At 47.2% G+C, this 287,256-nt stretch overlaps 5 protein-coding genes and 1 long non-coding RNA gene across 8 annotated transcripts; 3 read left to right on the forward strand and 3 right to left on the reverse strand.

The window, feature by feature from the left end:
* Window positions 1-25,227: 25,227 nt before the first annotated feature.
* Window positions 25,228-146,153, forward strand: TOX2 (TOX high mobility group box family member 2). 2 transcript variants are annotated; one of them, XM_032461206.1, is made up of 9 exons: window positions 25,228-25,588; window positions 76,010-76,075; window positions 102,982-103,227; window positions 138,983-139,222; window positions 141,545-141,772; window positions 142,235-142,315; window positions 143,126-143,521; window positions 144,238-144,365; window positions 145,167-146,153. In XM_032461206.1, exons 1-9 carry the CDS (start codon window positions 25,490-25,492, stop codon window positions 145,201-145,203), a joined length of 1,521 nt encoding a protein of 506 aa, XP_032317097.1. In that variant the 5' UTR covers window positions 25,228-25,489; the 3' UTR covers window positions 145,204-146,153. The 2 variants fall into 2 exon arrangements, with proteins under 2 accessions (XP_032317097.1, XP_032317098.1); XM_032461207.1 differs by lacking the exon at window positions 25,228-25,588 and adding an exon at window positions 26,615-26,900.
* A 9,348-nt stretch (window positions 146,154-155,501) lies between these two features.
* On the reverse strand, window positions 155,502-212,881 carry JPH2 (junctophilin 2). Its single transcript, XM_032461208.1, has 6 exons — window positions 211,999-212,881; window positions 190,083-190,863; window positions 161,230-161,348; window positions 159,463-160,187; window positions 158,680-158,773; window positions 155,502-157,310 (listed from the first exon to the last, which is right to left on the reverse strand). Exons 1-5 carry the CDS (start codon window positions 212,375-212,377, stop codon window positions 158,693-158,695), a joined length of 2,085 nt encoding a protein of 694 aa, XP_032317099.1. The 5' UTR covers window positions 212,378-212,881; the 3' UTR covers window positions 155,502-157,310; window positions 158,680-158,692.
* A 6,536-nt stretch (window positions 212,882-219,417) lies between these two features.
* OSER1 (oxidative stress responsive serine rich 1) lies at window positions 219,418-230,694 on the reverse strand. Its single transcript, XM_006193494.3, has 4 exons — window positions 230,537-230,694; window positions 226,845-226,961; window positions 223,745-223,858; window positions 219,418-220,658 (listed from the first exon to the last, which is right to left on the reverse strand). Exons 2-4 carry the CDS (start codon window positions 226,919-226,921, stop codon window positions 219,971-219,973), a joined length of 879 nt encoding a protein of 292 aa, XP_006193556.1. The 5' UTR covers window positions 226,922-226,961; window positions 230,537-230,694; the 3' UTR covers window positions 219,418-219,970.
* Window positions 230,695-230,834: 140 nt separating this feature from the next.
* LOC116657814 lies at window positions 230,835-236,262 on the forward strand. Of its 2 annotated transcripts, XR_004312934.1 has the most exons (3): window positions 230,835-230,920; window positions 233,014-233,103; window positions 234,974-236,262. It is a non-coding gene; the product is annotated as an uncharacterized LOC116657814 (long non-coding RNA). The 2 variants fall into 2 exon arrangements; XR_004312933.1 differs by having other exon boundaries at window positions 230,853-230,920; window positions 231,121-236,262.
* Window positions 236,263-251,552: 15,290 nt separating this feature from the next.
* Window positions 251,553-272,627, forward strand: GDAP1L1 (ganglioside induced differentiation associated protein 1 like 1). Its single transcript, XM_006193496.3, has 6 exons — window positions 251,553-251,823; window positions 258,622-258,814; window positions 259,825-259,998; window positions 263,013-263,110; window positions 263,865-263,979; window positions 272,257-272,627. Exons 1-6 carry the CDS (start codon window positions 251,644-251,646, stop codon window positions 272,598-272,600), a joined length of 1,104 nt encoding a protein of 367 aa, XP_006193558.1. The 5' UTR covers window positions 251,553-251,643; the 3' UTR covers window positions 272,601-272,627.
* A 7,136-nt stretch (window positions 272,628-279,763) lies between these two features.
* On the reverse strand, window positions 279,764-285,310 carry FITM2 (fat storage inducing transmembrane protein 2). The gene is made up of 2 exons (XM_006193501.3): window positions 285,057-285,310; window positions 279,764-283,103 (listed from the first exon to the last, which is right to left on the reverse strand). Exons 1-2 carry the CDS (start codon window positions 285,227-285,229, stop codon window positions 282,488-282,490), a joined length of 789 nt encoding a protein of 262 aa, XP_006193563.1. The 5' UTR covers window positions 285,230-285,310; the 3' UTR covers window positions 279,764-282,487.
* Window positions 285,311-287,256: the final 1,946 nt, after the last annotated feature.

Genomic DNA, 287,256 nt, shown 5'->3' on the forward strand with positions numbered 1-287,256 from the left:
CCTTCACTGAAACTATTATTATTTCTAACAGGTTTTTAATTGATTTTCTTGCATTTTTTTCCTAGGTAGAAAATTATACAATGTGCGAATATTGATCATTTTGCTTGTTTCCCCAATATCTGTATCTCTTATTTCATTCTCTTGCCTGGTGATATTGGTAGCATTTCAGAAAAGAGTGCAAAAATGGTGGTAATAGCAGTCTTTTGTCTTTTCTCATTATTTAAGAGGAAAGTCTTCCCATTGAATGTGATGCTAACAGTCACTCGATGTAAGTATTTTTTGGAAGGGGGGTCATACTATGGAAATAGCCTTCTCTTCTTATTTTATGAAATATTGCTATCAGGGATGGATTTTTTTTGAAATTGATTTTTAGGCCGTTTATTGAGATTATCCTTATCTTTTTATATGAATAGTCTATCAAAGCTTGCGCAATCATTGCTTAATCTCACATTTCTTCTTTTAACATACTCTTTAGTTTATTTGCTAACATTTATTCAGTATTCTGCAGGTATATTCATAATTGGGTTTGCAGTGTTCCATTTTGTGCTTAGTCTACTTCTTAATATTGAGTCCTGCATAATTTGTGAAAATAATTGAAAATTTTATTTCATTATGCATTGGAACTATTTAAGTGGCAGAAGACTGCTGTGGTATTTGAATGTTTGAGAGAATTCTACTTTGTCTGATGTTAGCATCGTGCTATGCTTTCTTCTTCTTTGTTTGCATTTCCTAGAACATCTTTGCTTTTCCTCTTACTCATAATCTTTCTGAATTTATTTTACTTAAGTGTTTTGTAGGCATTCTGGAGCTGTATTGTGTCTTTTAATTCAAGTAAGTTTAAAAAAAAGTGTTTATACCATTTTCATTTATTGCCATAATAATTCCTGTTGTTTTAAAGTGTTGTTAGAATATTGTGTTTTTGTTGTTGTGATTCATGGCAGTATTATTTGCTTTGTGTCTTTTGCTGTATTGCTTATAATTTAATGACTATATAGATCTATACTTTAGATCTATTAATAATTGAATAATGATTAATTATATATTCTCCAATTTATCAATTTTAGAAGTAGGATCTGGTCTTTTATCTCTCTATGAAAGAGTAGGAAAATGCATATTTTTACTTCCTTTTTTTCTTTCCTCTGTTAATTTCAACTCCAAATGTAAATCACTAGATTTGTATATCCATGTATCCTGAATTGTTGTCCAAGTGTATTATGATGAAATTATTATTAATACTTGTATTATGTGTCTTTCTCTGTCAAGGAATTGAATATCTTCATTTTGTTTTATAACTAGATTTCTCATAGTCATCAAGTCTTAATTCTGTGTTTACAATTTGAATGGATTTGGGGCTCACTGCAACCCTTCCGTGACATAACTTTCATGTTCAAAAGTATTTATTTATTCAACTAGTTCTTGAGACAGAGTTTTAAAGTAATAGCCTCCTCAAATTCTCCAATGTTTAGTAACATCTTGTCTGTTTTGTTAACAGATGACTGGCATCCTGGCTGGGCTTAGAATTCTGGCACCATATTCTTTTCATTTCTTCAAAATTTTTTGTCATCTAGCAGCGGATCGTAGGCAGAAAAGTCAAGGTCCTGTTTCTTCTCCAAGGATATTTACATAAATTTTTATTTATATGTAAAATGAAATAATTTTATCAGAATTTGCCTTGTTATTGCCTTTTACTTTTTCCTGTCTTTGATGGACTACTTCAGGTTTCAATTTGAGGTCCTCTTTCATATTAGGAAAGATTTCTTCTTTTAGGTTTCAGATTTTTTTTTTTTTCTGTACAGTTTATTCTGGTCTGTTTTTTAGGAATGCCAGTTACCCTGTATGGGATCTCTGTTGTCTTTCCTCTGTGGGCTTTCTCATCCTCTTGTCCTTTGCCTCCATATTCTGCATTATTTTCCTCACATCTACCTTCAGTCTCTCTGATTTGGCTTTCTTCAATAATGAGTCTGTTTTTTTTTTTTTTATCACTTCTTACACCATTTTTTAAAATGTTGCAATAGCATCATTCATTTCCTTAATATTTTTCCTTAGTATTGCCCATCCTTTTGTTAAGGATCTGTTGATCTGTTCTAGGACCTCATTTTTCTTTTTTTTGGCCTTTTTTAAAGGAGTTGTTGATTTTTTTTTTTCATTCTGTTGAAAGTAGATTTGCTCCAAATTTTCATCTGTTTTATGGGTTCAGTTTTCAGAAATATCCTCTTCACATCTCTATAATGCTATGTTTATTTCATTCTCTTTGATGGCAAAGTGTTTGCTTATGTCTCTTTTTTTCATCTCTGACTCAGATTCTATTTAGGATTTTTATTTGTCTCAGACTGACATGGCCAGGTTGTCCTTGCTGATTCCCCACACCTCACACTCCATTCTGTGTATTTGAGTAGCTTTGGAATCACCTTATAAGAACCGTCTAAGTATCTATATTTTGGGATGCATTTAGAGAAAAACTAAGAAGGCTACAAAACCAACAGAACGTGTTGGTTACTTCAAGGTAGGACTGGAGGTGGTGAGACACAATTTTTTCTTTAAAATCTCGTTTTAAAAAGTGGGCAAACATTATGAATAGCAAATAAAATGTATAAGTCATTAAATTATCTTGTAAAAAGATGTTTAACTTTGCTAATATCCACTGAAATGCAAATTAAAATAACACTGAAATATCATCTTTTGCACATCAGATTGGAAAAACTATTAAGATTTTATAATATCTAATATGGTAAAGATATGGGGAAAGATGCACTATTAAATTTTTTTTTTTTGAAAAGGGAACTTGATGACTGTATCATGTAACTTAAAATACTATTTCAGACATTTTAAATCCAGACTGAAATGGGGCTATGGACAGAGTGTGTTAATTTAGTCTCAGTGTTTTTTATTTTCACTGAAGAAATAGTTCATATACTTTTAAGAATATTGTGAACAAATTCAAGATCAGACTTTATTTTGCATGAAGATTGCCTTCAGTTTTCCTGGACTGTGATATTTTACTTAAAATGCTGATATCTCCACTGCTTTATCAAATACCAAATATATCAACATTATAAAATAGATATTTACAGAGTCCGAGGGCTGCACGTGTCTGTCAAGGTGACCTTGTAGCCCAGGTTGATGGCTCTTACCCTCAGATTCTACCCTGGAGAAACGATAGATACAGGAAGAAACTTGGATGTGAGGAATTAACAAAGAACTGTTAGAAATCTCTGGGCAGTCTGAAGGCTGCCTTGAGCTTTGAGTGTGTGTATTTGTGTGTGTGGGGTATGTGTGTGTGGCATGTAGTATGTATGGTGTATATGTGTGTGTGTGTGTGTGTGTGTACACTTTCCTTCTTCTTTAGAATTCTATACCCTCAGAATAGGACTCCGGATCAGAGTGGTGTGATAGGGGCTTTTGTCTTATTCAGCCCCATTACCATGACCTCAGAATGCTGTCTGTGTAGGGAACTGGGTCTCTGATTTTCTCATGGCTCATCCAAGTCTTTCTCTTCATGCTTCCAACTTGGAGATAGTGCCATAATTTTGCACTTAGTTTTACAGCCATAGGAATATTCAATACCGTATATGCTGAAAAACAGGGCAACCCAGAATATAATTCATCTCTATCCATTTTCCAATTTAGAATAGCCTCCAGATTTTTGGCCAACTTAAATGTAAAAAAACCATTAGGGCATAACTGAAATAGATGTTTACTTACCAATTTTATTGGAATAATTTCATTACATACAATTTAAAACTATATGTTATAAAAATAATTTTATTTATGGCTTTTTTCCACTCATATTTTAAGGAGCAATTTTATTCAAGCTCTTCACCAGCACCGTGGCCATCAGTGTCTTTGTTGTCAATAGGACCACTTTCTGAATCATCTAACGGTTTTCCATAGAACGTTGTCTTTATTTCTGTTTGAGGCATTTGCCTCAAGACATTAATGGCTGAATCTATATTTTTGCTATCGCAGAAAATTTTACCCCAAGCCACAATAACCCATTGTATCAGAACAGGTTTTTGGTTGTTTAATTTGTCCTGGTGGTGTTTCTGCATGATTTCCACAGACAACCATTTCCTGTATTGATTTTAAAGTGAGCTTTAAGTGGCTTGTTTACGAAGACATCTGACGCTTGCAATTGTGAGGTGATACCTCCAGCAATAATTACTAAATCTGTGTCAGATTTCTTTGCCTCCCTTACTTACTGATTCTGTCAGCTGCCATCTCTAGCATCCCAAACCAGCATTGATTGAGGTCATTGCAGGTTGATGTTTCTTGCCTAGACAAGATTTTGGTTCAAAATAAAGAAATTGAGAGTATATTCCTATTATATGAGAGATTTTTTTTAAGGAGTAGAATTTAGGGCAATTGAGTTAATTTTTAGAAATATATAATGAGTAAATGTCATACTCAATTGGCTTTAATGCTAATTACCAGTCCTTTTTCGTCATGATCTTCTTATTTCTGGTCCTACACTTTGACCCAACAACCAGCAGGCTTTAAGCATAGTTGTTTTAAATATCATTGACACACTGATGACTCTCAGATTTATATCTCCAGTCCTGGTATCTCCCTTGATAATCAGCTTATATATTCACTGGGCAGCTCAGCCTCTCCAATTGAGTCTAATAGGCATCTCAAATGTGAACTGTCAAAATTAGAATACAGAAGGATTGCTCGACCTCCTTGCCACTCCCCAGAATCTGTTCCTCCTTCAGTCTTCTTTAATTCAGTTAATGACACCATCATGCATTTTTCTGCTCAAGTTCAAACACCAAGAAGTTATTCCTGATTCTTTTCTTTCCCTCATCGACCCCTACACTGAATTCATCCTCAAGTTTTGTTAACTCTTCCTTCGGAATTTACCACCAATCTGACTGCTTCTAACCTCCTCCACTCATCCTCATCCTGGTCCCAAATGCTACTTTCTCTCTTTCTCTCTTGGACTATTATAAAAAACATCAAATTGGTCTCTCTGTTTTCACTCTTGACCCCATACAGACTACTGTTCACACAGAAGCCAGAGGGATCTTTTTAAAAACATAAATCTTTTGTTCAAATCCCTCCCGTGGATTCTCTTCACATGTAGAATAAAGCCCTCAAGTGACCTACGACGGTGCCCCTCAATCCTTAACAGGCACACCGATCATCAGGGGACTTGTTAAAATACAAGTTCTAATTCCGTAAGTCTGGAGCGGGCCTGAGACTTTGCATTAAGCTTCTAGGCGCTGCTGCTGCCGCTGGCCTACTGATGACACTTAGAACAGTTGCCTTTAAAACCATCTGCAGTCTGGCCCCTGCCTTTCTGATTTCAATATTAACCATTCTCATTCTTCCTCACTATGTACCAGCTATTCTGGCATTCTTCCTCCTGTGTGAAAATGCCAAGCTTATTCCGCTCTTAAAGCCCTTTCATGTGAATTTCCTCTTTCTGGAACACTCTCCCTTCACACATGCATAGGACTCTTATTTCATTCAGGTCTCAGCTTAGATGTTGTCTTCCCAGCTACAACCCACTGTGTTCAACTTTTCTGTATCCTTCTACTTCAGATAATCTCTTGTTACAGCGCATATGACAAGAGTTTTGTAATTCTTATGTAGTCTATCTTGGTCTTTTATTTTAATCATTTAGCCCATTTATATTTAATATAATTATGGATATACTTGAGGTCAAATCTATCATTTTACTATGCAATTTCTCTTTTCTCTGTCCTGTATATTTTTTTGTTGGACTTCGTATGTGTCTGTTATTATGACTAGCTGTGTGACCTTGAGAAAGTCATCTCAACTTCCAAAGTCTTAGTTTTTTCATCTATCAAAAGAGGGAATAAGTCCATCTACTTGCTTGTTGGTTGTGAGGTTTAAATGGAACAGGGTATGCGACCTGTTGTGGGGAACACATTTTGCTTGGTCCTGCATTTCTCTTGAGGACTGGGGGAGGGGCTTCCCATCCTTCTCTCACCCTTTGGTTCTGTGGGCTGTCAGTCAGCCATTGTGGGACCAGAGCTGGGGACCTGGACCCCATTACGCCAATCAGAAGCCTTCCTTGGAGTTTTAAAATTGAAGTTAAAGGAAGAAGCATAACATCTTTCAGATGGGAGAGTGTGGAAGTTGTGAGGCAGGGAGTTGGCGGTGCCCAGGTGACCCAGAAAGCCAGTGATAAGAATGAAGCCTAGAGAGAATCCTGGAGGCATTTGACTTTGGGTTCTGGTTATTTCTGCAGCGGCTGCAGCTCTTTCTATATTAAGCAAACTCACCCATCAATTATTCTTTTCTGCCCCAGCTGGATTACCATAGATTTCTGACTTGTGTACGAAGTCACCTGACTGACTAACTCAGTGATCAGAGACTGAGGGGCCCTCAGATGAGATCATTTTCCTCCTTCATCCTTTCCCCTCACCCCAGTTTTGTACATTGTTCTCTCTGTGATTCTTATTTTCCCATCATATCCAAGGCTCTATGTGAGCAGAGAAATTGTCATCTGGCTTGGTTTTCCTGGTGAGCTATCTTGGGGTTCAGTCAGTGTTTTTTGTGTTTATTAACTCACAAAGCTCAGGCAAAATTAGCAGGACACCAGAGACCTTGGTGGGGGAGTGAGGGCACTTACAAAGCTCTGATACGGTTGCCAGGACTTCTGCCAGCTCCCAAGGAGGGCTAAACTTGGACTTCTGTGACTCTCAATGACTCACCCACCTTCATTTCCAGTCAGACCCACCAAACCCAAGTTTCTGGAAGTGGGTGCTGAGAGTCTGCGTATTTGTCAAGCATCTGGGAGATTTTAATGTGACCAAAACTAGAGAATCTCTAGGCTGAGTTTTTTATGATCTTTTGAGTTAATTAATAGTCTGACTTCTTCAGATTTCTGGGCAGAGCAGTTTGGGGAAAGTAATGACCAAAACAAGCCAATGAGCTTAGTGTCTTATGCTAATGGTCACAGGGGCCTCATAATTATGTGACAACACAAGTGTCCCACAATTAGCGTCTGCTGTTCCGTTCCTGGGGGTCAATTGTTCAGCAACAATGGCTTTGCTCAGCACCGGGCAGCCCTCATCCCTCGGGCTCCCCTCCACATTCCATTCTCATGAGAGAAGAGCCCCCGAGTTCTCAGGACTTTAACCCTCTCCTGCCAGGACCCCAAGGACCAGAGCCAAGGCAGGGGAGGTTCATGAACTGGCGCTGGGCACCAGAGGGAAGTGGGAACAAGAGTCTGTGGGGTGACTGACATTTGGGGCAGCAAGCACTTTGCATCCAAGGCTGTGTTTCTCACTCAGATCTTACAAAGCATAACTTTTGGGACTAAGGCACAGGAGTCCTCCTGGAGATTCTGATCATACCAGGATTGGGGACACATTGACTAAATCCTTACCCAGGCTGAAGAGTTGGCTAAGAGAGCAGGGGTTGGGGTACTTACCCTTGAGATGTACCTGTCACTCAACCCATCAGAATAGCTTTCCCCCTCCTCAGTGGAATGACCAGTAACCAAGCAGCAGAGGGGTGCGGTGACAAGAACACACATTTGGCCCTAAAACCTGTGTCAAACCTGGGCTGTCAGTCACAGCTAGGTGATTTTCGGAAAGTTATTTCATCTCTGAGTTGCAGATTCCTCACCTATACAATGAGAATAAGTATACCCACCTCTATTATTTGGATATTTCCAATTTTTTTCTTCTTTTACAATATTCTTGGAATTATGAATTTAGCATTCAAGGTTCTGACCAATGGATAATACTTGGGTGTCCCTAAAAACCACCCAGGGAGCTTTTATAAAATGAAGACCTAGACTCGTTGAGCTGGAATCCCCAAGGGCACAGCTAACTCAGGAATGAGTATTTGGAGAAAGTTCTGCAGGTTCTCCCAATGGACACTGTTCAAACTCATCTGTGAGAGGCCTGGAAGGACTGTGACGTGTAAAAAATGTGTGATTTCTCAGAGGCATCAATTTAAATTGTGCAGGTTGATTTGTTGGCACAAATTAGCAGGGAGTCAGCCTAGAGAAGCACCTGGCATAGAACTGACTATCTCCTTTCCAAGATTCACAGGGGTCCCGACACTTTGCTTGATTCTCTTATTTAGTCCTAAATTTGTCCTGCTAGCCTAGGCCACGCCCATGAGCTCCAGACCCCACACACCCAGCCTCCTCCCTGCTCTCTCCACTTGGAAGTGAACAGACGCCTCCAGCGTAATTTGTCCCAGCTGAACGCCTGATCTCCGCCACACCTGCTCCAACCTCAGTCTCAATGGCAACTAGTTGACAGCAACTCAATTCCTGTACTTTCTCAGGCTGAATCCTTTGGTCCTTATCACACTTAGGGTAAGATATCTTTACCATCCTCTAGGCTCCCACTCCATCCTAGGCCACCATCACCTCTCTCCTGAATAATCTCCGTGGCACCTAAACCATCTTGCTTCTTCCACCTTTGACCTTCTCCAGTCAGATGTCACCTTCACAAGAGTCCTTCCTGTCTCAAACACAACCCCTGCACTCCATTCCTTTTCCTTTCTTTACATTTCTTTTCAGCATTTACACCAGCTTTTGTAATTTTGTTCATTTTGTTATTGTCTGTCCTCTCCTAGAATGTAAGTTCCATGAAGGTATGAGTTTTTGTTTGTATTATCAGTGCTGGGTTCCCAGTGTTTAAAACAATGCCAAGTATATGACAGGCACTCAATATATATTTATTGAATGAATGAATGAATGAATTGCCCACAACATCTACGTATTGTCTTCATTTTACTGACCAGGAAATGCAGGTTCAGAAGATACTGTTACCTTCCCCAAGGCCACACCGTGAGCAGAGAGAATAGGTGAGTTTTGAATCCAGGACTGACTACTCCAGAGATCATTCTTCCACATGTGTAGGAGGGGCCATGTTTACAATCTACCACAATTTCCTTCTAAATGTAGCTCCTGCACTGGCATTTCAAGTCAAGACTGCTATCCTCATAGATCAACATGGAAGCTTGACTTTAAGACAAGGGGGCTTTTCTCACCCCAGTCTCCCAAAGCTCTCTGCACTGAGCCCAGATAACCCCAGAGAATCCAGGCACCCGTAGTCAGCCCTGACATGGTAAAGATTTATACCCTCTGTGGCTCTTTGCTCAGTGTTTCCCACTGGTGAGGAACCATAGGGAGAAAAATACTCCAACCAGGGGAGACCCATTTGCACAAAGATAGTTATCACTGAATTACTCACTGATTCAGGAGAATCCTTGACAATTATAAGTCTGAGCTCCGAGGCCCAATGTTAAGAGGTCTGGAAGCAGAGAAGGAACCAGCACAAGATACCACGAAGGAGCCATTTGGGAGGTGGGAGGAAAAGCAGGGAAGTGTGGTGTCCTGGGAGTCAAGTAAAAAAGTGCATCATGGAGGTTGCCTGGAAACCAGGTCAGGAAATAGTTTAATGTGGAGAAAATATTGAATTTCCACTCAAGGGTATAAAATAAGACCTTAATAAATATAATAAGAAGTATGTAATTGGACTTCCCATCCTGGATAGGAAGAGTTCGTGTAGTAAGGATGTCCATTCTTCTTAGATTGGCCTTTAATTCAATGTCATCCCAATAAAAACACTCCCCTCAAATTGATGGGAACTTAACAAGATTATTATTAATCTGGAGCACTAGGTATGAAAGAACAGAATGGCATTTCCTGAAAAGGAAGCATAAGTAGGGCTGGCCTTACCGGTTTACCAAAACGCGTTGTAAGTGAAGGGGGTGTGGGGTGATGAATTGAAGGGCTGCAGAGTGTAGGCACAAACGCCAGGGTTCGTGGGCATTGTCATGTGACGAAGTTAGTGTTACACATTCAGGGAGGAAAGGGTGAATTATTTGTTAAATCACATCTAAACTGGCTAGCCATTTGGATACAAAGTCAAGCTAAAAACTATCATCAGGTCTTACTGCAAAATAAACTCCAGAGAGAGATCAGAGATGAAAAGGGGTGGGGTGGGAAGCAATTCTTAAATCCATACAGTATTAAAAAAAAAAAAACCAAGAAAACATTTGAGTGAGCTTTAAAAAATTAAAGGAGAAGACTGATAGATTTCATTGCAAGCAGACAGATTTCTATACTGCAAAAGAAGGCATGAAGTTAAAAGGTAAACAATGTGGAAGAGAAACTTTCAAAACATATCTATGAGAAAGTGTTAATAGCATTAATATTAATTTTGAGGTCGGGGTAAAGTTGAAGGTTAAATAAGTACTTAGATTGATGGAGGGGGGAACGAGCCTCAGACTCCGTCCTCCCCTCCTCCTGCAAGTGTCCTCCTCCCTGAATTCCCACTGGGCTGCATAGCTCCCAGGTGGGCAGGCAGGGCCATGGGGAGGTTCCTAAGTACCAGGAGCTGAAAGAACTCCACTCCCTCCGTCCATCCCTCCCCAGACCCACTTGTTTCTTCCCCACCCAGAGGTAGTGATGGGGACCAGGAGGAGATATGCAGATCTTCTTTCCTTCAGAAACTGACCTCAGGGAACTCGCGGCCACATTGGGCATCTGAGCTAAAGGTTGAGAGGCTAAAACTGGTGGGTGAAGGATAAGGAGGGTGCAGATGGGGAGTTCTGAGCAGCAGCGGGGTGGGAGTGGAGGAGAGGAAGATTTGGGGATGGGAGCCACAGGGAGGTAGGATTCGGTTGGGGGCGGAGGGGGGTGTCACAGGCTCCAGAGCTGTCATTTTGCATGTCCCAGTCCTCTAATCTGCAGTGAGTTTCCTTTGCTCAAGGGAAGGTACCCCATTGTCCTTGTTTTCAGGAAGTAACGTGATGCGTGAAAGCCCATTTGGGGACAGTAATTACTTAATTGGTTTGTTCAATAATTCCATAGGTGATATATTGATCCTTTGTTCTGATCCACACCATGCTGGGCACTAGAAATACCCTTTATGGACTTTGTGTTTATAAATTTTAAGGTGATGTGAGAACACTTGGGTTTAAAATGGAAAACCACGAATAACAGGTTTCTTGGCCAAATCTAACTGGCTGTCTTCCAGGGAGGTCAGAGAAAACCAGGGTTTGGGTTTCCATCCTAAGTTTACTGAACTGGTGTGTGCCAGGCATGGGAAGAGGCTCTTGGAGTACAGCACGGATGATCCTCGTGTTCTTATTAATTTAATATGAGGCCCAAACACAGGGTCACACAGCGTCCAGAGTGGAACGATCTGTGGGCTGACACAGCCTGTTTCAGAGCGGCTGAAATGGGTTGCCTTTCTGGTATTTGATTTTTGGTGCTGGGCCAAAGAACAAAAACAGAAACAACAACAACAACAACAACAAAAGAGGATGAGAGGATTGTATCACAAACGCTGCGATGTAATCCACTGTCACTTTATAAGGGTCCCTTTGAATTTTTAATAGAAAAGATGATTTTGTCTGGGTCCAGCTTCAGGACAAAGGGGAATTAATGAACACAGAGCTGAGTTGATAGTGTTTAAAAACAAGTTCAAAGATCTTATACTTTGTAACCGAGTTGCTGAGCAATAAGGGAAGAATTCCTGACACAGCAGGGCCGGTCTGGCCAAGCCCCACCCACAGGGGCTCAGAATAAAGGCCCCTCCTTCCAGCTGTCAGTGAGAGCGAACGCCCCGTCCTGATGGCCACGGGCTGCTCTCCCCAAAACGATTGTGATGTGATATGCTGTTTTTCTGGAATGACACAAAAATCTCGGTGGTGTTCTGGAGGCTCAATTTGGATGTAGTGGACTGGATGAGTCAGCACAGAACTGGGGAACCGATGCCCTGGGTTCTGTCTCAATCTGCCTCCTGATTTTGCCCAGGGTCCTCTCTCAGGACCCGTTTCCTCATCTGTCAAAAAGAGGTCATGAGCTGACGAGCCCCATTTCCCAAGACTAAGTGAGGATCCCATGTGAGAGAGTCACTCTGCCCACTCCCCACACACTCACTGCCCCCACACAACTCACCTGTATGTTCCACTTAGACTCTCAAGCAAGGCCAAGAGCTCAATCCAAGGCTCACTTGGTAGCTGCTCTTGTCTTCGGCCATGACCACACATGGTACCCACCTTCTTCACAGCCCTGTCACCTCCTATGTCAGTGAACCAAAAATCTGTGCTGCCCCTTCATGGTGTAACATTGTTCTGAGGAGGCACCTCTCCAGCCTTCTCATGGTTCCTCCAGCCCCATCCCATGGAGACCTCAAAAACCAGAACCTCCTCCCTTTTTCCACAATCTGTCCCCTCCGGCCTTCCCTTCTCTTTTAATCTAGGATCGACTTGGAGGCTGAGAGTTTCCACTGCTCCTTTGCAAATGCCCTTACCCTCTGTTGTGGAAGGCTGGAAAATCTGGATGGACTGGAGAGTGCATATTCAGCCATCCCTGGCAACCCAAGTGGCCCCTAATGGTTCTCCAGGGCCTGCTCATTTATCCTGATTCCTGCCTGGCCTCCCTTTGGACTTGTGACCCCCTCCCCCTGGATACACTGCCTGAAGTTTGGACTGAGGACATTGCCCACCCCTGGGAACAGACGTCTGAGTAACTGATGTCTTTGTAAGCTGACCTCACTGCCTTTTTAAGTGGAAGGATTCATCCATGGCCGCATGGCTTGGCTAGCAGATTGCAGGCTGGATTTCAACTGCACTCACCCCTTTTACATAGTACACAACGTATGCAACTGTTCATGGTTGCCTTGGCTTTGAACTCCTAAGCCTGGCTCATGGGGTCCTCCCTCTGGCTTTACCTCTTTGGCAAAGGCCCTTTCTGCCATGTTCTGTATTCTCTACCAATAGCCAGCTTCGTAGGGCTACTGCCCATAACAAGCTACTTCATATCACTCTGCTTTGCTTTTGCTGTTTCCTCTGACTGAAGCATTCTTCTTTGGAGTGTCCTCAGCCTGGAAGTCTTTCTGTACTCCTTGCAGCCTCCCTTCTTGCCTCCTGCAGCCCCGGGTCACCTCCACCGGGCACTCACTGTCCTCCGCTACAGTGTCTGCCCACACATCTGTCTGAATGCAACCCTTCTTGGGCAGGGACCACATCTGTCATCCTGGTAGTCTGCTCCGGCCCTGCCTGGACCTGGTAACAGAGGACAGTAGGAATGGAATTAAATGAGGAAAATGGCCTCAACCTCAAGGAGTGGTGGATAGGAAGAAATGAGTCCATACGAGAGATTCACTCATTCATGATTCACTGGTTCAGCAGATGGTTTCAGAGTGTGCCTCATGTGCCAGGCACTGTGCTGGCCACTGGTGCAGTGAGTAAGACCAACCCTGGTACTGGCTCTATTGGAGCCCCCAGTCTTAGCTTCCCCGTGCATCACTGGATCAGAAAGAGGAATGTGAAAGATGGTTCTTGTGGGGACAGTGATAGAGGAAACAAGGTTACAAGAGCCTCCAATGGTCCTAATCTGCAGGTAGGAGGGTGGAACCCCATGGCTCTGGGAGCAGAAGGAGGGTAGGGGGCTGCAGCCCAGGTCTGGTGCTCTTTTTCACCCACCTGTGACCTAAAAGAGCCTAAGCCGGGAAGCCAGGATGCTGGGTTCCCAGCCTTGCTCTCTCAGGACCAGTGCAGCCAGCTTGGGCCAGGCACTGCCCACCCTGACCCCCTCCCTGGGGTTCAGCTTTGAGGGACAAGGAGAGTCTAAGGCTGATGACACTTGAGCCCCAGATCTGATCAGAGTAATGGTGGGGCCTGCCCTTAGCACAAGCCCCTTGCTCTTGGGGACCGAGGTCTCTTCAAAGACAGGGGTGGCCAGGACTTCTTTCTAGGCCAGGGCCAGGCTGCTTGCTAAAGTTTGAAGAACCCATCTGCTTACCCACTGTTGTTGGTGTTGCCATTTTAATAACCAAGTTTAGGAGATTCAATTAAGATTGGAGCCCCATCCCTCTTCCAGGGAGGCCTCACAATCAGTATTTTTCTTTGCAAGAGCATGAGTGGGGCCCTTTGCAGGGGTTTTTGTACAGCAAGCTGCACAGAGAGAGAAAAAGGAGAAGAAAAAAAAAAAACAACTTTGGCTCAAAGATGCCAATAATAGGGGATTTCTTTTCCCGGTCTCCCCATGGAAGATTGTCAACAGCGCAGGCATAATCAGGCCGGCGGCTGCCCTGCTCAGAGAGGGGGACGTGTGCTCCTTTGTTAGGACGGGCTGAATAGGATGTCCCTGCACCCAGACCTGGCCTCCCAGCTAACAAAGGGCCCCTTTGTCACCCTGGGCAAAGAGTGCTGCCGGGGTTGCCACAGCAACTCAGGGACAGAGACTTAACGTGCAAGTGACATTTCAGATGGGAAGCGGGCATTCAGAAATTCAAATTTCTTTATGTATAGTGGTTTCCTTCTCTGGATATTTTAAAGGAACCACATGACAAACAAAAGAAACAATAAATAAACCAACAACAAACACATAGCCAAGCAAACAAACATCACTGCAAATCGGCACGCTGGTTCCCCCTCCCTCGATGGGTGAAAAGCCTTGTTGACAGCATCGCTGGGGCCCCAGGGTGAGCTGTGTGTTCTTCTTATCCAAAAGGCAATCAGACACCATTAAAGAAAGTTTGAAAAAAAGTCGTCTAGAATTCTACCTACTGGACAGAGGACACTTTTTCTCTGTCTCTGTCTCTGCAGTCCCTAGACGATGCTGGGTGATCCACTGCACGCCAGACTAAGAGCTGGTGTGGGGGATAAATCAGGTTCTTTTTCTCCAAGTTTGATGGTATAGTGGGGTTCCCACAAACCTGTGATCTTATAACTCTGAATGGTCTTTAGTTGGAGTCTAAGATAGTTGCCCATCAGAGGAAGTATCTGATGCTGCTTGAGGGAAATGGTGAGCAGGGCTTGACAGAGGAGGGGAATCTGAGAAGGGATTTGCTGCTAACCCAGCATTGTCGCTTAGTTGCTATTTCCTGGATGAAATGAGGGAGGAAGGGAGGGAAGGAAGGAAGAGAGGAAGGAAGGGCATTCTTTTAAAGGGGAAAGCATCATAAATAGCAGGATGCGGGCAAAGTGTCAGGGAAAAAATGTCTTTACACAATTTCCACTACAACATACAAGATATTTTCTTTCAACACCTTACTATGACAGTTTAATAAATAATATTGAAGGAATATTAATACAGCAAACACCTGCACATCCACCACCTGGATTCGGCCATTAACATTTTACTCTTTCTGGCTTTATCATGTATTTATCCATCCAGCCATTTCTCTACCCATCCTTCAATCCTTCTTATTTTTGAGGACACATTTCAAATGCAGACATCCTTTAACTCCCCCTAAAGTACATCAGCATGCATGTAATTAATTAGAGTCTAATATTGGTTCACATTTTTTCTTTTGATTTGAAATTTACATGCAATGAAAGGCACAAATCTTAAATATACATTCTCTGCATTTTGACAACTGCATCTGCCTGTGTAACCCAAACCTTTTTTTTTTTCAATTAATAAACTATTTTTTTAGAGCAGTTTCAGGTTCACAGCAGAATATACAGAGAGTTTGCACACAGCCCTCCCCACCCACATGTATATACTTCCCTACCCTCAACATCCCTCATCAGTGTGGCATATTTGGTACAACTGATGAACCGACATGGACACATTATTATCGACCAAAGCCCATAGTTTATATTAGGGTGTGTAACCCAAACCTTTGTCAAGATCTAGAACATCAGGAAAGTTCCTTCCACTCCAGATAGTTCCCTCATGCTTTTTCCCCGTCAATCCCTGACACTCACAAGCACACACATACACACACACACACCCCATTTTGTTATTTGTTTTTCACTTATCATTATAATAAAATAATTTCCCATGTTGCTTCCTAGCCTTCATGGTAATTCGTTCTTTTCACTCACTCCATTCTTTAGTCATCTAGGGTCTGTCCCAGGCACTGGAGACGTGACCCCATGTGAGATGGTGGCTAAAGGCTCGAGGGCTAAATCGTCTGGGTTTGAATCTCAGTCTAGAATCTTATAGGGCAAGTCACCTAACCTCACTGAGCTTCACTTTCTTGACCTGTAAGCTGGGGATGGTGACAGCAACAACTTCACAGGTGGCTGAGAGGAATAAATGAATAACACGCGTCGAACGCTTAGTACATAGAAAGTGCTCAATAGTGTTCTTCAGGGAGTCCACAGCTGAGTGGTTGCTGTCAGCATTCCAGGACTGAGAAGCCCTTTGTATTTCTTATGGCCATTAACCAAACTGTTCTCCCTGTCCAGTTATAGCCATTATAAGCCCTAATTCTCTGAGCATTTTTGGACCAGGAAATTTAGGCTTCAGCCAGATAGTTTCCTGAGATCTTAAGGAAGAGAACTGGAAGGGAGTGATCAGAGAGTTTACATCTTTTATGTTAATGTACTTGTTCTGATGTTTCTTCTAAGGCTGGGCCTGTTCACAAAGCCATCAGCAGTTGGAGAGTGGCTGTCATTATAAGGGGCTTTGTCAAATATCTTCTTCAAGGTGAGAAGTAACAATGAACTCTATTTTTTTTTTGAAGTATAGTTGATTTACAATGTTGTGTTAGTTTCTGGTGTACAGCATAGTGATTCAGTTATACAAATACGCATTTGTTTCCATATTCCTTTTCATTATAGGTTATTACAAGATATTGAATATAGTTTCCTGTGCTATACAGTAGGTCCTTGTTGTTTATCTATTTTATATATAGTAGTGTGTATCTGTTAACCCCAGACTCCTAATTTATTCCTACCCCTTCTTTGGTAACCATAAGTTTGTTTTCTATGTCTGTGAGTCTGTTTCCATTTTGTAAATAAGTTCATCTGTGTCATTGTTTCAGATTTCACATATAAGTGATATCACATGATATCCGTCTTTCTCTGTCTGACTTAACTTCACTTAGTAGGACAATCTCTAGGTCCATCCATGTCGCTGTACATAGCATTATTTCATTCTTTTTTATGGCTGAGTAGTATTCTCTTGTATATATACACCACATCTTCTTTATCCAGTCATCTGTCAAGGGACATTTAGGTTGTTTCCATGTCTTGCTTATTGTAAATAGTGCTGCTGTGAACATTGGGGTGCATGTATCTTTTTGAATTAAGGTTCCCTCTGGATATATGCCCGGGAGTGGGATTACTGGATTGTATGGTAACTCTATTTTTAGTTTTTTAAGGAATCTCCATACTGTTATCCATAGTGAATGCACCAAATTACATTCCTACCAACAGTGTAGGAGAGACAACTTATTCTATCTTTATTCTCCTTTGTCCAAGCCTGTACATCACTGAGGCTACTACAGGTGATGGAGAATATAGACCAGAGAAACGTCTGGATCCAAAGTGGAGCATCATTATCCTTAGAAGGGGGAAACATTAGCATACATTCCCTTATGGAAATGAAGGAGGCTTAAGATCATAGATTCTTGAGTCCAGGCAGCCAACCCCTGCTCAGAAGTGAGTCAACTGAAGATGGGCGCAAGGGCAGGGCCAAGAGATACACATCATCTTTACTTGCCTAACTCCTAAATATCCAACAGTGCCCAGTGCAGCATCACCTCCTTCAGGAAGCCCTCCTTTGTGTTCCCCTTCCACTTTTTACTCACCTTGGTTATGTTTATTACACTGTATTTGGTTGGCTTTTTGCTTGTCTGTTTCCGAGTTCAGCTGTGAGCTTCTTAAGAGCACAAATCATGTCTTGATCATAGTTGAATCTCTGGTCTCTGGTATGTGATCAAAAATAAATTTCATACATGAATTTTACCAGTATTTGCCAAATACTTTCTAAGTGCCAGGTAATTTAATATTTACCTTTAGTGCCAGATAATTGACTATTATCTTTGTTTAAAAACACATGAATTTTTTACAGTTACTGCAGAAAATTTGTAGACTAGAGGAAAATGTAGAAAATAGAAAATACATAATACAGAAAAACTATAGTCTAATGACAAAGATAAACCTTGAATATGATAGATTAAGAAAAAAGAGAAAAAGCATAGATACTAGATACAGAAGACTTCATAAAACCGTAAGATAAGACTAAAAACACCTTTACACTAACACAATTTACAAGTTAAAGAAAATGAACAACTTTCTAGGAAAGTATAATTTACCAACATTTACTGAAGAAAAATGTAAGCCATAAGGATCCAATTATAATTTAAGCAGTTGAAACAGTTACCAAATTCTTCCTCAACTCATTAGGCAAAATGAGTATAACCTTGATGCACAAAGCTTGGCAATAACAGTACAAAAAATTTAAGCCCAATTTCAATTATTAATATAGGCACAAAAATTCAAAATTAAATCATACAAAAGGACTTTAGCAGTGTATTAAAAAATAAATTATGACTGAATCAACATTCCAGCAATTATCTCAGGAATTCAAGGATGGTTCACCATGAAAATATCTACTAATATAATTTATAATATTGGTAGAAAATAAAATGTAGATGATTATTTTAATATATGCTAAAAAAGCATTATAAATTACAACTAATTCATGCTCCCAGAAACATCTCTTAGCAGAATAGGAATAAAAAGAAAAAATTTTTAATTGATGAAGAGTATTACCAAAATTTTACAGTAAGTATTTTACTTAATGGCTTGATGGTGAAATATAAACAGTGTGTTTATTGAACTAAGGAACAAGACAGGAATTCCTTATATCAACACTTCTATTTAACATTGATTCTAGAGGTACTAGACAATGCAATAAAAAAGACAAAGAAAGAAGTAGTAAGATGATTGAAACAGAAGAGCAAAAAATCACTCTCTTTCTGCAGATAATATGATCATTCATGCAGAAAATCCAAGGGAATGTGCGGAAAAACTGTTAGAACAAATAAGAGAGTTTAGTAAATTTTGTTGACACAAGATATTCATTCAGAACTTTAATAGTATTCCTTTATACTCATATACATATTTATAAAATCTCAAAGGATTGAAAGACTTTTTATTAAAAAACTCGGTTCTCCCCAAGTTAATTTAATAACTACTTGTAATTCCAATCTAAACACTAACAGAGTTTTCTTTTTTGCATAAGTTGAAATATATGTAAGACTAGAGATGTGTGAGGCTAGTGGTTATGAGTGTGGGCTTTGGAGCCAAACTGGCTAGTTGAAAATTCTGGCTACACCATGCACTGACTACAGGTAAGTTACTTGGCCTCTCTGTGCCTCAGGTTCCTCATTTGTAAAATAGGGATAAGAACAGGGTTGTTGTCGAGATTAATAGAGATAACAGATGTACATTTAGCACAGTGCCTGGCACACATCTAGCGCTCAGCACTTTTTAGCTATCATTAGAACTGCTTTTTGTTTCCCCTTAGACAGCTGCACATGGTAATTTCCTATTTCTTTTTTGAGTGGGGTTCATTCACATTTAACTTTTTTGCTTTCTCTCCTTCTGTAACCAGCATATAATGATATACAGGTGTGCACATGACAGACAAATGTAAGGAAATCTTGAGAGTTCTCAGGGAATGTGTTCCAGATAGCTCACTCAAGCCCTTTGTATTGTAAGACAATCTGCGTGATTTAATTTAAACTCAAGTAGCGTGTGTTGCTGTACAGGAAGCGTGGATTTCAATATGAATCCCAGCTTGACGAAGTCTTGGCTGTGTGCTGAGGTTCAGGGACTTCTCTCCAAGCCTCAGTTTCCTCGTTTGTAAAAAGTGCTTTAATAACTCTGCCCACCATGAAGGCCAGCGAGAAGATCCCCAAAGATACTGTGCTGGTTCACACAGCAGATTCTCTGTGAACTTCCAAGGAGTCTCCACACTCCCTCCTTCCTTCCAGCCCCAGCTTCTTCCCCCAGTGAGAGTCCAAGGAGTGTAAAGTCTCCCAGGTGGACCTTGGCACTGCCCCTCTGGAAAGCTGGACAGGGATTCATGGGTGGGATGTCAGGGAGAAGTCCCTACCTTTTGTGAGGGGATTTTAGAGCTGTTGACAAGGAAAACACGTTTTAATAACAATGACTCACAATTAAATAGAGCTTCAGAGTTCTAGAAGCGCTTTTGCTGTTTCCTCATTGCTTCTTGCAACAAACCAGTGGAGTAGGCATTACCATCCCATTTTGCCAAAGTGAAACTGAGGCACAGGGAAGTGCAGTGAGGGGGTAACATAAGACAGGGAGTTGAGCGGAGCTCAGGAATTGAACTCAGAGCTTTTGGTGTCTCAGTGCTCCTGTATGCAAGGCCTGAGTGAATCATCTTGTGCTAAAGTCTCTGCCGCATGTGTGTTGGTTCATTTGATCTTTCGTCCAACAGACACTTTGAGTGAAGGTTGTGGGCTGACTTGGCAGTTGTCAGAAATAAAACATGTTGGAATGCTGTTGAGGAAGGTACAATGGCCAGGGCCCCAGGAAGGCCCAACTGCTGCTCTAGGCAACAGACACCCACCTCAACCAAGTTCCCGAAGGAAATGCATACACACATGCCCACAGAGTGAGTGCCTCAGGAAAGCAGAGTTCTGCTCTGTTATTAGATGGACTTGACCCCCGGGGCTCTGTCCCCCTCCCCAAAAACCTCACCATCCCAGTGCAGGAAGCCCCAGCTTCCGGCTGCTGGTACCTGCATCTCTTGGTCTAACAGTTTTCTCTGGTTGCCGGAGCCCCATTCTGCCGGCCAGGCTGCACTGCCTGGGAATTAATGCCCTCTGAGAGCAGCCTTCAACCAAGACGGTGAAGAGTTGGTGGGTAAAGACTCTACCTCCTTGCCCCTCACATGGGATAATTCTGAGGCAGTGTCTAGGTTGTATTCCTGAATCCCCCAGTGGAGTGAAGCTCCAGTTGCCAGCAGTGGTAATTTGCCTGATAATGTGCCTTTTGCTGACTTCAATCCTGGGATCACTTCGCTGCCCCGTACCTGTGTGTCCTGGGATCACTCTCCAGTAAACTACTTGCACTAGGTCCCTTGTCTCAGGATTGACTTTTGGAGGACCCCAGGCAAAAGAGGTAAGCTAAGCTCTTTCCTGGGGACCTCCTTTCTCCACACCCCAGTCCAGCTTAACATATCCCACTACGTCTAAGCCTGAGCTAGATTGTAAGCACAGTGGCCACTGGAAAGGAAGAGAGGAGAGGTGGAGATACTGCTGGGAGTCACCCACATGTGCTAAATTGTGACTCCTCTTACTGGCAAATGTGGCCCATCTGTGCCTTAGGACCTGAACAATTCAGAGGCTACTTCTTCCTGAGTGAGTGTGTGCGTGCGTGTGTGTGTGTGTGTGTGTGTGTGTGTGTGCAGATAGGAAGTCCCTTGAAAGCTCTACATCCCCTGGAAGTGGGCATGAAACATCCATCCTGTATTAGTCATTGGAGGCACCAAGATGAGTGAGCCATCATCTCTGCCCTGGAGATACTCACAGGACAAGTGTGTTATTATGGTTCAGTGAAATCTACACTTATGGTCCCGTGTGCAGACAGTTATTGGAGCTGCAAACTGGAGCGCTGAGTTGGAGTCTTGGAGAGTCTTCACCAAAGAGTTACTTGAATTGGGTCTTAATGAATGAGTTGGAATTTGTTAGGGATTTCGTGGTAGAAGGAAAAGGGAACAAAGTTAAGTATACCCAGACCCTTAAACGTCCCACCTGAATGTGACTTGCACCACTTATGCTTATGTTCCTTTCGCTAAAGTAAGTCACAAGGTTGTACCTAAGTTCAAGTCGATGGGGAAGTATAATTCTACCATGTGTCCATAAGGAAATTACTCAAACTAGCCAATCCTAAATCTGTTTATGCTGCTTTGCCTGTTCCTTTTCACGGAAACCACAATAAATGCTCTTGCCTACAATTATTCCCACCCACCCACCCCCGCCTCCTGACTGACCGTGGTGCTTCTGCATGTGGCCTCCGTGGCGTTGTGGCATGCCTCTTCTCTTGGGAACTGTGTGTAACAAACTATCTTTTCAATGGTAATTGTCTCCTGATCCTTTTGCCTTACCGTACCTGAATAACAACAAAACATATTAAGGCACATTCATATTCTGATATCTCAGCTATTTGTGATATCAGAAACTAAGAACCAGAAGATGCATAGCAGATGCTCTGGGTCCCCAAACTGGATTGCTGCAGGCAGGGCATGGAGCAGCTCTGAGACTCCCCTCTTCACAGATTCCACATGGGGTCAAGAGGAAGAGAAGTCCCACTCCCATCCTGAGAACAACAAATGAGGCTAGGGTGTTTCTTTGGGGGAACTGAGTCATCAACTTCCTACCTGATCAACCCCCAACAAAAAAATGGCAAGCCCAAGTGCTGGGGTCTGCATGGCTTCCCTGATGGGCTCCACGGCCAGACTTCCCTGAGAACTCTTTGGTGCTGGCCTCTTCTCAGGGAAGGGAGTGGACAGAGGTGACCGGCAGGGTCAGTGTTTGCTGCTGCTGGCAGACCCCAGGAGAGCCAGATGGCTTCCTGAAGTTGATCCACTGCACATGGGTCTCCATCCTCTGGTGGATGTTGTTCTATAGCTCTGGCCAGAGTTAGTGAGACCAAGACTGTGGAAATATGCTCCAGGTGAGATTTCCAGACTTAGATAATGCTGATTAGTCCTATTATTTACACTGTGATGTTGAGGATTCCTCCCTGGGCCTCATACTTCTCATCTGTAAAATGGCCACAGCAGTCTTATTTCCTGATCCAGAGGATTGCTGTGAAGATTGACCTCAACCCACAGCAGAGGGATCTACAAAAGACAAAATGAAATTAAACAAAGAAGAAAGCAAAAAACCTTCAGCTGGCACTATAGTGGATAGTGAAATATTGATAGCTTTCCTTTTGATATTGAGAATGAGACAAGGCTGCCTTCTATTATTACTTCTTTCCAACATATACTGGCAACACTAGCCAGTGCAACAGGGCAAGAAAAATAAACAAAATGTTTAAGGATTGGAAAGGAAAAACTAAAACTTTCATTTTTACAGATGAAATAGAATATAGTATCTTTATTTTAAACAATCTACAGATAAATTATTAGAATAAATGAGTTTGGCAGTATCACTGGATCAAAGGGCATTATACAAAATCCACTTTTTTACACATTCTAGATATATATTGCCAAGTAACAAATCATTCCAAAACTTCATGGTTTAAAATAACAATAACCATTTATTATCTCTCCTGGTTTCTGTGCATTTTGGATTCAGGAAGGGCTCAGCTGGATATTTCAAGGTTTTTCATGTGGTTACAGTCAGGCAGTAGATGGAGCTGGAACAGCAGGGGACTGGCTAGTCATTTTCCACTCTTTTTTAAGTCTCTGCATATGGATTCTCTGTGAGGGTTATTTCAGACTTCTTCAAAGCACAGCAGCCCAGGACTTCTTACATAGTGGCTTAGGGTTCCAAAGACAAATGTCCCAAGAGAGGGAGCCAGGCAAAAGATATTTCAACTTTCATCACCTAGACTCAGAAGCCACACAGCACACATTCTGCCACATTCTGTTTGTTAAAAACCATTCACTGAGACCAACCCTTTTTAAGGTGAATGCTATTAGACTCCACCCCTTGGGAGAATGTCAAATAATTTATTGACTTGTTTTAAAACCACCATAGTGTACTGGTAACAAACAGAAAAAAAAAATACACATATAAAGAAACCATTGATAATAGCATCAAAAACATAAAATATCCAAGAGTAAATCTAATAAAAGATGTGCAAGTTCTCTACATAGGAAATTACAACATGTTGCTGAAAGAACTTAAAAAAAAAAAAAACAACTACCTAAATAAATGAAGGGACATACTATGTTTATGGATAGGAAGCCTTAACATTGAAAATGTTAATTTTACCCAAATTGATTTAAAGATTCAATGTGATAGCAACTAAAATCTCAGCAGAAGTGTGTGTGTGTGTGTGTGTGTGTGTGTGTGTGTTTAAACGGACAATCTGATTTTAAAATTTCTATGGAAGTACAAATGTCAAGAATAGTCAAGACAATCTTAAAGATACAGTCAGTAGCCTCATTTGAGAGGACATTAAGACTTATCATAATGCAATAGAAATTTAGTCAGTGAGATAAGGCACCAGGAGAGAAAAATAGGCTAATGGAACACACTAGAAAATTCAGAAACTGTCCCATGTACATACGGACTACTTGATTTATGACAAAGTTAACACTGCAGCAAAGTGGGGGGAAAGGTGATCTTCTCAATAAATACTGCTGGATCAGTTGGATGTGCAGATGGAAAAAGGGAGACGGGCCAGAAGGAAATTCCTTCTAATGAGATACGGCACTGAATTCTAGAAACAATGACTGCTGAAATTCAGTTAGAAGTTCTTTCCTTTCTGAGCTGTAATTTCCTTCTGTTGTTCCCAAACTTTTAGCAAAAGCCTGTTTCCCACACCTATCTTACATTAGGGGATCTTTATGGTCACAAATTGTGGTCTTAGCTTGAAGCCAGGACCAGCAAAGCCCAAGGAGCAGTTAGGAGCTAAGTTCCAAGCTGGCAACTGGCTCACTCCCTTTTGTCCAAATAGCATCCCGTGTCCTGCTGCCACCCACGAACCCCATCCTGACCCACTTCTGCCTCCTGGCCTCCTGGCCCTTCCGAGCCAGGCATCCCCAGTGTGCCAGAACCAGGAAACAGAGGGCAGTGTGGTGGCCCAGTCAGTGGGAGGTAAGGGAGTAGAGACTTAGTTCTTAGAAAAGAAGGGGAAGAGCTGCAGGCCAGCTGCTAGCAGGTGTTGTGAGGAGCTCGGGGGCTTCTTTTGTGGGAGAGGGACCCGGTGTCAGTCACCTCTCTGTCCCACCGTGGGAGGCACCCATTTCCGTTCTTCTCTTGCTCCAGGAGACCGTGGTGGTGGTGGTGGTGGTGGTGGTGGTGGTGGTGGTGGTTGTGGTGTGTGTGTGTGTGTCAGATTCTGGACCCTTCCCCAGAACTTCACTTTCTAGGCCATTTCAATGGTCCTTCCTCTCCTTATCACTAAAGAGGGCAGGATCCTTTTGCCTTCTCTGGTGACTTCCGTCCTGGATCCTCTGCGGGCAGCGAAGCCCACTCCATTACCGATGCCACAAGTCCTTGCCTCGGTTTCTTCATATATAAAGTGAGAGTTTAAGCAGCAATCCCCCAGGGCCATTCTCACAGTGACTCAGATCAGTGGAACACGGATGGAGGAAATCCGAGGATCAGCCTCAGGGTCAGGGCCGCGGCCCCCGGGTAAGGCAGCACTCATATCCGAGTGTTCCTTCCCCTCTGCCAGACGCCGCGTGGGGTTCAGCAACGCCCTAAATATCTAGGAGGTCGAGGGTGTCCCACTTCTGGGGAGGGGTGTCTTACCGGCTTCTCCCTCCCCTCACCCTTGGTGGTGGAAGGCGGGACGGGAAAGGGACAGGAACGCAACCCTCTTGGACCCCCAGGGGGGCGGAGAGACAGGCGGACCGCGGGAGGGACCTCGCCCCCTGGGCCCGGGCCCTGGGCCCTCCGCGGCGCCCGAGGCCGGAACAATAGCGCGCGCGGGCGGGCTGGCGGCCGGGGGCGGGGCGCTCCGCCGGGCACCGCCCCCGGCCCGCCCCCCGCGCTCGCACACCCGCTCGCACACTGGCTCCCACCCGCCGCCCGCCCAGGCACTGCCCGCGGGAGCCGCCGCCGCCGCCGCCGCGCCCGCCATGGACGTCCGCCTGTACCCCTCGGCGCCCGCGGTAGGCGCGCGGCCCGGGGCCGAGCCGGCCGGCTTGGCGCCCCTGGACTATTACCACTGCGGCAAGGTAGGCGGGGGCGGGGTGGGGGCCCGGGCGAGCGGGGCCTGCCCGCGCCTTCGGACCCCGCGCCGCGCCAGAGCGTCCCGGGCTGGAGCGCGGGCAGTAGTCACCCGGCGGCTCGGGACGCGGGCGCTCTCGGGGACACACGCGGGGAGATGATGGCAGTGCCGACGCGCGGGGACACGCACCCATCAGTCCCGCCGACGGGCACGACACTCACGCCGATGCCCTGGCAGTGACACTCACGCCCAGGAGTTGTTGGGATCACGGGCAGAAGTCACCCCGACAGTCATTCACACGATGTCTCGGTGACACACACTCACCCATGTCCCCCTGACAGCAGCGCATTCATTCCTAAGCCGACACACAGTGACCCACTGTCACACATAGACAGCCATGCACCTACTTACACTACCGTCCCACACAAGTCTCCAGTCATTTATACACAACCACACTCAGTCACACCCATCTGCACTGTCACACCGCCACATACGAGTCACCCATTCCCACACTACGATGCCACACACCCCGTTCTATGCTCCTCTCTGCTGTCACACGCAGTCACAACTGGGGACAGGCACACAAAGAATTCACTCCGACAGTCACTCGCATTCCCAGTGACACACAGTTGCACACTGTCACACACAGCCACCCCATGGACGGCGAACCTCAAACATACTAATCTCCCTGACCGTCACAGAGTCACTAGTGGTCACACCCCGGGGCAGCCGCAGCCCCCACACCAACCCTCCCCCACCTCGGTCGTCCACACTCGCGTCGGGGTTTTAACTTCTTGGCGCCGCTGCGCACTAATTGGTCCATTTACTAATCGGCCTTCACTGCCTGGTGGGGCCTTGGATTCTGAGTTGGCAGTGGCCCATCGAGGTCTGTCCCCCCCCCCCCCCACGAACGGCGAGCGGGCGCCCCTCCAGGCTGCGGCTGCGGTGGAGGACACTCCCCTCTTTCTCGAGATCGCCGCCCCCACCCTCAGCCAGGTCCCCGCCGCGCTGTGCCCGGCGCGATGCGAGCTCAGCGCCTGGAAGCCCGGGCGGGCGGCGTCCGACCCCGCTCCCCGCGCGGAGCCCAGCCCGGGACCCTGAGGTGCAGCGGCGCAGTCCGCGTCCCTTCCCTAGCCCTGGTGGAAACTTTCAAACTTAGTTAGGAAGCAGGACGGTCCTTGAGTCCGCGGGTCGGTGCGTCGGTCCCTGGCCGGCCGGAGCCGAGCGCGGCTTTTCGTCACTCGGAGCCCGGATTGAACGGTGCGCGCGGGTTTCCCCGTGGCCGTGGCGCAGACGTGCGGGCTTGGTGGCGCTGCGTGGTGAGTGCGCGTCGGGTGGCTGGATCCGCGGCCCTCCCGGGATCTCAACCGCACCCTCCAGGTTTTAAACTAAGCCTCTTGCTGCGGGGATGCTGTGGGGAGGGGCGTCCCTGCGCGGAACCAGGGGCCGCCCGCCCATGTTGGGCCTCGCTGAGTACGTCCTCAGGCCTTGGGGAGTGGCTTCTGGAGTCTGGGGGCAAAGCCTTCCTCAGTTCGTCCGGGGCATGGGGTGGGGTCCGGGGTCACAGGGCCTGGGGCGGCGTGGAGCTGGGATGGGCGGCAAGTGAGGTCTCCAGGAGGATGGAGAGATTATCTTTTGTCCTGTGACCAGCAAAGTTAGAAGCCGAAGAGGGGGATGGTGTCTTCAAGAGAAGGCCAGGTCTTGGGCTGCTTCCATCAGATGGAGAGAAAATTGATTAGAAGTAGCAAGTGGAGTCTTCAGGAAGAAGATGGTTGGGTGTAGGGGCAGCTGGTCTGTCTGCTGCCCTTGGCTTTGTTATTTTTTAAAACAAGAAGTTGGCAAGGCTCTAGCCTCTGGTTTGGGGGCATGGGTGACACTGGGGATTTGTGCCTCAAAGCCTGGTTGGGTAGGTGCTGCTAGCTTGGAGTGTTCCTTTTGTGGGTGGTGTTTCTGTAAACTGGAGTGGTGGTCTCATAAGGGGGCCTTTGGGTGGGGGCACCCAGCTGAAGCCCCTACTTTATTCTGATACGCTATAAAGCTCTGACTCAGCACCAAGAACCAGTGTGAAGTGCTGGTGGGAGGACACCTATCAGGGAACGAGAAGCTGATGATTCTAGTTTCTGTCTGTGATCTGGAATCCCTGGCCCAGAGCAGAGGGTGTGTCCAGGAAGAGGAGGAGGGTGGCAGCTGAGCCACTAGAAGAGGTGAAAGCCCCAAGATCTCACCTTGCACTTGGATGTGAGACCTGCTTCTCAATCCTTCAGCCTCATGGCAGGGTGAGTCAGGGAAGTCACTTGGCTCAGTCAGGGGTAGGTCAGAAGCTTGTTGGTAGCAGATCAGAAGTGGGCATTTACCTTCAGCGCTGGCGATTGGGAGGTGGGTCATATTGTGCCAGGAAGGTGATGTTGAGGGATGAGGAGGGAAATGGCCTGGCTCGATACTTACAGCTGGTCACTATCAGAACTGGAGGGGAAACAGGCCCAAGGTACAGCCATGACCACACTTGGGGTCTGTAGACTGAGCTGCAGAGCCAGGACACAGCCTGCACTCTGGGGGCTTGGTGCCTGGAGTCCAGACAAGAGACTTGCTCCCACAGGGACCCAGACCTGAGAAATACAAGGGCAAGCATTTGCCAAGTGATGTTGGACAACCGTGGGGCAGTTGACCTGGAAGGGCCCTTGGCGACCGTTCCCTTGGTGACTGTCCCCTTAGCAATCCTCTAACACAGAGATTCCAGCCTTTTTAAACCAAAGTCATGAGCAGTGGCTGCTCTTTTGGTATCTTTTGTTTGAAAAAAATACACAATGGCAAAAAGCTGCTGTGGTTTCCTTTTTGCTTTGAAATAGATGCTTATTTTAGTAATCACAATAATATTAGCATGCATTTGAAAAATAGCTTACAAGTTATGAAGCAGGCACATGACTTAGTTCGTGTAGTAACAATGCCTGGTGAGCATAGGGGTTTGTGGCCCTGTAGCCCCCAGGGCCCGTGGCCCCCTGCTGGGAACCATTGATCCCCCCTTCCTTCACACCAGGGGAAACTGAGTCATGGAGTGATATACTCGTAGATTCCAGAGCAGGTGAAGAGCACAGCTGAGGCCTAAACACAAGCTCACTGACTCCCAGCTTGACACTCGTCTGGCCTCCCCACAAGTCTTGTGGTTTAGGGGTTGGAAGTCATGACATCCTTCCTGGGGTAACTATACAGTCCTTTCCTTCGAGTTTTGGCAAGGTGCTTTGTCAGGCTGAGGTCATTGCCTAGGCTCCCCACTCAACTGTGGCAGACTGGTGGAAGCTGGCCATTGGAATTGGGCAAATCTGGGTCCAGTTGTGGCTTTGTGACCTAGGGCAAATGATTTTTAGCACTTTTTTTTTTTTTTACTGAGATCTGATTTACATACAATGAAATGCGAATTTTAAGTGTACAGTTCCATGAGTTTTGACAAATAAGAACACCCATGTAACCACTATCCCAATCCAGATAAAGAACTCTCTATCCCCAGAAAGTTCTCTCATGCTCCTTTCCAGTCAACACTCCCTACCCCTAGAGGAAACTACTTATCTGATTTCTACTGTCAATGCTTTATTTAAGTTCAATTTAAGTGTATTAAGTCAATTTAAGTTCTAGAACATCGTGTGAAGCATATACAGTTTTGCATCTGGACTCATTTTGCTCAATGAAGTGTCCTTAAGATTTAACCATGTTGTACATATCCATAGTTTGTTCTAGTATATTGCTTAGTAACATTATATTGTATGAATATAGCACAATTGGTTTATCTATTCACCTACCAGTGGACATTTGGGTTTGTTTCCAGGTTGGGACTATTATAAATAAAGCTGCTGTGAACATTTGTATACAAGTCTTTCTGTGGGTGGGGCAATTATTTAATATGTCTGAGTTTCAGTGTTCTCTTGAGGATGACACTGACCACCTCTGAGGTTCCAGAGAGTTAAGTGAGGTGACATAGGCTAGGACAGATCTTGGCACATACCAGCTACTAATTAGACAGCAATGGTATTAGCCATCTGGGACCTATTCCAGTAATAGGCTTAGCAACTCTGTGTTCCAAGTATCCTTCATCCCTTCCAAATATCCTTCAAGGCCAACCTGGGTACCACTTTTTCTATGCAGGGCTCCATGGCCAGCAACCTTCTCTCTTCCTCCAGGTTCCCCCCAGGCATGAGTGCTTCATGGGTTTTGGCATGTTCTGCCATCCATCGTTCAATCAACAAATAAAAGAGGACAGTCACCTTCTTGTGCTAGGCACTGTGCTAGGCAACTGATGCTATAGCAGTGAAGCAAAGTGACTCTGGAGCTTACATATCAGCAAGGGAAGTCATAAATAGATGGGTGATACATATATCATACATATATGGTATATATATGAGATATATATCATATATATGTGGTATATATATCATACATATTATGATACCATATATGTATCATATACATATGATACCATATATATATGGTATTTTGATTGATGCCAGTACTACAGAGAAAATTGAAGCTGGGAAGAAGGTTGTTGTGTCAAGTCCAGGGGCTGGTTTGCAGTTTAAGTAGGGAGGTTGGGGAAGGCCTTGTGGCCTAGACCAGTAGTTCTCAATTTCATATATACATTAGGAATCATCTGGCAAGATTTGAAAAACAGATTCCTGGGTACCCCTTCCCGTACCCGAGATTCTGATTCAGCTGGTTTGCACTGGGGTCTGAGGCTTTGCATGTCTGATGAGCTCCCAGTCGTGCCGCTGCTGCTCCAGAGACCACACATTGTGTAGCAGTGGTTTGGTTGTTTGTATACAGGTTTTTGTGGGCTCCCACCAGGCAGGAACCATGCCCAGCACCTGGCATCGTGCCTGACCTATAATTACTCAGGAAATTGTTCTGATGGGTGACTGATTCAACCCTCCACCCACACAGCTCTGGGCACAGCCTCTTGCCCCTGGATGGGATCTAGACAAGCTTGGTTCGTGAATGATTGGAGGCTCCTTGTGACAAAAATCCATGAAGTGGGAGTTGCTGTTCCCACCTCCCCCAGATTTGGGATATGAGAGGCCCGCTCAGCATCTCTGGTAGGTGAGGTCCCCACAGCATCTTTCTGCTGGGGCCCAGGTGGCTGTTGGTGAGTTCTGGGGAGGGAGCCCTGGGCCAGGTGAACCTGGAGCTGGTCCTGGGGGGAGCTCAGGAAGAATGCTGTGTCTCTGTTAGGAAGCTCTTTTTCACTTTCTATCTAAAGGTGTTCCCTATAGCTCTCTTCAAGGACCACACTTCTCTACCTTATCAGGAGTGGCAGCTGAGGCCTGGCACAACCACCCCCAGCCTGCTGGATGACATTGAGCATGACAGTGCCCTTCTCTGGGCCTCTGTTTCCCTCTGTGCAAACAGAAAGGAAATTAGTGACCATTAGGCTTGTGAGATGGGGAGCTGTGGTGTGGAAATTCAATGAAATAAAGGCTGGGTGTGTCCTTTCTAACTGTAGAGGATGGTGCACCGGCAAGGATGAGGATGATGCTTTTTGAGGATATGGGCCCTTGTATGCTGCAGAGGGTAGGAGCCTCCATGTCTACCTTTGTATTTCCAGAGCTGGACTGGCACGTAATTGCTCAGTAAATATTTGCTGAATGAATGAATTCAGGGCTGGCCTGTTGTTCCCTGTGGCTTGAGGAATTTAACATCTATTTGGCTTTTATAATCTGAAGATTTTGTGGTGAGCACATTGTGTCCAGGGCAGGGCAGGGGCCAAGAGTCTTTTGGCGGACCTGACGTTCCTAGAAGAGCTTCTCTGAGTAGGCCCAAGGGACAGAGCCCAGCATGGAAAGCAGCCAGTAAGCTGGAAAGAGCCTCACCCTCTTGCCAAGGATGACCCTGCAGCGTGGCTGCCAGTCCTGGAATGACTCTGTAGGGCATTTATTTTGCTTCCCTGATTTCCCAGAGCTGGTCTCAGTTATGAACGCAGTGTAAATTTTGGAGCCCAGCAGACTTGAGTTTGACCGTTACCTTACCAGCCTCAGTGGCCACAAGTTATTTCACCTCCCCGTGCCTCAGCCTCCTCTTCTGGAAAATGGGCACATCAACACCTCTCCCCGTGGAGTTGTCATGAGGGTTGGAAATCCTGCATGTAAGGCACTCAGCCCAGCAGGAAATGCTTTCGTTTCTATTCACAAAGAGTAGCACAAGTGAAAGTTAAAAATGCAAGAGGAGTCTAGTTTCAGCTCGAGCTGCTGGGGAAACGGTCTTCATCAGACATTTCTATGCCTTGGTCTCTGGATCTGGTTTTTCTGGGCCTCTGATTTAAGAGGTCTCTGCTCAGCATTTTGGAATGACAGGGAGCTGTTCACTTCCTCTGCGACTTTCTGTTTCCTTCTTGAATCTGTGGGATGGAAGAGGAGTTTGGGAGGCAGGGAAGACTGATTCTCACAATGCAGCTGCACCAGTCACCCGCATGGGCTGGTGACCTTGTGCACGTCATTTAACCGCTCCAAGTCTCAGTTTTCTCACTGGTACAAGAAGACAGTAATGCCGTAGTTCCCTTTAATCTAGAGCAGTGTTTCCCAGCCTCAGCAATGCTGGCATTTTGGGCCTGATAATTCCGTGTTGTGGGGGTTGTTCCACACATTATAGGATGTGTACGGCTTCCCTGGCCTCTACCAGCCAGATGCCCCCTCTCTAGTCAGGACAATCAAAAATGTTTCCAGACTTGGCCAGGTGTTTCTGGTGGGGCGGGAGCAAAATCATCCCTGTTTGAGAACTACTGATCTAGAAAGTGGGGTGCAGGTAAACTAGAAGATGGTGGTGATGAGAGTGGCAGAGTACTGGGGCTCATGTTTTCTGTCCCTTATTTTAGTCCTATGTCTCCCTGTCAGTAAATCCTGTATCCACGTGGTTGAGAGTCATCATGTTGACATGAGCCAAAAACCTATGTAGTGATTTTTCAGCATGGTTTGGGAGCAGCAATAAAAACATATGGTAAGTAATTATTAACTTAATGAGTCGTGGTAAATTGTAATTTTATATCTTAGTGAAAACATGTTGTATAACATGGGCTAATACATTTTGATCAATTATCCTGATGCTTAAGCTTTCTACTGTGCAGTTGCGATTTCTGGTGCCTGCTAGAATGAGAAACAAGGCTGTGGTTTCTCAGTATGTAATGACCTGTTTACCGCTGGGTTTCTCAAATGTTCAGCAGGTTTAACTGAGTGCCTACTGTGTGCTAGGGGTTTCAACCCTGTCCTGAAGGCTCAGTGATGCAATAGGAAACTTGTCTTTCCTAGATGAAAGGCTGTGTGGATCCTTAATATATTGGCTCGAAATGCAGAGTCATCATTAAATATATAATCGTCTGGGGAAGTGACAGTGCCAGAGGTGTGGGAAGGCTTCACATGGTAGAGTCTTACAGGAAACCCGCGCGGGCTGCTTAGGGGGGCATGCAGAGTGGTGGGAAGGCGTCCTAGGCAGAGGGAGCAGCCATCGCAAGGTGGCTTGGAGATGGTTTGAGGGTACTCTCAGCCTAATTCGGGGAGACCTGACTGCATGGGAGCAGGACACCGGCAAAGATCATTATATAGTGTCACATTTCAGCAGGTTGGGTTTTAAGTAGAAAGGTGCCTTGGAGCCACAATTATGGTCCAGAGTATGGAATGTTTCAGGTTGCTGGATTCAGACCATTGTCGGCAACTGTCTCTTGGTCTTCTGCTGTGGGAAAGTTTTTTTGTTTTTTTTTTTTTGTTTTATATAAAGTTTAATGTTATAAATGCCTACAAAATATTCTTCACTTGTATAGAACTGGGGTTTATCATAAGTAGGTATCTAATTTCCTTCTTTACTGAAGCATAGTTGATTTACAATATTGTGTTAGTTTCAGGTGTATAGCAAAGTGACTTAGTTATATATATATTTTTCATATTCTTTTCCATTATAGGTTATTATAAGATACTGAATACAGCTCGCTGTGCTATACAGTAAATCCTTGTTGTTTATTTATTTTTTTATGTAGTCGTGTGTATCTGTGAATCCCAAGTTCCTAATTTATTCTCCTGCTTTCTCCTTTGGTAACCATAAGTTTGTTTTCTACTCTGTGAGTCTGTTTCTGTTTTGTAAATAAATTAATTTGTATTATTTTTTAGATTGCATGTAAAAGTGATATATTATATAACTTTTTTTTTTGTCTGACTTATTTCACTTAGTATATATTCTCTAGGTCCATCTGTGTTGCTGCAAATGGCAACATTTCATTCTTTTTTGTGGCTGAGTAATATTCCATTAGATATATATATCTCCCACATCTTCTTTATTCATTCATCTGTTGATTGATATTTAGGTTACTTCTGTGTCTTGGCTATTGTAAATAATGCTGCTATGAACATTGGGGTGCATTTATCTTTTCAAATTAGAGTTTTTGTCTTTTCCAGATATATGCCCAGTAGTAGGATTGCTGGATCATATGGTAGTTCTATTTTTAGTTTTTGAAATTTTTAAAAAAAATTTTTGGGGAGGAGAGGTAGTTAGGTTTATTTTTAGTTTTTTGAGAAACCTCTGTACTGTTTTCCATAGTGGCTGTACCAGTTTACATTCTGCTGTGGGAAAGTTTAATGACATGTGTTTGATTTCCCCCGGACTGGCCAGGAATGCTCTGCTTCTCAAACTTCAGTGCCACAGAATCACCTGGAGGGTGGTTAAAACATAGATTGCTAGCAGCATCCCTCAGAAGTTCTGATTCAGTAGGTCTGGGGAGGGGCTGAAAATGTGCACAGCCAGCAAGCTGATAATGCTGTGCTGCTGGTCTAGGAGGCACACTCAGAGAACAAGGCTCTAGACTAGGATACAGGAGGATTTTCCCACCTTGATCTAGGACACTAGGGATGTACTGCTGGCCTAGGGCATGTAGCCCTACCTTGGCCATGGTCACCTGTCCCAGAGACTCCTGCCTTCTTTAGGACCCCCTATGGATCATGGGGAGTGTCTCCTTTACCTTGGAGAGAATCTTACCCTGGACTCCTTGGAAACAGACTCTGAGAAGGAGAATTGCCTGTAGATGGTGTATTTGGGGGAACATTCTCAGGAAGTGCACCGCTAAGGGAGTAGGGGAGGCATGATTTGGCAGAGGGAGGTGCTGGCCTGGGATATAGTTAATGATGGAAGCATCCCTCAGAGAGCCGGGCTCCAGTTTGTCCCAAACTGAGGCGAGGGGGCTGCCTTTTCCTTTGATTCTTGCATCATCTGGTCATTGGCTTCAGGCAGTTCCCACAGGGAGTTCTGTGGGGCAGGGAGCGGTTCCGAGTGGCTGACACAGCTGTCAGCCCAGCAGGTAGGGAATGAAAGGGTAGAAAGGTGAGTACTGCAGTGTCATTTCAGGAAGCTGCATCTTGGGGAGAGAACTCACCGTCCTCCTGGTTCCCAAGAAATCAAGGGGCAGCATGTTGATGATTTTTAGAGACTTTGAGTCACTTGCTGGATTCTTCTTTAGTTCACAATGTGAGCGAGAGCTGGGGGATAACTGCTTCTTAGGTCCGAGTGAGAAAAATGACAATTAATGGAATTTCTGAGGCCCAAGGAGATTCTCTTACACATTCCTGGGTAGGATTCCAGAGTTCTTGTGCTCAGATGTCACACATTTCCTTGTGTGGCAGGGAGGACTCTAGATTGACTTCTGAGGCCATGCCCAAGGGAGTCCCCTCTGGGCAGGGGACCATGGCTTTCTCTTTGGACTGGAGTCCTGTCACATTCTTCAGGAGCCTCTGCCTTGCCCCGGTCTCAGTGCAGGTCAGCATCCGTGGCTGTCCCTTCACCATTCTTTGATCTTCTCTGAGCAACCAGGAAGCTCAGAGGCCAATGAGTGGGTCACTTGTAGACATAGGATATCGTGGGACAGCTTTTGCTCACTTAACTCACTCTCAATTTCACTTCACTCTTCTGTCATTTCCTTCTGTATTTTCAGTCTTTCTGTTCTTTCTCTTTTTTTAAAAAAAAATTGTTTTTGTTCTCTGTAAAAAAAAAAAAAAACCCACAGAAATAGAGTAGAATATAAAGGAGAAAAGTAAGCCCCCTCACTCTCTTTCCTTTTCGCCACTGCCCTCTCAGCCCTACTCCCCAGGACTAACCACTGAGGGGAGTGTGCTGGGTGTATCTCCAGGCATAACCGTTCTTCAGGTCAACACTTCTAATACGTTTGTTGTTTCTGTTTCTTTAATCCCTTTTTCATTTCCCAGAATTCTGTATTATTTCTTGATTGCTCTTATGTCATAGTAGCCTGTTCTTTTTTTTTTTTTAATGGATATGTGAATATGTTGAATCTTTTTGAAGATGATAATTCAGTTTTTTTAAAAAGTTCTCTTTTGTTTGCTGCATTAACTCTGTTTTCTTGTTGGTTAGCTCTTCTGTTCACTTTTTGGCTTCCCTTTTATGTTGATATTTTCTACAAATGCCTGGTGACTCTTGGCTGACTTTTATTTCTGAACAGGGCTCTAGATCGATCTCTTCTGTAGTTGTGAGTTTCCTCAGCACCCGTGAAAGCCATGAGCATGTGGGCAGGCAGTGTGAATGTTGATTTTAGGTGCAGTCTGCGGGTGGACACCTGAAGCTGGAGACTTCTGCTAGAGCGTGGCACAAGCTCCCTGGAGGTTGGGGACATCTGTTTCTCTCACAGGCCAGCAGTTACCCATGGGCCCTGGTGCACTGTGTATTCTTGTATCATGCCCATCCGTAAGTGGGGAATCCCTGAGGCAGAGTTCTCATTTAATTAGAGAGTTTGTCTCCCTGGCTTTAGCTTCGAGGCAAAACCCACAGGCAGCTTCTCTGAGGGCCATAGGCTAACACAAAGGTCACGTCATCTCCTCTGCCCAGGGCTCCCGGCTCCTGCTGCCTGGGTTTTGGGATTTTCTGGGGCTGTCAGGAAAATAGCTCTTCCAAAGGTCTTGTGTTGATGTGCTGGTGCCTCAGCTTAGATGGGTTTCATTGTCAGTCTGTCTCTCTGATTTCTTACTTTCCAGCACCCTCTCAATGGGTTTTCTTGTTTCCTTATGGGCTTCTTTGGACTTACTCCATTTTCATCTGTCTGTCTCTCTGAATTATGAGTCTGTATGTGTGTATATGAATTATGAATTATGTGTGTATCTATCTTTTTCTGTCATTCTAGGGGGGTTAGAATCAGGGAGAGGTTAAAGTATGTGTTCTCGCCACCATCGTGAACAAAAAGTCCCCTCTCACTGATTTTTATTTCTAAATTTTGTGCCATTTTATGGAGAAAAGTAGGGTAGAAATAAGCACAAATTATTCCCTGAGCATTTACTGCATGTCAGGCTCACTCATATCATCTCGTTAAGTCTTCTTAAGGACGATGCTGGGCACATGTGTGCCCATTGTGTAGGTGAGGAGACTGAGACCCAAATGGGTCGAGTTACAAAAGGCAGCAGAGAAGCTGATTGGCAGAGCTGGGGTTTGGACTATGCCCTCCCACTCCTCTCTCCTGCAGCCTCCGCGGTGCCAGCGGGAGCTCCCGCCCTCTGCAGGGATGCAAGAGTGGGTCAGCTCACCCCTTGGTTTTACTGTTGATGCACTGTCTGTTCTGGGGGCCAGGAGGTTCCCAGCTGGGCCTCCTGCCTCGGTTTGCAACTTCAAACATCATGTGGTAATAGAATGCCTGCACATTACAGCTAATTAAAACGTGCTTATCTCGAAGTTGGGCCTAATTTGCCGGAATGATTTAAAAACCTGTTGGAAACTAATCCAACTCAGCATATAACCCAGGGTCAATCTCATGCATAAATTTTATTGTTCCACTGTGCTGTGTTTTGGCTTAAACTGAACTTGATAATGTGGAAGAAGGGCCCTGGGCCTTTTGTTGCTCATTTATTCTGCAGATATTTAATGAGTGCCTATTGGGTGCTACCTACATTATTTAAGAAGGCCCCTTTACTCCATCCCACCCTACGTGCTTTCTCTGTCCTATACAGCCGCCTGAGCTGTAAGTTAATTTTTATGCAAAACCAGACAGTGGATTCAAATGTGACTTTTGAGTTCTACGGAAGTACCTAGGTTCATATCCTGGCACTTATAAGCTGTGTGACTTTGGACCTGTTACTTAACCTCTCTGAGCTTCACTTATCACACAAAACCGCATTTGTGCTCAGGTTTGTGGTGCGGCCTCTGGGCGATTAAGTAAGTCATCCCCTCCCTTATTACTGTGCCAGGAGTGTTCAGGTCATCTGGACCCTCCAAAGGACAAGAGCATAGGCACCATCCCGGCTTTTTCTGTCTTTTTTTTTTTTTTTTATAAATGAGAGGTGTAAGGTGCTTTCGTGTTCAGAATAAGTGTAATGGTGTTTCTGGTTGGGATGGCCTCTTCTCTCCCCTGAATCAGTTTTCTTCTTTCTCACTGACGCTCCCACTGGGACTCTTTAAGGTTTACTTAAACATTCAGACTCGCCAGACTCACATAGGTGACCCTTGGTACCCGTCTTCTTGAGGGACTTGGGACAGGAGCCATTGCTGCCAGCAGGGCACATGATCCAGTCCTCGTCCCCGGGGGTGGTTCCAGCCGCAGTCGCTGCGGTAGCCCACGGAGGCGGCCAGCAGCGCTGCTCCTTGTCAGTCCTCTTGCCCAGCTTTCCGTTCAGGTACAAGGGAGTGAGACCCACAAATGGTGAGTTTGGAAGCCACCCCCACTTGGAAGCCTTTGTCCCAAAGGACCCATGTCTCTTGTAGCAGTTCTGTAGTCTTCACTTCAAGGGTCCCTGAAAGGGGCATGTCAGTTACAAGAGTCACTGTACTCAGGAAGACCTCAAGTATGGCTTCTTTATCAGCTATTTATAATTTATTTATAGTTCCTTCTAGTGTGGATGCACCTTACCCATCAGGGGTCATTTTTACCATAAGCAGAGTTACCTAGTAACATAGTCCTACCTTCATCAGGTTTCCAGGGGAGTTATGCTAGACAGTTAACAAAGGTGAAATGCTCTTGCAAGAAGGAAAAGGGTTTGGTTAACCCTTTATCCATATTTGCCATCCGATTTTTTCCTGAGGGGTGGTGCTTTTTGGCAGCCCTTTTGCAGGGATGGATGAAGCCTTGTTTTGTAATATATCCTGTGCTTGTGCACGTTTTCTGATTGATCTGTGTAAGACACACACACAAACTCTGGCCAAGAGATAGGCTTTGGAGTCATACTGGCCTGGGATCAAGTCCTGGCTTTGAGTTAATTCATTTACTCATCCATTTGTTCAGCCATGCAAAGAACATTCACTGCCTGTTGTACACAAGGCTTGGAGGGAGATGCCAGACATGAACAGGGGATTAAGATCTGGTCCTTGCCCTTGAGAAGCCACAGTCTAATATATTAGGGAGACAGGCAAAAATAAACAATTCCAAATGGATGTGAGACTACCAGACCAGGCTGAGGGTAGTCAGGGAAGGCTTCTCAGAGGAGAGGACACCTGGTCTGTGCTTGAAGGTGAATTGGCCAGGTGAAGAAGATAGGGAAGATCATTCCAGGTAGATGGAACAGCATGTGCAAAAGCATAGAAGGGGCCCAGAGTGTCAAGAGATAAGGCTGGAGAAGGGAGTAGGGGCATTTGGAAAGCTGCTTGTTATCTCTGGGCGTCAGTTTCATCATCTACAAAATGGAATTAATGGTGATTACCTGTTGCTAGAATTAAATGAGATAGTAATGTGTTTAAGCATCTGGGATACTTAATTTTAATTCCTTTTCCAAATCTAAGAATGCCTAAGAGCCAAACTTTGACTTTAATTTTTAATTAAAAAATGAGATAAAGAGAAAAAAAAACGCTAAAACCTGAAGGGCCTGGCCACCCACCTGTGCAATGCAAGCCTCTCCTCTGGTGGCTCTTCTGTTGTCTTCCCTGTCTTTCGGATGCAGCACTGAATGTTTGCACTCTGTCTTGGATTATGTCTTACAGTGCCAGTGAAGGCATAATTGTGTTTTCCTAACGGTTCCACATTAACAATAAGCCACAGCCCCATTATAGCATCTCTAGGACATTTTTCCCTCTGCCGACAGCCTTGGGCCTGTCTGATGCTCTGTCAGTGTGTCCTGTCTCTTGCTGCTGTGTCTTGCTTTTCTGAATGGTGGCTGCCTCCCACATACTAGCTGAGGACGCTTAGCTTTGGGGGATGTTCACCATCCAGGGACCACAAGTCACACATCAGGATGCTCTGAGGAACCATCCCAGCCACGATCGAGCTCTTTCTGATGTGTAAATTGTATCCTGTCACTTCTCTGGGCAGAATCGCTCATGGGTCTCTGTTGTGGCCTGGTGAACCCTTCCCAACCAAAATCAGACCTCTGCTTAAAACCTTTCCCCAGTGTGTAGGTAACAACAGTTGCTTTTTCTGGCCCACATATCCTAGTGCGATCTTGCCCCTGCCTGCTTTTCTAGCCTCACTCCCAGCTGCTCTGTCTGAGGCCTCAGGCTCCGTGCTGGGTATGCAGTGGGGAGCAAAGCCAGCCTCCATTGACTCCACTTTAGCCACCCCAGCCTGCTTGCTTTCTCCCAGACACCATCCTCCCCCATGTTGCTTGAGGGCCTTTGCATATGCTGTTCCATTTGGAATGTTCTTGGCTTCATTCTGCACTGGCTCCTGCTCATCCTGCAGGTCTCAGCTTTATACTCAACCTTGTCCCAGACTCCGTTCCCCCGAATCTGTGCGGTTACCTTGTTATTCTCTTTCGCAGCCTCTGGTGTATTTTTCCCCCTTGCATAATACATCTATGAGATTATTTGTCTGTTCCATCTTGAGGACAGTAAGCTTTCCTACTTTTGGAGCCATGTTTGTTTTCTTCATCAGTGAGTTCCCAGCACCTTAGCGTGGTGTCCACTGTGTAGTAGGTGCTCAATAAAAAGTTGCTGAAAAAACAGACTCACAGACATAGAATACAAACTTGTGGTTGCCAGAGGGGAGGGGACAGACTGGGAGTTCGAGATTTGTAGATACTGACAGATATGTATAGAACAGATAAACAAGTTTATACTTTATAGCACAGGGAAGTATATTCAAGATCTTGTAGTAGCTCACAGTGAAAAAGAATATGAAAACGAATATATGTATATTAATATATGACTGAAAAATTGTGCTGTACACCAGAAGTTGACACAACATTGTAAAATGACTATAAATCAATACAAATAAATAAATAAAAATTTGCTGAAAGAATGAATGAATCAGTGTGGCATTTATAATTTCCAGAGATGGCCACCGGAACGTACCCCACACTGTTTTTCGAAGAACAATTTGCTCACTGTCTCTGGGCCTCCTTTGTCTTCTTTGTACATTGTTGCCGGGAGAATTAAACAAAAATGTGAGAGACACAGTGTCTGGGCCTTGTAAATGTTAATAAATGTGGATTCCCATTGTAACGACATGCCACCCTCACCTCCAGCCAGGCCCAAGGAAGAAAGTTGAAATGGGAGGCAAGAGGGCTCATGTTCGAAACCCTTAGGGTTTTTAATCACTGCTTGACTCTCTGAGGATGGCGTTGGCAGACCTCACTCCCCTGTTTTGTCCACTTCCCGACTCCCTGCGGGTGGTGGTGACCTTGCCCTTTTCGGGAGGGAGGCGTCACTCCCAGTTGCTTGGGTTGGGGTAACTGGGGCACAGTCGGCCTGACCTTCGGAGATAAGGGAATCTCTCTAGTCTGTGGGAACACTTCTGTTGGGCAAGCAGGGCTTTTTGGTGACTTCTTTCACAAAGTTATCACCCCTTTCTTCTTATTAAACTGTAAATTATGAAGACTTTGTTCCCTGCCAAAAAGCTTAAGAAATGGGGGAAATTACCTGCTACTATTCTTCCACACAGACTCAAGAGTGTGTTTATTTGGGCACCATCTGTCATTACTATTCAGTACTGCAGACCTCTCCCCTCTGCCCCAGTCCCCCAGAAACCCCTTACCTTTTTCTTTTCCCTTCTCACAATGTGTAATTTACCTACTCATTATATGCTTATATCCCACCCTCACCGCGGGGTTAGCAGCTTCATCGGGACTGACTTTCTGCTGTTGGCTCGTGGATGTAGTTCTCAGAGCAGCTCTAACTGCTGTGCCTCTGGTTTAGGCATTCTCCACCTACCTAGTGGGCTCCTACCTACATGTCTTTAAAGTTTCTATTCAAGTGCCACCCCTTCTGGGAGGCCTTCATGGGTTGCCTCTCCAGAACCCGCAACACTGTAATCTCCCTGAGAACAGCAGGTACTCTCTGTCCCCAGGAGATGGGGCCTCGCACGCCATGTCCAGGAACTTGGACTTTGTCTCAAGGGTGGTGGGAGTTGAGATGTGCTACATTTTAGAGGAATCTTTGTGGCTGTCTTATGGGGAAAACAATGGATGGGGCCAAGGATGGGGGCAAGATGACAGCTGGGAGCTGATTACTCTGGTTTGGGAGAGGATTGATGCTGCCTTGGGGCTGCACTCTCCAGTATTGTAGCCACTAGCTACACATGGCAATTTAAATTTAAATTAAAATAAAAACGTGGTTCCTCAGTCAAGCCATATTTCAAGTGCCTGATATCCCACATTGGGCAGTGCAGATATGGAGCATTCCCATCATTGCGGAAAGTTCTGGCTTGGACTATACTGGTGAGGGCTAGAAATGGAGAGAAGTGGAGGGATATGGGAGACATTAGGAGGTAGACGTATGAGATTTGGGGATGGGTTGGATGTGGGGTGTGATGGAGAAGGATGTTGAGGATAAGACCTAGGCTGTTGACTTTGGCCAGAGTAGAACTCCTAGCTCAAAAGGATCAAGTGTTTTTATGGTTTATGATTCAGGGTGTCATGCCGAAGGATCATCCGTGTCCACCAACATCACAAGAAAGCGTCCGTCTCATTGTGCCCGCTTGGCACGGCTGATTGTCTTTTGAAAAAACCTTCAGTTGGACCCATGCCTCTTGCCAAATCTGCCTTCACTTCGGGTCTCACACGTGGACTGTGAGGTCTTTGTGATCCGGGAATTATATGTATATTAATGCCGATTTCAATGAAAAGAGTTATGTTTGCTATTGTGGTATGGTCTGATGCTGTTTAAATGCCTTCGGTAATATCTTCAATCAGATGGCAAATAGAAAACAGGAAAGTTAGTAATAAAAAATGAATTAGGGCGATTAGCGAAAGGTGAACCGCTTCCCTCCTCAGGCAACTGGCAGAGTTGACGGAGCTTTGCAGGGTTCCTCCTGTCCAAACACACGTCTGGATTAGTGCCGCCCCTGGGGCTGGCCCTCGGGTCCGCTCGGCACATAGGACTTGGTTATTGCATTTAGTTTAGCAAAGGTCATGGGCATCCCCTCGGAGGGGCTCACACCCCGGGGTAGGCTAGAGCGGGGCCTCTGAAGAGTGCTTTCTGACTCAGACCAGGAGCTGCTGCTTCTAAGGCAGAGACTTCAGTGGGCTTGATCCCTGCCCTTCATCCTCCAGGGCCCTGGGGAATCTTACCTTCCCTCTTTCCAGCATCTTCCCCAAAGGTGCCCTTGGGGAGCCTTCCCGAGCTGTCTGATGTTGGGATTAGTGTCCCTTCAAGAAGGGGGTTGAAACGGCAAATCTTTGACTGACTAATGCAAACACTGAGATGGTTCCTGGGGCATCGAAGAGAAACAGAATTCTGGTGACCAAGTAAGGTGTATGGGACTGGAGCTCAAACCAGAAGGGCATGGAGTGTCCACCTTTGTAATGCTGGGCTCACACCTACCCAGAGCATGGAACACAGAGATGGCTCAGCTGGTGGTTGGGGTGGTTATGTCTACACTGATTGGCTTACCTCCACAGTCCATGGCCAGGGTTGGATAACACACACATGTGCTGTACGACCTTCACAACAAATGGGCAAGTTTGGTTAATACCTGTCCAGGTGCTGGTTGGATGATCCCCACTGCGGGATAACTACCTATCTTAAGCCAGTGATTCTCAAATTTTAACATGCATGGGAATCACACTGGATCTTGTTAAAATGCAGATTCTGTTTAAGTAGATCTGGGAAGAGCCAGAGATTGAGCATTTCTCCCGAGGTCCAGGGGATGCTGAGCTGCTGCTCAGTGGACCACAGTTTGAGAAGCGACGCCTCTGTGTCAGGCTGAGCTCCCTAGCAGCAGAGCCTGGAAAAGGATTCTTGTGAAAGAGATTCAGTGCGGAGGGGTCTTGTGAGAAGGGGAGTGGGAGCTGCGGGACAGAGGTGAGCAAGGAGATGGTCTCACGGGAGACCTGCTTCCGCCTGATCCTACGGGGAGCCCTGAAGCATGAGTGATACTGTGGAGCTGGCCCCACCCTGAGGCCAGGTAGGGGGTGGCCTTTTGTACCCCCATGTCAGCTGGTCACTGGCCATGGGCTTCCTCAGGGCTGAGGGAGAGGATCGTGCCTCCTGTGCTTCTCTCCCATCAGCCGAGGGCAGCTCTGCCGAGGAGGACGGCCTGCACTGCCCCTAGTGGGGGGCACCACCCAAAAAGGAAGGTCTGAGGGGTGACCCCATCAGGACCCACACTGTATCCTTGCTTGCCAATGACCGTGAGGGGTATGGATGGGGGACAGGATCTTGGCTCTTGTTTGAACTCTGCTGTGTGACCTTGGGTAAGGCACTTCTGCTCTCTGTGCACTGTTTGTGCTGCAGCCTCACAGGGTTTTGATCATGATTGGTCCTTGGTCCCTATCCTTAGGTTGTGATGGAGTCTGAGGTGGGGATGGGTGGATGAGTGGGGGGTCTGCAAAGGATGGGGCGACTCTTACTTCAGAGCCCAAGGTTGGGGAAGAGGGGGAAAGGGGGGAAAAGAGAGAGAAATGGGAGGGGGGAGGGGGAGAGAGAGGTAGAGAGGAGAGGGAGGGAGGAGAGGAGGACAGAGAGGGAGGATCCCTGAGACCTGCAGTGTTCAGGGAGGGCTTCCTGGGGAGGGAGGCATTTAGGAAGGACCTCCAAGAAGGGTAGGATGGGGCCATACAGAGGAGGGGAGAACAGAACAGGCATTTATTTAGCATCCATCATGGGCTGGATATTTCATTTATGCTATTTATTTAATCTGCACAACAACCCTTGAAGTAGAAGCCATCCCTGCTCTACACATGAGCTGAAGCTGCAGAGGAGAGGTCACTGGGCTGTGATCACAGTGGGATCCGAACCCAAACCTGTTCGCAGGAATCCCCAGCTGCTTTCCACCTCCCAAGAAGCTTTTTGTTGTTCTCAACTTGATGTTGTGTAGATCAGACACACGCTGTTTGTCTGTGAGTCTGTCATGGCCAGTGCCCTTCTGTTAGTCCTTGTATCAGTTATCTCTTGCTGCATAACAAGCCACCTCAAATTAGTGCTTTAAAACAACCACCATGTTATTCACTCACAATCTGTGAGTTGGCTGGAGGGCTTTCTGGGCTGGGCTTGCTGGTCTCTGCAGGGCTCTATCTTACATCTGTGGTCAGTTGGCTGGTCAGCTAGCGGCTGGGAGATCTAGGAGAGCCTCACTTATGTGTCTGGCAGCTGGCAGGCTGCTGGCCGGGGTCTGATGGTTGGGTCAGGTCTTGCCAGAGCTCCTTGTCCTCCAGCAGGCTAGCTGGGGCTTGCTCACCTGGTGCTTCTGGGTTCTCGGTGCAGCAAGAGAGGCCGCCTCGATGCACAAGTGCTTTTCAAGCCTTTGCTTGCAGCAGATTTCCTGCTGTCTCATTGGCCAAATAAAGTCACGTGGCTAAGCCCACCTTCAAGGTGTGAAGGAATAGATTCCATTTCTCAGTGAGAGGAGCTGTAGCATCACAGTGCAGAGGGCACATGTACAGAAACAGGAAGACTTGAGGTCATTTTTAATCCGCCACAGCTGCCCTTGCTGTTTCAGACCACAAACATTTATTGAGCCCCTGCTGTGTGCCAGGCACTGTGGCAGGGACTCCAGGGTGAACAAGACAGACTCAATGCTGTACTTATGTGGCCTTTAGTCTAGCTAATAAATAAGCACATGAAACATAATGTGAGTGTGACAAGTGTGATTAGAACTGCACAAGTGCTGTGCGGCCAGATAACAGGGAGAGTCAGAGAAGTCCCTTAAAACTGAGACCTGTAGGAACACTAGGAGTTGCTAGGTAGTCAGGACAGGCGAACAGCATGTGCAAAGGCCCTGTGGGAGGAGGAACCTGGAGCACTGGAGCACCCAGTAAAGTGCCAGTCCCTTTAAGTGTCTGCAGGCTTGGGCTTAGAAAGGAACTTTTGGTTTGTAGCTGTCCCCCGAGGTGCCCCTGTGTGACACAGTCTCAGGAGGGAGGTGAGGATAGACCTTTCCATGGATGGCTCGCTCACAGGGGCAGCTGGGCTTGCTTGGTGGTCTCTGGGAGGAGGGAGAGATGGATGCTCCCAGGGAATCCTTGTGGAAGAGAAAGGATTTGAGCTTTGGAAAGGGCAAGGAGACAACAAGGGAGGGGTCCGATGCATAGGATTGGAGAGGGTGTGGGGTGCTAGGTTAAGGAATGGGTTTGGACTTAGTTTTGTTTGCCAGTCTTTGGACCATGAACTGAGAGTGATATGGTCAGATCCCAGGTGGTGACCTGAGTGTCGAGTCCCCCTGGGGAACTCCCTGCTTCCATGAGCTGCCTTTGATGTCCCTGAGCCTTGGAGAGGTTCTCTCAAGGCATATCAAGATGTACGGTTTGGGAGAAGGCCTGGGGTCACTGGGAGCTGGAATAATGATCATGAATGAGCCAGCACAGAGTTGGAAAAAATGGGACAGGTCAGAAGAATCCAAGTTTAAATCCCTGCTTCTTGCTGATGTCACCATAAAACTCTGGGCAATTCACTGCCCAGCCCCAAGCCTTGGTTTTCTCATCTGAGAATGGGGCCGGGTCTCATCCACCCTGAGTTGGCTGTGGAAGGACCTGTGGGGCTGAGTTAACATTAGCACCTTTACCTCTGTGCATGCGGGCTCTTGCCTGTGTGCAGCCAAGGACACCACAGGGACCTCAGTGACTACACAGTTGGAGTGTACGTAGCAAACACTCCTCTTCACCAGGCCTGCATGTCAGGGAATCTGTCTTCACCAGAATAAACAGAAACCATGGCAACCAGGATGCATCACGTGGACCAGCATCCCATCCCGCTGCTGATGGCCAGGAGAAAGGCCTGTCACAGATGCTCATCAAGGATGGGGTGACCCCAAGGGACCTCCTTAACCCCCTCTCTCTGCCTGAGGTAGGACTGAGAAGATCTGGAAAAATCAGTCCTGATTTGGGATTTCTATTCAACCTCAGATTTTATTACTGAATTTCATTTTTCAGTCCTGTTCCAGAAAGCATGTCTTGAGTGAGATGAGTTGGAGCAGACCTCCCTGCCCTGCCTTCCCTTGTCATCTGCTGACCGATGCCTTGGAAGGATTTTCCAGGACAGCGCTGGAGGTGGGCACCAACATGGTGACAAATCTCGGGAGAGAGGGTACAGGCCCATTGGGCTCTGCCAGTCTCCCCAGACGTGCATCGAGGTGGTGGCGTTAATACCCCACTTTACGGAGAGGCTCACCTTCACCCAGGGTTCGCAGCTAGTAAGTGGCAGAAATGGGATTCAAATCTGTGTCTGTGCTTCAGAATTCATTTCCAAAAAAAAAAAAAAAAAAAAGGAAAGAATTCATTTCCACACCGCCTTTGGCTGAATTGGGCGCTCAGCCGCCAGTGTGGCAGGGAAGAGGGAATTTATCAGTTCCCCGTGTGGGGGCGGCTGGCCTGCAGGGCCTTCCCCCAGCACAGAGGGGTCCAGGGTGGTGGTGGAGGGGCAGCTGAGGTGGCCTTGGAGACTGGGAAGGTTTTCCAGTCTGTGTTTCTGCCTGGCAGTCTCCTTTCACTTCTCTGGAGTGGATTTGTGCTCTGATGTCTAGAACCATGGCCTTGCCTTGGCTGGAAGTTGAGAGTGGGGTTTCCTGGAGCCTCACGGCTTCTGCCTCTGTGTCTGCCACCATTCAGACTGGACAGTCAGAGCCCAAGCTTGGCAAACCCCTCGTTTCTGTGAACCTCAGGTCTTTATCTGTAAAATGAGGGACTTGGTGACTCAGTTGACGGCATCATGGCAGTGAGCATGGACCGCAGAGCCCAGGACCTTATAGTTCCAATCCTGTCTGTGACACTTACTAGCTGTGCATATCCAGTAAGTTACTCAACCTCTCTGTGTCTCAGTGTACTCCTCTGTAAAATGAGAATAACAATTGCACCTACCTAATAGGGTTGTCATGAGGACCAATATTGGTAAATGCAGAAAACAGTACCTGGGCCAGAGTATGTGCTTCTATGAGTGTCACCTGATGGGGTTGTGGGGAAGTCATCGTGGAGGCAGCCAGACCTGTCGTGCTCGGCAGGAAACTACACTGTTAGCTCTTCAGTTGAGTAGGAGAGGAAGGAGATGGCGTCGGTGTGGAGAGCACCCAGGTAGACAGACCACTGGACTGGCTCTGAGACCTCGGGACACCCACCTGACCCCTACAAGTCTCGTGGTAGCTTATTTTTGGTCATTCATCCCCAAGAACACATATGAAGATATAAAAGTATATATATTTATCAAAAAATTAGAGCCAAGGGATATATAAACTAGAACAAATTCTAGGTGGAAAATGAAAACAGACATGTTGGCCTGGGGCTCTCTAGTTATTGAAATTGGCCTGCACATCTGGCTCTGGGCTTCCTGGTGGACAAGTGAAGGGAACCAGAATTTACTCTGTGATTTCTTTGTCCAGAGGGAAGAGGCTTGGCAGCTCCTGATGGGAACTAAAAGAAATTCCTCTCACCAGCTTCATGGATGTTCTCAGTCCTCAGTTTCCCTGAATGTAAAATGGGGGTATGAGACACAGCTCTCTGGCCTGTCTGGCTGATGGCAGGGACTACGTGGGTAGGTGTACCTGGCGCACGCCTGGTGTGTAGTAGGTGCCCAGAGGGCATCCTTCTCCTCCCTCTGCCCCATCGTAGTTCCTGTCCATTTCTGGGCAGAAGTTGAAGTCAGCACAAACTTAGCCCAAACATACCTGGTCATGGCCAGAGTATAGTTCTGCTGTCAGAACCCAGTTGGGGGGAGGGTGATGTGTGTGGGGGATGTGGAAGCTGTTAATTAGCAGGACAGATGCCAAGGTCAGTAGGGCACTTTAACAAAATGAGGCTAAAACGTTGCATTGTGAGTAAGCCCCACAGGTGAGTGCATGCAGTGGGGTTGGAGGACAAGCAGGGGCCCATTTGGTGAGACTGTGCAGTGAGACATGAGTCTGAACGCTGGGAGGACAGCAGGGATCAGGGAGGGGGGCGGAAATGGAAGATAGTTGCAGAGGATGGAGGAAGGCAGGGCTTGTGTCCCTTCAAGTGTGCAGCGTGGCCCCACGGTGATCAGCGTATTCAGCGAGGAGGCCCATGGGATTAAGCAACCACGAGGACATCCCAGTGGGCGCGAGGATCCAGGCGGGGCCCCTTAGAGGCACTAAGTGGCTTCAGTCACTTCCCTTGGGCAAGATTTGTTTAAAAGAAGCTCGTAGCTTCTCAGCACTTACAGATGCTGACGGCGGCATCACAATATTGTGAGATGAAGCAGCAAAGCCGACTTCATTACCAGCTTACCTGGCGAGGAAGCAGCCGCCTTAGTTAGCACCGATGGTTGGCTATGACAGAGCTAAAATTGAACTTGGCAATTACTGCTCTTGAGAGGTTCTTGGTGCTGTGAAAGGAAGGTTCCATGGAAATCAGCCCTGGTAATCACAGGGTTTAAAATTAGTCAGTTACTATTAAGGTTGCTCTGTCAGCTTATGCTTTAGGGTGATGCAAGGAAACGGGGGATGGGAGCTTGGGTTTTGACTGCCTTGGGTTATCTGGTGTTCACCTGCACCAGATCTGTTTTCTTTACATTAATTCTAGGACTAGGGCTTGAGAGACCCCATGTTAATGTCCTGGCACAGAGTGACTGTTTGAATGACGGGTCATTTTCAACTCCTTTTCTTTTTATTTGCGTAAGCTCACACCTCTTTCTCAGCTTTCGGGGTTTTTCCCTAGACTTGTGAAGGGGTTTTCCTAACGGCTTCATGCATCTCCTTGGGATTTTGCACGTAAAGACCTCAGCTCTTTGTCGACTCCTTGTCCCAGAGGAAGGAATGATGGGCTATTATTATTGAAGGTTTCTGAGCCTTTCATAGAATTATTTTTATTAAGCCTTGTCCAGAATATTTCAACAACTTCAGGGTGATGTCCCCATTTTGCAGATAAAGACAGTGAGAGACTGGTATGCACTTGGCTGCCAGTGCAGAGAGGGGCAGATGGAAAGAATAAGCTTGTAGAGATTCAGTTCTCTTGGCCTGGGGTGTGTGCACTGACCATCAGGAATGGGAAGTTGGAAACACAAGTCAGCTCATTGCTCTGAGCCTCTGTTTCTCCATCCGTAAAATGGGAACTTGCATTGGGTAAGTGTGAGGCTTCAATGAGATAATGTAAGCACAGTAGAACCTGAGCACAAGTGGTTTTTCCTATTAAGAGTGAGATTGTCTGCCTGCTTTTTGCCGGGCACTGGATCAGACCCTTTCCATAGGCGAAGGCTACTTTGTGCGAAAATTTACAAGGAAGTCTTCAGTAAAGTCAGGCTCAGAGAGAGTGTAACTTTGTCCAGGTCCTCTCTGCGAGTAAAGAGCAGGGCTAGGATTCAAATTCAGGCAATCTGGCCCCTCAAGCCTGTCTGTTGTCCCTGACCCCCACTCTGGGAACAGTTGACAGTCAAGAAGACGGGAGCCTGGATGGAGGGCCCAGAGAGAGAAGCATTAAGACAGAAATACCTTTTCCAAAAGGCTGCAGCTCTTTCACAGGAAGCTGAGTCATCGCTCTTTGTTTTGAACCATAACCATCAAGCTGCCTCTAGATCTGAGAAATAAAAATAAAACAAACAAACAAAAATTGCTGAGTTCTGTCAAGGTGCAGTGGTCCCTCTCTGGTGGTACCTCAGGAGGAGCTGAGCAGAGGATCCACAGAGCTGGGGCCCCCTCCACCCAGCACTGCTTGGCCAAGTACTTAATGCAAAGCAAAGAGCCCTGCGTCTGGAATCCCACATGCTGGGGTTCACCTGGCTGAGCCGCAGGTACCCAACCTGCCAGGTGGGCACTCCTGCCCAGCCCTGTCTGCCCCATGCAGCTGGCACGCTCAGGGTGAGGGAGTCACACTGGGCCACTGCTCTGTCACTGCACACTCGAGGACAGCATGGTGTGCTTCCAACAAACATGTGGCAGGATCAAGTCCAGGATCTTCTGTCCTCAGGGGTGAGTCAGTGGATCCTCTCTGGGGAGGAAGGAGAGCTTTGAGCAGAATTCACGGATGAGAAGTCGGTTTTGTGAAGATTTGCAAAGGCATTTCCGGCAGAGGGAACAGCGTGAGAAAGGTGCAGAGGCACAGGCAAGACTTCTTCCTTTCTGGAGCCTTTTCTAATCCCCTCAGTCCCTCCTCACACAGACACACTTGGCATTGACCCCTTTCGTCACGTGGCATTTGCTGTCCCCCATGCCCTCCTCCTTGTCGTGTAGTTTACTGTTGTTATAAGTGGGGGGATCACCCAGAACTCCAGTCCAGGATGCTCTGTGATGCTTCCTCAGCAGCTTCTGAGGTTTCTGAAATGTCCAAAACATTAAAATTGATCTAATAGCACCCAGCACAGTACATGGCACTTAACAGGTACACTCATCCCCATTTTACAGATGAAGAAACTGAGGCTTAGGAAAGTTAACTTCCAGTAGGCAGAGCGAGGATTCAAACCCAGTTCTGTCTTTTTCCAAAGCTCACGTTCTTCACAGAGTCCTAATTTAACTGCACTTGTGGGAAAGCTAATGAGGCTGCCCGGGGATCCTTAGTGCTTCGGGCCAGCACTGCCCCAGCCCTGATCCAGCCTTGTGGTAGGTGACCTTGGCCCTTGGCCTGTTGGCTTCAGAGGAGTAGGAAGGAAGCAGGGAGGCTCTTACATTTTTGTTTCAAACTACAAATGTAATACATGCTTGTGGAAAAGAAAAAAAAAAAAAAAGAAACAAGACAAGAAAGGAAAAAGCAGCAGCTGAAAATGCTTCTCCTGCTCCCCAGGGTACCCACTATTAACAGTTTGGCATATGCATTTTATAGTGCACATCCACACACACACATTTTTTATAGAAATGGGATCATGTCCTTGACTTTATCCCAGCCGGTTCCAAGTCAGCACCTCCAGACCTTCCTCATTCCATCCTGTTCTACAGAAGGCATGCATTTCGGTCTATTCAGCCTGACCCCGTTTTAGACATTTAGCTTGCCTCTAATGCTTCGCTGTAACGAGCAACACCAGTGGGCATACATCGTGCCCACAGGTGCAGGTATTTCTGCAGGATGGATGCTCAGAAGTCTAATTGCCAAATGAAATGGCATGCAGGTTTCGCACGTTGACAGGTGCTGCCAGATTGCCTTCCTAAAGCCTTTCCAGTCCAACACCCGCTCCCAGGGCAGTGTATGTGAGTGGGGACGGTTCTTAAGCCGCAAATAATGCAGAGCCAGGCTACCTCCCCTTTTGCTCCCTGAGACCTGGCGTGGAGACCACCGCCAGGAGCTCTGAACACACAGGCCCAAATTGGGATAGAAGATGGATTTTGATAAAAGAGGTTAAATAACAGGTTTTTCCATTGCACCTTATACAAATGGGATGGGGGGCGGGGGTGCCGGGCCTCCAGCCAATAGAGGACCAAGAGTTGTCAGGAGGGCTTATAAAGCTTGCTATTTCTGGCATTTTTTCTCTTTCTCGGCTGATTATGCAGCAGAATCGCACAGAGGCTGTCGCGGGCGCGTTCTCTCGCTGCCTGGGCTTCTGTGGAATGAGACTCGGGCTCCTTCTACTTACAAGACGCTGGTGCATTGCAGGTGTGTTTCAGCAGAAGGTAAGCAGCGGGTGCCTGCCGCCTCCTGGGGTGGAGGTGCTCAGGCCAGCACTGCGGGGTGAAGACAGATGATGCCTGGCTCGGGGCAGGCAGGGGCCTGGACAGGTGTCTGTCACATTGTAGAATGAAGATGCTTTGGAAGGTCTAGGAGGCCTGCAGTTGGCAGCTCCTTCGTGGAAAGGAATTCTGAAAGTGGCTGGTACCGGCCCCTAGTGAGCAGGTCTTGGTGCTGAGATGCTCAGAAAGCATTTGTTTGTTCATTCATTCATACATTCATTCATTCATTCATCCATTTAGCACCCTCTGCAGTGGGCCTGGCCAGGTGCAATGGGGGCTCTAGTCAAGTCAGATGGAAACAAGGATGGAGATGGCCCGAGGTATGGGAGGAGCCCAGAAGGTACCAGGATGAGGAGTGGAGGGCCTTTCAAGGCAGGGGGTGAGGAGTAGCTGGGAATGTCACCAGGAGCAAAAGTTTGAACTACCTCTTCCATTGGATTTTGAAGTTTGTGGAATCAATTAGAATTCCTTCCCAAATTTGGTGAGTGCCGCCTTTTCTTTTTGCCCATTAGGGATATTGAAAAGATCACCAGTTGGGATCTCTAGTTGCCATCCTTTTGTAGAAGAAAGGACAGCAAAAGATGAGGAAGGACATCACAGATAAGGGCATACATGTACACACAGAATAGGTGACGGGGATTTTGAACACAGAAACCCACGATTTATGGCATTTTCCTGCTGTCCCTGGGGAGATGGTCTTTGTGATGGGAGGTGGCTGGGCTGAGGGTGGGGCTTGTTACAGTTGACAGGCTGCACCCAGCTGCGGGGAGCAAGCAGGAGGCCTGACCTCTTCTGGCGCTCTGATACATCACAGTCACTGTTGCAAATCTGGCAAAGTGCATGTGCGTCCCAGAAATGGAAGCCTCTCTCTCAGGCCTGCTTTCTCTGGCTTGGAATATCTCAGGTCAGCTGAGAAAGACCAAGAAACAGGAACTTCTGTGCCTCGTGTGTGATCTCTACTTTCTGCACGCTGGGTCTAAAACCAGGCGGCCAGCCATTGAGGAAATAGCTACTGAGTGCCTGTTGTGTACCAGGGTCTGGGTCAGGAACTGGTTGCAAATGTCAGCTCTGCCACAGATACAATCTGTGACACTGGGCAAGCTTCTTGAGCCTTGCAAGTCTGTCTCTCATCCATAAAATGGGGACACTGATACCTGCTTCCCTGGGTTGTGACGGTTGTGTGTGTGTGTGTATGCATGTATGTACACACACACACACACAACCTGACACTTTATCTCATGTGTGATAGGACCTCTATAAATATTGAGTGAATTAATGAACAAATGACCTGGAATGTCCAGCTCTGCTTGAGAGGAGATTTGATGGTTCACACACTGTGTGTGTGTGTGTGTGTGTGTGTGTGTGTGTGTGTTTGTATGACCTAGAAAGCTCTCCCCTTGTGCTTGTAGCCAGAGGCTCCGTGTTCTGGTCCTCTTCTTAGGGATTTCGAATGCAGGGCCACAGTCTGCTCTGCAGCCCTGGCTGATATGAATTTCTCTGTTTCTGGTCACATCTACGGGCTCTTGACAGGGAGAAGAGTAAACAACGGGGGCTCATTGGCTGTCTTGAAACAGAACGGACTCTTATTTTTAACATTTCCTGAACAGCTTAACAGTCATCAGCGTTGTATAACACAACTGGGGTCTCAAGACAATAGCCAGCTAGTAAACCTGTGTTTGCTGAGAGCCCCGGGTCAGGGAGGAAGGCCTTGGAAGGGAGGAGGGAGTGGTTTTGGAAAGGAGGGTGCGGCTGGAGTATCACCCCTCACCCACCCCTCTACGCATCCCTGAACCTAGAGAACGGAAGCTGAACCCAGGTTTAAGACTTAGCTTTGAGAAGGAAATAATGCCATTTGCAGCAACATGGATGGACCCAGAGATGATCATACTAAGTGAAGTATGTCAGGCAGACAAATATCACGTGGTATCACTTACACGTGGAAGCTAAAAAAAATGACACAAATGAACTTATTTACAAAACAGAAACAGACTCACGGACATAGAAAACAAATTTATGGTTACCAAAGAAGAAGGGGAGGAAGGATAAAATGGGAGTTCGAGATTTATAGATACTACCTACTATATACAGAACAGATAAACAACAAGGGCCTACTGTATAGCACAGGGAACTATATTCAGTATCTTGTAATAACCTGTAATGAAAAAGAATATATATATATATATATATATATATATGTATGGCTGAATCAATATGTTGTACACCAGAAACTAACACAACATCCTAAATCAACAATACTTCAATTTAAAAAAAATAGACTTGGGAGGGTATAGCTCAAGTGGTAGAGCACATGCTTAGCATGCATGAGGTCCTGGGTTCAATCCCCAGTACCTCCATTAAAAACAAACAAACAAACCTAATTACCTCTCCCTGCCCGCCCCCGCAAACATTTAAATAAATAAACCTAAGTAACCCCCCTACCCCTGCCAAAAAAACTACTTGGCTTTGAGCCTTGGCTCTGCTCCATGCTGTGTGATCTCCAGCAGATCATCTTACCTCTCTGGGCCAGAGTTTCCTCTCCCACAAAATGATGGACTGTTAGGAGGCTTAAACAAGATCTATGAAGCACTTTATTGATGCTCAGTAAATAAAAATACTCTTGTCTCTTGGGGAAGGGACCCTGAAGAGCCTTTGATTCTTTGACAGGGGTCCAGGGTGTCTGCTGGTGCACAGGGTGTGTGTGTGTGTCACACAGCAGTAATTGCTTTGTGATCTGGGGCAAGTTCTTCACCTTTTTTGGTCTACGATTCCTCGGAGAAATAACTCAGGCTGGTCCCACCAACCCCTAGTGTTTTACTCTGTGGTGGAAATCAGGGCTGTGCAGGACCCCCCGGAGGAGGACGAACTTAACATTTAAATTTATTTCCTGGCCGCAATGAGTGGCACCTGTGACGACTCACTTTCCCTGCAGCCTCTTGCAGCCATATACCAGTAACTAGTGAAATTGGGAGCAGGGGCAGGGATGCAGGTTTCCCGAGGAGGCAGCTGGGGCATAGCGGGGGCCACCCCGTGGTACCTGCTGTGCTGGCCTCATGGTCTCGGAGGCCAGAGGGCTGTCCAGGAGTCACCGTCTCTGTCTAGCCAGGGGGCCTGGCAAATGTTCACATGTGTGAACAATCGCAGATAAAGCCCTAAAGTGTCACAGATGGGGAGTGGATTCCCCAGCTTCCCCCAGATCTGGTGGTGCCATTTTCCAGGGAGGGTGGGAAGGCCTCCTGGGTTGGTGTCTGTTGAGATGGGCATTGGAATGGGAATTAGGTGGGCCTGAATGGGCAGGCTTCACTCTCTTGATTTCTGGCTGTGAGACTTCTGGCAACATTCTCACCTGTGGGTCGTACTTGCCGTACAGAACAATTGAGGCCATGGAAACAGCTGCCTTTTAAGGATGGGAGAATAGTGTAGAAAGGCAGCTTTGATTTGCATGTCCTCATCCCAGAGGGGTCATCTGAAAGAGACAGTGGCTCTAAATGATCCTTATCTTGATTTATACACCCCCACCCCCAAACCTGCCCTCCCCCATCCAGCCTATCTTGGTAAACACATTGACTGTCCTCTTCTTGGCTTAAGGCATCCCTGACCCCCCCCTCTGCCTTACTTCCTGCTGGCTGCACCTTCAGGGTACAACCACATCTCCCTACTTCACTATTACCTGTGTAGGGATGGTACCAGAGCCTCTACCCAGGCCTCCCTGTCTCCATCTTCCCTCTCAAAGTCTGCTCCCCTCAGTCCCCAGTGGGATGTCCGTGAACCATTCCTCTGCTTGAAGCCTTTTGTTGGTCACTTGTAGCCACCGGATCTGTTCCAAAACCCTTAATATGCCTGCTTGAGTCAGGGGGGCACCTGTCGGATCTCGGGTTTTGCAGTTAGAGCCAGCTTCTGCCTCCTCCTGCCTAGGGAGAATCATTGGCCTGCTGCTTCCTAACCAAGCTATCACGCTTCTTGCTGTTGTATATCCAGACCCTTTTGTCCAGAATATGTTTCCTTTACCCTTCAAACTCCCGCTTGTTCTTACAGACAGAGCTGTGGCATCACTGCTTTCCAGACGCCTTCTCAGATTGCCACCTCCCTGTACGCACGCCGTCATAGTCCTCTCCATCAGTGCTGTGATGCTGTGGGGGCAAGGAAACTGTGTGGGATGTACCTTTATCCTCATGCCTTCTGGATGGCTGGATAGCACAGACTGCCTACTTGAGAAACATTACTTTAGATAGTAAATGCAAAGAATCTCTTGTGAATGAACAGCCTTTACAGACAAAACCTAGACAGACTGGATTAGACTCCTTAGCCTGTGGTTTAATTTGGCTGTGTGGCCTTGGACAAGCCACCTAACCTCTCTGAGTTTGGAGAGTCAAAAGAATTGACAAGATGATGCCTATGACAAAATTCCTTTTCTTTCCCACTTGCTGGACAGTAAATGTCCCCAGACACTTGGCATATTTAAATGGCTCCTATCTATTGCTCTGAGCAGAGCAAACCCAAAGAGGGGCCAGACCCAGCAGCCCTCAATGTCATACACAGAGGAGCCCTGTATTGAACCCCAACAGGAGCAAAAATAGCAGCCATCAGGGCAGCCTGAGATGCAGAAGCCACAGGAAGAAGCCGCAGGCCAAGCGGATGTCAGCTGCTCTGGGGCCCCACTGAGGTTCCTCGGATGTGCCGAGCTCTGCAACCCTCACGCCTGCCCTCGCGGCTCCGGCTCCTCCAACCACAGCATCAGATAAGGCAGACGGAAAAAGTGCTGCCTTCCTCTCTCTGGGGAGGGGTAATCTCAGTGCCATCTGTGGGGTACACTCCTCTGTTACCTCTCTGGCTTCTCCTCTCCCTCCCCCATCGATGACTCTGCCCACCTTAGTGGTCTCCACCAGCACGCTCCCACCCTAGGGCCTTTGCACAGGCTATTTCTCCCCCACATCCCTGCCGGGCTCCCTCCCTCACTCCTTCCAGTCTTGGCTCCACTGTCGCTTTCTCAGTGAGGCCCACCTTAACCACCCTGTTTAAGCTCGCATGCCCTCCACCTCCCCACTCCTCATGCATCTCACCTGTCCAATCTTTTCTTCTTTCCATCTAGGACTTAGGACCACCTAATGTACTAAGTAAATGACTTTCTGCATGTATTGTTTGTTTTTTGTCTCCAATGCAAGAGGGTAGCTCCGGGGATCTTTGGTCACTTCTGTATCTCAGGGGCCTGGAATAGTGCTTGGCACTAAGCACGTACTCAGTAAATATTCCTTCAGGAAATGGATGCATGAGAGAGTGGGTAAGAACCAGCCCGGCAACCAGAAGAGGGTCAGGCTGAATATTTTGGATTCTCGTCCCACGTACATGCACACATGCCTTCAGCCACTTTTATTTTATTTTATTCATTATTGTATTATTTTAATTTTTTTATTTTGGGGGGAGGAGGTAATTAGGTTTATTTATTTCTAGGGGAGGTACTGGGGATTGAACCCAGGACCTCGTGAATGCTAAGCATGCACTCTACCACTTGAGCTATACCCTCCCCACTAGTTTATTTTATTTTAATTGAAGTATAGTCAGTTTCAAATGTAGTGTCATTTTCTGGTGTACAGTATAATGTTTCAGTTATACATAAACATACATATATTCATTTTCATATTCTTTTTCATCAGAGATTACTATAAGATACTGAATATAGTTCCCTGGGCTGTACAGTACAAACTTGTTGTTTATCTATTTTATATATAGTAGTTATTATCTGCAAATCTCTTATTCCTGATTTATCCCTTCCAATTCCCTTCCCCCCACTTTTTGAGCCTCTCACTGTTTGGTGCAGGGCTGGCCCCGGGTAGGTGCTCATCAAGGAGGGGGAGACTGAGTAATGCCTGTATAAAGGAGACCTTGTGCTCTAGGCAAGGGGCCTTCTCATATTTCGGGAGTGGTTGAGTTGGCGGGACAGTAGAGGGAGATGGCAACCGTCCAGTGGGAGATGGTGAGGGATGGCATTGCAGGAATCTGGAACCAGATTGAGCAGGACCTCAGGACCAAGAGAAAGAGGTGGGTCTTCATCCTGAGGACAGAGGGGAACCTTTGAAGGATTTCAAGCAGGGCAGTGACTTATGGGTGTTTTAGGACCAGGTTCTCCTTGTTTGTGGGAAAACCCAGGTTTTGTTCTTCCACCTTCTAAGAGTCAACTGTATGCCAGACCCCACCTTGGTTGTGTTTTTCACAAGGTTTCTTACAAGCCCATTGTATAGATGAGGAAACTGAGACTCACAGAATGGAGTCTGATGGAATCCATCCTCTGTATGGCAGCCTGAGTCTCTTTTAAAATAGAAATCAGAGTATGTTACTTCTCTGCAAAAACTCTCCAGTGGCTTCCTGTTTAAGATAAAATTCAAGTCCCACCCTGACCCTGGGGTCCCACATGCTTTGGCCCCTGACGACCACTCTGATCTCATCCTGACTCCTGCCACTCTGCTGACCGTGCTTCAGCTTCTCTATGCCTCCCCCATGCGAGAGCTTTCTGCTTGCTGACCCCAGGGTCTTTGCACTTGTTGTCCCGCCACCCCTGCCCACAGCGCTCCCACCCCTACTTATTATGTGGCAGGATCCTTCTCCTCCTTCAGGGCTCTCTAACTATCACCTCTCAACAAACCTTTTCAAGTACTCTGTGTTTCTCTCTGTCTTCTATCTCTGTACTCTGTTCGCCCTCACAGCATTGATCACAGTTGTAGCCACTTTTGTGTCACCTGCCTCCCCCAGTGGACCATAATGTCTGCAGGGGCTGGGACCATTTCTGCAAGGATGCAGGAGCTCTGGGCCTGTAAGTATGGCTGGTGCTTCCAGACCTGCCTGAGGAGGCAGACGCCTTACCCGGACCACCCGAGGAGGAGCAGTCCAATTCCTGGTGTACCTGGTCTTGACCTGCTTCTGGAGTCACCCACATTCCCTGTAATGCTCAATGCTCTGCCTGGCATTTCAGCAGCCTGGTGGATCCATGTGTGCCTGTGACGTCAGGGTTCAAATCCCAGCTCAGTCACCTCATAGCTGTGAGACCTTGGGCAGTTTCCTTTACCTTCCTGATCCTCAGTTTCCTCATCTGAAAAATGGGCACACACAGGGACAGTGTTCCAACAGGGAATAACACATGTGTGCCCACTGCTTGATTCAGCTCTAAACTCCCTTATCTGAAATCCAGAAGGCTGTGCAACCAGGATTTGTTTTGTAAAGATGCTGCAAACTCATTCGGGCCCCAAACCTGATCTACACTGGTGGGACATAACTTTCCCTTAGCCCTCTTGTGTGAACATTCACAGGATTCACTGCAGAAATAGGAATTTCTGTTTTAACTGTAGGTATTGCCCCAGACCCAACAGAGGCTATGACCTAATTTATAGACTCTTCGCTTCCTCACTTTTCCAAAATCCAAACAAATTCTGAATTCTGAAACTCCATAGGTTCTGGCTAATGGGCTGTGGACCTGGGTGTGTGAGCTGCCACTGAAGACCCTCATGGGGTCCTGGAGGGTCCATGGTGGGCAGGAGGTGGGAGGTGGCATTCTGACAGCCAGGGCAGAGCCCGAAACCTCTTGTTTCCTCTCGGTTTCTCAGCAGCCTGGGGTTTTTAGTCACCTGGGGTTAAGTTGGGTTTTGTTGACTGAGGGGCAGAGGTTAAGGCTTGGGCAGGATGAGCCTAGGTGTTCATGCATTTTCTGGTTTGAATTTAAAAGGGGAAATTTTTTTTTCTTATGAATCATCAGAAAAAGAAATCAGAAGGAAGTGTGTGACCAAGGAGAGGAAATTAGGGTTTAAAAACCATGAGTCACCCCCTTCTGACTCCTGGGTGATCCCTTGCTTTTGGCAGTTCTCATTCACCTCTGAGACTCTGAGTTCTGAATTTTGGAAAATACACTGGGGACTGTCATGGTTTTATTCTGGCTTCATCCCTGCTTCCCTTTCTAGCTGTCAATGTAAATTTCTATTTTTGAATCACTGCCGCACTCGTTTACTTAATATTGTTCTAGCAGGTGTTTCTCCTCTGCCCAAGCTCTACTCAGAGCCCATATCCAGGCCCCACCTCTGGCTCATCACAGCAGCTCTGCCTGGCGCCCTAGACAAGCTCCAGTCTTACCTCCCCCAATCCATTAGCGAGAGGCCGGTTTCTAAAACGCAGATCGGTTCTCACTGCCTCCGTCTGTAAGTGTATCCTCCTCTCCAGCCCCCTGGTCTTGGTGAATGCTGTTCCCACTGCCCTCTCTCTTCTGTCTGGTGCCTTCTCCCCTCACCTGGCTAATTCTGCTCCACCTTCAGGTAGGTTGGCTTAGAAGCCACCTCCTCTGTGAAGTCTCTAGGCTCCCACGAACTCTAGCCCCTACCACCGTTATCACCATAATTATCATCTATAATTCCTGATCCTGTCCTCATCACTGCACCAGATGCTCAGGAGGACAAAGACTGTGTCCTGTCCATCACCAGTACCATCCCCAGTGCTGCGAACAGCAGGCTGTTTTGCAAGACTGGGAGGACTTGGACAAATGGGCAGCGTGGTTGGGGGGTGACTCCTGAGGCAGCAGGCAGGGGTCTTGGGTCCTTGTTTACCCTGCTTCTGGCTGGCTACCTGCCCCGGGGGTGGCTGCCACATTCCTTTCCAGTAGGCGGGTTTCTGTGTCAGCAATGGCGGGAAATACCCCAGTTTCATCATGGTAGATGTATTTCATGTACATTTCTCCCCTTTTCATGGACTCAAGCATACATTTTTCCCATTTTCCTCTGTATTTGTTTCTTGGTGGTTTGCCTCTTGAGTGACTTTCCTGTTTGTGTCCTGTGTCGTCTTGTCTGTTGGCATCTTGCTGTCTCTTTAATTTGAGCCATTTCTGCATCGTGCGTGTGAACTGTCTCATGGTTCGTGCTGGTATTTTCTTAGTCTGATGTCCTTTTCATTTTGGTTTTATTATGCTTCCTCCTACAGAAGATATTAATGCGTATATATTTGAATCTGTCAATCTCCCCTTCTCCGTGATTGCTTCAAGGGCTGAGGAAGTTATCCTGCTGCCACAGATCTGATAAACATTCTGCTCTGTTTTCTGATATTTCCCTGCAACATGACTTTTTATACTTAACTCCTGAATCTGTTTAGAGTACATTTTGGTGAGGGGGCTTACAATGGGTATCTAGTCCAGTGTTCCTAAGTTGGAACAGGATAACCTTGGTATCCTCATTCTGTTTATGAAATAATTGGTCTTTGCCTCTTTGTTTCCAAAGGGAGAGACAAAATAGAGTAGCTGTGTGAGCGTGCACTTACAGAGCTAAGGTTCTTGCTAACTGTGTGACCATGAGCATGCTGCTTAAATCAAGCTCTTCTTCTTATAAAATGAGGTAATATCTCCTAAGACTTGTTGCAAAGATTGAGGGAAAGGGTGTAAGTAAAGAATGTCACATGGTGCCTGGCACAGCGTAAGTGCCCTCCTTAACCATAATGTGTTTCCATACAGAGTTGGTTCTAATTCTGCACCTTCTCTTCTGTTTCACTGATTTAAAGTTCTTCTTTGACATCCCTGCCCCATCGCTTTAATTATTTAACTGTTGCTTCACAGAATGTTTTATCTTTGGCCAACTAGATGGCACCCCTCCATTACTCTTCTCTTACGAGTATTGCTTCAAACCCTCACCATTTTTTTCAGTGAATGTTGATTCTTCCTGTGCACTCTGCACTGTAGCCCACCTTACACTTGCGTGCGCACACACACACACACACAGAGCAGTTTTCTCACCCTCCCAGCTGCCTGGTCTCCCAGCTCCCTGATCACTCTGGTTCCTCTCCCTGACGGGTGTGCATCAGCTGTCTCACCTGGCCTGTCTCTACCTGGTGCCTTGTCACCCTGGCTGTCATCAGTGCTGGTGCCTGTACTGCCTCTGCACCCCTTGCTTCCCTGTGGATCGTTTCTGTGTCCCCGGTACCTTCAGAGCCTGGCACGTGGCCAGGTACATCGGAGGTGCTCAGGTCAGGGATTGGGGAAGGCAGGGATGCTCCCCACCACCTTGGATTTTGATGGTACCCAGGCTAACTTCACCTTCTTCTAGATGCACAGGCTTGGGCGATCTGCTCATATGGTAGTTGTGACCATTGGGGTGCTGTTGCCAGTAACTGGGGGCTATCTACCAGCCCTGGCCTCACTTTCCCCAGTGGGATAACGAGAAGGTCTCTGAGAGCCGATTAGCCCTGAGATTCTATAATTTATCTTAAACTGGGTGTCTCAATAGTGAAGATGAATCAGAAGCATGTGCTGTGCCTTGGAATGGGGTTTGCTCTCTCTCTGTTTTCTTGGGGGGAGAGGGCCTGTTAGGACAGAGGTCCTAACTGCCCTCTTGGCTGGTCCTCAGGGAGAGCCAGAGCTGGAGTGTAGGGGTTCCATGGTCAGGAAAAGAGGGGTAGGCAGGTGGCGGGGGCCATCCAGCCTTTCTAAGGGCGTGTCGGTATGCCGGCACAGCCCGCCCAGCCCGCCAGTGCTATTCCCATTTTACAGGGAAGGTGCTGAGAATCGGAGAGGTGAGGTCCCTGCCCCGGCCACACGGCCACGCAGCTGCACAGCAGCCAAGAGCGGAGCCCGGGCTGCCAAACTGTGCTGCTCCAGTGTTCTCCTGGCTCCCAAGTCCCAAATCCCAAGGGCTGATTTTAATACAGCCCTCAAAAATACAGCGGCAGTATTTACAAATATCATTTCCTGCATTACCTGGTACTGACAGAAGGAAGTGAACCTGGTACTTTGTCTGTGTTAGGTTTTGGGGTTAGAGGCATAAGTGCCAAGTTCAGGTGACCCAGAAAACCTTTCTAGGTCAAATCACAATTTCAAAAGATTTTTTTTTTCCTTTTCCTTTTTTTTTTTTTTTCTTTTAACCACCCCATGACTGAATGCTGTCGTTGACATATTTCCCTTCCAACAATACAAGCCCTTTGTGGCATGATTGAGGGCTTGTTTTGTAGCGCTGGGGAGAAAATATCTTCCAAATCATCTGCTTCTCATTGTCTCAGTCACACTCACTACCCTCCCCGCCCCCCGTGCCACAGTCCCACCCAATGTATGCTCATGTGGCTTTTAGTTAATTGTCTTTGGCAAGGATCAGTTTTGGGACTTGTTCCCAACCACTCGGATGATAGATAATTGTCAAACACGAATACTGGCCTCGCTGGGCAGCCCAAGGCTCTAGACCGCTGACCACAGCCCAGCTTCTGGGCGGGAGGTGGGAGGTGGATGGCTCTGGGCCTTTGTGAGGTGGCAGGGCAAGGCCACAGAAGTAGCACAGTCCAGTCGTGGGAGCACAGGCTCTGGAGGTGGACATCCTGGGGTTTGAATCCTGTCTCCACCACTTACTAGCTGCATGGTCTGGGGCAAGCTGCTTAACCTCACTTGACCTCATTTGCTTCATCTGTAGAATGGGAGCGTTAGTAGTAGTAACTCACCTCTGCAGGGTTGTTGTGAGCATCATAGGAGTTAAAACTTGTACAGGATTAAAGGGGTGCCTGACGTGTAGTAAGCAGGCTGTGAATGTTGCACAGATTAGTTAAAATGAATAGATGATCGTAGCTGCAGTGGATGCTCTTGTAAGTCGCCCAGATCCCTCCCCGATTGAGACACTTGTTCTGCCAGCTGTGGAGAGTGTTGGCTGCTGCTGCTCACAGCCGAGTCTCCCTCTGGGTATTGCCTTTGGGGGAAGGAGAGGCCTTGCCCATGGACATCCGTCACCTTCCCCCGGGACAGCCTGGACCCAGTGGCTGGCCCACTTGGAAATGCAATGACTCCCTACCTCAATTTGGGACATCTCTGCAGAGCCATCCCAGCTCCAGAGTCTCCTTGGGACAGGCTGAGGCCTCCGATGTGACTGCATCATAGTTCACCTTGCCTTCTGCCCCCCTGCTTTCTCCGCACTCCTGTAATGCTCCCCAGTAAACTTCCAACTGGCAGATTTCACTCTGTGTCTCCAGGGAACCTGCCCTAAAACAACAGGTAACCATCAGATGCAGATGGAGCTTGATATCCGTGTTAAAACATGAATTTCTATCCCTTGCTTTTTCTTCCAGAAGCTCTTTGAAGAGTGGCCTTGAGGTTCTTCACGACCCTTGTCCCCCATCCCTGGGTGTGTGCCACTTGCACGCTCTAGATGTGGCTTGGCGAGCTCCCTCTGTTCTGAGGGTCCTGGCCCAATATTGGAAGGTGGGTTGGTGGCTTCAGGACCACTCTTTAGGTGGGAAGAGAAGGGTCTAGCTCCCAGACAAACAACAAAACTTAAAAATGACTGAACTGCGAGGGGCCCAGAGAACCTCACCCATTCAACCCCTCCATGTACAGATGGGGAAACTGAGGCCCAGAGAGACGAAGGCCTTGTTCAAGGCCACACAGGGAGCAGATGCCTCTCCTCCCAACCCCTGGAGCAGAGGGTGCTATGGGGAAGTCACAGGGCAGGCTGGTCTTAGGAGCCAGATGTGGGGCAGTGAGTTACAGCATTTTGGGCCAGTAAATGCTTCCTTAGCTCTTCCCGAGCAGAGGGGCAGCCAGCCTGGTCCAGGAGTGGGTATCAGCAATGGCTTCCTGGAGGCAGACAGTGTGGGAGTGAATGGGAGTTAACAACTAGGAACAGAAGGAAAGGCAGATTCTGGTGGAGAGTACAGAGCTGCAGAAGCCAACATGTGGGGGAGAGCGTGGTCCATGCAGGGAGCTCAGGACATCTCAGAAAGACAGAACAGGGGAGGATGGGAGGCCAGCCTGGATGGTCAGCTTGTCAGGATGCAGGTTCTCAAGTGCTTTGAATGCTATAGTGAAGAATTCGGACTTTCCCCCAGTGGGGAAGTTGGGGCTTGAAGGATAGTGACCTGGGCAGAATAAGACAGGAGCCTTATCTGTCCTGATACTACTGGCCCCTCACTGCCTGGTCAAGTCTATGCTTGGTCCATAACTGTGGAGTAAATGAGTGGACAAATGAGGGGACGGGAGGTGCTGGAGAAAGATGGTATCAGCTGCGGTACAGAGGGCGAGGGGCTGGGAGCAGGCATAGTTCCTGGTGAGGGTGGGCTTATCATTCAGAGCTAGCAGTGTGGGTCCCTCTTCCCCACCCCAGAGAGGCCCACCAGCTCCAGCTTAGATGAGACCCTGGTGCACTGGGGCTGCACTGGGGGTGCAGGTGGGACCAGCTGAGAACACACACGGTGGCATCTCCTGTATCAGAAGCCGGGTGGAAGGTCAGCCGGGTGGATGTGTCATGAGGCACATCTGATGGGGTTCTGGTCCTGTCCTTGGACAGCCTCATCGGACCACACCCTGACCCACTTCTCTGGCCCCAGCTCCCTCCAGCCACAGGCAGTGTTTGCAGCCCCCTTGGAACCATTCCCCCTCACAGCGGCCAAATGAAAATGTTTGTTGAAAACAACATGTGCATAATTAAAGCTTAATGAGTGCTTGTCTGTTTGGAATGTGCAATTAGATTTATAATCGGGGATGGGAGCGAGCTCCAAATGGCTTTAAATGGAACTGAGAGAGAGGATAATTTTTGCCATAAATCTGCGGTAACGTGGACAGTGTGTAAGCGGCCACCAGTGGTGGAATCACGGGCCTGCCGGGCGGCCATGCTGTGCCCACTGAGCGACGCTGCCCATCCGGGCTTCTTGGCAGCGGCGGCTGGTTAATACCCTGTGGGGGTGCTCACTCATGGTCTTAGAGGTGGATCCGTTCCCGGTTGGAGCTTGAGTTCCCGTTGTGTCTTCCTGTCTGCATCTCTGAGCTCTGTGATCAGGCCGACAGAGGGGAACTGAGTGATTGGTACCAAGTCCAGCGGTCCTGATCCCCAGGGGTCTTGGCTAGGCAAGGAATCCTGGCATTGTTGCCATGTCACCCCGGGCCAGAATGTGGCTCCATAGTTTGTCTTCTGCTATATATCCCAGCACCCAGAGCTCAGTCAACATTTGTTGAGTGAATGAGTGCCTCGGTACCACCTCTTGCCTTAAACAAGTCACTCTCCCTCTGCGGGCCTCAGTTTCCCCATATCTCTCATGGAGAATTGGATTCAGCTATTGCTGATGTGGACTTTTCTATCACCAAGGCTCTGGGTTTGGAGCAGTTAGTGACTGAGACGGCATCTCGACCAGCACTGTCCAGCAGAAACATAATGCAAACCACCTACGTAATTTAAAATTCTTTAGTAGTCACATTAAAAAAGTCAAAAGAAACAGGTGAAATTATTTCTAATAATATATTTTAGTTAACCCCAAACGTTCTCATTTCAGCATGCAATCAATGTAAATATATCAATGAGGCATTTTATGTTCTGTTGTTGTTGTTGTTCTAAGTCTTTGAGGCCTGGTATGTATTTTACACTTACACACCTCTTAGCTGGGACCAGCCGTGTTCCAAGTGCTCAGTGGGCACCATGCTGGACAGGCCAGGTCTGGAAGGAGTGTGCTTAGAGTCAGCTGGGAGGGCCCTGTTTCCTTGTCTATAAAATGGGGGCAATGATTTCTACCTCCTGGAGGAGCGAGGTGCCTCTGCCACTGAAGTTGTATTGATCACTGTCTTTTTACACAACCTCCTGTTATTTTTTATTGATAAAACAGGTAGCACCATCTAAGCCAACTCTGTCAGTGATGGGGGGGTGGGTCCTGCAGTGGCCACAACACTGGGCTTGCTCCCAGCCCCTCTGGCAAGCCATACCCAAGGCTTTGTCCCCCCTTACTGATAGATAAGGCCCCTGGCCCAGAGTCATGAGGTCATCTGCTCTGGTTCCCACAGCTTGGGAGGAGTGAATGTGGGAAGCCAGTGTGGGCTTTGGTGGGTACAATAGCCTGGGCTGCAGACTCAGTTCGTGCATGTCCTGGCTGTGTGGCTTTGGGCAGATCCCCTAACCTCTCTGGGCTTCAGTCAGAGCGCTGGATTTCTTGATGGGCAAAATAAGAATGCAAGTCATGTCTGACAAAGCATTGATAAGGAGAAAAACTTTTTTTTGGAGAGAAATTGATATACAATATTTAGGAACAAAGCACAAAAGTCATCTGGGAAAAATTAGTCCTCAGTTGGACTCTCTTACAAAGACTTTAATTTATAAATTTTATTTCAAATTACATATGGCAGGCAGAGGCAAGAGGGTTTTTTCCCCACAGTTAGGACCTCAAAGGGTTGCATGAAGCCCCACTCAGTTTCCTAATCTATAGAAGAGAAGCAGTTACCGCAACTTCATAGGGTTATTGTAAGGGTCAAATAGGAATACAAGGAATAGCTAACAATTTTGGGTGCTTTCTCTGTACCAGGCAATGCTCTAAGCACAGACATTAATTTATTTCATGCAAGTGATAGTCATACCCATTTTCCAGATGAGGAAACTGAGACATCATAACTTAGTGAAAAGTCTGCATAGCTTGAAAAGCAAACATGAGATTTGAACCCAGACAGCCTGGCATTGGAGCCACATTTGTAACCACTGTGCTGTCAGCCTTCTTTAAGTGATGGTGGGCCTGGCATTAAGTATATAGGGCCTGGTCAGAGTTTGGGCCCGAAGCCCTATCCCTGTCCTGCTCCATCTGTGCAGCGCCGCTCCGCCCCCTCCCTCCCCATCTCCCTTGTCTGATGCGTATCTCTCTGCGAGACTTCCACATAAAACCGCACTCTCGGCAGGGCCCAGGGTGCAGCTGCCACATTTGCTGCCTCTGTCTTTTGAGCTGTGTTTTATCTGCGCACAACGAGTGTTCTCACGGCCCGACGTCGCGGCAGGCAGGAGCAGTGTGTGCTGCTTTGATTGCTTCCTCTTAGATCTCCATGAGGCGCACCTCTTGGTGTCTGCAACTGGCTGGGCTGAGGACGGTGCTTCTTCGGTCTTTGATCTGTGTCTCTGTGCAGAGGGGCGGGGCAGCACTTTCTACAGCACACCTGTGGCTTTGGTACTTGAAGTCAAGGCTAGGTTCGGAGCTGATTGGGTGGCTTTGGGCAAGCTCCCCAGCCACCTAGAGCCTTGCCTTGCGCACATCTACGATGGGGCTGGTTGTGCGGCCTTGGGATTTCTGGGGTGACCAGGTACAGCTCTGGGCTGAGGTCTGGCATGGAGTAGGTGCTCACTGGCCTGTGCTCACGGCTGCCTCGGATGTCATGTTCCCTTCTCTTTGCCTGGCCGGCTCCTGTGTGTCTTCCATCACAGGGCTTCCAAGTCACCCTTTTCACGATACCTCTCTTGAAAGGTCCTTCTCCCTGCTTTCATTCCTCTGGGATAACTTTATCCTGCCATTGTCACATTTGTCACAAATGAGGCCATCATTAGGTATCTGAAACAAGATACTGAAATCATTGTAAAGCTAGTCTCTTGAAATGAAGGCAGAGCTGAGCTTCGTAGGGTTTGTGGAAGCGTGGGGCCCCGGAATGGAAGACTATCAGAAGCAGGAGGTTCTGGGACTGGCTGACCCCCTGCTGTGGACGTGTAGCTATTGGAGGGAGACTGTTATTGATCACTTGACTTTCAGAGGCTGGGTGGGTGCAAAACTGTCAGTGACCAGTTGAGGTGGGCTTCAAACAAGATTTTGAGTTACTTGTTCCTGTCGTGGGACTATGGCCAAAGAATGGCTGACTTCCTTTCTCAGACTTGGAAGATAGGAATGTTTTATTCTCTCAAGCTTCTTCTAAGGGCTGGGGGCTCCTGGGAGGCAGGGCTGTGTCATGCTCATTACGGTGTGCCTGGTGTCAGTACAGTGTCAGGCACGTGGTAAGCAATCACTAGGTACTGCTCAGCGAACGATGACTGTTGCCCGTTCTGTGACCTCCGAATCCCTTTGCTTTTCCCTCTTTTCAGTGCCTTGTGACAAGCTTCATTTATTGTAAGCCCCCGGTGCTGGGAGCAGGTTACTCAGTACTGTAGGTGCTTGGTACCTGATTCAGGGGCATGAGGTGATTTCATTTTGCTTCAGCATATTTAAATTAGGTCCTAGCCCTAGGACTGCGAGTGGGAATGAATGAGGAGAAGACATGAGAGGGGTGGAGTCAAAGTGAAAAGACTTACCTTGACAGGAGAGAGACACTTCACATGTTTAGACTAAGGGAAAGGAGGTCAGGATGGGTGTGATATTAATAATGTGGGGAGGGGAGGCTCCAGCGGGTATCCGATGGCGTCAGTGACGTAGGGGATGTGGTCCTCTGCTAGACTGAGGGGGATTGGAGCTGATGAGAGGGAAAGGGTTTAGCATATAATTATAATAGATAACATTTATTAAGCAGCTGTCAAAAATCATTACCATTATTAAGTATTATGTTACAGATATTAACTCATATCTGATAACAGATATCAAAAACTTTTTGAGGCAGGAGTAATTAAGTGCCATCATTACCGGTTTACAGGTGAGGAAACTAAGGCAAAGAGAAGTTGAATCCAAGATCACACACAGCTAGAAAACGGTGGAACCAGTACCCCCATTCAGGAATCAGCGCTGTTGCCCAGTGTATCACGCTACATGTGGAAGTTGGATTAAGTTCAAAGCCGGCTTGAGATGGGGGCTTTAAGATTGACTTGGCCCAAGAATATGGGCTTATGGAAGCAAGCAGGTCTGTTACAGTTGGAGTGCATAGCCAGGGGGAAAAAAGACCTAGGAAGAGTTGGATTTCAGTGGATAGAGAAGGGGAGGAGGAGGGTGCTCCAGGCTGATGATGGGGCAGTGTGTGCAAAGACAAGGGTGCTGGAGGTTCCTGCAACCTTGAGGGATGCTGTGGGAGCTGAGGCTCAGGGCTGGTTGTCATGGAGGGTCCTGGATGCCAGGATTAATCATGTGGAGTCACTGCAGGGTTTTGATCTGAGCAGTGAAATGATTGCCAAAGGAAGGCTAGTGACAGCCAGGGTGAAAGATGGATTGGTGAGGGGAAGCTAAGCAGAAAGCATCTGCTGGTGATGGGGTCAGAAGGATGTAGGATGGAAGGGGTCCAGCACCACCCTAGGGATGGCAGGTCACGGGAAAAAGAGCACTCATACACGTATCATATACATGTTATGAGTTCAGTGTTGGGTGTGTTGAATTTGAGGTGCTCATGGATCAAATGGGGGAGATGCTTGGGGGGCAACTGTACATTGGAATCTGGAGGTAACTTAGCTGAAGGCGAGTATTTAAAAGTTGGTGACGTGTTGCAGCCCTAAGAAGCTATGGCATTGTCCAAAGAAAGTGTGCATAGAGTGAGGAGGAAGTACCAGACCCATTCAACCCATTCCATCAACCCAGGCATCACACACTCCCGTTCCAACCACCTATCTGTTTATCTCACCCACCATCGAATCATCTTCCCATCACTTACCTCTTCATGTCACCTAGTCATCCCGTCTCATTCATTCATCTTCTCATCCCTCTCATTCCAGCCACCCATCTGCCCATCTATCCACTCATCCATCCAACCTTCTAATTCCATCTATCCAAATTTTGGGCCATCTGTTTGTCCACCTACTGGCCCATCATCCTCCAAACCACTCATCTTCCCCACCCCCACCCATCTACCTATCCATCCATCTATTTGTCCATCCATCCCATCTGTACACTTATCCACCATCCATTCACTCATCTTAACCCATCCCAACTATTTCCTTCTCTGTTCACCATGACAACCACCAGCCATTTGTGACTTTTGAGCACTCGAAATGTAGCTAAGACTAAACTGACATGTACTGTAAGGTGGAACACACACCACATTTCAAAGACAGTACCAAAAAAACAAAACAAAACTATAAACTAACTCATTCACAAGTTCCTATTGATTACATGTTGAAATCATAATACTGTGAATATATTGGGTTCAATAAAATGTCTTTAAAATTAATTTCACCTATTTATATTTGCTTTTTAAACTGTGACTACTAGAAAAATTTAAATTACGTATGTGGCTTGCTTTATATTTCTATCAGACTGCTGATTTATACCATCTGTCATTCCATCTATCCATCATCCATCCATCCCATCCTTCATTCCCTCCCTTCCTTCTATCCATTCATCTACCCAGTTACCGCATTGGTCCACCCTACAGATATTTAATTTACACCTACAATGAGTCAGTGACTCTGTGGGTCGTAAGAATAAAGGAACTGAGGCTTTGAGCAGCTACGGAGCTTGCCCGAGGTAGCAGAGATGAAGCTGCATCATCTGGCTCCCTAAAATCAGGGCTTCTCACTTTTCACCTTGGCTTCCTATTTGCTCAGTTTGCTTAAAGACAGAAAAAAGATCAATCCTTTTCTTTGGGGCAGGTAGGGGGTGGCTGTTGGAGTAGAGGCCCAGGTACCCCTCTCGCCAAGGGGTCCACACATAGTGAGGAGAGACAGACCCTTCAGAAGCCTCTCCTTGGTGGCCGTCATGAAAGGGTTATCTCCACACATTCGATATTTGCAAAAATGTGGGTTCTTTCAGATTCCAAAACTCATTTCCATGACAAAACTCTTGGGAAGAGAAGATGAAGGTCTGGCTTTCGGAGAACAATCTTCCAGCTGTAATGAGGACTGAGGATGGCGGTGGGAAAAGGAATTATAATTAGAATATGAAATGGGGAAAATTAATCTATTCCAGTCAGTGGTAAGAGATGTTCTCCTGGCGTTTCATGGAAATTGTTAGGCCCTTGTTCCCCTCCTCTACATTTTTTTTCCCCACATTTTAAAGCATTTGGAAGGTTGTGTGGTGTGAAAAAAGATTTTGACTGAGGCACTGATAAACTGTGAAATACACACAGGATTTAAGTTCTCGAGTGTCTCTGCCTTGTGTGTGTCTACATACAACTCGTGTCATATGTTTGTGTGCACATTTCTGTGAGTTATATTTATATTCAGTTGCAGGCGTGTGGTATATTTATACACATCTGAGCATCCCCTCCTTTCCGCGTGTGCAGGCTATGAGTGTGTGTAGCTGTCGTGTAAAGGGTCTGTGCTACGTGCACTCACGCTTGTGCTCTGGACACCTTTGTGGTGGTTTGCGTTACCCTTGCACGTGGTACATGTGTGACGAAGTGTTGTCTTGAACGCTGTGTTGGGTGTGGCATGGGTCCCTGCTGGTTTGCGGTGCACGTGTTGTCACTGTGCAGGAGCGCGCTGCGTGCATTGTATGCCTTTGTTCACATCCACACTCAGCATTCGCTGTGCGGTGGGTATACCTGTGGGCGTTTTCCATCTTTTCTGTGCATGTGGAGGAGGGGTTGGCTCTGCTGTGCCCAAGCTTTGTGACTTCTCCTCTTGGCTTGCAAGTTCTCTCCCCCAGAAAACCCCCCACTCCCAAGAAAAGGGCTGAGGGGGTAAGTCCCAGGTTGTAGAGCCCTGGGGACCAAGCCAGGGGATGCCCGGGAGGTTTCAGGGTACCCTTCCCTCCTTCCTTCCGTCTACAAGGGCTCAGAGGTGGTGGAGCGCTGGGCAGAGGTGGGCAAAGAACAGAATCCCCACCAGCACACCTTGGGGCCTCTTGGGCAACTGTTTATCCTCTCAACCTGTTTCCTTGGTTGGAGACAGGGAAAAATAATACCTGCTTCACTGGTTGTTTTGAGGGTAAATGAGATCTTTTATGGAAAGCATTTCGCTCAGTGCCAAGTATATTCATTCATTCACCAAATATTTGTTCAATGCCTGCTGTGCACGTCGGGGGAGAGAGCAGACCTTTCCCCCCCACCACCACTTGGCAGTGGCTCCATTCTAACCAGCATTTAATAAATGGGCTGTTACACAGGCTTTGGGGGACATCTTTCCCTCTGCTCCTTTAATACATGTTCCTGTATTTTAGAGCTTTATCATACTGTTTGATTACTATTGCTTTATAATATTTATAAAATGTTTCAAATATCTGGTTAAACTTAGTCCCCCTCCACTTTCCATCATTCGTTCTTTTAGGACATACTTTTAAATGATGTGTGATTTTTCAAAAGGTCTTATTTGTATTGAAGAATATATGGCCACGATGACACATCAGATAGTAGCCAGGAGTTTTTGCTGAGAGCTCTCTGCCCTGCCCAAGTTGTAGTCCCATTCCTGATGCCGGCCTGTGCCAGGCACTGGGAATTTGGAGAGGACCAGGATGCAATTCCAGCCTCCGCTTTGTTCCCACGCTGGGCAGAAGACAGATGTGAAGACAATCTCTGTTGTTAGAGGGGCAGCTAAAGGAGGTGAGAGCATGGCCTGCCTCCTGGAGGAGGTGTTTCTGAGCAGAGCCTTGAAGCCTGAACTCTGGGTACAGTGTAGGGGGTGGAGCCCTGCATTTGGGGTCATTCCCAGACTCTAGGCCTGGCCTTTTCTTTTGCTAATGCAGCAGTCCCTGAAGGACTCTGCCCATCCTTGTGCTGGGAAAGCACTTGGGTGCAATCCCCAGTACCACTGCCCCAGTGGAAAGATTGGCCTGGTAAAGACGACGTGAATGGTGTAGCTCATTCATGCATTCATTCATTCAACAAGAATTTATTATCTACACTGTGTTAGGTACTCTTCTAGGTGTTTGGGAGGCATCAGCATACAGGCTAAGACCCCTGACCTCCAAGAGCCTCCAATTTCGTTCGGGGGACTCCAACTGCGAGCAGTGAACATGGTAAATAAGTAAATTATGTAGAAGGCTAGAAGGTACAGGGGCTCTGGAACAAAGAACAAGGACAAGCCGGGCAAGGAAGTCGGGGGTGGTGGGCTTCAGAGCCCACGGACGTGGGACATCTGAGCCGGTCATTAGGAAAGCCTCTCTAGGCGAAGAGGGTCTGGATGAACTGATGCTTGTGGGAATGAGGACTTTTCCAGCCTCCGCAAGGGCTGTTTGGCGCTGTCCATCCAAACGACAGATGCACACACAGTTGCGTGCAGTGATTATACAAACTAATCCTACAAATAAACTCACACCCATGCGAGATGGTGGATGTACAAAAATTCTCGGAAGCAACGTTGGGACTGCAAAGGACTGGAAACAATTCAGTTGCCCAGGCGTTTAACTGGTTAAATATGTGTGATAGCCCTGCTGGTGGCATACTACGTACCAGAAGATGAAATTATGTCCTGATATAAAACACTTTCCAGGATGTGTTGCTAGGAGAAAAATAAGGTGCAAAATGGTGTGTATAGTACGCTGTCATTGGTGTGAATGAGATGACTACTGTGTACACGTGGGCTATCTCTGAAAGGACTGCAGGAGGCTGGTAGGTGCAATGGTTGTCTCTGGAGAGGGGCAGTGGATGTCTGGGAGGTGGCAGGGAGGCGACTTTTCCCTCTGTCACTTTGTGTGCTTTGGGAATTTTGAACCATATGAATATAATCTAATAAAACCTTTTTCAATTACAATGAAGTGGCCATCCACTGTTGGTGCCCCACCCAGATCCCTTTACCGCCCAGCGCAGGCTTCTTCCATCTGCTGCGAGCACTGGCTGTAAATGGCCCACAGCTGGCACAGTTCTCTGGCCAACTGCCCTTGGCCAATGCGGGCCACCCTGCTCTAGTCACGACTCCTTCTGTCCCTTAAGGGCAGCCCACAGCCAGTGACTGATGGGCACGTGCTACAGAAGCGCGGCCCCTTGCTTCATGGCGGGACTGACTCCGGGGTACCGTTCGTGCCCCGGAGCTTGCGGCGGGCTGAGGCTGCACAAGCCTCCAGCTGGGACTGCATCCTTGCTTTACTTCTTCCCCATCCTCCCCGATCCCTCCCTCCCTCCCTCACAGCTTATTCCTAAAGGGCCCGTCTCAGAGATCACATGCATCTGAATTCTGGTCTCAGGCTCTGCTTCTGTAGAACCCGACCCAAGACACTGGTCTCAAAGGAAGGGACCTGGACTTGAGCCAAGTGCTTTATGAGTTTCAGTGCAACATCCCATGGAGACAGGACTGCTGTCATCTGACAGACGAGTCACCTCAGAAATTCAGACACCAGCTCAGGATCACACATCAGGGAAAAGGGGGAGCCAGTGACCCTAGAGCCCCCGCTTTCCCCACTACACCTGCTCCCTGTTGCAGATAAATCTTCCCGACTCCAGACTTGGCAGCTTCTCCGAACACAGGGTTCCTGTACATGGTTCCTACCACAGTCCTCACTGCCTTTGGCCCAGGGTGGCCTCAGGGGCAAAGGTGAGGGGGCAGAGCCACTTGGGATGGTAAAACCTGGAGGACAGGCCTGGGGCAGACCTCAAGGCTGCTCTGGAGGTCCTGGCTCCCCTCCAGCATGTGGCATTCCAGCTCTGGCTGAGAGCCTGATATCATTTTGGCCAGGAGAAATATTTGCGTACTTCTAGAGATGGGGAACTCAGTACCTGACAAGGCAACCTGCCACATCTGTGGACAACTTATGAAGGGCAGAAGGATTTTTCTCTCTGCATCCTTAGTGTGTTTAGTGGTGCTCACCCAAGCCCTTGGGGCCACAGAACAAGGACTGTTCCTTCTACTCTAGAGGGAGCCCTGCTGAATCGGGAACTGGGCATCCTGGGCTCTGTCTTTGCTTCTCCAGGCTCCAAAGTCTTTTCCCCTCAGTGCTTTTATTCCCCTGACTTCCTCTCGCTTCTCCCAGAGCCTTCTTGAGAACATTTTCATCAGAGCTACCTCTCTCTCTCTTTTTCTGTTCCAGTTTGATGGTGACAGTGCCTACGTGGGGATGAGTGACGGAAACCCAGAGCTCCTATCAACCAGCCAGGTGGGTGCCCTGTCCTCCCTGTCTAGCCTTGGGCTGGCTGGAGCCCAGTTGCTGTCGGGGTGAGATGGGAAGGGGGCAGAGCAGGGGGCACAGCCTTCTACTGTCCTTTTTCTGGTTGATCAAGAGTATGAGTTGAGTCCCCTTCAAGCGGGCAATGAAACTGGGACAGTAGTGTTTTCTGTAAATCAACTATCTGTCCATTGTTGGCTTAAAATGGGCATCATTGAAAACTTGATAAAACTCCAAATGTGTTGTCTACACTCTCCATGCGCAGAGGGGAAATTTTCAGTGACAGTGGGTAGAGATGTCACGTGTTCATTGGTGTTGCCTGCCTCCTGCTGCCACCCAGCACCCATACTTACGATGGTGTAGAGGTGCTCACACCCATGCATAGGCGTGCAGGGCTCTCCCACTCACCTGGAGTTGTCTGATGCCACCAGGGAGGGGTGTAGACGTGTCACAAATGGGAAGACAGCCAAGGCTTTCTGTGTGGTCCTTCTTGGTGGTGAGAGGGGCTGAGTCATCCCTGGGAAAGGCCCAGCCCAGCCCACTTGGAGTCTCAAATGCCAGTTGGACAGATTTTCCAAGGGAGCCTGGTCTCTGAAAACAAAGGTTTCTCTCCATTGAGAGCATCCTCACTATGGTCTTGGATGTCAGAGAAGGTCCTCACTGCAAGGAGGACCCCACAAACAAGGGTCCCAAGGAGGGTCCCACAAACATCCTGGAAGATGGTTCCCTAAAGCAATGGTGTCTGCTGGGTGGCAGAAGCTCAGGGTGCTGGATGGAGGGGCGAGGGATTTCATAGCTGCTGAAAAACCTTGGAGCTGGAGGACAAGCCTGTTCCTGGGGCTGCTTGGCTCTCTGGCTGTGTAGCCGTGGCAGTGCGGCAGTCCAAGCTGGGTGGCTGGGACCACATTTTCCAGCTGGGGAAACAGAAGCCTATTAATTCACAAACATTTCTGTGCCCTACTATGTGAGAGGTCCCATGAGGGACATAGATGACTGAGACACAGGCTTGTGGCCTTTAGGGAACAAGTGAGGGAAGAAGACACTGTCGTCCCAGTGTGGTGTGGAAGCTCCATTTCAGGGTGCTGCCACGGCAGGTGTGCGCCTGCTGGGGCCGCCATCCCACGTGCCTTCTCTGGCCTGTGACTGCATGAGCACCGAGGGGGCTGCTGAAAAGCTGCCTTAATATTGCACTGACTTGTGCCAGGCTGCAAGACACTGGTGGGCAGAACTCCAGTCCTGGAAATGCTCATTTTGGACGAGATCATGGAAGTCACTGAATTGCCCATAATCTACTTGGAAATGTGGTTGTCCCAGTGCTTACCCCTGAACATCTCATCTGAGCCCCTTCACAATATTTCAGTTGCATCTTGTTAACATCCTGAGCCCTGGCTCTCAGAACCGTACGATGGTAGGGTCAGCGCTGGCTCGGTCCCTGCTGGAGAGCGTTGGCGCTGTGCTTCCACCAAGAAGGGCACGCGGGACTCCGCAAGGCTCTGTGTCTGGTATAGGCTTGGGAAGAGGTGGGGCACAGTTCTTCAGAGGGGAGGTAAGGATAAATGAATGTCCCCCCAAGCTGCTAGCCACAGCCTCCGCTGTTCACCCAATGCTTAACAGTTTGTAAAGCCCTTTTCTCAGTGGTTATTTCAACTGACTTTCACAACAGCCTTGAGAAGTATCATGAAGAAGTAAGACAGTGTCATTAACCCATTTCATAGATGAGGCAGCTGCGGCCCAAGGACGTTGGTTGACTCAGCCAGGGAGCAGTACAGATGAAATTTGAACCCACACAGTGGGACTCAAAGCTCCACCCATTACCTTGCTGTGTCTGTGGAGAGCTCCGTTTCCACCTCAAGGCAGCCACGTGCTTCAGCCTAAATGTCACTTCCTTAGAGGGCTTTGGGTCCCTTCCCCATAATTCTTTCTCACGGTGTCGTGTCCTTTTAATTCAGAGCGTTTGTCACTGTGGTTGTCTGCTTACTTGTGTGATGACTTGGTTAACATTTGATTCCCATCCTAGACCGTAACCTCCCTGAGAGCAGGATCTGATCTCTCTTATTCAGGAAATAATTATGTAACAAATACATTTCCTTAACAGTGCAACGAGGTGGTTGGACTCCCTAAGGATCCTTCCAAGTCTCTTGTGCTGTCACACAGAGAGTCTCCCTAACTTTGAACTTCATAAAGAAGATTTCAGAATTCTCTGAGATTGACTGAGTCCACCTGGTGACCCAAGCCAATCTTGTCAGGAACAGACTTAGTGATTACAATCTAGACTTCTTATAGTATAACAGTGAGCTATTGCTGCATAACATGCACTCCCAAAACTTAGTGGCTTAAAACAGCAAATATTTATCTAGTTCATGATTCCATGGCGTGGCAGTTTGGTTGAGTTTGGCCAGGTGGCTCTTCTGGTCATGGCTGGGATCATTTAAGTGGCAGCAGTCAGCTGCCAGGTCAGCTGCGGGCTGATTGGCATGGGGGGCTCACTTCTATCCACATGGTCTCTTGCCCTCCAGCAAGCTAGTCTGAGGCTGCTCGTGTGGTCGGAGAAGGGTTCCCAGAGTAGCAAGAGCAGAAGCTGCAAGACCTCTTGAGGTTTAGGCTTTTGACTGGCACATGACTACTGCCGGCACATTCTGTGGGTCAAAGCAAGTCACAGGGCCAGTCTAGAGTCAAGGAATGAGGAAAGAGACTCTACCTGTTGATGGGAGGCACTTGCAAAGTATTGTGGCCTTTTAGCAAACTATCACATACGGGAAGGATGTGGGATGTAGTTCATGCTGATTTTGCTGAAGAATAAGACTTCTCCGGGACCTGCAGCTCCCCGGGACTTGGTGGTGCTCCAGTGGCCTCTGCAGTTCTTACTGGCAAAACTTCTGTATCTTTCCTTCCAGTCCTTTCCCTGGAGTGCTTGCTTGGACCCACAGGCACACATGAGCACCCTGTCACACTGTGTGGCCTCATCAACTTCAGGAATTGTGTTTCTCATTTACTAAAGGATTGCCATAAACATGCGGGCAAATGAAGGTCTCCTGGCCGATAAAAGGTTCAGAGGATAAACATTCTAAGTGGCATGAAATGCATTTTATAAATACAGTTAAATACAAGCTTCATTCATTCACCAACTGTTTAATGGGCACCTACTATGTGTAAAGCTCTGGACATAAGCAGGAAGCCATTTCTGGAAGACATTTGCTTCTAGAAAGTCCGATTTTATCATGTTAAAATCTGCTCTTCATTGTAACCGTCTCTCTCTTTTTTTAATTGAAGTTTGGTTGGTTTACAATGTCATGTTAGTTTCTGCTGTACAGCATAGTAATTCAGTTTTACATATATATGTTCTTTTTCGTATCCTTTTTCATTATAGGCTATTACAAAATATTGAATACTCCCTGTGTCATACAGTAGGACCTTTTTGTTTATCTGTTTTATACATAGTAGTTTGTATCTGCTACTCCCAAACTCCAAATTTATCCCTCCCAACCCCCTTTTCCTTTTGGTAACCATCAGTTTGTTTTCTATGCCTGTGAGTCTCTTTCTGTTTTGCAAATAAGTTCATTTGTATCATTTTTTAAGATTCTACGTATAAGTGATATCATGTGATATTTGTCTTTCTCTTTCTAATTTACTTCACATATTATGATAATCTCTACGTCCATACATGTTGCTGCAAATGACATTATTTCTTTCTTTTTTATGGTCAAGTAGTATTCCATTGTGTATATATACCACATCTTCTTTATCCAATCATCTGTCAATGGACATTTAGGTTGCTTCCATGTCTTGGCTATTGTAATGTAACCTCCTCTTGAAACACCGTCTTCTTTATTTAGAAACTGTAGCTGAGACAGAGGTTCCTATAGGATATATATTAGCCAACTGTGTCCCTTTATAAAAACTTTCAAACTAGCTCTCATGGGTTTGAAGTTTCTTTTGCAAATGCATGCTCCATTGTTCGATTTTTGCAAGTCTCTGCAAAACTGCCACAGGGCTGCCTTAGTTTCACATATTATCACTTCCCCCTTCTCCCTGGACCTTGAGTTTGTTTTGGACCAGACTTGCTTGGGTTGTCTGAGACCGAGATGCAGTTGTCAGGCATGGCTTCCAGCCCACCAGCAGCTTCTAGGGGTGGAGGGCCTGGTAGAGATCAGATCTTCTGCCTTTTGAGAGGATACCCTGTTCAGGAGCACAGTGATTGACATTTCCTGATTAAATGACCCAGGAAGAGACTCTTCCTGGGATGAGGGTGAAGAGGAAAGGAACTGGGCTTGGGTCTCAGCAGCCCTGGATTCAAATTCCAGTCTTCCACATCCCAGCCAGACGCCCTTAGGTAAGTTATGTCAGCTTTCTGTCAAATGGGAGGAGTAATGCCTGCCTCGTAAGGTGTTTTGAGAAGTAAATGAGGTGTGTGATGTGGATTCTGGTGGTACCTCCCTCGCAGCTTCCCTTCCCCAGCCCAGGACACCCATTGTGTTGCAGTGTTGGCAGTTAGCTAGTCACAGCTGCCCCTTCTCTAGAGAATTCTCTGCCAAATGGGAACCATGCACTGGGAAGGGGAATGGGAGATGGTCTAGAAGACCATGTCCCTTGTCTCAAGGGTGCCACAGCGTGGCCGCTCCCCGGGGAGCTCCAGCCGACTCCAGCTACGACCTCGTTTGTCTCCGCCCTGTCCGGCTCCCCTCCTTCCCCTTCTCTGGAGTCACTTCTCAAAAGTCACTCTTGTGGGAATCCCCGTCTCAGCTCTACTTCAAGAGAATTCACCTAAGATAGTATGTAAAGTACCAGCATTCAAAAAAAAAAAAAAAAAACAACCTAGCTATGTCTTCCTTTTTTATTGTTCTTATTACCATAAACAATGCCTTGGTCACATGAGATGAACCTCCTCTGGTCACTTCTTGTGCTCATGTACAGCTCTGCGCCTCTGGATGCGTGTTTCCTCTGATGGGAATCCCCTGGTCATTCTCCCCCAACAAATGCCTATTTGTTGTTTCAAGGTCGCTCCAGATGTCGCCTTCCCATCACAGCCTTCCTAGTCATGGGCAGCAGAACCACTCTCGTGGCTATAATGGCCACTTCTGCTAAAGATTTCAGAGTTTCTTTTAAGGATTACTGAAAGAGCTTCTCTCTCTCTCTCTCTCTGTGTGTGTGTGTGTGTGTGTGTGTGTGTGTGTTACAGAGAGCTGGCACGTGACTACTTCCAACACATTTGGTTAGTCAAAGCAAGTCACTGGGCTTTGTTAGTGAGAGACAGAGAGAAACTGAGATTGAATGGCATGATCAGATTTGCAGCTTTAAAAGCTCTCAGTGGCAAGCGTGGATACGGGGAGACCCCATGGGAGGGTGTGGTAATAGTCCAAGTGAAAGATGCTGTATTGGTCTTAGATTGTGTAGAGGCAGAGGGTGTGGAAAGAAGTGTATGGATCTGAGATGTGTTTTGGAAATAAAGTTGGTAGGTCTAGATGCTGATAGATGCAGCGGGAGAGAAAAATAGGGGAGTAAATGGTGACTCCCAGGCTTCTATCATGAGTCCATTTTCCAGCAAGATGGTACCATTTTCTGAACTGGAGATGGCCTGCAGAGGTGTAGGTTTGATGAGGCCAGACTGGACATGTTACACTTGAGATGTCCATCCAAGTAAAGATGTCCAAGTAGGTAGATGGTTGTACAAGTCTGGAGCTCATGGGGGAAGTGAACTTGGAAGTCCTCAGCCTATGGCTTTAAAACCTTGCAATTTATGGAGAGGGAAGGTTAAGAGGAGTAGAGGACCAGTGACTTAAATGTCGAGCCCTAACATTTGAAAGCAAAGTAAAGGAGAAGGCAACTGTGAGCTGGTGGAGAAGCAGTGGCTGCAGACAAGGGAGGAGAACATGGAGTCTTAAAAGCCAAGGGCAGAGCGTTCCAGGAAGGAGTGAGGGGACCTGGGGGAAATGATGTTGGATCCAGCTACGTCCCTATCAATGGATAAACTTTAAATAAATAAAATATTTAATTGTACTCAAGGAAACCATAAAAGTACCAGGAAAAAAAAAAGGCCTTTAAGGTATACTTTACAACTTCGGAGTAGGAAAGGCATTCAAAGTCTGAAAAGACTTAAAAACTTGACCATAAATTAAAACAACTTTTGTATGCTCAAGACAGTGTAAGTAAAGTCAAAAGACAAATGAAAAATTGGGCAAGAGTGTTTTCAACTCACGATATAGTGAAAGGACTGATTTTCCTAATATATAAAGAGTTCCTAGAAATCAGCTCAAAACCCTGGTAGAAAATGGGCAGGAGATATGAACCAATAAAATTACCAGAGAAAGAAATATAAGTGGATCTTAAATGTATGAAAATATGCTAAAGATAGTTCATAAGAGAAACAAATTAAAACTACCATTTTTCACTTATTAGTCTGACAAAAATCCAAAAGTTTGATAACATACTGTGGTGGGGCCCCGTGGGGAAAGAGTCACTTTTATATATCACTGAAAGGAGAGTAAATTGGTGTAACCCTAATGGAAGGCAAATTGGTGACATCTATCAAAGTTACAAATGCATTAACCTTTAACCCAGCAATTCCCCTTTTAGAAATATATCCTAGAGATATATTTGCACACATGAGAAATGATATAGTCAATGTTATTCATTTTGGTATTGTTTATAATGGCAAAAAATTGGAAACAACCCAAATGTGCAATAATATGGGACTAGTTACAGAAATTATGTACGTCTGTCAAATAGAATACTGTGCGGCATAGAGACTGAATGAGGAAACTGAAGTGATAGAGTTCTTGAGATACATTAGGTACCGAAAAAATCAAGATGGAGAGTGGTGAGTACAACATGTTACCATTTCTGCCAAAAGGATAGAAAAAATACATGTTTCTGTGTGCCTATGTAACTCTGGAAAGATGTGGAAACTAGTAACAGTGGTTTTGTACATTGTGTATGTGTGTGTGTCATGGTTACTGGGGAGGTGGGCGAGAGGAGCAAAAAGACTTTTCACTGTACCTTTTCATAGTTCCAGAGTTTTCAGCCATGAGGATTTATTATCGCTTCAAAAAGTTAAATAAAATTTAAACAAGAAGCAGCAGAAGGTGGTGCACCTGAGGGATTGGTTGGGATCGGAGATGAGATACGTCCAGTGGTTTTAGCAAAGAGAGAGTCACCCTGGACCTCAGAAAAAGCAGCTTTGATGTGTCGGGGATGTCCCGCAGGTCCCAGGGTAGATCGAGTAGGGAGCGTGGGATGAAGACGTAAAGACTAGACAATGTGTGAGAAGTCTCGCCAGCAAGACAAGAGCAAGGGCTGTAGCTCAATGAGATGAAGATTCCTTAGAAGGGATTTTTTAAGGCTAGAGAGTCTTTAGAATGTTTAATCTTGATAGAAGGCATCCAGGAGAGAGGGTGTTGCTCAGCGTTCTGGAGAGGGAAGAGTTAATTGATGATTTAAGTTTTTGGAGAAAGGGAGTCCAGCCCAGGGATGGAAACTCTGGCCTTAGCCCGAAGTGGGCACCGAGGAGAAAAGGAGTCTGGCTTTGTGGATGGGATGGCTGGGAGCAGAGGGTGGCCACGCCTGGAAGCACCTGTCTTCTCAGAGAGGTTGTGGGTGGGTCACCTGCTGAGCGTCAGGGCACTGGAGGTCTCAGAGGGTGGGGAAGGTCTGTGATATTTGTTGTGGAGCTTGGAAAACTGACTTCTTGGTGTAGGTGCTGGAGGGGAAGACAGTTGGGTGAATCCAGGGCAAGGATTTGCCAGGCAGTTGTGCCAGAAGGACAGTCAAGCTTCATTGCCCAGAAGAGAGACTGAAATGAAGGACCAGGGAATCTAAGCTGGGTGAGGAGAGAAGATAGGGGGTCCCAAAAAGTTGAGCAGCCATGGGCATTGACGGGGTCTTGGGTGTGTCTGGGGAGGGGAGCTGACAGAGTGGAGCAGGTGTTCCTCGGTGAGGAGGAGTCGAAAGCCCGGCATCAGCATGGTGGCTGAGCTGAGGGGACCGGAGCCCAGAGCCAGAGGCTGGGAGCATGACAGGAAAGGAGGCACAGAGCAGATGCGTGAGCCACTGTATGCTGATGGAGCTGGATCGGGTAGGGTGCAGTTTGTAGGGAAGGTGGACGGTGGTCTGCATGGGGCCTTGGAGAAGGAAGAGGATGTCAACCCCACCTTCTGACCTGAGATGCATGGGCAGTGGGGAACCAGCAACTTAACCACAGAACATGTGGAAGAGACAGGTTTCCGTTGAGGCAGGAGGCGCATAGAAGGCATGTTCTAAGAAGTGGCTAGGGAAGTAGGGGGTTTTGTTTGTTCTTAGAGTGGGAGCTCCGGTGGACCCCGGGGCTATTTGGGAGGGGAGAGGTGCTGCATGGTAGGGCAGGAAGGTTGGAGGGCCGACACCTGAGGTGCTCCTTGGGGAACCCTAGCCCTGTGGAGCATCGTGAGTCCCACCAGCTGCCCTGCCCCCCCATGCTCCGTTATCATCCTTTCCCAGATGTGCCAGCAGAACGTGTGCTGGAGTGGAGTTATTATCAGAAAGGCCCAGATTCCCGTACCACAAAATGAGACCTCCGAGCACCTCACATCACACCCGGCACATGACAGGCACCCGGGGACTTTGAATTGAGTGGATTCTTGCTCTTGGTTCCAGACATCACTGTGTTTGTGCCGTGACCTTCCTTCATAGGTCCTGGGGATACCTTGTCTGTTTTTCTTACCACTCAAATCAACCATAGACTTAGAGAGTGGGTCGATGGTCTAACCAGGAGACAGGGAAGGCAGCTTGCTGGCTAGGGTCAGACCCGCAGTCGGTGGGCACTGTCCTTGTGGCTTTAAAGGCATGGCCTCCTTCCAGCAGGGGGCAGTGTAGGATGCCTGGATGAGGAACGAGCCAGGAGCTCTGAGTTCCCTTCACCTTGTGTTGGTCTCTTTCTGAGCCTCAGTTCCCTCATGTGAATAAGGAAGGTAGGTGGTCTGTTGACTTTTTCCAGCCCTAAATAATGATGCTGCTGATGATAATGCACATTTACCAGGCATCTCCTGGGGCTCAGGCACTGGGGCTGAATGTTTTCCATGGTTGGTCTCGTTTCATCCATCAGGCAGGTACAGTTGCTCTCCTATTTCACAGATGAGGAAACTGCAGCCGCAGAGAGACAGAGGGGTGGTTGAGTCTTTTTGAAACAAACAAAACTACTTCCAGCAAATACACTGGGAGGCAGGAAAGCCCCTGCCACAGTTGAAATCTAAGATTCTAGGCTTAGTATCTCCAGCCTCTGACTCTGTGTACCTCATAAAGGGCAAAGATGACATGGCTTTTATTGCTTTAATTAAAACCTGGGTGAAGAGCTCCCGATTCGTATTAAAATGAAATTGTGCTGTGCCTGCTGCGGTGCAGAGAAGGGAACAGCAGCGATTACTGCTAAGATTACAAACAATCAAAGAGAAAAGGCCTTTTGCAAGCATTTCCTATTAAAGCCACAAACATCACACTTTAAAAATAATTACGATTGTGTTATCGGAACATGATTCATGAATTCTGAATAAATATGAGGGGCTTTAAAGGGAAGTGTTTCAAGACCATAGATTTTGTTCAAATCTGATGAAATTTAATATCGTTTCGCAGCTGGAGAATAAAATGCAAGGAAGGAAAAAAACCCATGCTATGTATATGGGGAGAATTGAGTATATGTCAGGCTGAACTAATGAACGTTTCCTCATCTGTCCCACACACGTGCTTGGAAACATGGACTAGCCTCTCTTGTTTTCATTGAGAGAAAATTGCTGAGAAGGAGTCGGTACTTATCCCCCACCAATCCTAATTTTGGATTCCCATGACGATATAGATATTTATTTTAAAGCTCTAGACTCCTGGCTGTGAGATGTTTAAGTATTTGAGGGCACAGGCATGGGAGGCATTAGGGGATGGGTTTGTGGGGCAGGGGGTTGGGGTGGGGGGACCTTGGTCTGCCCTTAATACGCCTCCCCCATAAAGCTGATATTTTTCGTACAATGCAGTGAATGTTTACAGCGTGTAGTTGTGTTTCCTTCCAACTATTATGAGAGAAATTGAATCCCAGGAAACGTTCACTCTCTCTAAATGGGATGGAAACAATGAAGATGGTGCAGGAAATTTATGGGTTGGGGGAGGGAACAGTGTTGGGTTGGAAACATAATTTCAAGGGTTTTCTTTAAAACAGCACCCCTCGCCCACCCCCAGCCACCTGTAGTGCAGCATCCTCTGTAAGGCCTGGGTCTTTCTTGGGGAGGATAGGAGAGTCCCCGATTTAACACATTTGTTCACTGCTGCCATGCACGCTCACCCAGTGATCAAGACGTCGAAATGGGCCAGATGGGGACCTTCCAGAATGATGCTGGGTCCTTAGCTTCTGGAGGGCCAGGAGCCTGGGTCTGATCCTCTTCAGCCTCTCTCACTGTGTGCCCCTGGGTGGGTCATATGCCCTCTCTGAGTCCTGATTTTTGCATCTGTAAATAGGGGTTGAATGGGTATCTCTGAGGGACCTTCTAGGTTATGTCTCTTGGCAGGTTGGCCTCTTCCCTCTTCTGCCTGAGACCCTAGGAGGGACAGTGGTCTTTTCAGCAGGCCAGAGACTGGCCTCCTCCACCTGACTGAGTCGCCCCAGTGCTGAAGGGGCCCCCTGAGATGGAGTCTGGTGGCTCTGAGTGAGGTTTCAGCCCGCCATGAGCAATAATAGATACTGTCGGTCAGATGGGTTACAAAGGTAACGACAGGGGGAGACAGACCTGGGCACAAATTCCGGTCTTGACATTTCATGACTGGGCCACCTTGGACAAGTCAACCAGCTGTTCTGAGCCTCAGTGTTGTCTTTAGAAGTTCCTCAAAGGGATGTGGGGAGAAGTAAGTAGGATGCATTTATACCCAAAGTTCTTTTTTTTTTTTAATTGAAGTATAGTTGACTTACAATATTAAGTTAGTTTCAGGTACGCAGCAAAGAAGTGATTCAGCTACACACACACACACACACATTTCTTTTCATATTCTTTTTCATTATAGGTTATTACAAGATATTGAATATAGTTCCCTGTGCTATACAGTATAAACTTGTTGTTTATCTGTTTTATATGTAGTAGTTAGTATCTGTTAATCCCAAACTTCTAATTTATCCTTCCCCTCTTTTCCCTTTGGTAACTGTAAGTTTCTTTCTATGTCTGTGAGTCTGTTTCTGTTTTGTAAATAAGTTCATTTGTCTAGATTTTTTTTAGAGTCCACCTATAAGTGATATCGTGATATTTGTCTTTGTCTGACTTACTTCACTTAGTATGATCATCTCTAGGTCCATCCATGTTGCTGCAAATGGCATTATTTCATTCTTTTTATGGCTGAGTAATATTCCATTCCATCTAGCTAGCTATCTATCTATCTACCCAAAGTTCTTATAGTGGTTGGTACATGGCAAATAGTAGTTACCAGTAGTGCTATTAAAGTATGCATTTTGCAGATGAAAGAACTGATTTTCAGAAAAGTAAAACAACTTACCAAAGTCATCCACCCAGGACGTGGTGGGCACAGGAGATAAAAACAGCATGAGAAATATCAGCAAAGAGGAGGCCAGTCAGTTATTTAGTCTAATGCCAATCAAATTATGTTAAGGGTTGAAATTGAAAAGATGATATTGAAAACCATCTTGCTTTTAAAATGTGCCAAGAAATGCTCCCCTAAAATCACAAAAATAGTGGAAGATGCCTCCTGATAATTGTCAGCCCATTGAAGATGTGTGACCCCTCCCCACTCCCATCCCTGTGACCACCCTCCAGGCCAGTGCTCCAGGGAACAGCTGGCTTTGCCAAGCCTCCTTGAGTCACACCTCATTAACATTAAAAGGCTTTCGTGTGGTCCAGACAGCCGGTTCCTCCCTCTCTCCTATACTCAAAGCCCGAGGCTCTGATGGGGAACAAAGGTTCAGGCATGCGGTGGTTGCCCCTGCCAGGCCTGGCTGGCAGAGTGTGGAGCTCAAGAACTCAGAAGAGGGTGAGTGGCAAGTCTGTGCTCCATGGGACTCCTGCTTCTGTCTTGTTCTCCTTGTGTGACCTTGATCAAATTACTTAACCTCTCTTGGCCTCCCTTTCTAGTTCTGTAAAATGGGAGTATTGTTACCTACCTTGGCAGGTTAAGAAAACCACAAGTGGATGTCATTTATTTGAGTTAGACTGGTTAGGTGGGTGTAGGTTAGTTAAGAGGACTAGTTAAATAGGTATAAGGTAGCCAGCTTCGGCCAATGCTGGATATGATAGTTTGATGAGGTGGTTGTTTGAATTTGCAGTTGAGAGAAGAGAAGCCAAACAGCAGAGGAGAGAGGAAGATGTTTGGTAGGTAGTTGTCATTTTCTGTGAACGTTATGACGTAGGACTGGGATGAAACAAACAAGATGAGGCTTGCTTTCCAGGTTCACAGAAATCCAGTCCTGATGCCCTGAAGCCAGGCCAGCACCAGGGGCCTCAGAGAGGTACCTGTTTGCCTGGTGGCAGGGTCTGAACAACTACCTGGGGGCATCGAGCCATTGGGAGGGCAGCTCACTGGGGGAGCTGGGGCGCCTGGCCTGGAGGGGAGGGTGTGCCAGGCTGGGGAGGGACGGGGAGATAGGCCGAAGGAATGACTGTTGGCTTTGGAGAGGGAGATGGGGAAGGAGAGCCTCGAGGAAGCTTTGCTTTGCACTGTGAGGTGGGATGTCCTGTTCAAAGTCCCTTCGAGAAAACCTTCAACACAGTTCTCTGTAACAGCTCAAGGCTTTTGGAGGCTCTCCACGCTACTTCGGGTTGTTTACTGGGCTGGAATGGCACTCGGGTGGCAGGGTTGTGGGCAGAGGTTGCATCTGTGTGGTATGTAAACATGGAGCAGGTGTAGTTTTCTTCTTGCTGCTGTCCTGAATAAACAATCACCAGACATAGCAATGGGAGAAGCTGAGAAGGAAAGGCAGTGGGGAAGCATTTTGACATTTAGGACAGAATGTAGAAAATGGAAAAGACAGAAGATACCAAGTTGGACAAGAATGCAGAGGCACTAGTGCCCTCGTTCACGGCTGCATAAATTGGTTCAACCACTTTGGAAAGCCAGTTTTCCGTATCTCAAGCTCTGTGACCCAGTGATTCAACTCTTCAGTGTTCACTCAACAGAAATGCGTTCATTGATTACCCAGAGGACAACCGCCTGAGCAGAGGGCCCAGCACACCCAGGGGCCTGGTGACACCAGAGCAGGCAATGTCTGGGCCCTGCAGTGGGCTCATTACTGCAGGATCTGGTGTCCTTGGATGCCAGACAGGTAGCAGGGCCCTGCTCTGAAGGCAGTAAGCCTTGGAAAGGTCTGAGTCGGGCAGTGTCCCTGGAGCAGCATGGACTGGCGGGCTTCCCTGCTGAGCCCGCTGTCACAGGACCTCAGAACACTCCCAAAGGCCAGTCTCTGAGAACTTCCTCAGGCAGCTGGCTTGGCGCATTGTCAGGTGATGCTACTTGTGTAGTTTTCAAAAGATAGAAATGGAAAAGAAAAAAAAAAGCCCCAAATATACCTTTTTTTTCCCCAGAAGCTACTTTAACACAAACAACTGGAGGGCCTACTCATCGTTTAGAAGGGCTTTTAAAATCAGCACTGCTTCATGTCAGCCTGTGTACCTGCAAACTAGTGGCACATACATGGGTTAAATTTGGATTTAAAAATCTGTCCAACTCCCTCTTTTCACAGGTGGTATAACTGAGGCCCAGAAAGGGGCAGTGACTTTCCCAAGGTCACACAGCCTGTCAGGGCAGAGCTGGAATTCAAACACATTCACGAGAAGATGATTTCTAAGATAGGGACAGGGTACTGGGAGAGCCTCATGGGTCAGGTTAGAATTACTTTGTGCTAAGCAGCATTTCTAAGGAGAAGGCCACCTCAGACTTTTGCTGACTTCTTAGAGCTTATAGGGAAGATGGTGCAGAGCCTGGCCCGATACCACGGTGGGCCATCAGTAAACTCATTTGTGTGTTCATTCATTTAAAAGAATATTTACTGAATACTTGCTGTGTGCCAGGCAGTTTTCTAGGTGCTGGTGGTACAGCTGCAAACACAGCAGACCAAAACCCCTATTCTCATTCATTTATTCATTCATTATTTCATTCAGCAAATGTTTATTGAGGTCCTACTACGTGTGAGGCACCATCCTTGGCCCTTGGACTAATCAGTGACCAAACAGTGGAATTTACATTCTAGTGACAGGAATGGACAATAAATACTTTAAAGAAGGCAAGAGTATTATATGTTAAGGGAGGATATAGCTCAGTGCACGCTCGGCATGCACAAGGTCCTGGCTTCAATCCCCAGTACCTCCGTAAGATAAATAAATCTGATGCCCCCCCCCCCCAGTTTTTTTAAAATAAATATTGTGTGTTAGATGGTAAAAGTTCTATGGAGAAGAAAAAAAGTCTCTAGGATAGGGGTCAGCAAACCGTGGCCCATGGCCCACAGCCCACCACTTCTTGTTTGTAAATAAAGCTTTATTGGAACACAGCTATGTTCATTAGTTCAATAATGTCTATGGCTGTTTTCATGCTGCAGCCTCAGAGCTGAATAGTTGTGACAGACTGTATGACTCACAAAGCCAAAAAGATTTATTATCTGGACATCTGCAGAAAAATTTTACAGACCTCTCCTCCAGGACATCCAAAGGAAAGTGTCAAAGAGCTAGTTGGATATGTGATTATAAAAATATGTTATTAAAATAAACAAAACCCTGCCACTTTTGAGAAAAATAAGCTTGTTTATCTGTAAAATGGGGTAATGCCTGGTGCTCGGGCTCCATCCTCTCACTCAAAAACTGGGGCTTCGAGTTATCCCCAGCCTTGCTACTTCAGTTCTGCTGGGATTACTTCCTCTTAAAGAAGAAGAAAACCCCACCACTCATTGCTCATTTTTCCAGACACCCCCTGCCCCCCAAACACTCACAGGTGTATCAGTCTGGAAAGCTGCTTGAACCTTAAAGTGACTTACAATTTCCTGAGCCAAAACATGCCAGGATTATCATGTTTGTTCCCAGATACAGTTTTAGTAAACAAAACTCACATCAAATGTGACTGGTTGTCATTGTCACGTGATGATGCCTCTGTCTGCTCCGAGCCAAGCATTTCAGGGTCAAGACCACCAGCGGGAGTGTTTTCTATGCTCTCCTCCCCCCCTGTTGCCACGGCTCGGAGTCTTGCCTATAAATAAAGGCTTAAAAAGCTATTGCTTCCTCCTCCCCTCCCCGCCACCTCCAGAATCCACATTTAATTTTAACACTATGGCTTTTTCACTCCCGTTTCATTTATATATGGCACAGGCTCTTATTTATTTATTTTTAAGAAGCATTTTTAGTCCTGGAAAATGATAGCCCAACGAGAAGGCATAATTGTACTGATTTTCAGAAGGGCGGCAATACTCCACATCTGATGGGCTGCGAGACATGAATCAGAAAGATTCTATTAAACATCTCTGGGACGGGTGACACAGGGGTATTACCCGAGATGATTAATTTGACTCGGTCATTATGGACACAGACAAGGCTGACAAAATTGCGTTTCATTCCCCACTGAATTCATAAATTCGCTGTGCACGTGAGAAGAAGTTACGGCGCTGGGTGCCCTGATCCAGCTGATGGGGTTTCAGGTTTGGATAAGATGCTTTTTCCCTTGTTTTGAAAACAGAGTCAGGAGGTGCTGAAGTGAATCACAGTCCTTCAGCTCAGATGTTCTTATAGGATGTGGGTTTGATTCGTTAGGATGGTAAGTGGCCGTAGAATTTATTGTCCAAGCTGGGACAATTTTAAAGTAGGAAAGGGCACAATTAAAGATTACCCAGGGACAAAAGGCATAAACCAGGACTGTCCTGGGCTAATCAGGATTGATGTGTGTGTGTTGGGAGGGCGTGAATAGTGGGAGAGTGTGTGTGTTGGCTCCAGACAGTTAAGGCTTCTGGTCCTTGTTAGCATAAATGCTACCTGTGTGGCTTTGGGTAAGTCCTTTTGCCTTTTTGAACCTCAGTTTCCAAAGCGGAAAAGATATTTAACACTTGTTCTCGTTACACCCTGAGGTCTTTTTTTTCCCCCTTCTTGGATGTCGGGGAGGGGATTGCGTTGACGTTCTGTTTATGTGTTTTCACATCTCTTTCCTTGTATAATTCTCTCAACTGTTGGGTGGGGTTTCCTAGATAAAGACCCTCAGGAGTAGGCATCTGGGATAAATCGCCAAAGGTCCCTTAGCAAGTAAGTGGCAGGACTGGATCTGCCCCAGGTCAGTCTAAGTCCAAAGCTAGCATTCTTTCTGTAGATCAAAGAAAAAAAAAAGTACTCACTGATTATGTATTCCAAGAATCTACAAGCTTTTGTGGGAAGAATATCGGAAATATGTGGAAGCATTTGGAACCGCAAAGTCCTGTGTCAGCAAAAGGTATTGTTGCTGTCACTCTGGGTTTCTCAGCAGGCTGGACTCCACAAGGTACAGAAAAGCAGAGGTCCATCCTGTGTTCTTTCCTTCCTGGCTCATGGCCTTGGAAACCTGCAGGGGGCCTGAGGTGTACTAGAACCTCTTCATGCACTCGCATTTCCTTTGATGCTGCTGGAGGCTCCAGGTCAGGACAAGGTGAGGCGGGATAAGGTACTGTTGGTGTCCTGCCCTCCAAGCCTGCTGCTGTAGCAGCCTCTCATATGCTGGCTCTTCTGTGGGGCACGCGAGCTGGGGAGTCACACTGCAGCTCACCTCTTGGGACCTGCTCTGCGGGTGATTGGTGTACCTGCTGACACACCTCCAGCCACCGAGATCCCCCTGTCCTATCAGGCTGCTGTCCTGGGTGGCACCTCTGTAGATGCCCTCAGCCAGCCACCTGCCTTCCTTAGCTTTCACTCACCTCCACAGCAACTCACACATCCTCAACTTGCCAAACCCCGTACATGCAGATTTCTCTCTGTCCCCCTCTCATTCTCTCAGTCTCTCCTGGCTCTGCCATTGCAGGTGGCTCCAGCCCCATCTTCCTAAAACTTCCAGTATCAGTGTCCTCCTTAGCCTCTCAACTCTGGGGACATCAACTCGGTCCTCCTGAGAGCTCTCTCTTACCAGACTCCACGAGGGAATAAGGTGCCACCTCCCTTTTTGTGTTGTACCCCGAATCCCAACAAACTGTGTTACTGGGGCCTTTCTCACTTGGCTTAAATGTAGGGGTTCAGGATGTGAAAAAAGCCAGATCACTCTCTGCTTCTATAGATTCCCCCTCAGTGACTCTTCTGTCCTTCTATGCAGCATTGGATGGGCAATGGAAATGGGTAATCCAAATGTCAGTCTGAGAACCTTCTAGTAAGCATTAACTGGATAACCCATTGACTAATGAAAGGTGCACTTCCTCAAAAAGATACAGTAATCATTAATTGGTAAATACTTAACAATAGAGCTCAGAAATATATGAAGCCAAAAATGAACAGACATATAGGAAGAAACTGGATAAAATCACAGTCATGGTGGAAATTTTTTGACATACCTGTTTCAGAAATCTATAGCAAGAAAATGAAACTAACAGTTATTAAGCTGGAAATAGCAAACATTTATGAAAATTAGCCTTTTACTCTGTTACAAAGGGTTTCTCAACACCTTTCAAAGAGTCAATGTGTTTTTCATTCCTTTTTGGGGTATCTTTTTTACCCACCTCAGTGGTTTACTGTTTTGTTGGCCTTTTCCAAAAACCATCTCTTCCTTATCTTATCTAAAATTGGTTTTCTGTTTTATTAGTCTTTCTTCTACTGACTTTCAGTCTATTTTGTTTCTGTTTCTAGCTTCTTGAGTGCTGAATTCATCTATTTTGTCTTTCTTGTCTTCTAATAAATTCATTTAGGGAAAAAGTTATAAATTTTCCATTGTCCACTTCTTACAGGTTTTGTCAGGTAGAGTTCTCCTTGTCTGTAGTTTCAGTTCTGATTTCCTCTTAAACTCAAAAGTTATTTAGAAGATTGCTCCTAAAGGGTCCAAGTATTTTGGAGGGTCCGCCTCCCTCCACGTTTTCTGCTCCTTCGTTTTCTCTCTTCTTCTTTTTTTTTTTTTTTTTTTTGTTGTTGTTAAAAACTACATTAATGCGTTTAGATACTAGAATGGGGCCTGTATCATCTCTACCTTTTGAAAAGTTTGAGATGATCTGAGTAGTTAGTACATGGTCATGTTTCTTAAGTGTTCCATGGATATTTGAAAAGAATATGTATCCTTTCAATGTTAAGATAAATCAAGGGAGAACATTGTGTTATTTAGATCTTCTGTCCTTACTCATTTCTAGCTGATTGATTTGTCAGTGTTTGAAGAGATGTGTTAGTGTCTCTTTATGTTTATGGATTGATTAAATCCTCTTTGTACTTCCAACAGTTTTTGTAACGTTTTATATTCCTAGTTTATGTCTGTCATTTCTTCTTAGGGGATTGTGTCATTTATCAACTTAAGTATTCCTCTTGGTCTCTTTAATGCTTTTTGCCCTGAATTATACTTAATTTGTTATTAATTTTGCCACTTCTGCTTTTTACTTGCCTGATGTATGTGCTCAGTTTTAACCTCCTGTGTCATTTTCTCTTAGGGATGCCTGTTATAAATGTCATATGCTGGATTCATTTATTTTAATCAAAATATTATTTTTTATCTTCTAATAAAGGAATTGAAATCATTCATATTTATTGTGATTACTAATATTTAGTCTTAACACTGTCATTTTATGAATTTTCATTACCATTTTTCATGGTTCATTTCTATTTTCTTTTTTTCTTTTCAGATTTTTGCTAGATTTACGAGGTTCTGTTTTCTTTTCCGTTTATTGTGGTTGTTCCTCCAATGGTGTGGGATTTCTGCTTTTCTTTAAAATTACAATAAATAGCTAATAAACGAATTCAGCAAAGTTTCAATGTGTAAGATCCATATTCAAAACTCAGTTGTATTTCTCTGTATCAGCAGTGAGCAATCCAAAAAGGAAGCTAAGAAAACAATTTCGTATATAATAACATCCAAAAGAATAAAATATTTAGGACTACAGCACAAAATGCTGCTGAAAGACATTAAAGAAGACCTTAATAAATGGGAAAGACATGTTGTGCTCATGAATTGGAAGTCTTAATTTTGGTAAGATTGTAATACTACTCAAGCAATCTGCATATTCAATACAATCCCTCTTAAGTTTCCCTGACCATTTTAGGAAGAAATGGAATAGCTAATCCTCAAATTCATATGAAATTGCAATGGGTCCTGAATAGCCATAGCAATCTTGCAAAAGAAGAGCAAACTTGGACACTTTCCAATTTCTACAAAGGCACAGAAGCCAGAACAGTGTGGTTCTAGCATAAGGATGAATATGTCGACCAAGGGAATAGAATTAAGAGTCCAGGAATAAGAACCCTACATCTGTGGCCAATTGATTTTCAACAAGGATGCCAAGACCAGTCAATGGGGAAAGAACAGTCTCTTCACCAAATAGTGCTGGGACAACTGAATAGCCACATGTGTAATAATGAAGTTGGACTCTACCTCAGGCTGTGCACAGAAATTAATTCCAAATGGATCCATGACCTAAGTCTTGAGGCTAAACCATAAAATTCTTAGAAGAAGACATAGGGATAACTTTTCATGGCCTTGGATTTAGCGATGGATTCTTAGATATGATGTTAAAATCATGAGCAACAAAAGAAAAAATGGATGACTTGGACTCCATGAAAATTACAGACATCTGTGTATCAAAGGGCATTATCAAGAAAGTGAAAAAACAGACAACAGAATGGAAGAAAAATATTTGCAAATCATATATCTTATAAGGGTCTAGTATCTGGAATACATAAAGGGCTCCTACAATGCTACAATGAAATGATAACCTAACTTAAAAATAAGCCTAAGACTTCAAGACATTTCTCCAAAGAAGATAATGCAAATGGCCAAACAACACATGAAAAGATGCTCACCATCACAGTCAGTAGGTAAATATGGATTAAAACTACTAAAAATAATGGAACATAAGTGTTGGTGGTGAGGATGTGGAGAAATTGGAACCTTCACATGTTGCTGGTGGAAATGTAAAATATGCAGCCACTGTGGGAAATAGTTTGACAGTTCCTCAATAAGAATTATCATATAACCCAGCAATTCTACTTCTAGCTCTAAATATCCCAAAGAATTGAAAACAAGGACTCCAACAAATATATGTACACACTTGTTCATGGTAGCATTATTCACAATAGCCAAAAGATGGAAACAGCCCAAATGTCCATCAGTGGATGAATGATAAACAAATTGGGTATATATATATAATGGAATATTACTCAGCCACAAAAAGGAATGAATTACAGATATATGCTACATTGTGAATGAACTCGAGAACACTGTGCTCAGTTTAAGAAGCCACATAAGGTGTCACATACTGTGTGGTTCCATTTATATGAAACTATCCAGAATAGGTAAATCCACAGTCAGAACACAGATTGGTGGTTACCAGGGGCTGGGACCAGGGCAATAGGGAGAAACTGCTTAGTGAGTATGAGGTTTCCTTTTTAAAATGATGAAGATGTTTTGGAACTAGATAGAGGTGGTGGTTGCAAAACGTTATGAATGTACTAAATGCTACTAAAGTGTTAATTTTAAAACAGTTGATTTTATTATGTGAATTTCACCTCAGTAAATTTTTAAAATCATTACAAATATATTTAAATTAATAAATAATCAGTATCTGTAATCTCCTTTGAGGAAGGCACAGCTTCTAAGCTGAAACCCTCTGGATTTTTAGTTTGTGATCATTATTTTATAATCCTGTACTTCTTCCACTTTAGGAATCCTTATAGAATAGTCACATTAAATCCTGCAGTCACCTTATCAAATAGTTATTTTGAATTAATATAAATTATAGTAGTTTTTCAGCTCACCACTCGTTATAGAATACATTCTTGGCTTTCTTTTCATTCTCTAGGTTTGAGCTTTGAGTATTTGTCTCAGAAAGTGTTATTTAAAAGAACATATGTATTTTTTACTTCCTGGGGTTGAATTTTTATTTACTTTTCATTTTATTTTATCGTGGTAAGTGAATGAGTTTATTCTGATAATTTCATGGAACGTAAGCTTATCACTGCAACAGGCTTCTGGCCCATCAGATGGTCTTAGATTCCTTCCTTCCCATCCCTTTCTCAAGCTCCAGAGGTCACCCCCTTGCTTGTTTGTTCCCCTACCTCAAGGATTCATTGGCTTGGATGTTTAATTAATACCCCTCCTCCTAGAATTTCAGGGGAAGGCTTCCCCTTCTCTGACCCAAGGGCAAGCCACAGAGGTTGTCTGGATCAGTCCACCACTCTTCCTTCCCTGAAATTGGTGCATGGAAAACCTGACAGTCTCCTTCTGGACGCCCCTTCCACCCAGCCTTATTACTTTGTTCTGAGTTCTCATTCTTTAGTTGATTTGGGGAAAAAAAGCACAAATGGAGGAATTGAGGGACAAGGTGATTCTAGCAGCCCCCCCAAATCCATCTCTATATGGTAGATGTTGAATGTTGGTAAACCCCTACCTCCTAGCCCTGCCTTTTGCCTTAATGCCTCTTCCTCCCTACTCCAACTCGCTCCCCACAAAGAACAGTCAGTTACAGTTTCTTCTATGTATCTGTTAATCTCAAACTCCTAATTTATCCCTCCCTCCACTTTCCCCTTTGGTCACCATAAATTTGTTTTCTAGGTGAGTCTCTTTCTGTTTTGTAAATAAATTCATTTGTGTCATTCCACATATGAGTGATGTCATATGATATTTGTCTTTCTGTCTGACTTACTTCACTTCTCTAGGTCCACCCATGTTGGATGGCAATATTCCATTCCTTTTTTATGGTTGAGTAATATTCCATAATATATACACCACATCTTCTTTATCCAGTCATCTGTGGATGGATATTTAGGTTGTTTCCATGTCTTGGCTATTGTAAATAGTGCTGATATGAACATTGGGATACATGTTATCTTTTTGAATTAGAGTTTTCATCTTTTCCAGATATATGCCCAGGAGTGGGATTGCTAGGTCATATGGTAGCTCTATTTTTAGTTTTTTAAGGAACCACCGTAGTGTTCCCCATAGTGACTGCACCAATTTACATTCCCACCAACAGTGTAGGAGAGTTCCCTTTTCTCCACACCCTCTCCAACATTTATTATTTGTAGACTTTTTCATGATGGCTATTCTGGCTGGTGTGAGGTGATACCTCGTTATAGTTTTGATCTGCATTTCTCTAATAATTAGCAATGTTGAACATCTTTTCATGTGCCTGTTTGCCATCTGTATGACCTTACATTTTAACAGGATAATTCTGGCCTCTGAGTGAGAATAGACCATAGTAAGGGCAGAGGCAGGAAAACCAGGTAGGAGACTACTTTAGTCATTCAAGGTAAAGAAAATGATGGCTTGGATCATAGTGGTTCCATCTTGTATCTGTTCTGAAGGTGGGTCCAATAGATTTCCTGACAAATTTGGTGTAGGAGGTGAGAGGAGAGGGTTCAAGGATAGCTCCAAGGCTTTTTGGCCTGAGCAGTTGGAAGGATGGACTTGCCATTCAGTGTGGTGGAGAATTCCATGGATTGATAGGTTCTCTTTTGGACATGTTAAATTCAAGGTGTCTATTAAAATCTAAAAGAGAAAGAAGACACTAATGAACTTATCTACAAAACAGAAACAGACTCACATAGTAAACAATCTTATGGTTACCGGTGGGGAAGGAGGGTGGGAAGGGATAAATTGGGAGTTTGAGATTTGAGAATATTAACTAGTATATATAAAACAGATAAACAACAAATTTCTTCTGTATAAGGCAGGGAACTATACTCAGTATCTTGTTGTAACCTATAATGAAAAAGAATATATGTGTATATATGTATGACTGAAACATTATGCTGTACACCAGAAATTGACACATTGTAAACTGACTATACTTAAATTAAAAAAAAAATCCAAACAAAGCTGTCAAATAAGAGTGGGCTCTATGAATCTGTAGTTCAGGAGAGCAGTCTGGGCTGGACATACGAGCTGGGGAGTCAGCAGCAGCAGATGGTATTTAAAGCCACAAGTCTGGATGAGATCCTCAAGGAGTGAGTACGTTTAGAGAAGAGGTCTGAGGTCTGAGCTCTGTGACATCGTTAATAGGTTGGGGGATAGAATGGGAACCACCAAAGGACATGGAGCAGAAATGGCCTGTGATTTCAGAAGATCAGCGTCTGTGGTGTCCTAGAAGCATTTGAAGAAATCTCTTCCCAGGAGAAAGGGGTGGCCAAGTATGTCAGATGTTGCTGAGAAGGTCAAGGTGGGCAAGTGGGGACTGAGATCAGACCATTGGACTTAGTAACATGGAGGTTATTGGTGACCTTGCCAGACAGATTGGGTGGGTGGTGAAATGAAAATGTAACTGGAGTGGGCTTGAGAGAGGATGGGTGCCTAGGAAGAGACAACTTTTTGCAAAAGTCTCCCTGTAAGGTTTTGCTAATATTTTTCACGTCTAGAGTTCTTACAACTTGGCATCTCTTTCTGTATTCTCATGAGCACACTGGTGCTAGAGAACAAACTAGACATCTGAGTGGCCCATCTCTTACTTAGAGGAAGTGAGAAATACAGATCTTGAAGAGGTGAAGAGGTATCCGACCCAGTGTGGGAAAATGATGGATTCAGAGTCACAAGACCTGGGTTTGAGTTCACAAGACTTACTAGCCACATGCCCCCTCCATTCTCTAAGCTTCATCCTCTTCACCTGCAGAGTGGAGATAACAGTCACTTCTTTGCAGAGCTGATACCGAGTGAATGGAGAGTGAGCGTGAAAATGCCAGGTCCAGTGGCTGGCACACAGGATGAGTCTGTAGCAGGCTGGGCAGCTATTCAGGTGTCCTGCATTTAGGATTTAATTGCATTCCGAGGAGGCATGTATGTGTTTGCATGTTTAGTTATTTTTAAACGTGCTAATTGCCTTTTTAAATGAATTGTCATCATTGTGTGATTCCAATATTTTGATTTACCATATGCTTATTTTTGCAAAAGGCTTCTGGGCATTTGGGCCTCTTCCAGCGTGTGAAGGTTTTGGTTTTTAAGTGAAAGGCATGGACTTGGGCAGTCATTTGGCATTCACCATCCCATGCCACGCGACAGCACCTGTTGTGGGTGGAGCAGACAGAGAAGAGGGCAGCGGTCCACAGACGTGAGCAGTGGGTGACTGAGGGACTTCCAGTCTGTGAGAGGGACAGACATGGAAACATCCAGATGAGATCTAAATCCAAAGCCTCATGTACCCCCCACCCCATTTCATGAGCTCATTCATCACATTCTAATTGAGCACCTACGGTGTGCCAGGCCCTGGTGACAAGACAGTCTTAACCCCTACCCTCATGGAGTCTGGGGGCAGGGGACACAAGCTAAAGAGTCACAGATCATTGAAGGCAATAATGATACTCTGGGGAGCACATATGAGGGGCTGAGGAGGGGGAGTGGGGGTGGTGAGAGGAGGGGAGTCCTTCTGTGGGATGGGCGAGGGGCTGGGGGAGGCTTCCTGGGGCTCTGCTTTCCCAGATAATATGATATGATACCATCTAAAGGCAGTCAGCCCCCAGCCCATCTCGGTGGTCAGACAGAAGCCAGGCTTTACCCTGCGATGCACAGTGCGGAGTGAGGAGTTAGGGACATTCACAGCAGGGGAAACCGTGAGGTTGCTGAGTGTGTGAGCTGCTGTTTACTTGCTCTGTGTCCTTGGGGAAGTCCCTTAATGGCTCTGAAACTTCAGGCCAGCATTCTGTTGATTCTTATTTTGTGGTTAACTTTATTCCTTTGGTAGCTATGTAAGTGTAAAAAGTTAAAGCTCTAAACTACTTGTCTACCTGTGAAACAATCTCACAACAGCCCTGCAGAGGGAGTCAGTGAGCAAGAGGTGGCTTGGGCTCTGGGTCCAAGTGATTGGGTGTGAGTGTGACAAGGCGTTACTCTCTCAGAGCATGTTTCCGTGGATATAAAGGGCAGTTAGGGCTCTTCTACAGAAATTGTGGTGAGGTTCAAACCACAGGTGCCCAAGGAGAAAGGCGTTGACACCAAAAAGGTGTTTTAGATACTTGTGGTCCTCACTCTCACCATAGCTCCACTCAGTCCTACCCATCCCCCCCCCCCCAGCAACCTCATCCAACAAATATTTACTGAGAGCCTACCTGCCAGGAACCAGATATTGTATAGGGCTTTATTGTAATGCACATTCTTAACTTACCAAAGAACACAAGGATGTTAGATGTTATTTCTTGATGCTTTGTGGATTCATGTCTTTTCCCCCTCTCTACACATTTTGTATTATGATTGTTGTAAAATCTACCATCATATTCACCAATGCTTGGGTGTCCTTCATCAGTTCTGGAATATTCCCAACCATTATCTCTTCAGTTACTCCTCTATCCCATCCTCTCACTCTTCTCCCTCCAGAATGCTGCTGGAACAGATGTCCGTTAGAGACCCTCACATTGTCCTCTATGTCTTGAAACTTCTCTGTCATGTTTTCTCAGATTCATCTTCCAGTTCACACGTGTTTCTTCTCCTAGGTCTAATCTCTCTAGGTCTAAAGGGGGGATGATTCCCCAGGCTAATGTTAACCTTGGTACCAAAACCCAGCAAGAGCAGTGTGAAGAAGGAGAATTATAGGCTTATCTCACTCATGACCTAGAAGCAAAAATCCTAAACAAAATCCAACAATGCATAAAAATAATAACAACATTATGACCAAGTACGGTCTGTTCCAGAAATGCAAGGCTGTTTTCACATTAGAAAAACCAAGTGTACAAAATTTGTAGATACTGACGGGCATATGTAGATAGATAAACAAGGTTATACTGTATAGCACAGGGAAATATATACAAGATCTTGTGGTAGCTCACAGCGAAAAAAAATGTGACAATGAATATACGTATGTTCATGTATAACTGAAAAATTGTGCTCTACACTGGAATTTGACAAACAACATTGTAAAATGACTATAACTCAATAAAAAAATGTTTAAAAAAATAAAAAATTTAAAAAAAGAAAAACCTACTGCAACAATTTGCCACATTAACTGAATTAAAATAGAAAAGTCATTTGAGTCTTTCAGTAGATGCAGGGAAAAAGAGTTCAATAAAATTAAAAATCGATGCACAATTGAAAGAAAAAGGAATGCCCTTGACCTTTATAGAATACCTGTGGAAACCGATCCAGGCATCATGCTTAGTGGTAAAATATTGAGATACTTAAGGGGGAAAAGCAAAGGTGTCCACTCTTACCATTTCTATTCAACATATACTAGAGCTTCCTGGTCAGCACAGTGAGGTGAGAAAAATTAACAAATAATGCTTGGCAAGTACAGTGTCCAGTATGACTTGTAGCTTGTGCTTCTTGGGGAATGTTTGTACCATTTACCAAGATGAGAAAGACCAAGAGAGGACCCCGTTGGGCTGGGTGTTGGGAACACACAGGAGAAAGTGGTCCAGCTGCCCTGGAAGACCACTGGGTAGGGAGTCGGGATATTTCAGCTCCACTCCCAGCTTTGCTACTAACCTTGCATGGGCCGCTTTCCTTTTGGACCCGAGTTGTCCCATCTGTAAAACAGGTGGGTGTGGACAGGTGGATTCATGGTGGGCTGCGGTGGGCTGCAGTGGCCAGATCTTGGGGAAACAGGAGGAACAGGTGAACGGGAGCTGGCCCCACTCCCCGGGAGGCAGGATTTTGTGTACAGACCCTCTAGGAGGAAGAAGTGCCCACTTGGGGATGGGGCAGGAGTCTGGCCAGGACCTCTTGACCGCGTGCCTTGCAGAGGGATCATCTCCTCTCTCCTTGGCCAAGGGGTTATCGCGGTTGTTGCTGTTACTAATGCTGTTAGGCATGTTTAAGACACTGACCTCCAACCACATGCCCTTTGGATGTTTTAGACCTACAACAGCCAGAACGAGAGCAACGAAGACTATGAGATCCCCCCAATAACTCCTCCCAACCTCCCTGAGCCACCCCTCCTGCACCTGGGGGACCACGAAGCCGGCTACCACTCACTGTGCCACGGCCTCGCGCCCAACGGACTGCTGCCTGCTTACTCCTACCAGGCCATGGACCTCCCGGCCATCATGGTGTCCAACATGCTGGCCCAGGACAGCCACCTGCTTTCGGGCCAGCTGCCCACGGTGAGTCCCTGTACCTGCCCTGGTTCCTGCTGGTTAAGTCAGGGGAGGGGGTTAGAGGGGAACAGAATGTCAGTGCCTTGAAGAGGATCTTCTGCTTGTGGGGAGGGTCTAGGCTCAGGTGGTTGCTTATGTAGGGGTCTGCAGAACATGGGGGGGGTGGGCGTGGGGGGAAATTTATGTCCTCATACTCCTCAGTTCTGAAGCTCTGTATATAATATCTCAGTATTATTTGCTTTGTTATTTTTAATAGTATAATCTCATCTTTATTTTTAGTTTTTAAAGGCTTTATTGAGATATAGTTCACCTACCGTACAATTCACCCATTTAAAGTGTACAGTTCAGTAGCTTTTAGTATCTTCACACAGTTGTGTGACCATCAACACAGTCTGTTTTAGAACATGTTCATCAACCCCCCCAAAAATCCCTCTACCTTTTAGCCCTTATTCCCAACTCCCCCCACGTCCTCCAGCCCTAGGCAACCACTCACCTACTTTCTGTCTCTATATATTTGCCTATTCTGCACATTTCATATAAATGGAATCATATCATTTTAAAAATATTGTCTCTTGCTTAAGTTGGCAAGAAAGAGGGTGATTACTGAGTTAGAGCTTGTGGGATAGGTGGAAATTTGGCAGGCAGAACAGGACAGGAAAGGACCTTCCAGGCTAGGGGAGCAGCATATACAAAAGCAGGAGGCACAAGGGCTCACGTCCCTCTCAGGAGCATCATGCAGTTCATTCTTTTAATCAGGCTGGAGAGAAAGGATGTGGAGCCTCAGAGGGAGAGGGGAGGGGAAAGAGCTAGCAGGGCCTGGATAATGAAGGGCCTGAATCCCATGCTGAGGAAAGGTAGGATTTTTCAGCATGAATGGCTGATGTGAACAATCAAGACCTCAGAAAAATCAGTAGAGAATTTTTTGTATAATGGGAAAAATCTTAAGGGAATTCTAGTACCTCTCCTAAATGACTGTGATGTGTGTTTCATTTTGCTTTTTCCTTCACAGTTAATATGATATGCAAATCACAACTACTAGGTTCATTCCTCATTGACAGAAATCAAACTCAAATAAGCTGAAGCGAAAAAGACTGAAATATCTAGGGGTGGACAGAGGGTTTTAGGCATGGCTGGATCCAGGAACTCCAGCAGTATAATTAGGGCCCTATCTCATCCCCACTTCTGCACAGCAGGTATGATGGCCGTTGGCAGCCAACATCTTCCCTGATGTCTCTAGCAGGTGGCAGTTTGGGTCTTGCATGGGAACATGATACAGCATGGCTGAACCAACCACTGTGTCCTGGAGGAAGCAATCCTTGACTTTGTCACAAACACACCTGGATGCAGGGGAGGAGGAGCCACTGAACTGATTTTCTATCAAAATCACATGGTGCCAGGTAGATCATGTTTATCTCTGCAGAGGCTGCTCAGAGGCCACAGCCAAATTCATGGCCCAATTCTAGCAGATGCCTGGGGCCTTCAGGCATACAGTTCATAGTCTGCTAATCTTGATTGTATTTTATTTATTTATTGTTTCCCTCTTATTACCATCAAATTTTCTTGCTTAAAAAATTCTGGTTTACTCTATGCATTTTTGAGAGCTACATCACTATTTTGTGAAGCTAGGTGAGACGTAAAAGGAGAGGAGAGAGGGAGGGAGAGAGGAAGCCAACTCACGCCCCACGTCTTATACTGTTCAGGGTCTGACCAAAGAGCTCAATGGAAATTGATGCTCCATTTCTTGAGGAGCGAGCCCATCAATAATGCAGGTCCTATGCTTCCTCTCCTCTAAGAGACCGGCAGATTCCACGGCCGTGTGGTTTTAATTCCACTTTGTTAGGATGCTTCTACCTTAGCTGCCTGCCCAGCTGATTTCCTCACAAAAACTTTACAACTCCAGACCGTCCCAGTTCGAGATTTATGGTAACACAGGCCAGGGTAGAGCCTGGCAGACACCTGCCTGTGAACGCAGGGGAGTGTCTGGCTGCCATTCTGGGCCACAGTATCACAGGCCTGTGATACTGGTGATCACTGGAGACAGTGTGGGATAGTGGTTAGGTGTGTGGGCGCTGGTGTCCCACAGACCCCCGTCAGATCCTGGTTCCACCTCCTGAGCTTCAGTCCCCTTGTCTTAGAATCATAAGAGCACTCACCTCCAGACTGCAGTGATGTGTATCTGAGATAATGTATGGAAAGTCTTAGCAAATGTCTGGCAGAGAGTAAACAGTCAGGGAATATTTGCTATTGTTATTAGTAGTAGTAAAAATGAATTCCCACTGTAACCAAATGGCAATGTTTCCCATAAGTCTCATTTACCTAAGGGAACAGACTGAAGATACTCCAGGTACCTTGGTAGGGCCACCTGGTTATAAGAGCTCTGATAATTACAAGGATGTTCTTGTTTATCAGAGATGACCCCCCATCGCTCCTCCCGGGAAATACTTTTGTTGGGCTTGGTCCAAATAGGCACTTTGCAGTCATTTTCCAGATTTCTTTAAAACTAGCTCGTGTTTAAGATGCTTCACGAATTCAGATAGCTTTAATTCTTCCATTAGTGAGAGCTTTCAAGGGTTCACTGGGTTTTATATCCCCTCATTATGCAATGAAAGATAAGCTAAACTATCTTACCCAGGGGAGGGCTGCCGAACCAAGTGGGAAACCAGATAAGAATGTGTCCGTTGGTTGGGAAGACCTGGCAAGGAGAAAGAAGCACCCCTTAAAAAGACAATTGTTTTAAGTTTGTCTGAGCTGCAGCTTGCAGGCGAATGTCTGTGTGTGTGTGTGTGTGTGTGGACGTGCATGCTGTGTGGTGATGCTGGAATTTGTGCCAGCGCCCACGTGGTGTCAAGCACTGTGCAGGGGCGGGCCGGTGGGTGTTTTACAAACATTTTCTCACATAATGCTTCTGAGTGCCGAGTGGGGCAGGAATTACTGCAGTGAGGAAACGGAGGCTCAGAGCTGGTAGGTGATTGTATTAGTTTCCTGTGGCTGCTCTGACAAATCGTTACAAACTCGGTGGCTTAAAAACAACAGAAATTTATTCTCTCACAGCTCTGGAAGCTGGAGGTCCAAAGTCTGTATCGTTGGGCCAAGATCAAGGTGTCAGGAGGGGTGAGTTTCCTCCGGGAACTCTGGGAAAGAATCCATCCTCTGGAGAGCCCAGCTTCCTGTGGGAGCCACTGTCCTTGACTTGTGGCTGCACCCCTCCAGTCTCTGCCTGTCGTCACATCACCTCCTCTTCCGTCGGTGAACTCTCCCTCTGCCTTTCTTATAAGAATGCTTGTGTTGGCACTTAGAGCATTGAGGGATAATGGAGGATAACCTCCCCATCCCAAGAGCCTTAACTGAGCTGCACCTGCAGAGACTTTTCCCCCCAACAAAGTAACAAGTTTGGGTTCCAGGGGATCTGATACCTTTAAAATTTTTTTTTAAATTTTAAATTGAAGTATAGTTGATTTACAGTGTTGTGTTAGTTTCAGGTCTACAGCAAAATGATTCAACTATACATATACATATATATATATTCTTTCTCAGATTCTTTTCCGTTATAGGTTATTACAAGATACTGAATATAGTTCCCTGTGCTGTACAGTAGGTCCTTATTGTTTATCTATTTTATATAGTGTAGTGTGTATATATTCATCCCAGAACTTCTAATTTATCTCTCCCCCTCCTTTCCCCTTTGGTAACTGTAAGTTTGTTTTCTATGCCTGTGAGGAGCTTCTGGTGTCTTGAAAGGGGCCATTTTTCAACTTAACCACAGTGATCAACCCTGATTGAGCGCCTACTGGGTACGAGGCATTGTTCTGAGTTCTGGACCTACAAGATGCCCTAGAGGAACTGCTGGTGCAGGCGGAGAGACAGGTGAAGAGCCCATTTCTGAAAATGTGGTAAATGTTCTGATAGAATCAGTGCACGTTGCTCTGTGCACCTAGAAGAGGCACCTGACTCAGATGTGGGGTTATTGCTTCCTAAAGGAAGTGATGGTCTGATACTAGTAGTTTAGGTACTTTATGGATGAATGAATATAACACAGTTATAAAGTCACAAAACCAGAATTCACGTGCCTCTCAGTTTTAGCACGTGCCCAGGGGATGGAACAGTTTGGCTGCAGGGCCACCGGTGGCACAGAGGATGCCCCAAAGACCAGGATGCCTATGGTGCTTTCTGCACAGACTGAGATGCATCAAGGGTATGGTCCCTGGAGGGGTGGGTAAGGCAAAGGCGTTTGACAGCCATCTCATTAACACCAAGCTCCCTTGGCTCGGATGCCAGAAGCCACAAATTCCTTTTGGTCCCCTGTCCGTGTGGTCTCCCAGCATGTGTGGGAGTCAGCTCTTCTGCTTTAAAGGTGTAGCTGCTGGCAGGAGTCCTGTACAGTACTGGAATCAGGCTCCTTTTACAAAATTAAATATGCTTAAGGCTTCTCCCTCGACTTCAGCATCTTAACTGATTAAACATTCATTTCCAAGACAAAAAGAGTCAATTTAGTGTGAGAGATATATTTTGCCAGTTTAATTTAAAGCGCCGCACCTCCATCTGACCCCTATTTTCATAACTCAATAATTTTATCCTGTGTTGATTGTCTCATTTTGAGAGAGATATTGTATGTATAAATCAGTTTCTAAAATACCCAAAGAAACTGGAAGAGTGGAATTTATTAAGCAGCCTCTGTTAAGTCTGAAATAATTTATTTTGGAGTTGTCCTTGGGAAATGTTCGATCCTACGGGCCTGGCTCACCCAGGAGAGGAATTATCCTGGGAAGGGACAAAGCTTGATGCTTCCAGATGAGTTCCTGGGAAATCTGTACCTTTTTCGAGATCAGAGAAACTTCTGGGAGAGCCTTGGGCAGGTAGAGATGGGGCTCGATGGGAAATGAGTTCTGGCAAAACCAGCTGGGGGTTCTGGTGATTTGGGAAATAGGGGGCTTCCCTCAGTTGAGCCCTGTGGGTCACCGAGGATCTGTGATCCAGCCTTTGGCTTCATCAGCACAAGACTGGCACACAGCCGTCATTTAACCAATCTCCTCCAATGTCAACTCCTGTTTACTGCTTTCTCTGGGACTTTGGACAAGTCACTTCTCTCCCAGCCTCAGTTCCCATCTGTAGAAGTGGGATTGGGGTTCCAGCTCTGGTGAATTCACAAATAGGAAAATGGGGAAAATTGCTTTGCCAGGACAAAGTATATGGGTGTGGGGTTGGATAGACAACCCCCCATCCCACTTCCACTCCCACACATGCCACGTCGTGAGGGCTTAAAGCTTATCAACTTGGATCAAAATCCTGAGTGCTGGACTGGTAGTTTTGGACCCTTTGTGTTCTAGGTACCTGTCCCAAAACATCTTGCCAAGACTGGACCTTCTCGCTGCACAGAGACGGCTGGGGGCCACACTAAGTGAAGGATCTTTCCTGGCTAGTAGCTTAGGGTGTGCTGTTGGGGAGAGGGCTGGGCAGTATCTTAGCTACCACTTCACCCCCTTGCTTCAGAGATGGTTCCCACGAGACAGCTTGCAACCCTGGCTCAGGGTCTGGAGCCTGGGGGCAGGGCCTGTGTACTGACTGTGGGAGGTCCTTAATATCCATCCCCTTAACACCTCCCCGCTTCTCTGCCTGTTCTCACTCTTCCCTTCCAATCTCCTCTCTCTCCTCCCCACTTTCCTGACTTATCCTTTCTCCACCCAGGAGGCTTTGTTTACCTCTATTTGATTCTCACAAGTTGAGATTCAGGGAATCCTCTCCAGAGTTGGAGAAAAAGGGGCCAAAGACCCCCGACCTTTGGTCCTCTGGACTTCTGAGCTATAGGGCGAGTAGAGACCCCTGCTCAGTCCAGCCTATCCATTTTATTGCTCTTAATGCATAATTTGGTTTTTTGTTTTGTTTTATGACTGCTATCAGTTAGTTTTTGCTGTGTAACAAACTACCTCGACACTTATAGTAGCTTAAAGCAAACAATGAACTTTTCCTATGTCACATGCTTCTGCGGGTCAGCAAAGTAGTTCTTTAGATCTGGACTGCTTGGCTGATTTCTGGGGTCTGCTTGCAGCATGGCTGGGGCTTTGTGGTCTAGGATGGCCTTGTTCACATCTTGGCAGTTGGCTGGAGTCAATGGGGATAATGTGGCCACAGGTCTCTCCTCATATGGTGGCCTGGGCTTGTTCACATGGCAGGGGTCAAAGGGCTCCCAAGAGCGTCAAGAAAGAGAGGTTCCAATGTGCAACCACTTTTCAAACCTCTGCTTGCATCACATTTGCTAATGTCCTATTGGCCAATGCAAGTCATATGGCCAAACCCTGAAATAGACCCCACTTCTTAAAGGGAGGAATGGCAGAATCCCATTGCAGAAGGGTAGGCAGGAATTTGTGGTCATTTTTGTAATCTGCTGTGGTAGTATTTTGTGTGTGCATGTGTCTGTGTTTTGTTTTCTTGGTGTGTGGTATTACGCAGTAGTTATGAGCATGGCATCTGGCTGACCTAAGTTCAAAACTCGGTTCCACCATTTGTCACCCTCCACCCTGTGACCCAGAGCAAGGGGTGAATCCACCTTGAGCCTTAGTTTTTTCATCTGTAAAATGGAGATAATGTTACTTGCCTTATCAGAACTTATAAAGATTCAGTGATTTGATGGAGGTCAAGTCCCCAGCCCAGTGCCTGGCACACAGTGGGCATTCAGTAAATGTGAGCCACTCTATTGATTCATCTACTCATTTTACTGATGGGGTTTGGGTATCTGTGTTTGTCCAGCCCAACCTGCCTGGGGTCAGCTTTGCTGGAGCAGTCATCAGGCTGACTCGCCAACTGGAGGGCCGGTCCAAGAGATGAGTGTTGGGGAAGGCAGGTCAGAGCTGGGGGTGGCGAGGGCCCCAGCTGGGATTGGACAGGGGATGGACATATTCATTAAACCAGGGCCTTGGTCAGGGCTCAGAGCATGAGAACAAAAGCATACTGACAGTTCCACTGCTTACCAAGAAAGTGAGGGCCCCCAAACCCAACTCTTCTTGGCTACCTGACCAGGGAAAGGATGCATCTTAGTAAAAATCAGGCATCCACCAGGGCTTCTGCAGCCTGAGCTCTTCCTGGGTACCATGTTTTTGGCTGATTTACCTCTGCGCGTGGGAGTGGGGGTGCTTATCTACCAAATGGGCCGCTAGAACTGGGGAAACCGGAGGTCCAGAGGTTTCTATATATTCCGCAGAGTCCAGATGAAACTCCCTCCTCCTGTTTTTAGAGGCAATAAGCGAAAGAAATATGTCTTTTTATATTTTATAAAACTCAGAAAAATGGCTTTAAACAGCTTTTGCTCCCCTGCTATAATTATTTATTTTCAAACACTCCTGCAGGGGACTGCTCCGTTTTCTTATCCTGCACTCCTTTTTCTCATAAATGAACCATCACTTCAATAAATCATTATGAAAACAGAGACTAACACCGGCTCTGAAAGGTTGAAAGATTTATGTAACACATTTATGTTTCCCATTTTCTCATTCTGGTACTCGGCTGCAAAAGCTAAGCTAATAAAAGCTGCTATTAATATTTCTTGTTGCCTAGCAACCCCAGAGCGGGAGTAATAGCTTCAGCTAGAAAAATAGATGACCGATAAGGAAAAATTCAATTCTTTTATTATCTCAGGGGGAAATGGCCTTTTACTGGAACATTATGATGTACGAGTGTGAAGTTGAACACAAAAGATTTTTTTGTATGTTTGTTTTTCCATTTTTAATGAACATTATTTTACCTCCACTGACTCTTTCAGGGCACTTTTGTTTTCTTCTGCACCCCACCCCCCATCCCTCATGCTTAATTTAGTAGCTATAGTAGTTAAGAACCTGCCAGCGTTTTTTAGTTTAAAAGTGGTTTTTGCAAAGGTTTATAACGCAGTCATAAAAATTCTCTCCCAGTTAAAACTCAGGCCAGTGATAAGCCAACACACAGGCTAGTTCTCTGCCAACAGGCTCACGTTCATTGAAAGATAAGACTCATGGTTTTCACTAAGAGAAAGGTCGGAAAAGAACAAAATGTGTTATTTTCCGTGTCCCAGTTTTCTTTGGAACCCGGAGAAGCTGTCTCTTTTGAGAAGGGTTTGTGCTAAAGTTTGAGGTATGTTCAAAGCAGAAAAGGATGGGACATTTATTGATCACCTGCTGTGTACACACATGGTGCCATGGCCTCTTCCCAACAACCCTCCAGAGTAGGTACCATTATTATCCCCATTTTTCAGATGCAGAAACTGAGGCTTAGAGAGGCCAAGGAACCAGCCCAAGGTAGCTTGACGCCATGACGTTTCACCTCTTTGTGTTTAGCATGGGGTTCCTCAACTTAGCAGTGCCAGCATTTGGGGCATGATCATTTTCTGTTGTGGGGGGCTGTTCTGTGCATTGTAGGATGTCCAGCAGCATCCCTGGCCTCCACCCACTGGGAATGCTCCCCCAGTCAAAATCAAAATTTTAAAAATGTCTCCTGTCATTGCCAAATATCCCCTGGGGAACAAAATCACGCCTGATGGAGAGCCACTGCATGCTGTTTCCTCTGCTTGGAAGCCTCTCCCCCTGTCAACTTGTGAACTCCTATTCCTGTGTTAGGACCCAGTTCAGAAGTTGTCTTCTCTTTGAGGCTCTCTGGATCCTTTGGGCTGAGTATAGGGTGAGGCAAGTGAGGCACTTGCCCCCATCACAAAATTTAAGGGCATGCCAAAGAACTCCGGAATCCAGATAAGTCCTTTTTTTCATGTTGTGTTTTTAAAAACCAAAATTACCACCAAAGATATGATGAACAGTATATCAAAAATTTAAGTAAACATGAGACCAGTCTGAATTCACAGAAATATGTGGTTGTCCTTTTAGATGCCTGTCTGTGCCCCCAGCCCCGCTCAGCCTGAAGGCTGGATCTTTGCTTTATGCCTTTCTCTGGCACCGGTGTCTAACAAAGGGCCTGACTTGCAGATAACCCTCAAACTCCATTTACTGACAGAATGAATGGAAGGAGAGAGATGGCTTGTCTAAGCTCACACAGTGAGAAAAAGGGTAGAGATGGAACTTGAACCCAGGGCGCTGACTCCAAGCCCTGTGCTCTCTGCACCCTTCAGGCCACGTATGGGGTGAACTGAGGTTGCCTGCAGGGTGGCATCTAAGTCACAGAGGATTCAGAGATGCCCTGGGGTGCTCACAGCCTGGAGGGTGGGGACAGGTAACAGCAGCCATGATTTCAGCGTGGAGCCCACATGGCTCTCCCCGAGGCTGTCTTATTCAGGCAGGAGCCGGCAGCTCACTGATGTGGAGCATCTCCAAGAACAGAACCGTGATGGGAGCGCCTCGGAGCACCACTCATGCTCACTGTGGTCGTGGATTCCTCATTGTGGCCTTTGGTGGGGAAGGACCCCTCTCTGTTTGACCCTACATTCTCTTGGTGAACTTTTTCTAAATTAATGGATGAATTGTCTATAATCTGCTAACATTTACTTAGCGTTTATTATATGCTTGGTACCCACTTAAGCCCTTTATATTTGTTATCTCATGTAATCCTTCACCCTGAGAAGGAGGGCCTGTTATGGTTGCCATTTTGCAGAGGAGAAAACAGAGGCACAAGCAAGAAAAATCTCTTGGCTACAGAACTGTCACATGATGGTGCCCAGATTTGAACCCAGGTGGCCCGACTCACCAGCCTGTGTACTCAATATCTAATAACCTGTACAGCCTTCACGTGAATTAATGAATGAGCAAGGAAGTGAGTGAGCCAGGCTTGAGACCCATTTTAACCGACTCTGAGTCAAGCCTTTCATGTTCATAAGTAACTACAGCATGAAGTGTGAGGTGTTAGCTTGGAATGAGGAGCGGATGAGTGCTGACAAGCTCAGAGGAGAGTAGTAGCAAGGGGGACTTCCTGGAGGTGGCAGCCTTGGGGCTGGGCCTTAGGAGCCAGAGAACAGCAACAGAAGCCTGAGAGGAGGAAACTTCACACCTGCCTGGACTTCCTTGTATAGACCCAATTGCTGCCTCTTCTGCTGAGCTTTGCCAACAGTTGTGATGTTTTATGGTCACATTGGCGCCCTCTGGCACTGGTCCTCCCCACCCCTTGCCAGTCTCCTAATCGGAGCCATGACCCTCTGGCCTTGAAGGGTGCAAGGGCCAAACATTTAACTTCCATTCTTGGCCAGATGCCCAGCTTGGCAGAGTACCTCTCCCTCTGAGACCTGTTCCCGAGTCACAAGGGAGAATTCACGGAAAATCTCAGCAACATCCGTCAGCTGCAGCTTTGATATTACCCCGCATAATGGCTCTTTCCTCCGAGTGCATATTCAGTACCACGTTTGGGAAAATGAGCTTTTAATGTACCGTCAGCATTGCTGAGAAACCATCTCTGGCTCCGCAGAATGTCTGGAGCACATAAAACTTGAGATCTATTGGAGTCATTTTCCCCCGGCTCTGCTGGATAATAAAAAGTCAGTCCCGTGCCCGCTTTCTCTCATCTTGCGGCTTTGTCCATTTAGAACATTTAGAACTCGGAGTCTTTATAAAAGGCTGTGAGACAAATAAAACTCATCAAAATATTAAGGCTCCAGAAGAAAGCGTCAGTGCACTATTGAAGCCCAGGCACCAAGAGCATTTCGAGGGGAAGGGCGTCCCGGGGGAGGTTTCAGCACACCGGCTGGCTTGGGCTGTGGTGGCTGTGATGCTGGAGCCTGGTGTCCAAGCCCCAGCACTTAACCGGGAATCTGGAGCCCTGAGGTCCCTGTTCTGCCCTGGTGGGTGATCTTGGGCATTACTCTCCCTCTCTGACCCGCAAGTAAGATGGAGCTGGTGCTATTTACACAGGGTGATTGTGAGAACCAAATGTGCCAACAGACAGTCCTGGTACTTAGACTCGTGTGTGAGATGTAGCAGGTGTCAGACACAGGCTTGTTGAGTGGCTGAGTAAATGAGTGAAAATAAACGCTGCCTGTGTAAACACTTCACAAACTGTAAAGTGCTGCCTGCATTATTGTTGGTAAGTAAGCCAGATGGGGACCCTACAGTCTACTTCATCTTACAGCCCACCCTGTCTCACCTAACCCTCCCATCGACTTTGGAGGGAGTTGGAATTACCCTCATTTTACAGATGGGTACCTGAGACTCAGAGGACAAGTGGCTTGTCCAAAGACACACAGCCAGGAGATGATGGAGACAAGATGGGAACCCATTCCCTTGACTCCAAGTGTCTTGTGCCCTCAACATTGTGCAGAAGCATTCCTCATCCTTGAAATGGAGGGTGGGACTGTCACCCCATCTCTCCATCCAAAATGGGGTGGACAGAGTCCTGCCTGAGACAGAGGTAAGTAGGGAGGCAAAAATGTTGGCTGTTTCTCCAAATTCTTGGTAGCAAGGAGAAAGGAAAGGAATTTGGGGGTGAGTAATTAGAATCACTGGGCCGTATCTGTTGGATGGAGCTGCGGGGCTGGACTGCTGGAGCCCTGAGAAATCTCTTCTGAATAAGCCATTGCTGGTTCTGCCTCTCACCCAAGACCTGGTAGAGGAATCTGGAGTTGGGAAACCCGGGTTCACATCCCATCTCTGCCACCTCCAATGGATGGTGGAAGGCAATCCCATTCCTCCAGCCACACTCTTTTCGTATGTTGAGTGGGCCAACCCCAATTACCATGGGGAGCTGTGAAAAGGATCAAGAGAGAGCGTGTCTCCAAAGCACTTTGTGAGTGGGCCCTAAAAAGAGTTGTTGTCACTGGGGTTGTAGCTCAGAGCCATACGTCAGGAGAGCCTAGTGGTTGGGAGGGAGTTGAGTGGGAGCTCTGGCATCAGACACCTGTGTCATCAGCTGTGTGACCTTAGCCACCTACTCACCCTCTCTATGCTACAGTTTCCTCATGGGTTTGCTATGAGGATTAAATGAGATGTTCTCAATGCTGTCCAGATTTGTGCTACAGGGAGCTCTCAAGCATGAATTAGGCCCCTGTGTGCTGTGTGAGTCAGTCATTGGTCACAGGCTAGGATGGGGTGGGGCTTGTGCATAACTTCCTAGGCAAGATGGCTCCCACTGGCAAAGGGCAGTTGGAGAAGAGGGGGCAGCTGTGAACCTTTGGCAGCCAACACTCCTGAGAATTGATCTCAGTGGGACAACGGCAGTATCTACATCTTTAGATCTACATCATTTTAATAAGAGCCTAAGGCCAGCAGGGTCAATGTCACCCGGGAACCTGTTAAGAGATGCAGATTCTCGGGCCCCACCCTGGACCCTCAACCTGTATTTAACCAGCCCTCCAGGAGATTCTGATCCTGCTCAGAACCACTGGCTCACCATCATCCTCAGCTGAGTCCCAAGTTCACCACTGATTTTAGGAAGCATGGAACTGTCACTCGTGTTTCTGTTTGCCTTGAGAATTTCATCACACCTGTGACAGTTGCGAACCTTTCCCCCCACACCTCTGCCTGTGGTTCCTGACTCTTCCCAGCCCCTCAGGCCTCCTTTTGGCTCAGCTTTGATGCAAACACCCTGGCATGAGGACTGTCCTCAGCCTGGGATCAGAAAGACTCCAGGCCACATCTCCTTGGACTGGAGAAGACTTCATCCTTGTGAGGCTTCACGGGTAATTGTGCACTAAGGGCCTATGTAGAAGTAGAAACAACACGCAGTGGGGGAAAAGAAAGGGAACTCCAGGCAGGGGATCCCCAGGACCTTTGTGTGACCAGGAGGCAAGATTCTGCCAAATGCTTCTGGGGACAGTGTGTTGTGCCAGGTAAGGGCGATCAGTGCAGCCTGGTCTCGGAGATCATGAGAGGACAGAGTATGAGCAGTTGGACAAAAAGACTGAAGCAGACATCTGCAGCACGGGCAGCAGCTGGACCTAATAAATCAGGCTTTGGTTAAAGGCACAGGGCGACAGCAAAGCGTGAGTCCCTTGCCCGAGGTCCTGTGTTCAAAGGATCAGCCTAAGACGGTACACCCCCAGCCCACAGGACTCCTCTTCTCGCTTGGGAACCCCAGACCTCAGGCCTCTGTGCCTTTGCATGTAAGATTCCTCCTCCCCACTCCCTTTCATCTGCCCTGTGTACCTGACCTGCTCTTACTTGCTGTGCCCCTGCTGGGAGAAGGAAATTAATCCCAGGCAGCAAATTGGTTGTGCCATTCTCTGCATGTCCCCACCGTTGCGACCTTGGTCACAGTAAATTGGAAATGTGTCTTCTCATAACGCCCAGTGTGGTGGGGGTCAGGCTCTCTGTGCCCCAGCAGAGCGGAAGACTGCCAGCCATGCAGGTGTCCACAGCCAGCCAATGACACTAGAAACAAACTGTCCTCTGGGAACAGGGGCTCAGCCTCCACCCTTACTCTGGACATTCACACCCCGGTCTCTGTGCCTGCTGCCCTCCGCCCTGCTGAAAGGGGGTCGATAATTTACCGGTGTAAATATTGCTGGCTTTGGGCTTCCGGAAACCTGGATTTAAATCTGAGTTCCTCTAGCTGCTTGCCGTGTTGAGCAAGTTACCCACACCCGCTGATCGTTAGTTTTCTTATGTGTAAAATGGATATGTTAATAATCCTTACCTTATGGGGTTGTTTTGAAAATTAAATGCTATAATGCTTATAAAATGCTCAGCATGGTAGCCATAACAAGGCTATTATTTGTCTCTAAGCACTTTGTGTATGAGCTGCCTGTTTTTCTTCCCTGCCAACACACCTGGAGAACTCCGTATCCGTTCTAGTTTCCCCAAGAAATCCACCTGCCCAAGTGTCGGTGGACAGAGTTGCTTCCCTGGGGGTCTTCTGGGAGTGACCATCACAGACAGCTGGCACACGTCTATGCTCCCAAGTCCCCTTTTGGTTACACTGACACTGTGATGACCTCTCACCCCTGCCCCCATGGCATGCTCAGTGTCAGGATCCTCTTGGTTCTGTCTCGCGTTGTAACCCCTCAGCTTCAGCATCTCCCCCCAGACCTACAAATCCAGATGTACCTCTGAGCTCATCTGAACAAAGGCTCTTCCATTAACAGGGCCTGCCTTCCTTAGAGATTGGTTTAGGGCCCCTTTGGTTTGAACTGAGCATCCTTGGGTTCACCTTCCACCCCAAGCAAGGCATTGGTATATTTCTTAATACGAGTCAAACAAGTCCAGTTTCCTCCCAAAGAGGGATTCTGGTTGCATTAGTTCTGGTCCACCAAGAAGCAGCACTACGCAGAATTAGACATGGAAGAGATTTGTCGAGGAGGGAGAAAGAGAAGGTGGAAGGTGAGGGGAATTCCAGATGCAGATCTGATGCCTGTGGAAGGAAGGGAGGGAGGGAGGGAAGGAGGATTGAGGAGGAGGAGTCTCAGGACAGCAGCACAAGTTCCAAGAAAGGTTTGGCCAGGCCAGTAGGGGTTCCTCAAACCAGAGTCGCCCATTGGAGGAGCTGCGTGTCTCACCAAATGGTCCTGCCTCAGTAACTCTTGTGCGCTCGGTCACTGGCTGGGAGTGGCCCACGGAAAGTGTAGCCTGGGTGAGAGCACATTCATGGAGCCAGAAGAGCCGCAGTTGGGCTCTTAAAGCTGAGCAGTGCATTTCCGTGGCCTCCACCATCCACCCCTAGTGCCACACAGACCTGTTTCTCCACGCAGGTGAGGGAGTAGCATCTCCATGGTTCCCTGGCCCCCTGTTCCAGAAGGAAGCATAGTGGAATTAATTACAGCCCTCACCGCTGCCTTTGCTCTTGGGACTGCGACCGGTACTCATCACCCTTCCCTCTCCCTCCGCTGTCACCTTGGTAGGTCCGGTGACTTACACGTCTTCCCTGCTCCCAAGAGGCCTGAGTTCTTGCCACTCGTACACTTGTCAGGTCAGGGCTGCTGCACCTGTCCATTTGCAGTTGCAGTGGGGAAGGGAGTGGCAGGAGGCACCGAGTGGGTCACCTGGGATGCATGTGTATTCCTCTCTGACCCCACAGGGTGGCCCTCCCTCCTCCTGCCGGTCAGGGTCCATTCACCTGGCCTTGATGGTGAGTCCTTCTCGCTTCTCCAGGTCCCTGGACGTAAGAAGTCCAAAGGGCCGTGCCAGCAGCCAGCCCTGTTGTGTCCTCTGGCAAGAATACACCCACTATGGGGACCAGGTTCTCCAACTGGGCAGAGCCCAGAATTGCAGGATCCAGAGGTGTGAGACCGCCTAGTGGGGCATTGGGAGTGAAGATGAATGGGGCTACTCCTGCTTCTGCCCTTTGGTTCCTGGACCCATGGATTCTTCACAGAACATGCTGAGGTCTCCAATTTAATACAGATACCACATCCTGAAGGACAGCACCCCATCCTCTTGGGGTCTTATCTCTAAGCTAACTCTTCATCTGCCCCTGGAGAAGGCCATCCCACATCCTAGAGGCCACATCCTGGGGTGATATGTGATGTGACCCAGAGATCCCATGATGACAGGCCCATCCCCATGCCTCTGTCACTGTGAAGTGGGCACCCCGGCTGGATGCTATGCCCTGTGTGGTTCCGGGCCTGTGGACCAGGCTGGTCACAGAGAACGGTGCTGGCTGAGGCTTTGTAGATAGGAGACATCCCGTGCCCAGAATACCTGTCCCTGAGAGGATGAACTTCAGCTCTTCAAAGATGGAAGGGGCCCAGTGTAGTCAACTTACCGCCCAGGACTGGTTGGCATCTTCAAGGAAGAATGCCTTGGTTGGGGCTCAGCACTGGCCTCTGTGGCTGGCAGGGTGGGTGTTCAGAGGCGGCAGCAGCTGAACTGGCCTTGGTGCGTAGGAATTCATGTCATCGGGCCCATCAGGAGCCGCTCTCTGCACCTTGGCTGCTCCATGCACATGCCCAGTGCTGGTTCTGGGGTGGCCGATGGTGAAGTCTGGTTAACACAGCGGGCTGAGCCATCTCGTCTCCATGATCGTTCAGTGCCTCTCCTGGGATGAATGCCTTCTGGTTGGCAAAATGTGATAGAAAAAAATCGCATTGTGCCCACTCTCCTAACTCCATCCATAATGCTTCCTCCATCCCAGAGAGCTTGCCTCCAAGCTCATGGCTCTTTGCCCTCCAGGCCCCTGACCAGCCAGGCCTTTGGCTCCTGCTGTGAATCTGTATACAATGATCCTCATTATTGGCAGATTGCTGTATTTGCCAGTTCATCTACCCACCAAAATTTATTTATAACCCCCAGATCAGTGCTCCTAGTGCTTGCATCATCATTCATGGACGCACGTAGAGGAACAAAAAAATTGCCGTCACCCAAATCTCAGGTTCCCAGCTGGAGTCACCCAGGGTGCCTTCTTGTTTCAACTTTCATACTGTAAACAAGTATCCTTTTCAAGGTTATTTAGTGCCACTTGCCCCCCTGCATTTTTGTGGCTGAGTTCACTGTTTCAAATGGCCCCCAAACGTAGTGCCCAAGGGCCGTCTAGTGTCCCCAAGCTCAAGAGGCTGCGACGTGCCTTACAGAGAAAATAGGCGTGTTTCGGCATGAGTGATAGTGCCTGGAATCCAATATTAATGAGTCAACAGTGTATATCAAATAAGGTGTTTTTAAACAGAACCACACCTAAAACAAGGTGGTGTGTTGGTCACTTGGTGAAAATATCGTCATTTCCTGTGACCAGAGGCTCGCAGGAACCTAACTCTTTATTTCTCTATCATTATACTAGTGAGTTATCCCATTCTGAAACAATGTGAATCTCCATTCATTTCAATAAGTTGTGCTCTCTTTATAGTTTTATATACATCTATATGTGCATTTATATGGCTCCAGCATATCTCTTATAAATTTCATTCTTTAGAATTGTATATTTTTACGTTGCTATTATGGTTAGAACTTTTCAATTATGTTTTCTGGCTTTTTGTGGGTAAATAAGAAATCAGTATATTTCTTATATTTACTTTTAACTGGCTGTCTCAAGTTCTAACTTCTTAGAATACGAGGTTTTGGGGGTTTCTTGAAATGCTATCACACCTACGAAGAAGATGCTTTCCAGTGATTGTAACTCATTTTTTGTTTGTTTGTTTCATTGCATTGGGTCAAACTTTCACTTAACAGGGATGATATCAGGGACCAGTGACCTTTGCTTTCTCTCCCAATGTAACGAGAATGAAATTCACTCTTGGCATAAAGTCAGTTTTCTTTAGCATATTTTAAAAAATATTTCTAATCCTTTAGCTTACTCATAATTTTTGTTGAGTTTTATCAAAGACCTGTAAGGTATGTACTGAGATGATCATATATGTTTTTCTTCCTTAGCATATTGAGGTAACACGTTTTATTAATAGGTTCCCCAATATATATTAATATATTCTAATTGGTTTTGGTATGCGTGTATACATACATATTTAAACATATGTACAGAAACACATTTTTTAACTATGAGGCTGGATTTAATGTATTGTTTTACTTAAGATGTTTCTTGTACTTTTTTTTTATAGAGAAATGGGTCTGTAGTTTTCCTTTTATAAAATAGCTTCCTCATATTTCTGTATCAAAATGTAGACTATATTATAATCTTTCATCATCATACAGGTTATACCATCTTCATAAAATGAACAGTTTATATACTGAGATATATACAGTACTTAGAATTATGTTATAAATTTTATAGCCTTTGTACCTGTAATTATACCCCATTCACATTCCTAAAGTTGTGTATTGTAGTTTTTCTCTTTTTTTTTTCATTCTCATCTTAACCAGCAGTTTAACCATGTTACTGGTTTGTCAGCTTTGTTTTATTCATTTTATTCAGAGAACCAACCATCAGAGTTATGTTTCAATTCTGTTACTTTTCTCTTTTCATAACTTACTCATTTCCCCTTTGTGTTTATTAATCCCTTCCTTTTCTCTATGGATGTTTAGATTTTTCCTTTTAGATTCTTTGGTTCATTTATTTTGGTTGTTTATTGTTTAATAATAAGAAGTTTGTGGCTGTACCTTTTTCCTGAGTATCGCTTTGGCTGCATCCTATAAAATTTTGAAATGAAGTGTTCTTATATCTTTTACTTCTTTCTCCCAAAAATATAGCTTTGTTGATTTTTCTATAAATGGCACATGTTCATTGTAGAAATATTAAACACAAACAAATACAAAGAAGAAATAAAAGATCGTTAAAACTGCACCATCCACAAATAACCACTATTAACCTAACCATTTGCTAAGTGTCCTTTCAGTCATATCTTTGTGATTTATGTGATTTATAATTTACATAAAAGGGACCATAATGCAGTGCCTTTTCCTGTACTTTCTAGTCTCTTCTATTGGAGCTGTTCTGTGACCTGCTGATTTTCTGCAACAGTAGGTAATGGATGTATTTCCATGACTATAATTACAGGTCGTGCCCTTATTTTTAGCGGCTGAATAACATTCCACTGTATGGATGTTTCACTGTGAATGTAAACAGCATTCTATTGATAGACATTTAGACTTCTTCTGACTGTTCTCTATTGTAAAACTCTCTTGGGGTGGGTTCCTTAGGAGTTATGAAAATGATTTTTTGAGGGTATGGTCTCAGGAGACGAAGGAGAGGAGAGCTCTACCCTGGGCAAGCTTCTTCGCCTTCTGAGCCTCAGTCTTCTCATCTGTAAAAGTGGGAATCACCAGAGTTCCTGCCTCCCAGGATGATGTGAGGGTAAATGAGGAGCCGTTGGGGAGCGTCACAACTCTTTGCAGGTTGTGGGGCCTGAAAGCTCATGGCGGTAAAGGGGGACACATGTTTCTCTGACCTGGCCATGGGGCGGGGTGGGTCGGAGCTCTAATTTTCAAGGGCAGAGCCAGCCTGGATTCTAGAACAGCCTGTTGCCTTGCTGTACCTGCTTTGGCAATGTTTGGCCATTGCCCTTAGGAGGCTGGGGACCAGGGATTGCCTGGCCTCCTCCATGTTCCTAACACTGACTCAGAGCCAGATGTCCTCAGACCTTCTTCACCAATTAACTTGTGTTGGATCAGGCAGCAGTCCTGTCTTTGCCTTGGATTCGCTGTGTGACCTCAGGGCCAGTCCTTGCCCTCTCTGAGCCTCCCCTCCCTGGACCCTTCCTGATCACCCACAACTCTTCTGAGAAAGGATGGCAGAAGCAGCGCCTGCTGCCTCCAGCCCCCTCCCTGGCATTTCAATCTGCGCTTAACCAGGGTCTTCAACAGGCAGCGCTTTTCTCGAGAGTTCATAAAAACATGTAAACACGGGTGAGGATACAAAATATTGAGCGGCAAGGCAGTAAAACACGCCAGGGTTTGTTGTGTTAATTGAATATTCATGAGCTGACTGTTTAAATTACAGTTCACAACTGTTGCCAGGCCCAATGAATAATTTAAACGAGGGTGGCCAAAGAGATTTCAACACCACATTAGCACACTGCTCAGGATCGGCTACAGAGAATTTATAATTAGCTTGGAATATCCTATAATAAATTCTTTAGAAAGATGGTTTTAATTAGCCCACGTGCTAATTCAGAGCGTAGACTGTTACGTGTTTGGGCTGGGGGGATGAGTAACCCTTCCTTTCCTGTGTTTTGCTCTTATGTGGGATCCCGCCACCTGCCAGGAATCTCTGAGCACCCCCTGAGCCTACCTCCTGAATCCCTCCTCCCTCCCCAGCCCCCCGTTTCAGGCTCATTGCCCCATCCCAGCTCAGACAGCCCCCATCATGGCCTGAGCTGCTGCAGGAGCCCCTGAATTTGTCTCCCTGCCTGTGTCTTTCGCCTCTAGTTTGTTCTTGAGCTGGTTCGTCCCCACCGGGACAGCTCCTAGAGCTTTCTGAAATGCAAATCTGATTTCCCTTCTGCCCCCTTTAAAGCCCCTTCACTGAGGAAGCCCAGAGAGATGAAATGCGTAGTCAAGGCCATTCAGGTCCCAAAGGGCATACGAGGACCAGCAGACTTCAGCCAATCTCTTGATGTGTGGGGATAGGAGACGCATCATGGGCAGAAGGAACAGCATAAGCAAAGGCAAAGAGGCAAGAACAAGCGGCCTGTGGGCTGCCAGTGGAGGAAGCCGGGACCTAACAGTGCAGGCCTCAGATGCTCGGAGAGGGAGGATGCAGGAAGCAGGTCCTCCTTGAGATGTGGTCTCCATGGAGCTGGCCCGGAGCTTCGGGAGGTTGCCACTCTGAGCCCAGAGCTCCCAGGCCTACCTGGCTCACTCCTTCAGCATTCACCGAGTGCCTGCTGTGTACCAGACCTGGGGCTGGGCACCAGGGAAACAGCTCCAAGCAAAGCAGCCATGGTCCCTTCCTTCACAGTTGGAGCACATGGAACCGTGTCCACGTGCTGATGAATGTATGATCTGAAGCATGACAAGGCAAATGAAGAAACAAAAACAAAAACAAAAACAGGTGCACGAGAGACAATCACCGGGGGCCCTGGTTTAGGTGGAAGAGCCCAAAAAGGCCTCCTGGAGGTATAGACATTTGAAAGGAGTCCTGAAAAGTGAGTCAGGGTTAGGAAGGCAAACTGGGGTTCTAGGCAGAAGGAGCTGGGCCAGCAGGGCATTAGAGCTGCCCCATCCCCAGAGGGAGGTGCTGGCAGAGTCCCTGGCAGTGGCCTAGAGTAGGGGTCGGGGCTAGACCGGTCATGAGAAGGGGGTGTCTTCCATGGGGAGCTCATTGCTGGAAGGAAATAGCCCCTCTTCTGATCCCAAATCTTGTCTCTGGTGCTTAAAGCTGCAAGACCTTGAGCAAGACTTACGGAATTTCTCAGCTTCATTTCATCAGGATTCATTCATGTACTTTTTTAAAATGTAGATACTAGGATTGAACCCAGGACCTCATGCATGCTAAGCACGCGGTCTACCACTGAGCTATACCACACCCCCTCACTCATATACTTTTTTGTTCGTTCTATAAACTTTTATTGGCGCAATAAACTTTTATTGAGCTCCCGCTATGCCCCAGGCACTCTCCCGAGCCTTGAGCAGATTGCATTCCAGTGTGAGGGACAGATAGACAAGGAGATAAGGAAGTAAAACACACTCTTCCCACCACTCGGACGGGAAAGCAGAGGCTGGCTGCCAGCTAAGCAGATGTATCTCCCAGAGTGTAGGCTCAGCCCAGTGCTGTGGGCTGGGGCACCAGGCCTGCTTTGAATAGGAACTGAAGGTCAAATTCAGGAAGGTGAAGGAGTCACAGCTTGGACAGGTCATTTTGGTTATCGGGCTCCCGTGATCAAGGGCACTGGCCCCACCTCCTCAGCTCTCACGTCTGCCCCATGTGACTCCTGACCCCGCCTCTGCCCTCCTACCCTCGCCTCTGTCCTCCTACCCTGAGCACAGGGAACCTACTGGGCTGTCCGCTGCTCACAGCCACCCAGGCTTCTACTGCCTGCAGGACCTAGCCCTCATCACCTGTGATCTGCCCCTTGGGGCTTTCCAGCTTCATCCCTGCCTTGGCTCCAGGTCATCCTGAGTCCTAGCAGCCCCCTGACTCTCAGAGACAACCCTTGTGCTGACTCTGGACCTCAGGCCTCACCTCCAGTCTTGTTTGATTTTTTTTTAATTGAAATATAGTCAGTGGACAATGTTGCATCAGTTTCTGGTGTGCAGCATTGTGTTTCAGTCACACATGTACCTGCATATGTTCCTTTTCACATTCTTTTTTCATTAGGTGTTACTACAAGATATTGAATATAGTTCCCCATGCTATACAATAGTCTTGTTCTAATTACGGCAGTTTCGTGGTGGTTTGTCATTCCCTCCTGACTCTTCACAGAGATGCAGAAGGGTTCAGCAGTAGTCAAAACAAAGCAGACAGGCTGTGCTGACCCCCCTGTGTGGTGATAACAGAGCCCCCCTCTTAGGGCTGCCTGGCCCACGTTGCGCCCCTCCACCCTCAGCACCAAAAAGAGCTCAGACTTTGGGGTCAGACAGACCTGGGATGGGATCCAGGCCCTGCTGCATCTGAGCTGTGGACAGGGAGCAGCTGCCTCGCCTCTGAGACTCCATTTGCTCCTCTGTTAAGTGGGAACAGCAGCACTTACCTCACAGGTCTATTGAAAGGATCGCCTGAGACCAAAGATGAGAACGTGGCCCCTGAGTGGCAGAGCCATGTTGTCACCCACCAGTTTTGTGGTTAATGTCCCCATGGGGACATTACTGTGACGGCAGCACCCATCCTCCACAACTGTGCTTTAGCCTCTAAATGGAAAGTCATCCTTTGACATCTGCCTGCTGTCCCATCTCTCCCCTCATGGTCCCAGCGGAGCCTCCAGAAGGGGTCATTGGCCCTGGGTGTCTGTATTTCCTCCTCTGGCATTCACTCTGGCCTCAGGCCCCCACCCGCCCGTGACTACAAACATGCTCCACTTAGGCGCCCTGGTGGCCTCGACATGGCTAAAGTCATCGGGCATGTGCTGTCTCTGTCATAGCTGACATTTAGCTCTGTCAGATCAACTGGCCACCCCCTTCTTCCTGAAACGGTCTCTCTCCTCTGCTTCCTCAGTGTGACTGTGATGCTCCTGGGGTCCTCCACTGCTCAGAGCGTCCCCTCTTAGCCGACTTTGCAGGACCTTCCTCTCCCCTTTCCCCCCAACCCCCGTCCTCTCTCTCTCTTTCTCTCTTTCTCTCTCTCTCTCTCTGCCTGATTCTCCATTGTGACTGGATACCCTAGGACCCCAGGCCAGTTTCCACTGCTTGGTCCCCCTTGTCTAAGTATCAGACCATGTAACCAACCATGCCCACCCGGAGACCTCATTGGGATGCTGCTCTCAAGCTCAGCCTGTCTCCAGCTGACCGCTCGCTCCTCACCTGGCTGGACACGCCTCTTCTCCCACGTGACCAGCCGTGGCATCATCGGTGATCGGTGCCACCTTTGACCCCTTGCCATGGCCAGTCCCACATCCTCCCTCTCTCCCTTGATGTCTCTCATAGCTTCTTTCACTTTTCATCTACCCGAATCTGGGACAGTTGTTGTGTCGCTTTTCACGTGGAAGCTGCCGCCTTCCACATAGCAGCCACGCCGGCCTTTCTGAAATTCAAATCGCTTAGCTACCTTTCTGGGTTCCAGGGACCCTCGGGATGAGATCTGAACATCTTCATCTGGCATTCAAGTCCCAGCCTGGCCTGGCCCCTGCCTGGTTCTCTAAGCTCATCCTTAGCTGCCCTCCTCACGCCTCCCCACTGTCCTTCACCCCTACAAACAGACCGAGGCCTTTCTGGATGCCCCATCTGCATCTGACAGCCTCCCTGTGGCCGGTGGCTTTCCTTTCAGCACTCATCACCATTGTGACTGCATGCTGATGTAGGTGTGGAATTGATCAATGTCTGCCTCCCCCATGAGACCGTCAGCTCCATGGGGCAGAGACCACACCTGTGTTATTCACCATAAATCCCCGGTGTCCTGTATAGAGCCGGGCACGTAGCAGATACTTAATCAATACAGACGCAATGATAAGAGAGATGCAGTCCTGAGAAAGCTGCAACATCCTAAAAATAGAGCTAATGGGGGAAAATAAGGCTGGAGCAAACCTCTCAAGATCTGTGCAACTTTGTAACCAGAGCTCTAACAGAAAATCATAATGATCCTAGTATACATACCTGCACAAAGCTGCTTGCTGGAGAGACACCTGAGCAGCCCAGTGAGAGACGTTTCCTTGTCTGGAAAAAAGAGGTGGGCTAAGCGATAAGCGATACTCGGGTCTCCAGAGAAACACAACCAATAGGATATAGAGAGAGACATGCAAGAGGAAATTTATCATAGGAATTGGCTCTTGTAGTTTCGGAGGCCACAGTCGGCCATCTACAAGCTGAAGAACCAGGAAAGCTGGTGGTATAGTTCAGTCCAAGTCCAAAGGCATGAGAACCACGAACTCTGATGACTGAGGGCAGAAGATGGACGTCCCAGCTCAAGAGGAGAGAGAACTCGCCCTTCCTCTGCCTTTTTGCTGTACGCGGGTCCTCAGCAGATTGGCTGATACCCACCTGCATCAGGGAGGACCATCTGCTTTACTCAGTAGACAGATTCAAATGCTAATCACTTCCAGAAACACCCCCACTAACACGCCCAGAAAGGACATTTTACCAGCTCTCTGGGCATCTCTTAGCCCAGTCAAGATGATCCATCAAATTAATCATTGCCAGCTCTGAACCTGGGCAAGAGGGGAGGACTTGGGAGATCCTGAGGAGGTGGCATGGCCTGCCCTGGAGGCAGAGTAGATGTGGGAGACAAGGGGAGGAGTTGGACAGTAACTCACTCGACAAGCTTTCACTGAGCCCCTGCTAGGTGTCACGCGCTGTTCCAGGTGCTGGCGATACGATGGTGAGCAAAACACAGATCTTCACCCATGTCGACATTACATCCTGGCGGGGGGAGCAAGAGGAGAAAACCAATTAATAAAGGGGTCATATAGTGTGTTTACAGGTGATTGGTGCTTTGGAAGGAAGAAAACGAACAGCGGCATGAAGGGGTTCTGGAAGGCAAGAGCGGTGCGGGGCCGGGGCAAGCAGTGTATTAGGTGGGATGGTCAGGGAGGGTGTCATAGGTAAGAGGAGGTTTGAACAAAGACTGGCAGGAGATGGGGGAGTAAGTTGGGTGGGTGTCCCGGCCGGTAGGGAAGAACATCCTGTACAAAGGCAATGGCTAACTTACAGGGTGTCCCACGCTTGGCAGTATTGACATTCAGGGCTGGGTAATTCTCCATTGTGAGGGGCTGTCCTGTGAGTAGCAGGATGTTTAGCAGCATCCCTGGCCTACTGCCCACCGGATACCAATAGCATCTCCCAGTTGTAACAACTGAAAATGTGTCCAAATATTGCCCTAGGGGACATCACACTGAGCTTGAGAAGGGCCCTGAGGTAGGAGCGTGCTTGGGTGTGCAAGGGATGGCAGGATGTGCAGGTGCTGGAGTGGGGTGAATGGGGAGAGAAGGCCAAGGAGGCACATGGTGGTGGTGATGGCGGTGGTTGTTCTAGGAGCTTGCGGCTTGGTAAGGACTCAGGCTTTTACTTGGGTGCAGTTGGGAGCTAATGCAGGCTCCAAGCAGAGGGGTCAGAGCCTGCGTCCCAGAGATGGGAAGTCCAAGGACCACAGCCCCCGTTCCAACCCAGCAGAAATCTCACGCTCCCAGCAGGGCCATCCCAGACCCAGTGTCTCAGCAACATGTGTTGGCAAACCTTTCTCCAAAAAAAAACCAGCCCCAAAGAGGACAAATTGCTTTCCATTTACATCCTTCCCTGCTGGTGCCTTCATATTTATAACAAGATGATCAGTGTAGCCAGGAATGGGGCTGTTGCTTTAAAGGATAAATTAGTCTGACGCTTAACTCAATAATTAAAACTGTGATGGTGCTCGGCCTGCAGGGATAATGTACTATTATTATAGTCGTTTGTTTCAATTAAATGCTTGCTGATTTTACAATAGCAGCTGGGCACCTGTGCGCTATAGCTATTACTCTGAACAAGACATCTCAAATTTCAGGAGAAATTTGTCAGCGTGCGAGGGATCTCCCACCAAGCATGAAAGTTTATTAGAAATACTGACGTGGCTTCGGGGCGAGAGGCAGGCACTGGGGAAAGCTTCCTATGGGCTTTCTATCTCTTTTGTGCTGGAATTTTTTTTTTTCCTAAAAGAAAATAGTTTTCAGATATTTGACTCTTAAAGCCTGAGGAAACGTCAGAGAGCGGTGTGTCCCTGAGAAGGTCAGTGTAGGGGAGCTTTGGGTGTGACTCCCCACTTCATTGATTTGGGGTGCAGGAGACTAAATAATGCCCCCCTAGATGGCCGTGACCTAATCTCTGGAGCCTTTGAATGTTACCTTATACAGCAAAAGGGATTTTGCAGATGTGATAAGGTTAAAACCTTCAGATGGGGAGATTATGCTGGATTATTTGGGTGGACCCTATGATGCAAGCATGAGTCCTGATTAGAGCAGAGAGGAGTGTACAACACCCAGAGTAGCTGATGTGACGATGGAAGCAGAGAGAGAAAAGGCCTTGTGATGTGGGGCCACCAGCCAAGGAGTAAGGACCACATCCATTCTGGGGAAAAAAAAAAAAAGCGAGAAGACAGATTCTCTCCTGGAGCCTCCGGAGGGAATCAGCGCTGCCTGCACCTTGACGTTAGTCCAGTGAGACTGATTTTGCACTTCTGGCCTCCAGAGCTGTGAGATAATGAGTTTGTGTTCTTTTAAGCCAGCAAGTCTGTGGTAATGTGTTACAACAGCGATAGGAAACTACTATTCGGGGTCTCTGGTACAGATCAGAGGGCTCCCCAGAAGCTGTCAGTGCACAGACCTGGGTTCTGACCCACCTCTGCTTAAAGCCTGGGGCCATCCCCTTAGCACCTGCAGGCATGGTCCCTCCACCCCACTCCTGCACGGGGGCACTAAAAAGATCTCAGTCTTGGAAGACAGCCAGACGTCCCTACTACCCAGCTGTGTGACCCTGGGAAAGTCACTTACCCTCTCTGAGTTTCAGTGTCTTTATTATAAAATGAGGGTGATAAGAGTGTTTATGTCAAAAGTTTGTTCATGAAGCTCCTGGCACAGTACCTGGGACATAGCGAGCGCTCACTCGGCATAATAGTTGGTATTGTTTTCATTATTATTACTGTTACCATCTTCCATAAAACGGGGACATTAGCATCTGTTGGGAAGAGCTACTGTGAGACTATGGAAAGGATTGTAAAATGCTGGTCAGTGGCTTGTTAATTTTCCTTTGGGGTTTGATTGTGCTCGGAAATTAAGGAGAAGTTTCTGGACCCTCTGGAGCTGAGGCAGAGGCTTCAGTGAGAGAACTGAGCAGAGCTGCTGTTGCCTCTGGAAAAACCTGTTCCAGTTCCCTGGGCAGAGCTTGAGGCTGTGTTGAATGACGCCTCTTCCCTGCCTCAGAGGAAGCAGGGCGGGTGTTCATTCTGTGAATCAGCAGAAGGCGGGAAGGAGAGAGATGTGATTTCTTATTCTCTCCCTGCCGTGTGGCACTGCCCTCAGCACCCGGGGTGCTCTCCATGGAGACTGCAAATGAAGGATTGTGAAAAACACCTCTGTGTCCTGCAGCCCTGAGAATCTATTAAGCCAGACAAACCTAATTACGTTCGCAGCGATGCCTTCTCGCTGCTTCCTCTGTTTCATCCTTCCTGGAGAGGATGCATATGTGGTTCCTGGACGTGTGCATGTGCTTCCAGGAGAGAAGCAGGAGGCTTGGTTCACTTGGTTAGCAGACGGAAGTGCCAGCTGAGGGCCGGGCCACCTGCCCGGGGCTGGGAAAGCGTGTTATGTATCTCGGCAGCTGGTGCTCCGTGCTCACCACAGTGGGCTCTGGGCGAGGCTCGGGTAAAAGGTGTGGCCAGAGGAGTCAGGAGCGGAAGAGATCAGGGAAAGCTTCTCTGAGGAGGTGATGTTTCAGGTAAGCCTCGAAGGCTGATGACCCAGAAAAAAGGACCAGAGAGCCAGAGTCTCTGTTCTTGGGAGAAGCTCACATATTCCAGGGGGAGCTCCAGGAAGGATCTGGAGAAATCAGGAGGAAAGAGATGGGGCAGATCTTTGTGGGATGTTCTACAAGGCTAGGCCCATGCTAGCAGGTGACAGGGGAGCTACTGAAAGCTTCTGAGCAGAAAGGAGACCTTATACTCGTGAAGGGTCACTCTAGTGGCCAGCATAGCACCTGGACTCAAGGAAGCCATGTGGGTGCAGGGTGGGGGAGAAGGGCTGATGTCTTCTTTCGGGGTCCTCCTAAAAGCAGACTCCGACACAGAGGTTTGGGTGCAGTAGTTTGAGGGGTGAGCCCAGGAAGTTCTGCAAAGGAAGAAGGGATGTGAGACAGAAAGGGAAGAGAGCCAGTAAGGGGAGGTTGATGAGCTGTGACCATCTGGACCAAGTGGAATCCTGCCGCAGACCCTCCGAGAGGCGCATGGAATGCAACTCAGAATTGTCCTCTGGAGGGGAGGGGAAGCCGAGCTTTTAATCCACAGACTCCTGCCCCTCAGGGACTGAGGGTCATTTCTGGGGCTTAGCACTTCCAGCCTCCTTGGACAGAGAACGCTCTCAGGCAGGGAGGCGCAGGAAACCAGTAGCCACTGCAAGAACCCTGTGAGGGGACCTGGAGGGAAGGCCGAGGGCAAAGGGGAGAGCCCGTCACAACACCTGCTGTAGCTGCTTAGGGTGAAAGGTGATGGTTACCAAACATGTTGGGCAGAGCAGGGTGCATCTGCCTGAGGACAAGGTCCTATGAACTAGGAGAGAATACTAGAAGGCGTGGAGGGATGGACATTGTCTGACCACTTCTAGGTACCACTCTGGCAAGCTCCCTTTTTTTCTTTTAAAGCCTGAAATTGGCTTTAGATGAAACACTTTCTTAGGGGGGACATGGAAATTTGGAATGATCTCTAGAGGATGACCCCCGACTTGTAAGCATTCATGCAGAAGCCACAACTCACCCAGGGGCTTGTAAGAAAGGAGGGAAGGTGGGATAAAGCTGGAGGAATGCCAGTGTGTAAGGGCTGGGCTGAAGAAAACCAAGAAGGCATGACTAGGAAGTAGCTGGACGCCAAGAGTCAGGCCCTGGACAGAGGGAAGGTGTCCTTCTCAAGGACTGATATGTGTCTTGGTAAAGGCATCATAGCTTAGCAAGAAAATGTGACCGTCTGAAGAAACCCAGCTCCACCTTCAGTAGCTGTGTGATCATGGGCAAGTCTCCCAACCTCTCTGAGCCTTGGCTTCCTCGGCTGGGGGTGATTATATTACCCACCTCATACAGTAGCTGTGACGATTAAATGGGCCATAGGTGCTACAGATGGAAAAGCTTAGCACTGCATATATTGGATGCTTAATATAAGTTTCTCCTCCTCTTCCTCCTGATGAGGATGGGGTGAGGATGATGAAGATGACAGTGGTATAGGTAGTAATGAGGGTACACTCCAGATAAGTTGCTGATGGGAGGGGAGGTCCTAGTGACAATGAGGGTAGACAGTTCTCTGCAGAAGTTTGGCTGTGCAGGGAAGACAGGTGGGACAGCAGTTTTTAGGAGACTTGGACCTCAGGGAGATTTTTACAGGAGAGAAGTGAGCATGATTTGATTTCGATGGGATGTAGCCCACAGAGAAGGGAGACCAGTTGCCCCGACAGAGAGTGACTTAGATGAGGCCCCTAGAAGCAGAGCCTGAGATGAGGATTCTTGTGAACATTGTTTATTGAAGGAGAAAGAATCAGGGTCCACAGAAGAAGAAGTCAAGCAAGGATGTGACCTCAGCCAGAGACTGGCCTCAGCCTGATATCTCAGGGAGCCCGGGGCACGCCCATCCTGCAGAAGAAGGGGGCTGTAGTAGGTGTTTTTATGCTTTTGCTGTGTTTTTATTTGTCCTTAGACACTTATAGTGATGTTTTATGGTTTGAACATGTACATAAATGTATTATACTGTATGCACCCTTCTGAAACTCTTCACCCATTATTGTTTTGAGTTCATCCTCATTGGTAGGTTATGGTTCCAGGCCATTCACTTGAACTCTGTACACAATTCCATAATGTGAATAGATCACAGATTTTCACCATTTCCTAATTGGCGAACATTTAGATTATTCCCAGTTTTTCTATAATTAAAAAAAAAATACTGTAACGACCCTTGTTGTAATGTATAATTTTTAAAAGATAGCATCGTGACTCTCATATAAATATAAAATGAAAACATGTCCATTTATTTAATTCATTCATTAATGAGGAAGCCAGTAAGATATTATAATCAGCTCAGAGGAGAATCTGATAAATAAGTATGTGTGTAGGCAATCAAGAATGCTGAAATAACATCAGAAATTGACACAACATTGTAAACTGACTGTACTTCAATAAAAATACATACAAACAAAAAAAGAATGCTGAAATAAATTTCCTAATAAATACAAAATGGGTTGATGTCTATAGAGCAAGAGTATACTGTTTAGACTCCTCTTTTCTACAGGGGGGGTTCAGTTGGTACCTCCACCAGGCAACATTTATTTACATTTTTATGCATTTTATGCATAAGAATCAGTTGCACTCCATTAGGATGGTTACTATCGAAGAGAGAGAGAAAGCAAGTGTTGGCGAGGATGTGGAGAAATTGGAACCCTTGTGCACTGTTGGTGGAAATGTAAAATGGTGCAGCCTCTATGGATAATAATATGGCAGTTACTCAAAAATTAAAAATAGAATTACTATATGATCCAGCAATTATATTCCTGGGCATATACCCAAAAGAATTGGTAGCAGGGTCTTAAAGAGATGTTTGTACATCCATGTTCATAGCAACATTATTCTTAATAGCTACAACATGGAAGCAATCCAAGTGTCCATCAGTTGGTGAATGGATAAACAAAATGTGGTATATGCATACAATGGAGTTTTATTTAGCCTTTAAAGGAAAGGAAATTCTGACACAGGCTACAACATGGATGAACATTAAGGACATTATGCAAAGTGAAATAAGCCAGTTACAGAATACTGTATGATTCCACTTACAGGTGGTACGTAGGGTGGTCAAATTCATAGACTAGTAGTCAAATTTCATAGCAGTAAAATGGTGGTTGCCAAGGGCTGCAGGGAGGAAGGAATAGGAAGTTATTGTTTAATAGATACAGAGTTTTCAGTTTTGCAAGATGGACAGAGCCCTGGAGATGGATAGTAGTGATGGTGGCACAACAATGTGAATATACTTAATACCATTGAACTACATACTTAAAAATGGTTAAGATGGTAAATTTTATGTTATGTGTATTTTACCACTATTTTTAAAAATTTAATGATAAAAAGATAAGTTGCACTAATATCATTTTTGTACAGCTTACAAAGTCGTAAAATAGCCTAGTCAAAGACAAAGGCACACATTCCTATAGAAACAGAAAACCGCGAGGTCCACTAGCCCACAGCCAGCATGCCATTGAAAGGAAACTCACCTGCCCATTTCAAAGTCTTTAAAATTTTCTGCAGTATATGTGTCTTCTTGTGTACCAGGGAAAGTTCTTTACAGTAAATATCTTGGAGTAGAATCGCTCGATTATAGGATATGTGTTATCAGAATGCTTCCTAAAATGTTTATCTAACTGATTTACATTCCCAACATTATAATTCTATAAATAGAAACCCAAATGGTATGAAAAGGAATTTGACCTCTCTAGGAAACAGGGCAGTGCAAATTGGGACAACTTTGGGAGCATTTCAGACTTAACAGATCTGCGAAAATTCAAAGTCTGCCATTATCAAGTGTTGGCAATATAAACTACTGAGTCAGGACTGTCTGGTGAAAGAATTTTAAAGCAGGCAGCCATGAAATAAAAAAAGAAGAAGAAGCAAAAAACAAGCCCTAAACACAGAGTCCCAAGGCCAATTTGCCCTTGAAGAAATAATGTTGGATTCTTGTTTAAGATTCGTGGAAGGGAGAATGTATACATACTGAAATGGAAAAGAGATATTTAGAGAATAGATTTTAAAACCTTCTATTCTTTATCTAAGTGTTTAAAAAAAATTGCCAGCTTTATTGAGATATTACTGACATTTAATGTAGGTTAAGTTTAAGGTATACAACGTGATGATTCGATGCATGTATGTATTGTGACATGATTACCACAATAAGGTTCATTAATACCTCATCCCTCACATAGTTACCTTTGTGTGTTTGTGTGCGTGTGGTGATAACATATAAGATCTACTCTCTTAATAACTTTTAAGTATATAATATAGTATTCTTAATCAGAGTCACCAGGTGGTACATTAGATTCCCAGAATTTATACATTGTATTTGTTGGAAGTTTACATCCTTTGACCACCTTCACCCCCTTGGCCCTGGTGTCCACCATTCTACTCTTTATTTCTTTGAGTTCAGCTTTTTTAGATCCCACATAGGAAAACATAAAGTGTTTTGTCTTTCTCTGTCTGATTTATCTCATTTAGCATAATGCTCTCAAGGTCCATCCATATTGTTGGAAAAGGCAGCGTTTCCTTCTTTTTTATGGCTGAGCAACATTGTACCACATTTTCTTTATCAGCTCATCTGTTCATGGATGCTTAGGTTGTTTCCATGACTTGGCTGTTGTGAATGCTGCTGCAGTGACCATGGACGGGGGTGCAGCTATCTCCTGGAGCTAGTGATTTCATTTCTTTGGGATAGATAACCAGAAGTGAGATTGTTGGATCATATGGTAGTTCTGGTTTTAAGTTTTTGAGGAACCTCCATACTGTTTTCCATAGTAGCTGCACCAATTTTACATTCCCACTGACAGTGTACAGAGGTCCCCCTTTGTCACACCCTTGCCAACACTAGTTTATCTCTTGTCTTTTTGATAACATCCATTCTAACAGGTGCGAGGTGATATCTCATTGTGGCTTTGGTTTGCATTTCCCTGGTGACTAGGGATGTTGTCGTCAACAACAGCACCTTTTCATGTACCTGTTGACCATTTGTATGTCTTCAAGGTGTCTATTCAAGTCCTTTGCCCATTTTTTAATCGGATTGTTTGTAAAACCTTCTACTCTTTAAAACAGTTCACTCTGTTTCTCAGGTTACTTTATGATTAATATAATAATCAAATATGTATTTCACAATCTATTATATTAAGAACTCGGAAACAAAATCTACCTATATGCCATTTACAAATTTCGCACTTAGAGTGATGCAAACAAAAATAAAACAGTGGAGGAATAGAGTGATAATTGCCATAGATAGAGTAGGATTTAAGATAGAAACATTAGTTGAGACAAAGATACTTTTTTTTTTTTAATTAACAAGGAGGGACCATAATGAAAATAGAGTATTCTGGAACATTTGTGGGAAAGAATAACTTCACATCAATAAATAAAAAGAAAATCTGTTTAAATTCTATAGAGAAGCTGACAGAGTCACACTAGTAGTGGGAGGCTTTAACTCATTTTTCTCAAGATTCCCCAGCTAAAGTAGTCAAAACAGTTTATTGAATAAACACATAGAGAAATGTGTGCATTCCAGAGTAAACATTGTTTCAGTGGTACACGGAAGTTTTACAGAAGTTAATATCTTAAGCCATAATGAAAACTTCAATACCAAAAAGATAGAATTCTAGGAGTCATGTTCTCTGACCACAATCCCAAAAGGATACGTTAAATATTCTTTTCCAAATAACTTTAGGGTAAAAAGGAAAATTAAATCTTCAGTTGTAGTGTATTTTAAAAGTATCTCTATGATACAGCTACAGTCCTCCTCATGAGGAAAAATCACTGTGACAGAGCAGAACTTCTAAGCATTAGCAGTCTTGACATTCTGGGACACTTAATTCTTTGTCGGGGGCATCCTGTGCGTTACAGGGTGTTTGGCAGCTTCCCTGGCCCCTGTACCTGCTAGATGTCAGTAGCAACATCCTATCCTCCTGGTTAAAAGCCAGAAATATCTCCTACACGGCAGAAGTGTTCAAAATGTTTGAACCCTTGCCCTAAGTACTTCTATTATTAAAAAAGAAAAAGTGAAAATAAGTAAATTGGTTAATTTGAAAAGCTATATAAAAAGCAACATATGATACCTGAAGTCAGTAGTAATAGAGGAAAGCAAAATTTAGTGAATGATCAGAAAAGCTGTCAAATTAATTTTTTAAATATAAGAACTGGTTCTTCGGACAGTTAAAAATACAGAAACTTTTGAGAAGGAAAACATGAAAAAGCAACACGCCTTCACGATATACAATTGAGAATGGCCATTTCAAACCACAGAGTGGGTTTAAAATATGACAATAGTATCCCAGTTATGTGCTAGTAGTGTTAAAAATGTGGATCAAGAATACGATTTTCTAGATACATGTGTACATATATATATGAATATAACCAAAGTAACTCAAGAGAACATGGAAACTAATTTAAACCAATTAGCCATGGGAAATACTGTGAAAACCAGTCTTTCAAAAAACCCTGGGCCTCAGATGGTTTTATATCTAAACTCTTTCAGTTCTCTAAGGAAAATATTATTTCTTTGTTATTTATACTCTTCCAGGACATAAAGAAAAAGAGAAACAGCTCGGTTCTTTTTCTAAAGCTGACCATAACACAAAACCCAACATCTGACAAAGATAACCCTAAAAAATTGAAAACCGAGAGACACGTAAAAAAGAAAGTTCCTCAGAAATGAAGAACGGCCAGACAAACTCAAACAAGTACATATATATAGACGAGGACAGGAATGTTCATATCAGACTCCCCTGAATTCAAGGCAAACATGAGATTAAAAAATGAAACACTTTATAATAACACGGAAGTTCAATCCATAATGAAGGTATAATTGCCAGCTTTCTTTTTCATAAAAACCAGCATCAGACTCCCAAAATAAACACTTTAAGCATTAAAGGGTGAGTTGGATGGGAGCAGAAAAGTTGTAGGCGACTTAGATAAACCAAAGAAATCGAAATAGTATAATCACCACTGGTAAGACGGTTATAAATTAAGTTATACAGTCAGATTAACCTGTAAGCACAGCTCATTCTTTGCCCTTAAATACTGTGAAGTGTATGCAGAATTTAAACATATTTGTGTCCTAAAGGAACCTGAATACATTCTCAGAAGTTCAACAGTATGGACCGTTTTCTTTGATCACTATTGTTACTAGAAATTTGTAGCAAAAGGGAAAAAACAATAAAAAATGTTAACCTCTTAGAAATTTCAAAACTCTTCTTAAATATCTATTCAATGAGAGAGGAAATGAAAACTAAAATTTAAAAATAAATACATAAAAAGAACAATAATGAAAATCTCACATGATGATGTCTGCAAAATGTTAAGGTCATGGTCAGGGGAAAATTTATTTCTAAACCTTGAGAATGAGAACAGTGAATTGAAAATGAGACTCAGAATTGAGGGGGAAGCAGGAATCATGAATCTTCAAAAATCAGAGGAAGAGATTAATAAGGATAAAATTAGGTATTGAAGAATTAGAAAACAGAGATGGAGTAGACATGATAAATTTGAGATTTGATTCTTTTGAAGAGGAAAAAAAAATCCCACAAAATGAAAAAAATTGAAAACCTGTGAGCTTGCCTAATGAAGAAAAAGTGAGAGGAAAACACAGATACTGGACATTAGAAATTAGAATTTAACCACAAATTCAGAGGAAATAAACATAATTATAAGAGTATGCAAATTGGTATGCCTCACTGAACAGAGTGTGTGTGGGTATATATAAAATTTTTAGGTGAAAAGTACACACTATTCTAAATGTGTTTAGTATGAGAAATGCCTGTATGTAAAAATAAGTAGCTTTCTTTATATTCCAAAAATAACCAGTTAGAAAATATCATGGGGAATAGTTAATGAAAAAATTACTGACCTACTGCGAAAAAAAGTACAAATTTTTATTAAGGGATTTATTTATTCTATGTATTTAACAAACCCTTATACAGTGTAGGATTTACTGTGTGCCAAGCACATTTAATCCTTAACAACCGTAGAAGGTGGGCTTAATCATTACCCGAATTTTTCAGTGAAGGAACTAAGGCACAGAGAGGTTAAGTAACTTAGCTAAAGTCACAGTGTATAAGCAGCAGAACCAGGATTCAAAATGCAGTCAGCTTCCAGTGTCTGTGCTCTTTGCTCTCATGCTGCATAGTGAATAAATGTAAAGATATACCGTGTTCCAGGGGGAAAACCCAGTATCATAAAATGATCTATTCACAGCTGGACTGGGCTCTCGAGCAAGGGCTGAGATGCTGACCATCTGTCCAAGGTGAGTATCAACAGAATGGCAAACTGTTCAGGAGCCGTGGGCCCCCCTACAGGTGCACTGAGTCATGCAGAGGTCAGAAGAGAATGGACGCTCGCCTCTCAGGGAGCCGTGGGAGAGCCACAGCTCAGAGTGCACCCCCTGCCCCAAGTCCCCTAACGCAGACGTAGTGGTCCTTTCTAACTCAACATGCCCTCTCCTCCTCTCTTAGATCCAGGAGATGGTCCACTCGGAGGTTGCTGCCTATGACTCGGGCCGGCCAGGGCCCCTGCTGGGCCGCCCGGCGATGCTGGCCAGCCACATGAGCGCCCTCAGCCAGTCCCAGCTCATTTCTCAGATGGGCATCCGGAGCGGCATCGCCCACAGCTCCCCATCCCCCCCAGGGAGCAAGTCTGCGACCCCCTCTCCCTCCAGTTCAACTCAGGAGGAGGAGTCAGAAGCGCATTTCAAGGTATGTAGGGGTGCAGATGCAAAGCCTAAAGATGCCTTAAGATGCCCTCCCATCAACAAGGGGACAGCCCCTGCATGGATGTGAGCATCACCTACCTCTAGAAAAGTCTAGAAGCGGGTAACTGTACCCTTTGCTGGAAAACAAGGGGGAGGAAAATTCTGGGGAAACATGGTGAAATCTTCCTTCTGAATGGTCAGTGGATCATTTCAGTGGCGTTGATGGCTTTGGCAAGATCCTCGGGGCCACGTATTTTGGCCACTTAGGAGAACCACAAAGATGTGTGGTCCAGCAGTGGGCACCTCTGGGCAGCACTGACTGGTGGCTGGAGCAGTAAAAGTGATTTGCTCCTCCAGGTGGGGCCGTGCCTTCCCCCTCCACGTCCCTGGGACCAGGGATGGTCCTGCCCTTTCAAGAACATGTCAGGGATGAGAGTTCACCACCTGTCCTGGCTGCAGTCTTTTCTCTACACTGACTCTAAATCTCCCTCCCTGCGGGAGAGGACCTTGTTTTACTGGGGCAGGAAACAGAGGCCAAGAATGGCCAGGGGTGGATGTGCTTGCCCAGAATCTCCCAGTGAGATGGTGGCAGAATCAAGACTTGGTCCCACAACTCCTGCCTCCCTTTCTTCTTCCTCAGGGCCTCTCACCCCTTTCCACGCGGTGTCCTTGCAGAGGCCTGGGGTGATAACCAAGGGGCTGGTGCCACCTAACAGAGTGGCTGGGGTGGGCGCCTCTGGCCCCTGGTCTAGCTCCATCCTCAGGATAACTTAGTCTCTAGTGTAGTCCAGGCAGGGGTGGTTTTTATTTTATTTTATTTTTTTAATTTAACAACCAGTTCTAAAACACTTCCAGGGGCCAGACACTTTTCTAAGGGCACGAAGGATGTGAATCCAAGTAACCCTCATCACACCCCTGTGTGGTAGGTGTTGTTATTTTCTCTGACTGGCCAATGAGGAAACTGAGGCACAGAGAGGTTAAGTAATTTATCAAATGTCACAGAACCAGGCATTCAACCGAGGTGGTTGCAGTCGGGCTCCAGCATATGCCCTCCCAACCACCTGCAAGGCCACGTCTGCCCAGCTCTCCGGTTACAAGGTGCACCCACCTCCCTGTCCTGTTAGAGTCTCGCCCTGGGGCTCACGGAGCTGAGGCTTGGAGAGGTGGGCGGCTGCAGAGAGACACTCAGGGCCAGAACCAAGGGGGCTGCAGACTGCCCCACACTGCCCCTCAGAGGTGCAGGCCTGAGTCCTGTCTGCTGGCCTGTGGTTTCCTTATCAATCCATGGCGTCACCTTCCTTTTCTTGATGCATAGAGCCATGGTCTTCAACTGCAGGATCCAGGGCCTTTGACCAAAATCCTTGGTCCCTAGGTGGCCTGAGAGTTCTAAACTGTGGTGAGCATTCCCACCCTCTCCCCACGCAGGGAAGATGCCCTAAGTCAGATGCTCACAGTATTGTGGTCCTGGAGTGTAACTGCTTCCGAGGCCAGGGTGAGGCCACACCTGATGACAGTTACGTTAACCTCACCCCATCCAAAAACTTCAAAGAGGGCAGGGGGATGAAGCCATGCGCTCCAAGTAGCACAGCTGAAATGTGGTGGAAGAGACCAGTCCTATGTAATCAATGATTATTTGTGCTCATAGAGGAGAGAGCTGTTAAGAAAAAAAAATAAAAAAACATATATATATATACACACACACACACACATATCTCCAAAACTTGGAAATAGTCCAAAAACCAATAACTGCACGTTCTTTCAATGGCGTATCACAGCATCGTCTAACAGGCTCATTCCAGAATTATCTGATTCTCTGGGAGAGCGTACCTTTGTTTTGATTCCTCCTTCGTTATTGATTAGGGGGCTTTACACTCCATACAGGGAGATGTTAACTTGGGGAAAAAGTGATAAAGATGTAAACAATTTTTGTCTGATTGCAAGGCAAATTAATTTTTCCCTGTGGAGATGCAAATGACTTCTGTCCAGGAAAAAAGATGAAAAGCCCCAAAGGTGATAGGTTTATTGCTCTGTTGGGCATTAATCAATCTCTTTCTCTTGTATTTCTTTGAATCAACTTTGCCATCATGCTGATTCTCATTAAGGAGTTAAATGAAACACCCAGGCAGGGCTCATAACCTGGGCATGTGTGCGTGTGTGTGTGTTCAGGTCCGGGGTGGCCAGCCCCCAGGGGCTGCCCGTGTGTGAGCAGGGCTGGGCAAGCAGGGGACAGCTGAGGGAAGTCCAGCTCTGCCTGAGGCTGAGACAGGTGCCCTCTGGCAGGAGGCCCTGGGCTTCTCTGGTTGTCTGACTCCTCTCGCCCGGGCAGATGTCAGGAGAGAAGAGACCCTCAGCCGACCCAGGCAAAAAGGCCAAGAACCCAAAGAAGAAGAAGAAGAAGGACCCCAATGAGCCGCAGAAACCCGTGTCAGCCTATGCGCTCTTCTTCAGAGACACTCAGGCCGCCATCAAGGGACAGAACCCCAGTGCCACCTTTGGGGATGTGTCCAAAATCGTGGCCTCCATGTGGGACAGCTTGGGAGAGGAGCAGAAGCAGGTGAGCCCCAGCCCTTTCTGGGCCACCCCCCAAGGCTTTGAGGTTGGACCTGGAAGGTCTAAAGCCAGGCCCAGCCTCTGGAACTAGAGGCTCCTGCAGAGGTCTTCACCGGGGTCAGTTTGCCCATCTCTAAGCTGGGAAGGTAGGTTTCTTCCAGTTCGGCTCCTTTCCAGCTGCGTTCACTAGCAGCTTGGCTAAGTGGAGAGGAAAGTGGGCCTCTGCTTCCTCATCTAGAAAATGAGAACAAGCATCTCCGTCCATCCTGTGCCTCCAACTCTGATAGTCTGGGGGCCAGGCCAGAGCTTTCCTGTCCACTGACCGTATTCCTATGGCCTCGTCTCAAGGGCCTTCGGGGGAACAGGAGCAGGCCTAGCTCACAGGCAAAGGCTAGTTGCCAGCTGTGTGACCTCAGGCTGACCATCTAACCTCTCCCCGATGTTGCCCACCTCTTGGACCTTTCAGGCCTACAAGAGGAAGACAGAAGCGGCAAAGAAGGAGTACCTGAAGGCTCTGGCAACCTACAGGGCCAGCCTCGTCTCTAAGGTAACCCCTGCAGTCCCGAGGCCCAGCTCTGCTAAGAGTGGGGCCACTTGAGTGACAGAGCAAGAACCAAGGCCCAGGGGAACGGTCAGCACCATAGGTCTTGGAAGGGATAGATAAGACCCATGTGCTCACTTCTCCAGTGCACCTACTGTGTGCCGGGGTCACGCTGGGTACTTTATATGCATCTCATTTCATGTAATTCTCAACAAAAACCCGATACTCAGAGGAGTTAAACAACTTGCCTGGAATTATCCAGCTTGTTAAGTGGCAGTACCATGATTCAAACCCAGTCTTTGCCAGTCTTCAAATGTGGCCCATACTCCTGACCACACTCTCTGCTGCCTCTGTCCACACTGGCATCGGAGGAGGCTCAGCATGGCGGTGGATGTGTGGTCCAAGTTGGGGGCGGGGGTGGGGGCAGGTCTGGAAGCTGCTGCAGAGAACATGGCTTCTGGGTTAGGCCATAAAGGGCCAAGCAAAGAGCATGTCCTGGGTCAAGGGAACAACATATGCAAAGGCACAGAGGCTGGAGAGAAGCATAAATAGAGGCTAGCCCAGCTGGATGATTCTAAGAGTGTGGATTCCCCTGTGGGCAGGGGAGCCCCCAGGGATTAAAGCGAGGGGTAGTTGGATGGTCAGAGCTCAGTGTGGTGGGACCCTGAATTATCTCAGGTTAGTCCAGGGCTCTCCCCAAGGGGCTCAACAGCCAGCCAGAAGCCATGCCAGTAGGTTGCAGAACCACATGGCCTCGTGGCCCAAGTTCTGGCTTATCCACCTTCTCCAGAGTGATCGGTGTCTGTCTCCTTCCAGAGCTCCCCCGACCAGGGTGAGACCAAGGGCACTCAGGCGAACCCACCAGCCAAAATGCTCCCACCCAAGCAGCCCATGTACGCCATGCCTGGCCTGGCCTCCTTCCTGACGCCATCCGACCTGCAGGCCTTCCGCAGCGGGGCCTCTCCCGCCAGCCTCGCCCGGACACTGGGCTCCAAGTCGCTGCTGCCGGGCCTCAGCGCATCCCCACCGCCGCCCCCCTCCTTCCCTCTCAGTCCTACCCTGCACCAGCAGCTGCCACTGCCCCCCCACGCCCAGGGCACCCTCCTCAGTCCACCTGTTAGCATGTCCCCAGCCCCCCAGCCTCCTGTCCTGCCCACGCCCATGGCGCTCCAGGTGCAGCTGGCCATGAGCCCCTCACCGCCAGGGCCACAGGTAAGCAGGGCCCAGCAAGAACATGCCCCTAGGGGACCCCTTGTGGAAAGGGGAGGCAACTTGGGATTTAACCTCAGCCTTGGCCCCTTAGCTCTCTGAGCCTCAGTTACCACATCTGTGAAATGGGGCTAGTACACCTTGTCTGAGATGTACTGGCTGCAGTGAACAGTTGGTAAGTTGCCAGACAGATTCTTCAGATTCTTAAGGTATCCCAGGCTCTCCTCCCCTCAACCTGCGTCCATTTCTGTTGTTTGGCTGGAGGGGCTAAGGCCACCATGACTTCTGCTAGGTCAGCCCTAGCTCCTGACCCTCCCCAAAGCCTTTGAAGCTTGACCCTACTAATTGTTCCACAGACACTGGTAATTACAAGGCTTACTTGGCCCTGGGAGGTCACTCAGCCCAATAACTCTATTTTACAGAGTGGGATGCTGAGGTCCAGGAAAGGAAGGTCCTTCACATGCACACACACACACACACACACACACACACACACACCCGATGCAGCTAAGATGGGGTTGAATTTTTCAGAAGGTGCTCTGCTGGGGAAAAGAAAGAAGCAGTCCAGGCGGAGAGGCAGAGCAGAGATTTTTATAAGCTGGGGAGGTGTCTCTGGGCTCACCCTCAGGCGTACACAGCTCCCGTCCCCACTAGCTGCCTGAGACGTGTACCCCGTTCCCCTCCTTGGCTCACCCGCCTCCTCCTCCCCCCCATGGCAGGACTTTCCTCACATCTCTGAGTTCCCCAGTGGTTCCGGATCCCGCTCCCCTGGCCCATCCAACCCCACGAGCAGCGGAGACTGGGACAGCAGTTACCCCAGCGGGGAGTGTGGCATCAGCACCTGCAGGTTGGCCCCCCCCCCCAATGTTAGCACTGCCCTTGTCCTGCTGACCCATGAAGGGTGGGGACGGGATGATGGGGGGTGGGAAGAGGTGAGGGGGACACTGCAGGTCACTGTCAGCCCTGCGGGGGTCCTTGTGGGCACTGGGTGCCCGCTGTCTTCAGGAGAGATCACAGAGCAAAGCATTGCCCCAGAGGGACTCAGCTGGTCCGGCGCCAGGCCCTGAACCAGGGAAACAGGCCCAGCTCTGTGTTGTGGCTTTGCTTTGCATCTGGTTATGTTCACACGTGCTTGCACATGACATTGACAGCTGGGCCGTCTGTCTTTGCTCAGGTCCCCTAGGAGCAGAGACTGGGGCAGGGATTTGGGTGCCCTTGATGACGTGTACATGTTCAGGGAGAACTTGCAGGAGAAGGTGGGGGAGGGAGGCAGGACAAGCAGGGAGGGAGCCTCAGAGGGTGTGGCCTCAGCTGGAGACTGACTTCAGCCTGATCCCACTGGAGCCCTGGATACCAATCATACCACAGTATTGGCCCCACCTCGAGGTTCGAGCATTTTGTATCCTCAGCATTGAGGAACAGGTGGTCCCCCGCCAGGATTCCAGGAGGGCTGTTTGGTAGACAGTCAGGGAGGGACCAGCACGTGCCCCTCATTCATCCTCAGAGGTGCAGCCGAATCCGGAGATGGGTGAAGGGCTAGTGTCCTGATGTGCCCTGGACTCTGTGTCCAGTCCCCTGCAGGCTGGGCGTCGCATTAGGTAGGGGTGGGGGATCACATCAGCCCTGATGGTCCCTCCTCTCTCCCCAGCCTGCTCCCGAGGGATAAGTCGCTCTACCTCACCTAAGCGCGCCTCCATCTCCTCCCCGAGGCTTGCTGGAAGGGCGCTGCTCAGAGCCTGAAGAGCTGACAGCAGAAGGAGGCCTTGGCAGGAAGCGGGGTGATGGAGGAGAGAGAGCAGTGACAAGCTGACACCCCAGGGTTGAGTCTCTTCCTCGACCTCCCACCAGACTCTGCAGAGGCAGCCCGCCGCCCACCACCAGCCCAAAGAACCTGCCGGAACCTTCCGCCCCCTGACCTGCTTGCTCCAGGGTTACTGTGGACCCCGCTCCTCGCCCTGCCACTGTACCCTACGTCTGGACGTCTGGCCCCAGCCCAGGCTCGTGTGAGCTGCCCCCTGGACGGCTCTCTCTCTAACAGAAACCCACCCCCAGGTACATGGGGCGGGGGCAGCTCAGCCACAGACGTGCAAATACGGTTTTATGGTGTGAACCAGAGATTATGAAACTTATAAACTGCTGGCTCCGTGTAAGTACTAGTTGACTAAGTGTTTTAGAACTGTGCTGAAAACATCTGTAAGATTATCTTGTGGGGGGGAAGGTAGTTTCCTTTAAGGTAAAAAGCATTTTATATGACCCTTAGCACATTTTTTTTTAAAGTTTTATCTTACGGGAGACATGCACAAAAGAGGCTGCCAAACCATTTCACCATCTGTACAGCAAGAACCGGACAGTTTACAGCCACACTCAGAGACATGGCGCTTTCTTTTCTTTTTTTTTTTTTTGAATTGTACATCCTCCATCTATTTAAAATGACCAAAAACAACTTGTCTATTTATGAAGAACAATTGAAAACAAAAATGCCGTTTATCATAAAGTGTGCGTGGTTTGGGGGTTTGGTTTGGGTTTGGGTTCTTAATGTTTGCAGCTGTTTTCTGACCCTGCAAATTGTCTGTCTCGGTGCCCAGTGCTTCTCTCAAACTTCTTTATAATAAAACTTCTGAAAAGTTGGAAACAAGCCTGTCTCTTCTTGCTCTTGGCAAGCCAGGGCCAGGCCTTCTGGAGTGGCCTTTGGTGGTGGCTTGGCCAGGACAAAGCCCCTGGTGTCGGTCAGACTGAGGGCAAGGTCCCTCCTGCCATGTCCCAAACCCCGGGGTCTTTATGGGTGACAGAGCCTCGCTGGCCTCAGTCTTGCTGTCTACAGTAATGATGGTGCGAACACTCAGGCTTCTTGCGATGATTCGTAGGGTCTCTGGCATGGAGTGCTGGCCATGCAGGGAGCCCTCACTGGCAGGTGACCATGGCGAACCGCTCCCCCACCAGTCCCTCACCACCGATGGGGCCTCTGTCCTCTGGAAGCTCCCATTCTGGAGGAGGTGAGAGGTGGGTTCAGGGTAACAGGAGCCCGTGGGACCAGGGAGACGCCTCCAAACCCAAGTGTAGGCAGTGTTCCAGACTAGGCCCTCTTAACCAGGTTTCCTGACAGGTGTTAGGTGGTGATACTTCAAAAATAATAATAATAATTATGTGGCTACTTTGACTGTTCCTGGAAAAACCACAGTCGCCTGGTGTAGAGGAGCTTTGGGGAGACCGCAGCTCTTGGGCCCCATGACGCAGCTATGTTGAGGTGGGGGCAGGTGCTGGCACCCCAAACCAGGCCCAGGAGCTGGACAGAGGAGGCTCCACGTGTCTGGCCTTTGTTCTCCAATCCTGTAACCCCGCTTGGCCCAGATAACAGCCTCCAGGGTGGGGCGCAATTTCTCTGTGCGCAGTCTCCTCACTGAAGGGCGTTTTGTAATTCACTTTGGAAAAAAAAAAAAAGGAAAACCAGCCAAACAAACAAAAACAACATGCTGTCATGTCAGCAGCATCATTGCAATGTGAAGCGTGAATAGTTCACGTCGTTACAATTTCCTTTCCTACATGGGGCCTGTCAGTAACACACTGATGACTTAGTGTAATATTCGACTCTTGCTTTTACACTGGAGAAAACAGTGTTATTGAGATCCACGCAGGCGGCCCCAAATAACAAGAGTGCAAGGCTACAGGTTCTTGCTCCCGAGGTAGACACTCCCACCTGCTCCCTTATCGCTGCACCAGGAACTCAGGATTCCTTTGAACAGGTCTGCATGCCAAGGCTGGCCTTCCGCTGAGCTGCAGGGGATGCTTAGAGACACCCAAGCAGAGTCTGAACCCCCCGCCTACAGATATCAGAGGGTGGCCAAGTGGGTGCATCCCAATGCCGCAGAGGGTAGGAACAGAGCCAGTGGAAGGTACAAGAAGGCTAATTTCCGGGCGGTGGAGTGGACTATGCCACCTGTAAGGGTTGCTGTGGGTGCCCTGCCCGATACCATTATTGGCCAGCGCCCATCCCCCAGCTCCTGAGTGTTAGCAGCTCACAGTTCACAGGTGCCCCTGTTGGTCCCAATCATTGTCCTGGACCAGGAGGGGACGCTCCATCCCCTTAGAGCTGCCCTCAGCTAATGACGGAATAACGGAGCAGCCAGCTCCGTGGTGTCACTCACGCTCCTGAGCTCCCGTGGGATCAGGCTGCAGCAGGTCTCCAGCCGCAACAGCATCCTTGCTCATGTGGAGGGGTTACCGGGGCCTCCCTCATCCCTCCTCTCCAGTCTTCCTCCTGCTGCCAGAAAGCATCCCCATCCACCACCCGCCTGCCCATCTCTGCCCATCTGACCTCATCCGTGCCTGGCCTGCTGTTAGAGCCAGGCTTTGCAGGGGAGGAAGGCTGCCCTCCAGAGGTTCTTATCAAACAGGTTAATAGGCACTCATTCAACAAATACTTAATGAACTCCAGGCACTGGGCTTGGTGCTGCATCACAGTGATGAGTAAGACAGGCCAGGTCCCTGCCCTCTTGGAGACGTAAAGCATTAAACAAGGATACCCACCAGTACCCGTAAGATTTCAAATGGTAAGGATGCTTAGGAGGACCCCCAGACAGCTGTTCTGAGCAAGAATAACAGGTGGTCCTGGGCCAAATTGGGAGAAGGTGGTGAAGGACGGGCTTTTGAGGAAGTGAGCCTGGTGGCCCTCCTGCCCCAGCCATCCCCTCCCACAGGAAAGAGGTGTGGACCGTGTCAGGATTTGGGCTCGGGGAAGGGGCACTGGCTTCTTACCCATCTCTTCGGGAGCTCTGGGTATGAGTGTGTTGGGGGTAGTGATGTCTGGCCCCAAATGCGAATCAATTTCTCCAACCCTCACACCCTAGAGGCAGCCCTGGTCACCCGCACGGGGCCATTGGAAGCCTTCCAGTCAATATAGTTTTACACAAATAAATAATGCAGAAGAAGGATAGTTTGAGAGGTGACAAATGCTCAGAAGACAAAAGGGACGGGGTGGAGGGAGCTTGTGGCCACTTCAGAAAGGGGATGGAGGTAAAGGAACCAGCAGTGACAGTCTCTGAGAGGACCGAGTTCCTGAGAGAAGGAAAGGCTGAAGCAAATGCCCTGGGCAGGAAGCAACTGGCATGTTCTGAAACAGCAAGGAAACCAGAATGGCCAATGATTGAAGAAGAGGCTGCAAAAGAGGGGTTTGAGGATGCAGCCCGTGTCCAGACCAAGACTTCTACACCCAGTGACAAGTCTGGACTTTGTTGTGGGGCAATGAGAAGTCATTCGTGTGAAGGATGGACAGGATCCAAATTGCATTTTCAGAAGATCCCCCTGGCTGTCGGGAGGGGCGTAGATTGTAGGGGAGGGAGAGGAGGAGTGGGGAGATTGGTCAAGGGGCTGTGCAGTCAACCAGGGGAGAGAAGGTGGTGGCACCAGACAGGGTGGTGACAGTGGAGGGGAGGCATCTGGATGGCTTGGATGCACTGCATCACTGGAAACTGGCCAGGGACCAGAGGGGCAGTGAGATGAGGACAGCTGCGGGCTGAGAGAAGCAGCTCTGGGCGAGGGGTCCGCAGTCCTGGCCTCGGGACCTCAGCCCCGTCTCTGCCCCACCGTACACTCCTGGGTCCCGCCAGCTACTGTGGGACTAATATTGCCTTTGAGGGATTGGAAGGGAAGCAGACCGAGTGCTGGGCAGGAAAGGGCTTTCTAAACTGGAGCCACGAAGCCACTAAAGAAAACACTCTGAAGACATTCCAGTGGAGAGAGAAGCGGACAGGGAGGCCCTGTGATCTGGCTGTTGTTCTTGGGTCTGGACTTAATTGTGTTCCCTCAAAATCCAGATGTTGAGGCCCAGCTCCCTGTGTGATGGTACTTGGAGGTGATCGGGTTTCGATGAGGTCCTGAGGATGGGGCCCCCGGGATGGGATCAGTGCTCTAGTGAGAAGAGACACCAGAGAGGGGTACTTTCTCTCTCAGTCTCTCAATCTCTCAACGTCTCTCTCTTCCTTCCATATGAGCTCACAGTGGGAAGGCAGCGTCTATAACCCCAAGAAAGAGCTCTCACCAGAAACTGGTGGCACTTTGATCTTGGCCATCCAGCCTCCAGAACTGTGAGAACATCCATTTCTGTGGGTGAAGCCCCCGGCCCCCCGCTGCTGTCTTGTCCTTGCGGCCGGCCGGGCTGACCGATGTGCCCTCGGAGTTAGGGCTCTGGAGGGCAAGAAAAGGGGGACAGGACCCTGTGGCACTTGGAGCGCGCAGGACCAGGCAGGGCTCGGCGCCGTGAAATCATGCCTGTGGGACGCCTACACTAATTTCACGCTGTCTTATAACAGCAATTAGCATCGACTCTGGAGGAAGAATGTTATGTTCAAGGTCCTTGATTTCGACTTTTAAACTAGTAATACATGCATGTCGCTTAAGAAGTCAAAGTGTACCACACAGCTTATTACACTGCTCTCCGCGCCTCCCGGCCCCTGGCTCCCACCGCCTCCCTCCGCACCCGCCACTCGGGTGTTTCCTCTCTTATTTAACAAATAAATATGCGTATACTGCTGTTTCTTGATTTATCTGTTTTTAAATGTATTTCCTTTTTAATGGAGGTACTGGGGATTGAGCCCAGGACCTTATGCGTGCTAAGCCTGATCTCTACCACTGAGCTCTACCCAGCCCCCCATTTTATCCATTTTTAAATATTATTTATTCAAAACAGACTTCTTCTGTATAGCGCAGGGAGCCATATTCAATATCTTGTAATAACCTTTAATGAAAAAGAATATGAAAGCGAATATATGTATATATATGCATGACTGGGACATTATGCAGTACACCAGAGACTGACACATTGCAACTGACTATACTTCAATTAAAAAAATTAATAAATATTGTTTCTTCAGTTATCCCCCTCAAGGGACCCTTACAACACTTCTTGAGGGCCTTCTCTGTGCCAGGCATTTTATATGTAAAGTCTGGCTTATTTTTCACACAACCCTGTGAAATAGGTGCTGTTAACTCTGTTTCACAAATGAGCAAACAGAGGCACAGAAAGATGGAATAGTTGATCCTGGAACAAGTCAGAGGCAGAATCAGGGCCTGGACCCCAAGTCTGTGGCCTCCATCTGTGGGTTCTGAAGGCACGGCCTCCAGCGTTGCGGCTGAAGAGTCTAAAGTCACTCTCCCTCCCGTTCCCTCGTATGTCGCACTCATTTTCCCCTCCTCTGGGAGCTTTTGGCTTTCTCTTTGCTCCCTGTCTTGGGACAGCACAGTGCTGTACCTGGATCTGTGTCTCTTTTCATTGGCTGGCGCCAGGTAGACCCTTCCAGTCTAAAGAGGGCTGACTGCATCTCCCCACCGACTTCTGTTCTACTCCAGGACCATATTTTGAACTTAGAAGGCAAGAAATTGGCCTCTTTGTGCTCCAGTCCACAAAGAAATGATGGTTTCCATTGCTAATAGGGGAAGAATGTGAGGAACAAACACACCGATTATTTCTTCCACGTAGTGTCTCGTGCCGGGGGAGGGTCGGGCCCGGGGGGTGGGGGGGTTCTGAGTTTTCTCTCCTTGGCTTGCAGACTGCCGTCTTCTGTCCGGGTCCTTATATGGTCTTTCCTCTGTGAGTAAGAGCTCCTGGTGTCCCCTACGGGTGTCCTGATTTCCTCTTCTTATAAAGACACCAGTCACATTGGCTGAGGTCTCATCCTAATGGCCTCCTTTTAATTTAATCTCCTCTTTCAAGGCCCTATCACCAAATACAGTCACATTCTTAGGTACTAAGGGTTAGGGCTTCAATATATGAATTGTAGGAGGGACACAATTCAGATGGCATGGTTGATATAGATTAGAAACCCCACAATGTTGGTTTAGTCCAACCACTGGTTCATGGGCCAGGCAACAGGAAATCAGAAAAGAGACACAAGTTGGGAAAGATTCCACATGGGCCTGTGAGGTAGCTGACCACTCCGATCACCCCGCTTGGGAGGATGCTGTGAAGTCAAGATGTGTCCCAGTCACTTCCATCTCACCATCATCCATCCCATCACACATCTGATGTGGCGCCATGCAAGCTGCAGTTACTCAGAAGATGTTTACTGACATGTCAGGGGAAGGTGCAGAAGGACAGGGCTGTCCCCTATGTCTCCAGAATGACACTGGACCACAACCATTTGTCGTCTCTCCTGAGTGCCTTCCTAAACCTCCAAGCTTCCCTCCAATTTTTTTTCCAGTCCACAAAATTTATTAGTATAAATGGAGTCAACAAACTGTTATTGGCATAAATGGTGTTACAAATCAAATGATGTCAGAGTCAGGTAGATAAGATAAACAGAGGAAAGAGATGATGATGGGGCGTGGTGAGGACTGTGGCTAAGTGGAGACTGACTGCCCTGCCAAAAACACATTTAAATTCAGTGTTTTATGGGCATAGAAAACAAACTGTGGTTCCCGGGGGAAACCAAGGAAGGGATAGATTAGGAGTTTGGGATTAATAGATACACATTACCATGTATAAACTAGATAAACAATAAGGACTTACTATATAGCACAGGGAACTATATTCAATTTCTTATGAGCTGAAAAAAATATATGTATGTATATGTATAACTGAATTGTTTGCTGTACACCTGAAACTTACATTATAAATTGATTACACTTCAAGAAAAAATAAGAAAAAATAGAAACAAAAATAAGTAAGTTCAATGTGTTTTAAAACACCATGCTGGCCCAAACAAAACAAGTTTGCCAGTCGAATGCACCCTTCAGGCACTTAGCTTGTGCCTTCCTTTGAGGGTATGGTTAAGAATATGGGTTTTGAAGATGGACACACAGACCTGGGTTTAAATTTTAGCTTCTTGTCTGCAAAACACTGTGGCGTTTGAAATCATAGAGCTGTTGTGAGGAATATATGAAATAATGCATGGAAAGTGCTTGTGCAGGGCCTGGCATATAGTAAGTGCTTAATATATAGTAGCTGTTATTATCATGGTGACTCAGAGAATAGCAATGGTGATGAATTTTTAAAAATAAAAGTACCCTCCTCGAGCAAATTTATGAGGTCATTCATGCGTGGAGTGGTGGCGCCCTCTCGTGGCCATTATCTAGAACTGCAGGGAAGTGTAGCAGTCCAGACAGAATGGTTAGGAGCCAAATTGGGCTATAAGGTTAGACTATGGATTTGAATCCAGCTCAGATAGATGTAAGTAGGTAACACAGGTCATTCACCTCCACTCATACCCTCCATCCCTTTCTCTGAACAATTTTACGATTCCATGGAGTGGTTCTAACAATTTAATGAAACTATACAATAACACTTCGCATGCAAGTGATATTAATAGCCCTTAATTTAAAGTGCTGGCTATGATCTAGATGACGCTAGCATGATCCTAGCACTCAGAACACCACTGGCCCCACGTTGCTAATATCGTTCTCTCTTGCGAGAAAGTGAAACTAGTGGGTAATTATTTTTCTTTCACTGGGTCGGGGTGAAAAGGGGTTACTTTGGCTTGGAGCACCTGACCAAAAAAATAGATCCCCTGTGGATATGAGAAATCTCATTAGAGCAAAATATTCCTTTGGATCATGCACTGCTCTTTCCAGACTTCTCTTTTAAAGGATGACCATTAGTATCAAATGCCCAGATGAGGATGAGTGTATCAGCTGCTTCCCTCTGCGACCAGAGAGGACTGGGAGACACTGTGTGTTGTCATTATCTCCAGCTGGACCCCTGCTCCACACACCCGCTCTGCCTCACTTGCTATTCTGTCTGGAGAGGTGCCTTTCTTCCTTCTCAGAGGCCAGTGGGGAATGAGGAGCCTAGGGTGGGAGATCCTGCCCTCCAGCTGGCTGGGCCCCATCCTCAACCCTGCCTGGAGATGGAGAACCCGAGGTCAGGCCTGGCCTCAGACTGCAGGGCCTCCCTCTGCCCATCTCAGGGCTGATTTTAGCCTTGTGAACCCTTGAGCAGAGGACCTGGTTAAAACAGGCCAGACTCCTGAACTACAAGAACAGTGAGATGATACACAGGTGGTTGTTTTCAGCCCCTCGATCTGGGGTAATTTGTTACTCAGCAATAGAAAAATGAATACAATCTGTAAGGTTGCCTTAATGGTGGCAGTTAGGGTTTGATTGCTAAAGAAAACTCACAAGACCCCGATGACAACGCCTATAATGTAAGGTTTATTGCAAAAAAAGAATTCAATATAGCAACAGCCTCGCAGTAGAGACAGTCATCACAGACAAAGGCTGCCTCACGACGAGGTCCCGAGAGGCTGTAGGTGAGCTCCAACCAGTGTCGGGACACAGGAGTATGGAGACTGGAGGCTTGGGGTAGCAGCAGCCGTATCACTTTTTCAGGCCTGAAGCCTCCGAAGGTCATCATTTGGGCCTACATCTCTTGCAGCACAGCCAGATCCTTTGCGAGTTCATCGGAGATTATGAAAATTCCCATCTGGCCACAAATCCATTTCAATCTGAAGCGCACAGCTCCCCGGCCCCACATTCTCTTTGCCCTAGAAGAGTCCTGCCAAGACCTCAAGGCCGTGGTCAGTGATTATTGGCCTTGGCAATGTCCACGAGGTGGTTTTAAGTTCCCCCATGGCACAAGACACCTTAAAAGGATCCTGGACCTGGCAGAGGATGGGACAAACTTGCTAGAGCTGCCGCTGGCCAAGGCTGGAAAAAGGACCAGCTAGGCTGTGTGCTATGCCTCAGCCACAAGGGGGCGCCTGACTGGGCCCAAACTTACCTGACTCCGAGGTTCCAATAGGGGCTCAGTAATGAGCTTTCATTCAAACCATCCAAGGTGGTTCTAATGTAACCATCCTCCTGTCCCCACCCCACACCCCCACTATACACACACGTGGAGGCACGTGCGCGCGCACCCCCCCGACACACACACACACACAGTCGGTCTACAGATCAGCCAACTGGGCTGGCTGCCCACCCCTGCCCCTTCCCTTGGTGGGTTTTATCCAAACCTCTGCAGAACAACTCCCTCCTCACTCCCACCCCCTCCATCCCTCCTGCGGACTCTCCAAAACCATCCTTCCTGAGCACCCCTGGCTTATTCCAGGGTTTAGAAAATCTTTATCACCCATTTGATTCTCACATGAAGAAGGCAGTGGGACAGGATTTATGGTCTCCCTGTCAAAAGAGGAAACTGAGGCACAGAAAGGGGGAATGACGGGCACACAACAAGTCTGTGGTGACACCAGACCACACTGCGACCTGCCTGAACTCAAGCCTATTGATGCGCAAGGCACCCTCCCCCTCCAATTATCTCACGGGGGGCTGCTGGCTTTGACAGAACCTTAGTGCTCACCCGCAAACAAGTCAACTGCTTGCCGGCCGCTTACTTGCTATGTGACCTTGGGCAAGTCTCTTCTCCTCTCTGAGCTTCTGTAAAGTATGAGGATGGCCTCTGGGTCCCCCCTCTGACTGAGACATCCTGTGACTGGGGCTTGAATCATCTCTACCCCCTTGAGGCTTCTGGGGTCTCAATCAAAATGCAAACAGACTTGTGAGAGGACTGATGACAGTACTTCAGCGCAGCAGCAATACGATCCCCAAAGCAGGAAGTCTCCACTTCTCACGGCTCGCTGAGCACTGGGCTTTCCATAAGCTTCAACAATGCTAAATTCACTACAACCCCAGGAGGGGGCAGTGTTATTTCCCACATTTTATAGATAAGAAGACTGAGGCTCAGTGACATGAAATAAGTACGCTGAGCAGGACTAGAGCCCAGGGAGGCCTGATCTCAAAAGGTAAGCTCTTCCTCCTGCTATAGGCTGCTCAGGGAATCTTCTGGAAGTCTGCTTTAGAAACTCAGAGTCTACCCTAGAAGCTCTATGGCCTTGTTTGGGCGGACCCTCCAGAACTGAAGCCCTTCAGCCGCCCCTCAGGAGGTATTATGGGAACTTTAAGAGGGAGAGCGCCTGCACCAGCACGACCCGGGTCCCCAGCCTCCTCCTGCAGCCAGCCCCTCATCCTGGGCCCACAAGCAGACACCGCAGCTCAGCCGGAGCCTGTGAGCAGATGTAGGTTTATTATTTGCACAGATGGCAGCTTCCTGAACCCTCACCCCAAACACCAGCCCCCAAACAAGGTCCCGGAGTTCTGGCAGCCAAAGGCTTATCCCCAGGCCTGAGCCAGACCAAAATCCCTGAACCACGACCTCAGAGCCGAGGCCTGGAGCCTGTCAGCCCTGAGCAGTGCCCCCAGCCCACCCCCACCCCCCAATTCCCTAGGAGTCCTGAAAAGCCCCCACACAGACAGCGAGCCCCTGGATGATGGGAAAACCCACGGGCTCCTCTCTGCAGAAACGCAGTCCAAGGTTCCAACCTCAAGGCCCCAGTGGTGCTTGAAACAGCAAGTGTGAAGCCAGAGGGAAGGTTCCAAAGTATTAAGGGAGGAAGGGAAAGCTGGCCCCATCAGAAGCAAACTTCAGGTCAAACAGCTGTCCTCAGGAGGACAAGTCACAATCCCCCAGCCCCCAAAGAGCAAAGAAACAAAGGTGGGAGGGCAGCTGCTCCTTCCAGCTCTGCTTGGATGCCATCACCTTGTCCTTCCCAGGCTCCGAGGGGCCTGGAAGACCCTCCCTCCATCCTCCCAGGGACAGAGGCACAGTCCTCAGCCTCCACCCACCCCCAGCAAGCACCGGGACACGGAGAACCAGTGTGGTACCAAACATCTGTAATGGGCTACATGCAAATACCATCTCTGCCAAGCAAGCCGAGGGGCTTATCACACAGACTGTGCCCAGTGGGAGCCCTGGACTTGCTCCTCCCTCCCTGGGACATGCCTGTTGACTGACAGCCTGTCTTCAGCACCTGCCTGAGAGTCCGCCCTAGCGACATCTGTCTGGGCTTCCGTGCTATGCTCCCCTAAGCCTCCAGTGGCTCCTGGGACGGGAAGCGAACAGACCAGTTCACAGGGCATTCTGGGAGCTTCATCTCACTGGCCCCAGGGCTCCTGCAGGACCCCTTCTCACCCTCGGCATCCTGGAAGCCCCACGTGCAACGCCAGCCTCAGGCTCAGGCACACTCAGAAACAGGGCCACCCTAACTGCCCTTAGCCCTTCTTCCCACCCCTCCCCCCGGCCACCTGGTCAGTGGCTTCCCAGCCTAAGGCCCCAGTTCCTCACATCTCCCCCTCTTCTATTGGTCCAGAAGGGAAGCCGACTGGACCGGTGGGAGGAGACAGGAGCACTGTATCCTGGGATATTCAAACTGAACATGTCCATTTCCTCTACTGTCATCCAGAATACCTGTAAGCAAGAGACAGAGTGTGGGCAGGTCCGCACTGCGACAGAAAGAGTCCATGCGCTGTCTGAGCGCGTCTCCTTCGCTGCCCTCCTGCTCCAGGGATCTCCCCACTCCCTCTGCTTGCCTGGGAGGCCTCAGCCCAGCAGCCAGAGGTTAAAATAAAGCAAGGGAGGGTAGAAAGAAGGGGCTGGGGTTTAATATTAATATCCGGGCTTGGTGACTTCTCTTGAAACACATAAAAGCCCAGGGAGGGGTGACCTAGGGGTGAGGAGGGAGTGGATGAGGATGAGGGACAGAGTAGATCAGGGAGTCCAAGAGCCTAGGGCTCTGCCTCCATGGCTTTCCCTGCCACTGCGCAGAGTTTCCGGAGGGCGCCCAGCACATTCTGCTCCTCTGGGTACCACGTGCCATCAGGCATGAGTGCCATGGGACGCCTCCTTAAACGTCTGTGGTGGGGATGCCAGCTGGACCCCCGGCACCCAGGTCCAGAGTCCAGTCCTCCTCGGCCACCCTGCCTGGCACTGCAAAAAGATGGGTCCATGCGTCCTCAGCAGGAACTCCTGGCTCTACAAAGAGACAGCAAAAGGGTCAGGGGAGGGGAGGAGGCAGTGAGGAGGGAGGGAGGGTGGGCAGAGGCTGAGCCAGGCTGGAAGCAGGGTTCATACATCAGGCCTGATCTACTGTGGGGGAAGATCTTCCCCCCTCAACACACACCTGCCTCCCCTAGCCCCGCCAAGGCAGCCTTGCCCCTTGGCTCTGACTCAGTGGGATCAGAGACAGTTCCAGAGGCCTCCCCTGGCCCTCACAAGGCACCCGCTGGATGCCACCTCTGCCTGTTCGCAGGTGCTGTTCCCTTTGCCTGGTACGCTCTTCCCTTCCTTCCACTTCCCCACTGCCTCCTGGCTCACCTCCTTCCATCCTCCAGGTCGTGAAGTTGGCAGTCCCTGTCACAGTCATTCCCCCATCCCCTACTAAACACGGACCCTGCCGAGCTCAGCGTCCACTCCCAGGGCAGCGTCTACCACACTAACACTGGTATTTACCCGGTGACAGGACAGGGATTTCTTCTCCTTCTCCTCTGGGACTGAGTAGGCACTCCCAGCCCACACTAAGCTAGGATCAAGGAACTGGGGTCTTGGGAGGGCTGGGGCTGGGGCAAGAGGCAAAACTCTGCTAGCATCACCAAGCCCAGGATTACAGTGTGAAGGCTGGTTCTAGCAGAAGAAAAATTTTACTTACCTTGTAGATCTTCACCCTGAGACCAATGAGGGCCACTTTCCTTCAGCCCAGCCCACTTCCTTTTCACGGGACCCTACCCAGCCCCTGAGCTCTAGAGAAAATCAATAGGAGGAACCAACTGACTGACAGCAGGGTCTCAGGAGAAGACTGAGGGAGGGGGTGGAGGGTGAGAGCAAGAGAGAAACGGAGGACAGAGAGAAGATGGGATCCAGCCATCCCAGGGGACCTCAGTGTAGACCTGCGGGGATCTGGGGGGAGGGAGTCAAGAACTATTTTGCCTGACCTTTGAAATGCAAGACTTTTACACAATGAGCCATAAGTCAAAGGTTTACTCTCATGTTCACACCATTTCTTAGGGCAGGAGGGAGTTCCTGCTGTATTCCTATATCCCAACAGAGCAGTTGCTCAGTAAATGGTGGTTAAATGAACGACTGAGTTAGTGAATGAATGAATGAATGAAGCCCCCAGTGCTCACCTGACAGAGATCAGGTGTCCTGCGACTGCTGAGCTAATGAAAGAGGTGTGTGTTTGTGTGTGTGTGTATGTGTGTTGGGGAGAGGATCTCTCAAATCCACACTCTGGGTCCCTGCCTCTGTTGGGGGATGGGCCTGAATTAACCACAGGACAGATACCCAGTAGGTACCAGGCCCTTCCTCCCATCACCCAGGGGCTCCCACCCCCTCCTCCCAGCCGCACCTGGTGGCCGAAGTCAGGTCAAGAGGTGAACGAAGAGGATGGCCAGGCCGATGTTAAGCAATATCACCATGCAGATGAGGACGGTGTTGGGAACCTGGGAACAGTGGAGAGAGGCTGCCTGAGTCCCCAGGAGAGTACCCCCCACCCCCCTGCTTGCTCACTGCTGTGTTCAGCACCGGGGAAGATCATCAGAGCTCACAGGATGCTTGGAAATAATTAACCAAATACTCAGGGTCCAGAGAGGGGCAAGAAAGTGTCCCCAAACACACTGTGGGCAGAGTTGGGCCTGGAACCCAAGAACATAGCCTTCCCCACTCGTAACTCCTCTGGGGCCGCACCAGTCCGTCCCTCAGAGCCTAGCTTCAGTGTCTGGCCCTGGAGTTCTAGCTCCCAGCCTCTCAGAACAATCCCCCCACTGCCCCTCCTCCACCCCCCAGAAAGCCCTCCTAGACGTTGTAGCAGACGCCACAGGTGCCCAGCCTAGAACCTCTTACGGGCAGGTGCGCCCAGCTGCCCCCTCCCAGCTGCTTAGGATTTCTGGCCTTCTCCTTCTCCAAGGAATTGCCGCGACAGTGGGTACAAGGCCAGCCCCTAGCTCCAAGATGGGCGGCTCTGCTGTGTAACCGTGAATCAGGCTGCACTTGACTGAGTCCACATCCCTGCTGGGGTTCCGCCCCTGCCCTCTCCGGTGCCATCACCTCCTCCCCAGTCATCTCCCCGCGCCCGCATCCTCCCTCCAGCTCTCCCACCTCCGGGGAACCTGACCTTCGCCAACGGCCTCACCTCCTCCACCTCCACCTCGGCCGCCGCTGCGAGCGCTGCCTCCTTCCGAGCCTTCTTCTTGGCCCCGGCCTTGGTCAGCCCTCGGGCCTCTGTCTTGCGGGCTTTGGCCTTGGGCTCCGCCTTGGGTACGATGGGCTTGGGCTCCAGCTTGGCGGGGCTCTCGGGCGCGGGATCGGGGCCCCGGGGCGGGGACGCCGCCCCGGGGGCGGCGGCCGGGGATGCGGGCGCGGAGTCGGCCGCGGGGCTCTCGGGCTCGGGCTCGTCCTCGAAGGGCGGCGGCGCGGGCGGCGCGGTGCGCACGGCGTAGCTGTGGTAGCCCTGGTACAGCGCCACCTCGGGCTCCCGCGACATCGCGGGCGGCGCCTGCAGCGCCTCGATGGCCATGTGCTCGCTGGCGGGGCGCGCCGGGCTGCGGCGGCCCGCGGCCTCGGACGGCGTGACCGGCCGGCTGCCCTCGCCGCCGGGCTCGCCGTTCCAGGCGCCCGGGCTCAGCAGGCCGTCCTTGGACTCCGTGGCCGGTCGAGGCCGCTTGGGCTGCGGGGGCGTCCCGGCCGGCGACGGGGGGCCACCCTCGGGGCCAGGAGTCTCGCGCTCGTGCAGCTCCGGGCTCTCGCGGGGCCGCTCCGGGAGGCCCGCGGCGCCAGGGGTCCTGTCGGGGGAATCCAGCAGGCTCTCCGAGTTCTCCAGGATCTCCTGGAGCAGCCGGCGCTTCTGATACTCTGGACCTGCCAGGGACCACACGAAGAAGTTGAATTCAAACCCCAGTCCCAGCACTGGGTGACCCTGGGCAAGCCGCTTAACCCCACTGAGTCTCATGTATGTACTCAGCCAGCACCGACCTACATCCACCAAGTGCTAAGCACTGTTCTAAGCCATTTCCAAACACTAACTCATTTAATCATTTTAATAACCTCATGCTGTCAAAGGTATTATTTAACCTCCAACGTACAGATGAAGAAAAGGAGGCCCAGAGGGGTGAAATCACTTGCCCAAAGTCACCGGGGCTGACCAAGGGTAGAGCCAAGACTAGCACCCAGGCAATTTGGCTCCAGAGTTTCTGCTCTTAACGATGACTCTGGTCTCTTTCCACTGCTTTACCTGAAGAATGGGCCTAATCATACCTATTTCATAAATACTCATAGAAGGATTAATCAGGTTTTTAAAAATGCATGGCTTGTTGAGCTTAGTGCCTTGCACCTCGTGACAGCTGTTGCTACAACCAACCACTCAAGGCGGAGGCAGCCTGCCAGTGTCACTCTTCCTGGGACCAGCAGGCGGCGCACTGTGACCAGAAGCATACTTCTCCTGGGCACAGATCTGTGTTCAGAGGTCTTCCATCCCCGTCTCCCTTTGGTCTCCCTGCCACAGCCTGAATGTTTAGAAAATACAAATCTAATCGTGTCACTCACTTTAAAATCCTTCAATTCAGAGAGAACCAATCTCCCATCCTGAGGGGCTCCTATTACTTTATCCAAGTGCAAAGTCTGTATCAGAGCTGGAGGTCCTCCTTACTCTGCAGCCTCATTTCCCAGGGAGAAGAGACAAGCTGGAGTAGCGGGGAGCCTCTGATACCCCGCCACAATCTCAGCATAAGTCCCCTTGTGTCACCCCATCCCGTGCCTGCACCACACCCCACAGCTTCTAGAACTTACAGGCATTTGTGAACCCACTTGAGCATCTCAGCTTTCCAGCAAGCAAAGAAAAAGTGTCCACCCCTGGGACCTCCCCCTACCCCACCCTGCCCGTCCTCACCCTGGCTGGCCTTACCTGGCTGGTAGAAGTCCGGAGCCAACTCCCTGGCCAAAGTGCGGGCAATGTTGGACTCCTGGTTGGCAGCCAGGGCAGCCTGTTCCGCTGCCTCAGCTTTGGCCTTGGCGTGGCTTGTCCTAAGGAGACAAAATGGCGGAGACTAAGGATCCCTCTGGAGAACCAGATCCCTGCCCTTCTTCCCCAACCCACACAGACACCCTGGACAGAACTTTCATTCACTTTATTGAGCCCTGTGGCCCAGATTGCTGTGCACTCCCCAGACCATTTCCTCTTCTGTCCGGCACACAGATGGACTACATTTCCCAGCCTCCCCTGCAGTTAGGTGCGCTCAGAGGCCCGGCCAATGCACTGTAGGAAGATGTGACTGTGCCACTTCCAGGCCTGGCCCATAACCTCCCCTGCAATCCTCTACGACCTCTCTTTTCCCCCTGTGGCTGGTAAAATGCAGAGGAGGCCAAGGCCGCAGGACAGGGTACTCAACCTCTTCTGTGTCACAGATATTGGCATCTGGTGACACCTATAGACACCTCAGAATAACATTTTAAAATGCATAAATTATATAGGATTACAAAGGAACACAATTATATTGACATACTGTTACCAAAATATTTAAAGGAATAAATTTGTAATATAATAATGTGTACCCTTCTTTATATCCAGCAGGTTATTATTAACTACCATAATTTTAAAGTAAACATTAGCATAAAGGGTATTGTAAGGATACCTGCAACAACAGTAATGTAACACGAAAATAAATGTGATTTCTACTGGTGACAAAGTCACAGATACTGCTAACACTACCGTGATCTATTGCCTACTTCCATAACTGAAGAAAATGTTAAATTTCAGCGAGAGGTTAGAGAGAAATGGAGGACAGAAAGAAGAGGATCGGGCCATCCCAGGTGACCCCAGTCTAGACCTGAGGTCTAGAACATAAAGATGTGGTTTTTCCCATCTGTTGCAGACACTTTTGGTGCCCTGCCCAGATCTCTTCGCTGGGCAAATGCACCTACTCCTAGCAGCTGAATTGGCTGCTAATGGCACGTTGCTGTCCCAGAGAATTGCAACCAATTGCCACCTTGCTCCAGAGGTCAACGCTCCCTTCCCAACCCAGGCAGCCCACAAGCAATGACTAATGACACCCATCAGCCCCCTCTTGCACCACATGAGGAACCGGCGCTGAGGTACAAGTGAGGCTTCCGAGGTACAAGTGAGGCTTCCGAGCCCCTGTGGGATCAGGCTGAAGCAGGACTCCAGGTAAGACCACGTCCTTGCTTGGCTCCTTCCCTGTCCTACCCTGCATCTCTCACCACTCCCCCACCTCTCCTGAGAGCACTCTCTCCATAAATCATCTGGAAGAGAATCCTCATCTCAGACTCAGCTTCTAGGGAATCTAACCTAAGGCAGCATTCATGTGCACGGACTCCCTGAATTCTGTCCACAGAATCCCCTGTGGACCTCAGGTTAAGAAACGTAGTGGAAACAACTTGGGTCCACAAATGATTATAGCACAAAATCCCCCTCCCACAGTTCCACGTTGGGATGAGGAACATTTAAGCATTAAGGTTAAACATTAAACAAACTCTAAATGTATATTGCATTAAGCACCTGAAATTTGGGAGATGTTTGCTGCAGCTCTTAATCTATCCTAACTCGTAGCAGCACCTGCTAAAATATTAACAGCCCCATTTACCAATGGGCATTGTTCTAAAGGAATTACGTTCTAAAGGAATGATGAAGATTATCTCATGTAATCATCATGGTGCCTTAGGAATCTGGTGCTGTTACTATTTTCCCTAGTTTACAGAAAAGGAAACTGAGGCACGGGCAGGGTAGGTGACTTGCCCAAGGTCACAGAGTCATTAAGCGTGGGAGCTGGGATTTTTGAAGCCAGGCAAGATGTTTCCAGAGTCTGCACTGCTCTGGAGCACGTGCCAGGAGCTGAGGACAGAAATTCCTGTAGACAAGCCCAGTCCCTGCCCGCACTGTCACGTGAGGGAGACAGGCTGGGAGAAAACAACCAAAACTATTTAATAAAATGTAACTAAATAAACATTGCAATTGTGAGAAGTGCCGTAAAGGAAGAGTACAGAACACAATGAAAGTGCACAACAGGAAGGCTTGATATAGATCAGCAGTGGAGGTGGGGGATCAGGGAAAGTTGAAGATGCGACATTTAAGGTGAGACCTGAAACTGACACATCAGTTGGCCTACCAGAGGTGAGGTGGGGACAGTGAGCCAGGTAGAGGGGAAAGCATGTGCAAAGGCCCCGAGAGAGGTAAGAGCTTTGAGTCTTTGGGAAACTGAAAGGTCAAATCAGTGTCCACATGTGCAGATGATTAAGTTCTGCGTGGAGTTGATTTGTGTGTGTCTCTCACATGGAACTGGGAGATAAACTTTATTAAGAGAGATAAGATTAAGCTCCTCCACGTGCCAGGCCCTTTACCTACATTTTCCCTTACAATCCTCAAAAGTGCCTGGGAGGTAGTTTTTACTGTCCCTACTTCACCAGTGGGGAAACTGAGTCTCAGGCAAGTGTCTTACTCAAGGATGCAAAGTAACAGTTGACACTTACAAAGCACTGACTACATGCCAAGGGCTTTATAGAGATTAACTCATTTAATTTCCCCAATAACTCTATGTGACAGATATTATCACTGTCAGCCCTCTTTACAGAGGAGAAATCCAGGGCACAAGACGGTTTTAAGGATTCAGTCCAAACTTACACAGCCAGCAAATGATGGCAAGGTTTCAAACCAAGGCATTCTGGGATCTAGAGTCTATGCCCTAAATCACAGGCTCTCTCTTCGGTCATTAATGAGTAGTGGAATTCAAACCCAGAACTGACTGATCCCTAAGCCCCTGCCCTCTCCACTGCCACAATAATGTTTACTGAACAAAGAGTATTTTACTGAATGAAAGAATACATAAATGAATGCACATGTGCACATGTAAACATACGAGGTAGCACAAAAAATAGTTAAGAGTGTGGATTCTTAACTCAGCAGCCCTGGATTCCAATCTTGGTTCTGCCAAGGCGGGGCTAGGGTGAGTGAGTGAGGCAGTCACCTCAGGCTCAACATTTAGGAGGGATACCAAAAAACTCACTAATCCAGATAAATAATATTTTAATTCAGTATTTTTAAAAGTCAAAATTAAGGCAAAAGTTATCCTTGATGAACAAGCTATGAACGAGATTTAAATAAAGTCCAGATCAGACTCTGCACTTGTATGACTTGCCTCACTCACCTCCCCCTAGTCCCAACCCCACTGGGACTCTAGGACCTTGGGTGAGTGGTTTTGCCTCTCTGTGCCTCAATTTCTACATCTGTAGGATAAGAATTCTCCCACCCTGGAGCTGCTGTGAAAACCATTGAGAGGCAACATATGAAAGTGTTTAGCCCAGGATGGGGCTGAGTGATGATGGTGGTGGTGGTGGTGGTGGTGATGGTGATGATGGTAGTGGTGGTGGTGGAGGAGGGGGAGAAGAAAAAGAAGGAGGAGAAAGAAGGTGACAATTGTGACATCAAAACCAAGTGTGGTCCATGCATATCCCCGGGCTCAGATTTGCCTGTACATGGATATGTGTGATTCAAAGATCTAAATTTTCAAAGACACTTCCCTGGAAACCTGAAACCCCAGGTTGGGGGAGGAGGGAAAGGGCTGGCAAAACTTCAAACTAAGAAAATGTTCTTTTTTGGTAATGTGAGCTGGAGGAGGCTTGTTTCCGTGCCCTGGGAAGCCGTGTTGTGGGACACTTCAGGCCAGAATGGCAGCCTCCACACAGAGCCCTGGAAGATTCTGGAGGATCAACTGTGGACCCTGCAGGGCAGCCAGCCCCAGGGTCAGCAGGAAGTAGCCACGCAGCCCAAGGTAATGAGGGCCGCTGGGTTCAAAGGAAGCACATGTCTCTAACCGCATCCATCAGTCTGGACAACTGAATACCTTATCAGCGTCCCCCTAAAATGCCTCTGACTTCAGGAATGGCTCCCTGGCTCCCCAGCCTTTAAGTCAGGAATCCCAGTGTCTCCCACCCCCTCCTTCCTCTTCTTTCAATATTCAGAGACATCCACCACCAACTCTTGTCTCTCCTGCTCCCCCTACAGATCTTGAATCTGCCCCTTCTCCATCTTTGCATCACTCCTCCTGCAAGGACCCCCACTCCCAGCTATAGCCTCCCTGCTTCCAGGCTCTCTCGCAACAACCGATTACATGCACCTTGCTTAACCCATACATCCAAAGTCCTCACCTCTTGCTGAAAATCTTTGCAAGGCTGCCTGTCGTGCTGAAAACAAACTCCAAACTACTCAGCAAGGCCTTCAAGGCTCTCCAGATTCTCAGCCCGAGCAGACTTGATGGGGTATATCTGGCAGCTCACCGAGTGAAGGGCAGGCCAAACTGCTGCTGTCCGGGGGCTCTCTTTAGTCCAGCGGCACTCATGAGGTGGTCCATGAAACCCCCCCAGCCCCCTCATTATCTGGGAGCTTCTTGAAAATGCAAATCTGGGGGCTCCACCCCAGACCTACTGAATCAGAATTTCTCGGAAGGAGCCCAGGAATCTGTGTTTTATAAGCCCTCCAGATGCTTCCACTGCTCAGTAAAATTTGAGACGCATGGACTGGACAGATAGAAAATCCAGCTCCTTCTTGGGCAGTTCCCAGCTTGCTCAACCCCCCCTCCCTCCTCAGGAGCCTTGAGTGTTTCTCTTCAAGCACCAGGATCCCTTCCTGAATCTAGATCCTGCCAGGGGAAGGCAGGGATCATTTCTTTTTCTCGGACCACTTTCATGTCTCTTGGGGAGGGTCTCCTAGGATGGCTCTGCCCCTACTGAGGCGGCGGGCGGTGGGGGTGGGGGGAGGAGGGAACAGTAACTGGGGCAGGGGGTGGGGCAGGGATCAGTCACCCTTCTTGATTTCATCAGATTTTCTTTCGTCAGCAGGGTTAAAAATAAGGCTGGTGGTAGTTCAGGGATGGGGCAGAGTGATAACCCAATGGAAGAACTTCTGAGAGCATCCACCCCCAGCCCAGCCTCCTTCCCCATCCTAGACCCCTAAACGCTCAGTTATAGCTGGCTTTCTTGCCCAGGTGTCTCCACCAAGCACCGATGGCTTCATTGGGCCAAAGAGGGACACACACTGACACAGCCCTGATTCCTCTGCTCTGGCTGTCCCCCCATCTGGAATGTTCTTTTCCCTCCTTCCACCTCCAAGTCTTAAAGGGCCAGCTCAAGACCCACTTCTACAAATGGATTCATTCATTTAATACAACTTAATGGAGTGTCTGCTACATGCTCAGCACTACGCTGGGCACTGTGGCTACAACAGCAAACCAAGTACTCACAAATCCCTTGGCGAGCTTACAGTCTATTGCAGGGGGGCCGACAAATTACGGCAACAGGCCAAATCCAGCCCGCTGCCTGTGACATGTCAAATCACACCTTCTGACACGTGAATATTCAAATTTGTGTCCATATCAATAAATTTGGGTCCATATAAAGTTTTATGGAAAAAGAGCTATACCCATTTGTTTACTTTGTCTACAGTTAAGTATTTGCTACAGAGACTGGCCCGCAAAGCCAAAATATATTTACTGTCTGGGCCTTTATGGAAAAGCCTGCCAACCCCTGTTCTAATGCATTCACCCAATAATGGTCACTTTTGATAATATTATTGATAATATTAATCTGTTATGCATTGAGCACTTTGTGCCCAGCTCTGTGCTATGATCACCTTTATATATATGACTTCAGAGAAGTGGAGTCATTTTCCCAGGGTCACACAGCTACAAAGTGCATCTGCCCAAGCTCTTACCCATTACATGAAGTCGCTGCCTCCCTGGTACTAACTGGGCCAGGTGCTCCGTGGGCTGGAACCAGGGACGGGGATAAATGAGACCCAGCAGCCACCTGAGTCGCACACAGGCTGATGCAGCTCTGCCCATCAATCATGCAACATCTCTAAAAATCAGCAGAAGGACAGGAGCGCAGAATGAAGCCTCTGAACTACAGGATGGCGTGGTGAAGAGGCGGCAGCCCTGGCTGTGTTGTCTGGGTGCGGGGCCTGGCTCTGCTCCTTATACCCTCGGGCAAATCTGAGCCCGCAGGCTCCCCATCTGTAAAATGGGGATAGTAACAGCACTGACCTTGGAGACAGGTTATGAGGAGTAAATGACTGAACAGTCGTATGGCCCTTAGAATAACAGCCAAGACACAGGAAGTGCTACATAGATGCTAGTTAATAAAATAAGTAAGAAGCAGGGTTTTTTTTTTTAAAGACTGAAACAAAAATCCTGCATGTACTTGATGCCACTGATTTGTTCACTTAAAAATTTTTTTAAAAATCCTTCAGAACAAGAAGTCCGTGGCAGATTTGGAGGACAGAAGCAGCTAATCAGAGCCCCCAGCTCCAGGCCCCTGCCAGCTTCTCTGGAGGCTGCAGAGGTGGCTGATAAGCGCAGTACCAAGCATCTTCCTGAGGTGGGGGGTGCTTCAGATGCCATTGCCTGGCGGTCTCCCCAAATAGCTGCTCGCCCCCAGCTCTGGCTGGCCACAGCCGTTTCTCCCCAGGAACAATCATGGTCAGAGTAAACTCAAGGAGGAACCCCAGCTGGGGTGTCCAGCCACCTGGCCCAGATAGCTCCCTGGGAGAAAGCTCCTCTGCCCCGAACAAGGATGCAGACAAGTCCAATCTTGCCTGCACTGCATTCATTTGGCAAACGTGTGTTAAGCCCTGCTGAGAAGGCCCTCACCAGAGGGGTTAAGGGCACCAGCTCAAGTCCATCACATTCTGGGTATCTGACCTTTGCTCTCTGGCCTCAGCTTCCTCAACTGTGAAATGGGATTAATAATATTTACCTCCCCAAATTACTGGGAGTCTGAAATGAGATCACACAAAAGTGCTTGGCATAAACTATGCACTTAACAAAGATTAGTGAGCTCTCATTATTATTACAGTTTTTGTTACTATTATAACAATGCTTAGCAGCAACTCCCTTCCAAAATTCTATAGACTGCCAACAAATTGGGATTTTAACATGCACTCTTTTAGAAGGGTATGTCGCGTAAACACTGTTTCAAGGTTCACCCACGTGACAGCATGTATCAGCACTTAATTCCTTTCTGTTGCCAAATAATGGTCCATTGTGTGGCTAAACCATAGCTTATCTGTTCATCAGTTGATGGACATTTGGGTTGTTTCCACGTTTTGGTTCCTATAAATAATGCTGCTGTGGACATTTGTGTGCAAGTTCTCGAGTGGATGTATGTTTTCATTTCTCGTGGATATACACCTAGGAGCAGAACTGCTGGGTCATGTGGTAACTTTTTAACCTTCTGAGGAATTGGCAGACTCATTCTGAAGTGGCTGCACCATTTAACATCTTCCAGTAACACTTGAAGTTTCCAATTTTCTATCTCCTTGTCAACACTGATTATTATCCACCTTTTGTACTGTAGTCACATTAGTGGTTTGAGAAGCACATTTCATTGTGGTTTTGATTTGCCTTCCCCTGATGGCGAATGATGTTCAGCATGTTTTTATGTGCTTAATGACCTCTAGAAAATATAAAGTATAAAATAATATGGCTTCATCATCAAAAATGATGAAAAATAAGCAAATTTTTTTTGAAAAAAGAAAAAAATTGCTGTAATATTTTGGTATTTTAAGGCAGTAGGGGCACAGTTTTTTGGTTGTGGGTGACTTACATAAATTCCCTGTGCTGTGATTTTTCCATCTATAAAATGGGGATGTGGACAGCCCCAGACTGTCCACAGAGTTGTTGGGATTACAGAGTGAATTACCGTACATAAAGCATTTAGGACAGGACCTGGCACATAGAAAGCTCTATGCAAATGTTTGAAAATTTTAGAAAGTAGATTTTTTTTCAGTTGAAGTGGAGGGCATGAGTTCTCAGTCTGGGGGGCTATGCCACCCCCTCAGGCCCTAGGTATAACCTCTCCACCTTGGAAGCCCAGCCTGAGACCTCCAGGCCACGGAGGTGACCTCGTCTGGATCATGTTTTACAGAGAACTCTCTCCCTTTCTTGAAAAGGAGCTGCCAGCCCAGCTGGGAAGTCTTCACCATATGAGAGTGGATATGAGACACCCCTTCCCCTCCAGCCTCTAAGCAGGAGGCAAAGTAATGAGTTGCTGTTTACTAAGTGCTAACTATGTGCCAGACACTTGACCTGTGTCGTCGGCTGAATAATGGCCCCAGAGATAGCCAGGTCCTAATCCCTGGGACCTGTGGAGGTTACCATATATGGCCAAAGGGGCTCTGCAGACGTGACAATTAAAGGTCTTGAGATGCAGGGATTATCCTGGGTTACACAGGCAGGCCCTAAATGTGAGCACAAGTGTCTTTGTAAGAGGGAGGCAGGGGGAGATGTGACCACAGGGGAGCAGAAGATGATGTGATGATGGCAGGAGAGACGAGTGACGCCCTTTGGAGATGCAGAAAGGAGTGACACGCCAAGGAATGGGGGCGGCCACTAAGAAGCTGAAAAGTCAAGGATTCAGAATCTCCCGTCAGAGCCTCCGGAAGGAACCAGGCTGCCGACACCTTGACTTTAGCCCGCTGAGACTGAATTCAGACTTCTGACCTCCAGAACTGTTAGACAATCAACCTGTGTTGTTCTCAGCTCCCAAGTTTGTAGTAGTTTGTTACAGCAGCGACAGGGAACATCAACAACCTGCGTGATCCCAAGTCATCCTCCAAACAACCCACTTGACAGGAGACGAAATGAAGGCTCAGAAAAATATTTGCCCACAGCTCCTAACTAGCAAAAGCCAGGGTGGCTGGAACACAATTCCAGGTCTGTCTGGCACTAGACCTTTGCTGATCCACACATCTGCTATGCTCCTCAGGGAGGCCAGAAGGGCCCGGCAGCCAAGACTGGCCACCAGCCAGCCTCTTCCCCTGGGGGTGTTACACGTCCCCAGCATTCATCCTGGGAGCCTGGGCTAGTGGTTACCAGCAGCAGTGCCCCCAACTTCCCCGAAGGAAAGCTAAGCCATCGGAACCTAGGAATTGCCTGTCTGACTACACATGACTGAGGTCTACCTGTACCTTGGCAACCAGTGACGCGACAGGGAGGGGGCCTCAGGCCTTGCTACCCCTCTCCACATAGGATGGGGCGCTGCAGTATAATCTGGAACCTAGCCATCAGCGGTGAAGCCCTTTCTGCATGAACTGGCGGCACAGGAAAACTTCCTTTTTAAAACGTCTATGCCAGACTTTACAGTCACATTTTATGAATTATGAAACCAGTAATATTAAAGCGACAGCACTGTGAACCCACTGTGCTAAAACAATAGCTATTTTCACTTTCAGCCTCCCTTTCTACTCTTTCCATGTGCACACATGTTTTTAACAGAGCTATGAACACAAGAATGGTTCAGTTTTGAGGTATAGTGTTTAACAGCATGGGATCCAAAGTCATGCTACACAGGTCTGCATCCCTGACTCAGGCATTAGCCACTGTAATCTGAGCAAGTCACTTAACCTCTCTCTGCATCCATTTCTTCTTCTGAAAAGTAAGTGTGGCCAGAAGCTCTTGGTATTCACACCCTTATGTGATCCCCTCCCCTGGAGTATGGGCTGAACTCAGTGACAGGCTTCTAACAAAAAACATATGGCAACGGTGATGGGGTATCACTTCCATGACTAGTTTACAAAAGATTGTGCCTTTGCTCTTGCTAGCAGAGTCTCTCGCTGGCTTTGAGGAAGCCAGCTGCCATGCTGGAGGGGCTGACATGGCAAGGAAATGACCAAGGCGACCTCCAGCCAACATCAATGAAGAGCTGAGGCCCTCAATCCAATGGCCGGCAAGGAACAACCATGTGCATGAATGTGGAGTGGATCCTTCCCCAGTGGAACCTTCAGATAGGACTGCAGCCCCACCCACACCTTGACTCATAGGAGACCCTGAGCCCTGTCCTGACTACCGATCCACAGAAACTGTGAGATAAGAAATGTGTGTTGTTTTGAGCTATTGTGTTTTGGGATAGTTTGTTATGCAGGGATAGACAACTGATATATTTGGGGTAATGATAATGCCTACCTCACAGGATGGTTGTGAAAATGAAAGGAGTTAATATACAGAAACGGCTTAGAACAGTGCCTTGCACAGAGTGTGCACTACAGAAGTGTTAGCTTTTACTATTGTACGTTTTTCACTTACATCATTTTTCGTATTTCTGAATATTTGTGTTTATCATTCATATTGCTTCATCTTTTTTTTTTCTTTAGAAATTTAACATCTACATATTTTTGTGCCAGTGATTCCCCTTCCGGGACTCTGGCCAAATGATATACTCAAATTGTGCAAAATGACACACGTACAAAGGGTATTGATTGCAGTATTGTTTGTAATAGCAAAAGGCTGGAAATGAAGCCAAAGCAAGAAGTAGAGAACTGGTTGATGAAATTATGGGATAGCCATTTGAAGGACTATTAAGCAACCAACACCAAGAATGAGACTGAGCTTTCTGTACCGACACAGAGTGAATCCAGATAGGCTAAGACAGAGAGTAAGGTGTAAAATAATGTTTGTTGTATGCTAACACTCATGAAAACAAAGATGTTTGCTCCTATATATAGCTAATATTTCTGAAGGGATAGATAAGAAACTGGTAATAGAGGTTGGTTACTGGGAAGGAAACGAGGTGGCCCGGGAGGAGTGGAAGGACACACACACACACACACACACACACACACACACACACACACACTCATTTGAGCTGGTTTCCTTTCCAGCTTTCCTTTGGCCCATCTCCTCCCCTCGCCCCACCACTCTACTCTCCACCCTGCTCCACACCTGGGAGACTCTACACCCGACACCCACCCTGTCCTTGCTCTCTGGCTTCTTCCAGATGAGTTCAGTCAGTAGGGGGCGCCAGCCAGAGGCTAGAGGGCTGGAGGAGGGGGCAGTCGGTATTAATTCCCTGGATACCTGCCTCCACAGCAGCGGCTCTCACCCATCACCTCTAGCAGTAACATCCTCTCCTCCCCTGGTTCCTTCAGACCCAGGTACCAGGGGCTTTCCTTGCTAGCCCCAGGTGCCTCACACTCCTTGCTAAATTTCTGCCTGCAGAGCACAAACTTCCAGTTATTAGATGAGTAAGTCCTGGGGACCTTATGTACAGCGTGGTGATTATAGTTAACAATAATGTATTATGTAAGTACTTGGAAGTTGCTAAGAGATTAGGCTTAAATCTTGTCACTACAAAAAAGAAACGATAATTAGGTGACATGAGAGAGGTGTTAGCTAATGCTAGGGTGACAATCATTTTGCAATATATAAGTGTATCAAATTCACACTTTGGACACCTGAAACATGTTATGTATCAATTATATGTCAGTAAATATAGAAACAAACAAACAATAGCTTCAGGTAAACACTGAATATACCCTTTCCTGCGAGGACCCTGAATGATACAACCCTTTGAGGTCTTTTGAATGTTAGTATAATTTATTCCAAAGTAAATAAATAAATGTATTTTTTAAAATTTAGCATCTATTGGTACTAGGACTTTCAGAGAAACAGTTTAATTTATTCCTTACAACAACAGTAAGGGTAGGTATTATCATGCTCATTAACAGATAGGGAAACCAGGCTTCAAGAGGCAGTGTGACCTCGGGGCAGCCACACAGCCAGGAAGGGGAAGGTTGGGGCTGGACCCCAGGTCAGCCTGATTCCCAAGCCTGCATCAGCCACTGCAGAATGAGCCCAAGGGGACAGTCCAGTCTAAACTCCTGCCTTACCCACAAGAAGAGGGTAAGGACCAGGTTAAGATCCAGGTTTTCTTGAGCTGGTCCTGCTCTATCTGATGTTCTCTAATGCTTGCTTGGAGCTGGAAGGCTTGACTGATATGCAGGCAGCTGGGTGATATTAAAAATATCTAGCAACTGATATTGGCTGGGGTGGGGGGGGTCCCCCTGCTGAGCCAGGTGGTTAACCATTTAGTTGCTGGGCTCTGGGAAAGATGATGTCCTGGGCAAGAGGTCAGGTGTACAGGACAGTAGCAGGGGATGGGGAGCACTCAGGGGGCTCAGGGTATAAACTGGAATATTGCAAAACTTTAGCAACTGGCAAACCCCTTTTAGTCTCCTGCTCTGGAAACCTGAAAGACTTCAGATAGCCTAGAGGTGGCCGTCTCCAGAGAGCCATGACTGTCACCATGGCCCCGGAGGAGGACAGAGCCTGCTGGAGAACGGCCTCACCTTTTGCCCACTCCATTGCTTGTGTCCAATCCAGCCAGGAGGATGCTGCATTCCCTGGGCCCCTTACCATCATCACTATCACTATCATTAACAGGCAATATTTGTTGAGCACTTACTATGTGCCAGCCCCAAGCCAGGACATTTCCATGTATTATTTCACTTAATCCTCACAATATTCTCTAAGTAGATATCATGATCAATTTCCATTTTACAGGTGAGAAAACTAAGGATGAGAAGGTTATCTAACCTGCCCAACTCACACAGTCAATAAAGGGGGAAAGCCAGGAATTCCAGTGTGGCTAACAGCAAAATAAGAAGACAGAAGCATTAGTTCGTGCTGGAGTCAGATGACCTGATTTCAAACCCCAGCTCCTCCATGTCCCACTTGTGTGACCTTTACCAAGTCATGGAATCTGTCCAGATCTCAGTTTCACCATCTGTAAAGTGGGTTATAGCACTTTGCTGTCACTAGAATTATTGTGAGGCTCAAGCAAATTGTGGCACGTGATGTGTATATTCATTCAATTGTGACAAGTAGTTGCTAAGCACCTACTGTGTGCCAGGTCCTGGGCTAGATGGAGGGATACAACAGTGAACGGAAGAAACTAACCTCCTGGAACTTACAGACTGGTCTAGCATGGTACTCTTTGCACCATAGGCACCCCATAAATGGTAGCTGCTATTTTCATTATTATTTCTTTAGAGAGTGATTCTTCTCCCCCAGGGTTGGACTTCCCACCCAGGGCTACTGGGATCGCCTGCTGAGCCTGTGGACTTGGCTCTGGGTGTGCTCTGCTCCCTCCACCCCACCCCTCCCAGTGAGCCAGCCTGCAATGGCATCCCACAAGCCCCGAATCAGCAGACATCGCCTGCCTAAATAAGGACAAGGCGCCCAGGAGAGCTTTCTGTGAGCTGGAGGAATGTGACAGCTGAGCCCTCCCTCCCCAGCACCCTCCCCCGCCTCCGGCCCCTCCCCAGGTGGGGCTCCGCTGCAGCATTCCAGTTTTCCCCAGAGCAGCCCCCAGTGTCCCTGACACCCACCTCACCCCACTCCAAGTGGCTCTGAAAACTGATAAGGAGCCTTCGGAAGGAATTCCAGGCAGCTACATCTGCTCCTCGGGGCTGGCATCCCTGCTGCCACACGGGGAGGAAGAAACCTCAGGGGAGGGGCCGAACCCAGCCCCAGCCCTGGAAAATCACATCCCTTGGCTCGAAAAGCATTTCCAGAAATTTTATTTGGCCTCAGGCGCTGGACCAGGTGTGAGGTCCCCAGAGGAGATTCTGATCATATTGCTGTCTTCCTGTCCCCGAAACCGCATCACAGCAGTCATGACTGGGACAAGTTCATGGCGCCTGGTGGGGTGGGGAGGGGAAGACACATCCAGCCCAGAGCATGGGGTCGGGGGAGACCTCTTAGAGAAGTTCTTGCTGAGATAGCGGTTGAGCGGGGGAACTCTGGCACCAGATGACCTGCGTTCCCATCCTAGCCCTGCTCCTTCCTAGCTGTGTGACCTTCAGCAAGTTACTTTACCACTCTGTACCTCCATTTCCCCATCTGTGAAATGGGATAATAATGGCACCAGCCTCACAAAGTTGGAAGGACCAAATGCGTTGGTATTTGTGAAGTGCTTAGAGCAGTAAGGGGGGTCGTGTCCTCAGGCCTTTCTTAGGGTGACCAGAGAGCTTATCATTCAAACCAGGGCACCTGAGGGTGAAAGGGAGGCTGTTTATAATTATGCCTAACATGATCAGGGCAATCTCAGGTATATGAGGCTGTGTAGTCTTCCCAGCCTTGACCACAACTAAGGTGCCAAGTGGGGCTGAAGGCAGACAGCAACTGTCTGTCATCTTTGTAAGTCAGGCCTGCAAGGGGTAACACCATCCCTGGCACACAGTAGGTACACACAAGGGCTGCTGAGATTTTGTTTGTTTCAACAGATCGGACCTTCAGATTTCCCAGGAAGAGTAAGTAGCCCTTATGATGAAGATATTTAAAACCAAGACTTAAAACTAGAGTCCAAGGAAAAACTTGAGGATTTTAAGGCATTAATTAAGAGACCTTTATTGAGCTCTTCATGTGGGTCCAGGCCTGGGCCCCGGGGGGTGGGGTGAAGGGGGAGGAGAAAGAGGTGTCATAAGGAAGCAACACAAAGATGTAAAGCATTCTATTCCTGGTGACCAACCATGGCTGGTCAGATAATGAGGAAGGATTTGGAAGCAGGACCTGACCTGATACACAGAAAAGACACCATCAGAAGGGATCAGACCATGGGTGGGTCTGAGGGATGTGATCATGGGAACAGATCAAATACAGAGTGAAGGCAGAGAGGTGGGCAGGAAGGGGCCTAAGGATTGGGAAGAGCACGTCATGATGGTTAAGAACCAGGTCCTGGACCAGACTAGAGGGTCCAAGTCTCATCTCCACCCCTTATGCACTGGCTGACCTCTGGCAACTCATACGATCTACTTCACCTCACTTTCCGCAGCAATAAAGTGGAACAGATGCTACCTTTGCCCTTCAGGGTTGCCCGGAGACCAAGTGAGATGATGCCTGTGAAATTCCATCCAGTTCACGACACGTTGCAAACGGAGAATGTACGCTCCACAAGGAAGGATTTTGTCTGTTTTGTTTATTGATGGACACCCCCCTGACCCCCCAGCACCAAGAACAGGGCCTGACCCACAGTAGGTGCATAATAAAAAATCTGTTGAATGAATAAATGGCAGCTATTATGAGAATTAATATCATAGTTACTATGCAGTGATAGGCCTGGCCGAGCTGGAGCAGAAGAAAATAAAGGAGCTTTTTACAGACAAGGAAACAGGCTGAGACAGGTGAAGGGATTTGCTGGAGGTCACATGGCCAACAAGTCACAGACCAGGATCTGCCTCCCTGGCCCCTCCTCCTCCTGTCCTCCCTTTCTTCCTGCCTTCTCTAAGCACTCCCTGGGCTCCTCTTAAGTGCAGGCATCCGACAATATAACAGGGATGTAAAGAAGCTTAAAGCCAGCGTTCTGGCCATAAGGCATTTATAGACCAATAAAGAAAATCTATAGGAAAACCATCCAGTTGGGAAAGTTCAGGCTTACAAATCAGGGAGCCCTGAAGAAAAAAGGACATGGCAAACTTCCCTGTAAATGAGAGCTCTGAGAAATCAAACTGGGGACTCAGCGTGTGCTGGGGCTGGCCCAAGCAGGCTCCAGCCTGCTCAAGAGAGACAATTATTCACATCTCTTCCCAGCTGTGTGTTCAGCGACAGGACACTGGTAGCTTGACATCAGCCACAGTGGCAGTATTCACACCTTGGAAATTGGCAAACTTAAGGAAGCAGGGTTCTTTACCTCCACTCACCACCCTGCACCCCACCCCCCGCCAGCACCTCCGAGAGATACTTAGTCAGCACACTGCTTCTCAGAATAGGCGTTAGCTAGAAAAAAGTTAACTGTCTCAGCAGATTCAGATCTTTGTTTCACCTGCTACCTGGACAATTTCTACCACGCCCCCTTTGAAAAACAGATTACTAGCTCTCTTGACGAAAAGCACTTGAAGTTCGCCGTCTCCGACCGTAAGATCTCCCCTCCCTACTTATCACAGGACAGTTCTCGGAGTGGGTCTCAGGTGGCATCTGTGTAGAAAAGGAAACCTGCAGTTTGCTCTGTGAAGGAGTTGGTGGGGGCGGGGTGGCTGAAGGAGACCCCTCCAGACTGTGTCCTCTCTTCTCCCTGCATGTAGGTCTGAGAAAATGCAGTCTTAATTTAAATCTGGAGGCTGTGGTCTTATTTCCACATCTATATGAGCTGGTCAGATGGAGAAGAGAAGAAAGGAGTAAGGAAAGGGTGTTCTAAATAGAAGGAATTGCAGGAGCCAAGGCACAAAAAGGTGTACACACACACACACACACACACACACACACATACACACAACACACACACAGAGTGTTTAAGAAGCTGAGGAAAGTTTAGCCTGACAATGTCATGAGCAAATGAAGAATGAGGTACATCGGTAACTGGCATGTGGAAAACCTAGCCTCACCCGCTGCTGTCACACCTCGGTGCCTTTGCCTATGCTGGTCCCTCTGCCTGCTCTTCCACGCTGACCTCACCAGCTGCCTTGGCCCTGGTCCAGGCTAAAGTCATCTCCCAAAGAAGCCAAGGTAACAATAGCTGCACGTGGCTGGGGCGTGGGAAAGGCCAAGCAAACCCGCGAATCTGGGCGGCTGTTTTTCCCAAGGACTAGGCAAGGAGAGCTCAGTGCCCCAGGACACAGAAACAAACAGGGCAGGGACTTGCCCGGGGTCATTCAGCACTTCTGGGCTGAGGCCTTCTAACCCTCATACTATGTGGGTGGGAAGGAAAAATGGGACAGCCACTCCAGAAAGCCTCTGACCGTTGGGGGAATTTATTACAGAGATAACACCGCTCTGGGGGTGACATGATGAGCGGACAGCTTTATCTCACATAGCCAAACAGCAGAAGTCTGGAAGCTACCTAAACAGTCATGTGCAACAACAGCGGCCTGATTAAATCAATTACAATTCAGCTATATAATGGAATACCACGCGGGAGTTAAAACTGATAATGTTCTTTATTTGGAAAGATATGGAAAGCTCTTCAATATATATGCACACACAGCAAAGAGAAAAAGGCAAGGTTCACATGAATATATATATATACACACTATGCTACCTTCTGTGTCAGAAGGAGGAAAAGAAGAATTTCTGCCTTTGCTTACATTAGGTGGAACCATGTGAAATTGCCACTTTGTAGGTCAAATGTAAGTTTCACCATAATATATGCATAAAGTAACTCTGAAAGACACGGGGAAAACTGCAAATCACAGTGGCCCGTGGGGTATGGAAGTGGCGACCAGAGGGGGACAGGGGAAAGAAGACACTTTACATTTTTGTAACTGTGGATTCTGAACCATATGAATGTATAACCTATTAAAATATAAAGGAAAAAATAATTAGGGCGTCAGGGCCAGCTTTTCTGCCACCTGATGTTTGTCTCTACATCCACCCCAGTGGGTGCTCAGGGAAGAACTCTCTATGCCTGGTGCCCAGAGGTGTGTATGCGGGGGGGCTGCCCCAGGTGAGCTTCTGACAAACTCCCATCTAAAGAACCCGCTTTGTGATATTTCTAACCCTCTGCCTGCTGGGTCAGAGCTCAGGGGCCCCCACCCTTGGCCTGGCTTCTGGCAAGACTACTTCAAGTCCTGTGGGGTTACGGGGTTGGCAGCAGGCTGCCGTGACCTTCTGTTAATACCCGCCTTCCCAGATAGGGTTGCACGGAGCCAGGGCTGATGGCAAGAGCACTTGGGCAGTAATGCGATAACCCTTACGGGGGATGTGGCTTGGCCAAAAGTGGCTTTGGAGATGGAGCCCCCACTGCAGCCCCTCCCTCCCCTCTGTGGTCCCACCCACACCGCTGCTGGAGAGGTTCTCCCTGGGGTGACTGCTGGGATTATGGAAACACCTAGGTGATCCGATGGAGAGTTCACCCGGGCTAGGCTCTCTGGTTCCTCATTTAACAACACCAGAAGGAATCACTGAAGCAAGAGGAAGCATAGTTACAATAATAAAAGTGACAACTGCCACCACCGAGCGATGGCTGTGTGCCAGGCACTGTGGTTAGTACTTGACCTGCATTATCTCATTTTAGCCTCACAACACCCTCTGCGGTAGGTCCTGTGTTAATTTCCACCACTTTCCACAAGTGGGGAAACCGAGGCTCAGGGAAGTGACCTGCTGAAGGAAACAGTGTTATCCGACCCCAAAACCGATCACTAAACGATGTCTGTGCCTCTGTTTCTCCATCTGGAAAATGGAGAAATTTATGAGACTTGAAAACAGGGGCTGAGGGAAGGGATGGGGGCATGTTTGGACCAGAGAAGACTCTCAGAGATGTTAAGATCACAGTCTTTACATCTCTGCAGAGACATCGGGGGCAGGCATTGCTAACTGCTCACCAAATATCCATTCTCTCTTTCTTTCCTCCTAACAGAAGCCTAATCTGGTTCAGGGAAGCAATGAGTCCAGCTAAAAGCATTCACCTTCCCAGATTCCTTGCACCCAGATTCCTTGCACCTAAGGAAGGCCATGTATGAGACGTAAGTCCCCGGATGGGCTCCCTTCCCTATGAAGAGAAGCTGTTGCATTTTGACCTCTGCCCTGGGACTCGGAGGTGAACCTAGGGGCACAGTGGCCACCTCTGAGGACAAGGACTGAGGCTACATTCTAAAGAGACAGGAGGGAAAGACAGAGGGAGGTGGGTCCCTGAGGGCATCTTGGAGCTGCCACGTCAGCCTTGCTCAGCCTCTCTGATCTTCCTCTGTGAGAATACAAGCCTAGTGGTGAAGACAGCTTGTGTCACCTGCAGCTGAACGCGTTTCTAACTGAAACAGTCCCCAAAGGCAGACCGGGGACCAAAAAATAGAAGCTACAGAGAAGCAGAATGTTCTTCTGCTTTGAGAAAATCTAAAAGTCAAAATTGTCCAAAGTTGGCCCGGACCGGCTCAAGAGGTGGTGAGTTTCTTATGCCTGGGGACAGAGAAGCAGAGACTGAAAGGCCACTGGGCATGGATAACGGGACAGGAATTCTGACGTTGGCTGGGGCTGCACCAAATGGCCCTGTGCGCTTTAATCATACCCACTTTGAGAGGAGAGGAAAGGACCCCAGGATGCGAAATCAGCCTCCTGCACCCTCCTGCATTTGTCTCAGGCTCTGCTTTCAGGGGAAACCAAACTGAAGACCCCATGAAGGTTGTGCTTACCAGAGTGGCATGGTCGGGCTTACATTTTTAAAGCTCACTCCAGCTGTTGCGTGAAAAGTTTAGGGAAGAAGAGGAGTGATGGGCTGATAAGGGGCCCTGACAGTGGGGCAGTGAGAGGGGAAGGTGGCCAGCACTGGGCTGGAGAGAAGAGGCTGGAGACACTCAGGGGCACGTGGTTGCCCCTCAGGCCTAGAGGCTTGGCAGCCAGGCAGGGTGATTTGGCGGTTTGGCCCTGGCCTGCCAGTCTGCGAGAACCAGCCTCGCAATTTCCATCCCTCAAGCCGGTCTGGCTCTGGAGACCTGTTGCAAAGGTGCTATTTTTAGAGAGTTGGGTGTTTACTTGAAAGATTTGAAGACTGGGCTTTATTTTTAACTCCTCTCCCGATGGCAGGGACTGGCTGGTATGGACTTAGGAAGTCAAGTGGAAGTTGGACGGGGCTTTGGAAACCCAGGGGAGTCAAACAGCCTGCGCTTGGGGAAGGATGAAGCTTGGGGGAAGAGCCCAGCCTCTCTGAATTCCACTTGCCTGACTCTCTGGGTAAGAAGCATGATGATCAAACCAGCTAGGGCCTCTCCTTACCGAGTACCAAAACCACTTAAAGTCCTCTACCCACATCATCTCATTCAGTCGTCACCACAACCCCGGGGGCAAGGCTGTACTGTCCCCATTCTATAGATGAGGAAAGCGAGACTCAGATAGGACCAAGGACACGTGGCCAGCAAGGACTAGAGCGGGATGTGAATCTTCATTTCTTTGTCTCCTATTGCTTTCAACCATTCTGTCGTCCAAATTCTGGCCAGCCACCAAGGTCAAGGCACAGAAGATCAGACTGGCAGGATAGGAACCTGAAATGTTGGAGCTCAAAGACTTTCTCTTCCAACAGAGGTTAAGGGGGTGGAGTCTGGATCAGAGAATTCGAAGCCTTGTTGTGTCTGTTATTTGGAGACTTGGGGTTAGTTTCCTCATCTGGGAAATGGGTAAATATAATAAACATCATCTCCCTCCTCAGGATGAACTGAGATGATGCATATAAAGGGAATTACACAGAGCCTGGTACCCAGCAGTGAGATCAGGTGGGCTGACCTGTGCCAGGCCCCATCCGAAGCCCCTGATCCTCCAGTGTGCCCCACAAGACTGGTTCTCTCATGATCCTCATCTCAGAGATGAAGAAACAGAAGGACAGAAAGTTTAAGGGAAAGGGATTTGCCTGTGAAGCTAGCGAGAGTCCAGGACTAGAACCCAGGTGGCCTGAGCCTGAGCCTGGGACCTCAAGCGCTCACTTCTGGTGATGCTCCCTCTGTCCCTGGCGCTGCTGGGGCTCAGCTCAGGTGCCATGGTCAAGACCAAGACCTGGCTTCACATGGTCACACCTTCCACTGGGATGTGGGAAAATCCTGGCACTGAAGGAAAGGGGCCTTTTTCTCCCACAGGTGCAGGCTGTTGGCCTTTCTAGATCGTGGTCCCTTTCTAGGCCTCGGTTTCTCCATCTGTGAAAGGAGCATACTGGAATGCATCGTCTTCCTCGCTTTTTCTGAGGACACTGATGGGAGCTTGCTGGGTCTTTTCTCTGCTTCTCCACTCTCTCAGCTCAGGAGGCCTGGCTCCCCCAAACACATTGCCCCGTAGTTTGAACATGTTGGGCAAGATCCTCTCCCTCTCCAGACCACTCGGCTCAAAGGCCGGCCTTAGAGTCACAGCTGCCTCGTGTATATCATGAGAATCTGGCTCTGACAACTCAGGAAATTCCATTCATCCTGGTCTTCAGTCTCTGGGAGCAAAGGGATTTTGTCCATCTGGCAATTCTCAAAGGAGGGATGTGAAGGAGGGCAGGAGTCCAGGGCTGGGGGCTTTTCCAACATTTTGAGGCCACCCCTGGGAGTTTAATCCCTCTTTACAGAACGCCATATCCAGGAATCTCAGGAGGTAAGCCAGAAACAGAACAAGGAAAACTTTTGCCTCTGTATGGGCCTGGGCAGTTGAGGTGATCACTGGGTTCACAGAACACCTGGTCAATCTCAAAGAATTTGGCAAAGATGCAAAAGACTAATAACCATGGTGCTGGTGGGGGTGTGAGGAAAGCTGCCCTCTTACATTGTTTGAGGGGGTCATAAATGTGTTGCAACCCTTTTGGAGATGAACTGGGGTTCTGATAATAGTAAGAATGCACATTCTTTTTGACTCAGCAATTCCACTTCTAGGAATTTAACCTACCCATGTAGATCTGTGTAAGCAAGGACAGGCAGAAAAATGGGGGCACCCCAGCAGACGAAGGGCTTGACATGTCTTGCAACAATTATTTGTAAATATCAATTGAACATATTCTAAGGGGAGGGGTTCTGGGACATTAGACATGGGTGATTTCAATTTTTGCTTGTTTATGTTAATTCACTCAAGGGTACAATAGACCTTGTCAGAGGAGAGACCACCAAATTTATATTTTGACAGTGCACATCAAGTGTCAGCCCCTTGCAAAGACCTGGGCTAATGGCATTACTTTCAATACTTTCATACTTTCAATGCATTCCAACGATGCTTGAATATCCCTGATAGGATAAGGTACCTGGCTGAGCCATCCCTTTAAACAGCTCCATGAGCAAGAATAAAGGTCCAAGGATGTTCATGACAGCCTTGTTTGTAATCGTGAAAAACATGAAATGGTTTCAATCTCCATCAAAAGAGATCTGGTTAAATAAATTATGGTACATCCAAAGTATGGAATATTATGCAGCTGTTAAAAAGATTAAGGCAGATCTAGCATGTGTGTAAGATGAAAAGATCTTAACACATTTTAGGTAAAAAAAGCAAGCTGAAGAATATTAGGTATATAGTCCCAGTTGTGGAAAACAAGAATGAAAACAAAACAAAACAAAAAGACACAAACCAGAATAGGTAAGTGGAAGAATGCTATGGGTGAGCTGTTAACAATGGTTACTTTAAAGGTGCAACAAAGGTGGAAGTGGGAGAGGGGTTTTATTACTTTTTATCTTTTTATTATTCTGGATTTCATTAAATCTTAGCAACTATGTTGTTTTCAACAATGTAAAAAAGGAAAAAGGAAAAAAATATAGGAAAGAGAGAAGTTCACCACGTCTGAAGTAGCAGAAACTGTCTTGGCTAAGATCACAGACTCTGGGGCCAGAATTGTAGTTCTATCATTTACTAGCTATGTGACTTGGAGCATGTTTCAAAACTCTCTATGTGTCATAGTTAGAATTATATGAGTGAACTTAGCTAAGCATTTAGAACAGTGCCTGCTGCATAGTAAGATCGAAACTCCTTAACCTGGCATTCAAAGCCCATCCTCACCTGGCCCTAGGCTGCCTTCCTAGCCTCATCTCTAATCTCTTTCCTCACCCACATCAGCCCTGCCAATGACTCATTGCTCCCAAAATATACTACACACATTCCTACCTCCATGGCTCTACCTGGAATGCCCTTTCTTTCCCTCTTCTCCATCTGGCAAACTCCCAGAGCCACCCACCACCTGCAGGGAGTCTCCCAGACCACCTCTGGGGCAATTAGTTTTTCTTTGCTCACTTGTCCTTCTAACTCACCACAGACTGTGTCAAATCCCAGTCTGTCCTAGTGACTGGCTGTGAGTCGCCAGAGGATGCTGGCCATGCTGATCCACTGGGTGTCCAGTGTCCCAGCACAAGCCCAGCCCAGAGTAAGTGCTAATCAGTGTTTGTGAAGGAAAGCCAGCCAAAGATCAGATCATGGCTAAGAGCATTCTAGAACCAAGTCTCCTGACTCTGGGGTCTTGACTCCCAGCGCTGCTATTCCTCAGACGAATGACCTTGTTTGAGATACTTATCCTCTCTGTGCCTCATCTGTAAAATGGGAATAACAGTACCTTCTTCACAAGGTTGTTTGGAAGATTAAGTAAGTTAATATATTATGTAAGGTATTGAGGATCCTCCTGGCTCCTAGAAATATGTGGATACTTGTTAAGTAAAACAGGCTCCAACATGGACAATTACCTGGACCTAACTTAACCTAGCCCAGGGCCAGCCCCTCTCCCCCCAGGATGGTCTGCATACCCTGGAGTTGCTGGAAACGAGCGCTGGTAGGTGTGAAGTCATAGCTTGAAATAGCACCGTTCTTCTTGTTAGTCAAAGACAAAGCTTGGTCAGGTGCCTACAGGTCTTTCAGACCTGTCAATCTCTTGCCAATACCTCTTTTTAGCAAAAAGAGAGCAGACTTCAGGCTCTGCACTTACAGCATTAATAGTTTGACCTCAGACTCAAATAACATCATTCTGTCGTCAGAGCTTCCCATGATATTGGGCTCTCATTTTCAACAGTGACTCCCAAGACTTCCTTTTCAGTAACTGTACGTATTTTGAAGTAAGTTGATTTAAAGATAAATATTAAATTGGAAGGGAGGGGTCATACGTGGATATAGCAAAAATTTGGATTGTGGCATGTACAAGATGCAAGTTTGGGAAACAGCTTAGAGGGACTTAGAGACGGCAGAGTCTTCCCTCCTGGTGATATTCTCCAGGGAGACTCTTAGATCCGTGCAGAATAATTCATTATAATATGATTCGTTATAAGAGTGTGTATCTCCTTGCCTGCCTTCAGAACCCTTTACATGGCTATTTGTCTGCAACAATACTTTGAAAGAGGAATTCATGTCATTCCCATTTGACTGAAAGGGAAAGTGAGGCACAGCAAGGTGAGGTAACTTGCCCAAGATCACACAGCTTATAAGAAGCTAAACCCAGATTCAAATCTGGGTTGTCCAATGCCACAGCCCAAGCTCTTAACTACTGCACCACAGGAGCTCCTGCTCACCTAAGAAATTCACCTCCCAGCAACTTGCAAAGTCAACTCTAATCCTTCACTCAATTTGGGGATTTCCAGGGCCAGTCTGGGGAGGGGAAGAGGGTAGGAAGGTGGAGGACCAGAGAACAGACCAATTCAGGGGGCTTTGTCTTCAGGGCCACACTGATGCTCCCCTGGTACAAAACCTGAGATGTTCCAAACCTCACGCCCTGGGGCTGCTGAGAACTCCTGCAGGCCAGCCCCTGCCTCTGCTGCAGGGGCATGGTGACAACAACAAAAATCCTAGACAATGACAACAACAGCTAAGACTTATTGAGAACTTCCTGCTTCCAGCCTGGTGCTGAGTATACAGCCTCTGATTCAACCCTCGTGAAAATGTTCCCAGGTAGATACCATCACTCTCCTTTCACACGTGAGAGAACTGAAGTCTGGAGAGAAGATACGGCCAGCAAGAGGCAGAGCCAAAGCCCCTCTCTTAACCACTCCCTGCGATCCTTTCAGAAAGGAGCCATTTATCTGGGTGTCGGCATGACAACCAGAAAAGTTTAAACACCTCCCCAAACATCCCAGCTTCGCTCCAGGGCCCAGTATTCATGACCTTAAAAGGCGTTACAAAAAGAGTTCATAGCCACACAATCAGACGGCATGAAGCTGGTTCCCCCTCGACCGCTTATTGGTGATGGATATCTCTTTGTCTCTTTCTGTTCCTCAGTTTCCCCATCTGGTCAGTGAAGGACTTAGACAATCTCCTTAGGGCCCTGAATGGGTCTAAAGCAACACTGTCCAATAAAAGTACAATGTGAGACCTATATGTAATTTTTTACTTTTCTAAGATAGCCACATTCAAAAGAGCTAAGAGAAACAAGTGAAATTGATAACAATACATTTTATCTAACCCACTATATCTACAATGTAATTATTTCAACCCATAATCAACATAAAAAAATTATTACTAGGTTACTTTATACTCTTTTCTTACTAAGTGTTTAGAATCCAGTGTGTGCTTCTCACTTAGAGCACATCTCCATCCACATTTCAAGAGCTTGAAAGACATATGGCTGGTGGCTACCATATTGGACAGCACAGATCTGGAATCTTTTTCAATCCATAGCCCATTTTTGGGGATAAGACATCTCAGCTTTCTCCTTTCCATCTGGGAAAGCTGTCCTGATCTTAGACTTTGAGCCAACAAGTTCCTTGCAAGCCCAGGGCAAGGAGTTCGAGGCTATAATGGACAGAGATCCCAGGCCTGCCCGGAAGGAGGAGGCTGCTGGGAAGGCTCTCTGTTCTCTGCAGCCTGATTACTCACCCAAGTCCCCGGGAGGCAGACAACCCTGCTTTTCCTCCTAACCCAAAGATTCCCTTAATTGGAAATTCAATCTCAGCTTAAAACTGAGCCAGGCAGCTGCCCCCCAAGTGGCCCCAGCCCCAAGGGCATACAGGACGGGGGATGCAAATCTCCCCTGCACTCCCCTCCCAGCAGCATCACGTGAAGGAAGCTGGCACCACCTTCACACACTCAGTTACCTACCGTGCGTCTGGCAGCCTTCTCAACACCTTCACATGCAAGGCCACAGCCTTGGCAGAAGGACAAGGAGGGCATGGAAAGCAAGGGAGTGGAGGAGCAAACAGAGAGCTTGGGGAAATCCCTCCTTCTCTGCAAGCTTCCATTTCCTCACATTTAAAATTGTTAAATAATGACAGTGACTGCTGTTACTGCTGGCTGCTTTGTGCCAGGCATTTTACAGGCATGAGTTCATCTACTCCTCAAAACAACCCCAGGAAGAAAGAAGATCCAGGGTTCAGAGTGGTGAAGCAACTTGAGCAAGGTCACACAGCAATTCAGTAGAAGGGCCAGAATTCCAACTCACAGTCTTCCAAATCAACAGCTTAAGCTTTTACCTAATCTAAGCCCTGCCGTGTCCCAGGGTGGCTCAGAATAGCCCTGGCTTATGCCTGTCATAACTATATACACTTGGCATAATAATTTTAAATACTCCCTTTGGAAGAAGAGAAAAGTCTTCCTTACGGGAGAATTCCAAATAATGTATGTGGCTACTTCCCCCTCCAAAAGGTGGAGCTTAATTCCAGACCCTTCTCCCTCCTGAGTGTGGGCTGAACTCAATGTCTGGATTCCAAAGATTCAGTTAGCGGAAAAAGGAAGATGGTAGCTTCACAGCAGAAAGAAACCTGGCAGACACCACCTTAAAGTCTTAATAGTAAGGTATGAATGTCGGCTTTGAGGAATGTATTATTGTAAGGAAAGAAGTCAACATTAGAACCTGGGCGGAGAACTCTCTGTACTGCCTTTGTGACTTTTCTGTAAATCTAAAATTATTACAGCATCAAAATGTTATTTTTTTATAAGTGCCCCCTTTTACTCATAAAAGTGTCCAGGTTTGAACAGTAAATTATATGATCACCAGGTCATAAGCCTGGCTTTCCCCTTAACCCAGAAATCATAAGAAAATTACCCCTACCTTCTTTCTGCCTTAATGATACTAACAACCTCACACATTTGTGGCAATTTAAAGTTGACAAAGTTTAGGGATGGAAAGACGTGCTACTTAAAGCTTTGGAATCAGAAAGCCAGGGGCTGAAGTCCTGGTTCTCCCACTTGCTTGTCAGGTGGTCTCAGGTTTATTACCTTCCTTCTCTGGGCCTCAGTTTCCACATCTGTAAAATGAGTTCACTGAAGGACAACAATGACTAGTAACATTTATTGAGCCCTTGCTAGGTGTCCAGCATTGTAGTGGATACTGTGATGTGCCACTCAGTGTCCCCTTCGGAACCAAGGATTTATTTCTCCCCTCCTGTCACCCCTAACCCAGCTGCTCAGTGCGCTGCCGGCTGTCAGTCCTGTCCAGGGATTGTCCTTGGTGAGGAGAGTCACCCAGCCCCAGGTCATGCCCCTTTCTGGAAGTTAGCCTGCAACCAATGTGGAGGAGGTAAGATCCAGCTCTCTTACCTCAACTTAGGATAACTTTCAAGGTCATCTCCACTCCTCTGTGGCTGGCTGGGGCATGGTGGAGACTGCACTGCAGCCCAGCATCTCCCTTTGCCTGATCCTGCCTCCTTCCCTTCCCCATGAGTGTTGATCCTGAGAGTGCTCCCAGAAACTTCCTGCACACTGATGTCCATCTCAAAGTCGGCTTCCCGGGGAATTCGTCCCATGACAGGACTGTGAACCACAGGACCTGCACTATGTTTCTTACCTCTCTGATCAATCCTATTTTTATAGATGAGATGACTGAGGTTGATTTAGCCAAGAACATATAACCAAGAAATGGTGGCACCGCAGATAGGGAAACAGAAGTTCAGATGGGCAAGCTGACGTGCCCCGGTCTCTGAGTTAAAGATGGTGGAGCCCATATTTGGCCCTGGGTCTGCTCAACCCTGAAGAGCACACTCGCAGCCTCTGGCCCAGGCCATTTCGAGCCACCAGCAGGATTGCTGTAGGTGCTGGGACAGGCGAGTCCCTTTCACCACTGTCCTGCCGCATCCTCTGCTGTCCCTGCAGCTCACGCACACTAGCAAAATGGGAGTAATAATAGTACCTACTTCTTCATGATCTTGTAAAGGCTAAATGAGTTAATGTACATAAAGACCTCAGAATAACTGGCTCATAGAAAGCCTTTTATTAAGTGGTGGGTTAAAAACAAATCACATAAGCAGCATAAAGTTGCAAGTGTGAGATGTTCTATGAAGACATTCATGCGGATGAGTGAGTCGGCCTGTGATAGGAACTGGGCATCGTCAGCTCTCTAAGGGGGTCAGGCGTGATCTGAGCTCTGAAGGAGGAAAAGAAACTAAGGGGATGGGAAGGCGAAAGGAAGTCCAGGTAGAGGAACCAGCAGGACCAAAAGCCCTCCGGGAGGAAGAACTAAAGATGGATGATAAAAGGCCAGTGTGACTGGCATAGAGAAAAAAATTCAGGGCCAAGACAAAGAGTGGTAGACAATGAGGCTGGGTAGGAGGGCAGGAACCACCCACTACCTGGCTACTCATTCCGAGTTATTTGGGACAAGTCACTTTATCTCTCAGAGCCTCATTTAGCTCATCTGTAAAATAGAAATAAAAATAGTACCAGTGATGGGGAGGTATAGCTAAGTGGTAGAGCACATGCTTAGCATGCACAAGGTCCTGGGTTCATTTTTTAAAAATAGTACCAATCTTATAACTTTGTTAAGGAGATTGAATGAGTTGATGCTTGTAAACTATTTAAAATAGTGCCATGGACACAGCAGGTGTTATAAATGTTTGAAGACATTAGAACTTTTTCTGAAGTACAATGAGAAGACATACTGGGGTCTGAATATGGATGAAAGGGTAGGTGCTGAATGGGTGGAGGAGGATGGATGCAGGGCTGGAGGGTGGGTGGTTTAGTGAATGGAAGGGTAGATGGACTATTGGATGTAAGTACGGCTGGGTGATGAATGTGGTTAGATGGATGGATAATGGATAGATGGCTGAATGACTAGATAGGTGGGTGGGACTGGATGTTGTTTCAGTGGATGGAAGCATGGTTGGGTGATGGGGTAATTGGATAAATGGAGGTAATTTGGTGAATGAAGGTGGTTGTGTGAATGGATGCATGGTTGTATGTTAGGATGGGTGGTGGTTCAGTGGCTGGGAGAAGTTGAGTGAATGTGGGTGCTGGGGATGAAGGGATGGATGTTGGATGGCTGAATGGGTGTCTGGGTTGTTGGATGACTGTTTGGGTAGATGGATAGGTGGGTGATTGCACGGCTGAGTGGATAAAAAGATGGAAAGTTGAATGGGTGGATGAAGAAATGTAACGTTTAAGTGAATGGAGGGGTGAGGTGAATGGGTGGTTGGGAACGACTGAGTGGATGGATGGATAGATAGATGGATGGGTAATTTGATGAGTAATGGATAGCTCGGTGAACAGATCACATCACATGCTGAAGCACCTCAAATGAACCCTCTAAAGTCACGGGGGAGCCCCTGGTGGTAAAAGAAGCAGAAACAAGCCTCCTAGGTTGCCCTACCCCAGAACCCCTTCCCAGAGTGAGGCGCAGCCCACCTGCGCCGCCCCGGGGTCCTACCTGGAGGCGGCGATCTCGGCCTTCTGGCGCGCTATGGCGGCGGCGCGCTGGGCGCCCTCCACGCCGTGCTCCACCTTCTGGCGGACCTTGCTGCTCTTGAGCGGCAGCACGCGGCGCTTGGTGCCCTTGACCAGCACGTTGTGGCGGTACTTGCCCTCCTCGCGGTGGCCGTCGGGCAGCGTGGTGCAGCCGTAGCCGTGGCGCAGGTTGTCCAGCCACTCGCCCTCGTAGCGGAGGCCGCTGGAGCGCTCGCTCACGCCGAAGCCCGAGCGCTTGTCGTTCTTCCACTCGCCCATGTAGGTCTCGGTGGTGGTGGCGTCGATGTCGGCCTCGAAGGGCGCCGCCTCGTCGGCGCCCTCCCCCAGGCTGGCGGTGGACGCGGCGTCGCTGGCGCCCGAGCTGAGGTCGCTCTTGAGGAAGCTGACGCGGCTGCGCTGGCTGCCCAGGGACGTCCGCGACTCGGCGCGGCGCAGCTTCCCCAGCAGCGCGCCCCGCTGGAACAGGCCGCCGCCCTTGGCCGCCCGAGCCGCCGCCTCGGCGTTGGCCAGGAGGCTGAGCGCGAAGCCGCCGCGCGGGATGGCGGGCGCGGGCGGCGTCGGGCCGTCGGCGGCCGGCGACGAGGGCGAGTCCGGGGCCACCGTGCCGTTGCTGTGCTCGCTGCGCAGGGACGAGAGCGACGTGCGCAGCGGCGAGCGCACCACCACGGCCATCCCGTAGGGCACGCTTTGGCGCACGCCGTAGCCGTGGCGCATGCCGTTGGTGAACTGGCCTTGGTACGTCCCTGCGGGCGAGGAGAGGGCACGTCAGTGGGGCGGCCCGACGTGGGGCGGCGGCGGGGGCGGGTGGGGCCCAGGGGTGCCGGGGCAGGAGTGGACCCGGCCATCGCGGGGCCGGGAGTGCGGGGATACCGAAGCTCACGAGGCTCCGAGAGTGTGAGGTTGCGTGAGTGTGCAAGAACAAACGCATGCAGTGGTGTGAATATTTTCACTGGCGGGAACTCAGCAAAGTCACAAGCGTGCAAGATGTTGGGAGGTGGTGTGACGTGGAGCGTCAGTGGGTGAAGTTGCCTGAGCAGGTGAGGCCCCGGGAGCTCATGGGGTTAAACGAGTGTGCCAGGATATGAGTGGACCAGCCAGAAGGAGTTTGCGTGGCAGTGTGAATATTTCGGTGGGAACACACGAGGGGCTTTAGTGTGCAAAATAGGGTAAGGTTGAGTGAGTCCGTTTTTAGTGTGAAGTTGTATGAGTAGGTGAGGCTCTGTGAGCATGAACTTAGACGAGTGTGCACAGATTGAGAATCACACAAGAGAGAATGAGTGTGCCAGCGTGTGAGTGGGGAAGACAGTGAGCTTGGCAGTAGCATGAATATTGCATTTGTGTGAGAGTGCAAGGCGGCAGGATCATGTAGAAGCATCAATGAGCAAGGCAGTGTGTGCACAGAGGGTGACTGAGATCTCACCAGCATGTCATCGTGGGATGTAATATAAGGTTAGGAGAGCGTCTGAGATCTTAAACGTGGAAAGGCCTTAAAAGAAAAGGCAAAGTTGAGTGAGGATGCAAGACCATTAGAGGATAAGAGTGCAAATTGTGTGCAGGCAGGGCTCTGTCCATATATGAGATTAAATGCGTGTGCGTGGTTATCCTAGTGTGCCAGGTGATGTGACTGTCCGAGGTTGTGGATGGATAAGATGGCTATGACAAGGAGTAGACATGGTGATGTGAATGTTGGAGAGCATGGGACTGTGCTGGAGAGCCTGGGCGAGTGTATGTTTGTGCAAGGCCGTGTGTAGAGAAGACTGTTATGGGCATGCATATCAGTGTCTTTTGACTATATGAGATCATGAGCATATAACACAGTGTGTACACCTTGCAGCGAGTGCCCAGGCGAGGCGATATTATGGGTATGTATGAGATCTGAGTACGCAAGGCCATCTGAGTGTTACAGCAGAGAGTAATCTGAGACACTCGAGGCTGAGTATGTGAGGTTTGCGTATTAGTGAAACTGAGACCTCGTAAGTCCACGTGTATGGAGATAGTGGCGTGTAGAAGGAAATATTAGTAAGAAAGCCTTGCATTCCATGAGTGTGAACACGTGAGCTCCTGGGAACAAGAGTCTGTGTGTGGGGGCCATGACGTGAGGAGAGGCAGCAATAGTAACGGTCAGGAGCACAGACTGCAGAGCCAGGCTGCTCGGTCCAAATTCTGCCTCTGCCCTTGCTAGCTGTGTAACCTTGGGCAAGTGACTTAACCTCTGTGTGCCTCAGCTTTCTCACCCAGCAAACGGATAACAGCTGCCTCTTGACCTCATAGGGTTGCTGGAGGTTTAAATGAGTTAATATCACTGAAAAACTATGAAAGAAAAGATTCGTGTGTGATACTGTGATTCTACAAAATTGTGCTGGTGCGTGAGATGACTTTAGCTGTGTGAACAAGCTGATACGAAGCTGACAAAATGTCTTCATATTCCGCACCCACCCTAACAGGCTGTGCTCCCCAGGGCGCTGTCCACAACCTCCTCCCCACCGTCCCGGGGTGATTGCATCATCTGGTGTGTTTATAACTGCCATCTGTGTCCTGCTGACTCCACCAGACATATCCCCAACCTCTTCGGCTCTGCAGCTCCACGTGTCACCTGGGAGATGGATGCCCCCAGATGTTACACAGCCATCTCCAACTCATCACCTCCCCTCGCTCCTACACACACCTGTTCCCCCTTCTTGGTCTTTCTTTCCCTGGCAGCACCTCTGAAAGCCATTTCTCTGCCACCTTCATCTTTGTGCCTTTAGTATATAGAACAGCACCTGACACAGAGTGCTGAAGTGAGGGAGGAAATTCCGAGCCCGTATTTTAAACACAAGCTGATATGTTGCCCTAGTTAACCAAAAACCAAATGGCCTCCCAGCAAGTACCCAGGATGTCTGGTAAGGGACTCCTAAGTTCAACCAGACAGGCGTGCTCCTATTGGACCTTTGCGCTGGCTGTTGCCTCTGCCTAGAGCGCTTCCTCCTGGCGTTTTTTAAGTCTCTGCTCAATGAGACCTACCTGACCACTGTGTTTAAAATTGCAATCTGCCCGAGTCCCCACCCAGTATCTGTGATCTACTTTTACTTTTCTCTATAACATATATCGCCTTCTAATATAAGCTTTACATGACTTATTATATTTATTGCTTTTTGCCCCCTGCTAGAATGGGAGCTCCATGGGTGCAGGGCCCTGTCCTGTTGTGTTCTCTGATGTAGCGTGGCACGTAGAGGTGCTCCATAAAGATTTGCTGATTGATTGGTGAGCCTGTCCGGAAATGCCATCTCACTGTGTGACCTTGGGCAACTCTCTTCCCTTCTTACGGCTTCAATTGCCCCATCAGTCAATGACGTGTTGGCTATGAGGCTCTCTAAGGTTTGGCCTCACTTTGAGACACTGGGCTTCTAGGAATCTGGGCACTATGACTCTGGAGGCAAAGGACAGCGAGTCCACGTGACTCTGCACTGCCTGGTCCCTCCCAGCACAGGCTGCTCCAGCTCAGGGTCCCGCTCCTACACTGCCCCAGCCCTCTGGGCTTGAAGAGCCCCTGCAAGGATCATGTACAGTGTGGGGGCTCACTTCTGCCTTTCAGCAGTCCTGTGAGGTGGGTCCCATGCGGATGCTCGTTTAGAGGAGAGGGAGTTGGTGGTCTGAGAAGTTAAGCGACTTGACTAAGGAAACAGGATCCAAACGCATGTCTATCTGATGCCCAGAGCTCACTCTCTGAGCCCACGGTTCTCAACCCTGGCTTCTCCTTCCCGTGAGAAGCTAAAAATAAAACACAGATCCCTGGGCCTCACCACCTGAAATTCTGCCTTAATTTGTTAGGGATATCCCCTCAGTACAGCAGACAGGAACAGCCAGGGATAAGAGGAACAGCAGGGCTCAGCTCCCTTCAATGACCAGCCACAGAAAACCAACGATCATGGAATATCAACCATAAAAGGGCCAAAAAGAAAAGAGAGAGACAGAGAGAGAAGAGTGTCGGGCATGATCTCACAAAGGAAAATGCAGAGATAATCTCCATTTCATAGGCGGATTAATGCTCAGAGAGGTTTTGTGATTTGCCCAAAGTCACACAGTGAGGGAGGAGCAGAACTGAGATTTGAACTGAGGTCTGACTCATGCTAAGGAAGTGGGAAAATAGGTTTATGTGACAGGTGCAGGGAACAGAGAAATGAGAGTGGGGTACAAAGGATGACAAAATAAGGAGATGGATAGACAGAAATCGATGTATTCTGTTTTCCAAGCTCATCCACGTGGGGCCACATTGTGCAGAAAGCAAAGGGGCAGACAAAAGCCCCAGAGACAAAAACAGACTGGTTCCAAACATCATCTAAGCTGGGGAACCCTGGACAGGCTACTTCTGATACTCAATTTCCTCACCTGGAAAATGGAACAATAATACCTGCTTTCCGGCATTTTCGGGAAGTTTAAAAAGGAGACAACAAAAGATGGAAACAACACAAATGTCCATCAACTGGGAAATGGATAAACAAACTGTGCTCAACCACACAGTAGAATACTAGTCAGTGATAAAAAGTAGCAGGTCACTGATACACACCCCAACATGAATGGATCTCAAAAACATGCCAAGGGAATGAAGTTGGCAACAAAAGAGTACAAACTGTATGATTCCAATGACATGAAAGCCTGGGGGAAAAAACCCCACCTATTGTGACAGAAAGCAGATCTGTGATTATCAGGGCAGGCAGGAGAGGTCCACGGTGGAGTGGATGGAAGTTGATAGAAATGTTCTGTTATCTTGACTGTGCTGCTGGTTACACAGGTGTATACATTTGTCAAGACTGTACACTTAAAATGTATTTTGTTGCATGGAATATGACCTCAATAAAGTTGACTTGATAAATTACAAATTTGAAAATGAACTTTTAAGGAAAATAATCTACCCAGCACAGTATCCTGCAAATATCCACCAGGAAATCCTATCAGTGCTTTTCCAGGTGAATCTAGAATGTGGTTCCTTCTCATCACCCCCACTGCTACTAGAGGGTGGTCCGAACCACCATGAGTTCTCACCTGGATTTCCATAATGGCCACCTTCACCCTTGTCCTCTTCCACCTATTCCTAACACACCAATCAGAAGGGTTTTGTTCAAATATAGTAAGTCATATCATGACACTGCTCTGCTCTTTCTCACTCTGAAGAAAAGCTGAAGTCCTTAGTGACCCACAAGGCCCTACCTGATCTCATCCCCATCGCTCCTCTGTCCTCACCTCCTCTCATTCTCCCCTTTCCCTCACTTCACTCTAGCCACAAAGGCCTCCTTGCTGTTCCTCCCATACCCTAGCCATGGTCCTGCCTCAGGGCCTTTGCATTTGCTGTTCCATCTGCCTAGAATGTTCTTCCTCTAGATACCTGCATGCATCAGTCCCTCACCACATTCAAGCCTTTACTCAAATATCATTTCACTGAAGCCTCCCTGACCACCTTGTTTAAAATTATAATCCCCACCCAAGGTTTTTTATCTCCCTTCTTTCCTTTCTTCCCCCATATAGCATATCTAATATTACATATATTTTGCCCTTTATTTTGCTTACTGATCACCTCCCATACTGGAGTGTAAGTTCCATAAAGGCAGGGATTTCATTCTTTTTCACTGCTGTATCCTTAGTACCTAGAACAGTACCATATAAGTATTCAATAAATAGTTGTTGAAAGAATGAGTGAATAGCATGCATCTTCTGTTTTCTCTTCTTTCTGCTCTATCCATCTGAAAATAGGTCTGTGAAAATGACCAGAAAGATATTTAACAGTTCCTGTAAGACTCAACCAAGATGACAAGATGACACAGCTAATGAATGCATGGAGCCAAAATTTACAACCATGTCTAGCTGTGCTCCTGCCGGAAGTCTCAGAAGAAAAAAGAAAAAAAAAATACGAAAGGGGGAAGTGGTCAAGAATAGAGCAGAGAAGATGATAAACCGGAGGAAAGAAAGAAGACAGCTAATCTCTGGACTGGACAAGTTTGTGAAATCAAATCAACCAATCTACCTTTAGCTTAAGTTTGGCATGAGATGGGCTGACATGGCCCCTTTAAGCCCAAGAAAAACTAAGATTGCAACAGGAGAGCCATTCTCGGCCTCCAGTTGGGGAGGAAATGGCCAGGCTATATTAGGAAACTTACAAGCAAGTAGCAAGAGGCACAGACACCCAGGGGAGGCTGGAGTGACAGGGCCCTGGGAAGGGGGAAAAGCCAAGGGCTGGGGCCATCCCCTGCCTGACTCTCTCTAAGACAAGACAGTTCTCTCTGGGGACTAGAAGAATGCATCCGAAGAGGGAGAGGAGGACCCACCCACAGCCGTCGGACTGAGAGGGGCCCTCTGTTTAACGAAGTGCCTCCTGATACCCTTTGGGATGGTCCCCTCCCTTGGACTTATAGACATTACAAAGCTTCCCCCTGCCCTCAGGGTAAGGACCAAGATTCTCAGCAGCCTATAAGGGCTGGCATGGGTCCCTGCCCACCTCTCCTGACTCATCTTGACTGGCTCTCCAGTCACCCCTTGCCTTCCTACTACAGGGCCTTTGCATGTGCTTCCCCTCTTCTTCTTGGCGTGCTCTTTTCCTCTCTCCTCCCCCAGCCAACTTCTACTGATACTTTAAGCTTCAGTTTGAATCTGACTTCATCCAGGATGATTTCTCACCCCTACCCCCTGAGTAGTGCCACACGACATCATGTCACCCAGTATCTCTTCTGGACCTTGTGCACAATGGCAGCAAAATAATTCTTATGATTATTTGTTCACCTGAAGCCTTTCCTACCAGACTTTGGTTTTCGAGAGAGAGGGAACCACACCTAGCTCATTTGCTATGACCTCAGCCTCTAGCACAGCACCCGGGCCTGAGGAAGCCCTCAGTGAGCATCTGATGAATCTGGGAGTATCTTCTCCCAGACGACACCCTTCTGTTTTCCAGGATCAGGAACCGTATCTTCTCCTTCCCTTTATGACTCAGCACATGGTAAGTGCTCAGTGGGGACTGGCAGTGCTGCCAAGAATGTTCACGTCCAGATTCAGAAGCTCAAACTCTGGGAGTTATTGGGGTCTTTGTAAAAGGCTGATGGAGGCTGAAATCAGGGTCAATGCAGTTCTAATACACAGACCAGGCTCCTAAATTTAATAAAACCTGAATATCGCCTTCTCCCTGCAGTTCCCTCTTCTGGTTTATTATCAAGTAACCTGGGTTTTAAACTTAACTCTGACGCTGAATAGTTCTAAAACATGCCTATGTTATTGAAGCCCAATAAGCCTCAGTTGTCCTTCTGTAAAACAGAAGTAATGATACCTACTTCATTCATTCATTGGCTCTTCATTCCTTTTTTTGAATCAGTAAGTATTTGCTATGGAGCCTGCATTCATAGGGCAAGGTGCTGGGATGCAGGAGTGAATAAATTCCCTGCCCTCAAGAGGCTTGGAGTCTAGTGCCAAGAATAGACTAGATTTAACCAATCATCACAGAATAAATGTTAGGCAGCCCCAGCAGTGGTCCAGAGAGATGACAGTCCAGGTCTTGGGTGGCAGTGGAGTAGAGGGGGTTGGTTGACCAAAGATTAGGTGAACTCTCTGTGAGGCAGCCAGCACACAGCACACAGCAAGTGCTCAATAAAGGCTAGCTTTTTGGCAGATCAGAGTCTTTGCTCAGAAAAGCTAGCCCAGAAAGGATTAACTGGGAAGATGAAGAGGTGCCAGGGAGGACAGAGAGAACTCAGAGGGAGAGAATAAGACCAGCTCCAGGTTTCCGCCTCCGTCTGTGTGTTTGTAAGAGAGCAGGCTTGTGTCCTGGAATGCCCAGCTTTTGCTGGTTTGGGGCCACCTCTGAGTCAGGGAGGCCTCCGTGCTTCTGTCCTTGGGAGGAAGAACACTTGGGAGTCTGTTCCTCAGTGAGACTTGCCTCCACACCACCTAGACACACAGGGTGGAGTGATTTCTGCAAGTCACATCTATACTATAAGATCCATTCTCTGGGGCCAGAGACTGTGACTTAATTAATGTAGATAGTGGAGTTGTTTAAAGCATCTCAGATGATTTTAATATGCATCCTGGGGTGAGAGCTGTAAAAGCTCTCCACTGACCTCCAATTAACCAACATGCTCTGTTCCTTTTGTACCACCTGGTAACTGATGCCCTCAGCACCCTGATGTGCACGGCTGGTAGGTAGCCTGACGCCCTCACAAGTGCACACGCCTCTCTGTTCCCACATGTGGAGCTGTGTGTTTATTTAAGACTGTTTCTAAGCCCGTTAACTTCAATTGTACTCATTATTGAAAGGATGTGATTTATTAATATTTGTTATCTAAACCAGTGGACTATGAGTGCACAGAGAAAGAGAGGTTTTCTTCTCTGAAAACAAGCTGAATGTTTTTGGATGCTCATAGGGAGGGTCTCTTAAAAATCACTCTCTAAATTTGGGATGCAAGAGATAATTATAAAAGGTTGGTTATAAAAATCTAGACATTTCCTACACTTGGATTGCTCTGTGAGTGTCTTTAACTTCTTCTCCATTTAAAAGAAACCAACAGAAACCGGAAATTGTAGATGATCTGTTGCAGGGATGCAAGGCAGACAATAAGAAACTCTGTTCATTAAAGGCTTTGCCATCAAAAGATTAGTGAATGAGAAAGACTGAATATCTATACACTATACATATATATTATGGAAATTAAAGTAAAGATAAGATATATGTATCATTTAAAAATTTTCCGCTGTCACTCATATTTGATTAACCAGCATGCTGTCAGTATTGATGGCATCAGGTAAGGGGGCTCCTACTTCATTTTCAAACATCAGTGTGAAAACATTTGCTTTGTCAAAGAGGTCCGTCCATCTCAGGAAGGAAGACACCAAATGGTACCAAAGCTAAGGCAAGGAAAATAAGCGAATAACCCTACGCCAGCAGCATGATGTGTGACTTTCTAATAGGGTATGAAGCTAAGGTTTGGTTGAGGTTCATCAGGACACAACTGCACTTTTTATTCTTTCTCAGGAAAAAGATGTTTGTGGCCTGAGCCGCTGGGTGCTCTGTCTTTGACCTGGTCTGTGGGAGCTTTCTCAACGTGCTTGACGCAGGTCATTCATTTCCAACACAAGAGGTCAAATAGGGGGCATGTAGCCTGTGGAAGGTTTTCCCTGCTATACAACCTAATAAACCATTAAAACAGGCTCTCCAAAAATGTGTTTCTCAAAACTGGTGTTTATCATGGAAAAAACACATACATCGTGGGAAAAAAATAAAAACCGTTCTGAAGTCAAGACAGTTGAAGTTTTTTGGGAAATAAAATGAAAAATTTCCTGCCTATGGGACTTTGTCAGGACTCTTACAATGCTCATGGGGACTGTGAGTCCGTGAGGTGGTGTTATTTAATCAGAAGACCCTTCCAGGGAACCCACTTTGGGAAATGACCTTAAGGCTATACCTCATTTTCACATCAGTTTAACCTGGGGGAGGGGTCAGGGGAGCAGGTATTGTGCAGCTACTGTTGGTCGTGGCTTACCCAGCACCAAATGTCCTTTTTGCTAACAGAGCTTCAATTTTGCCCCAGGATCCAGGACTTCTTCCATTCGACTCAGAGAAAGGTCCCCAATCCAGGGGCAAATCCTGTTTGCTCTAAATCAGGCATTCAAGTCTATCTACCTTGCCAATGACTGGATTAGACCTGGGCATGGGATGAAATCTGGCACTGAGACCTGAGGGTAAGTCGGCAAAGGGGGTGGAGCAAGGGAGACAAGAACATGCTCTTATATAGAGGTACTTGCGAAGAAACATACCCTCTTTTTCTGCTGGATGTTACTGCACATGGAGATGATCCCTGGAGCTGTGGCAGCCATCTTGGGCCCATAAGGAGAACTAACTGAGAACAAACTGACACTCTGTGGATGGCAGAGCAAAAAGGTAGCAGGAACCTGGGTTCTTGTTGCTGCTGCTGAGCCTCCAAATTAACTAATCCTGAGACTTCCCTATCTCTGGATTCTTGTTTATGTGAGATTAGAAATATCCTTATTGTTAAAGTCTGTGCTGTCCTATATGGTATCCATTAGATGCATGTGGTTACTCAGCACAAATTTAAAAGATTTAGTACAAAAAATGTAAAATATCTCACTAATAATTAAATATTGGTTATATGTAGAAATGATAATATGTTGGATAATGGGTTACATAAAAGATGCTGTTAAAATTAATTTCACCTTTTTAAATGTGGCTACTAGAAAATTTTAAATTGCATATGGAGCCCACATTATATTTCTACTGGAAAGTACTAGTTTAGGTCATTTGGAGTTAGGATTTTCTGTTACCTGAAGACAGAAAAAAATATCCTAACAGATATAGGTATTATCATTCTGATTTTACAGCTGGAAAAACTGGAACTAAAATTTAAATGAATTGTTCATGATCACACAAGTGTGATGGTTGTTGGTGATCACAGCCGAGCATCATGACCAGCGCTTTCTCCTCTGCACCTCTAAGCATCTGAGAACGTCTCTTACAAGTTAAAGGTTCATAAATCCTCACCCAAACCTCAGCTCTGAAGAGAGAATGACCATTTCAGAAACCCAAGGGGCATCTAGGAGATCCAGAGTCCACTCTGAGACAGAGAAGAGCCACGTGGGTCCGACCAGGGATTCTGCCTCCAAATACTGAGTGGGCACTGAGAACACCATCCTCTCTGGCCAGGGGCCCCTGCTTGTTTCTAAGAAACTGTCTGAGGTCCAAATGTCAGTGTACCTAGGGGACTGAACAGAGATGGAGAGAAAGGAGTCAGGACTAGCTCCTCTCCAGGGGTCCCCACTGCCTATGGAAGTCCTTACCTGACAGTCCAGTGTCTTCATGAGCTGGTCCCAGGTCACCTCTCAGTTTTGTCTCCCCAAATTCATCAAAGCCCAGTTTCAAAGCCACCTCCTTCAGAAAACTACCTAGGCCACCTTCCTTCCTCCAGACTCTCATCACTTCTTCCCACCTCTGGCAGCTATATTGTCTATATCTTGTCTGTTTTGTGTAACAGCTGTTCCTGATCCTTCTACAAGTCCACTCACATAGTCTTAGGTGTTGGTGCAAGATATTTGGGCAGGACTGTGGAAGTGTCATCCACAGATTTCAGATGGGGTTTAAGATGGAGCATGGCAGGTAGGGGAGTGAGCACCAGAGAGTCCAGGGTTCCTGACCCTTGTCCAGGCACCTCGAAATCAGACCAGGTATACCAGTAATGCCATTGTGGTGAACACACATGCCCACACCATGGACACCCACGTAGATGTTCCTGCATATAGGGGACCCATATCAGATTGATTCTAACCCATCTTGGTAAAGACCAGGTCCCAATGAGAGCAAGTCAAGCCTGAGACATCTTTGGGGGCAGCAAAGAAGAATGGAAATTGCTTGGACTTTGGAAACAGACCTGACTGAATATCTCTTTAATCTCCCCACTTCTCTTTATCTCCACCCCATCCATGTAGTCCAGGCTGTACCAATCCTCCCTGGTTGACTCCAATAGCATCTTCCCCAGTCTCCTGCCTCCCTTGATACCTGCTTCAGTCCACCCTTCTCTGCCCCTAGAATCATCTCCTTTGTGAGACGCAGATCCAAACCGGATTACCCCACTTAAAACCTTGTGACAGCTTCCCAGTGCCTTGGGGGGGGGTTGCCCCTGGGAGACATATTCTGAGACTGAGATAGCAGGTGGGTGATTATGGGGAGAGGGCTCTCAGGATGAACACCTGGAAGGAAGCGAGCAGGCTTCAGTAAGTGGAAGAAGTTGAACAGTTGCAACCAAGGCCTCAGTGGAGCCCATGGGGATCTCTGGAGCTGATGTGGCCCTTCAGAGTTGTCCAAAATCAAAGCAAGGAGGCTGGGTCTTTGTACTACCCTATCAACCAGTCATTAACTCTGGGTTACCCCTGGTGAGCCACCTCCTCTGACAGAGGGCAGTGCCCAGCTGTGAGCCCTCAGCAGCCAACACTCCCAGCAGCTGGGGGAATGAGGACCCTGCTCCTGCCGGATGTCTGAGGGTGTCACGCAGCATCTCCAATAAGGGTGACATTCAAACTCCTCATTGTGACCCCTGAAGCCTTCATGTTCCAGCCAACCCTCCAGCCTCCTCCACCCCACTCTCCCTCTCTGTCTCTGTGCTCCCACCTTTTCCTGAACACAACATGCTCCATGCCCACCTCCAAGCCTTTGCACTTGATAGTCCTTTTGCCTGGCACCGTGTGGCCCTCTTGTCACCCATCTTTCAGATCTTGGCCTCAAGGCCGAGATCTCTTCATCTAGGAAGCCTTCTCTGATTACCCAACAGACTAGGTTCACCCATTATCAGCTCATAAATCTTTCCACTTGCCTTTTAAATTACTTATCCCGTGCTGTTGTTAAACAACTGTTCAATGCTGGTCTCTGCTGTTGGAATGCATGCTCCTGAGGGCAGGAACCAAGTCTACCTTGTCACCACAGCATCTCTAGCACTCAGTGTGCTGACCGGCACGTAGAAGGCACCCAGCAGATGCCATCAAGTGAGTGCATGAGTCCATGGCCTTGGACAAGTTCTCTTCAAGTCTGTCTCAGCCCAGCAAAGGAAGCAAAGCAAGTTGACATGCAGGGTTGCTGTGAGTGTCACATGGGTTATCTAACAGAGACCTCAGGCTCCCAACAAATGTTGGCTCCCTTCACTTCTGGGGAAAAAAATTGAATGGTGACCCGTCATCCCAGTTTGCCTGAGATGGAGGGGTTCCCCAAGAAGCTTTAGTATTTTCAGTACTAAAGCGAGGACAGTTCCCAGGCAAACCAGGAGGGTTGGGCACCCTAAACCTGGGTGAGAAGGAGAGAAGGCCATTTCCTATTAGCACATTGTTCATGGCATGCTGGTCAAACAGCTCTTTGGAAAAACAAATACCCGATTCATAGTGTCAGCCCATTTCCAGCATCTAAATATTCCCACCATGGCCAGTCAAACTATCAACAGTTGAACCGCCGGCTTGGAAAATTCTTGAAAACTTAATGATGGGCTGTCATGAGCCAGTAGGAGCTGGTGCCAGCACCCAGTATCCAATACGGACTGTCATGTTCCTGATATCTGCAACACGGTCACAGACAACCTCAACTCAGGGGCCAGTGAGAATATTTCAATCCCAAGATGGTCACAGCTGGAGTGGACCTTGAAGGCCATCTAGTCCAAGGCAACAAGTAATGTCACATGGGCTACCTCTTCCCAATCCTGTGTCCACAACAGACATTGCTAATCAATCACAATGCTGAGTCTTAATATAGCCAAGCAGTCTCCCCTCACCACATCTCCAGGCAGCCACAGTCAATTAGCTGATGTTGCATGTGAGAAAAATCGATTTGCCTTCAGAAGTAAGTGTGGTTCAGCCCCCTCATGATACAGAAGAGGAAGCTTAGGCACAGAGAGGTAGAGCAACCTGCCCAAGGCCACACAGCCAGACAGTAGCTCAGCTGGAACTAAAAAAAGGTCACCTGTCTTGCCTTGCCTTGAAGAACTGAATCATTTGGGATCTGAGCCTAGATTCTGGGGGACTCTGCTTCAAGCCTCCAAACTCTTTTCATACTCTGAAAACTTCTGAGCATGTCTGCAAATAAATGTTATTTATGTGTTGGAGGGAGGGCACTTTTTAAAAAATTACACACATGCTCATTGTATCAAATTCAAACAGCACTGGAGTATTTAAAATACAAACTCCTGTATTGTCTCCTCAGGAGTAATTGCTGTTAACAATTTAGGCCCTTCCAGAACTTTTTCTACTTATTTCAAGCCTGTACATATCACAGGCAGACTAGAAGATTAGCTGTTCCTTCCTCTACCATCCTTCCCCTCAATGAGAACACTGCCTTGCACGCAGTAGGCACTCAATAAATACTTGTCCAGTGGCTCTTGTTCGCCTAAAATGCTTTAGATTCCTTTCCATGTGAGTACAGGTGGGCCTGCCTCTGTCTTTTTTCTGTCTCTCTTTCTTTTTCCCCCCTCTTTAAAAAAATTTGTTTTAATTGAGGTATAGTTCTGACTGTTTTTTAACGGTGTTAGTTCCTCATGACATGGTCTCATGAATTAACTGAACAGTCCCTCTGGGTGAGCACACAGATGATATTTTGTTTTTCCTGTAACAATCCCAAGGCCTTGTTCTCTGGCTTGCCTGCAAGATGGCACCAAAGTCCCTTCCCATGGCCCCCAAATGCTACCTCCCATCAAAGCTCTGCTGTCTCTGGTTTCCCAGGGTCACCAACAGGCGACCCAAAGTGGGCGACCAGAGCCCAGGATCAGGGTCAGGTTGCAATGGCAAGTCCCCATCGCCTGTAGGGTTCCACCACCCCCACACGGAGAGGCTGCTCCCCAGCTTGCACAAGAAGCAGGGGATTAATCAAGTGACATTGCCTAGATGCTGACAATCCTGGGACCTGGGGCCTGGGAGAAAGCGCCTTTGCCAGGCCCTAGGTCACGGCAGCAATGCCGAGGGCCTTGGAAGCCAGAAGTAACTGAGTGTTGGGAGCCAAAGGGGATGAAGCGACCTCCCACCAGCTGCTCAGGCCTCCCTGTCTGTGTGCGGGTCTGCCCACAACCATCGTGCCCACGAGGCGTATCTGCCAGGTACTGCTCACCCTCAGTCTCCAACACCGAGCTCCTGACCTTCCCTCTTCGAACCCTCATCCCATCTCAGTTCAGAGCAACACCATCCTTTGCAAAGGCATCCAAAGCTTTGTTCTCAGGCCAAAGCCTTGGAACCTTCCTTTTTTTTCTGTAGAACCTTCCTTGATTCCTCTTTCTCTCATGCCCTCTGTGTAATCTATCAGCACAGTGTATGGCTCTACCTTCAGAACAGACCCAGAGTTCAACCGCCTCTCCCCGCCTCTGCTGCCACAGCGTGGTGGTCCAAACTGGTATTAGTGCAATAAACGCACCAATTGATTCCCCTGCTTCTGTCCTTTCTATGCCACCTCCTCTCCCCCAGTCTCCTGACACAGTAGCTGGAGGAGCCCCTGTAAACAAAGTCAGAGCATGTCACTTTTGTAGCTCCCATTTTTCTCAGGGTCAAAGCCAAATTCTTACAACGGCCTACCAGGCCCTGCAAGAACGACCCCCTGCCCACGCCTTCCGGGCAGGAATATTACGTAGGGGAATGTTCTGTGCTCCTCTGTACGTCCCACCAAGGGCCCCTATTATCAGGTGATCTGGTCATCAATGGTGTGAGGTTTGATCACTCTGTTAGGATGGTATCCATAAAGAATTCAGATTTAATTAAAAATAAAAATAAGGAAAACACTGCATGTGCTGCACAGAATATTTCCTGCAGGCTGTGGGCAGCCATCAAGCCTCAGTGGTTGGCCCCCATTCTACCCTGTCCATACAGTAGTCAGCAGCCCATGCTTGAGTACTTCCAGGCATGAGGTGCTCACTACTTGCCGGGATGGGGAAGAGGCTTCTGGCGTTCACACTGCCCCTGGATCACCCTGTGGATTTTGCCAGGCGGGTGCAGGCCAGTCGACTCCAAGTTATGCAGGAGTAAGGAGGAATCCTGGATGCTCATTCGTTGCCAGACCTAACGCCTGCCTACTCTGTGGCTCCGACTGGGGCGGGCATGGGAGAGAGCAGGGATGGCCCTCTGGTCTGTGGCAGGACGCAAGCCTGTCTCCATCACCTGCCCCTCATCCCCGACCAGGGCCCTCAGAAAAGGAGACTGAACATTCCTCACAAAGGTGTGGCAGCCAAGGCTGGTCTAGAGAACAGCTGCTGGGGACATGGAATTAGTAGGCCCTGGAACCAAGCCAGCTCAATGAATCCCAAGGGCGTGGCCTTGGACACATGCCCGTCTGGGGACATTTGGCCAACTGGACGCAGGCATCCCAGAAAGAAAGGCCGCAGGGAGGAAAGACTAATTGCATCTACTTCCCTGTCTCTCTGAGGGTCCACTCTGCTCCTCTGGGGTCCCAGATAAATGCCAAGAAGTTGCCATGACAGCAGCTAAGCCGGCTGTCATGCTGACCCCTGGCTGTGATCTGAGACATGAGATTTTCAAGATGAGGTTAAATTGTGCTGATTCTACATTCAAAACCCCTGACGTGGGTTCCATCTACACTGGCAGGACCCAAGGCAGAACTAAGCAATCAAAGTCTTGGCTTCTTAACTGCTCTAAAATCAAAAGCTAGGTTTTGTGCTGAAATATTCTCCCCAAAACACAGACAAGGGTGGTTCAGGCCATCCTGAATTAGTTCGCCCTTTGGACTGTGAGGGAAACACAGAAAAGAGTATATATGTTCCAGCATTTTCTCCATGCCAGGCTTCATGCTAAGTCCTTTTCATGTATTATCTCATCTTACTGTTTCAACCATATTTTGAGGGAGACTTTGACGTCCCTAAATGGAAAAGAAGAAATGGCAGGTGAAAGAGGTCACACGATGTGCCCACGTTCATAGAATTAAGAAGTGGCACCACTGGGATCTGGACCCAGATCTGGCTACTCTAAGCTCCAAGTGTTTAAGTAGCACACGCCTCCTTTAATACCATCAGATTCTTTTAGGATTTCTATACGGGATTTTTAATAGCATCAAGAAGTTTTAAATTAAAAGATATTTCTTTTAAATCTGAAAACCAAAACCAAAACCAACCAAACAAACAAACAAACAAAACCCACCAAAACTAAAAAATTCATTTAGCAAGGGGAAGAGATTGAAAACTGATATACAAAATAATTGTATGTCTAAACCTAGCAATGAACAGTTAGAAAAATGAAATTTTAAATGCTATTTACGATATCATAAGAAAATAAAATATTTGTTAATTTTACTTATAAAAAGATGCGGCAAGACACTGAAACCCTAGAACATGGCTGAGAGAATTAAAGACGACCTAAATAAATAGGGATATATACCATGCCCATGGATTGGAGGGTTCACTGCTATTCAGATGTCCATTCTCTCCAAATAGATATATAGAGGAAATGCAATTTTAATCAAATTTCCCTCAGGCTCTTTTTCGTGGAAGTTGACAAGCTGATTTTATAATGTATATAGAAACAGAAATGATCTAGAATAACCCAAAGAGTCTTGGACAAGAAGAGCAAAGTTGGAGGATTTACTCTGATTTTAAAACTTGTTTTAAAGCTCCTGTAACCAAGGCAGCGTGATATTGGCACAAAGATAGACATATAGATCACTAGAAATGCTATTCCTTTGGGAAGCAAATACACAAAGAAAGATGGAGGTTAAGTTGCTTCAAGGAACATATATTACAGGCCCAGATAATGTGACAACAGGTATTACTCAGGCCTCTAGCCTGGCAAATCCATTTAGCTCACGTGTTTCAGAGTCAACTGGGCTAAAATGAGCTTAAGTCATCAGCTTGGGGCAGGAGAAAGAAAACTGTATCCAAGGCATAGAAGCTTGGGGTTTTGACCCCATTGTCCTAGTTAAACAGAAAAATACCATCTTTTCAGCATGTAATAATAATAATAACAACAACAACAACACTAACCACATGCCTAACTCTGTTCCAAGTACTTTGCACCTATCAGGGCATCGTTTAATTCTCTCAACAAGATATCAACTAGATAGAACAATTCTATCAGCAAGATCACATGAAAGAGAACATAGCAAGCACAGCATACAGGAAGAAGAATAGTGTTTGGTGATGACTTGTTTCAGGTTTACGTGTGTGTGCGTGCATAGAATTACATGTGAAGGATGTATCTTACAGTGGGTTGTAATCAAAAAATTTGAAAGTCACAAGTGTAGTAGATGAGAGAGTGGTTAGGAAGCTTAAATAATACAATGCATGTGCTGTTCTTAGCACAGAGCCTGGTAAAGACTAGCAAGACTCCATAAGTGGTGGAGACAGTCATTACTATTGTCACAGAGCCTGTTGAAAATGAGTAAAGACTCAGTAAACGGTAGAGACAGTTGTTACTATTGTCAAGACCAGTTCGTGGGCAGTTTTGTAATTTTACCAAATTATGTTGCCAGTCTTGATTATTTTGTATCATTTGTCATTGATTAAAATGCTTATTTATAATACATTTAATTATCACTTGTGATTATCAAATTCTTTCCCGGCCTCTTATCAGCTGGAGGAGCAGAAGAAAGGCCACTTGAATTATTCATCTCAGTTTCCTCCTCTGTAAAACAGGGGTAGGAACAGTACTTCCTGTGAGGCTGTGGTGAGTATCAGTCACACAGAGTGGGCCACGTGACAAGAACAGCACCTGGCACATTATCTGTACTCCAAAAACGTTAATTACTGTTATCATTATTTGTGAGAAAAAGTCAACCTTGGGCTTGGTTTTTCCCACTGCACATTTTGGGGAGGGGCTTACTGAACTAGAGTCTTGATTCTGGAACTTATCTGAGCACTAGATTACTCTGAGAAGCAGATGGCTCTTTGAGGAAACACCTCCCAGAAAAACACACATAGTCCACGCGCATATGCACACGTCTTGCCTGCAGTTTCAGGCCACTTATGGGCCTCTGAGGCCAAGGCTGGGGCCCCCGGTCAAGATGCTCGGAAAGCGAAGATCGCTAGTGGCCCTTCCAGTCCTGGAGTCTGGGGGTCTCTGGGATGAGGACCACCAGGCAGCCATGCAGCGCATTACTACCTAAGGGTGGGTGTGTGCTGGCTTTGGGCTTCAAGTCAGCACTTATTTTTAGCTTGGCTATATATGGCCAGGGGAGGAATGCTGGGCTATAGGCGGGGGAGGGGTGCCAGGAGGCTGAGTGCAGGGTTTGGGAGGCTGGGGCTCCTTGGCCTAGACCACCTTCCCCTTCTCACCAGAGAACTGGAGCTTAACTTCCAGCCAAAGCTACAAGCATGAAGGTGAGGGAGGGTCTGTGGACTTAGGAAGGGCAGGGGCTTCCATGAAGATGCCAGGTCAAGTCACTGTAAAACAGTGATATTCAAACCTTTCTGACCATGACCTGCAGTAAAAAAATGTATTTGAATCATCACACACACATAAACACAGATGTTTTAATACACACACTATATAGATACATATATCCAGATATGTATTTATATACATATGTCTCCAACTGAGAAAACATTTCAGAAAACAGTACTTTATCTCATTCTCTATGAAACACTCTGATATTTTCTATTTTGTTCTGTTCTATTCTTCCATTTAAAAAAATGCAGGTCATGACCCACTAAATTGATTTTGCCACCTTTTAATGAGTTGACACCTCCAGTTTGGAAATCTACTCTTTGGTTTGGAGCAGGCAGATACCTGTGACACTGGACTGCAAAGTTAGATGGAGAGTGGAGGAAAGGGGACAGGCATATCAATGCTTTGAAGTCAGTACTTCTCAAAGCTGGGGATAAGATGCAAATTTCAGCTTGATCCCTGCTGGACGGCAAGCTTTGGACCTCAGTGTCTTTGTACACTCTGTTCTTTCGATCCAGAGCATGCGTCCTTCACCCACCCCTGTCCCCTGGTTCACTCCATACTCCAGAGCCCGGCTTGCCACTTACTCCAGGCGGCCTCCCTGAATGCGAGTCTGGTCAGCTGCCCGCTTCTTGCTCCCTGACTCCCTGGCATGTCCCTACTTGGCACCCAGCACAGTTTCTTGTCAAGTTCTCTGGAAAGCAGAGACTTTTTCCATCCTGTTCACTTCTATACTTTCCTTCCCCGCAGCCCACCCTCTCATCCCCGCCATATAATATAGTGTTGGCTTACTAATAATCACTCAATAAATATTTATTGAATGAAGTAATGATAGTGAATAGTAGTAACAGCAACTACATATTTATCCCTGGAGAAATCTTAGGAGAGATTAGTATGATGAGGAACCTAAAGCCCCGAGAATCTAACTAATACAACAGGGGCAGGGCACTAATCCAGGGCTGCCGGACTCGAAACCGTTCCTAATCACAGGATCTTCTGTGCCCACATCCCCCTAGTACTTCCCAGGACAGGGCAAAGGGCAGGTCCTTAACAAACCCTCAGGGAGCTGATGACAGGTTGATTAAAGAGATTTTCCAAAGCAGTGGCCACATCTAATTTTGGAGAGTTGCACTTGGGAGCGAGGACCTGTGAGGTTTCCAAGCCCCCTGGATGTGGGGCTGTCTCATTCGGGGGGAAGAGTCTGAGCCTCTGACAGACCGGAGGGGCAGCTCTTCCGATTACCTGGCCTGAACAGCCCCTGGACACACTTAGGATAAAACCCAGGGCCCTGCAAACCTAACGTGAGCTGGCCCACGCCCGCAACTCCAGCATCAGCCCCTGCCTGGTGTCCTGTTCACTCTGCACCACCACCCTGGCGTTCTTGCTCTTTCTTAGACTTGCCAAGCCCAGTCCTGCCTCGGAGACTTTGCAATCTTCATCCCCTCTGCCTGGGGTCTTTCCTCCCTATCCAGGCCTCTCCACCCGACTTCTCGGACCACTCTACCCAAAAACATCACTGTCTTCCTTGTCTGCTGTTTTTTCATAACACTAGTTACTTCTGGAAGTTACATCTATGTTTGTTTTCTGGTTTATTTCTGTCTTCTTCACTAGACAGGGAACTCCCTGTGACTTTGCTTGCTCACTGCCCTGGCTCTAGAACTCGCTGTGGGATGGCGCCTGACACATAGTTGGTGCTCTGTGATATTGGTCACATGAATGAATGAATGGGTTTCCCCCATTTTAGACATGCTGGGATATCCGCCTGCAGCTTCCCAGAAAAGTGTGTCCCTGTGACTCACATCCAGGCCTCCAGCACACACACCTTGGTTTGGAAAGGGAAGAGGGAAGGGAAGGAACTTTCAGCATATGCGTACTGTGTCCCGCTTTGCAGAGGTAACTGATGCCTAGCAAGCACTCAATGAAGCACTATCTTAATTCGTAACTGGAGAAACTGAGGCTTGCTCTCTGCTTGTACCCAGAGCTTAGTGCAGTGTCCAGCATAAACACCTGGTGAATTGAACTGCACTGAATTGCAGAGATTCAGCAAACAGCTCAAAGTCACTGAATTAGGAAACATGGAGCCAGATTTTGTCCAATTCCAGCCAGGGCTGCGTAGCTGTCATTGTACCATAGAAACTCCAAGGGTACAGGCTGAACGGGCCCTTGCCAGACATCCACCAATTGGTAGCCCACCCTGCACCCAAGGCCGCTCTCTAAACGCCTCACAAACAGATTTCCCAACAAGATTCAGCTCAGATGTCACCTCTTCTAAAGCATCCCCTGATTTCCTCAAATCTAACTTCTTTTTTTTCTACCATGGCACTCTGTGAATACTTGTGTATAATAATGTGTGTAAAACATATCTTTTAATCCATGGGCTGTATCTTATTCCTCTTTATACCTAACGTTTTTACAGTGCCTGGATAATAGGCAGTACTACAGAAATGTGCACTGAACAAGAAGATGCATGGATGGATAGATGGATGGATGGGTGGATGGGTGGGTGGATGGGTGAGTGGGTGAATGGATGGGTGGATGGGTAGATACATGGGTGGGTGGATGAATGGGTGGGTGGATGAGTTAGGTCAGGGGATAGATGGATGAATGAATGAACACTTCATGATCTATTGATTGAAAATAATTTTCACGGCAAAGTTGACATTAAACCCTAGTACTTCTAGAGTATGTTCCACAGCTGTTTGTACACCCAGCATGCAACAGTAACAGCAGCATCGTATTGAATGTGTGTTGAATGTGTATTTCGATGGCAGGTCTTGTGCTAAGCACTCCTGCCAGTCCTCTCCAGAACCCCGTTACTGGCCCCAACTTTACAGACCAGGAAATGGATGCAGAGAGAGGTAGAGCCACTTGCCCAGTGCCACACAGCAAATAACATCCTGGATCCTCTGAACCTGTGTGGTACATCCCCTGGCTCTCCCCACCCTCCCCAGGCCTCTTCAGCCCACCTGGCCCCTGCCCCAAGTCTGCCGGCCCCAGGCTGGGCTCACCTCCATCTGCATAGGTTTCGGTGCCGTAGCCGTCCTGCAGGCCGTTATTCCAGGTGCCCTCGTACTTGGCACCGCTGCTGCTGCTCTGCCGGGTTCCGTAGCGTCCCTTGAAGCCGTGCGTCCACTCGCCCTTGTAGAGCCAGCGTCCCTTGGTCTCTATGCCCAGCCCGTGCCGTTTGCCCTGACTCCAGTATCCCTCGAAGGTGTTTCCACTGGGCCAGGTGTAGACGCCCGCCACTTCAAAGCCAAAGTTCCAGGAGCCCGAGTATTCGCCCTGGCCCTTGGGGCCCGTGCACAGTCCGTGCCCGTGGGCCTTCCCCCCCTCCCAGCCCCCGCAGTACGCCCCGCCATCATCAAAGTCAAAGCGGCCCCCACTCATCTCATCGTAGCCCTGACCACCTCACCGTCCTCCAGCTTGGGGGGAGAGGCCGATGGGGGGTGCCAGCGACTCTCTCCAAGCAGCTCAGGGCTGGGCCCCTGGACTCACCACCGCCGCGCCCCAGGAGGGGGTAAGCCAGATGCCACCCAAGGCCGAAGGAACCCAGGAGCTAAGTAAGCACTGGGTAGGCTGGTCAGTGCCATGCCTGGGAGGCCCCCTCTCACTCAGCCAGAGGAAGGCTGCCAGCTGGGAAGGCAGCAGGAGGGAAAGGCTCAAAGTCTCCACGGAGTGTCCCAAACCTGGCTTCCATGGAGTCAAAGGAAAACCGATGTGATCCCTTTAAGAAGCACAGCGAAAAGAGTGGGGTGGCAGGGTCCCCAGTTCTTTTTCATAGAGGAGAAATCCCCCTCGCTGACAGCCCCCAGCCCGAGGCTGAATTCCTGCCGCCGGCTGGCCCCCTTCTCCTCCACCGCCATGGGTGTGCGGGGCTGTGATCCCCCGCCCCCGCCCCGCCCCTCTCCAATCCTGCCCTCCTCCTGGGATGGAAAGGTCAGTGTTGTCCTAACAAGGCCATCGGATCTCAGAAGCTGCTCCCAAAATAACCCCCTGGCCAGCCCAGCCTCCTTCAAAGCGGGGGGGGGGGGGGGGGGGGGGGGTGTTTCAAGCGGGGCTGGTGCTTCAGACTTGGGGAGTGGCCGGAGGGATGAGGAAGGGAAGCTGAGAACTCAGTGTGGGCAGCTGGGGCAATGTGGTGGCTTTTCTTCTCTTGGGTAAGACCTCCCTTCCACCTTGGTCCCCTGAGTCTGCGGGCAGGGAGGGGAGAGGAAGACCAGCAGGACGCCCAGTCCTGGAACACTTAAAAGCTCCTGGAGCATAGGTGTTGGCAAACCTCAGCGCCCCCACCACTCACATGCCCCGACAGAACCTGGGGCTACAGCTCTGCTGCCAACCCCATGAAGGAATCTGATGACCTAAAAAGAAAGGAACGGGGCATGGGTTCGCATATGCTTTTGAAAGCAGAGATGGAGCTTAGGAAGAGAGGAGCGGTTCTGGAAACAGAGTCAGGGAGACAAAGTGAATCTGAGTCTAGAACAACCTCAAATTTCCTCCCCGCCCCTAACCCTGGGAAAACCCCAGGAAGAACCCAGTGCAAGAGGCACCAATCATGGATCGCTCCTTTTCTATCTCTTCTGAAGGGCAGGGAGCCTGCCCTCCCCACTCCAGCTCTGAGACAGCGCTGCTGGTTGTATTGGAATGAGGTCGTCTCAAAAGCACTCATGGATCATGATTTTCAAAAAACAGTTCCCTTTCCAAGCCCTCTTTTGCTCTGGTGTCCTAAAAGCCTGGGAGGCCAGACTTCAGAAAGCTCTTGGGGCAGGGTCAGGAGCAAAGGGACTGACCAGCGCACAGGTTCCCACCAAAGTCCAGCAAAAGGAACAAATAAATCTCTATGACAGAGGTGGTGGCCAAGGCTAAAGACTGGAAATCCCAACAGAGCCCAGGGTTAACAGGAGCACAGAGTAATTCTGGGAGACGTAGGAGCCACCAAGTACAGGAAGCTTTGTGTGTGTGTCTAATGTGTGTGTGTGTGTTGAGAGAAGAGGAGGATAGAAATCACAAAAAAAAAAAAAAAAAGCAAGCACAGAAGGCACTTGAGAACATGAGACCATTATTATCTGACTTCAGACTTATCTGTCAGACTCCAGATTCCGTGATGACTTAGGCCACTTAAAGTCACTGCAGAAGATGAATGTGTTCTCATTTCAGAAATGGATAGAAAAGGCTCTCTCCCTTCGTCTCAGCTGATCCCAGTTCTTACCACTTGGTTCCTTCATCTTCACAGCTTCTCTGCCTTAGAAAGCTCTTCCGTGCCCACATTTCACCCGGGGTAGAAACACGCAGCCTCTGAGCTCACTATCACTGCCTGTTTGCCAGGCTGACAGGCAGCGAATAGTAGTGGATAAAGACTGTATCATCTGGGTTTTGAGGCACCACCCAGCAAGTGGACTGAGAGCCTCCTTGCACAATTCACCCCTCAGTGCTGCCTCCAGAGAGTTCTGCTGTTGCCACTCCTGACTGGTCTTTGGAAAATCACACATTTCTTTCCAGCTCCTCTCTCAAGGGGAAAGGAAAGAGCATCTCGAGCTGGAAGCCAGAGGAGATTGAGTTCAATGCCCTTTGTAGTTAAATGCTGGGCAAATCACCATAATCCTGTTCTAAGGCTGGGTGGTTACTGTGCTCTAGCAAGCTGTCCCTCCTACATCAGTGTAGCCACTGTTCATCTGTACAGCTCCCTTCGTGGTTCCCTACCAAGGGTGGGTACACATAAGAATCCCCTATGGAATTGAAAAACGTGAACAGATTCACCCCATCCCCAACCTACTGAATTAGATTGTCCTGGGAGAAGTTCTGGTCACTTGCATTCTTTTTAAAATCTCCTCAGACAAATCTGACTCTCTCATTCCTAGTTAAGAACCAGTGTTTATTTTCAAATTAAGAAACTGTTTCTTTTTCTTGGCGGGGGGGGGGCATCTTTTTTTAGTAGCTAGAATTCTTTTTTGATTGAAGTATAGTCAGTTTACAATGTTGTGTCCATTTCTGGTGTACAGCATCATTTTTCTGTCATATATATATACACACATATATTTATTTTCGTATTCTTTTTCATTATAGGTTAATACAAGATATTGAATATAGTTCCCTGGGCTATACAGAAGAAACCTGTCGTTTATCTAAGAAACCATTTCTTAATAATATACAAATTAGTGAATCCACTTACTTACCATTGGCTGTGTAGGGTAGAGACTTGTGGAATTAGATTTGTGTTCAAATCTCAGTTCTGCCCTGCACAAGCTGTGTGACCTTGGGCCAATTGTTGATTTCCTTAAACCATAAATTCTTCATCTGTATAAGTACCTATCTCTAAGGATCCTTAGTATTAAGGCTAATAATATCTACCTTACATAGCTGGGTAAGGATTACATGAGTTAATGCTGTAAAAAGTTTCAGAACACAGTAAACACCTAATACATGTTAGCTATTATTACTATTATCCTCAGATGATGAGATGTTTTTCAAACCATCATGTTTAATAAAATACTCACCAAAGAGGGAAAAATCACCCCCTAACCATTAAGTACCTTGACATTGAAGTAGTCCTTACTTTTCCCAATATGTGTTTATTCCCTCAAAATTACCCTGTACTTTCTTCCATTTTAAACTGGTAACTATATTATTGCTAAAGAGACAGCTTGATTTCCTAAAAGTTTAAGCAAATTTTTTGCCAAATTTGGTACTGGACCAGCCGTCTCTTTTTTGCCTCTCTTTAAACCAGTGCATTTCAGGGAAAGGGAGACCCCTTGTGGCCATATGCGCATTATAACGTTTTTCTTCGGAAAACCAAGTTCTTCAGACCATTGGGAATTTACTAAATTTGGAATGAATTTTAAACTGCTTTTAAAGGTAGCTACCCCAGTCTCTCTTTTCCCATGTCTTTTCTCACTCCGTAGCCCTCTTCTTTGGTCAGAGGGGACACTCAGTTGCTTCCTCTTATTTCTGTCTTAACTTCTCAAGTGTGCTTGGCTGCTTGCTAGGGAAGGTGGAGAGGAGGGGACTGAAAATCCAGAACAGAGAGAACTGCATACAGAAACCTGCTTGAGTTCCTTCTCAGCCACTGAAGACTCAGCTGAAGGAGCCTCACCTCTACAGACAAGTTACATGGCTGGGTTAGATGCCTTCCCTCATGCTGGCTCCTCACTCCAGCTATGAGCTGTTTGGAGAAAAGATTCTCTTCATTTCAAAAAAAAAATGTGAACACCTCCTAAGTGCCTGCCTGGCATCGGGCTCATCTTTGTATGCCCAGCACCTGCACAAACTGGGTGTCTTCACCTTCCCTTCTTCGCGTTATTTGGCAGCCGACAACTCTCTTCTTGAGATGCTTTTCCATTTGACTTTTAGGGCTCTTCTCTTGGTTCTGCTCCTGCTTCACTGGCTGCTCCCACTCAAGTCTTTTGCACGTTCCTCCCCATTCCCCTGACCCCTATACCTTGGAAATGGCCCAGAGCTCGATCCTCTGAACATGATCTACATTTACTTCCTAGGTGATCTCCTACAGCCACGTAGCTTTAAATAACACCCACGTTCTGATGGCTCCTAAATGTGTATCTCCAGCCTGTACCTCTCCCTGATCTTCAGTCGTACATCCAAACATTGACTCGGCTTCTCTGAATGATACCTCATAAGCATCTCAGACTTACCAAGATCAAAAACAAACTCCCAATTTCTCCTCCCAGATCTGCTCCTCCAGCCAACTCCAGTGTATTAAAATCTTTGGAGTCATCCTTAATTCCTGTCTTTCTCTCACACCATATATCACATCAGCAAATCCCTTCTGCTCTATCTTCAAAATAATTTCAGAGTACATCTTCCCTCCCGCACTAAAAAGTGCCCAAGCTACTAGAAACCACTGCCTGGTTTACTGCAGTAGTCTCCTAACTGCCCCCCTCCCTCCCCCAGCTCCCCTCTTAGTCTACAGAGCAGCCAGTGCTTTTTGGTTTTTTAAATGGAGGTACTGGGGATTGAACTTAGGACCTCTATGCCTGCTAAGCATGTGCTCTACCGCTGAGCTATGGCCACCACCTCAGCCAGTGCTCTTTCTAAAAGACAAGTCTGATATTTCTCTCCTCTCCTCCAAACTCCCCCAAAGGCTCCCTGTCTCCTCAAGAGTCCAGCCTTTAAAACAGACTTCAAGGACCTCCATATCTGCCCTGATCCATGCTTTTTGGGGTTCATCTGCTTCGAGCCACAGATATCCTTGCTGTTCTGCCAGGAATGCTCTTCCCCCAAATATCTACATGGCTCATCCCTCACTTTCTTCAGGTCTCTGCTCAAATGTCACCTCATCACAGAAGCTTCTCTAACCACCCTCAATAAAATAGCAACCCCTCCCCTGGCCCAGCCCTTACTATCGCCTAATCCTTCTCTCTCTATAGCATTTTCTCCACCAAGAACATGACATTGTTTTATCCCCACCACCTACTATAGCATGCCTGGTGTGTTTTAGGCACTCGATAAATATTTGTTGAATGAATGACTGTTCAATAAATAGTTATTAAATAAAGGGCCATGTCAGGATGCTACTTTCCAAAACATCAGAGTAGAAATTCCTCAATTCACAATCTGAATCCATTTCCAGGATGGACTTGACAAACACTGGTTCATTAAATTGCACTCACAGAAGTTCAGATGTTCCAGTCAGGGACACATACTAAAGTCGGCCCAACTGGGTTTCAGCAGAGTAATTTTGAGCTTCAAGATTCATGTTTTGAGGAAGATTTTGACTGAGAGGTAAATGTTTACAACTCATTCTCACAAATCTGGAACGCCTAAGCTTTCATCCAAATTTGGAATTCTTCAGCAGATGATTAGGCCATTGGAACTTTGTCCATTTCAATCTGGACACCCCTCCTAACAACTTTGTCTAAAAGGCATGTGATCATTCATCCTCCTCTGGTGACTGTTCTGTTAATATTCAGAATTAATAACTGGACCACTGATTTGAAAAGCAAACTAAGAAGGACTTGAGTCTTAGGAACCATCTTACTTCAAGGAACATGTTAAGCCCAATTTGCTCAACTTCTCTCTAGTGGAAAAAATGTGAAGCAGAACACTAGTTGTGGAGGTCAGGGTGGAGAGGCAGGTACCTTTACAACCAGAAGCTCTAATGGCCTAGATTAGCGGTTCTCAGAGTGTGGTCTGGGAATCCACCCAATCAGGAAATCTGGGAGATCGGAACTGTTTTCATAGTATTAACATGGTATTTGTCTTTTTCATGCTCTTTCTCTCACAAGAGTAGAGTTTTCCCGAGGTCACACATGTGGTATAACAAGGGATTGAATGCATAAGCAGATATGAGAATCTAGCTGGCTTCTATTAAGCCAAACATCAAAGAGATTTGCAAAAATGCTACCCTTCTCACCAAATGTTTTGGAAAAGCTATTTTCCAGTTAGATATTATTTATATTAACATAAATGGTTTTGTGGATTATTTTTAAATGAATACGTATTTTTAAAATGTCTTGTTTTAATTTCTAATGTGGGAAATACTGATAAATAGAACCCACATAAACAAAAGCTCTGAGATCCTTGATTTGTAAATGTAAGAGTCCTAAGACCAGAGTTTCAGAGCTGCTGCCTTAGACACGTGAAACAGTGCACCTTCTGTGAGCGTTAAGAAAACTGTCAAAGAGTTCCTAGTGCTGTGATACCAAGGCATTTTGCTCTTCCTCCAACCGCAGCCTTCACGTGTTATTAAATCCATACTAAACCAAAAACTAGCTGGGCTCACTACTTAAGTTCAGGGATTTTCCAGTTTAAAAACACCCTTCTCACCTCTCCCAAGTATAAATCACCTATTTGTCATGCCCACGCCCCACTATCATCAACCAACCCCACAGCCAATGGGCTATTTTAGTAAAACTTAGTTCATAATCTAAAAAGTAAAATGAACTTTGTTATAACATGATGTTAAAATGGCTGGAGAAATTTTCTCTGAATTTCATGAGTATGCTTGGAGTTAGGATGGTTTGAATTTAACTATGTGGCCTACATGAAATCCACTTTGGAGTCAGCTGGAAAAGATCAGGATTCATCCTCCACTGAAACCGAGGACAGATTTTATTTTTTACCAAACTTTGGAGAGAACTGTGGGATGGTCAGCTATTAAATATGGGACACAGCATGTATAAAATTCTCTTTAGGGGTTACGGGGGTAGAAGGGCAGTGCAGAGATAATATCCATCCAGAACATTTGAAACTGAGGTATGTGATCTACACTGCAAGAGACTGAAACGTGCCATAGATACTGAAATGCCAGAGATGGAGAAGACACACAGTAGTTTCATGTATCACACCCCTTCCTGCCAACAGAGGCAGCGCCCCGGTAAGTCGTTTCTTATGTAAGAAAGTTCATGTACCGTGTCTCAGGGTAAGGAGCACCAGCAGGGGTGTATTTAGTGAGGGTTAATGACTCTCTCAAACAATAGAGGGCAGGCCAGCTAGTTTATTCATAGTGAATCTAAACCTTCGATCTCTGGCTTAACAATAACATAGGAAACTTTTAAAGACACAATAAATCTTGCATTAAATCAGAGGTGGTTTAAACCAGTCATATAACTTCTAATATTCTGGGCTGGCAACTACAGCATCACAAATGTTCAATCCAGTTACAAAACCACATTTCATTTTCCTTGGCACCCAAATCTTAAACAGATCTGAAAAATACACTGTTTTACAAAGGCTTTTACCACAGACCCACTGCTACCAGTCAAGCAATTATGGTTTTTTCACCCTACTCCATTAACATTTCTAAACGAGAGGGATTTTTCTTTGATCTGCTTGTCTTGGTGGGTATGTAAGAACTTGGAGAGTAAGTTTAAAGAATGAAGATTAACTGAGATGCCAAGAAAAGTTTTTATTGCAAGCACAGTGAGCAGGAGATGTCTTCTCACACAAAGTGGCCACAAGGTCTGCCGTTAACTAAATCTCTCTGACAACCCTTCATTGGTTTAAAGCGTAGGAATTAGCTTCTTGCTCTCAGGTGTACATCATTTCTGCCATGTGGGACATTTTCTTGGGAATATATAAGTAATATTCCATGTAACCTGACAGGTCCTCAATGGTCACATCATCCACGTAGACTCGAGCTTGCTCAGAACAGGAGCGGGGGGAGCCGGACAGAGTTCTGGTGTGAAGCGACTGAGAGTAGTCCTCAAGCGTGGATCTTCGTTCTGGGGCCAACGGAGGGACATTCTGCAGGCCTGAAAAGGAATATACTTCCATATCATGCCACCTCTTACACTGGCACTCCTTGCCTATGCATGCACAGGGCTTGCCCTGGTTTAACTTAGAAACAGATTGAAAGTCAGAGAGATCATTGGCCTTGAGACTTGCTTGGGAGACTTGGGTAGCATCAGAGGAGTCTTCCTTCTTACTCTCTGACGGGAGCCTTGGAACCGAAGTTCTCAATGGCTCAACAACTGCCCCTGTGTGATTAGTATCGAGGGAAGTGGAGCACTCTCCTGCATTGAACTCTTTAGGGGTTGAAATTCCCAGCCCACTGCTGCCATCAGGGGAGTCAGTCTGGCTTTTGTGCTTGAGCTGGCTGCTGGAGGAAGCAGCTATTGTACTGCAATGTATAAACTTTGGAGGATGAAGGACAGGAGACTTAGAACGTCGACGACGCTGGGTTCTCACTGTTCCTCGTGAAGACTTCCTTGTAGACCTAAAAGGGAAAAAAAAATGCATAGGAAGATGCTGGGATACAAAGCTCTTCTAAACAGATATGAGCTAGTTGGAAATTTGCCACCTCTCAGGTTTATAGGTCTAAATCAGTTTCCCCCAAAGAGATGTGCCTGCTTCCATTTTCAAGCTAAGTCTCTGTGTCTCAAAAACTTCAACAGCTTTATTAACAAGCTATAGAAACAGGAGAGGTAAAGGGTAGTTTTTAATTGCATTTCTTGGATCAAAATTTGGTGCAGAATACCTGCCTGCTCTGCCACAATCCTTGGCTTGGGAGCCTTTGACCAGTGAATCTAGGGAAGTGCTCTGCACAGACAACTTAGACTGACGCTGTAAAACCTCAGCCTTGTGCTCTATGCCCTGAACACAGCAGCTTCAGTACCACTGTGGCGCTAATGCTACAAATGGCCACTATGACATGATTACTCAACAGAGTAGCAGATTTAGGATTCATTTCTATCGTTGGGAACAGCTAAAAAACAGATTTAGACTCCCTGAAGTTTTCAGATATTGGGAATTATCGGACACACTATATAACTTTTGATAAAATATTTAAATAAATAAGAAATGAGCAAAGAAAAGAGACTCAAAATTGCCAAGCAAATTTGAAAACAGAACCAAACAGAACTTTAAAAAGTTTATATATGAAATTAAATAGATGGGCTAAACAGAAGAATATATACAGCTAAGAAAAGAAATACTGAACTAAAGGATAAATCTGAATTATTTACACCAGGGGTCAGCAAACTGCAGTGTGTGGATCAAATCTGGCCCCTACGTGTTTTTATATAAGCCCCTCAGACACTGCTCCCATGAACTAGACCTGTGAGCCACGGAGACGCGGCTGGGGTGTCCCCCACCTGTGCCCCTGTTCTTCCCCTCACTGCCTGTGCCTGCCTTCCTGGCCAGCAGACGTGTGTGTCACGCCACTGCCCAGGCCCACACTGGCTACCAACTACATGTTGGGGCTGTGCTATCAGCAATCGCTGGGCACTGAGAGAGAGAATCTGTTTGTGCCAGGCTCTCTGGAGGAGAGAAGGGCATGCTGGCAGAGAAGGCCACTGGGGCAGAGTAAAACCGACCCTGGCAATGCCCCCACTCACCCATCACACCAGGCTAGTTATTTCACACTAGACTATCTCAGCAACTGAACACAAAGTGTGTTTACCTACAGGATGGTGCACATCAAGCAAACCTACATAATATCCTTGGATCTCACCTCTTGGCCTCCAAAGCCTAAAATGTTTATTATCTGACCTTTTACAAAAACATTTGCCAACTCTTGACATAGAATGCAGCACAGAGACTTGGAGATCTGGAAAAATGTAGAAGTTTTAAGAGATGTTAAGAAGAATAAAAAGTCTGGAGTCTATGAAAGAATACAGAGGATGGAAGACAAGTAATTTTTTAAGAGATAATGGCTGAGAAATTTTCTGAATTGATACAAGAGGAGAATCTACAGCTACGGGAAGCACACTAAAGCAAGACAGCCAACTGCAGAATATCCAAAACAACAGGAACACCTTAAAAATAGCTAGCAACTAGACAAATTATTTCCAAAAGAACAACAATTAGATTGAAAGTAGGCTTTTCAACATCAACATAGAAGCCAGAAGACAATGAATAATACCTTCAAATGCTAAGAGAAAAGTCAACTAGAACAGATTTCCAGTGTATCAAATCAGATACAGCTTTCAAGAACAAGGATAAAATAAAGACATTTTCAGATAAGCCATATCCAAGTGTATTTATCAATAGAATATGATGTATACAACTCTGGGGACACCATTCAAATTTATTCTATGTGGAGAACTAACATAGAGGCTCCATTTACTAATAACAGACTTTTATCAAAGGAACTTCTGAAGGAAGAACTTTAGGAAGAAAGTGATCCTACATGGAAGGTCTGAGATACAAGAATGGTGAGAGCAAAGAAACTACAAATGAGATGAATCTAAATGAACTCTCCATTTAAATACATAAAGTAGATTAAACAAAATCAAATTTGTGAGAATAAAAACAAGTGACAGAATTAAAATACTGGGCAACTACACCATGGAAATCTGGAGGTCAGAGCAAAACAATTCTGAGGAGGAAGGTTAAAGTGTTAGCTTCTGTCTTTGTAAAGCATATGTGGTAAAATTTCAAGGCTAACTACTGAAAGAATAGAAACAAAGTATACCATTTCCAAACCAGTAGAAAGAAAAATGGTAGGGAGAAAAACAAACCTATTTCAAATAAAAAGGTGAGGAGGAGAGAGAGGTGCGGAAAAAAAGAAAAAGAGTAAGTAGAGCAAATAGCATAAAGTAAAAGAGCAAAGAGAAGTCCAAATATATCAATAATCAAAATAAATGTAAATGCATTAAACTCAGCAGTTAAAAAGATTATTGAAGAAAACAAAACAAAATAAGCCATATATATTTAGGAGACACACCTAAAATTTTGAAACACAGAATGGTTGAAAGTAAAAGAACAGAATAAGATACAGTAGGCAGATACTAAAAGACAACTGGATTCACTATATTAATTCCAGATAAAACAGACTTTAAGACAAAAACCACTCTGAAGGACTTAGAGGATTACTAAGATAATAGAAGTCTCAATTCACCAGGGAAACATTCTAAATTGGCATGAACCTGGGCTACATGCACCCAATGAAACAGCTTCAAAACACACAAAGCAAAAATATAGAACTTAGGGGAAAACAGACAAATGCACTCCTGTCGAGAAGATTTCAACAAATTCCTCTCAATTATTAACAGGTCGAAGTGATCCCCCCAAAAAATTAGTTGAAAAAGGTCCAAATAACACATTTAAAAGCCTTTACTGTAGTGGGGACACACAGAACCTAAGAATGATTAGAGGAGAACTATTCTTCACAAACACACATACACTGATAAAGACTGACTATGAACCAGGCCATACAGCAAGCCTCAGCAAATCTGCAATGAGAAGAAAGGGTCTTCTTTAATCGTGGTCCTTGGATTCTACATCATAACATACTCAGGAAAGAAAACCGAAAAATGTTTTAAGGTACTGGGATAAAAATCGTCTGTAATGAGCCCTTACCCATGCCAACTGTCTTTAGATGCACATGTGGTTTTAGGTTTGGTATCATCTGCTGCTGTCCTGACGGATGCTCTGACACTTGCGCCTTCTCCAACAGACAGAGATGCTATGGACCTAAAGACAAGAACAAAGTTTACTGCTTTGAAAACCGTGCAAAGAGGAGAACTTATTGCCCTCATCAACCCAAATCCAAGTACTAATACCTTTAGTGTCTTTGTAGTTTGGGTTTCTCAAAAACTGCTCAGCTTTTAGTGTAAATTTTCCTCCAAAACCAAATTTGGAGGATCTCTGAGAGCTCACAGGTGCAAAATCATAAGCTAAAGAATGATTCTTAAGTGTAACCAGCAGTGGGATATAAATAGACTTTTAGGCTGTTTATCTGGGGCAGATCAGGCCTTATGTCCAGGGAGATTGCTAATGACACTGACCACTTACTTCATGTGGCAAACCAGAGCCGCTGAAACTAAGTTTAGGCGCAAAAACTTTAGGAAACTCAACCTAACTTGGAAATGAATACTTTTTCAAATAGTATACACCTTATACAAAAATATCCTAATTTTTATAACTAATGGACTTGAAATATTACTCAAAATTAAATCTTTGCAGTTTAAAATTACACAAGTAATATGGGTTCCCAGTAAAGATGAAAAATTTAAAAGAGGGAAAAAAAGAATCATCTATAATCTCACAACCCAGAGATCACCACCATTTCATGTTAAAATCTTTTGGACCTTTTCAATACACACATAAACAGAGCCCCTACTATACAATACTGTGGTAGTGATAAATATCCTTTAGAAAGAAACAATCTACTAAGTAAATAGATGTTCACTGAAATATAATTGAAAACTAAAAATGGGAATAACCTAAATACTCAATAACAGAAAATACTGTATTATATAAATTATGGCCCATTTGTACAATGGATTAGGAATTTATTAAAAATTAAGTGTACAAAGAACTTTTAATGACATGGGAGAATGCTTACAACATAGAGAAAACAGCATGGATAAACACCTGTATATACATTATAATCTCAACTGTGTAAAAAAAAGGGTATGATGTTATTACAGACGATCTAGATATTAACAGTGGTCATAGTAAATTGTGATTTTTACTTTCTTTCTTTACTCTTTTTTTTGTTTCATGATTTATCCATAATAAGCATGTATTATTTTATAATCTGATAAAAAGGACTATGTTGTTTTACAATATAGAGATTTGTCCCAATAAGACAAATACCATTAGGAATCAAAACCTGTTCAACAGGATCATGCTAAATTCCTGGCAAGGCTTGGTTAGTTTATGACTCAGTACCTCAGATGTTCCACTCGTAAATCAGCAACAATATGAAACAACTATAAATGTATGTTACTCTATACAAGTCTTACTCTGCTTAGTCATGGTGATGACTCACTCCTTGTACTTTTATTTATTTGGTTTTCTCAAATGTTCTCCACTGCTCCTTTTCTTTCTATAATTTTACTCAAAGTAGATTGCATGCTACAAATACATATGACCATACATTGTACAGATATTTTTTAAAGTTTTTTCAATGTTCCAAGTAATTTTTAGGGGCATGGAAATAGCTTAATTTTATATTCCAACTTCTTAAAACACCAGGAAAGAAGTCTGTATATCAAGAATTACTTATATAAATTTATACACTAAGGGATATACATGTATATGTGCATTTATACATTCCTAGTATTTTCCTGATTAAAATAATATATTTTAAAATACATATTTCTATATCTAAAAAAATGTGTATTTCTGGGGGGAGGTCCTGGGTTCCATCCCTAGTACCTCCTCTAAAAATAAATAAGCCTAATTACCTCCTCCCCCAAAAATTTAAAAAAAAAAAAAGTATATTTCGACACCAGAAATCACAAAGGAATTTACCATGACTCCAATCTAACTATTTGTCTGCTTTGTTTCTGCTCCCCAAAATACCTTATAAAGTACCTACCAATTCTAATGGCAAGATGACCATATTGGAAAAAAAAAACACCTAGTGTACTTATTTGAAGTATCAGGGAAGCAAATATAAGTATCTGTAACAGCTATTATGCAAATCTATTAGTATAAATCTTCTCATTTGGTAGGTCAAAAATAGTATTAGCAAGTACTAAGCAGGCAACTATAATAACAACTAACACCTATTTAATTTTGCTCTGCGCCAAGTACCGCGTGCATTTCTTCATGTTGTCTTCAAGGTACCACATAAAGGAATGGTTAATAGCACAGGGTCCAGAGATACATTGTCTGGGTTCAAATCCTGGCTCTACCGCTTCTTACCAATGTGACCTTCTGCAAGTGGCTTAATTCATCTGTAGCTCCTCTGTAAACCATGTGGTATACTCTGCAGTGCCTATCTTCTAAGTTAGTAGTGAAGATTAGATGGTGTGTACAGAGTACTTAAGCTGGTGTCTAGGGCACAGTAAATCAGTAATATATTTTAGCAATTATTATTATTCCTTGTTGGGGAGTGTTCAGTTTCCATTCATGAAATGAAATAATCTTACATCCATTAAAAATTTGAGATTTCTTCTGGCCTGGGGCAAAGAATGGGGATGAAAAGAGCCCTGCATAGAACACTTTGCAAGGGGTGAAATATTAACATGCAGACAGCAGCTGGTCTGCAGGTGCTCTAATTAGTTTGGCCAAAGGGTTCAAGATTATTGATCTCAGTGACAGAACCGTAATGAATAGAGGTTTCCATAGTGATAGGCCCAGCAATCAGAGCCCATGAAATCGACAATGTCTGCAGAGATTTCTATTGAGCCAATTCACTTTTACTGAAAAATACTGTGATTCCCCAGAGATGTAAGAGGAACTCTCTAATGAGACACTTTGATTAAAAAGAAGTGGGGGGAACCCTCCTCAAAGTTAAGGAAAACCTCCAACCTTGGAGTCCAAATTTAACAGAAGAGTTTCTTTTATGAGTAAAACAATGCTGTACAGAACTTGGTAGAATGTCACACTATTAACATTTGTATCTTCTATGAATAATGTGGAATTTTAGAAAGAGCTCTTCTGAAGAAATGGCTATTTATATCTAGTAAACAATCCCCCAATAATATATTTCATATCTAATTACCCTGACGCATCCACTCTTAATTTCTTGAAAGCAGTTTGTAGACTCTCCTCCTCTCCATCCTTGGCTTCGGATTTCATTGTGAAAGATTTTACACTACTATGGATGTTCCCGTTAATACTAAAAAAGAAAACAAAAAGAAAATGAGCAAAATGAAAACAAGTGGGTTTAAAAGTATACATTTTGTTAAAAATCTCTATTTCTGATACTACTCTTGCTTGTTAGGGAGAGAAAAGGCAAATTTCTATTTGTAAAAAGAAGTTTCAATGTAGATGATTAGGAAACTATAGGTTTTATTTCTTAAGTGGAGACAAATGAAACAATACTGAAAATGTGTATTTATTATGATAGAATTGAAACTGTCAAAATACGTGATGCCAATATTTTATTACACAGTTTTGGAAACTAGATCACCTAAAATCTGTGTTTAAGTATACTTTCTAACAGGGGGAAAAACCTTTCCAGTTGTAGAAGTCTAGAAACCTACACGCAAGATGACCTTTGCATCAGAAATAAAAGGAAAAAGCTCAATTTACAGGACTCTGATTCTTTAAAATGCTACTGAGTATTTGTCTCATTTAACTCTAAACATTTCAGATAATAACTTCATGACACATGATAGCATTTCTCTAAAGTAATCCTGGCCCAGATATCAAGATGTTACCATTGTTAAAGCAGGATTAAAATATGTTTCAATGATTACTGATTATTCCACACTCTACTTATAAGGTTGATATGTTTTCTTTATACTTTGAATACTTTATTACAAAAAAAACATAGAAAATAAATGAACTATACTTGCAACTGAAAAACAAAAGTAGCTATGAGAGACAGGAAGTAAAGGAAAAACACTGGAATTGTTCTATAGATGTGCCTTTAAATGATCTCCACTTAATCTTAACCAAAGTTCACCACTTCTTTCACCCAGATTATTAAACAGAAAAAAAGGAGGGGGGAGACCTACCAAAGCAACGAGAGAAACAACAGAGAAGCTAACAAATTCTTTGAATCTAATCTCCCAATTTTTTTACCCAGGGTAAAAAATTTATTAACACCAAATCCTGGTCAAAAAATAAATCAGTATCTATGAACATATCACAGGGAAACAGAAAGAAAAAAAAGTAAAATAAAAAATATAAGATGGGGAGTTTACGAAGCAAAGAATTCACTTCACCTTCTCTATTTCTAACTTGCTACCCCTGGACCCCATCTCCCACCCCCCACCCCACCACAACCACTCTCAGAGTGAGGAGTGCTTCTCTGTGGATCCATGGATCCTCTCTGATTCTTTATCTGCTTATTTCACAGGTGTGAGTTTGATGTTATTGTGAGATCTCTAATATTCCGAATGTCAGGGTGTCATAATACGTTTGCTATAATGTAACCATGTAGTACCAGTGGCAGAATTAAGAAGCAAGGAATCAAGACTTTTATTTATTTACGTGTATAATGTATTTTAGGTAGATCCCTCTGGGGAACATTGAAAACGGTCTCAAAAGAATTCAGCTAGCTTTCATCTCAATTTCTTAAGACAAAAATTTTTTTTTTAAATTAAGTACACTACCCACATATATTTTGCTGATTTAACCAGCACATGAATTTGAGGAAACATTATCAATTCCATACTTCACTGGTTTCTAATTCTTCTGGATTGAGAGGAGGCTCTTTCCCCAGATACACAATAACGTCCTATATACCTGAGAAGAGGGGAGGAAAGATCACATATGCTAATATTTTTGAGGCTGCACAGCATCTAAAAGGTTGCTATCTATAGACTATAAACAAATTCTTCCTGTCAGCAGAACTAAAATAAAGATTTCATTTTATGTTAGTTTTTCTCGATTACTTTATGACCAGTTAGTCAAATACTCAGACTCTTGGCCCTTATAGAGTGAAATCATCTGAACCAGTCTCCCCATCCCTGCAGACCCCCACATAAACCCTCTTTGGGTCTCTCTGGAAATCAGTACACATCATATCTACATATACATTGTTGTACTCTATAGGCAGAAATCATTCCTTCCATAAATTTTGGCAGAATCCCTACTATGTGCTTTAGCACTAGACTGGATGCTTAGGGATATGAGGGTGAATCTGACACACCAGGACTGTGAACCCCATTCCTGTAAGGACTGGAATCACACTCCTGCCCTAACACTCTGCTAAGAAACTTTGCACCCTGGTATTGAACTTTTAACTAACATACTGCTAACTTAATAGCACTGCAGGTGACCTCCAGATGTTTAGACAAACTTACCTAACATTCTTGTAGTCACACTAAAAAATCCAACATTTAAAAACCAAAACAGACCAAAATAAAACTGGCCACCGACTAAAACTCTAGGAATGAAGTTCTATCTGAACTATTTTCAGACGTCTAATATTTTGATTGCTCAACTTTTCCCTCAGTTATATTAACCTACGGCAAAGGTGAGTCTTAAACATAACCTTAACAGCTAAATCAGAGTATGTTTGTAATTACAAGAAGGCTTATTATGTTCCTCCCTATTCCCAGCTTCTCATCCACTCAAATCAAGAGCTGTACAACTACCTCCGGGAAACATATAATTGATGTGTCCTTCTTCATTAATATTAAATTTATGGAAGACGTTCTTGCCGTTTTAACTGTACTAACTTCTTGAAATTGGACAATCCCCGCCAAAGATTAAACTTTTAAAGGCCTATTGTAAGTTACTTTAAGGCAAATTACCCGGGACCTCGGATTTTCCCTAACCTTTCAAAAATGACAAAATTCTTCTAAGTTCCTCCATCAAAAGGGCAAATTCCTGACTTTCTCCGACTTTCAACTAAGAGTATGTGTCACAATCTTATTTATATAAATATCTTGCATTTTTAGCCAAGACCTCTTTGAACCTCAAGCCTAGGTCCAAATTTCGGACCCTGAAAAGACCTGAGAACGATGCGCGTAAGCGTGGCATCACAATATTAAAGACTCAGAAAATTTCCCAGCCCACCAGGAAGCGTGGAATCCAGAAGAGAAATCCCCGTCCAGCAACTCTCGACGCAAACAAGACAGGGTTGAAACAATCGGCCCCTGAGACAAAACACGTTCACACACCCAATCAACCCCTACACTCTCGGTGCTAGAGCCCGATGTTAATTCTTTTCACCCAGAAACCGGATCGGCCGTGGCTGAGCAGAATAGGGGGAAAGGTCAGAACCTGGGGGTTTCGGAGAGCAGGGAGCTGTCCAGGGCCCTAACTCTGCCTGCCCGGGGTCTCCTGCTAGAAAGTTATCCCTTGAGGATACTCCCCCGGCCAGGATGAGAGGCTTGAGTCGGGCTAGGAGTAAGGGATGCAGGAGGAGGCAGGAGCAGAGGCGAAGAGGCAGCCAACGAGACTGGGGCTCAGGAACGAGCGGGAAAGGGCGGGAAGAGGCAAAGAGCGGCCGAGGAGGGCGAAAAGGGGAAGCTACAACCGGGAGGGAGAGGGCGGAGGCACGGAACAGGGGCCGCGGCGGAGGGAAGGGGCGAGAGAACGAAGCTCGGGCAAGGCCAGGCCGCAGCGGCCCAGGGGACGCGGAGAGGCACAGGCCCGGCCGGGCCCAGGCAGCCAACGCCGGGGGACTAAGCGACGCGAGGCAGGCGGGCCCAGAGAAAGCCGCCCGCGGCGAGGCTGGGCCTGGAGGCCGAGACGCGGTGCCACGGCGCCTCCCCGTCACGTCAGGGCACTCACCTCCTCGCAGCTGGGGCGCTCCGCTGAGCCAGTCCCGTCAGTTCAGATCGTCTCTCTCCGACCGCGGCGCGCCTGACTGACCCGGATCTAAACCCGCGGAGGGGGCAACCCGCGCCTCCAGAGTCGCATTGCGCCTGCGCCAACCGGGCACGCGCCCCGCCCCCTGTCCATGCTCCTCCCACCCCAGTGACTCGGCAGCGCGGCTGGCGGTGGCTGCGCAGGCGCAGGGCGATGGCCGCGCCTCTCAAATGCCTGGCTCCCGCCCCTCGCGAAGCACGTGCACCTGACGTCATTTCCTGTTATTCTCTTGGCTCACTCCTTCCTCCGCAGTGAGTTTGCTCGGGACCCGGTTTTGGGGCGTGTCTGCTTCCTCCTGTGGATCAGGTGAGTGAGTGGGCGTTATTCTTCACAGTCGCGGAGTAGCCTCCACTTGCCAGGGTCTCCTCGTGCTTGGTGCTCTAGTTGGAGTCACCAAGGCTGCGAATTCCGCGGGGTGAGCCCAGGGTTGGGGGCCTGCGCGGCAACGGAGCGCTTGGTCCGAGTCTCTTTGATGCCAGACTCTGGATTGCCTGCGACATCTCCAGGGCTCGGACACCAGCCCTCAGCCCCCGGGGGATCTTCCAGTGCTGCAGAGAAGCTTAGAGGTATCGGACACGGCCAAGACCTTGAACGTGAGGCCGGAATTGGAACTGAAACGCCTTCGCTTTAATTTCCCTCTAGGGCCTCAATTTCTCCGTTCTAACAGAGTAAGTGAGGGCATTGGACCGTTTCGGTGAATCTCGTTTTTTTCCAGGCATGGGCTCCTTTGAGAATCTGGTGAGAACTGTAGACCACCTCGACAGAGAAATGCACATGCATACTAAATTTTGCGAAAAGGTTTGGGCAGTTCTCCTGAGTTGGTGATTTTTTTAGGGATCTTTTCCTTTTGAATGACTTCTGCCTTTGCTCAGATGGCAGGCAGAGAAGGGGCGGGCTGAGCAACAGCTGCCACTCCCTCCACCGCTGGGTCTGGTTCTGCTGACCTAGCCGCGCCCCTCCTCACTCACCCCGCCCCAGCTCCGCGTCTGCACTTAGCAGAACTTCGTGGGAAAAGATGGCTTTTCTCAATACAGTGGGCTGGAATTGGTTTTGGCCCAACCCTCGTGTGAGGTGGTCACCTGAACCGAAAGTGGAACCTCCCACTCCCCAGTCACCTGATAGGCTGCTGAAAATAGCTTAGTGTATACAACTTAACTACAGCCAGACTTTGGAAAGCCTGGCCCCTGTGTCTGGAAATGGAATCTACAGGTCATTGTGTAAGGTTGTTAAAGCATGTCGTGGGCTCTGGGTAAAACGTTTTAAATCCACTTTGTTCATACCAGAATCTTAATAACTGATAAGGGATTTAAAAAAAAACCTGTTAATTGTGAAGTTCCAACATCAAACGTAATGATGCTAATAATGGCTGCCCTCTGCTGTGCCTCAGGCATGCACGTGTTTGCACGATTAATACTCCTGTGATTTTACTCATTTTACAGAAGAAAATGCCTGGGACTCAGATACTAGATAACTTGTTCTAGTTCCCCTTGTTCTGTGTCACACAGTGCTAGGAAGTGACTGAGTCAGGATTTAAACCGTCTCAAAAGCCAGGCCATCCACTGCTGCCCATCTCTCAACATCTCTTAGAAAATACTAAGAAACGTAAATATGATGCTTTTTTTTTCCCCTCAGAAGTTGCCAGGTGAGTTTCATCAAGACCAAATATGTGTTCTTAAGCTGTCATATGAAAATACTGCTTTGGATAAAACCACACATCCTTGAGGGCAAGGACTGTATCTAGATCAGTTGAATTCCCAAAGCCTAACACAGCCCTTGGCGATCAATAGGTGCTACGTACAGTTTTGGTGAATTCTTCATTTTACCTTATTTCCGCTCACCATGGATGGCATTACATACTAAAAACTAAAAAGCTTTAAAATGCTTCATTTTAGGTAAGCATGTCTCCATCATAAAGTTAGATGTTTTCTGAGAATGTGGCTCATTACTTGGGTGTTTGGAAGGCGAGAACCTCTTAAGAGTAGTCTGTTAACTCACACGGCCTGATGTGGCCTGAAATTTCAAGTCTCTGCATACAGGCCTAACTCACCGTGTGAGTCACCTCAAGACTTAGAATGAGAGAGAGAAGGCACAAAACATGTGATCTGAGAGAACAAAAAGCCAGGCCTGCCTCGTATACCAGTAACACAGCATCTTTCTAGCCGTAGAAAAAGCCCTGAACTTATGTGGAGACTTTACATTCAGGAAATTGACTTGGTATCAACTCAATTTTTAATCCCCACGATTATCCACTTACAGATAGAGGCATGGTAGCGGGAAGTCAGTGTGTGTTGATCATTTTGGAAGACAGGAGTCAAGAGAGCTGTGTCCTGGTTGGTTCTGCTCTGCTGTGGGACCACGGCACCTTCTGTGTCGTCAGTTCTCCTTCGTTCTCTCCACAGCCCTTGGTGAATACCTGCTGCTTGCCCAGTGCTGTGCGGAAGCCCTTGAGAAGCTAGTAGGAGAGCCCTGGCGGAAACACAGGATGCCATGTGGGTGCCCACCTGGAGGGATTGCCTAGCCAGCCTGGAGGTGCAGGGGGTGTCTCTGAGAAGGCTTCCTGGAGGAGGTGCCGTCTGAACTAGGTTTTGAATGTCAGGCATGGCCCCAGGAAGTGGGAAGGGATGCGATGAAACTCAGAGAGTCCAAGCCAGCTCATGGAGAGAATCCTGTTAAGGAGCTGGGATTGTGACCTTAGGCAAAATGGTGATGTGCCCATGGGCAGTTTATATCACTCTGGAAGCCTCTTAAAAAGGAGAGGGAGAGGGAAGCCAGTCTGAAAACAGTTGAAATGATCTAAATGAAGGCCAGAACTGAAACAATGGCTGGAGGTCAGTAAGGAGGCCACATTTTCTAAGGAGATTAGCAACACTTTCCAGGTCTGCTGGTCAGAGAACTGTTCGGCCCAAGTGAATGCGTGGCCAGTAGGCGGTACCATTTACTGAGGAAGGAAATTCAGGAAGACTGCAGATTTAGGGACTAGGGAGAGTGTTTAGTTTCAGGCATAACGAGTTTGAAGTACAGATGAAAGCAGGAATCAGTTCATGAAAGGTCTACAAGGCCATGTCACAGGGTTTATCCTAAGAACCATGGGAGCTATGAAAGAGAAGAGAAATGACCAGATTTATTCTAGAAAGATTATTCTGGTTCCAGTGTGGATGGCACAGGGATCCAGGCCTGAGATGGCAGTGATCTAAAAGCAGGTGGCTGTGGGAATGCAGAGCAAATTAACAGACTGAAAGTTGTGTAGATCAGATTTGGTAAAAGGCTGGATGTGAGCAGGAAGGGCAGGGAGAGAAAGTTAGCAATGACAATTTGCTTTCTAGTTTGAGCAGCTGAACAGGTATTGTTGCCTGTGTCTAATGTAACTATTGAATCCAGTTGACAGAGAACAGATGAAGAACCACATTTAAATGGGAGATAATAATAAAAGCTAATACATTTATAGCTCTTCTATGTGTCAGAAAAACTCACTCTAATTCTCACAATAGTCCTATGAGAGTATCACGATCATCTTCATTTTCCAGATGAGGACACTGAAGCCAAGAGACGTTAAGTAACTTGCCTGAGGTCACACAGCTTAGTTAGTGGTGGAGCTTGAATTTGTACCGTCAGGCTAGAGTCTGTGCTCTCACACAGGCTGTGCCTTCCCATGACATTGTACCTCTAAATGATGAGCGCAGTTTGGACACATTGACCTTGAGAGATCTTTGGGGCAGCTGGGTAGAGGTATCTAATGAGCAGGAAGATACATGGGTCTCAAGTTCAAATGAGAGATTCAGACTGGAAAGTCATCGTGGAGTCAGCATGCAGGAGGCCAGTAAAGACACAGGGGAGGGCAAGGGCCCCCAAGGAGAGGTGGGAAATGGGAGGAAAGAAACAAAGGGAACCCTGAGTGGTGATGACCCTTCCCACTCTCTCCTACCTGTGGATGGAAAATGTTGCCTGCCACATCAGTAAACAAAGGATGTTGCAGCCATCAAGCCATCAGCCATTGCAGCCACCCCAGCTGTGCATCCAGAAGGGGTTCAGGATGGCAAAAAGCAGGATACAGGTCCTTGATAGTTAAGGTGCGAGGAATCAAAGGAATGATTTCAATGAGCTCAGACTCTTGCATCTTTCCATACTTAGGAAAGCATGCTAAATTCATTAACTTGAGATGTCTCATTTTCTTGAATTAACAGTAATCTTTTGATGTTCTGACTTTCTAGTTTTCGTTGCAAAACTGTATATCCTGGCCCCTCCCTTACCTCCTTGGAGCTGTCCCTCAGAGCCACCTGAGAGGCTGTCTTCCAGGCTTAAGTCCTCAGAAATTTCACCAAAAGCATAATTCTCAACTTTTAGGTTGTGCATTTTTTTCAGCCGACAAGCCACGACAAACCACTTAGTGGCCTCTTGACTCCCTGGACATCATTTTTTGCCCCTCACCACAACTGAAGGGCCTCCCACTCCTCTGTCTACCACGGGTCAGCTTTGTCAGCCCCCCTCCACTTCCCCATCTCCAGGACTCCAGAAGCACATCACTTGGGACTCCAGGTGCCTCCTTAAGTTATTATTTAGCCTTTTGCCTGTACATTTCTTGTGTCTCCAGCTAGATTCTAAGCTTCTGGAGGGTAAGACGTACATTTCCCCCCAGCTTTCCCCCTCAGCCTGTATTCCCCTGCATATGTAGGTTAAATGCCCCTACGCTGTGTGCTCCCTGGGCACCCCCACTTCCTCCATCACAGCCAGGGCTGTATCTTGTCTCCCTGGTACCCGGCACAGGGTTCGCAACAGAATGTAGTGAATGAGTGAGAGTCCATCAGTCAGTCAGTCAGTCATCTTGCTAAGCGAGTAATTACACTTGCCCACTGGCTTTTGAGAACCATAACTGGGGCCTTGTCTCCTTTGACTGTTGATTTTAGCACCAGGGCCCTTCACAACAGTCTTGTTTGGGGAGGAATAGGCTAGAGGTGGGGCAGTGGAGATTAACTGTGTTTTCCTGTCATTCTGTTCACAGCCCCAAAGCTATTGTGGTCTGTTATTTGACAGTTGTCTTCCTCAAACATTGGCTGACAGAACGGGGACTTTGGGATGCCTTGTTAAGTGAACTTACAACATCTCTTTGTGCACTGGTTCTGGTTAAGTCTGCGTCAACTTGAGTCCCAGGATTCAAGTTAATCCTCAGAGGTTGGGAGGAAATGGGAGGCTTTTCCTAGTAATTACTGATCACCAGCAGGGGGAGCCCTAGGACTGCAGAATCTCTTCCTCTATTATGATAAAGCCCTTCACAGTGTTTTCAAAACTTGAAGACCCAGGGTTAGTGAATCCCTCGCCTTCTAGCTCAAGTGTTCATTCAGCTTTGCAATTTAAACTGTGTGATGACATCAGGAAGGTATCAAGGCCAAAAAAAAAGAATCAAGCAGTAAAGCTACAGAGGAAAAGAACCTGTGAATAGTAAGGACTGGAAGGGAGTATTGAGCTTCAGGGGTGCTGGTAATATTCTGTTTCTGGATCTGACGTTGGTTACAGGAGCGTGTTCAGTTTGTGAAAATTTCATCAAGCTTTGATACAGTATAGTGTATCCATACTATGTATATGTACACACACAGACACTATATACATTTCTCTGTATCTGTATTAAACTTCAATAAAGTGTTTTTAAAACTGTTTTTAAAGTCTCAGTTTGTACCACAAGATGTATGTATTGAATTAGGGTGACTGTTCTTTTTTTCTCCTATAATTCTTAACCTTCTCTGAGTCACAGGACCCTTTCTGAAAAAGGCCCCAGGTTAAGAACTTTTGCAGCAGCAAAAGAGAGAAAATGAGCAAAGGACATGAACAGATAGTTCACAGAAAAAGAAATCAAACATATGAAAAGATGCTCAATTTCAGTCTTCAAAAGATGAATGCTTATTAAAAGAATACAGAGATAGCACTTTTAATCTATCTGGTTGGCAGCAATCCCAAAGTTTGACAGCACACTCAATGGAGTTGAAGTTAGAGGGTGGGACAGGAGGCAACAGGCTCTGTCAGTCATTGCTAGGGGGATTGTGAAATGACAGTATCCATCAAAATGGCAAGTCTAGAAATCCACCCTGTAGATGACATTTGTACATATATGTAATGACTTATGTAAAAGGTTAGCCAATCCAGCGCTGGTTGTAACAGCAAAAGACGGGAGGCAACCCAGGTGTCCATCCATCTGTACAGGACCGGGCACGTACACTGTGGTGCAGCCACACACTGAGTTACTATGTAGCTGGAAACAGAGCAAGCTCTTAGAAAAGATCTCTAAGAGATAGTAAGTTAAAAAAAAATGCAAGCTAAGAATGTATATGTTTATCACTTGTGTCCGCATAAAGAAACACTGAGAAGATCGCTGAATACCAGGAGGAGCAATTCAGAGAATGGTGGGGGCGGGATGGGAGCAGCCAGGCTTTGTCACAGTGATTTTTGAATCCTGTCACTGTGTTACCTATGCCAGACAACAGTAACAACAGATTTAAGAAGCCCCGCTCTAAAGCTGTTGAGCTAAGCCTCTGCACTCTCATACTTCTCATATCTGCCAACCTCACAATGGCTGGGTTTGGCTTTTTAAATTTGAATGAAGCCATGTCTTGATAAGAGATGTCAACTTAATCTACACTTGCACTGTTGTGTCATGGTTTCCTGGCTCAGCCTTCACTCCCAAGCATTCTTTCCTTGCCCTGTGTGTGCTCTAAACCAGTCGGCCCTCTCAAGTGTCAACATTTACGTATAATTTATGAGCACCTTAGCCTGCCTGAGGGAAAAAGAAAAGGTTTCATGAGAAAAGTGTGCCTTTGTCTTCAGATGCCATTGAGATCTTGTTCCCTGTCCTTTCATCTTTGCTTGTCTCTCCAGTCATTCCCCCCCACCTCCTCTTTTAGAAGGTCTTCTCTCCAAGACCAGTCCCTACTGTAGCCTCACTTTGGTTCCTGTCTCTCGCACTTTCTTGGGAAATGCACCCCATTTTTTCTGTACACGCAAACACACATCATGTCTTCTCTTACCGTTTAAAAAACAAAAAGGAAAAAAAAAAAGCCCACAAAACCCAAACCCACAAAGCCCCCTTCTGCCTGGGTTCTCCCTAAGCGCCTGTCCTTTTCTCCCCTTTGGAACCATAGTCAGTGTCTCTCCTTCGATTCTCATTTTTCAAACTGCTGCAACCAGACTTCCATCACCACTGAAATGCTTCTGGCCAAGGGCAGGAGTGATGTCCTTGCTGCTAAATCCAGTGGCCCGTTTCTCAGTTCCTAGGTTGCCTGAGTTCTGAGCACTGTCTGACACTGGACATGGCTTCCTCAACTCACCCTCCTTCCGGCCTCTGTGGTCCTCACACCCAGCGCCATCCTCTCGGCGGCCTCTCCTCCTCCGTCTCCTCCCCAGGCTCCTCTTCTGCCCATCAGGCGCCTCGCCGCCCCATGCTTCTCATATCACTTCCACTTCCTGGATGATCCTGGGTCAGAAAAGAGAGAAATCTACTCTTGACTTGCTTGAGTGGAAAAGGAATTTACTGGAAGGATATCAGAAAGCTCACTCAACAAAAGGGAACACTGAACAGCCAAGCCTCATCAGACTGGGGACAGAACCTTTCCCAGGTGCCAGGAATTCGCAGGCAGCCTCTCTGGGGTATCGCCATCAGATGCCACGCATTTCTGACCTTCCATGACCCTCTGTGTAGGATTCAAGTTCCGAGGAGGGAAGCCCTGGTTGGCCCCATAGCAGTGTCAGACTGTATTGTCCACGACTCAGAGGTGCAAAAATAGGACAGCTTCTTCCATTTTCAACTGATCTCATCTTGCCCTTAAACTTCCATTCTCCCAACTCTAGTGGGTAGAGGTCTCCTGCACTTCTCAAAAGTTTGCTCTATGCCACTTTGCTTTTATGAAAGACCTACATTAGTACCTGTTTTCACCAAAAAAAAGAAACCTGAAGAGGACTTTCCCTTTCACGAAAAAGGTGAAAAGCAAAAATAGCATGAGCCTTTGTTTTGCCCCAAGTATTAGAGAGGCAGCACGCACCCCAAGGGCGAAAGAGGCACCGCCAAGCTCTCTCCCGGGAACCGCACTCAGCATCTTGGCATCAAGCCGCGTAGCTTTGCCCTGTGTCTGTGAACATCTGTGATTTATCTCAATTTATGTTGTGCCTCCATTAGTACATCACGTCCTAAGGAAATTGCTGCTTCGCTTTACGCTGTCTCAGCTTACGAAAGGTCTCAGGAAGGGGAAGGTAGGAAGGGAAACCTGTATTTCGGTCTCTTCTGGTTTACTGCACTCTGTCCTGCATAAATCCTCAGTAGTGCAGGCTTTCCTCCCCTCCCCTTTCTCCTCCCATTCTCTGTGGCTCCAGGATGGAGGGGGCAGATGAGCTTTGTGATTCAGAGACTGTTCCTTCCCCCAGGCTGTTCTTTGCAGCCATGTGGCTGCTCTGGGCTTGTCTTCTGCATCATGGATTCTGCTGGAACCCACCAAGGTGGGGCTGACCTGATTCAGTTCCTGAGTAGAATCATGAAAATTGCCGGTGTTCCCTGTCATGAGGTCCTCACAGCTTGTCTCCTGGGCTTTCCTCACCCATCAGTCCCCTTAGCACACCCACAAGATCTCTCCTGAGGGCATGCGTACCTTCCAGGTCATCTACATGGCACACAGGTCCAGGGGTCTGGGGAAGCTGCTGTTTTCCACCATATCATCTCCCAGAGCTGCTTTTATAGCTTAGGTGCCAACTCGGTGCTGCAGTATGGCCAGTGTGGGGCTTCCCTGAGAGGCCAGAGCTCCCCCTTGGCCCTGCTCTGGGATGTGACGCCCGCGTCCTCCAGGCCTGCCTAGGAGCTTCTCAGTCCCATGAAGTGGATCTGACCTTAGAACAGGGTGGACCAGAACACTTGCGTCTGAACTCCTGTCCTGCTTTTTCTCCGGGGCAGGCCCAGAAGGCCTCGTCCCTTCCTGCTCTATGGGAACTTCTCTTTAATCTTACACTGTGTCATCTCCTCCTTGTGACTTACAGAAAATCTCTGCCCTCTCACCCCCCCAATTGTGCTCTTGATCTGCAGAGAGAAGAGTTTGGAACTAAGGAAACCTTTTTTCTGTTCCCTCTACAAAGCCAGATTTTAAGACTCTTATCTCACTGTGGACTCAAGAAAAATTTCAAACTCAGAGCCGAGCAATGGCTCCTTGGGCAGCAAAAGGCACTCACTGAATGGCTGGGGAGCTGCAGGCTTAATGAGGAATCAGGAATTAACAGCAATAAAAGTACATTGGTGTTGCCCTCAAGAAATGTTCTTTAGCTTGACAGATGTGCCCACTTCTTGGATGGCAGGGCACTTGGGCTGTTTCACCAGAACCACATAGAATGGCTGGGGAACTTCTTCAAAGGGAACAATGGGTGCTATGACCCGAAGAAAGGGATAGAGGGAACGGGCAGGGAGAAACAATAAATGTCGTCCACAGCTTTGGCGATATGTGCTTGCTGTTGACAACGTCCAGGTCTCCAGCTCGGCTGTCTCCTCACCACACTCCGAGTCCTGTATCCTGCTGGTCGTCTACGTGGACATCCCACAGACACCTGGTGAAATGCGACATGTTCAGAACTGAATGGGTTACCTTTTCCCCCAAAGCCTAGTCTTCTGGCCTTTCCTGGTCCATTTCCATTTAATTGAATCAAACGGAATTTGATTCATGCCCTCCCATCTGTCAGGCTCCTAGGTTATTTAATAACCCCTGTATGTTGGAAGTGTTTTGTTTTGTTTTAATTTATTTATTTTTCTATTGCAGTATAGTCAGTTATAATGTATGAATTTCCGGTGTACAGCATAATGTCCCAATCATGCATACATGTATATGTATATTCATTTTCATATTCTATTTCATTAAATGTTATTAAAAGATGTGGATATACCTTTATAGGAAATTTAGAAAATATGAATAAGAGAATTGTACGTCCTTTGGCCCCAGCACCCAGGATGACCACTGTCAGCATTTTGTCATTGTGTTACGGAGTACTTAAAGAGTCAGGCTGGCTCTATTTTAGAAGTCCTGCTTCCCCACTCTTACTCCTCTGTGTGGCCTTGGACATGCTGCCCAAGCCCCTGTGCCTCCATTTACTGCTCTGAAAAATGGGGCTAATGATAGGACCCACCTCAGGAGGCTTGGAGAGAACTGAGTGATGAGATAGTGTCCTTCAAATGTTAGTCACTATTACTATTATTGTTATTGTTATCTTAAATGTATCTATTTTAATTGCTGACGAACTGTGCATACAGTTTTATACTCTGCTTTGTTCATTAACTTTTGTAAGCATCTTTCATGTCACAAAATATTCCTAAAAATGTGATTTTAATGACTGAACTATAGTCCATCATTTAAATGGGTTCATAATTTCTCCTGTAGTTAACCATTCCTCTGTTTTTGGACAGTTGTGAGTTTGTGTGTGTGTGTTGTCTGTGTGTGCATTTGCTGTAATAAAGAACTCTGAACTGAAAATCTTGTTTGTGTGTGTGTGTGTATATATAAATATACACATTAAAAATGTGTGTGTAGATGTGCGTGTATGTATCTCTACATCTGATCGTGAGTCTGATTATTTGCTTAGAGTAGAATCTTACACCTGGAACACCTAGGTAAGAAGGTATGCCCTGCCTTTTATGCCTAAAAGAAGGGCTATCGCCCATTCACACACTCAGGGCCCACCTCCCTGCATTCTCCAGCAGTGACATGAGCTTGTTTAAATCTGCCTCCTGTCGCTACCACTCCTTCACAAGGTCACTTTTATTTACTGCATTTCACTGAGATGGTAGGAGATGGTCCCACACCCAAGGTGTTTCTGCATACATCACTCTTCATAATGTTCATAAATTTACTGAGCAGTCCCATAAACTCTGGATAGATGTGTTAACTTGGTTCCTGCCTGGGTCCATTTTCCTGTGGGTGGAAATATAACCCTTGGTGTTGGCCATACATTGGGTTTTCTTGTTTCCCTGATTTTTTTTTTGAAGCCATTTAAGTTTTTAAAAATCGATACCTCTTTGGTGATTCGTATGGAGTCTGCCCTTAAGATCTGATCATGTAAGTGCCTGCTTGTTTTTCTCTGATAAGCTGTAGCAAGAAATTCTCAGCGTGGGCCTTGAGAAGCTGTCAGTATTTCAGGTTCAAGTCCCCCATCCTCTGCCTTCAGAATTTCTCTATTGCTCTTTCAAAGCACTTTCTCCCCCAGTGGACAGCCAGACCCAGGAGCCACCTCCAAGAATCATTTTAGCGCAGAGATATTCCTCACCACAGCCCAGGGCTCCAAGCAAAACGTATCCCAAGCTGACCCTAGGGCCCCCAGAACACCTGCCATGGACTCATCTGTCCAGATGCCAGGGAAGAAAAAATCCTCAGGCTCCTTTCCCAGCTGTGAAACCTGAGCTCCGTTCACCCTGTGAATCTCCCAGGCCATCACAGCTTCTGCAGAACCTGGGGCTGCTGGCCTGGGTTCTGGTGCAGCAGGGCTCACATCCCCTCCACTGGGCCCTGAACAAATGGAAAAGGGGTGGAGCCCTGGCCCAAGCCCCACCCAGCCTGGCAAGGATGCCCTAAAGAAGAGCCCCGCTCCTCTTACTTGGGTCAGAGCAAGCTGGGCTCAGCCTGGAGGAAGTGTCCATGGAGGACTTGTCGGTCTTACCTGGATCCTCCCAAGGAAACGTCCCATGCGGCAGAAATGGTGTAGGCTTTCCTGCAGCCTCTGCCGATCTCCCAATAGCGAAGTTTCAAAGGGGGCAGACAGCTCCTGGCCTGGGGCCGGGTGGACAGGACCTCTGCTAGCAGTTCTGTGCATTTGACCTGCAACCCACTGTGATCTCCTAGGAAGCAAGGGCCCAGGTGAGGCTGCCTGGTCTAACGGCTCTCTCCACTCTCTGGAATCCACACAGTGGGAGGGAATGTCCAGCCTGTGAGGCCATGAACCCTGAGACACTGACTTAAGTGAGAGAGAGAGAGCGGCAAGAGGCTGCCAGAGGGAAGGGAAGGGAGTGATGTAAGGGAAAGAACACCCATCCACGAGTCAGGGTCTGAGTTTGCTCCTGCCTGGCTGTTTCTCTGGAACATATACATCACTTTACTTCTTTGGGCCTCAGCTTCCTCGCTAACTGGTTTTCGGATATCGTTCACTCTTTTCCAATTTGCAATTTTCTCAAATAAACACATTGTCAATTAGATAAAGCCGGCTAAACTAAATTAGAGATTTAAAATAAAGTTTAGAACCAGTCCTGTTCCTATTGGTTAGTTTTTCTTATTCAAAAGTAATAGACGCTCAGAACAGGGGAAAAAAAAAAAAAGAAAGAAAACAAAACAAACAAACACCACCAAAGGTCAGAAGATAGAGCCAAGCATACGTAGTTCACAGAAAACACCCATAATTCCACCCGTCCGGAGACCACGCTGTTGGTGTCTTGTCTGGATCCTTCCAGGTAAGAGATTCTTTTTTTTTTTTTTTTAACATTTTTTATTGATTTATAATCATTTTACAATGTTGTGTCAAATTCCAGTGTTCAGCACAATTTTTCAGTCATTCATGGACATATACACACTCATTGTCACATTTTTTTCTCTGTGAGTTATCGTAACATTTTGTGTATATTTCCCTGTGCTATACAGTGTAATCTTGTTTATCTATTCTACAATTTTGAAATCCCAGTCTATCCCTTCCCACCCTCCACCCCGCTGGCAACCACAAAGAGATTCTTAACTTGCATTGTTGGATGGGCTTTGGAGGAACAGAGACCCTGTATGATTCAAAAAACTCCCTTTTGTGGGCCATTTAGGATGTTTCAGGTGTTCTACCATTACAAAGAATGCCATGCTGATAGAAGCTAGATGAAAAAGAATTAGAACTTAATGAGAAGTATTTTTTTTTTAATGGAGGCACTAGGGACTGAACCCAGGACCTCCTGCATGCTATGCATGTGCTCTACCACCGAGCTATTCCCCATCCCTAGAGCTTAGTAAGAAAACAAGAAGAAAAACCCGAACAATCTGAACACCTGACAAAAATACTTTAAAGGGCACAAAAGGAGGCCAAATTACCCTACAGTGCACAAAAACTACCACTGATAGACAAAGGATTGATGTTCATTTGCAGCCATTTACATTTAGGTCAACAAATATTTACTGGGCAGATGCTATTACAAGCCAGACCCTGTGCCACGTGCTATGAACGCCACAGGCAGCCCAGCCACTGACCTCACTGAGCTTTCAAACTAGTGGAGACCAACACAGAAATTATTTCCTGCACAAACAGTAGACTGTTTAGCCAAACTGGCTGCATGACTGCTGGGCCCAGCAGACCCCTGAATGATCTCACTCTTCTCCCTTCCTGACCCAGCCTCCCTGCCTTCGGGGCGTCCTGCATGTTTCAGCCTCAAGGAGAGGCCTCCTTCCAGCCCACATCAAATCCAGACATTGCCTCCAGGGGCCCCTGAATGAAGGCCATTCAACTTCTGCTTATTCTTTTCCAGGAGCAGGAAGCTGCCTACCCTCGACTCAGTCCCTTCCAGCTTGTTTGAAACTCTTCCTTATATTGAACTACAGCCTCCATCCCTATAACATCCTCTGATTGGTCCCAGAACCACATAAAACAAGTCTGTCTTCTTCTCCAACCTGTAGATCCAGAGAGACCTTCTTCAGGTGAAGCATCCAATCCCATGGTCTGTTCCTCAAGTCAGTACCCAGCGTCTGCGATGTCCTTCCATGGCAGGAGGGGCCTGCGAGCCCTCTGTTGAATTATCGACCCGTGAGCATGCCCAGACCTTCCAACCAAGTATCCCCGAACAGATGGCCACGGCATGGGGGCAGCGAGGCCCAGACTTCTGAGGACAGACTATGCTGGTGACACTAGAAGAGGTTCTGCAACCCTAAGAGGGGTGGGAGAGAAGCTGAGCCAGCTCTGATTGGAGGACCTGATCTGCTATCCTCCTCACAAAAAGCCCACATGCCTTAGAGCAGTGCCTCTCCCACCGCAGTGTATGCTGATCTCCTGGGGTCTTGTTAAATTGTGCATTTTGACTCAGCAGGGCTAGGAGAGGGCCTGAGATTTTGCACCTCTTATAAGCGTCCAGTGATGTGCTAATACTTCAGACCACACTCTGAGTAGCAAAGCCTTAGGGCAGTGGAACCACAGTCTCCTGGAGGAACTTTAAAAATATGGAAAGTTTGGCTTACCCCAAAACTACTGATTCAGAATCTCCTGGTCCATTTATTCAGTGGGTCTCAGCCTGGACTGGACGTTAGAATCATTTGAAGAGGTTTTCAAATGCTGATTCCCAGGGTCAATCATCACTTGATATCCCTTCCTTGCCTCCCTCCCTTCCTCCCTCTCTTCCTCCATCCTTCCCTCTCTCCCTCCCTTCCTTTCTCTCTCTTGCTGCTTTAATTTAAAAAGCTCCCCCAGGTGATTCTGATGACCAGCCCCATTTGGTTGGGGACCAGAGGCAGTGCTTCACAGTCCTGGCTGCACATCAGTCACCTGAGCGCTTTACAACATGGTAGCAGTGTCAGGGCCCCCTCCTGCAGACCAGCTGAATGGGAATTTCTAGGGGTTGGGGCTAAGGGATTAGCATTCCACAAAGTCCCCCAGTCATGGGTGTAGCCCTTCGTGAAGAGCCTGATATAAGAATCATCTTGGGAGGGGAGGGTATAGCTCAAAATGCTAGAGTGCATACCTAGCATGTCCAAGGTCCTGGGTTCAATCCCCAGTACCTCCTCTAAAATACATACATACATACATACATAAATCTAATTACCTCCCTCCTCACCAAAAAAAAACCTAAAAAGAAAATTAAAAAAAAAAAAGAATCATCTTGTGATTCTCGATGGAACTACAGCTTACCACAGTCTCCTCACCGAACATTCAATTTTTTTTTTTTTTCAGTTTTTGGGTGGGAAGGCAGTTTTTTATTTATTTATTTTTAATGGAGGTTCTGGGGGTTGAACCCAGGACCTTATGCGTGCAGGACACACATGCTACCACTTGCGCTACTCCTTCCCACCTTCACTGAATATTCAAATTCAAAGTCTATGAGTGAGGTCCAGGAACCCGTACATTTAGCAAGTGCCATGGGTGATGCTCATGAGATGGCAAGTTTGGGAAACGTTAAGGTTGGAAAAAAGATCCCCTGGATTGGAGTCAGAAAGACAGTGCTCTGGCTGTGTGACTTCTCACAGGTCACTTAGCCTCTCTGAGATTTGTATCTCCAGTGATAAAATGGAGATGCTAATAACTGTCTGAGGCAGGGATGGGTAAGATCTAGAGGACAGAGCTGTTGGAAAGTGGCCACCACAGGCCAGGGACTTACATCCCCTGCTCTGCTTTGTATTTAAGTGGGGAGGCTGCAGGGCTCCATCCAATAGAATGTGGGCAGAAGGAGGCGTGCTCTCCTGGTCCGCTGCTCTCTCTCTTCACTATCTGCCCATTAGCTATTTGGATATCAATGCCTGGGTGATCTTGGAAGCCACAAAGGAAGGTTGCCAGAACTCCCTACCCCTCCCCTCACCCGCTGCTAATTGGACTTAGTGTGACTGAAAAATAAACTTTTACGTAAAGTCTCTTGTGATTAGGCAGTTTAGCTGGTACAGTGGCTAGTGCTATATTAACTAACACAGGGCCTCCAGGATGGTGGCAAAAATGAAATTATCAAGAGCAGAAGCTGTAAATGAACTATATGAGGGCTTAGCTCGGACTCACAAGTACATTTTGTTACGCCTGCCCCAGTGTTCTTTTTTTTTTTTTTTCCTGATTTATCAACAAATTTTTTAAATGAGCGACTTCACACAAACATCTGCATTTCCAGGTTTTTGCAAACCCGGAATAATGGGCAACCAGGTTTGCATTTCAGTAGGGCGGTAATTGACTGGAGCCAGAAGCAGCTGGCCTCATAATGTGGGACGCGTGTTCTAAGATTTGCCGCAGTCTTCACCACACCCTGTAGGTTCATACCTGGTTGGCCTCATATTTATGGCATTTCTCTGATCTCTGTAGCTTCCTGAGTCAGCAGGTCCTGATGTAATAGATGTAGAAGTTAGATGCATTTGCTGTTAGGATTTTTCACAGTGAATTCCTCTAGGCAGCTTCTAACTCCCAGGAGGGCCATTCATCCTGCCCAGAACTTGGAAGCAAAATCTCCTAAGTGATCTTCACAGGCTGAAGGACGTCACCCAGCCCCATCCCACCCATGTCTGTGACCATTTCAGCATCTGCTCTATGGCGGCAGTGGTACAAGAAGAGATCTCAGATGTGGTTGGGGGTCAAGTAGACCGAGATCCCAGCTCAAGTTCTGCTGCTTCCTAAATGGTGATTTGAGGTCAGACATTTCATGTTTTCTGAGCGTGTTTTCCCATCTGTCAAGTGTGGATGTTAATACTCTTCTCGTGAGATTTTTGCAAAGGATCTGGCTGAAGGACACAGACCATGTTAATTCCTCCCCCTTCTCTTGTAGTGGGAGGACCAAAACCAGCTTCGCACTCCACCCACATCCCTTGTAGTAAGGCAAAATCAAGTGGTACCTTTTTTTTTCAATAACTTTAAATTCTTTTTAAAAGATACAAATAATGTACTTCTACTGTAGGTGTATTAGTCTGATCTGGCTGCCATAAACGAAATCCTGCATAGCAAGGGCTTAAACAACAGAAATTTATCTTCTCACAGTTCTGGAAGCTGAAAGTCCAAAGTCAAAGTTCTGCCAGGGATGGTTTCTGGTGAGACCTCTTTTCTAGCTTGTAGACAGCCGCCTACTCACTGCGTCCTCGGCATGGCCTTTCCTTGGTGCTCGAAAGAGGAGAGAGATCTCTGGTGTCTCTTCTTCTTAACAGATACCAGTCCTTTTAGGTAGGACCCCGCCCTTATGGCCTCATTTAACCTTAATGACCTCCCTAAAGACCCTGTCTCCAAATACAGTCACACTGGGGGTGAAGGTTTCAACACATGAATTTTTGTGGAGATGCAATTCAGTCCATAATGGTAGGAAAACCAGATATTCCAATTAAGAAGAAAAAAAATTCATCATCTCCTCTTGCGCTTGTCTCCATCTACCCCAATCTAACCACATAAACCACTTTTATTGACTATCCTTCCATAATTTATATATATTTAAAATTGAATTGTACATAGTTTTTTCAGTAACCTGATTTTTTTTCATTTTGCATTTATAGTAACCTAAGCTAAATAGAAATTTTACAGTAAGTTACAAAATTGTAAACTGGTTTTTTCTTGGGGGGGGGGCAATTGGGTTTATTTGTTTAGTTAGTTTTAGAGGAGGTACTGGGGATTGAACCCAGGACCTAGTGCATACTAAGCATGCGCTCTACCACTTAAGCTATAACCTCCCCTCATACCCTGTTTTTAACTGTAACCTTCCTCATTTAATGAATATAAATTGTTCCATAATATGGATATACTCTAATTGATTTCTCTCATCCCCTGTTGTCTGGACACTCAGAATTCTATTTCCTATGGACTTAGGTGTTTGTTAGCTCTTGACTTTGGCCCAACAATAACTCCATCTACCTGAGCGTCAGTTTCCTCGTCTGTGCTGTCAGGATAATAGCAATACCACTTCAACTGAGGCAATGACTGTGAGGTGCTGAGCACCGTATCTGGCATGTGGGAAGCCCTCAGAACTGTCATTATAACCACACATATTCCACGTTATGCTCTGCCAGTAGTGAGCCCGAGTGAAATGTTTCCCTGAGACTCTTCATCTCACTGTGCCCTGAGTTCACATTCAACAGCAACCTCCTGCTCTGAGTCCATCCCTGGCTGTCACGGAAGAAAGGCAGGAACCTCACCACCGGCAAAGGACATCCAGCCCCTGGTGTGAATTAATACCTTGGAATGTCAGTATGTACGTTTTAGGATTTTTCAGATTTCTGGTACCCAAACTGTTACTTTCTTGCTTAAAACTTCCAGTGACTTCGCAGTGCCCTCAGCATGATGTGACAACTCCTAAAGGTATCTTAACAGGCCTGGCGTGGCCGCTCAGCCTCATCTCTCACCTCTGCCTCCAGCAACATGAATGGCCATCCGTCCCCCAAACTCACCACTCTTGCTCTCACCTCTGGGCCTTTGCACCTGCTCCTCTCTCTACTTGGAGATGCATCCCTTTCCCTGTCTTCTCAACAGACTCATGCCTTCTTAGCCTCAAAGTCTCTGCTTAGAGGTCCCTTCACGGATGTCCTCTCATTTACCATTTCAGTGCATGCTGGTTGAAGCTAACTGGCAGTGCCCACATTTATTGCCTGAGGGCTTTTTGTGGTCACTGGAACCCACCCTGCCAACTGCAGGGCAGACTTGGAAGTGCTGGGGAGTTAACACTCCCCCACGAAGCAACCCTCAAGTAATGACAGACTGGACTTGGCATATACCTACCCCAGCTCTCTTCCTCCAGTGGATAACGCCGAGGCATTTCATGCTGGCCTCAGAATTTCCCCATGGGATTAAGCTCCAGCCACTCATGGTGCTAACTTACTTGATGACACAACTTCTTTGGCTGCTTTTTCTGTCTCATTTCCCCAGTTGCCTCCAGGATTTCCTTCATCTCTCCAGTTAACCGGTTCTCCTTCAATTCTTGCCTCAGGGTCTGCTTTGGAGGAACCCATACTGAGAGCCACCACCTCCTGAGAGCCTTCCCTGGCATGTCCGGTGCCTGGGGGGCAGGCCAGATGTCCCTCCCAGCTTTACCACAACCCTATGTCCTTACACTGTCACAGCACTCATCATGCTGTGCTATAATTGCCCAGGTCCCCACGGAAACACAGACAACTCACTGGGAAAGAAATTAAAATGGCTTTTAAACATTTGAAAGGATGGTCAACTCCACTTATAGTTAATGCAATTCAAATAATGTCAGCTGATGCACGCAGATGAAAGGACAAAATTAGAAAACCATTGTACAAACCCTGATAATGGAGCGTATCTAGGTGATAGATACATGGGTGTTCATTGAGCTATTTTCTTTTCTGTTTTATATGTTTGGAATTTTAAAAATAATAAAATGCCATAAAAGAAAAGCAAATAAAAAGTATGAGATACCATTTTCACCCACAGAAAAGAAAAAGTTAAAAAAATTTGCCATGTTGGCAAGGGTGTAGGGAAATGGGCTTTTTTGTAGATCGTTAGTGGGGAGTATGAATTGGTACAGCCTCTTTAGAGGGGATTTTGGCAAAGACGTACTCTTTGATCCATATATTCCACTTCTAGAAACTTATCATACAGATTATCTTCAAACATGTGCACAAGGATATTCACTGCAGCATTGTTTTTATAACAAAAGACTTGAAACAGCATACTTATATCCATCAATTTGTTATGGTGCATCAGTGTGGACTGTTGTAAATTATAGATTAGACCTGTGCTGATAGGAAGCTCTTTCCAAGATGTATTGCTGAGTGAAAAATGCAAAGAGTAGGCCAGTGTCTGTGTTATCACTTTGCCTCAAAAAGTGTTTTGCACATAGTGAGTGCACAATTAATATTTGTTGAGAGAAATAATACATGTTTCAATGTGGCTGCTCTGAGTCAGGCTCTCTGGATGCATTCAGGTAAAAGACACAAATAGGGGCCCAGATTTTCCCCACTGATCAAATTTCTAAGGTCTTACTTCCCTGAATTCACAGACATTTGCGTTTTCCCTCAAGACATACCATATCCTTCTTTGCAAAATCAAACTGTGAACAAGACACTTAGAGGAGAAAGAAGAAATGACATTTTCATAAAAAGAGATTTGCTGAACCAGAAAGGCTAATGTGGTGACTGGGACTGAATAGAAAATGTAGCTCCAAGCTTCCTGGCAGCCAAAGCAAAAAGGGAAACCCCTGGGCCACAGAACTTCTGTTATCTGATAGAAGGAAAAGCACTGGTTCCTCCAGAGCCATGCTTATCAGTCTGGGCCCAGGAGTCCTTGGTAGCATGACATGGGGGAGCAGGGCAACCTAAGAAGTTTATTTTCCTGGTGCATCTATTTGCTCAATGATAAATAAAACTTCATAGCAAGGTAAGTAAGGGTATATTAAGGAACTTTATGTAAAGTTCCCATGAAAGTTTAGGATAAACCATGTGACGACAAAGGCATTACAGGGCTCCTCTGGTTGTGCCTCAGTCTCCTAAGGTGAAGATGTGACCTTGGACAAACGACTTGACATCTCTGAGTCTCACCTCTCTCATCCAGGAAAAACGATTACCGTGCAGATGAATCGAGTGATGTGTGTAAAGTGCTTGGGCTGATAAATGCTCGCTGTGTTGTCATTTATATTAATATCATATTATGTATGACCTTATGGCTAAAAGCATAGACTCTGGAGCCTGGTTCGAATCTCGGCTCCACCACCTACTAGCTAGGTGACCTTGGGCAGGGTCACTTAGCCTCTCTGTGCCTCAGTTTCCTCTGTAAAATGAGGCTAATAGGATTACTGTGAGGGTTAAATGAGCTGATGGTTGTAAAGGCCTTACGGCACTGCCTGGACACACACAGTAAGTGCTATGTAAGTGTTTGTTCAATAAATCATAGTTTGTTCCCTTCCGCCCTTAGAGGTCCTTCAGGAGAAAAGTTAGAAAATAACAGCTTCAAAGAGAGACAAGCTATTTCCAGACACCAGCTTATAAAAGGAATGGATTCCTATAACACCAGTTGTCCTATATGCCTTTTAGAAGGTTGAGAGGCAGAATGCGTTTATAATGGTGGCATCTTCGGCAGGCGGCTGGCCAGATTCTAGCTATTTGGGGGCATGGACCACTTTCCTATGGCTCCTCGCACCCTTCCACCGAGCCTGACAGGACTGGCGGCTTTTCTGGCACAGACCAGGGGCGGGCCAAGGGAAGGAGGAAAGGAGCTCCCGGGATCCCCCCTTGCCCCTCCCCCACTTGCCCAGTGAGTAATGACATTCACGGAGAGGGGAGGGAGGGAGCGAAGGAGAGGGGCAGGCTCGGGGAGGCCATGTGATGCTGGGCGAGAGAGCCGCCGCCACCCGCCGGAGCCTCCTTCTTTCCTCCCTCTGATTTCGGGCTGTCATGGCGACCCCCAACAACCTGACCCCCACTAACTGCAGCTGGTGGCCCATCTCGGCGCTGGAGAGCGATGCGGCCAAGCCGGTGGAGGCCCCCGACGCGCCCGAGACGGCCAGCCACGCCCATTGGCCCAAGGAGAGCCTGGTTCTGTACCACTGGACCCAGTCCTTCAGCTCGCAGAAGGTAGAGCTCGGAGGGAGCAGGGGAACCCGATGTGCCCAGTGGCTACGAGGCTTGGGGGAGGGGATCCGGGAGGGTTTAAGGGGTCTGAAGACCTCGTGAGAGACTGGAGGGTAGAATCTGGGGTTTTGGAGCTGGAGGACGGGGACGCTGGGCTGCTCTCCTGGGAGGTGAATGGCCCTGTCTTGGGCCCCAGGAGCACTGTCCCTAATTCTAGGAACACCCATTCTACCTCTTTCCCTCCCAGAAATACCCGGTCTGTTGGAGGGCTGAGAAGAGACAAAGGCAAGGGGAAGGGAATGGGCACTGCTGGGAAGGCGGCCTGTGGGAGGGGGCGGGGAGGAGCACACCCTGGGGTCCAGCCTCCAGCCCTGCTAGTCCCATCGCGGGCCCTCCCTCCTTGCTGCTGTCCCAGATCCCACAGGCCTTCAGGTCACAGTGCCTCTGCTCCTCTATGCAGCTGGGGGCCTTCCTCTAACTGGGGCTTGAAGTATCTGTCCCCAGCCCTCCCCCCACCTCCCCTAATCTTGAGCTGAGAGGGAAGGAGTTAACCCATCTCCTCAAACCAGCTGAGCTTGGCCCATAAGGTTTGTGTTTTTTGCTCTTAAAGGCATAGACGGCCCCACAGTCCCTTTTCAGACCCGGGGGAACTGGAAGGCAGCTGGGAATCCAGCCTGGTGTTGAGTTATTGGGGTTCCCGCTTCCTGGGAGGTGAGGTTCGGGCACTGTGCCTGTAAGACCAGGGTGCCTCTAGGGGCGCAGTCTCCCACCCTGGTTGGCTGTGGGGCATGGATTCAGCACCATGGCCAAGTCCCAGCAGCAAGTCCTGCTGGGGCCTTAGCATCACCCCTTGCCTGACCCTTTGACCTCTCTTCTCCCTGGAAGATCCTTTTGTTCCATTCACTCACTTTCCAGATGGAGAAACAGATTTCGTTGAGATAGGGCCTTGGAGCCAGGCTCTTTGGTTTGATTCTTGGTCCAGGCTCAGTTTCATCCTCTGGAAAATGGGATTATAATAATAATAGCTATTTCTTCTAATTGCAACCCCTTCTCAAGGGTTACTGAAGAGGCAGTATAGCTTAGTGCTCTAGACTGGCACTACTCAAACTTGCGCATACATTACTGGTTAAAGCACCGAATGCTGGGTCCCATCCCAGAGATTTTGATTCAGTGGGTATGAAGGTATTTGATTCAGTAGTCCGGAGTGAGATGCTGCATTCTAACAGGCTACCAGATGATGCTGATGAAGCTTGTCCACTAGTTCCCCTTTGAGTGGTTGCTGGTATACAGTACAAACTCTGAGGCTGGACAGTCCCCAGTGGGAGAGTCATCTTCCCCAATAATTCACTGTGGAGTTTTGGGCAGGTCACTTTGCCTCCCCAAAGCCTCAGTTTTAAAATCTGTAAAATGGAGCTAATGGCAGTACCTTCCTCAGAGGGCTATTGTGATGGTGAAATGAGATGATGCACAATAAGTGCTGAGAGCAGTGCCTGGCGTGGTGTCAAGGCTCTGTTAATAGCGGGTGTTATGATATCACTAAAGTGCTTGGTAAAGAGCAGTTGGAGTTAACCAAGGTCATGCTGGGACTCGTCCATGAATTCTATACATGTGTGGTGAACACTTACCACATGCCAGGCTCTATGCACATTTTTGGGTTTTGGGGGATGAATCAGACTGACCTCCAGATGCCAGGATCTCCTCCTGCCCAGAACCTAGGAGCTAGGCCCCAGTGGCCATGATTGGATAGGGGCAGAGGGGTGATACCTCCCACCACCATCTCCTGTGGAAGCCTCCTGAATCTTTTTTTATTCAGTCTGAGCTCAGGGCTAAGGTGGCCCGTCAGTTAGGAATGGGACCACCCTCTGCAATCCCATTTGTGACCAAGCCTCTGACCAAGGCAGCCTAACATTCTCCTGCCAGGGCCTTCTCCTTGCCCAGGGGCCCATGGTAGTTTCTAGAGGCAGTGTAGCCTAGTGGAAAGCACATGGGCTCTACAGTCAGATGGTTCTGGGTTCCAGTCTTATCTTGAGTGCTTACTGGCTGCGTGACCTTGGACAAGTCATTTCACCTCTCTGTGTCTTAACATCCTCATTGGAAAAGGGGACTTTTACATCCTACCCTGCAGGATGCCTAGGGAATTGAGAGGACATGGACATGTGTTAAGTGTCTGACACAAAGTAGGAGGATAGCAGGCAAGTTTTCTTCCATCCTGTCAGTCCTAAAGGGCCTTGCCTACATGCAGAACAGTTCCTGGGGGCCCCTCCCAGACATGGAGGAAGGGAAGTAAATGATCTCTACCTGCCACCTTGGCCTTGCTGTTGAAGTTCTTAGGCACTGGCCCTGCAGACTTGTCCATGCTGCACTTGACCATTTACCACCCCTACACCTACCCCCAGGAGATCCACAGGCAGAAACTACAGATCTCACCACTCCTCACTCAGAAGCCTGCAGTGACTCCCAAGCCCCTTTGGGAAAAAGTCAGAGTCCTCATCATGGCCTCAGGTCCTACTGCAGGATCCTAACCTTGCTTGGGTCATGGGCCCATTATCAATTGGGGGAAGCCTATGGACTTTCTCAGAAAAATAAAAAAAAAACACAGGATTATTAGATTAGAAAGGAAACCAATCATATTGAAGTATAGCTGTTGACATATTTTCAAAACAAATTTGTTATATAATAATATATGTTTCTATATTAACCCATCATATCACAGTCTAGTGGCAGGACTGATAACTACTGGAATGTTGGAGTTGTGACTGATGTAACTGCAACAGCAGTGAAGTGATGAAAAGATCTGATTCCTAGTGGTGACAATATTACAGGTGCTGCTAACACTACCATGCTTTGTCGCCTACTCTCCTAATTGAAGAAAATGCTAAGTGTCAGTTTGAGATTACTGAAAATAAACATGTAATTTTCCCGTCCTAGCTCAAGGACTCCCTGAATTTGTTCACAGACCCCTGAGTCTGGGAATCTCAATTAAAAGCCCCTGTGGTGACCCTTTCTGACCTCCTCTCCTCTCATCTCACCCATCCATCCTGCTTCAGCCACACTGGCCTCCTCACCATTTTTCAAACATGTCAATCATGCTCCCACTTCAGGGCCTTTGCGCTGGCTCCCCATCACCTCTCTTTTAACAATAACAAAACATTTATTTGCGAATTTCTTGAGGGTCCTGGAACTCCCTTCCTCAGAACTCTGTGTGGACCACTCCCTTACTTCATTCTTTGCTCAAAGGTCACCTTCTCAGAGAGACCCACTTCAATGAGTCACCCTATTTAAAATTGCCACCTGTCTCCCCAATGCCCCAGCACCCCGAATTTCCCTTATCTGACTCTATGTTTTTTCTTTTTTCTAATGAACTCACTATCTTTTGACATACCATTATCAATTTTAACTGCTTATCATCTGTCTGCCCCCACTAGAATGTCAGCTCCCTGAGGGCAGGGATCTTTGCTTTTGTTCACTGCTGAGTCTCCAGTACTTACAACAAGACCTGGCACAGAGTAGACACTCAATAAACAAGTGTTGAAAAGTGGTGCATTTATAAAAGCCATAAGATGTTACATAAAAAGATATTTGATTCTGTAAGTCTAAAATTGCTCCAAGAAATAAAGCTTATTGATTTTTTAAAAAATTTTTTAAATATTTGAGATAAATAAACTAAGGCTCAGAGACTCTAAGTGTCTTTTACAAAGTCATACAGCAACTAAACAACTGGGCAGAGACACCAACCCAGCCCATTATAGTTTTCTCACAAACAAGGGCCTAAGTGAGAGGGGACAGTGCCTAACCATGACAATGAAGCACTAGTGGGTGAATTTCTAGCATCCACAGGGGAGATAGTTTGCCCAGAGATAGCTGATGTCTGGTCACACTCAGTGATGAACACCTAAGTGTAGTCCAGCCTCCAGGAGGCAGAGATGGCAGATGGCCTTGGTGGCTGCCTGCCTTTCCCCTGGGCCTGACTTCCTCCCACACCCCCTCCCCTGCAGGACTGCACATGGCTGTGTCCTGCAGCTCAACTAAAGGAGAAAGTCTCCTTGGCTGCTTGCCGGCATGACCCCAAAGCAGCTCCAAGCAGGACTGTTATGCCTCTAAAGATAGTCCCCTCCCTAGGCTGCAGCCCTACCAGGCACCCTCACTGGAGTCCAAGGGCAAGGCCTGGGGAGTAGACCCTGGGAGCAGGTGCCCTGCCAGGGTGGAAGGCCAAACGTCTGGACCTGCCAAGGGAGGAGGCCTGATTTAATTTCTGTTTCCATCCATTCAGAGATCCCAGTTTGACCCAGAGGCTGGATAGCGGGGAGGAGCCTGGCAGGAGGATGCCAGGATGAGCAGGAAGGGAATGGGGTGGCTTGGGTCCAGCAGAACTCCAGCCTCAGCTGCTCTGGGGCTCCTCCATCGCCCAGGTACCACCCTTCAGTTACCTCTAAAACACACATACACACACTCTTGCTCCTGCCCACTCACAACTACACAAACACACATGGGCACACACACACTCACGCTCATATCCACACTCATGCACACATGCTCACACAATACTTGAATGTTCACACTAATTTGTACAATCATCCATACACACCCACACTTGTGCACACACAGGCACAGACGCACAGATATTTGCTCACTCATGCAGTTGTCACACACACCTAGACCCAACAGATGCCACCCGCAGGTGTTCACTCTCTGCCACAGTCCCTCCCCCTGCCAAGGAGGGCAGAGCTGGCCATGTCTCCTGCAGGATCTGAATGCAGCGTCAGCTTGCCGCAGGGCAACGGGGCATGCTGTGAACATGGAATCCAGCCCCTCATTTTACAAATAATTAAAAGGAAGCTCAGGAAGGGGCAGCAAGAGTGCTAAAGTCACACAACATTGCCATGGCAGAGCCAGGCTGAGGACCTGAGTCCCTGCCTCTTAGTCCTGCCTGCAGGACCTGCTTTTGGCTATTAGAGCAAATGAATCTGTGGATGAGGGCTGAGGGTTCAGGGGCCGATTATATCTTCTTCCCCATAGTCCACGAAACAGAAGGGGCTATTCATGTTAGCTGTGGGGGAAGTACTTTAGGACATCAACCAGGTGTGCAGGGCAGTCTCTGTGTGTGTGCGTGTGTGTTTGTGTGTGTGTGTGTATAATAATAGTGATGTTGGAACCCATGCATTAACCTGGGACTTTATCCATGTATTCCATCTCAACCTCTTGACAACCTTGAAGGAGTAAATTACAGTCCTCATTTCACAGAAACTAGGAATCAGAGAGGTCAAGGGATTTGCCCAAAGTCACACAGCAAATAAACAGCAGAGCCAGGCTTCAAGTCCAGGTCTATTTGCCTCTAAAACTTTGTCTAATGCAAGTGGCTAAGACACAATCTCCCTACTGTATGCCAGGCACTGTTCCACAGGGACTAATGTATCTAAGCCTCACAACAGCCCTCTGAAGGAACTGCTGATATGATTCCCATTGAACAGGTGAGGAAACTGAGGCACACAGATATAAATTTACTTGTAAAGCCAAGTCATCTAACAATTAAGTGCTAGAGCTGAGATTTGAACTGACAGACACCCAGCCCAACGTTTGACTATAACATCACATTGCCTCTTCTGGGAGCTTAACTCTTGGCATCTGGGAGGGAGGATGGGGATGCCCAGTCTCAGGAGTTAGCACTTCAATGTGTAGGGGGGACACTGATGCTCAGTGAGAACAGGCCTTTGCCTCTCTCAGGATGCCCCCTCTTTCTCTCGGGCTGGAGCTGGAAGTAGGGAGGCACATAAAGGAGTGGAGCTTGCCATCCTTTTGGTGGGAACATTGGACCCCAGAAGAATCCAGCCTTCTTTCTAAGCCTCAGTTCACAGACAGGGGACATTTGCACTAGGTTATCACTAACCATCTTCCAGCTTGGAAATGTTGGGCTGGGTCTGGCGCAGGCCCAGCCTCAAGGCTCTCCATTAGCATCTAACAACTCAAATGTTTGTCTGGGACCCCCTAGACAATAGAGAAAGACTCAGGAAGGGGCAGGCCCAGGACTCCCTGGAAGGAGCCCTCAGGGCAGAGAACATTGGTCTAGGAGTCAGGAACCACTGCTTCTAGTTTTAGGTCGACTGCTAAGTTGGTTGTGTGACTTTGGGTAAGTTAGTTGCCCTTTCTGGGCTTTAGAGTTCTCATCAAGAAAAATGGGGAGATAGTCCCTGCTCTGCTCTCCTCTGGAAGGCTATTGTGAGCATCCAACAACCAGGTGGGAAGGTGTTTGGGGCCAATAAAAGGCTTGGCTGATGTTGGCAAATTATTTTTCACCTAACTTTGTTTCTCAAAGAATTTAAGAAATTTTGCTATTGAGTATAATGATGATAAGAACTTCTGCAAATTTCCTGGCCAGATCCACACCTGGAGGCCAGGCTGAGAGTCCAATCATGATAATGACAATGATTATTAATACTTCAATTCTGCAAGTAGAAAACCCCTGAAGCTCAGAAAGTGTAAGGAATCTGCCCATACTCACACAAACACAGCAGAGCCAGAAACCCTATCCCAGGTATGCCCAGCTATGAAACCCAGCCCTGTAACTACCAGGCAGCATGTCCCTTGTCCCCAGAGCAGAGCTATGTTCCTTCTATCACCAGGCACAAGGGTTCTGGGAGATATCCCCCCACCTGCACCGCAGGGGGCCCAGGAATGGGCTGGAAGCAACAGTGTCCCCTTCTGTGTGTGACCTCTGACCTCCCTCCCTGCATGCCCCCACCCCACCTAGGCAGAGTGTCCCCCTATGTCCGCCCGCCTTCCCCGCTCTGACCCTGGCGCCTGCAGGTGCGGCTGGTGATTGCCGAGAAGGGCCTGGCATGTGAGGAGCGCGACGTGAGCCTGCCGCAGAGCGAGCACAAAGAGCCCTGGTTCATGCGGCTCAACCTGGGCGAGGAGGTGCCTGTCATCATCCACCGTGACAACATCATCAGCGATTACGACCAGATCATCGACTACGTGGAGCGCACCTTCACGGGAGGTAGGGGGCAGCACGGGCTCAGACAGGGCCCCCGAACCCTGGGAAGTCTGCGGAAACCCGCTGGAGCCAGTCTCCCCAGAAAGGAACCATGGGGCTACAGGCAGGACTCAGCTTCCCCCCCGCCCCAGAAACCGCAGAGCCACGGGCATGGCCACAGATCCCCAGGGACCCCAGCACTTCAGGGAAAGGGCATGGCCCAGACCACCCCTCACTGGAGCACTGGGGCCCTTCCCCAAGAGTTCCGGAGTCACAGGCATGGCCACAGACCATCAGGAGCCAGTCAGGCATAAGCAGGACCCAGACCCCCTTCTAAATCCCCACAGACAGGGCCCAGATCTCCCAGGGTTGCCAGGACTCGGGCATGGCCCAGCCCCCTGAAACCTTGTAAGCATAGTCAGTGCCACAGCCTCTCTGGAAACCCCACAGACATGGGCCCAGGTACCCTAAAGCTTTGCAGACATCAGCAGGGCCAGACACCCCAGAACCCCACAGAACCCCGAGTCCTTCCCCTGCCTCCCCGCACCCTCCGCCTGCCCTTGCTCAAGTTCAGGAGCTCACTGCCCATGGCAGAGGCTGCAAATGCAGCTGAGAGGGAATCAGGGCCCAGACATACACTGTTTAAGAATATGAATTGCCAACATTTAGAAATCAAGGAGTTCAGTTTCAAACATCCAGGTTCCCAGTGTCTCCCCAAGTGCGGCAACACTAGACCTAGACCCCCACCTGGCAAGAAGCCTGGCAGCTGAGGAGCTGCCTCTCAGGGGACAGCTTGGCAGGCTCTACTGAGGACAGATAGATGGCCAGAACCATTAGGATCCCCGGTCAACCTGATGGGGACTTTATCTCAAGGGTCAAGGAAAGGGGGTGGGCCCCAAACCTCTGGACATTTAGGGTTCCAAGATGCTGGTGTTGGGGGATGGGGTACCAGAGGCTGGCCTCTCTGAATCAGGGGGGCGGGTGGTGGAGGCTGGGTCCTCCGCCCCCCATCCGACCCTGGCTGTACTCCACAGAGCATGTGGTGGCGCTGATGCCCGAGGCAGGCAGCCCGCAGCACGCGCGGGTGCTGCAGTACCGTGAGCTCCTGGATGCGCTGCCCATGGATGCCTACACGCACGGCTGCATCCTGCACCCCGAGCTCACCACTGACTCCATGATCCCCAAGTACGCCACGGCCGAGATCCGCAGTGAGTGCCAGAGTCGGGGTGAGGGCTGCAGGAGCCCCAGGGTAATCCTGTCCTTGCCCACCTCCTCCCGTTAAAGGCGTCCTCACTCCTGCTTCTCTCCCTCCCACTCTCATGTCTCTTACTGGCTTTCTTCCCTTTATTGTTCCTTTTCCTCCTTTTTGCCTCTTCCCTGTGGATATCTCTCTGCCTCTGCCCACCTTTCCATTCCTGTGCCTGTCTCTGTTCAGCTCTCTGTCTCTCACTTTGGGTCAGTCTCAATCTCTTTCTCTCTTTCTCTCTCTCTCACCTTGTCTCTCTCTCGTTCCCCTCTCCTGCCCCCTCCTCTTATCCTGCCATCCCATACAGAGCCTATAGGGCTATCTGCGCCTCCCTCCCCAGAGGCTTGTCTTGTCCATGGGAGCTGGGACATCTCTCCATGGGCATCCCAGCCCCAGACACCTGGGTTGGGGCCCAAGGATTGCAGAGCTGGGGTTGGCAGCCCAGGGCACAGAGTGACATCAGGGCTGGTGTCACCAAGGACGGCTGCCCAGATATTGCAAGGCCCCCAGTAGGGTGTCTGATTTCAGATTCAAGCATCACATATATGGTCCTAACCGCCAGTCTGGATGTGTCCGCAGCCAAGCTTACCCTTTCATTTTTCAGCACCCAGTAGATGAGGGCTGGATTAAATCAGATCATCCATCACCAGCTTTTTACAGACTTTGGTCCAGGCTCTATGCAGACACCACCATGGAGTCTTATACACAGATGAAGCATGATGGTTCCAAGTAGATAATAGGTGCTCGGTAAATGGTCACTTCCTCCCTCTCAAAGGAATGAGGCTGATGTCCTAAAGTGGGGCAGGCTGTGGAACTCAGTTCTGTCCCTTTAGAGTACCCTTGAACAAGATTCAGGATTTATCTATATTGTCCTGACCCCATTCAGTCAATAACACTTATGAGGTCTCTATGACCTGGGCAGGGGGCTGGGAACAGATGGGGACAGTCACAGCTTCTACCCTCACAGTGTCACAGTTTCAAGCAGAAAGACAAACGGCCAGGTGATTACAGAGCAGGACTAAGTAAATTTGAACAGCCTCTTAGGAGGAAAGTCTGGCACTCTGTATCAAATATAAAAAGGCCCACACCTTGGAGATTGTCCTGCCATTACAGGTGGATGTGTGCACCAAGAAGTGTGTACAAGGATATGCATTGCAGCATCAGTGCTAGTAGCAAGAGGCTGGGATAACCCAGCTGTCCATGATTGGGGAACTGGGGAAATACATTCTAGTACTTACAAAAAGTGGAATACTGTGCAGCTGTTAAAAAATAATAGGCATGTGGAATGCTAAGATGTATTAGTAAGTAGAAAAATGCATCTAGTGTGCTATCATTAATGGATACCCAGGTGCTTGCAAACACCAGGACTATTTCTGGAGGGATGCATGAGAAGATGGGAGGAGCAGATCTTAGGGACCACAGATTGAGAGGAGAGAGATTTACTTTTCACTATACGCTTTTTAATATTGTTTGAATTTTTAGATAAGTATGTATGTATAACCTGTTCAAAACTAATTGATTTAAATTTTTCTAACCTAGTACCAATTGGTGTTATGGTAAGGGGAATGTAGAGGCCGTGGGGCCAGAGAAGATGCCCATCCCAGACTCTGGGGTCATGGAAGACTTCTGGGATGCAGCAACATCCAAGGATGATCAGGGAGAAGGGCTTGGAGGGGAGAGAGTGCAGTTGACAGGGGTGGGTCCCATCACCCAGGCAAGAGATTAATGGGGGGGGGGGGTCTGAACTAAAGGAGAGTCAGAGGATTGAAAGGGAGAAGTTAAATATGAGAAAGATTAAACAGGAAAATCAACAGGAGCTGGGATTGATGTGGTTTGGGGAGGAGAAAGAAGACAGATGTGAGTACAACCATACGGCATCTGGCTTGGCTTAGTGTGGGGCAAGGGTGCTGCAGTTTGGGGAGAATGCAGACAAGAAGCAGGTGGAGCAGAGAAGATGATGAGGTTGGTTGAGCCTGGATGAGTTTGAGGGTCCTAAGGGATGTCCAAGTGGAGTTGGGGCCCAGGAGAGAGGGCAGGGCAGGACTGGGCACCACCACACACTTGACCCACCATGTCTCAGACCTACTGGCTAAGAATCCCAGAGAAACTCTGCCCCAATCATGGAACACACCCCAGGATCTTATCCCACTTAATACTTCTACCTCTTCTTATAAAACCCACTGCTTACAGTTAGACTGTCAAAGTTAGATTTTAGGACACTTCCTCTCTCCCATTAAGAATAATTCTCAGCCTGCTGCCTTGAGTTCCATCACTGACCGACATTCTATCACCCTGGTCTTCTGGCATCTTTAAAAGGCCAGTTTTCCCAGAAAAGATGGTCAATGTGTCCCTAAACCTTCAAGGAAGTTGCTTCACCAGAAGTAGAAGTTTCAAAATACCAAGGTCTCTTAGAGTTTTTTGGTTTTTTGCATTAAACAAGTTTTTACTTGTGGGTTATAGTGAGTGAGTGCTAGGCCGAAAACCAGACAGATCCAGGATTAAAATCTGCTTGTCATTTACTAGTGCAGAACACCATTTAGCCTCTCTGAACCTATTTCTTCACTACAGGAAGGGGAGACATTCATTGAAGTATGAGGTAGCCTGGGTTTAGGGTGATATTCATTTCTGGCAAATTCCTACTCATCCCCTAGAGTCCCCTCCTCAGTGAGGTTTCTTGACACCTTGAGCCCCAGGCAGGTGGCCCAGTGTTCACTCTTCATTAGAGACTGGTTGTGCAGTGTCATCTGTATCTCTTATCAGTCTGTCTCTCCAACTAGCCTGAGCCTAGGGCAGGATGGTATCTCACCCATCCCCATGTCCCAGCCTGTAGTGACATAGTGTCTACTAGTTATGCCTGTTGATATTGTTACCTCCCCGATTAGTGTTTGAATGGGACCTATTCCAAGTCAGGTGGGGGGAGGGAAAGGAAGAGCACCAGGTATCAGAAGAACAGGACCTTTCCTATTCTCTCTGCAGGACATTTAGCCAATGCCACCACGGACTTCATGAAATTGGACCATGAAGAGGAGCCCCAGCTCTCTGAGCCCTACCTTTCTAAGCAGAAGAAGCTCATGGTGAGTGCCTCCTAGCCTGCTCAGTCCCCTTTCCCACCATCTTTTCCATGGAAAAGAACAACTGGGAGAAGCTGGTTTTAAGCAGAAATGGAAAAACCATGGCTTGCTTTCCCAATCCTGTCTCCTCTGTTTTTACTGGCTCTTTGACCTTGAGCAAGTCACTGTCCTCCTGGAGTCTCACTTTCCTCATGTCTTAGTTTGGGTCCCTAAGAGTAGAGCATTAGACAGAGGTTCTTGGGTAAGTGTGGTATTAAGGGAATGCTCTGAGGAGAACCCAGTAAGGATGGGATAGGAATGAGGAAGGGGCCAAGTTCACCTGATTCCACAGGGGGCTCTGGAGCACAAATGGCACCACAAAGTCTGTCTCTTGATATAAAGAGACAAACTTCTACATCCCTGTATCAGCCAGTTATCGGCTACATCCCAAATATTTTCAGGAAGCTCCTCATTGGCTGAGAGCAATTCTCTGAAGAAGGGGCAGCTATGAGCCATTATCAACCAGCCCTCACAGCAGCTGGTGTATGAGTGGACCAGCCCCATGAAAGGGATCTGGCCAGGACAGCCAAGCTCACAGGACAGCTGTGAGCACCAGATGAGGGTGCTTTGTAACAGTGGGGTATCCTATGCACTTGAGGGGATATTTGGAGCCTGGGTTTGTAGAAGGGGGTTTGGGCCAAGATCCTTCCATCCCTGGTCATCCCTGCTCTACTGAGGCCAACTCAGCTCCTCTAGCTCCTGCTTGTCCTGCCCCCAGGCCAAGATCCTGGAGCATGATGATGTGAGCTACCTGAAGAAGATCCTTGGGGAGCTGGCCATGGTGCTGGACCAGATCGAGGCTGAGCTGGAGAAGAGGAAGCTCGAGAACGAGGGTGGGTGCCAGCTCTGGGGCAGGTGGGTGCTGGAGCCAATCCGGCCCACCCTCTCCACGACAGCCCCAGCATCTTTTTCCCCAGTGATCTTGGAGAACCATTTGGGTGGTTAAGATCATGGGCCATGGAGTCAGGAAGACCTAGGTTTAAGTCCCAGCTTGGCCACTTGATAGTTGAATGACCATGGGTCAGGTACTTCACATCCCTGGACCTCAGGTTCCCATTTATAAAATGGGGATAATAATAAGACCTACTTCAGAGAGATGTTGAGCACTGCACAAAATAATATATGGAGAGTGCTTAGCACATAGTAGGTGTTTAATAAAGGTTGATGAAGATGATGATGGTAGTGGTGGTGGTGACTAATACCCACCACACCATCTCACCTTTCCCTGCTCAAGGATATATTATGGCTCCTTCATGCTTCAGCCAGACATCCAGGCTCACCCAGACTCTCTGACCTTCCCTCTTCCTGTTCTCAAGTGGCTCTCTTCTCTGGACCCCAAGCATGCCTGCTTCATTCCTGTTTCCACACCTTGCCTCCTGCAGCTCTTCCAGCATGGAGTGCCCTCTCCACACCACCATGCTCTTTTTTACATTTACACACCATCTTTGCCAACGCCATTCTTTAAATTTCATTCAGGACCTTCCCATCTTGCTCTGTTTTAGGTGGCCTGTTAGTCTGGTCTCCCCAACAATACAAACCTGTGTAACCCATGCAACATACACTGCTATACTCACAGCTACACACACACACACACACACACACACACACACACACACACACACAGGTCTGTGTACATGCGAAGGTTGTGGAGCACGGTGTTGTAAAAGATGGGTTTAGCGTCAAACAGACCTGAGTTAGGGTTCTAGCTTTGTTGCCTATACTGTGTGACTTGGACAAGTTCCTTTCCCTTTTGGAGCCTCAGTTTCCTCATCTGTGAAACAGGATGATAATAGTACAATTGAAAATCTTAACGCCATCTTGTTGAACTCTTAAAAATTAAAAGCACTCAGCACAGTACCTGGAACATAGTAGTTTATTTCATATGACAGCTAAAGTCACGCACATTCTCCAGATAAGAAAACTGAGGCTCAGAGTTGAAATGACTTGCTCAAGGTCACACAGCTCTTAAATGGCATAGTTAGGGCAAGAACAGGCTCCCCCTTGATGGTTCCAGCATTTCACAGCTGAGGCCTCAAGCACAAGGCACACACAGGCACCTAAGGTCCTAAACAAGAGACATTGTCATGCATGCTGAAGCCAGCTCTCCTAAATCCTTTCTAGAAAAAAGCATAGTATGGCTAAATAAGTAAAAGCAATACATACCCCAAGAAGGAACTTTCTCATTTCATCAGAGAGGGTGTTGGGGAGGGGCCATTACAGAAGAGTGTTCAGGGGCCAGTGGAAGTAGCTGGACCACATTTCACCCATCATCCAACAGGCTAAGCCAGGCTCTTCATATGATGGTGATCACAGGGTTACTGAGAGCAGCAAGAGAGCAAAGGCCCAATGTGCAAACACATTTAAGCCTTTGCTTGTGTTGCATTTACTAAAGTCCCACTGGCTAAAGCAAGTGACATGACAGACCCAGGATTAAAAGAGTGGATGGTTGGACTCTACCTCTTGATGGCAGGGGCAGCAAAGCCCTTGCAAGGGGGCATGCGTGCAGGAATGGGAGGAATTTGTGGCCATTCTTGCAATCTACCCAGGGGTGAGGTGTTCTGATTTTACTTTTAAAAATACTGTGGTTGCTGTGGAAATGGATTTCAAAGCAGACGGAAGCCCAGGTGAGATTATGGTGGCTTGGACTGAGATGGTGGCAGTGGAGATTGGGAGGCATGAAAGACTTGAGACGTATTTTGGAAATAAAATGAACAGGCATGAGGGTGTTGAGGGGAGGGCGGTGGTGGGTGGGGAAAAGAATCAAAGGTCACTCCTGGGGTTTTGGTCTGAGCTACTAAGTGGTACCATTTCCTAATCTGGGCAAGGGGGAACTGAGAGTTCAATTTGGGACCGAATGAGTTTGAGATGCCTTTGAAACGCCCCAGAGGGGATGTCACATAAGCCATTCAATATTCTCACCTGACTTTCAAAGGAGAGGCCAGAATTTGGAGATGGAGATTTGAGAGTCTTCAGCATATACGTGGTGTTTAAAGCCATAGAATTGGATGATTCACCTAGGAAGAGAGTAGACAGAGACAGAAAGAGGAATGAAGACCCTGCTGTATTAGTTATTTATTACTGCTTAGCAAACTGCTTCCAAACTCAGTGGTTTGAACAAAAAACATTTGTTATATCACACATTTTCTGTGAGTCAGGAATTCTGGAACAGCTTAGCTGGGTGGTTCTAATTTGGGGCTGCGTGATGCGGGCTGCAGTCAAGCTGTTGGCTGGGGCTGCAATACTCTGAGCTGAACGATCCAAGATGGCTCATTCACATGCGTCTTAACTAGAGGTTCCCCACTGGCTGTTGGCAGGAGACCCTGACTCTTCACTACATGGGCATCTTAGCAGAGTTGCTTGAGTTTGTTCACAACATGACAGCTGGCTTTCCCTCCTGAGCAAGTGACCCCAGAGAGACAGAAACAGCAGAAACCACATTATCTTTTATGTCCTATCCTTGGAAGTTGAATTCTGTCTCTTCTGCCACATTCTGTTCATTTGAAGCAAGTCATTAAATACAGCCCGTATTCAAGAGGAGGAAAATTGGGTTCCACCCAAGAGATATGTATCAAGTAATCTGTGGGCATACTTTTTCTTTTTCTTTTTTTAATTGAAGTATAGTTGATTTACAACATCATATTAGTTTCAGGTGTACAGCATAGTAATTTAGTATTTTTACAGATTATACTCCATCAAAAGTCATTACAATATAATGGCCGTAATTCCCTGTGCTACACAGTGTATCCTTGTTGCTTATCTATTTTATATATGGTAGCTTGTATCTCTTAATCCTGTACCCCTAATTTGCCCTTCCCACCTCCCTTCTGCCCTTTGGTAACTGTTAGTTTGTTTTCTAAATCTGTGAGTCTGTTTCTGTTTTGCATATATATTCATTTGTATCATTTTTTAGATTCCACAAAGAAAGACAAATACTGTATCATATTTTAGAATTACCACCCCTTCCCCGTGGCTCCCTGACATTGAGAGGGGTTAGAAACAGAAGAGCTGGCAAAGCTGACTGAGTTAGAGTGGCCATTGGGGTGTGAGGACTCTTGTGTCATAACCCAGAAAGGATTGTTTTAAGGACAGAAGACAGTGTCAGGTGCTGCAGAGAGGCTGAGTAAACCAAGAATGGGAAAGCATCCCCTGGATTTCATCCCATGGCTGTTGGTGACCTTGTCTCAAGCAGTTTCACTGGCACATGGGGGCAAAATGCTGAAGAGTGAATGGGAGGAAAGGAGAGAAGACAGACGACCCTTTCGAGAAGCATAGCTGTAGAGAGGAAGAGAGAAATGGGGTGGTGCCTGAAGAAAGATGCGGGACAAAGGGAGGAATTTTATCTTGCGATAGGAGAGGCAAGAGTGTGTTTTCAGGCTGGTAGAAATGACCCAGTGCAAAGGAGAAACCAGTGATGCAGGACCATGACGCCGAGTCCATGAGCCGACAGGAGGGGTGTACTTCAGGCAGAGCTCCCCAGGGGAACACAGAGTGCCCTCAAATGGGGTAAATCAAGAGGGCTTCATGAAGGGACCCTTTACAGACGTGTGGGCAGGACCCAGGGGAACCACATGGAGAAGTGCGGTACCCAGGCTGGGGAGGATTCAGAACCAGGATAGAGAGGCTGTGCTGAGGGCCACAAGATAGGAGCTGTGACTTTCAGTCTAGGGTCACAGTCAACCCTTGATGACCCGCAGAGAGAAAACTGAGGGAAGTTAAGACCCTGACCTCACTCTCACCCCCCACCCCGTCCTATCTTCTGCCTCTGCTCCCCATTGGCCAAACCTCCCTGGAGCCCCAGTGGTATATCTGTCGCATCGGCCTCCTGGGGCCAGAGCAGCGTGGGGAAGGGGGGAGGGTGGATCTAGAAAGGGTACGGGAGGAGATGCAGCGCTGGATGGACGCGGGGAGCTGCAGAGGACCTGGCTTTGTGCATGGGCGCATCACGCTGCCCTGGTTTCAGTGGGTGGCAAGCGCACGGGCTTGGAGTGTGGGTTTCACGGTGTGGGGTGAGGGCTTTCATGTCCGAAGGCTCCTATTTTCTGAATGAAGGGTGAGGGGATGTCATCAGCTAAGCGAGAACGACCAGGTATGAGGAGAGAAGATGAAAGATGTGCTGTTGTCTCCGCAAGGGGAGAGGAAGCAAACCTTCTCCAGAACTATTCCAGGACCCGGGCAGTGCTGCCGGCCCTCCTGGGCCTGGTGGTCAGGAATTTAAAGCGTAACCGGTCAGGGTAAGTGTCTCCAGCAGGCTCAGCTGGCAGATTCGGAGAAGGGACAAGATGGGGTTCATCCAGGGCTGTGGCTTGGTGAAGGAACACACAACTGCAGGAAGGAGGGAACGGAAGGGGTCAGGCCCTCCGGCCACATGCCAGATAGCTACCCGTGACCACGGACATACATAGTCATGTCTATCAGTGTTTGCCTACAGACATAAACACAGGAATGGACAATCTTAAATAGCGACACACACCCACACGCTTGTGAACTATCTACCTGTCTGCAGGCAAACACCAAACGATGTGGACACACGCTTCACTTATGCCTGTGGTAGTCCCCTCACTGCATGGACACAAATGCCCATGCGTGTGGCTATCCACATGCAAATACACAACCAGCTGCAGGGATTTGAGCAGGCATTCACATGGGTAAACAAACACGCCATGCAGGATGCAGACACACAGATCTACACAGACTCAAAGAATGCACCCACCTATTGAAAGGGGCCTGTGTGTCTGTGGAGATACATGCATGTGTGAATATTTGCATGTGGAAAGAAGCAGCTTAATGTAGTGGTTACAAGCACAGACTCTGGAACCAGATGGCCTGGGTTCAAATCCAACTCTCCTCTGCCCTCTGCTAGCTGTGTGGCTTTGACCAAGTTACTTAACCTCTCTGTGCTTTGATTGCCTTATCTGTAAAATGGGGCTAATAATGGCATCTATCTGATAGGATTGTTGTACAGATTAAGGAAATTATACCACACTCTCCTGGCTCGTCTCCTACCTCACAGGCTGTGCCTTCCCTTCACAGTCTGACCCCCATAACTACCCACCCCCCAACATTAGTACACCGTATTTTATCAATTCTAAGATGCACCTTTGCTAAGTCACATCCCAACATCTCTGAAACTGGAAGGCTTCCCACAATTAGTAGTTTAATCGGCATCACTTGTTTTCTTTAGGGTGGCTGTCTTACACTGGACGGCAACTCAGATTTGATGAAAGATGGTTCCCCGTACTCCCTCTCATTACCAAGGATGAACTGTTCTCGAAGGAGCTAAACACAGTCCCTTCCTCTGTGTACCAGGTGCCATCCGTGCTCACCCATCCACTCAAGGATCCCCATCAGTCACTCTCCACTCTCTCCTGTAGTATCACTTCCCATCTTGGCTCGATCATTCCCATCAACGTGCTGGTTTTTTCTTCCCAACTTACAAAAACTCTCTTGACCCATCTCACATTATGGGTGTGTCCTTCTCACTACAGCAAAACTCCTTGAAAGGGTGACCTTTGCACGCTGTCTCCAGTTCCTCTCCTCCCTTTCCCTCTTGGACTCCCTCCAACCAGACTTCCATCGTCAGCATCTACCCCAACTGTTCCTGTCAAGGTCACCGGTTGCCAAATCACAACTCTCAGCCTCCTCTTCTGTGACTTCTCTGCAGTATCTGAACTCAGCTGAGCTCTCTCCTTGGACCACTTTCTTATCTTGGCTTCTGGGACGTCTCACTTTCCTGGGGCATCTCCCACCTCACAGGCTGCTCCTTCTCATGCACCTTTGCTGGTTGTTTCTTGGTGCCCAGTATCTAAATCTTGAAGCCCCAAAGCTCAGCCCTTGGTCCTGTTCTCAGCTCTGTCTCCACTCATGCCCTCGATGAAGCCATCCCACTGTTGATGATGCACACCTCTACCTCTCACTGCAGACACCACCTCCCCTCAGATGTCACACAGGCATTTTGAAGGTTCCACATTCAAGAACAAACTTCTGATTAGAGCTTTCATTACACTTTAACTCCTGCTCCCGTGAGACCATGAGCCCCTTGAGGGAAGGCATTGTGTCTTGTCAAGTCTTCATGCCCAGCGCATCCTACCAGATAAACATTTGTTGGATAAATGAGTAAATGAATGAACATGAAGACACAGAATGACAGCAGGGGGTGGGCAGGATGCTCAGACTTTGAGGGTAGAGGCATTAGGCTCATGGAACTTCTGAGCTGAAAGGAACACTTCTCCAAAGGTGCAGAAGCAAGCTTCCCCAAAAAGCAGACCTCACAGGAAGTGGAGAGGGAGGGGGGCATTCCAGGCGTGGGGTACAGCAGGGGCAAAGAGCCACAGGCTGAAATGAGCGTGCCTTGCTTGATAGAAACGTTGTTGGCCTATCAAGGTAAGTCAAGATCAGAGAAGTACGTTTGAACAAAACTAACTACTGAAAGGGCTTAAAAGTCAGGCAAAGGAATCTGACATTAACGTGTAGTCAGTGGGGAAAATTTAGGGTTTTTGAGCCTAGAGGTGATGTAGGAGACCAAAGGGGCTCCAAAATCTCAAGTCTAAACGTCTGGGGGAAACATGTTGCACAAAACAAAGTCTTCCCTAGGCACGCAGGCTAATTTTAGATGACACATGACCATGGCGATAAATAATACAAAACCACATAATGAGAATTATTCTTTTCAGTTCTTTTGATTAAAGAAAGAGTAGTAGTATGATGTTAGTATATAAAGGGGTTATGTGTTAATATCTGCTCCTTTCTTCAAATAAACAAGTCTTGGGCTCAGAGATTTTTGGCGGGCAAGCGTCTCCAGCTGGAACTTAATAGTGTTTGTTTTGGTTTTCTTATACGCACTTTTATCGTTGCACATAGTCTATGGCAAATGACATTGTTTATAATACAGTTTCCTTTTTCATCCATCATTGATTAAGTAAAGATTTAGTGAGCCAGACACTGTTCTAGGTGCAGGAAATGCAGCTGTGGTCAAGACAGACCCAAATTCCTGCCCTCGTGAAGCTTCTATTCTAGTAGAGGGTGACAGGCAATAAACAAAATGAGCATCTACAATACATGGTGGAATGAGGGAGCTAAGTTGTATGGAGGAAAACAAAGCAGGGGAGGAGGAGAGTGACTGCTGGGGCTGGGGTTTCAATTTTAACTGAGTGGTCAGTGAAGCTGCCTGAGAAGTTGGCATTTGAGCAAAGATCTGAAGGAGGTGGAGGACTAGCAAGCTCTGCGGCTCTGTAGGTGAAGAGTGTTCCAAGCAGAGGGAACAGCAGGTGCAAAGGCCCTGGGGTGGGAACGTGCCTGGAATGAGGAACTGCAAGGAGGCTGGTGTGGTTGAAGAAGAGTGAGTTAAGGGGGAGGGGAGAGTAGAATCCTTGATCTGAAAGGTACCTGGGGACCAGATCACGTAGGACCTCCAGGCCATTGGATGGATGGCAGCTTTTACTCTAATCACCACAGGGGGTCATTAGAGGGCTTTGATCAGAGAGGAGGACAGGATCTGACTTAAGTTTTAACAGGATCCCTCTGGCTGCTGTGCTGAGAATAGACTTTAGGGAGTCAAGGGCAGAAGATAACATTTGTTAAGACCAGGATGGTAACAGTGGAGGTAATATCAAACTTGGGATATGTTTTGAAAATAAAGTTGATGGGAACTGCTGACAAATTGTATGTGGGGTATGAAAGAAAGAGAAGATTTCGACATGGCATGAGGCTTGTGGCTGAGTGGCTGGAAGGATCGAGGCGCTGTTACTGACATGGGGATGAGTGTGGTAGGTTTGGGGGTGACAGTCAAGAATTCAGTTTTAGGTATGTGAAGTTTCAAATGCAGAGTGGACACCCAAGTGGAGCTGAAAGACGGGCAGTGGGATATATGAGTCCAGAGTTTAAATACATGTATTTGCACTTTATCAGTCAGTTGATTTTAAGAAAAAAATAACAGAGGTAGTACATACATATGGTAAAAATCATTGAAGTTGTACAGGAGTGGGCGACCTTGCGGAGCCGCTACGGCAGGCAGGCAGGAGCCAGAGGCGTTGATAAGAGAGGACGGAGTGTATGGGGGAGGTGGGGAGAACGCTGACCCCTCCCACCCCCATCTCCTCTCTCTTCCACTCTAGGGCAGAAATGTGAGCTGTGGCTCTGTGGCTGTGCCTTCACCCTCGCTGATGTCCTCCTGGGAGCCACCCTGCACCGCCTCAAATTCCTAGGACTGTCCAAGAAATACTGGGAAGATGGCAGCCGGCCCAACCTGCAGTCCTTCTTTGAGAGGGTCCAGAAACGCTTTGCCTTCCGAAAAGTTCTCGGCGATATCCACACCACTCTGCTGTCGGCTGTCATCCCCAATGCGTTCCGGCTGGTCAAGCGGAAACCCCCGTCTTTCTTTGGGGCATCCTTCCTCATGGGCTCCCTGGGTGGGATGGGCTACTTTGCCTACTGGTACCTCAAGAAAAAATACATCTAAAGCCAGGCCCCGGGCTTGGTGTCTGACTGTTGGTGTCTCTGTGCTGTGTGATTCCCAAGAAGCTCTCGGTAACGCACCGTCTCATGAACACTTGGACAGCCCCTCCTGCCCCTTGTTTGGAGTAATTCTATTGTCAGTGTGAAAACATTCCATAGTTTAGGAGTAGACGTTGCCAGTGCCGTGAGTTGAGGCCACGGCTCTACTAAAGGAGAGAAAGTAAGTGAGAGTGGGGGAGAGAGAGAGAGAGAGAAACAAAAAACACGAATGCCTTTTTTTTTTTTTTTTCAATTCAAGGTCTCAAGATGAAACTATGGGGACTGGTTAGGATCTGAGGTGAGTCCCAGGCCATTCCATTCACCAGGTCCCAGATTCTGGGAGGTGCTGGGGGCTTGAAGGGCCTGACCCCTCGCCTCCCCTTCCCTCTTGCCCAGGGAATTCTTCCACAGGACAAAGCCAACATCAAGACTCAGCTCTTCTAAGTGGTACCTCCCGGTGAGGCTGGAGACCCAGAGACCCCATGGGGGGCCCCTGAAGATCAGAAGGGGCTTCATTCTTCTCCTGGACTTGAACTGAGACAGCACTGGCTCGAGCCAAAGCAGTGACATCCAATCACAGGCCATGTCTGGGACCAACACCATGAGCACACCCTCCCATTCCCCTCTTAGTTTTGGCCAGTATGTTTGGTCTGGCACTTTGCTGGAAGTCCCTGAAGGCAGTGTCCATCCTCCTCTTCCCAACTGGAGTTGAGTTTTCCTACCATGTGAGGTGGCCTTTCAGTAAAAGCCATGTTGATCTTTTCTTAGAAGATCAGCCGTGGCCTGAGTGCGGGGGTGGGTCTGGAGGTGGATGGCCCACAGGTCCCGCCTCCAGCCTCTGCCAAAGCCATATCCTTTAATGCCTGCCTTCCCCATCACTCTCGGGGCTCCCCGTCCATGCCCCACCATGCCACGCGGGGAGGGTCTCTGCATCCACGCTGCCGGCCCTGGTGGTGGTTCACTTCCCTGTGCCTTTTGCATGTTGGGAGAGGGTCTGGGTGTCACTGCTGCTCATGCTTAGAAACCAATGAAAGCCCCTAATAAAGCATCCAGGAGGAGGAGTGGCTTTTCATTTCTAAACCCTTCTTGTCCGTCTAGCTCTGATTTCCAAAGGTTGGGGCCAGAGGGGTAGAGACACGATGTTCAGGCTCAGTGCTGTACAAGAGTACAGCTCTCCTGACTCTCATGGTCCAAACTCACTGATGTTAGACCATTTCACTTCTGGAGAGAAGGAAGAGATGATGGATGGCTTTCTAGGGGAGCCCAAGGCTTGAGTTGGGGAGGCCAGGTTCTATCTGATAGGAAAGGAAAGAGAGGATGGAAAAGCACATATCCAGTATTTTAAGGCCCTAGACATGGTGGAGGGTTACATAGCTTCTGCTCACATTCCAGGGGTAAGGATGCAAGGACAGGGCTTCACCCAGCTGTAAAGGAGGCTGGCGAACGTAGTCTCTGGTTGGACAGCCTATTGCTAAGGAAGAAGAGAACAGATCTTGGTGGACAGCTAGCAGCCTCTGACACACGGAATCACTGTGAATGAGAAGACGCACAGGCAGACTGCTGGAGAGACCCGTAAACTCAAAGACTCCATGAACCCCCACATGCCTGTTCAACATGTGGGAAACTGAGGCCCTGGATGGGCTGATGTCTGGGTTTGGTCAGGATCACTCAGTGAGTGTCTCTCAGAATGTCATGGAAAGAACCTTGGGTAAGGGCAAAAGTCACCGTGCAAACATTTACTGAGAATCCACCATCTGCTGAGCCTTCTTTTTTGGGGTGGTGGGGGGAGGATTAGGTTTGTTTGTTTGTTTGTTTGTTTTTAATGGAGGTACTGGGGATTGAACCCAGGACCTTATGTATGCTAAGCATTCACTCTACCACTGAGCTATACCCTCCTCCCCCTGCTGAGCCTCTAAGAGGTACCATGAAGGGATGCAGAGAAGGAGAGGATGTGGGGCTATCTAAGTTCAGTCTTGTCAGGAAGATAGACACCACCACCACCAGGACTGTGGCAATGGGTGCCCCCAGTGTTCACACTGTGAGAAAGGTCTCCCCAGCATACACAGGAAGATGCCTGTTGGGGAGGACAGTAAGGGCTGCTGAAGGTCATATCTTCTTCAGCTCATCAGATGCTCACAGCCAAAGCCACAGAATGAATTGCCCAGGTCATTTCAACATATCTCCAAAGACCTAATGGTCCTTCCCTAGGAATGAATCCATACTGCCTAAAGCCCTCAGTTTTATCATCTCCAAAATAGAGCTGATAATAGTAAAAGCTGCCATCCTTTGAGTACTATGAACTAGGAAATTTACATAAATTATTCCTAACTCTGCAAAATTGCTTTTTATGTTTTCCTGATGAAGAAACAGAGGCTCAGAGAGTTAAGTCCCCAGGTAAAAGTGGTAGATTGGATTATTGGATTCCCTAACAGGATTGGACACCCACGGCCCTTGCCTTGTGACTTTGTAGCACCTCCTACTGTGGGTGGAGTTTAATCCTTGCCCCATCAATGCTGGGCTTGCCCATGTGACCTGTTTGGGCCAGTGGAATGTTAGTGGACTAACGTGATGTGAGCAGAGGCTTTAAACATGCCATGTGCTTTGGCTTGGGCTTGGGTGCCTCAGTGTTCATCACAAGAATGGGCCCCAGGTAGTTGCTGCCCTTTTCATCTGGACTTTAGCATGAAAGTAGAACAGACCTGAGCTCAGTTCATGGCCTGGAACCAAGCCCAGGTGGCCCATTGCCTGGAGCAGAGCTCACCTGCTGAGGCTGGCCCAGCATTTGCTGTCATAAACCATCAGGTGTGGTTTGTCACAAAGCACTACTATAGCAATAGCTGACTAATACAGTGGCAGAGCCGGTCTGAAGCCAAAGCCTCTACCTGTTTTCTCTATGGCCTAGGGCAACTGGAAACTACAGGTGAGGTAATACAGTGAAAATGTCAGGCACCAGATTTAAAAGTTCAGAACAAATGCTAGTTGTTACAAATTTTAGTTCACGCTGCGTTTTATAAATGACATTAACGACACCAAGCCATTTCAGGGATATAGGGGGCACGCAGGAGTAACAGTGTCCCAGCTTCTGAGACATTCACCAGGCAAAGTAAATCTCTCCAATAATAAGCAGCCCTCATAGATGCCTGACATTTTACAAGCATGTAACATATTTTCCTATCCATGATTTCATGAAGCCAAGCAAAGACCAGTGAGGTAGAAAGAATTATCCCCATTTCATAGATAAGTAATAAGCCCAGAGAGGCTAAGTAACTTGGCTAAGATCACACAGCTGAGGGTTTGATAGGCTGAATTTGAATGCAGTCCAGTCTAAGGCTTCTAATAACTCCACATAAGTCAGTTTACGCCCCAACCCGCTCAGTGTCCTCATCACTCCCCGGCAGTGTGGGGGCACCTGGCAGACACAACTTGCTCAAGAAATACAGATGGAAGGCAAGAAGGCATGAAAGGAGTAGAGCTAGAAAAGGGTGACAGCAGTTTGCTCGGGCAGAGCCTGCATAACTTTGCTCCAGAAACTAAGATGCTAATCAGAGGTGGCTCCCAGGCTTCCCCACCTATGCACCTGCTAGGCACTCAGACACCTCAGACACATACCCCGGGGAGCCACCCCTTGGCAGAGACAACGGGAAAGTGGCAGGGATTTGTGACATGGCCAGTCTCCAAAATAAGCAACTTGGAAACCAGGGTCAGGCAGCCCCTAAGTTACCTGTGAGTGGACAGCACCTCAAAAAGCAGGACCTACTTTGCCTTGGCCAAAAGGACCCCACAGATACATGGGTGTCCTTTCCCTTCAGCTCTCCTGGGAAACACCTCTCTCGCTCTCCCCCACTCCCTAGTTAATCCTGAATGTTACTCTAGAATGAACTCTATTCATTCTAGACATTACTGGGACATGGCCTCCTACATTCACCGACTGTACATTCTAATTACCTTTGAGTGAATCAGAATTTAAACACTGACATGTATGGAGTTTCTTTTTCCTGATTTTAAAGTAGTTATAGTACTGATGTCACGTTAGGGACTTACTGTGCACTTGAAAGACATTTATATACTGCCTTCCACAGACTGGTCCTGTTCCACGCAAGCCCTTTACAAGTATCAGTTTATTTAATCCTCACAATGACTGAATGAGATCGGTACTTATCCCCCATTTTACAGATGAGGAAACTGAAGTTGAGAGGTTAAGGAACTTGTTCAAGGTCACACAGCCAGTACGTCTAGCAGAGGAAGAATTAGAACCCAGGCAGTCTGACTCAGGTCTACGTTAACCTCCTCACTCCTTTGCTTTTCTGAGTGCTTTATGTAAATCATCTCTACTTGAGCTGGGACAAGGTCAGGGTGGGTTGGGGGGGACACTGCTTTTGATGTTCAGCACCTGTTTGGATTTGCTCATGTCATTGTCTGTGCCTAGCTAGGTTGTAAACCCCCCCAAGAGAAGAACCGTGTCTCTGACTTAACACTGTGCCTAGCACAGGGCCGGCTTCACTCAGTGCCCCTCAGCTATCTGGGCAGTGGATGCTGAATGAGGTAAGGCATTCATATCCCTATCTTACCCCTCAGAAACAGGCTCAGAGACCCTGACTTGCCCGAGGGCACACAAGTTCAAGTGTAAGTTCTAGTCTGACTGTAAGTTCTAGTCAGCACGAATGCAAAGTCTTTCTGCCTCCAGATTCCATGCTAAACATAACTCCATGTATTCTTTGCAGTGACTGCATTATATTCCTCATGTAGAGTTACCATAATTTATTTAACTGATGGGCAACAGTTAGATAAATCTTGACAACTTTTTACTATTACAAATAGCTGCCATAAAATCTTTGTGCTTATCTTTACCCATGTCTACAACACTTCCATCGTCTAAACCCCTAGACTGAGAGTGTTGGGTCTGCACATTTTAAGTTTGGGTACAAGGTTATCATCTGAACATGTGGGACCAAATTACCAACTCCCCTCCCCACGAGGTATGGGAGTACCTGTTTTCTGCAGTGTGTGTGTTCAACTGTAAAACTCCCCAGAGACCGTATCAGGGACTCTGGGACAATTTCTGAAGGGGACTATACTGCAGAGGGTTTCTCTTAACAGAACCTACCTTCTCCTTGGTAGATACTGAACACGGTTTGATTTTGGACGCTTTTTAAGAAAGGCTTCTACAATTCATCCCTCCAGCAATTAGGTTCAGCTCCCCACGTCCAGGAAGTCTACATGAAGCCGTGCAATCAGGTCTGAACTGTGTTATGCTGTCAACACAGAGAAAAGCAGGCTGTGAGTAAGTGTGCCCGGAGGTCAGCTCCCCCATCACTCACCAGGAAGCCAGCTGCCACCTCAGCTGAGTGGGAGTTTCTTTTCATGTTGTTTCCTTAAATAAAAGTCATCACCAGCTCGGGAAGAACTTTTCATCAAGCGGAGAAACAGAAGACAGTAGAAGAGTTGGTGAGATTAACCAGTCCATGTCCATCATTTATCAAACAAGGAAATTGAGACCCAGAGATGCTGAGTGACTCGTTAAAAGTCACACAGAAGAGCAGAAAAATCAGGGGTAGAAACCGGCTCAAAGCTAGGTATTCGAGCTTCTAGCAGGCCTCACCCATCACCTTCACTGACAGTCCTTTAAGTCTGCTTCTTCTGAATCTCGGTGGCTCTTGAACATGAGGGGAAAGTTGAGACAGGAGGGAAGGGGGCAGGGCTCAACCATTAAAAGAATGACACAGCATTTGAGGATAGGACATAAACTAGTTGGAACCAGCAAGGCCCAAGATGGTGAAGACTCGACTTCTGATAGAGCCTGAGCCTCATTATAGGCTCACTGTAATATATTAGCTTGTTAAATGACACACCCACGGGCACCAGGACAGTTCCCAGGCTGACTGTCAAAGGCCAAAAGTGGGCGGGGCCCAATCCCAGAAGTCCCCGCCCCTTCCCCAACACAGTTAGAATAACCCTCCCACTTGTTAGCATATGAAGTTTCCCAGCCCATAAAAACTAACCACCCCGGACACCTCAGGGCCGCCGATCTTGCCTTCTAAGATGCCTGCACTCTGTCTACGGAGTATGTATCTCCCCAAATAAATCACTTTACTTTGGCTCCCTCTTGAATTCTTTCCTGCACGAGACAAGAACCTATTCTCGGCAATGAAGTTAGGTTTCTTGAGAAGGGATATCTGAATGAAAAATCATGGCAGCACGTCTCTGCGCCTTTGTGCCTGCTGTTCCCACGTCCTTGGATTCTGTTCTCTGCCTAACTGCTTGAACTCCTCCTCATCCTTCAAGACCCAGAACTTTTATGTCCTGTGGAAATATTCCGTGATTCCCCAGGGCAGCTGGTTGTTCCCTGTTCTGTGTTCCCAGGCCCTGACCTTGGCCAGCACTTGCAACATTTGATGTTGGTTGTGGGCTCCTGGTGAGTCTTCCCCACAAGAGTGAAAATTCCTCAAATGCACAGATGTAGCAAATTCACCTTTGCAATTCCAGCACACACCCTGAGGGATGGACTTCAGACCACAAATTCCACGAGAGAGGGAGTTTATCATCCTGTCCCAGCTCCCCATTCAGAGTATGAACTCACGAAGGGTTTGGTGCTGCTGATGGAATCTGAACAGGGAAGCTCTGCAGCATGAGGGGCCTCAAATCCTGGAGCCACTGAGCTTTCAAAAGACAGGACCTGGAGGTGCCAAGCAGCACAGGCTGACAAAGGAGTGGGCGCTAAGAGGTACCAAAGGTCCTCACCCGCGTACAGACTCCCAGGGCTACGAGGCATTGCCACACACGACCTCATTTGACTGAACTTTGTAACTGCTCTTTGTGTTACTTCCACGAGGCCTAATCCTCTTCCTCCTGCCAAGGAAACTGCTCCCAAATCTGGATGACCCAGACCTTAGGACACTGAGACACAGATGTGACACAGAGAGAAGGAGTAAATCAAGCTAAGAAATACATGACTGAATACATCCTCAGTTTACAGCATTTAGGAGAAAAAAATAAGAGTGACTACAGCCATGAAATTCCCTACAAATAACGAGCAGCTCAAGTCAGAGTTGCTCTCCTTTCATAAAGCGGGCTGAGCCTCCCTGGTTTTGGACTTCAGGGTTTTAGAAGAGAACACACGGGACGCAGGAATGTGGGATTTCATGATCTCCAGTTTACTTAATATGCCTGTTTACAAACACGATCTGTGTGTGTATACAACAGTGACGAGGACCATTCTCCAAATACAATCTGGTACTCAGACTGTGACAGATGCATGTGGAAAATGAGGCATCAGTGAATGCACCTCAACACGGAAAGATAAACAAGCACGCAGTACTCTCTGGTCACAGATGCCCTCAAAAGCCTCCTGTTCAGCACCTGGGGAACAGACACTTTTCAAAGGACAATACAAGGCTATTTCAACAGGACACCCAGGCCCCAAACAATACCCAGAAGATGTCAGGTTCCCTGTCTTCTCTAGAGGAGCCAAAAAGTCCTAAAGGCTTGGTCAAGAAACCGGAGGCAGGGGGATTACCGCCTGCTAAGCACATGTGCTGGGCATTTTACATGCCTCATTTCCCTTTATCCGAACAGGACCATCTCCATTTTACAGATGGGGAAAATGAGCCTTGCCCAGGGTCAGACAGCTCTCAGTACTGGTGCCATGACTTGGACCCACATCTCTCGTTTGCCTAGACCCAAACTCTTCCAGCCTCACTGTGCTGTCTCACATCGAGATTAAGAGCATGTTCCCAAGGGACAGGCAAAGGCGCTAAGACTGAACAGGAAGAGGCAGAAGACCGACCTGTGTACAAGATTGGGAAACGGACACTTTCCATGGAGTTCATTGAAGGCTAGGCCTGAACTGGACTTGCATGGGAGAAACTCCTGGAGATTTAAAAGTGTGACAAATGGACTTCTGGACTCGCCCTGTGCCTGTTGCCTTTTGGTGCTGAACAAGAAACCTAGGAGAGATTTCAATCCCTTCGACAAGCCCCTGCCACCTCCCCCACCCCACTTCCACCCCTGGTTTATGGATGTAAATTCCAGAGGGCAAAAAAATTCCCCTGGGGCCCTTCGTATTTGTCAATGCTCCCAAAACACCATGGCAACACCTCCAAAATCTCACTGCCAGGTGTTTCTGCCACCTTTGGGTACAACACATCACACGCCACATTTTGATCAATACAGGTTAACCTGTGGCCGGATGGGACAAGAATTACATATTCTCCGTACATCTTTATACGCAATACAATTTACACTGAAGATTTTCCAGACCTCAGGCTCCTAACAACTGGAGCTTGAGCTAAGCCAGCCAAGTGCAGTGCTTATCGACTGATGCTATAACAGGGCTTGACTGGGGGGAGGGACATCAAAGAAGCTTCCAGGATGATTCCCCAAAATGCAAGGGGCTCCCTTTGAAAGGATTCAGGAGACAACCTGAGAGAGGGGAAGGAGTATCTTATCACAGAGCAGTAACTGTGCCTTTGTGGGCTGGAGGGGACAAGGTTTCCAACCCTTCCCAGCAATCTCACGGTGAAGGCCACCCAAGGACAAGGCTGGAAATTGAGAAGTGCAACAAACGGGAAAGAAAAGTTCGAGTTCAAGGCCAGGTGAACAGGCCTAGGTTTGCTGTGGTAAGAGGAAGGTGTGGCCAAAGTCACACCACCATTTAACAAGAACATTTTTCCAAAAGAGCTGGCTTCTTGCCATCAGAAGCAAGGGAAGACATTTTCCTCCACTTCTGACTTAAAATCTTGTCCAAAAGTAAAAAGCCTTGAGTCACAGCAAGACTTATAATCACAGAACTTCGCAGCACTGTTCAGTCTATACCACTGACACGTGGTCAGGAGAGTTTCAGGGCAAATACGCATTTTGCAAAATTACTCTGACTCAGCTTAAAATTCATTAAGTTATTAAAACGTCTGCTTTCCGGTTTTATCCTTAACAGAGAAAACAGACCCATGAGGTTGAATTGAATACTGTAAGCCAAGAGTTTGGTTTATCAAAAAGTAAATTAGTGTTCTAAAAAAACCCTCAAAACAATCTACACACATGCCAGAGCGCAGCACTGGAGCTGTGAATTATTTTCGGGAGTTTTGTCAACAAAGAACAAATGCCTTAGTTGTTATTAAAAACTAGAAAGCATTCGCTCAAAACAGAAGGGGGAAAGTAAGTAAACTTAATGCTCCAGCAACCACTATATAACAGACAATGTGGACAGAAAGTTATCAATGTTCATTACATAAAAATCACCCCATACCCAGTTGAAGAGGCACTCGGGTTTAACCGTTTTGGTAGCTAATCACAAGCCAGTTGTAATATTTAACATTCCATGGATGAAGCAAATATTACAACCAGAGTGTGTCTTTCAGGTGGTCAGTTGTTTTGTAAAGAACCCTGCTGGAAATAAATGCTTACACAAAATTCACCAGAGGGAAATATTGTTAAATAACAGCATTAACAGCCATTAACACAGAAGACAGCCAGAACCGGGTGGAGTCTGACGGCAGCAGAGCAGAGTCCTGAGGCCCTGCACCCCTTCAGCCACACAGTAGAGGCTTTCCTGATTCTGTCCTCTCGCCGAGCCGGAGCTTGGCTCTCAAAGGAAAAAACGGAACATTTCAGATTAAGGTCAAGTCTTGCCAGGGATGCAAAGTGCCCAAGTGGGAATGGCTGTGCTTGTGACACCGGTTGATGCCGCCAAGAACACTCTGGGGCCTGACCTCGCTACCCAGACTCCACCGTCACCCACCAAAACTGCCTGGTAAGCTTCCTCCTGGAAGTTGGATCAATAATTTAGTCAAACAACTAAGAAACAGAAATGGAAAATGTATGAGCCACTGTCCTGCTGTCGTCCCTTGTGTTTCTCTTTTATTCCTTGTAACTGTCTTGCTTCAGATTCAAACTAGAGCTCTGGGGAGGAAGTCCTGGGGAAAAGGATTTCAGATACCAAAACCCGTAGGTCCCGTACCAGCCCAGCAAACCGAACAGGGTGCCAAACACTTTCTGGGACAAGTTGTGGAAATACACGGCCGTGCACAGAAACATCCACACCCAGATGACGGTCAGGAAGCCCAGCGCGACCACCAGGGTGGTGATGGCCACGTGGAGGTAGTGGCTGCGGTCTGTCTTCACCTCGTGCAGCACGGCCATCTCCTCCACGATCATGAGGGCACAGAAGGTCAGCAGGAAGGAGTGGCCTGAGATGTCAAAGCCGTGCCAGAAGCCTCCTTCCCCGTGGCACTGCTGCTTACTCTGGGGCTCCTCTCTGAGCCCCTCCAGGGCTGGTGACTGGTAGCAGCTGCCCGTGTAGTGCTCGATGTTGGAGAAGATGGCTGTGCAGAAGTACCAGATGGCCGTGCCCACGAGCAGGGTGCTCAGCCGCCGCAGGACCAGGCCAGCCTTGCCTGTCAGGTGGTAGTTGGTGAGGGCGATGAAAGGCAGGAGGAGACAGAAGGTCCAGGCCCAGGCCATTTTGACAAAATACCTGGCAGAGGAGGAAAGTGGAAGTGAAGAGAGGGGCGTCGGTGGAGAGGGAACAATGTCATGACCCGGGACTCTAGACTCTCAAGGGAGGGAAAATGAGAAAAAGTGATAAAAGCTATAGACAACAACTTCACTTACTACGTACTTTAAGTGTATTAACTATTTAATCCTTATACAACTCGTTGAGGTAGGCACTACTGTCATCCTCATTTTATAGATAAGAAAACTGAGGCACAGAGAAGCATCATGCAAAGTGGAAGTCATGAGTGGTGGAGCTGGAATTCAAATCCAGGGTCTATGACCTTAAGTACTACACCACTTGCTCAGGAAAGTAATTACACGCACATTCTCTTTCCCATGGAACCCTCACAATTACCTGGGAGGAAGGTATCATTTGCCCTGTATTATAGTGTTTTGGTAAGGTGCCCAGGGTCACACTCACAGGACCAGCAAGCATACACTGAACCAACATCTGGCCAGCCCCAAAGCTCCGGCTTTTTCTACCTCTTTCCTATATGGCAGAAATGATCAGAAAGAGCTTGGCTTCAAGCTGGAAGACCCAGGTTCAAATCCTGACTCTGACTTATTACCACACTTCTCCAGGCCTGCTTCCTCAACTGTTAAATAGAACTGAGGGGACAAATTACTTTCAAAATCCCTTCCAGAGCCAATGATTCACTAGTTCTCTTCATTAATTAATTAGCACAGAGGTGTGGGAACAAAATACCAGAATCCATGGCAACCTGCAATCGACAGGGACTTGCTCGCTCACGAGGCTGCTTGGCTCCCAGCTCACACAGGCCAGATTGAGCAGCAGCTGCCTTGTCTGCCTCCCCTGTGCTCATCAAAGGTGGGGGACCTATGGACCAGCTGCAGTAAACACATGTGCAACAGACTTGGGGCTACTACCACTCTCATAACCTATTATCAGCCCAGCCTCCAAGGGTGAGGGAGGAAAGAAGGTGGGCCAAGGACAGAAGGACTCTTTCCTGAGTTCTAAAGTTTCCTCAGACACCACTCAGGGCCTGTTGTGAAAATCTTCCCTGGGACTGTTATGCAGGGATCTGGACAGAGCCAAGAGCTGTCAGGCATCTGATGAAGCTTAGGAGAGAGAAACCAAGGTTTTAAGTAGACAACCATAGTTGGACTGACTTTTGGGAGATGCTGCAGACACCGTAATTCTGAAGAATCTAGGTTCACATCAAGGGAGGAGTTTCATCTTTCAGAGTTTCCCTTTACTACTGCAACAGTGTTTCTGTCAATAAACTTAAAATCCAAGAGGTTTAAAAAAAAAAAGTGAGTGAGTGGAGTTAAGGAGTTTCAAAGAGCCCAGATAGGATTGCATTCCTGGGTCACTGCCAAGAACTTTGAGTAGCTGAAAAGATCCAAGGAGATCCAGGGGAAAGTTCATAGACTGGAGGGTTCCACTCCTGGGCGACTGTCTTGGAGGGGTGGTGTCATAGGCTAGGACGGGGTGTGGAGGGGTGGGCAGGTCTTTTTGCCCTACCCAGATATGATGGGATTCGATCACCAGCAGGGAGGAGGGAGAGGGTAGGGCTCAGGGAGAGGTGCGGGGTCTGACAATGGCAGGCAGGAAGGAGGTGGCATACCTCCTAGGGCAGAGACCAACTCCTCACCCCAAAGGGTGGGAGCAGCGACACGGGCTGGTTCATCCCCCCTTCCCACCCCACACCCCTACACACACACAGACATACACACCACCCTGCCCAGTCAAGCTCAGGCTGTCTAGTTTGGGTGGGCAAACACGACTTACTAGCGACACTATTCCGGGGTCCCTCCATCGCGACACGCGTGCAGATGCTGTTGTCACGATGGGGAGAAGGACCTCCCCTTCCAATGACCCACCCATCAAGGGAGCTAAACCTCGGCTCTCTGCACGAGGCGACAGCGAGTGGCTACGGCGGGGACGGGAGAGGACCCGGGGCGCACTCACACGTTGAGGACGTTGCGCTTGTTGCTGAGATAGCTCTCGGGCAGCGGAGAGACCTCCTTGAGGAGGGAGCCCGCCAGCATGGAGGCCACCAAGGCCCAGGGCAGGTAGCGCCGCACCGCCGCCCTCACCAGCGTCCCCTTGAGGACCCACGCGCAGCGCTCCAGACACTCCATGCCTGACCTCGTCGGCCACCGTCCGCCTCCCCGTACCCGCTCGGCCACCGTCTTGCCCTCCGTCCGGGCGGCGCCGCCGCCTCCCTTTGGGCGCATGCGCACCGCTCGCAAGCCCCACCCCCGAGGAACGTGGGCACTCCGGGCCCGCGCGCTCCCCCTCGTGGCCACCTGTGGCCTCTGCAGCGCGCCCATCTCCAAATTTTTCCCTTCTCGAAATCCCGCCCCCGGAGTTCGCACGCTCTAGGTAGAGCAGGTTGGAATCTCAGGCTCTATGCCTTGCTTTGGTCGGAGGAAAAAAAAGCTGTGGGAATATTTGCTGGAGGTGGTGAAGAATAAACGTAGCGCAGCAGGAATTGGAGCAGTGGTCCCAGAATCATTTAGTCTCTCTTGGAGACAATTTCTCCATTTGAGCCTTAGTTTTCTCATCTGTAAAATGGGGAGACTGGACTCTTCCCCAAGAGTTATGAACTCAGGGTGGATTATGGTGGTCCAGATACAGGGACATGAGAAATGAAATGCATAAAATAATTATTATATTTACATTTTAAGTTATTAGATTTATTTTCACTTTAAAAAACACCTGCATATTTGTATTGAGCAAAAATGCTGGACACTGGCAGTTAATGACGATCAGATGAGGGTATTGATGCCCCATTGACTCTTTTATCATAGAGTTAAACCCTCTCATCCCCTGTCATGGTTGGGTGTCTAATTCAGTGTTTCCCAAACTTGAGGCGTTTCTTTGCCACTTATTAGATTCCTGGGGCTGCCATAACAAATGACCAATAACGTGTGGGCTTAAACCTACAGAAATTTATTTTCTGACAGTTCTGGAGGCCAGAGGTCTGAAATCAAGCTGCTGATGGGATACGTTCCTTCTGGAGGCCCTGAAGAGGATCCCCTTCATGGCTCTCTCCTAGCTTCTGGTGACTGGTGGCAGTCCTTGGCGTTTCTTTGCTTGTGACTGCATGACTTCAATCTCTGCCTCAGTTTTCACGTGGCCTTCTCCCCTCTGTGTCCCTATGTGTTTTCTCTCCTTATACGGACACCAGTCATTGGATTTAGGGTCCACTCCAAATCCAGAATAGTCTCATCCTGAGATCCTTAATTGTATCTGCAAAGACCCTATTTCCAACTAAGGTCACATTCCCAGGTTCCAAAGACTGACATTTTTTCTTGGACAGGGGGACAGGAGGGAGGAAGTCATCATTCAACCCATTACAGCCACGTTAACAGTTTTTGCTATGCCCATATACCACCAATACTATTATTTGTTTAACATTTTTCTTTAAATAACACACATTTAAAATTTAAATAATTATTGGGGAAATGGATGGGGAAGGATAAATTAGGAGTTTGGGGTTAGCAGATATGAACTACTATATACAAAATAGATGAACAACAAGGTCTTACTGTATAGCACAGGGAACTCTATTCAACAGCTTGTAATAACCTATAATGAAAAAGAATATGAAAAAGAATTTATACATGTATATGTATAACTGAATCACTATGCTGTACACCAGAAATGAGCAAAACGTTAATCAACTCTACCTCAATTTTTTTTAAGTTAATGTAATAACAAACAAATAAAAATTCTTATTGAAAGCCTCCTAAGCAGAAATATCCATGGAATAATAGATTCTATGTGCCAGTTATATTTCTTCTATTACACAAATAGCATGTCTACTGAAATATTCATCATCTTTAGCTGCCTAAAATAATCTCTTGTCCCAAAACCAAGGATAGCTACCACGCTTTGGCCTGATTTATGCCTATACTAGACTGATGTTTAAAATCTCTTATGCAGAGATCCAGTGAACTAATAAAACTATTAATTCCTTAAAGCCATCTCAAGATGCTCTTCATATCTGTAAATTGCACTTATCTGATCATAATTTTGATGTAGCAAAATGCCTCTGGCTCTTCAAAAAGCTAGATTTAAAAAAGCAAATGTGGTAGTGATTATACTAATTGGACTTTTCATGATTGGGGATGTTAATTGTGAAGGCAGCTTGTAAATAGTA

This window comes from Camelus ferus, chromosome 19 (genome assembly GCF_009834535.1).
Source record: "Camelus ferus isolate YT-003-E chromosome 19, BCGSAC_Cfer_1.0, whole genome shotgun sequence".
Taxonomy (NCBI): Eukaryota; Metazoa; Chordata; class Mammalia; order Artiodactyla; family Camelidae; genus Camelus; species Camelus ferus.

What these genes read in the sequence shown, in the direction of transcription:
- TOX2 (XM_032461206.1), top strand. Translation starts at nt 25,490, where the DNA reads ATGGACGTCCGCCTGTACCCCTCGGCGCCCGCGGTAGGCGCGCGGCCC. An exon ending in ACTATTACCACTGCGGCAAG is followed by an intron (nt 25,589 to 76,009) that starts GTAGGCGGGGGC and finishes TTTCTGTTCCAG; the next exon opens with TTTGATGGTGACAGTGCCTA. An exon ending in GGGCCAGCCTCGTCTCTAAG is followed by an intron (nt 142,316 to 143,125) that starts GTAACCCCTGCA and finishes GTCTCCTTCCAG; the next exon opens with AGCTCCCCCGACCAGGGTGA.
- JPH2 (XM_032461208.1), bottom strand. Translation starts at nt 212,377, where the DNA reads ATGAGTGGGGGCCGCTTTGACTTTGATGATGGCGGGGCGTACTGCGGG. An exon ending in GCCGAGATCGCCGCCTCCAG is followed by an intron (nt 161,349 to 190,082) that starts GTAGGACCCCGG and finishes TTGTCTCCTTAG; the next exon opens with GACAAGCCACGCCAAGGCCA. An exon ending in CCGAGGTGGAGGTGGAGGAG is followed by an intron (nt 158,774 to 159,462) that starts GTGAGGCCGTTG and finishes CACTGTTCCCAG; the next exon opens with GTTCCCAACACCGTCCTCAT.
- OSER1 (XM_006193494.3), bottom strand. Translation starts at nt 226,921, where the DNA reads ATGAAATCCGAAGCCAAGGATGGAGAGGAGGAGAGTCTACAAACTGCT. An exon ending in TTAAGAGTGGATGCGTCAGG is followed by an intron (nt 223,859 to 226,844) that starts GTAATTAGATAT and finishes TCTTGTCTTTAG; the next exon opens with GTCCATAGCATCTCTGTCTG. An exon ending in TCTAAAGACAGTTGGCATGG is followed by an intron (nt 220,659 to 223,744) that starts GTAAGGGCTCAT and finishes TTTCCCTTTTAG; the next exon opens with GTCTACAAGGAAGTCTTCAC.
- GDAP1L1 (XM_006193496.3), top strand. Translation starts at nt 251,644, where the DNA reads ATGGCGACCCCCAACAACCTGACCCCCACTAACTGCAGCTGGTGGCCC. An exon ending in CTAAGCAGAAGAAGCTCATG is followed by an intron (nt 263,111 to 263,864) that starts GTGAGTGCCTCC and finishes TCCTGCCCCCAG; the next exon opens with GCCAAGATCCTGGAGCATGA. An exon ending in GAGGAAGCTCGAGAACGAGG is followed by an intron (nt 263,980 to 272,256) that starts GTGGGTGCCAGC and finishes CTTCCACTCTAG; the next exon opens with GGCAGAAATGTGAGCTGTGG.
- FITM2 (XM_006193501.3), bottom strand. Translation starts at nt 285,229, where the DNA reads ATGGAGTGTCTGGAGCGCTGCGCGTGGGTCCTCAAGGGGACGCTGGTG. An exon ending in AAGCGCAACGTCCTCAACGT is followed by an intron (nt 283,104 to 285,056) that starts GTGAGTGCGCCC and finishes CTCCTCTGCCAG; the next exon opens with GTATTTTGTCAAAATGGCCT.